The sequence below is a fragment of the Phocoena phocoena genome, chromosome 10, assembly GCF_963924675.1.
Source record: "Phocoena phocoena chromosome 10, mPhoPho1.1, whole genome shotgun sequence".
In the NCBI taxonomy this organism is placed as follows: domain Eukaryota; kingdom Metazoa; phylum Chordata; class Mammalia; order Artiodactyla; family Phocoenidae; genus Phocoena; species Phocoena phocoena.
In genome coordinates this window covers 63,406,770-63,695,127 of record NC_089228.1, presented here as the reverse complement: position 1 = coordinate 63,695,127, position 288,358 = coordinate 63,406,770, and the positions used below count along the sequence as shown (strand labels likewise).

The 288,358-nt window shown below is 37.9% G+C and overlaps 1 protein-coding gene across 1 annotated transcript; it reads left to right on the top strand.

Annotated features, from left to right (window-relative positions):
* The first annotated feature begins 138,890 nt into the window (after positions 1-138,890).
* Positions 138,891-252,258, top strand: MLIP (muscular LMNA interacting protein). Its single transcript, XM_065885943.1, has 12 exons — positions 138,891-138,989; positions 146,159-146,314; positions 147,974-148,366; positions 162,273-163,832; positions 173,394-173,465; positions 183,686-183,751; positions 183,835-183,918; positions 184,035-184,094; positions 196,852-196,896; positions 207,492-207,536; positions 219,009-219,137; positions 252,013-252,258. The coding sequence occupies exons 1-12, from the start codon at positions 138,891-138,893 to the stop codon at positions 252,256-252,258; spliced, it is 2,955 nt and encodes a 984-aa protein (XP_065742015.1).
* The last annotated feature ends 36,100 nt before the right edge of the window (positions 252,259-288,358 follow it).

The following is a 288,358-nucleotide window of genomic DNA, read 5'->3' as shown; positions in this document are numbered from 1 at the left end:
CAATCCTACCTTAAGAAACAAGAAACATCTCAAATAAATAACCTAACCTTACACCTAAAGCAATTAGAGAAAGAAGAACAAAAAACCCCCAAGTTAGCAGAAGGAAAGAAATCATAAAGATCAGATCAGAAATAAATGAAAAAGAAATGAAGGAAACAATAGCAAAGATCAATAAAACTAAAAGCTGGTTCTTTCAGAAGATAAACAAAATTGATAAACCATTAGCCAGACTTATCAAGAAAAAAAGGGAGAAGACTCAAGTCAATAGAATTAGAAATGAAAAAGGAGAAGTAACAACTGACACTGCAGAAATACAAAGGATCATGAGAGATTACTACAAGCAACGATATGCCAATAAAATGGACAACCTGGAAGAAATGGACAAATTCTTAGAAATGCACAAACTTCCGAGGCTGAACCAGGAAGAAATAGAAAATATGAACAGACCAATCACAAGCACTGAAATTGAAACTGATTAGAAATCTTCCAACAAACAAAAGCCCAAGAGACCAGATGGCTTCACAGGTGAATTCTATCAAACGTTTAGAGAAGAGCTAACACCTATACTTCTCAAACTCTTCCAAAATATAGCAGAGGGAGGAACACTCCCAAACTTATTCTAGGAGGCCACCACCACTCTGATATCAAAACCAGACAAAGGTGTCACAAAGAAAGAAAACTACAGGCCAATATCACTGATGAACATAGATGCAAAAATCCTCAACAATATACCAGCAAACAGAATCCAACAGCACATTGAAAGAATCATACACTGTGATCAAGTGGGGTTTATCCCAGGAATGGAAGAATTCTTCAATATATGCAAATCAATCAATGTGATACACCATATTAATAAATTGAAGGAGTAAAACCATATGATTATCTCAAAGGATGCAGAGAAAGCTTTCAACAAAATTCAACACTCATTTATGATAAAAACCCTCCAGAAAGTAGGCACAGAGGAAACTTTCCTCAATATAATAAAGGCCCTATATGAAAAACCCACAGCCAACATTGTCCTCAATGGTGAAAAGTTGAAACCATTTCCACTAAGATCAGGAATAAGGCAAGGTTGCCCACTCTCACCACTGTTATTCAACATAGTTTTGGAAGTTTTAGCCACAGCAATCAGAGAAGAAATGGAAATAAAAGGAATCCAAACGGGAAAAGAAGAAGTACATCTGTCACTGTTTGCAGATGACATGATACTATATATAGAGAATCCTAAAGATTCTACCAGAAAACTACTAGAGCTAATCAATGAATTTGGTAAAGTAGCAAGATACAAAATTAATGTACAGAAATCTCTGGCCTTTCTATACACTAATGATGAAAAATCTGAAAGTGCAATTAAGAAAACACTCCCATTTACCATTGTAACAAAAAGAATAAAATACCTAGGAATAAACCTACCTAAGGAGACAAAAGACCTGTATGCAGAAAATTATAAGACACTGATGAAAGAAATTAAAGATGATCCAAATAGATGGAGAGATATACCATGTTCTTGGATTGGAAGAATGAAAATTGTGAAAATAACTCTACTACCCAAAGCAATATACAGATTCAATGCAATCCCTACCCAACTACCACTGGCATTTTTCACAGAACTAGAACAAAAATTTCACAATTTGTATGGAAACACAAAAGACCCTGAATAGCCAAAGCAATCTTGAAAAGGAAAAATGGAGCTGGAGGAATCAGGCTCCCTGACTTCAGACTGTACTACAAAGCTGCTGTAATCAAGACAATATGGTACTGGCACAAAAACAGAAATACAGATCAATGGTAAAGGATAGAAAGCCCAGAGATAAACCCACGCACATATGGTCACCTTATGTTTGATAAAGGAGGCAAGAATATACAGTGGAGAAAAGACAGCCTCTTCAATAAGTGGTGCTGGGAAAACTGGACAGCTACATGTAAAAGAATGAAATTAGAACACTCCCTAACACCATACACAAAAATAAACTCAAAATGGATTAAAGACCTAAATGTAAGGCCAGACACCATCAAACTCTTAGAGGAAAACATAGGCAGAACACTCTATGACATAAATCACAGCAAGATCCTTTTTTATCCACCTCCTAGAGAAATGGAAATAAAACCAAAGATAAACAAATGGGACCGAATGAAACTTCAAAGATTTTGCACAGCAAAGGAAACCATAAAACAGACAAAAAGACAACCCTCAGAATGGGAGAAAATATTTGCAAATGAAGCAACTGACAAAGGATTAATCTCCAAAATATATAAGCAACTCATGCAGCTCAATATCAAAAACACAAACAACCCAATCCAAATATGGGCAGAATAGTTACACAGACATTTCTCCAAAGAAGATATACAGATTTCAAACAGACACATGAAAGAATGCTCAACATCATTAGAGAAATGCAAATCAAAACTACAATGAGATATCATCTCACACCGGTTAGAGTGGCCATCATCAAAAAATCTACAAACAATAAATGCTGGAGAGGGTGTGGAGAAAAGGGAACCCTCTTGCACTGTTGGTGGGAATGTAAATTGATACAGCCACTATGGAGAACAGTATGGAGGTTCCTTAAAAAACTAAAAATATGGGCTTCCCTGGTGGCGCAGTGGTTGAGAGTCTGCCTGCCGCTGCGGGGGACATGGGTTCGTGCCCCGGTCCGGGAAGATCCCACATGCCGCGGCAGCGGCTGGGCCCGTGAGCCATGGCCGCTGGGCCTGCGCGTCCGGAGCCTGTGCTCCACAACGGGAGAGGCCACAGCAGTGAGAGGCCCGCGTATCGCAAAAAAAAAAAAAAAAAAAAAAAAAAAAAAAAAAAAAAAACTAAAAATAGAACTACCATACAACCCAGCAATCCAACTACCGGGCATATACCCTGAGAAAACCATAATTCAGAAAGCGTCATGTACCACAATGTTCATTGCAGCTCTATTTACAGTATTCAGGACATGGAAGCAACCTAAGTGTCCATCAACAGATCAATGGATAAAGATGATGTGGCACATATATACAATGGAATATTACTCAGCCATAAATAGGAACAAAACTGAGTTATTTGTAGTGAGGTAGATGGACCTAGAGACTGTCATACAGAGCGAAGTAAGTCAGAAAGAGAAAAACAAGTACCGTATGCTAACACATATATATGGAATCTAAAAAAAAAAAAAGAAAAAGAAAATGGTGAGAAGAACCTAGGGACAAGACAGGAATAAAGATGCAGACCTACTAGAGAATGGGCTTGAGGATACAGGGAGGGGGAACTGTAAGCTGGGAGAAAGTGAGAGAGTCACATGGACATATATATACTACCAAACGTAAAATAGATAGCTGGTGGGAAGTAGCCACATAGCACAGGGAGATCAGCTTGGTGCTTTGTGACCACCTAGAGGGGTGGGATAGGGAGGGTGGGAGGGAGGGAGATGCAAGAGGGAAGAGATATGGGAACACATGTATATGTATAACTGAGTCACTTTGTTATAAAGCAGAAACTGACACTCCGTTGTAAAGAAATTATACTCTAATAAAGATGTTAAAAAAATAAAAATAAAATAATAAAATAAAATTCCGGTGGGCGGGTATAGAGATCTGCTTGTCTTGTCGTCACCCAAGACAAGCCTCACATGGAAGTTCCCTTGCTTATTGAATCTGCCACCTGCCAGTCTGGAGTGTCTGACTCTTTCTCCTCGCTGTGAGTGTCAAGGCCAGTTGGTAAACCAACAGTCTGCCCCTCTGGGTGTTTCCTGGTGGCTGGATCTCAAGGCAAGTGCCCTGCCTGACTGTGGGGTTTGTTCAGCCTGTCACGGGCTCCCCTTTGTATACTTCTGACCTATTTTCTCTGGAACAATTGGCATTTCATTTCAGGAGGACTTTCGATCTTATTTTTAAAAATCTAATCAAAATAAACAGAAGAGAAAACTCCATTTCTAGTAACCTTTTACTTGTCTATCACTTATGTCCATAGGAAAGCTTAAAGAATTTTCATCAGTACACTAAAAAGTAGATAGTTTGCTGTGCTGCAAAACTTTTCAATGCTCGACTCCACATCTCCAGAACTGCTGAGACTTTCGTATTAAGAAATCATCTGGGGAAACTTCGCAACTCCTGTTTTCATGAAGAGCTTCTAGTGGGGATGAGGTTTACGCCTAACTCTTTTAAAATTTTGTTTCTGTATCTTGTGCCTGGGATCCAGCATTAGTTACAGAGTAAACAGTATTTTCCAAAGACTGACAGGGTCAGCTGCTCGGGGAATGTGGCGGGTGACCTCCCTGATGGATGGCCGTCCTGCAGGCTGCTTCCAAGTCAGTTGAAAGGTAAGCATTCTTTCTGTATAAGGACACACTGCCTTGGAACGTGTTTCAGTTTCCACTGATAAAGCTGAAAGTATATCCTGGGTATACGCACGCTGTCAAAGGGCACGGAGCCGTGACTTTGGGGGCAAAGTGATTTGTCATGTCCACACAACAGCTAAGCTGCTGGGGTTAGGGGAGAAGCGAGTGATAGTGTAAAATCTCATTGCTTTGCTTAGCTGCAAAGACACAGGAAAACTTAAATCCAGAACTCCTTTCTGACGTGAGAAACACACACTGGAATTCTAATATTCAAAAAGTAAAGGCTTTCATCTTTGAATCCTTTTTCCTGAAATCTTGTTAATTTAACCTGGCTGTTGTCTTCACTCCTGAGACAGCAATGCTGTGTGTGTGTGTGTGTGTGTGTGTGTGTGTGTGTGTGTGTGTGAGAGAGAGAGAGAGAGAGAGAAAGAGAGACACTGAGTACTGGGAAGTGTATTTACTATTCAGAGGGCCTGCACATATAGCGTATATATTTTTGTATATATAAATATTTGTGTATATGTAAATATAGTGTATATACTATATATGTGTGTGTATATATATATATATATATATATATATACTGTATAAATAATGTATATTGTAGGTGCTGAGTATAGCACAGTTCAGAAAACGAAACTTGCTGGACTTGGATCCCGGGCTGATTTTTTTCAGCTTATGTGTTACAGGCCCTGGAGATAAGGATTTCGTTTCATATCAGGATCATTGCTCTTGTCAGTGTTGATTGGTGTTAGTGTTTGTTTTAAAAACCTCTCATTTTATTTTTCAATAAGTTTTGATAAAAGAATTGCATTTTTCAGTTGCACACATTAAAAAAGATAACACTCTTCAAAGTTCTCACAGCTCTCGCTTAATTGAAATATTTTCTAATGCTCCAAACAAATGCTCTACCATCAAAGGTGGTATCAAAGGTGGATTTTTCTTTACAAAATCATCAAAGGTGATTTTGTAAAGAAAATATTCTTTTCCTTCCGTTGACTAAAATGTGTTGCCTAGAATCATTTAAAAAATTGGCCCAGAACCAAAATAAGGGATCAAATAGTATCAGAAGTCAAAAATATCATATTCCAGTAGAAAAGGTTTGTGTTTCATTGAAGACTGGTAATTACAAAGGTACAAATTTGTTAAGCTATCATTATCATAATTATCATATAATGATATTTTGGGGTTTGCTTTTGTGTCTGTCCACTTGGCAGCTTCCACTTATAAAAAATGTTTATTACATAGTGACAAATTCAACTTTAAGAAATTCCTCTGTAGACATTTTTCACAAGCTATGGGCATGTACCTCTGGCCTGCAGAAGCCATAAAGGGGCTTACAAATGGTGACAGTGGGAGGTTAAAGTCTTTGGGTCTTTGTCTATTTGCCAGATGCACAGACAGACCGGAAGATAAGAGTCAGAAGGATTTTCTAGAATAAGAGTTCACAACTGCTGCCTGAGGGTTCACAGTGGCCAAAGCTGATAAACAGACTCAGGCAGGGATGCTGGGAAAACCAGGGAATTCTGGGGGCCAGTCTCTGTGTTTTGTTTTTCACTGTCACTCCTCCCCCTCATCCCATTGGACCATCAAACAGAGGCTCCTAGAGACATAGGCATACATTTTGAACCAAAAGCAACACCAACAGGTCCAAAGTTAGCTGTTTGAGTGAGATAAGTTCTCAGCGCTGGGTGTAGTTGGAATTGCATTTGGTGTTTGAGTGCCACAGGAAACACAGCCCTGGGGTGGGACGCGGGTGGTTCTTGGGACAGGATATGGCACCTGGAGGCATGTGCTGAGTGCAGTGTCCTGGACCACTACTAAGTGGGTGTGGGGTTACATGGGCTTCTGACTTGACTGTGGCGAGCACGTAGGACCCATGTCTGGGAAATGCTGTGTAGAACGATAAGAAACCCATATAAAAGGTGTTCCTTGTCTCAGAAGAGGATCCTGCCTTAATAAAAAGATATTTATCCTTGGCGCATACAATGAGGAAGATCTTCAGTTGTCTACACCATGCTCTGCAGACATGTCATTATTTTAAAAAGAAGACAGCATTTGTTTTTCATGTCTCATGGGTGTCTACCTACCTTGTGACGTTTCAGCAGCAGAGCACTTATCTGTGCTTTTGTTGTGGAGATGAAAGATTCTTTAAATGGCAGGTGTGGGGGAAGTTACCACTATTAAACAAAACAAAACAAAACTATATTTAACTCTTGGATCCAGTAGATGAACAAGTCATTTTAATGGCTGCAAACTCTACTTTCCCCCAGTTTTTGAATATGAGCACAAAACCTGAGCAGCTGAGATTTCCCCAGCCCCACAAGGCATATGGTGATGATGCAAAGGAATGGAGTGAGGTGGCAGTGCCTTGAAGCAAATATCATTTGCTGAGGGTTGTCTGTTTCACTTTTGAATGAAATTCTTACTGGCCTACCATAGAGTAGATTTTAATTTCCTGTTTGGAGTGACCCATTGCTCATATTACATTCCTGGGGAAAAATCATAAATTCCCATCTTAGAAAGGAATTATAGATCTTCCTCTTTTTTTTTTAAAAATAATACCTTCATTGAACTATAAGTCACATACCATAACATTCATTCTTTCAAAGTATACATACAATTAAGTGCTTTTTAGCATATCCAGAGTTATGTAGTCATCATCATTATCTAATTTCGGAATATTTTCATCACCCTCAAAAAACCCATCCCTAACCACCAGCAGTCACTCCACAGTCTGCTTTTTCACCTCAACCTCTGGCAACCATTATCTATTTCTATGGATTTTCCTATTCTGGATGTTTCATATAAATGTCGTAATATGTGACTTTTTGTGACTAGCTTCTTTCACTTCAAGGTTCATCCACATTGCTGCATGTATCAATACTTCATTCTTTTTATTGCTGAGTAATATGCTTCTGTGTGATATATCCCCTTTCATGTGTTGATAGACATTTATGTTTTCACTTTTTGACTATTATGAATAATGCTATCATGAACATTTTTTTACAAGTTTTTGTATGAACATATACAAAACTTTTAGGTATATACCTAGACGTAGAATTTCTGGATAATATTGTAACTCTGTATATAAGGTTTTGAGGGACTCCCACACTGTTTTCTAATGTGATTGCTCCACTTTGTAACCACCAGCAATGTACAAGGCTTTCTCTTACCCACATCCTTGCCAATGCTTGTTACTGTCTGTTTTGATTTTAGCCATCCTAATGGGTGCAAAATCCTATCTCATTGTGGCTTTGATTTGGGTTCCTTAATCACAATTTTGTTGAACAGCTTTTCATGTGCTTGTTGGACATTTGTTTGTCTTCTTTGGAGAAATGTGTATTCAAATCCTTTGCCCATTTCAAAAGTTGGGTTTATTTGTCTTTTTTTATTGTTGAGTTGTAAGAGTTCTTTATGTATTCTGGATACTGGTCTCTTATCAGATAAATGATTTGCAAATATTTTCTCCCATTCTCTCTGTTAATTTTTTTGCCACATTTGTTAGGACTTTGCTACTATCTTTGAAGTGAACTTTTTTTCCTAGATAAACTTCACGAAGCCCGGGGAAATAATGGCACGCACTTTCACCCAGAACCTGCTTGATGGCAGACACTGTGTGAAGTTCTTTGCACCTGTTACCATATTTTAATTTTGTCATAACATTAAGAGATTGATATCACTCCTTTATTAAAGGGAGAGGGCACTGAAACTCTGAGAATTAATTTGCTCAAAGTGACCCAAATAGAAAGTGGCAGAATCTGCAAATAAATTCAATTCTTCCTGCTTCCTGAGTCTACTTATTTCTCCTTTACTCTAATGGTTAGTGTTTTGAGTAAGATAAGTGAGCAATCCATATTGTATTCATCTATAGTATGATTTACGTTGGATAAACATGCATTTTATTCCTGTGTTTCCTACCAGAAGTCTTTTAAATAATAGTGCATTAAATGTCTTGTCACATCCATTTGATACATTTCCCTAGTCTCCCCCTCCTTCCCTTCCTCCCTCTTTCCTTCTTTGCTTTTTCCATTCCTTCCTCTCTCTCGTGCCCTCTTTCTTTTACAAATCCTTTATTTAGTCCTTATTATGTTCTAAGTGCCTGGATAAAGTGGTGAATAAAGCACCCTCTGGTGCTTATACAGTAGTAGGAGAGATGAACTGCAAATAAATATTAGATATGTATAAACTTCAAATATCATGTGAAATAATAGACTGCCAGAGGTGATAAGAGCTATGAAGGAGAAAACAGCAAATGAGTGGACAGAGGGTTTGCTATTTTAGATGGTCACTGGGGAAGCTCTGGATGAAGGGAGAATGGAGCCACGTGACTCTGGAGAGAGGGCTCTCCGGTCAGGGGAAGGAGACGTGTTTGTCGTGATTGATGAACAGGAAGGAGACCCATGTAGCTCATCTCTTCTGTTGGACCAGCAAGTGGACATGGGGCTGGCTTTTGCATGGGCATGATCTTACCTAAGAAAGCCCCTGTCCCTAAAACATATGTAAAATATATTTAAGCATATCTCTGTACACGGATGGAGTAAGTGGTCCTCACCATACAGTGCTGGGGCTACAGACCCACTTGCCCTGTTGTGCCTGGGATGAGATTACTTGTTCAGAGGTGCTGAAGTGCCCAGTGGGTAGGTGCTTGGGCCAGGGGGCTTGAGTGCCAGCTATTGGCTGTGTAACTGTCTTATTTTTTCAACTATAAAATGGGTGCATTAATGTGCTAGCGCTGCTAGTCTGTTAAGTCACAGACTGGGTGACTTAAAGAACAAAAATATATTTCCTCACAGTTCTGGAGGCTAGAAGTCCAAGATCAAGGTGTCAGCAGGGTTGGTTTCTTCTGGGGCTCTCTCCTTGGCTTGGAGATGGCCATCTTCTCCCTGTGTCCTCACATGGTCTTCCCTCTGTGTGTATCTTTGTCCTAATCTCCTCTTCTTACAGGGACACCAGTCATATTGGATTAGGCCCCCACCCTTATGACTTCATCTTAAATTAATTACCTCTGTAAAGACCCTATCTCTAAATATAATCTTATTCTGAGAGACTGGGGGTTAGGACTTCCATGTATGAATTTTGGGGGGAACACAATTCATCTCATAACAACAGAGAAAATAGTAGTATCTACCTAGAAGTGTTTAACAAACACCAGAAAGAAGTAGGCAGACTAGTATCTACCTTCTAAAAGTGGTTTGGAGAATTAATTGAGGTAATATATGGAAAATCTTAAAGCCGCTCCTGGCACATGGTGAGTGCTGTGGGACTGTGCTATGTAAGAGTGCTATTATATCTTATTTATATACAGTCACGTTTACATTGTGAGTTTGTTGGGGAAGAAAAGTAGAGATTGTATCTTTTCACTTTATTATTGTTTTTATTCATTATTTTAAAAAAATCTGCCTGAATCTAGGGTAATCTTCACCCATTATGTATACTCAGTACATGTTTGTTGAATTAAACTTTCCATCCCTTCCACTGGCACTGGCATGTCCCTGTCATTATACCTGTTATCTTCTCCTTCTCCAACCGGCTCTGCATCCTACCATCCCCCTACTCCCAACTGGATCCTGAATTTCATCTTCCGGCATTACACTAGCAATAACTGTTTCCTTTTGCAGCCATAGCATGCCTTTTTTTTCCCTAGAGAGATTTTGGAAGTTCCCTTCACATAAAATTTCAACTCTTGCCTTGATTTTGACACATACCAATCTTGCCTCCTGTTCAGCCTAAAAGACTTCATTGCAAACGTATTAGGACAACATGCGTGATTCTCTTTCTGGAACTCAGAGGTGAGTCAAAGAGGGAAGCCCCTTTGGCCCATGAGTCTGATAGACCATTTCTGAATTCTCATCCTGAAGCAGGGCTAGCTAGGTTTATTTCTACTAAGTGTTTCACTTCTGGAATCCTCAGCCCTTCCATCCTGACGCAGAATAAACACTAGAGCAACCCTGCCTGGCGATAGAGAACCAGCTGTAATCACGCTAAAGGACAGCGCCTCATAACTCACTTCCTAAAATGTTTCCTAAAAGTGGAGGAAAAACCGATAGGTAATTTGAGATACGATCACAAACAGTTGTGAAAATGATGTTTGAAAAGGCTGAGAGACTAGGCCACCGTAGAGATCAGTCTTAGCTTACTCTGAAAGCCATGTTTATGTTTTATTGCCATTAGCATATGCAGTTTGCTGCAAAAAAAAAAAACGAACAAAAAACCCCAGAGAGCTAATTACCATCATGCCACACAGTTAATTTTCTTTCAAGCATGTAACACTTTCTAAAGAATTCTGAGAACATTTGTTCCATTGGAAAAATGAATTTCATCTTCTCTGTCATAACTTTGTTCCCAGTAGGAAAGCCAGGATAATGAAGAAAAAATCAGTTTTGTGAAGGAAAACACTTTCCTTTCACAACACTTTCCTGAAGTTTCTAAATATCATTTGCCCACTTTTCGGGGAATAAACCTACACCCATTGAATATATGTGTTGTGTGTCTGAATAGTTTTAATTAGTTATCCTTTGAACTTCCCTTTAAGTGACTTTTTAAAGTTTTGAGCTACAAAATAATGCATAAATGTCTAGACTACCGGGACCCAAATTGGAATTTGGAAGAATGGGACTGGCTGATTCATATTTGCTATATGACCATCACATTTGCCCTTTTAAAATTGATTTATTAGGCCCGTATTCTAGAGTATCTTTTATTGTGCTGCAATGATTACTAATGAATTCTTTGATAGTGGCTTTTTGTCACAGACATCTTTCTTGACTCAGGTAACCTAACGTGTTGGGATAGTCTCCTGTTGGAGAGTTTGCTTTTACATCAAGTGACATTTATCATTATCTAAGGCCAGCTGCCTGACTTCTCTTCAGTGCTCTGTTTATGGGGTTTGAACATCTATAAATGGAAACACTAGCTAACCAGAAATTATCGCCAGGGCTTTCTGATAGTGTCCTGGGCTCTCACAAGTTGGAATGTCCTGCAATATCTAACACGTAAGCACGTCACATCGTTTTCTAGACAGAATCGGAATCTCACTTTTTCTGTCTCTCTCTCTCATTCTCTTTCAACATGGAATTTGAAAAGCATGAAAAAGGAAGCTTATTAAACCAGAATTTAGAGGAGAAACTGACGGTAAGACTGGTGAGATTTTGCAAACACAACTTTATGATGTGACTGACGGAGTAAAAATCAGCTGTCATAGTTTGGAAAAGTTGTACCAGGCAGCCTATGTTTCCATGTCTTTCTGGTCAACGACCTTGAAATGAATGAATTTCAAGGGCTTTACTGAAAACAATGTAATAAAATTATTAATGCATTGTCATTACCAGAATGTGGGCAAGTTTGATTTAGTTAATGATGTGGTTTATCTCCATTTTTAAAACCAGAATCCACTTATTTTGAGCCCTTGTTGTGATTGTCTTAATACTGGGAGATTATTGTTTTTACTGATATAAGGTTTAACGAATGTTCAAAGCCCAGTTTCTCTCAGAGATACCAGGAATATGTGTCAGGGGAAATATAAGAATTATGGACTGTTTTATGGAATAAGTTAATGATCTTCTGGTGTAAGGATGAAGTTCACTCTTCAAAAAGTTTTTAGTTTTTGGCTATAAAAGTTGTAAAAGTAGCTTTACCTTGATGTTAAGAAATTCAATGTCAATGAGCATAGTGGTCACTTCTATTTGCTCAAACATAAAATATACTGTAACCTAGAGTAGAATGTATTGTTCACGGCCCACCTGATGAGTATAGGAGGCTAATTATGTTTGTAAAGTTACTGTGGCTTCAGAGTTAATGTTAGAACAGGGCCAGCTAATTTTAAAAGCAGTGCAAGTAGCAAAAAGTAAAACCATATTGGGTTTAAGACCGTGGCTTCTTAAACCCGTGAGACTGCATCGTTCTGGATTTCTGACGTTCAGATGTATGCACTAGTAGTGATATTCTTGAAAGATAGAAAGAAGAACGATACTGGCTTGAAAACTCTTAAGGTGTATTAGAATTTCAAGGTCTTGGAGAAAAACATTGGATAAAATACAACCTTTTCTTAAAGGATCTGGGTCATTTTGAATATCGACTGTGGACCTCTATTCTAGGTGGTTGTTTAAACATGTCATGGCCATAGACTACTTTGCTTTTTGACTGTTTTGAAAAGCCATGTATTGTTGTAGAACTAACCAGGGGTTTTGGGTCAGAAAGATCTGGTGCAAATTCTCACTCCATAACTTCTAAATGTAGGACACTGGGATTTTGTTTAAGCTATTTGAGTCTCAGTTAACGTACTTGTTGATGGGTAGCAGTAATACCTAATTTGAAGGCTGTCATGAACATTAAAAACTATAATGTATGTGAAGTCCCTCAGCTGAGACTGATGTTTTCAAACTGTTTCTGGCCTGACTTACTTAGCAAGTACATATCCAGGGTTTGTTTATATAGAAAGAGAAAGCTGAAATGCATTTCAAAGTAAAGGGAAAACTCAGATATGTTAACCATAATGGCTTAGTGGTTACAAAACCTTGATGGAACCAGATAGAGGGTAAATAAAACACGAATAAGAGTTGCTATGAATTAGCGTGAAATTTGACCCAGAGCTCCCTGGCAATCTCTTACAGGAAGTTTTGCAAATAAACATAGTGGATATTGGGCACGTGAACAAAAGTGAAAATGATCTCTTGGTGTATAAAAATTTCACTGCCTGGGAGGTCACACATTCTGCATGCCGGACTCTACCTGGAACACATCTATGAATCTAGAAGTGAGAAAAATCCTCTCCTTAGAGGGAGTAGCTGCCACAGAGTTCATGGACTTTACTCTGGAGGGGAAGCCTAGGTCTGGCCTCTGATTAATTTCCAGAAGACTGGAGGAAAATCTGGGGCCAATCAAAAGACAGCAGAATATCCAATCTGTACTGAGCAGAAACTGTTCTCAGGGAGGGAGGGAACACAGTAAATAAAGTTCAGTACTTGGGGAAGTTACCTGTACAGATAAATAGATAAATAATAAGTAAATGATAAATAAGTAAAATTCAGGCCAGAAATTCTGACTACTCTCTGAACTCTTTCTTTTAGATTATTAAATGTGTCAACAAAGAATTTCACTTACATTGATCTTCAACTGAAATTTCTTAACGAAAAGGAACAATTCATGTATTAACATAGTAAAAATGGTCATACACTTCAGGGCATTCTGACATCATAATGGTTTCTTTCTCTAAAAGATGATAACAAATAGATCTCACATGTAAGTCCAATAATTTCTATCGCATTAGTATAATGTATCTCAAGAGACAATTCTATCTCCCAAGCAATAAATGTTCAGTATCACAAAAATAATGATAATGAGAAGGGTATTGCTTCCAACTCATTTTATAATGATGCTTGTTAGAAGCAAATTAACATAGTAGTCAGTTGCTGAATATCATCAATATTGCTTTTTTGAGTAAAAGTAACTCTCTGAGATTGAGAAATAAATTTGTCATCTGACAGTTTTTTTAAACAGGATGTATCTAACATAAGAAGCTAAAAACCTGTATTTTAAATAAAATTCTATCTTTAATATTTAAAAAATTTTTGGCTTATTTTAAATTTGAGGGTGAAAGACTTATCTGATGCCATGCAGATTTCCTTAGAATCTCACAAAAAGCATTCTTCTCAATTTTAGGAAAAGAGAATCCTGCCACTTTTAAATACAGTGAAAGAGAAAAGACACTGAAGAAAAAACTATGGGTAAAATATAAAAACACAAAGTATACATTTAAAAATTCTGTGGTAATTCAGTGAAGGGTAGCACTTTAAGGTTATTTTAGTTATCAATTCATAGGTTCATTAATACAAAAAAATTAATTATTTTCTAAGAAGAAATCTGTTAGCAAATAAAACACGGAACTGCTGTTTTGGTTACAATTCCTGTTGTTATTAACTGATGACAAGTTTGAGTTTTGTTTGGAGCATCTTCAGAGATGCAACCTAGTGTCTATTAGGTAGGATTGTCCTCAGAAAGAAACAAAAAAGAGGCTTTCAGATCAGTACACATTCCTGAATGCCTAGTTGGAATAAGACAGGTACTAAGGGCTGCCGCAGAACATGCACGATAAAGAAAGTCTGTGCCATCAAGGAGATTATTGTTTTGATTATTTTTTAGTAGATTATAAAAGAATAATGGTAAGTTTTAGTAGCTTAGATGTATTCTAAGTGTACAAAACAAAAACATTCCAAATTATTTTTTCTCACATAGACTAGGGACAGCAAGATTATAATTACCCATCATAATGTCTTAGCAATGGGAACAATTGTAAAGCATTTTATGCAGTAACATATTTCATTTCATTATAAATGTCTACTGTTGGAGGAGGTCATGGGGAGGACATGACCTCTGGTTGACCCAAGAGCAGGACCCGGGCAGTGGAAATCTCCTCACCCCTCCCCTGTCCTTAGAACATGCATTCTGCTCACAGTTCCCACCGTGGGAGCTGTTCCAAGGACGCAGCCCTGAGAGGAACGTGATGCTGAGACCCGCTGGGTGGTACCATCTGACTGAACCCAGTTACAACCTCTCTATAAACTCTTAAGGTTCTGGCAAGCGATCCAGGTGATCCACTCCTCTTACTGATGCCCGAGACAAGCCTGGTATATAAGTTCCCTGCTTATTAAACCTGCTACCCACCAATCTGGAGTGTCTGCCTCTTCTCCAGTCTCTCCTTGCCCTCTCTGCATGGGGACCAATTTCAAATTTCACCCAGCAAGCTCCCAAGGCTTCAAACCAACATCTATATATCTATTTTTCTAACTGTATCTAACTAGGGTCCCTGGTAACAGGTACTCAGTAGTTGCTGACGTACCTGAAAAAAAAAAGCGTATACTGCTGATGTTTTTGGTGAGTTATCTAGAGATTATTTTCAGTATAGCTTGAGTGTTGTTTCTGATCTATACATAATTCCAGACAAGATAGCATCACATAATACAATAAGTGGTAAATTTAGGGTTGTAGTTCTCTGGAGGTAAGGTACTGAATCTCTCTATCTTTATATCATAATTGATTGCCTTAAATCCTTAATAAACTAATTTGGGTGATGACCAAAATGAAGGGAAATGAAAACAAATGAATGAACAATGTGACATCTCCTTTTCTTTGACATTTGATTATTTATTTTGAAAACTTTCTTCCATTTCTTTGCATTTGTAAGAGTGGATCAATGACTCTTGCTATGTTCTGGATTTTACTGAGAAAGTTGCCTTGGATGTCCATTGTGTCTGATGATTTTGATGGTAGAGGATGTGAGTTAATTTGTTCCCAAACCCTAACTCCTCCATGCTGCTGGCTCATTTGTTTTTATGGGTGGCACCATCATGGAGCTTGGTAGGCATTTGGGCATCTCTAAACATGCTGCTGGTCTCTCGGGCATGTCTGTGGTGCCTACTATGCATTCTATACCCCTATTTGGCACCCCTGCCAAGATAGCTCATTTATCATCAGTATATTTTGAATTCACTATTCCCTTTTCTCCAGAGAGGGCCAGAGCTCTGTAATAAGTTGACACCCAGCATACTCTGTGGAAATAATTATTTTCAGAAAACAGATGGGCGGTAATGAACACGATTTTATAGTAAATGCCTCAATAAGCATCTCTCGACTGGAAGGCAAACAGGAAACTCAGAACTAGCGTTCTCTGAATTTCTGAGCTCAGTGTCACTTCTGAATTTTTAGTAAGATCAGTTACGTTGTTCCCATGACTTATGGGGATAAGAACTCTCTGAGGACTCAGTAAAGGGGATATAGGCTTGATCAGTCTGTACCAGGTATTCAGGAGTTCATTGATTAAGACATGCTCTCCAAAGCACTGAGACAGCCTTCAAGCATTATGAGTAGTAAGAAGAGTCTGGTTTCACCCTGGCTGAAGATGCATAGTTGCAAAGAGTAACCATGAATCCTGATCATTTGGCAGATCAAAGTGAAAAACTAAATAATGGCTCTTAAAGCACTCTTTCATAAGAAATAATCCCACTCTAACCTCTCTCTGTCCTCCTCTCCATAGAGTTAGTAACAAATGTTTAAAAATTCCTGAAGAATATGTAGCATGAAATAAAAAAAGGAGAGAAGAGACGAGATGCCATGAAGTGAGAATAGAGTCTTAATGGGCATCATTGCAGAATGAGGTGAGACTGGGAAAATGATGAGTTAGGGTAGGAGAGGGCATGCAGGTGTTCTGAGGGCCATCCTACCATATCTATGAAAATCAGAACAGAGAACCTATGACTCTGTGTGTGTGTGTGTGTTCGTGTGTGTGTGTGTGATTGTATGGTGCTGAAGACTTCTTATTCCAAAGAAGAGGCCTTCTTCCCTCTTCCTAAGTGCCATCTGGTGTGGTGAAAAGCATGTTGTATTTGAGTCTAGGACCAGTATTGGTGGGAAAGTTGTTTGTGTGGCTTTTGACAAATCACTTAACCTTTGGTGTCCTTATTTACAAGGTGAGAGGCTGGGTTGGATTTTCCAAGATTGCTACTCTAAAACTTTATGAGTCTGTAGAAAAATACCCTTTGGCTGTGTGCTGATTAAATCCTTGCCATACCAAACAATGCCTCTTTATACAAACATTGAAATCATTTATATTTTTATGTCGTCACTGACCGAATGTAAAATAGAAGTCCTTGTGATTAGATTAAGCCTTCCTTGCAGTAGGACGTTCACAGTTCAGTACTCACGCATTGAATTGCATATATTTTTGATGTTTTCACTGAGAAGTGAGAAATGACAAAGATTTGAGGACTGAATCATGGAGGAAAATTATGCAATAGATGGAGAAGGAAGCATGTAAATGCCTCAATATTAATATTGAGATATTATCGAAATAAGGCGTTCTATTTTCTTACGATATAACATAAAATAAAGGGGACACTTTATTTTCATCGGGAATAACAGTTTAGAAAATATGAGCTCTGTGTTTTAGATGTTATTTCTAAGATGGTTTGTTTAGGGCGTATTCATTCCCTTTTGTAGTTCTCGCTGCTCCCTGCAATGTGCCTGACACAGATAACTTGGTCCCTTTGCAACTCTAATTTTAGTCTCTTTTGCAACTCTAATTTTAGTCCCTTTTGCATCACTGAGGTTGGGGAAAAAGTAGATTGCACACGGATGGCAAAATCCTAGTCACCCTTATGATTTTTCTTTTCCCTTGAAGAAAAAAATGAGGGCTGTGCCTGTTAGAACCCAGGGCGGGGAGGTGAAGAGTAAAGTGAAACTGATGAGGATCCAGATTTATACCTTATGGTTCACACGAAGTTCTCGAAGCCATCCAGTCTTTTGAAAACCACTGCTAATTAAAGCAGTGTCTGCTGATAATGTAAGTCTGAGATGCACTGTTTGAATGGATCTTTTGCTAGAGCTCTGTGTGATGGTGAGTAACAGAAGAGGGATGGATGACAGGCTTTAACCGAGCTGTGATTTCACAGTGACATTTATAATACCCTGTACGTGTGGTGAGATAGTTTCTAGGTTCTCACTGTGGGAATTACAGTGACTTACCTAGCCAGTTCTGTTCTGAGTTTGGCTCCCCCCAGGAACTGACAAATAGGCTGCTGTATTAGTGATGGAATTATATTTGAGAGCCATGGGCTTTATTTTGCTATCTGATCTTCATAAAAATAAGGAGATGATTTTTTAAAATGGCAGAATGTCTGTGGTTTAACTGCTGGTGTCTCTCTTTTACTTATAACCTATTTTTCTCAAGGGTCCTTTCATCAATTTCCTTTTCAGTTAGTGGGCGTTACCTTGCATGGGTAGCTTCTGGGGAAGACATCACCCCAGATTGTTCTCCGAAACAAGCTGGATGTCAGGATGTAGCCATTCAGAGACCACCTCATGCTCTTAAATACTGACTTGATGACATTTATTTTTGGAGCAGATGAGAGAGCCCATAGGATTGCTTTCCTGAACCTGGTATAATTTCCTGGGATATCACGTCGTCATGGGGAAGCTGAATGAGAAAAAGTCAGCATGAGTTAATAAGCTTATCACAGGGAGTGGGGAACTCCTTTAGAAAGTGTGAAGGAAATATGGAAAATCAAGTGTTTCCATTTCTGTTTTGTTTTTCCGGTGGAGCTCAGCTTTCAATCTGGGAATTTCTGTATGCTTTTTTGTTCTATTTGCTTCTCCTTATTTATTCATTCATTCATTTGTCCAGCCTGGGAGTCCTCTGCATGTAGCTTGCCGACCTCGTGGCTGCCCCTACTCCTTTGCAGGGGGTGTGGAAGGAGAAGGGGGTGGGGTGGGTCTAAGAGACCTCCAATGAATTCTCTCCTTTGCAAATCTACTACAGTCATGCCCTGTGGAATTTGCCTTCCTTGACTCTTGTGCCTCCAGGGTTTGGAAAGGCATCTTTTAAGGGTCCCTTCCCGGCTGCAGCTCTGCTTCATAGAGCAATACACCTCCATCTCCTTTTTATCTTCTAGAAATTTACAATATGGTTTTTCATGCTGATTCCCCTCCCATGCCAGATCTCTTATTGTTGTGGGTTTATTCTTTTAAATTCCTTTCCTCTCCTTTTAATGAGGTGCAGGGAAGGATGTGAGGGAAACTCCTGGGTTCCATCAGCCATCTTGAACCAGAAGACCCTTGACTTATTTTTAAAGCTCTTCCTCAATGCTTTGTGTTGGAAAATCTTTTCAATAGGTAGGGAGTGTTGGAAACATCCTGATTCTTCACTGAGAGAGAGGCATTATGTAGAAGTGTTGTATAAGCTATGGTACATGGCATGCCAAGAAATATTCTGAGCATAAAGCTAAAAGAATTATGCTGTTTCTAAAAGTTTGAAAATTGAAAATTAAGAAAGTTATAGTTTTGACCCTTCTTCTTTGTGCCATAGTGATCGTGATGGTTAAATTCAGGGACTCTGTGGTGAGGACTCTTGTGTGTTCAACCTATGTCAGCTTCAGCTTCCTTATCTGTAAAATGGGATGTGACTTGCCTCCCAGGGCTGTTATATGGACTGGAAATAAGGAAATTTTGGAAAAGCACTTGCACACAAGAAGACTTCAATACACGCGAGCCGTTAGACAAATGAGAATCGCAGTGGGGTATAACTTACTTCTTGCAGCTGGTGAAGAAACCCTGGATTTGTACTTGGGATTTGTCCTCTGCAGAGGGAATGTGATTTCAAACCAGAGGCAATGCTGAGGAAGTGTGCCATCATCAAAACTCTAAGTTTTAACTTTGTCTGTCCTGGAAGGATGACAAAGTTTCAAAAGTAAGAGCATTTAAAAAACCTGGCGCCCATTCTGAAAGACATTATGGTTTTGTCTCAGCAGAGGATAATTACATTACATTAATGTAAGTACTATGTAGGGATAGAACAAATGGCTAAATTGTGAGGTACAAATAATTAGGACATACCTAATACAATTAATAAAAAATATACCAATGACTGCTAGACTTATCAAGGTGGGATGTTTGTAGGAGGGGAAGAATAGAGGTAAATAGGAAGGCATCGTAGTGCGTGTGTGTGTCGAATGTTTAAAAGAAGAACAGAAATATGGTTAACAGTGCTGTTTGGTTGAAAAAAGTTTTAAATCCGGAAGCTATTCTGTTCAGGATATCATAATTTATGTCTCTCACCTTCATCTAGCATTTTCCTTCCTTGTACATAATGTATTTTCCTGGGAAAACAACACAACCAATGGTTCATTTATTTTTTTATTTAAGAATTTTTCTATAAAACATATAGTTCCTATACTACAAGTAGGACTTATACTGGCACAACTTTTCTGGAACATAAAACGTATCAAGGCTTTAAGCGCTTACGTAGCTACTGGCCAGGTAGTTTTACTCTAGGAATTCTTTGAAGCAAAGAAATATACAAATATTAGTTATAATAATGTTTATTACAAAGTTGTTTTGTAAAAGTGGAAATAATGGACACAGTAGGGAAATTAGTTACTAATCTATGATAACATCATATGAGGAAATTTAAGGGCAGTGGTATAGTGGACAATATACTCCATCTCTTCCCTACAAAAATTCAGATATTATACAGTGTGGAATGAACAAGTCTTTTGTGGACCCTCCACATTGGCAGGACATTAACAGGCAATCAGTGAATATATTTGTGTAGCACATCTCTTAATAGTCTAAACAAAGACAACAGTACTGTGTATTGAGCTACATTTTTCAGTTTTACTGAAATTTCAAATAGCTCAGAGTGATTTTTTTTTTCATAATAACCTCACATTTTAATGATCCTGCTGAACGGCTGAGATTGAATCAGGGAAGAACGCAAGGTAAACTGATATTCTTCACCTGAAAGCAGACTTGTAGACATCTGGTGAGTTTTCATCTTTTGGTCAAACAGCCTTGGGCCACCAGCAGGCTGCAAACCCCTCAAGGTCAGGAACTTGATTTTCATGGCACCAAGGGCTGTGCCTGATGTATATACAATAAATCTCAGTTCAACTGCCCAGGCTTGACTTTTACGAGTGTCTGTGTGTGGGTGTGCAATGCACTTTGACTTCACAAGTAGCAGGGATCACAGACTAAGCCTACACTGAATTCATCCTAAGATTCGGCCGTGTCTGGAGAGCTGGTAGCTTGGCACTTTCAAAGGACTGTTTTTAAGAGACACTGAAAAGCTTCCCAGTGAAAGACTTATCCCCAAGTCCTCAGGGAAAAGACAGATGAGATTCTTATGGTTTCATTCATAGAAAATAAGGGACCCTGAGTATGGCAGGCAGCCTCCCCTTCTGGTTGACCTCCAACTCGACCTCAGCAGTTTTGCTTGTGAGTAAAAATGGACAGAGTTGTCTTCCATGAAGTCTTTGAGCAGCGTAGAAAGCACTAAATGCCGGCGTGCTGGGTGCTGGCAGCTTCGGCAAAGACATCAGCATCCTCAACGCAGAGCCCTGGACACCTTGGTGTGGCAGGCAGTGATGGCATTGGTGGCAGACTTGTTGGCACAGGTGACAGCATTGCCAGAGTGTGACAATAGGCCAGCATGTGACAGGAGGAAAGTGGCAGACTCCAAATGTGAGCTAAAGCACTAGTTCGTTGGAGCAATGAAAGAATGACAGAGGCATGGAACTTTCTCAGAGTGAGTAGAAATATAGCCACAGTGATACGATTTTTAATACCATTTAAAATAATTAATTGGACTTCATTTTTGCTCCAAGAACAGGTTGGGTTTACAAGTCCCTTGTGAAAATTAAGTACTATGAAAAATGGCGATTAATTAGATATTTTCAGATACCAGGAACCTCTACCACGGGCAGTTATGTTTAACGAGATGCTTAGGATGTCAATAAAATCTGTGCTATCCTTTGAGGATTACTATGTTTATTTTTGAGGAGTTTATAGTTTGCTAAGATTCATTTTCTCTTTCTACCAAATACCAATGCTGCGAGGTAGATTATCCCTAACCTACTCTGCAGTATAAATTGTAGACTCTGGATGAAGTATAGCGTATCTATTCTGGAGATATCTGGAATCCTTGTGCATTTGGCTTTGGTTTGTTCTTGTAATACTTGAGATGTAAAACAGATCGTTTTTGGTTTCCCATGTATTTTAAGTCCTAGGTAAAATTTTAGGATGACACTTACCCCTCGCCTTCACCCCCTTCCCCCCTTTCCCTTCTCCCCTCCTCCCTCTTCTTCTTTCGTGCCTCTCCCCCTCTTCCACCTCCCCTTCGTCATTGTTCTCCTCATCTTGTCCTCCTACTTCTACTCGTCCTCCTCCTTTCTACCTTCTTCTTCTTTGTCTTTGGATGTCCAAATGTTCCAGCACCATTTATTGGAAAGGCATATATACTCTAATTATCCACAATAGAAAGAATCCCACATATTATAGATTCTCTTTATCACCAGGGAAACATTTCATCATCTCAACAACAGCCACCCATACTACTAATACTTACATATTTTTGCTATGACCTAGGCATCGCTGTTTATATATACATATATATTATATTTATATTTATAAATATAATATATATTTATAAATATAACTATATATATGTTTATATATGTTTATGTTTTTATATAATATATATTATATATGTTTATAAACATATATATGTTTATAAATATATATATATGTTTATACACACACACACACATATGATGTATAGCTCTACACAATAACCCCCAAAGTTGATATTATTTCTGTTCTACTTTTATGTATGGGGAAACCAAGGTAAGAGAAATTAGTTACACAGTTAGTAAATGGTGGAGCTCATGTCAGACCCAGGCTGTCTCCAAGTCCATGCACTTAACCACCATATCATGTTGCCTTTAAACTCAGTTTCCTTTACGGTTAAATTTGCACAAGAATACATTTTGGGATAAATGTATGTAACAACTAATTTGCTTTCTAATTAGTGTTTGGGTCCAAATAACAAATAATGCTCCTATAGGAACACTAAGAATGATGGACTGAAACATTAGTTTAATTAAAGACTCAGATGGACGTGATTACTGTTTTAGAAAGATTATAGGAAATATTTTCTGAATGAGGCATTTGCAATATTTTGCAAGTCTGAACTTTATAAGAACTTACTTTGGGATATCCTTCTACCTGATACTTTATAACTTTAAAGAATGACAAGATCGTTTCAGGGGAACTTTTCTTATTTTTATGACCAACCATTTTAATTTCCTCTATGGTACTATTGGTATTTATTTGTAAGTATCAGAGTTCTTTACGTGATGGACAGATTTTTTTACTCTTATTTAATCAGGTGACCATGTGATTTACTATTCAAACAGGGATCCTTTTGAGGGTAAAAGGGGGCCCTATTAATAATTGCTTCATGACCACAGGCACTAACCAGGACTGTCCCAGACAAGCCAGGGCACGTGGGCAGCCGATATTGAACTTACACATGCATGGAGACCAGGGAATCAATGATTCCAGGGGTCAGGGATGGCTTCTAGACTCTTGAAAAGTTGAAAGCATTCTCTAACAGATAAATGTCGTTTGCTTCTGTTCTTAGCAAAAGGACAATTTGAATCCACTTACTGACATTCATTTTTAAGAGCTTGAACTTAGCTTTCCTTTTTGTGTATCAGGTTATCTTGTGTGACAGAGATAGAGATGGTCTTTTATGTCTTTGCTTCAGGGCTACAGAGTTAGTGGTGCAGCCATTGCCCCTGACCGTGAAGAGAGAGGGAGAGCTCAGCCTAGTTTTCCTTAATGTTGGTTAATTTCACTTGTGAAATGAGAAGAATCCAGTAAGAGAAAGAGAAGGGCCATAAACAAATAGCTGCAGTTTTATCAGTTTCCCAGTGGATAGAATATTATATCACTTTATTCAAAGGTGTGGAAGCATTTTGTTCAAAGGTGTAAACGGTATTCTTTTTTTCCCCCAGCATCACAAATCTTGTCATGCTGTTACTAGGGAACATTAAATGTTGCTCTTTTCCTTAGCCTCTTGTTCTCTGAGTGAAGCCAAGTGGAATTGTGGAAAGAATGAGGAAAGCTTGACGATCAATTTAAGCATGGTTGGGACAAGTCACTTAACTTCCCTGGGTCTCAGTTTCCTTATTGGTAAAAAAAAAATATTAAACTGGATCATTTGAGGTTCCTCCCAGTTTTAATTTATGTGATTCTATGACCTCCTGGGAGGGTAGAGCTTAGATTCTTGAAAGTTCTGATGGACATACCATGCCTAGATTTCATGCCTCACCTACAGAAAGGGGAAAATCCAAATCCTTCTGGGGTTTTTACCGCAGGGAATGACACTTGTACAAGTATATTTACTTGGTGAGGTTGAACTTTTAAAAGCATAGGTCTGTATACAGTAAGAGAGCCATGTTATGAGGTCCCCATGCTGCAGTTAATAAGAACGGGCAATGTAGAAATATTGGTCAAAGATGAAAACATTTGCAAAAAAAGAACAGTTTATTGGTTTAAAAAAAAATGCCAGTTTCTCTCTCAGAATATTTGAGTTGGCTTAGCCCAGTGTTCTTAGGGACAAAGGGATACTATACATGGTGGTGAAGAGCCCTGGCTTGACAGTCACACTGATGTAATTCCTGGCTCCCACGGTTCACTGTGTCATGTGGGGTATTTAACCTTGTCAAGTGTATTAACTTGTAATGAAGTTTATTAACTGCTTTAAATGTCAGACTCCTTGTCTGTGAAGGGAAGATAATAATAGCGCTCATAACAAAGGGTTATTGTTACAAATAACACAGGTAAAAATCTTGATACCTATTTCCAGCCAGTTGCTAAAGTTTTAATGGGAAGATTCTCAGACTAATTTACTTGTATTAGGAAGGTAGTCTACATAGGTGTTATAAGTAGACCTAAATATATTGACTTAACTCTATGAAAATTAATTTTTCTCTCACACATCAGTCCTGGAAGGAGGGACGTGGGAAGAGAGGTTTCCGATATGGTCCCCAGTGAGTACAGAGTAGAGACAGACACTTTGTTGTTGGGGCATCAGAGATGGGGGAGAAACACGCAGACCCTCTTGGGAACGTGTGGATAATGCCAGGACTTACAAATGTTGTTTTTAGAGAGGAGGAGAGTGGTTGCTAGGGGCTGGGGCATGGGAGAAATTGGGAGATATTGGTGAAGCGGTACAAACTTTCAGTTATAAGGTGACTAGGGTCTGAGGATCTAGTGTATAACATGGTGGTTATAGTTGATAACACTGTATCATATAGTTAAAATTTGCTAAAAGAGTAGAACTTAAATATTCTCACCAAAGGGAAATAAAGATAAATAGGTGAGGTTCTGGAGGTCTTTTATGTCAGGTTAATGGGGAGAATCATTTCACAATGTACACGTGTATCAAACCATCAGTGTACACTTTAAATATCCTACAATTTTATTTGTCAATTATAACTCAGTAGAGCTGGAAAAAATGTTCCTTCAGTGTTACCCTTTGAGAGTCACAGGGACATAGTAAAAATTTGTTCTTACTGATCTTGTCCTTGGTTGACATACAAGGCAAGGAGTAATCAAAAAGTTTGGGCAGTCGCCTATATGTGGAATCTAAAATACGACACAAATGAACTTATCTATGGAACAGAAACAGACTCACAGACATAGAGAACAGACTTGTGGTTGCCAAGCGGGGGAGGGGGTGAGGGGAAGGAAGGATTGGGAGTTTGGGATGAGAAGATGCAAACTATTGTATATAGAATGGATAAACAACAAGGTCTTACTATATAGCACAGGAAACTATATTCAATATCCTGTGATAAACCATAATGGAAAAGAATATGAATTACAGTGATAAACCATAATGGAAAAGAATATGAAATATTTACGTATATGTATAATTGGATCACTGTGGTATACATCAGAAATTAATACAACCTTGTAAATCAAATATACTTCAATAAAATTAAAAACAAAGTTTGGGAGTTGGAAGGAGGTCTCTAATAGGCTGCATTACTTTTTCCCATTTCATGTTCTGCTTTTGTTCTTACTTGATTATAATTCTGTGTGTGCTCTGCAAAGGACAGGTAGTAAAGTTCACTGTGTTTCTATGATCCTGAGAGCTGGAGGACATGTTGTACTGTTCCAGCTGCACATATATGAATTCCACATGCTTGGCATCTGGAATCTTGCCAATCTTCCATTGCTTCCCTGGATTAACACCGTAACCCAACACAATTAAGTGGATCCATATAGGGAATTTCCTCTCAAAGGACATCTGTAAGTCACTAAAATTGAGTGTATGCTTTTGTGTATACGTAGGTGTGTGTGTATGTGTGTGTGTGAGTGAAAGAGGGGAGAGAGAGAGAGAGAGATTTAAAGCGCAGTGAGAGAGGTCTTGATAGATACCTCCAAACAATAACCTTTTTACCCCATCATGATTTTGGGTTAAGGAAGCGTTATTGTGAAGTGACAATGTCTATTAAAAGGGCAGGGGTGATATGTGCATCTTTGGGGGGATTTGTAGAAGTTTATCAGGTTTGTTGAGAAACCAAAATGTCAGCAGGCTTGGGGGTGCCTTTTGAAAGGGGAAAGATCATTCTGATAAAGAGATGGATGGTTATCGCAAGGAAGATTGTGGGTAAAGGTCCCAACCAAGTTGCAAGTGCTGAGGGCTTAAAATATCACGTTGGATTCAGAGATGGAATCACAGTTCTGGTGCCTTTCAGCTATGGTGTCATCTTTGGTCACTTTTCTTCAGTGAACCTTAATTTTCTCTTTTTAAGTATTGTTGCTAATATCTACTGATGATATTTTTATGATTTAATGGGAGATTAAATAAAGATACCACCTAGATCAAGGTGTATGGTGTTCAGAAAATTCTTGTTTACACCTCCCCTGACTCCCCTGGTCCCTTAGAGTTCTGCCGAGTGTCAGCTCTGGTCCTGACATGTGGCCTGAGTACCCATCAAATACATACTAGACTATTGGATATGCCCTCGGATGTGTCATCAGTAGACTTGTTCTCTGATCTGACTCCAGTCTAAGTTAAGGTTACTGGTTTCATAGAGAGGTTTTCTCTTACGTATGGTTGGAAGAATTGAAGCTCCTTGAGATAGAAATGAAGATCTCAGAAGGCTCTCATTCATTCATGGTGTTTTCTAGAAGACTGGCTGCCAAAACTGATTTGTGGATGACTGCTTGTCTGCGACAAGGTTTTACTCACTCCAGAGTAAATGAGAAAAATAATAACAATGCAGTCTCCTTCATAAAACAATTTATGTTTATTCAATTTATTTAATGGATTGTTCTTTTTATGGGGAGAGTACATCTTTTCTTATTTTTTTGGTTTTAAAGTTTTCTTTCTACTTATAAAATGATGATGAATCTTTTTTTTTTTTTTTTTTTTGCGGTACACGTGCCTCTCACTGTTGTGGCCTCTCCCGTTGCGGAGCAACAGGCTCTGGACGCGCAGGCTCAGTGGCCATGGCTCATGGGCCCAGCTGCTCCGCGGCATGTGGGATCCTCCCGGACCGGGGCACGAATCTGTGTGATGATAAATCTTTAAAAATCAGTGACTGATCCATGAAGTCCCAGTGGAAAACCACTCTTTCTGACATTTTGGTCTCTGCATTCAGATGTCCTTAGAAAGGTCTACTGGATTTTGTTCTGTTTTTGGCATTGCCAAATTGTGACTTCTTAGCATGTACTATATCACATTTTCTTTTGTATCTTTTAGAATCCTAATTTTCTTACTTAGCATACCAATGAGTGTTTGTTATGTATAAACACTAGTTTTTTCATTTTTTATAATTCTTGTCACATATGTAAGAAGGTACATTTACTTTTCACGTGAGGAAATTAGAATCAAAACCAACAAAGATTCTGAGCACATATCATGAGATAGACATGGTCCTTGGGATTTTATGTGCATTGTTTCATTTTGACATCACCACAGCCTTGCTTTATGTTCCCTAGGAATTTGAGATTTCTTTTTCTCTTATGGAACTGGATGTGTTGTGGGTGGTAACTGAGAACTTGTAATATATCAGGTGTTCAGAATGTTCTTTTAAAGGAATTTTTTATTAATGAAGCCCATGATTAAAGTTAAGATGGGTGTTTTATCAGAACCCTACTCAGAGAGAATCTCAAAAAGACCACAATCCCATCATAGACCTTAATAGAAATAGAGTTACTACTGGAAAATTTATCTCTAGTTGGAGTAGAAGAGGCATAATAACCATAAAAATCTATAAAACCAATTTAAATAATTTTTAAAGATTGACATGTTTTAGGTCTTTGAACAGAAAAAGTTTCACTAATAAAGGGGATGAGCAAACTTGTAGGAGATCTTTGGAAGCTGGTGTTTCTGTCATTTTTGACCATGTTCTGGAAGAAGTTTAAGTTGTTTAAGTTTGGCTTTCATCTTAGTTTTCTGGGTAATTTGTTAGAGAAAGTGGTACCCTGTGATGACATTTTATGAAGCTTAATAAATCATTTTCCTCTGAAAACCATTCTGGGAGCTGCCATTTAAAAATAAACAAGCACAAGTAAAATAACTCAAGAGGAATAAATAGGTTGGATTTTAAATGGGTGAATGTTACTGAAGTGTGTTAATGGCCGAGACTGATCTTAAAGCCAGAGTCCACTTGTCCTTCAAAAGGGAATGTCCTTGGGCTTGGCTGCAGTGTAGACTGTTGTGTCTCTCAGGTTTAAAGAAGTGACTGTCAGTGATGAAAACACAAATTAGAAAATTCTCTTTGACAAGAGAATTGAACAGACACACACTACTATATATAAAATAGATCATCAACAAGGACCTACTGTATAGCACAGGGAACTCTACTCAATATTCTATAATAACCTAAATGGGAAAGGAATCCGAAAAATAATGGACATATGTATATGTATAATTGAATCACTCTGCTGTACACCCGAAACTAACACAACACTGTGAATCAACTATACTCCAATATAAAATAAAGTTTTTTTTAAAAGTTAAAAAAAAAGAAAATTCTCTTTGGCGTGGTGCTGACCTGTTGACCGTGATTTCAAAGAAGCAGATGGGTGGTGGGTCCATGTGTGAAACTGCGTGATGCAGGTTTACTCAGTGATCTAAACAGGAAAGATACGACAATGAAGAGCCCTGTATTTAAATTGTCCTTAACTCTCCCAGTCTCTTCTGATTTTTTAAAAAATAGTCACCATGCTGTGCATTACATCCCCAGAATTTATTAATCTTATAAATGGAAGTTTGTACCTTTTGACCACCTTTACTCATTTCCTGCAGCCCACACCCTGTAAAATGAACTATAAAATGAAGGTGAAAAGAATAGAGGTAATGTAATAAATGCAGTGTGTGTTCTGTGTTATAGTGAGTTGTAGATGAACTGGTCAGCCATGCTAAAATGTTAACCATCTTTAGAGCAAAACCAAATAATAGCTACAGAGTTCTCCCCTTTTAAATGCTACAACATTTAAAAATAAGACAGTGACAATGACAATATAAACACAGTACATTTGACCCAAAAAGAGGATTTGACAGCACAGGCACTTGTTAGCAAGTTCTATTTTTGTGCTGAGTATAGTATGTTAAAAGATAAACTGAGGCATATTAAAAATGTTAAGAGTTTTATTTGAGCAAAAATCAATTGAATTGGGCAGAATCAAACTGGAAGTAATTAGGAGAACTCCACTGACAGAAGCTGGGAGAGACTTGCACAGAGAAGAAGGGGAAGCAAAGCAAGGAAATGATCTGATGGGCTGTAGCTTAAGTGGCCGCCTTATTTGGGAAAGTCTAGTTGGCTGCTTGTGACTGGTTGTCCTGAGTTTCGATTTCTTAACCTTGAGGTGTTTCAGGCTTAGGTTTTGGTTTGCTTGTGGGGCAGCTAAAGTGTTGAAGCCACTCAGTCTAATGGCCTCTTTGTTTCGTTGATTTAACAAGCAGAATCGTAGAGGTTTAGATATTGCCTCTCCTTATCATTTTTGAACACTTACTGTGCGCAAGCCTACTTACTCTGATTCCTCAGTCATTCATTCATCTACTTTAACTACTTGAATGTCCTTTGAGCATCTGCTCTGGGTCAGGCATCGCTCTAGGTACCGAGGATACAGGAGTGGACACAACCAACTGGACCACAGCCTTCATGGGACCAGCGTTATAGGAGAGGACAGTGAGAGAGCTGACAGTTGTCCATCAAACAAATGAATAAACAAGGTAATTTCAGGTAACAATAATGGAAAAACAAAATAAAACAGGAAGAAGGAATAGAGATAGATGGAAGTGAGAGAGTGAGTGGGAGCAACTCAGGAACCTTCAGGAAAGCCTCTCTCAGGAACTGACACTCCATGAGGAGGAGATGGGGTTGGAGGGGGAGCATTCCCCACAGAAAAACAGGTGCAAAGGGTTCTCAGCATCTTATTTGTATATATTTCTCATTTTGCAACTGTGCAAGGCTAACTGTCCAAAGAAGCACAGTGAGGAACTGGTGTGTTCTTTCCTTGAAGGATGTTTGACTCAGAGCCTATGTTTTCAGCTACTGTGTTCTACTGCTTAGTGGAGATGGACTGCTGATTGAGCCCTGCTTGATCTGTACAACAGAACAGACAGACAAACCAACCGACTGACCCATCTTAGGTCTGGTGACCAGAGGCTTGACCTGGGCTCCCACAGTGGGAGCCATCACGCCTCACCCAAATTCCAGACCTGAGTTATTCACACTCAGAGCCTCCAGAAGGAAGGAGAGACCAGGTTTAAAAATATCCACTTCTTTACCCAAATCCTATCAATCAAGAGCAATTGCAAATCAATGAGTAAAATTTTAAAAAGTCACCATAAATAAGTAAACAAAGGACATAAACCAGATGAAGAAATAGAAAATGCTAATGAGGATGCAAAAAGATGTTTATTCTCGTTAATTACCAAAGAATTACAAATGAAAACAAGGCACCACTTTATCCTTTTCTATTAGCAAATATGAAAGAGGCCAAGAATATCCAGGGTTGGTGAGGTGTCTATCACAATTTGGGTGTGAATATTTTATAGTCTAGTTCGGGCACATTTAACTGATTTTACAGGCTCCGTGTTCACATGTTATAAGGTGTAGTGAGTTTCATGCTCTCAAAAGGTGTGACCAGACAGAATCTGTGAATGTGACCTTCTTTGAAGAAAGAGTCTTCGAGGGTGTAATTAAGGACCTCAAGATGAGATCATCCTGGGTCAGGATGGACTCTTAATCCAAAGACAAGTGTCCTAAGAGAAGTGGAGAAGACAGACACATGGGGGCAGCTTGGCGTGAGCTGCTAGAAATCAAGGAATACCTGGACCGCTGGAAGCCGGAAGAGGCAAGGATTCTTCTGTATCCTTCCAAGGGAGTGTGGTGCTGCCAACTACTCGCTTCTGGGCTTCTGGCCTTCAGAACTGTGAGAGAATATATTCCTGTTGTTTGTGGTAATTTGTTCCAGCAACCCTAGGAAATGAATGCACAAGGTACATCCACCTTTCATGTGACAATATTTTGTAATGGCAAAAACTGGAAACAATCTAAATGCTTGTCAAACTGTGACTGGTTAGCTGAGTTATGTCATTAAAAAAAAAGATAGATATAATTACACTGACAACTCATAGGTGATATATTGTTAAGTAAGGAAAAAAGACATTATTATTATTATTAAAAAAGAAAACCAAATCATCCATTTGTAAATATGTTTGATATAGAGTGACCTTGAATGGGAGGTGATTCTCCATTTTTCTGATAGGGATGCCCTCAAGTTTTTTTGGGCAAGCTTGAATATGTAAATCTTTGGGGATATAGATGAAATAATCAAAAGTCTACTCATAAATTATTAATGTAGCTAAACATGCATATTCAACATCAGAAGTGTACGATAATATTAACCTAGACAGATTTTTTTTTCCTCTTGCATTTTGGCAATTTTATTCAAATTCTTGACATGTTAGGTATTGTTTGAGATCATTATAGGCTAATACTTCTCCCCGCCAATGCTGCTCTGAGTAAACTTAGAGTTAGTGTCTGAAAGGCACCACAAAACTGTGGAGTCCTCCCAAGCTGTTTTTAAGGGGCGATACAGAGAAATCTGATAGCACAGTTACAGGCGTTGGAGAAAAATCAAACTCTACTGAGTTCAGTCTGGTCAATAGATTGTATATATTTATCATTTGTGCGTGCACAGAAAAATGTTTGGGAGGATATAAACCAAGCTGTGTCCAAGTTAACAGTGGTTACCCTGGGGTGTGGGATTAGTAGTGGTTGTGTGTGTGTGTGTGTATGTGTGTGTCTTTTGCCAATTAGTTTTCCATCTGTATTGTTGGAATGTGTTACCTGGGCATATATTTCTACTGTAGTACTAATACTATTAATTATAAAAGTAAAAAAATTAAAAAAACCTACCAATCCTTTAAGATCCAGGCTACCTTTGACCTGTCCTCATTCTTATCTGGAAATGATTTCTCCCCACTCAAATCTCCCAGTGATTTTTCTCTGTCTCTCTTTTATGCATTATAACTTTCTAATGTGTGCATTTATCCTTTGGTAAATAACTTTTATTTGTTCTTGAAAGCCCTGCTGCAAAGGAAAAAGCTGCTGAATAAATATATCTGGTAATTAGTTTTCTCATTTAAAATTTTATTTTTAAAGCAGCATACCATATAATTGACTTTTTGTGTACAGTTCTATACATTTTAATGCATGTATAGATTCGTATACACTACCATCAAAGTCGTGTATACAAATCTATACATGAACAGTTCAATCACCTCAAAAAACTCCCCTGTGGGGACATAATATGCAATTTCAAAATTGCCCTTTTGAAATTATATCTTTCCCCTTTCTCCTGACCCCTGGCAACCACTGATCTATTCTGCAAAACTATGTCTCTTTTGCTGTGTCCCTTTGAGACATTCATTTCAATAGAGTCGTATAGTATGTAACCTTTTGAGACTGGCTTTTTTCACGTGGCATAATGCCTTCGAGATCCATTGAAGCTGTTGCATACCTCCTTAGATCAATACTTTGTTTTTTTATTATTGAGGAAGATTCCATTGTATGGACGTGCCATGGTTTGTTTAACCATTTACCCACTGAAGGACATTGGGTTGCTCCCATTTTGGGGCTATTATCAACAGAGCTATTACAAACATTAGTGTACAGGTTTCTGTGTAGACGTGAGCCTTCGTTTCTCTAGAGTAAATAACTAGGAGGAGACTTTGGCATCCTGTAAGTAAGTGTATGTTTACCTTTATAAGAGACTGCCAGACTGTTTTCTGAGAGTAGCAGCACTGTTTTGCATTCCTACCAGCAATGTGTGTGCATTCTAGGTGCTCCGTATCTTTACCTGCACTTTACCTATATTTTCAGCATTTTTTATTATAGCTATTCTAATAGGTATGTGCTAGAGTCTTATCATGGTTTTGTCTTGTATCCCTAATAACTAAGGATGTTGAACATCTTTTCATGTGCAGATTTGCCATTCGTGTATCACTGTTTAAGTGTCTATTCAAGAATTTTTACAGTTGTCAAGTAATTGGCCATTGGTTTGTTGAAAGCAGTGTTTCTCAACATGCTCACTGTTGACATTTGGGATGGTATAATTCCTGGTTTTGTAGGCCATCCTATTCATCGGAGCTCATTTAGATTCCCTGGATTTGGGACACAAAATGCTCAAAGCACGTGAAGTTGTGATAACCAAAAAACACTCTCACACATTTCCAAACTCCACGAGGAGGATGGTACCATCTAATAAAGACCACTAGCTTAGAAATTAGGATTTTCCCCTAAAATCAGGTCGATTCCCCCCAATTCACATGGGGCTTGTGGCGGAAGGGTGAGTAGCTTAACCATATCAGGGTTCTTCTTGGGAAGAGAGGAATTAATGCTAGACAGATGAAAAACAGAGTCCACTGGGATTTAACTCACTTTCTTTCTCAATAGTCTATGTGTCCATGGCTAAGTCTTTAGGTAGCCTTTCTGTAAGTAAAGAACTGACAACAACCTCCTTAGATGTGATAAACATTGCTTTGGCCAAGCTCTTCCCATAACCTAAGGTATTTTTTTGTGATTTTCTAGCTGAGAGATGTATGAGAGGGGAGGATCAACCACTATCTGCTTTTTCATTCTCCCCCCTCCTTCCCACCCACCTCCCTTTCCCCTCCCCTCTCCTTCCCCGTCCCCTTCCTCCTCCTCCTTCTTTTTTTGGATTTCAATAAATATATTTACAGATTTATGGCTGAAGTTTTAGCTTGTTTCCCTAGCAACTGATTTTAGAATCTCAAACAAATTACTTTTCTTTAAAGTCATGACTGTCTATGACAACAAAGGCAGAAAATTGAACAATATAATAACTGAGATTATCATCAGAAAGTTACAGTTTAGTTGGGGACAAAATGTGAACTTACATAAGAACAACTAAAATACCTACAAAATACCTGTAAACAAGTATTCTGTGATATAAACTAAACATCCTGAGGAAACAAAGAACAGAGGAGTTGCAGACAAATTCTTAGCATCAAGGGCAGCAGACCAAAAGTCACAAGACTCCGTCCTGACCAGGAACAACGTGGTGAAACTCAGTTTCCTCATTTATAAGTTAGGGATGAAGTTACTCCTCTATAAATCTGACATGACAACTGCTAAGGTACCATGGTAGTATATACAACATAGGTGGGTATAAATGTAGGTAATGTGTATATATGTAACGTATATATGTGTAATGTATATCACAATGCTCAGTCCATCAACATCAACGTCATCATAACTGTATTAGTCACGGGTCTCCAGAGAAACAGAAACAGTAGGATACCTATCTCTCTCTCTCTCTCTCGACATATAAGAGGAAATTTATTATGGCTTACATGGTTACGGAGGCTGAGATATGCCATGATACACTGTCTGCAATCTGGGGAAACCAGGAAAGCCCGTAGTATAATTCAGTCCAAGTCCGAGAGCCCAAGAACTAGGAACCCCAATGTCGGAGGGCAGGGCTCAAAAAGAGAGACAATTCAGATAGAAGAAGACAAATACTGTATGATATCACTTATATGTGGAATCTAAAAAAACACAGCAAACTAGTGAATATAACAAAGAAGAAGCAGCCTCACAGATACAGAGAACAAACTAGTGGTTGTCAGTGGGGATGATGGTGGGGGGGGGCATTACAGGGGTTGGGGGTGGGAGGCAAAAACTACTGGGTGTAAGGCAGGTTCAACACGGGGAATGTAGCCAATATTTTGTAATAACTGTACATGGAAACTGACGTTTAAAAATTGTATAACTTTTTAAAAAATAAAAAATCTAAAAAAAGAGAGAGAAACAACTCACCCTTCCTTTGCCTTTTTGTCCTACTGGGGCTCTCAAAGGATTGGATGGTGCCTGTTCAGAGTGGTGTGGACAGATCTTCTTTCCTCAGTCATGGGATTCAAATGCTAATCTCCTCCAAATATATCCTCACAGACACGCCCAGAAATAATGTTTTATCAGCTACCTGGACATTCCTTAGCCCAGTTTTGCTGGCACATAAAACTAACCAACATAATCAACCTCATCCTCATTCTTATCATTCCTTAGCTCGCTTGGCAAGTAGGGAAGGGACCATGGATAGAAAAGGAACATGAAATATAACAGCAGACAAGGTGCCATCTGGAAAGATTTAGAGCCGGTTATGCGGGTTCAGTGCAAACTGTGGGCAAAGGTCTTGAGACTCAGAAATTTTCTCCTCAGGTGCTCTGAGATCTCTGCCAGTGGAGCCCCCCCTCCAACACAACCCTTTTCCTACAACACCCCTAAACCTTTAGAACCAGTGCTGCTTCCTTTGAGTTCCCCCTCAAGTCAGAGGAGTGGGGACAAAGACCCCCAAATACTTTGTGTAGCCTACTGCTGTCTCCTTTAAGTTAGACATTTTTAGAAAATGTCTCAATTTTATCTTAAAAAAGGAAATGTGAATTTTGCATTTTTTACCACATGATAGTTTTGTATTTGTTTTAGAGGAAAAATGATGTTTTCAATGAATAAGAACCAGTTTTTACCTATCTCCCTAGTGGCTAGTTAAAATGTAATGAATTGAGAAAATCAATTTTGAGGAACTGAGCTGAACTGCAAAAGCTCAGCCCAGTATGCTAGTTTCAACAGCTACATAATCCTCTTCTTGGTGTTTGGGTTTATCTCAGGTGTTTTTATTCTTGCCCACCCTCAACCCTCTCTAAGGAAAGCTGCTCCACCTACAGCCCTATAATTCTTTGTGCCAAGTATGTTCTCCACTCACCTCCATGTACAGTTAACTGAATCAGGTGACCCAGCCACCCAGAGCCAGTACGGAGAAAGGTACCTAGCCCAGAGATGGACTGGACTCTCTCTTAGGGTCAGGGAATAAGATACCAGTCAGTGATAAGTTATCAGGTAGAAGGAAATGGGGGAGTTACATGGGAGAGCAAAATTGAGCAAATAGCAAAGCCCAGAGTCTCAACTAATACTTAGGAAGTATTTCAAGTGATCCAAATTCTAAAGACGGCATTATACAAGATTTAGCATGGCAACAGTGTGAGGAATGAATGAGAACAAAGAGAAGCAGGAAGCTAGACAAGCCTCACTTAACCCATAATTGTGAGGTGAAGGTGACCTGGAGGGGTATTGGCTGTGGAACAGAGGAGATTCAGGTGTATGGGAAGTGGTGTGTTTTGCTGCTTTATGTTAAAAAGTTACCAAAGAGATGACTTTAGTGCCTCTTTCTTCCTTTGCAGGCAGAGTAGAAGTCAAATTTCTTGGACTTTTAAAAAAGAACACTGACGTTATGACTCTAATGTTAGTGCAGATTCAGGGATTCACAGCAAACACAGTCAACCGTCTGGTCATTTTGAGTATTTAGTCCTTAAATTTGACAAATGTGACAATTACCTTGGCCCGTGGTTCCTGGTTCAAGAATGAAAAGCCACAATTCATTTTAAAAGCTGCCACAATTCTGTAGGAGTGGGCGGAAGTGGAAGGCCAGGCAGCCACCCTGCACTGCCTTGCTTTGTGCTGTCATCTGCAAATGTGATGAGTGCTCTTGGTGGGACGTGGAATTGCTGTCTGTGCCCGTGAGAGTCCATTTGCTCTGGCCCAAATGGGACACTCTCTGTCCCAAGATCTCTCAATACTGTTTAAAATACACACCTTGGTTCTTTTTTCTTTTGAAAGCTGCAATGTTTAGGAAGTATTTCAAGCCAATGGGCATGTGCTCATTATTGCTCGAATATGTAGGTCAACCATGTGGCTGCTTTTGCCAATTTTTAGGTGTTTGAAAGCAGTCTTTTCCAGTGGTGGCAGGGCCTTTTTTTTTTTTTCCCAATATAACATGATTTGAAAAGAAGACTTTAAAATTTAAAATTCATTCTAAAACCATTAATTTGTTTGTTTGTTTTTGATATTTTATTTATTTATTGTTGTACATTTCTTGTTTTTTCAAATTGAAATATAGTTGATTTAAAATGTTTCAGTTGTACAGCAAAGTGATTCAGTTATATTATATATATTCTTTTTCAGATTCTTTTCCATTATAGGTTATTATAGGTTATTATCAGATATAAATATAGTTACTTGAGCTATACAGTAGGCCTTCTTGTTTATTTTATATACAGTAGTGTGTACCTCTTAATTCCAAATTCCCAATTTACCCCTCCTCCCCTTTCCCCTTAGGTAATCATGAGAAAACCATTAATTAATTTGGACTTCCACTATGAAGACTTTGGGGGTTATTGGGTCAGTGAAATCAATGCTACGAGTATTAGAATAAAATAGCAAGAGCTGACCAATGGAAAGGACTCAGGGAACCAAGGATTTCTGCTTTGGAAAGCTCCTTTAAAAGTTCTCCAGGGTATATGCCCAGTACTGGGATTGCTGGGTCCTATGGTAGTTCTAATTTTAGCTTTTTAAGGAACGTCCATACTGTTCTCCACAGTAGCTGTATCAGTTTACATTCCCACCAACAGTGCAAGAGGGTTCCCTTTGCTCCACACCCTCTCCAGCATTTATTGTTTGTAGATTTTTTGATTCTGACCTGTGTGAGGTGTTACCTCATTGTAGTTTTGTTTTGCATTTCTCTAATAATTAGTGATGTTGAACATCTTTTCATGTGTTTGTCGGCCATCTGTATGTCATAATTCAAAGGGTCACATGTACCCCATTGTTCATTGCAGCACTGTTTACAAAAGCCAGGACATGGAAGCAACCTAAAAGTCTATCAACAGATGAATGGATAGAGAAGATGTGGTGCATATATATAATGGAATATTACTCAGCCATGGAAAGGAATGAAATTGGGTCATTTGTAGAGGTGTGGATGGACCTAGAGTCAGTCATGCAGAGTGGAGTAAGTCAGAAAGAGAAAAATAAATATCGTATATTAATGCATAGATGTGGAATCTAGAAAGGTGGTACAGATGAACCTATTTGCAGGGCAGGAATAGAGACGCAGATGTAGAGAACAGACGTGTGGACATGGGGTGGGGGAAGGGGAGGGTGGGATGAATTGTGAGATTAGGTTTGGCATAAATACACTGCCATGTGTAAAATAGATAGCTAGTGGGAACCTGCTGTGTAGTACAGGGAGCTCAGCTTGGTGCTCTGTGATGACCTAGATGGGTGGGATGGAGGTGGGGAGGGAGGTCCAAGAGGAAGGGGATATAGGTATACATAAAGCTGATTCACTTTATTGTACAGCAGAAACTAACACAACATTGTAAAGCAATTGTAGTCCAATAAAAAAAAAAAAAGTTTTTCTCCAGCATGGCTTAAGTGCATCGACTTTCCTCCCACCTACAATAGACAAGTGTGGAATAAAATTTCATATTGAGCTTGTATATCAGGAAATAGTTCATGAGATCATACACCATGTTTGACATGTAGGGAATTCTAGATTTTTATTTTAAAGTGTTAAATTTATCTTAAACTTAGTTATTTTAAACTTGGCTTCAAATTGTGGAATTATAGAAATTAGAAATTCATGAGGCATAGTGGCTCTGTGTGCACGGCCGAGTTTGGAGAGCCTTAAACTTCTTAAGGAATAGGCTCATGGCAAAAATATAAATTTGATTTCCCTGTGAATCAGCATGACCTATTTTATTACACAGGTGAGCTGCTATGGATGTTGAGAGAGTAACAGCACACTTGACAGAGACCTCGAATTTTTCATTTCTTTACCATCAGCTGTATTTGGTGGCAGGCTCTCTCTAGGCAAGATTACGAAGTGGGGGGCTTCCCTGGTGGCACAGTGGTTGAGAGTCCACCTGCCGATGCAGGGGACACGGGTTCGTGAACCGGTCCGGGAAGATCCCACATAACGCGGAGCGGCTGGGCCCATGAGCCATGGCCGCTGAGCCTGCGCGTCCGGAGCCTGTGCTCCGCAACGGGAGAGGCCACAACAGTGAGAGGCCCGCGTACCGCAAAAAAAAAAAAAAAAAAGATTATGAAGTGGGGAAGCTGGTATTTTTATCCTCCTCTCTCTTTGACCAGCCCAGTCATTGGTGGCTATATTTCTCTTCCATCTAGTGTCTTCAGAAACTCATATCTCCTCTTTACCAAGAATCCATCAATATATACTTTCCACAAATGTTGAATAACCTAATTTATATTAATACTAAATGTTCACCAATTAAAGACTATTCTTAAGGCATAAGTCTTTTTTTTTTGACTATTATTTCTAATGGTAAGAAAACATTACCTTTTTCTCTCCTTCCTGTAATTTAACACACTTTCATTGTAGAATACATAGAAAGTAGTTGAACAAAAAGAAAATAAAATTTCATGATCGTGTTTCTCCAAGACTATTTCTGCTAATTTTGATATACATTCTTCATATAACAAAATGAAATCATCCTTGTGCAAATTTTAAACTGTCTCTCTTCTCTTAATTTATGATGATTTTTTATATCTTTATACATGCTAAGTCATATTTAATATTTCCATGGCTTGTATTATATGACTGTACCCTAAGTTATTTAAACAATCCGCTCTTGTTTGCCATTAAAATTGTGTCCATTACTTCGCTTTTATAAGTTGTTGAAATTAACACCCTTTTACCTATTTCTTCAAATGCAATCATGATCATAAGGGGAAAAACCTTGGATATGATACCTCATTGCCAGTGAACCAGGGACAGAGAAATTTCTTGCCCCTTGAAATCATATCTCCTCATTCAGGATTTTTTTCTGCTTGCTGCTGAGGATAGCCTTGTTTGTTAGCACTCAAAAATGAACAAAAACTGAGCTAATTTGGCACTTACTAAGGGAGAAAAATAATAGCAAATAGTTGAAAGTTTGGAAGGGCTTTATGTCACATTGAAAACACAAAAAATTGAATTATCTGACCTACAGTCCACCCAATTAACTATGATGTTTCGAAATACTACAATAAAACTGAGTTCACAGCATTTGGAAATCGCTGCACAGTAACTCATGGTTGAAATAGCCATGATTCTCAACTGGTTTCTCCTGAACTGTGAGTCTTGGTCAGTGTCAAAGTTACAGGGAAGGTGGGTCAGAAAGAGCTTGAAACAGGTGTTGGGGAGCTGACCGGGAGAAAAGGCCAGCGCATGGAAAGGAATGTTACATGGGCAAAATTTGTGAGATTGGACTCATCATCAGCTACGAGGGAGGGAGATGGAGGATGGGTACTAGGAGCTTGGAGGCAGGAGGATGGCCCTGCCATTTGCTGAGGACAAGCAAGGTGTGTGGATATAGACAAATTCCACAGCAGGCATTGAGACTGGGCTTCTGCCAATGAAACCATGTGAAGATATCCCAGTGGGGAATTGGAAACGCAAAATTAGAGCTAGAATAGTAAATGCACACAATTCATAGTTTTAACCAGAAGAAGGAATAAGTGCCTATAGAGAAAGGATCCCAGGACCTCCCTGGCGGTCCAGTGGTTGGGACTCAGTGCTTCCCCTGCAGGGGGCACGGGTTCAATACCTGGTCTGGGAACTAAGATCTCACAAGCTACCTGGCACGGCCAAAAAACCAAAACCAAACAAACAAAAAAACCCAAAGAAAACAAACAAAAAAAGAGACAAAGGATCCCTACATTTGAAGAGTGAAGTGAAAACTATGATGGTAGAGAGTTAGCAGGCAGGGGCGTGGGAGGGGGCAGTGTCAGGAGGAGGCCAGGAATGATGCAGCTTTGGGGACAGATGAGGATTGAAAACCACTGACCTGTGACTTAGTGTCACTGTTGAACTTCAGCTAGGGTGTTCCAAATGAATGGGTGTAGAAGCCAGAGAATAATGGAAAAAAAAAAAAGTAATGACAAGAAGAAAATGTAGCGCGTGCTAAGAATTTACTCTGCCACAGCTACTGGGTTGAGCACATCATTTAATCTTCTCAGCAACAGCTGGAATATAGAAGTTTTCATTGCCCACCTTTTGAAGAAGCTTAGCTCATTATTGAAGAAGGAGAGAGATGGTAATGTGGAAGAGAGGTACATCCAGATTGGGGCATTGAAAGAGGAGCCCTCCCCAGGGTTGAAGGGGAAGATGTGTTTTGCCTTAGTCAGTCACCATAGGCAATGGAGTGCATTCTTAATATTCTGATGAGTTGCATGGACATCACTGTATTTGTCCCCCAAACTCTTTTGAGATTTTGAAAATTCTGAAAGCCTATTGAAGACAGAAAGTTCTCCTGGCATTATTTCCCCAATATTACCTTTTTTTTTTTGCGGTACACGGGCCTCTCACTGCTGTGGCCTCTCCCATTGTGGAGCACAGGCTCCGGGCGCGCAGGTTCAGCGGCCATGGCTCACGGGCCCAGCCGCTCCGCGGCATGTGGGATCTTCCCGGACCGGGGCACGAACACGTGTCCCCTCCATCGGCAGGCAGACTCTCAACCACTGCGCCACCAGGGAAGCCCCCTAATACTACTTTGATACACCTTTCCCGTGAACTCTTATGGATCCAGGGCTGCCCTGTTTACAAACATACCCTGAATTTTCAGGTTTCTGTACTCATGCCATTGAGACCACCTCAGAAGCTTTTTTTTCACCATATCCCCAACTCAGGCTTCAGAAATCCAACCCTTCAGCAAAGCCAGCTGAAAGCCCACTTTTCCCAGAAAGTTTCCCCAAGTCCTTCAGGAGGAATTGATCTCCATCCCTTCTGTAATCATCTCTCCACTCCTCTTCCCCTGACAACCACACCCAGGCTCCTTCGTGGACCCAGTGCTGTCCAATTGCTACAGAGTATTAACATTTGAAGTTATACATAGTTAATATTTGAAGTTATTTAATAGTTAATACATAGCATTAATATTTGAAGAGCTATATCCTGAAGTACTGTTTAGTCATCTTTGTTTTGTTTGTGATACATTGCATAGTGCTTTTCCAGTGCTTGAGATCAATGTGTGCTCTTTGTATTAAATTGTATCCCTATCTATACAATTTAATGAGAACTTACTGTGGACTAGGCATTATGCCACCAATTTTACATGTTTAAAAAAATTTTTTTTATTGAAGTATAGTTGATTTACAATGTTGTGTTAGTTTCAGGTGTACAGCAAAGTGATTCAGTTATATCTATCTATCTATCTACCTTTTCAGATTCTCTTCAATTATAGGTTATTACAAGATATTGAACGTAGTTCCTTGTGCTATACAGTATGTCTTTGTCATTTATTTTACATGTGTTTTTGGTTGTTGGTAACAGAAATCCAAGTCAACTTGCTTTTAATAAAAAGGACTCTATCAGTTGGTGTAACTAAGAAGACCGTGGATGTATGGACTTCAGGCACAGCTGAGTCCAGGAGTTCAAACGTGTCCAGTGCTCTGACTCTCTCCATCACCTTGCTGTTCTGCCTTTCTCTCTGTCCATCTCCTGGCTTCTCTGTGTTGGCTTCACTCTTAGGTAGGCTCATGTGATACCATGACAAAGATGGATGGTGACAGTCTCAAGCTGGAAAATTATGAGTGAGGACTCTAACTTGTCAGGTGTAGGTCATAGACTTAACCCTTTGTCCAATCACTGGGTCCTGGGGAAGAAATATAAGGTCATCCTAGGCTGTGATGAATGTAAAACTGGGTGGCCATGGGGCAAATGTGATAAATAGCCTTACAGGAGCAATGAAGTAGAGTAAGAGGCACAAGGACCATGGAGTCAGGGAAGTGTATTAAACTCCTATCAAAATCATGAGTCTTGGGGCAGAAGAAAACTTAAAGTTCATCTATCTATTGTTCAACCATCCACTGAGAATATCTATATTCTTTCTGAAACTCTGGCAAAAATAGATTTAGGTGATGTTTAAAAACATTGATTTTAGAGAATTAATTAGCATTTTTGTTTTTAAAAGACACAGAGGTCTATTTTTATTTTATCCAAAGTTACTGAAACAGTAAATAATTATCTACTTAAGATGGATAAACATAGTAATGTTTACATAATGTGCTAAAAATCCCTTGAGTTATTATGACAAGTCTTACCACACATTCAAGAGTGTTCTCTTCTTTCTGTCTTCTTAGAGTGAAATTATAAGGAAAAGTTTATTCTTCTTGAAATGGGCAACGTGATGGTCCAAGAGAGAAAAATGAGAGAACACGGTGACACATTTTAAGTAAATAATTCTAGAATGAGAGAATAAATTAGGTTGCAGAGTTGAATCTTTCCTGGGTTCTAAAGTGACTTTGACACTTATTTCACAGAAAAATGAATAGAATTGCAAATGAGGACTCATATTCATATGCTGGTCTACTTAGATTGAAGAGGTATTGTAAGAGGAAGGTATGTGGATTGGGGCTTGTTGGCTCCAACGTACCTGAGTAACTTATACAATGGTCATCTTAGAGCATCCTTTACCGCCGAGAATGGGATGGGTGCTCCAGTGAGTGCTTTGTCTGAATTATCTCCTCACAAAGGCGGGAACTTTCATCAGCCCCACTTTACAAAGCAAGGACCTTTGACTGAGAGCAATAATAACGTGCCAAGGTCACAGGCCAAGAAAGTGGCTTTATCAGGTCTTGAACCGAGGTCTGCTTGGCTCTGGGCCCATATCCCGGAGCACCACTGTGTTATCTGGAGGGTTGAACCACGTGGAAATGCCATTTTTGTGGTTCAAAACGGATATCAGCTATTTTATGAGATAAAAGAATGTGCATGGCACTGCAATTTTTGAATGTTAAAAAGACGATCTTTATATTTTTCTACCTTTAAAAATCTCGTGAGAATCGCGAGCATTAACGATGTCTCCTCTTCCACGGTTAAGAGAAAAAAAATGTTCTTTTCTCCTAATTTGCACGCTAGGTGAATACAGTATAAAGTTGGAATTAATAGTCTTACTTACCATAGGCAGAAACTTGTGCAAAATCTCGTTATAAAGTTCAAGTGACATGATATTATTTTCTCGATTTACTATAGCAGGTGATCATGAAATAAAAATGGAAGAAAGTAATGCCAAATTGCAGGATACTCTCCTGACTAGTTTTGTGACTGTGGGCAAGTAAATGAACTTAATTCAGACATAATAATCTAATATATTTTTAGAGTGATTGTAAAAATTAAATTAGAAATTGCAAGTGAAGGGATTAGCAGTGCCTCGCTGAATAAATATTCCCTGCTAGTACTATTTTCATTTTATTTCTAGATTCTTAAGCGGGTATTTGAGAATGGTATCCGTCTGGGATATTCTGAGATGGCTTGCTGATGCAAGTTCACTAGTGGCTAAGATAATAAATGATACAGGAATCACTTGATATGAAGACCGTGTAAGCACTTCCAGCCTGTTTAAGCCTTGGCCCTGCTATCTTAGCTTATGGTGCTGTTTATGACCAACGCTTATTTCAGAATTTAAATTTTATTTAAAGGAAAGCATCCAACGTTGTTATCTGAGCTATGTGAGAGAAATTTAACCTCGTACCATTTAGTGATGTTCTGGAGTGTCGCTTATCTCCGAGTTTGCTCTTCTTTCTCACTAAAAGACCAAAGGGGCAGAAGTTCTTGGCAGCCACGTCAACTTGTTAAAAGGCACCCTCTCCTTCCCTTGCTGAAGGGCTCTCTTCTATCAGTGCTTTCACAAGAATTTACATCCCACAGTGAGTCACGCAGTCAGTTCTGTGCTTCCCGGCAGGCAGCTTAGAGTCAAATTCTGCAACTATTCTTAGCTGCTCCACACCCTGTAATGGAAGATACTGGATGAACTTGCAAATAACACATTGTACTGAAGACAAACAGGGTGGTTGGCTCAGATTGAGTTTCCAAGTCTCTGCTTTCCTTGGTGTATTAGGGACAGTGGAACAAACCAAGGAGAAGAATCTTCTTGAGATTTCAGGACTGTGTCAGATACAGCACCATGGGATGGAGTGAGCACTGAACAAAAACACACTTCTTCACAATTCTCTGATTTCCACACTGTTCCCAACCTATAATCAGGGCTAAAGTAAAGATATCAAAACTGTTACAATCTGTATGTCACTTGCGAATCTCATTGTGATCGTGAATGGTTTAGAAACAGTGGCTTTGCTTTTGAATGGTAAGTAAAACATTTTATCATCATGTGCACCAAAAAGATAACATTTCCCCCTGGCAGCTTGGCCATTAAAGTAATGCGTATGTATAAAGTGCCTTTTCTCTAATGAGATAACTGTTCCCTCCTTTCCGTGGCCATTTTCTCAAGAAGCCAGACCTCTCCTAAAGCAGAAGAAATGCACGTATATTCATTATAGTGCTTATCTAGTTGTAACATCATTATCTTTTATATGTCAGTTTCCTAAGTACACATTTTTAATCACGTGGCCCTAGTGCATCGCATCATGCCAGACACATAGCAAGTATTGTACATCAATATGAATATATGTGTATGTATATTGAAAATGGGATCATATTATGTGTGTTCATTCATAACCTGACTTTCAAAATCTAACAAACATAATGGAAAATTTACATGCCATAGAATATAGAAATATATATTTTGATATATTTTATTTTGTAGAATTATAATTTATTTACCCACTCCTCTGTTATTGGACTGGTTTATAATGATTAAACCAACTAAAATTAAATCAAACCAATTAAAATTGTTCATAATTATTAGGAAAAGGTACATGGCAATGTGTTTTTATTTAATCTCTCTTTACTCATTAATTTAGGAATCTTTACTGATTGCCAGCTCCATGCCAGGTACTGTTTAAAGTTAGGGGGCTTCCCCGGTGGCTCAGTGGTTAAGAGTCCGCCTGCCGATGCAGGGGACACGGGTTCGTGCCCCGGTCCGGGAAGATCCCACATGCCGCGGAGCAGCTGGGCCCGTGAGCCATGGCCGCTGAGCCTGCGCGTCCGGAGCCTGTGCTCCGCAACGGGAGAGGCCACAACAGTGAGAGGCCCGCGTACCGCAAAAACAAACAAACCTAAAGTTAGGAATATCAGAGCAAACCAACATTTTAGCGAGAATAGAGATAATAAACAAAATAAATAGGAAAAATATATAATGTGGAATCAACTGATCACTTATGATCTGCTATTTTTCTTAATGAAGGTGACACATGAAAAATGATCAGTAAATATATATTGAATATTTAATAATTTATAATAATATTTATATAATATATATATAATGTTCAGATGTCATCAGTGCTATGGAGAAAGATTACACAGGGAGTACTGGAGGGAAATTTAAAATAGAGTGACAGACCTGAACAGGGCACATCTGAAGGAGAGGAGCCCTGCTGAGTTCCTCAAGGGCTGGGATCTTGTCTCCTGGCTCATTCTTATGTGAGATCCCTGCCCATGTGGAGCTTACACTCTAAGGTCTAACGTTATCTGAGTTATTTCTAAGTTGTGAGATTCAGGGCAATTTTCGTGTTGTATATATATGTATATATACTATTACATATAAATAATAAAATATAAATATTTAAATATTTTCAAACTTTTCTACAATAACCATGTACCGCTTCTGTAATAAGAAAAATGACCTATTCGCTTTAAAATACATGTTTCCATGATTTTGTGAGCGTATCACGTGGCGGCGCCAGCCCTGATGAGAAGCCACCTGCCCCCTCAGCCTGATGCACTTGAACCACTGTTGAATTAAGCCCCATCGTTCATCAAGCACAAAGGCAATTCTTTTTGGCTCTAAATGCAAGGCTTTGCATTTGCATCTTTAAGTTCTGGCCCTAAGCCGAGCAAGTTCGGGAAATTGGAAGATTCCACTGAAAATCTGAAAGAGGACGCCCTGTACAGAAGCTTGAACACAAAAGGTCAGGCAGACCTTTGGGAGTGATTCCGAGAGCCTTTTGCTCATCTCTCCATCTTCTTTCCCTACTTAGAGAAGATGCCGCTCTTCCTCTTTGTCAGAGGTCATTCTGCTCCCTGCACCTTTGATAGACCGCTCTGTGAATGATGCTCCAGGGAATACTTGCTGAAGTAAACAGTGGGAGGCCCAGGAGCCAGGGTCCTGTTCTGCTTCCAAGAGAATGCTTACTGAAAAAGCCCTGATCTTCTATATGCAGAAAAATGCTAAAACCCATCTCTGAAAGCTTATCAGCAAGAATGCCTTTATTGCTACAGCTATTGTCTAATTGGAAGTAAAATTCCTAGTTGTTTTTAGTGAAACTTTTCTCTTACAGAGTGAAGAAGAAAGTTACAAAGTACTTTCAACTGAAAGAAGACACAAAAGAATTCGCTTAGCAGTCCTTAAAGTAGTTTTATTCACTCCTGGCATTTGCATAGAAGCTGATCTATTTCAAAGCATTTTTACATCTCTCCTGCGATTTTCACAATGCTCTAAGGTGGGAGCGTTATTTTCGTAAGTGCTTGAGAATGAGAAAACTAAGACACAGAAAAGATAAGAAAATTGCCCAAGGGCATAAGAGTAACATTTATTGAGTACTACCTGTGTCAGGCAGGATTCTAAGTACTTTATATATTTGCTCATTTATTTGCTCTTTCCAGTGGCCCAGATAATTTTGGTATTGTTTTCATCCTAATTTTTTGGATGAAGAAATGAGGCATTGAGAAATTAAATGACTCACTCAAGGACATTCACAGCTAGTTAGTAGCAGAGATGGCATTTACCCCTGCAGAGCCCTAGTTCTAATCCGAAACACTGAAAGCCCTATTCAGTACAGCTGTGCCACTGGATAGATGGGAGACTTGGGCTGTGATTGTGGAATCTGAACCCTGGGAGGTCTCTAAGTTGAGTAGTTGCAGTCCTGGTATGAGTGCTGCCTTGGGGTGCAGAAGGAAGGCAAATTAATCTTGGATTCTTTTTTACTACAGTGAGCTCACAACAAAATGTATTCCTAGCAAATCTATTACATTCCGTTGTCCATACAGGATAATAAATTAATAAAATACCTGTGAATTTGCATTCATAGGGATGGTAGTCACTTTTTAGGCAGCAGGACCTGTGTTCTTAGGAAATGTTGAGTATAAAAATCTTCTAAAACTTTCTTTTTTCCTGCAGAAATCTCTTTAGGACACCTGTGACAAATACTGCTTGATCATGTCCAGTCATGGCAAGTCCCTTAATGTTTTGAGGCAGTTTGGTCTATTTGGGGAAAACTAATTGTTGGGAACTTCTTTAAAAAAAAAAAGAAGTATATATATGTGTGTGTGTGTGTGTATATATATATATATATATATATATATATATATATATATATATAGTGTTAGTTTCAGGTGTACAGCAAAGTGGTTCAGTTATACATATACATATATCAATTCCTTTTCAGATTCTTTTTCCATATAGGTTATTCCAGACTTTTGAGTAAAGTTCCCTGTGTTATACAGTAGGTCCTTATTGTTTATCTATTTTATATATAGTAGAGTGTATATGTTCATCTCAAACCTCTAATTTATCCCCCCTCCACATGTATATTTTAGATCAAATCTATGTCCTGACTGCAGTAAAATATTTTGCTTTGAGGATTTCAAGATGCAGTATGTAAACTCTGCAGTTAAATAGAGCTCCAGTTTTATCAAGAGAATGCAGGAGATGTTTCCAAACTGTTTGGGACAGGCACATGAAAATAGAGAACACATGTTTAACAAACATATTAATAGTTATTAATAGAAGAGAAAAATCTAACCTGTAATAATATACTGTGTTAACTTCCTTAGGGTCTCCCACTTTACCTCTGAAACTTTCATTGTAAAGCTAGGCTGTATTAGTCAGACTAATATAAGCAAATAAGTTTGGATTAGAGGCTAGGAACAAACCAAGAATGTACAGTGTGTGTGAAGATATTGTGTGTGTGTGTGTGTGTGTGTGCACGTGCATGTATGTATGTGTTTTAAGAGGACGGAAAGAGAAAAATGTAGAAAATTTAATTGGACAAATTAATTGAAAGGCTCGCTCGATTTATAATTAGGGCTTTCAGTTCAAATGTTGGAACTTTGAATACTAAAATTCAATTTATTAACTAATTATCAAGCATTATCCAGGTGGCAGACTTCATGTTAGGTACTGGGGAGACAGTGGCAAAAGCACAGATCCGATCTCTGCCTTTAGAGCATTGTGTGTGCTTGTGCCTGTTCCTGCCAAGGGCGTGAGTGGGACTGAAGTGTGGGCAGAATTGCACTGGATAAGCTTGCATCTGGGTGCCAGGGGAGACGGGACGTTTATCTAACTGGCCAACTGCCTGCCTTTATAGGGCTTACATTCTAATAAGAAATGCAGTCTTTAAACACATAACTATGTAATTAGTATTACTAAGAGGAAGCATGAGACACAAAACGCTTTAATTTAGGTCAAAAGTTCAGGAAAAGTCTCCTTGAGAACATGACCTTTAAGATGAGCTCTGAAGAATGCCACTAAGAACAGAAGCCGCACTGGTTAGATGAGAAGAATCAGTTCCTCTTACAAAAAGGTGTTGGTGACATTGGCCCCTCAAACAAATATCAAATATTGGCTCAACGACAATTGTTGTACTTCGGTTAGTTGGGGTAGGAACCAAATGTCTAGGGGAGGATAAAGAGAGATAGAGGAGAAAAAGGAGGGTATACAGAGAAAGTTACATGGACATGAACTTAACCCCTTCATCCGCTGCAGTAAATTGGAGCTTAAGGCTCTGTAGTTGACCCCAATGACTTCAATATCAACAACAAAACCCAACAAGTCCATAAGAATAATGAGACATTATCAGTTAGAAGGTGATGTATTGGTTGGGTGTATTTTTTCAAGACAGGGAGAAAAGAGAGAGATGGAGATAGAATAAGAGAGAGAGAGAGAGGCTATGTTGACCACTGCATCTTCAAAGATATGACTCAGTGTGTTCATACATCTTGCTTTCTCTCCTTTCTTCCCTCTGTTCCTTTCAACTGGAATGTGCTGTTCTACCGTTTTGGACAGAGTAAAAGATGGTGCATAGGCCTCGAATCAGCTCCAACTTCTGATTGAAGCCTTTCACTGGGGAATCTGATATTTGGACAGTTATTAATAAAATGCTACTTGATTTGTCTTGGTGCATGTGGCTCCCTTGGAACTCCTTGAAGTTGAGGTGACTGGCCGAACTCAGGCATTCCTATGCGTCTTGCCATAATACTATGAAAATACTGCTGCTAATTCCTGTTAATACCTCCTCTTTATTCTCAAAATTGAAATGAGACTAACATATGAGGAATAAAAACACTTGAGTGAATAGGAAATGAATTAAAGTTTGATGGCATTAATAAAACTTTGGAATGTAAGTGTCAGAAGGGAAAGACTCGTCTGCAAATTTCTCATTTTATGGAAATGACATAAATATAAACGTGCGAAGTCACATAGTTAGTGAGTGACTGACCCTGGATTCACCAGGGAATATTATTTTAAATATCCTGCTGACCATAAGTAACGAGTTACTATTATTGGCATGATTAAACGCTAGCATTTCTTTTTTTAAAATTTTATTTATTTTAATTTTTAGAAAACTTTATTCAAGTATAGTTGATTTACAATGTTGTGTTAATTTCTGCTGTACAGCAAAGTGACTCAGTTAAACATATGTATGTATCTTCTTTTTCTTATTCTCTTCCATTATGGTTTATCACAGGGTATACCATAATGGAAGAGAATATGAAAAAGAAAATATATAATCACTCCATTAGTCTGATCAAATTTAGTTTCTTTTCTCCAGTGGGTGTTTTCTCATCTAGTTCTCAAAATATTTTGAACCTGGATTGAAAATGAGATCTATTTCATTCATAATGGGTATGCACTGATTTCTCCCAAAATTTTGTCCAAGAAGTAGACTTCGGTTGAAAGATTTTTAAGATTGTAAATGCAATGCTCTCGTATAACATTATTACACTCAATTTATAAATGGGGAGAATTTGCGCAGTGGAAAAGTGGAATTGACATATTCTATTGCTGTGTCTGGAGAAATCTTACGTAGTTTCAAATATTCCCCCAGAAACGCCTAGATACCTTCAGAGCCACTGAAAGCTATAGTTATCTACTCTACTTTTAAAAGATGACAGTATTATGTCTTAAATATATAGCATTCTTGCCAAAATTCTAAAGTGCTTAAATGACATTTTCCTGAATCATAGTTATTTTAGCGACTCTTTCTTCTTAACGAGTTCAATGGAGATGTAAGAAATCTTAGGGGACATGTTATTTACCTGTGTTGTAATTTGACCTTTCGCTATTAAAACCAATACTCCTAAGTGTCCCCAAAAGGACTGGTCAGAGAAAACAGGAAGCACCTCAGCCAGATGAGAATGTTCGTCTGGTGCCGTGTTTAGTGATTCTGTGTGGAGGTCAAAGTTATAAGATGTGACTCCCACTTTACATCCTGACCTGAGCTGTGCTATCTCATTTATATGCCTCAGTTATTCAGCTAATACATATTTCAACAACGTTTAGGTATCTTTAGATGAAAGTAAAATCTAAGAAATGAGGGTGAGAAACATTTTTGCTCTCAAGGGCAATGCATTAGTCAAGGTTACATAAGTAACACTTGTTCTAACATCTTAGTTTTGGAAGTAGATAGCTGCAAAAGATGATAGAGGATAAAAAAATATTTAGTAAGGACAATAATTTAGCAGGAAGAAAGTTAGAAGAGAGAATAAAAAAGAAAGGATGTTCAATCGCAGTATGAGGATAGAAGACAGACAAATAGAAGAAATGTACATATATTTAATAGGGTAAGAAGTTACACAAACCAATGTATATTTAGCCATAATGCCCTTGGGAGGCAGTCAGATGGGGGTAGAGCGGGGAGAGAGATCTAGGGATATTTATTAAGGACTGAAGTTTAGACTTTTATCAATTCTTTGGGTAAAGAAATTTATATTTCTGTTGTGTTTCACAATTCTCGCCATGGTCAATGCAGACAATGGGGGAAGGTTTACTAAAGATCCAAAGGGGTTGAGCTATCTGGGGGAAGTGTCTGGGTCACTAGAAGCTGTCACCTACAATTTGTTAATTTCACTCCTTGAAGCAGTTTTCCCAACTTGCTTCTGTTTTGCAAGTATGTCACCTTATTAGTAGAAAAGCAACTAGTTCCGGAAGAAGATGGAAACAAGGAAATGGAGATGGTTCAGTTAACTGAGTGACTTGTCTTGAGGATGAGGATCAGATAAGCAGTGGACCAGCTTGTATCAGGAGGAAGCTGAGTTCCAGACTGTGCCTACCAGCCACGTAGTCCTGAGTTGATGGCTTAAAATGTGACCTTGTTCTTTATCCGTACCTGGGAGTAAAACCTCGGCTTACTGGACTGCCTTGAAGATCAAATGTGAGAGTGTATGTTTTTTCCTAACTGTAAAGTGGACAAAATAAGAAAGTAACCTCTGTCACTGTTATTCCATTGTGCCCAAGGCTTTATACAGGGTGCTGGGGTCCAACCTTGGCAGAATTTATGTAATTCTGGAGGCAAAACATACAAATTGAATTTAAATGGCATTGAATAAAATGAGACCTTTTATGTATTAAACACTATGCCAGTATCTGGATACGAAAATGAATAAGGTATCATCCCCACCCTCAGGGAGTTTCCACTGGGGAATTAGAGTAAAAAGTGAACGCAAACTATAATAATATAGTCAACTTAAAAAAAGGAACAATGTGAGAGTTGCGAGTTAAGTTTTATTTGGGGCAAAATGAGGACTGCAGCCTGGGACAGCATTTCAGATAGCTCTGAGAAACTGCTCCAAAGAGGTAGTGGGGAAGGTCGGTATATATGTGATTTTGGTGAGAGGGGAGTACACGCAATCGAACACATATTTTTTGGCAGAAGTTTTCTGCTAGTCTCGTGAAGGTTACTGCTCGTCACGAGGAGCAGACGTCACCATGAAGGATTTTAGTGCTTTTCTAGATAATGAGGAGATGCAAGAATTGGGCTCATAAAATCGGCTCCTGAAAATATCTATCTGAAGACCTGTTGTGCCAGTTTCTCCCAGAGCACGGAGGGCCTCATTTCAGCTCTCCACCCTGAACTCCTTTCAGGGGGTGTTGAGGGTCACCAGCTTCAGCAGCACATGATTTAATCTTTGTAGAGGTAGATGGCAAGTGCCAATGGCGAGTGTCAATTGTAGTTGACAGGGTCCCTTCATGGTCATAAATTCAACCATGCCTTGGGAAGCATTTCATGACCATTTCGTCCCACGTTGCTAGGAAGGCTCATTCTTAGGTCTGAAGAAGATTTTTTTAATAGGCCACTCAATGTGCTATTACCAGACTAGGTCTTTTAACAGTAACTAAGGACTCTGGACCACCTGTCTTACTAATCTGTTATCGTCCAGGAAAATTCCCTCTTGTTGTATCTTCCCATATCTATTTACACTATTACAATCATTGATCTCATATAAAACTATATATTTTTGTCAGAGGCTCAGTCACACATTTGTTAATGCAGGAAACAACAATCTTGTAAAACAGGCAAAATACAAATACTATAACTAGCAGTATTATTAAAGTCATAAGTGAGAATTAAGCCAAGAACTTCCATTAGGTGTAGCCCAGTATATCCTCAGGTGATCTGACTTAGTCTGTTCTGTACCAATCTTTATCTTTCAGGGGAAATGATACATCGGCACTGTCCATAAAGCTCCCAGCCCAATTTCCTAGTTACTAGGCTGGTTATCCTTAGTATAATTTAATTGTTCCCAAGGTAAAGGGGTGCCTTAAAACTTAAATGACCATAACCTGGTGTTAACCACGTAAATCCATCCCATAGTTGTGGGAGCTTTTATTCCTTGGCTGAAATTTTGCTTGTTGCTCTGATTGAGCTTGAGTAACTTTAGAGGAAAATTCATTTTTATGGCCAGGGTCAGAGCAGGTATTATTAGTTGTCTAGGTGAGGGGATCCCATCTAGTAATATCAAGAGTAACCTAAACAGGACTGAACTTTCTTTCTTCTAAAATAAATGTCCTAAGGACCATCCAATTAGAGCCTTGGAGTTGAGAAATGCACCAAGGTAATACAGAAGTGCTAGACGCAGGTAATTGGCCACAAACCCAACAAATGGACTGATTTTTAAAACTAGCATAGGATCGTGTCCATGATAGAAAAACATTTGATTTATATGTAAAGGTCCAAGAAGTCAGAAAACATTATAAATTATCATACGAGTCAGGTCGAGCATCTTGGGTAAGCTGTCTACTTCTGATGTTGTCTTCTTCTTGTCCTGGTGTGAGTGTAGTTTCCTCTGAGCACTGTTTTAAGGTGATTTTGACATCAGCAGTCCTCTCTGCAGACCAGTCCTGTACAGGGACGCTTTGTAATTGGAAATTAATCTGAGTCATTTTCCTTTAATCTTGTTGTACATGAGCTAATTAAGAGTACCTGGTGAGGGCCTTTCCATCTGGGTTGTAGTGAGTCTTTAAATGATGTCTTTTCCAATATACATAGTCCCCTGGTTGCAGGTCTTGAGACATCTGATCTTCATCCAAAGATAGATTACTAAGGTAAGTTTCAGAAACAAACTTAGAGTGTCCTTTTAATAATTCAATTTAACTTTATGTGAATATAACATAATAGCAAGGAACTATCCGGGAAGTGAGTCTTAGTAAATACAGACCTCCATTAACAAAACTGGGATTTAACATTCATTGAAGCATCATTTTCTCTCTAAAAGTACCCTAATTTCTACCAAATACAGCCAAATTAAGAGTAATTTGTTTGCCAAATAAATATGGTCTCAATAAACTTGGCCTGATGATTGATATAACTATAATTGATCATGCAGGCTTTTTTCTTTGCTGAAACTTTTATAAGGGGTCTCAGACTGAACTTTTAAATTAATTTATTATTTATTTATTTATTTTTATTTATTTTTTTGAATTTTATTTATTTATTATACAGCAGGTTCTTATTAGTTATCTATTTTATACATATTACTGTATATATGTCAAACCCAATCTCCCAAATCATCCCACCACCACCACCCCCCACCCCTGAATTCCCCCTTGGTGTTCGTACGAATTTCCCCTTGGTGTCCATACACTTGTTCTCTACATCTTTGTCTCTATTTCTGCCTTGCAAACTGGTTCATCTGTACCATTTTTCTAGATTCCACTTATGTGTGTTAATATACAATATTTGCTTTTCTCTTTCTTATTTACTTAACTATGTATGACAGTCTCTAGGTCCATCTACGTCTCTACAAATGACTCAATTTCATTTCTTTTTATGGCTGAATAATATTCCATTGTATATATGTACCACATCTCCTTTATCCATTCGTCTGTCGATGGGCATTTAGGTTGCTTCCATGACCTGACTATTGTAAATAGTGCTGCAATGAACATTGGGATGCACGTGTCTTTTTGAATTATGTTTTTCTCTGGGTATATGCCCAGTAGTGGGATTGCTGGGTCATATGGTAATTCCATTTTTAGTTTTTTAAGGAACCTCCATACTGTTCACCCTAGTGGCTGTATCAATTTACATTCCCACCAACAGTGCAAGAGGGTTCCCTTTTCTCCACACCCTCTCCAGCATTTGTTGTTTGTAGATTTTCTGATGATGCCCATTCTAACTGGTGTGTGGTGATACCTCATTGTAGTTTTTTTTTTAACATATTTATTGGAGTATAATTTATTGGAGTATAATTGCTTTACAATGGTGTGTTAGTTTCTGCTTTATAACAAAGTGAATCAGCTGTATATATACATATATCCCCATATCTCCTCCCTCTTGCATCTCCCTCCCAGCCTCCGTATCCCACCCCTTTTCGTCTTGTTTATGGTTTCCTTTGCTCTGCAAAAGCTTTTAAGTTTCATTAGGTCCCATTTGCTTATTTTTGTTTTTATTTCCATTAGTCTAGGAGGTGGGTCAAAAAAGTTCTTGCTGTGATTTATGCCAAAGAGTGTTCCTCCTGTGTTTTCCTCTAAGAGTTTTATAGTGCCCGGTCTTACATTTAGGTCTTTAATCCATTTGGAGTTTATTTTTATGTATGGTATTAGGGAGTGTCCTAATTTCATTCTTATACACGTAGCTGTCCAGTTTTCCCAGCACCACTTATTGAAGAGACTGTCTTTTCTGCATTGTATATCTTTGCCTCCTTTGTCATAGATTAGTTGACCATAGATGCGTGGGTTTATCTCTGGGCTTTGTATCCTGTTCCATTGATCTATATCTCTGTTTTTGTGCCAGTACCATATTGTCTTGATTACTGTAGCTTTGTAGTATAGTCTGAAGTCAGGGAGTCTGATGCCTCCAGCTCCTCTTTTTTCCCTCAAGGCTGATTTGGCTATTCAGGGTCTTTTGTGTCTCCATACAGATTTTAAGATTTTTTGTTCTAGTTCTGTAAAAAACGCCATTGGTAATTTGATAGGGATTGCATTGAATCTGTAGATTGCTTTGGGTAGTATAGTCATTTTCGCAATACTGATTCTTCCAATCCAAGAACATGTTATATCTCTCCATCTGTTTGTGTCATCTTTGATTTCTTTCATCAGTGTCTTATAGTTTTCTGAGTTCAGGTCTTTTACCTCCTTAGACAGGTTTATCCTAGGTATTTTATTCTTTTGTTGCAATGGTGAATGGGATTGTTTCTTTAATTTCTCTTTCTGATCTTTCATTGTTAGTATTTAGGAATGCAAGAGATTTCTGTGCATTAATTTTGTATCCTGCAAGTTTACCAAATTCATTGATTAGCTCTAGTAGTTTTCTGGTGGCATCTTTAGGATTATCTATGTATATAGTATCATGTTATCTGCAAATAGAGACAATTTTACTTCTTTTCCAATTTGCCTTCCTTTCTTTTCTTTTTTTTCTCTGATTGCTGTGGCTAGGACTTCCAAAACTGTGTTGAATAATAGTGGCGAGAGTGGACATCCGTGTCTTGTTCTTAATCTTAGAGGAAATGCTTTCACTTTTTCACCATTGAGACATGTTTGCTGTGGGTTTATCACATATGGCCTTTATTACATTGAGGTAGGTTCCCTGTATGCCCACCTTCTGGAGAGTTTTTATCATAAATGGGTGTTGAATTTTGTCGAAAGTTTTTTCTGCATCTATTGAGATGATCATATGGTTTTTATCCTTCAGTTTGTTAATATGGTGTATCACATTGATTGATTTGCATATATTGAAGAATCCTTGCATCTCTGCCTGGGATAAAACCCATTTGATCATGGTGTATGATCCTTTTAATGTGTTGTTGGATTCTATTTGCTAGTATTTTGTTGAGGAATTTTGCATCTATATTCATCAGTGATATTGGTCTGTAATTTTCTTTTTCTGTGGTGTCTTTGTCTGGTTTTGGTATCAGGGTGATGGTGGCCTCGTAGAATAAGTTTGGGAGTGTGCCTTCCTCTGCAATATTTTGGAGGCGTTCGAGAAGGATGGGTATTAGCTCTTCTCTAAATGTTTGATAGAATTCACCTGTGAAGCCTTCTGGGCCTGGAATTTTATTTGTGGGAAGATTTTTTTTCTTTTTTCTGGTATGCGGGCCTCTCACTGTTGTGGCCTCTCCCGTTGCAGAGCACAGGCTCTGGACGCCAGGCTCAGCGGCCATGGCTCACGGGCCTAGTTGCTCCGCGGCATGTGGGATCTTCCCAGACTGGGGCACGAACCCGTGTCCCCTGCATTGGCAGGCGGACTCTCAACCACTGCACCACCAGGGAAGCCCTGTTGGAAGATTTTTAATCACAGTTTCAATTTCATTACTTGTGATTGGTCTGTTCATATTTTCTAGTTCTTCCTGGTTCAGCCTTGGAAAGTTATACCTTTCTAAGGATTTGTCCATTCCTTCCAGGTTGTCCATTTTATTGGCATAGAGTTGCTTGTAGTAGTCTATTTTGATGCTTTGTATTTCTGTGGTGTCCATTATAACTTCTCCTTTTTCATTTCTAATTTTATTGATTTGAATCCTCTCCTTCTTTTTCTTGATGAGTCTGGCTAAATGTTTATCAATTTTGTTTATCTTCTCAAAGAACCAGATTTTAGTTTTATTGATCTTTGCTATTGTTTTGTTTCTATTTCATTTATTTCTGCTCTGATCTTTATAATTTCTTTCCTTATACTAACTTTGGGTTTTGTTTGTTCTTCTTTCTTTAGTTCCTTTAGGTGTAAGGTTAGATTGTTTATTTGAGATTTTTCTTGTTTCTTGAGGTAGGATTGTATTGCTATAAACTTCTCTCTTAGAACTGCTCTTGCTGCATCCCGCAGGTTTTGGATTGTTGTGTTCTCATTGTCATTTGTCTCTAGGTATTTTCTGATTTCCTCTGATTTCTTCAGTGATTTCTTTGGTTATTTAATAACATATTGTTTAGCCTCCATGTGTTTGTGTTTTTTATGGTTTTTTTCCCTGTAATTTATTTTTAATCTCATAGCATTGTGGTTGGAAAAGATGCTGGATATGATTCTGATTTTCTTAAATTTACCAAGGCTTGATCTGTGACCCAAGGTGTGATCTATCCTGGAGAATGTCCTGTGTGCACTTAAGAATAAAATGTAATCTCCTGTTTTTGATGGAATGTCCTATAAACATCAATTAAATCTATCTGGTCTATTGTCTCATTTAAAGCTTGTGTTTCCTTATTAATTTTCTGTCTGGATTATCTGTCCATTGGTGTAAGTGAGGTGTTAAGGTGCCCCCACTATTATTGTGTTACTGTCGATTTCCTCTTTTATAGCTGTTAGCATTTGCATTATTTACTGAGGTGCTCCTATGTTGGGTGCATATATATTTATAATTGTTATATTTTTTTCTTGGATTGATCCCTTGATCATTATGTAGTGTCCTTCTTTGCCTCTTGTAACATTCTTTATTTTAAAGTCTATTTTATCTGATTTGAGTATTGCTACTCCAGGTTTCCTTTGATTTCCATTTGCATGGAATATCTTTTCCATCCCCTCACTTTCACTCCTTATGTGTCCCTAGGTCTGAAGTGGGTCTCTTGTGGGCAGCATATATATGGGTCTTGTTTTGGTTTCCATTCAGCGAGTCTATGTCTTTTGGTTGCAACATTTAATGCATTCACATTTAAGGTAATTATCAATTTGTATGTTCCTACTACGATTTTCTTAATTGTTTTGGGTTTGTTTTTGTAGATCATTTTCTTCTCTTGTATTTCCTGCCTAGACAAGTTCCTTTAGCATTTGTTGTAGATCTGGTTTGGTGGTACTGAATTCTCTTAGCTTTTGTTTGTCTGAAAAGCTTTTGACTTCTCCATCGAATCTGCATGAGATCCTTGCTGGCTAGAGTAATCTTGGTTTTAGGTTCTTCCCTTTCATCACTTTAAATTTATCATGCCACTCCTTTCTGGCTTGTAGAGTTTCTGCTGAGAAATCGGCTGTTAACCTTATGGGAGTTCCCTTGTATGTTATTTGTTATTTTTCCCTTGTTGCTTTTAATAATTTTTCTTTGTCTTTAATTCTTGTCAATTTGATTACTCTGTGTTTCTGAATGTTTCTCCTTGGGTTTATCCTTCCTGGAACTCTCTGCTTCCTGGACTTGAGTGGCTATTTCCTTTCCCATGTTAGGGAAGTTTTCATCTATAATCTCTTCAAATATTTTCTCAGTTCCTTTCTCTCTCTCTTCTCCTTCTGGAACCCCTATAATGCGAATGTTGCTGTGTTTAATGTTATCCCAGAGGTCTCTTAGGCTGTCTTCATTTCTTTTCATTCTTTTTTCTTTATTCTGTTCTTCAGCAGTGATTTCAACCATTCAGTTCTGGGTCACTAATCCATTCTTCTGCCTCAGTTATTCTGCTATTGATTCCTTCTAGTGTAGGTTTCATTTCAGTTATTGTATTGTTCATCTCTGTTTCTTATTTCTTTAATTCTTTTAGGTCTTTGTTAAACACTTCTTGCATCTTCTTGATCTTTGCCTCCATTCTTTTTCTGAGGTCCTGGATCATCTTCACTATCATTATTCTGAATTCTTTTTCTGGAAAGTTGCCTATCTCCAGTTCAGTTAGTTTTTTTTCTGGTGTTTTATCTTGTTCCTTCACCTGATACATAGTCCTCTGCCTTTTAATTTTGTCTATCTTTCTACAAATGTGGTTTTCATTCTACAGGCTGCAGGACTTTAGTTCTTCTTGCTTCTTCAGACTGAACTTTTAAAAGATGTTTCAGGGCTAAGAAAGTCATGCCAAGGGCTTATCACTGATTTTACCTAACAGATCTAGATGAATTCCTCCCTTTTTAAGGTCCCCAAAATACCTTGAAGTCTCTGTACCTGTTATTGATTGGCCTTCCTAATTTATCTGATAAGGCTGCTGGGATCCTAAGAGTTTACAAACTCTGGAGGGAGCAAGTAGAGAAAAAAGATATATGTTTCAATTCTGCCTACAAAGGTATAATTTACCATATTAAGGTAAACCATGATTAGTTTGAGGGGAAGGTTTTCCCTACATCTGGAAAACACAGATTCAAACCAATAATTTTTCAGATAGAAAGCATAAAAGTTATAACCGTATTTACCAGTTCACTCAGTCTTATGTAACTAATCCTTTTGGTTAACAGCTGTATGAAGCCATCAGGTTTTTCACTAGAATTCTTCAATTTGTTACCCAGTTCAGCATTATGGTCTGAAAGTCAGAAACTTGTATTTATCCAAAAGTACTTTCTATAAATCTTCTTGAAGAGGAAGCATTTTTGCAAAGGCATTGGAATAAAACCGTAAGTGTCTATAATGACAAAAGACTTAAGAAGGCATGTTTAAAATCTGATTACTATGCAATGCAATTGACAGAGTAACTTGGTTATTGCTGTGACATACAACACTTTAAGATAATGACTAGAATTATGACTGATAACATTTTACCAGGACATATCAGAATTTTAGGTATTCCGTATAATTTCCAGAATATATATATATATATAGAATATATATATATATATATATATATATATGGTAACATTTGCCATACAATATAACCTAAGAAGATTTATTATTCATTTGACAATTATTCCCATGTAACTCAACACACCAAATGAACCTAGTTTATCTCTCTCTTTGGGATGTTTCAGGGGCCCTTTGATGCAACCCAAAGTTAGCTAGAGGTCAAAAGGTCTTCATTAGAGTTTCATTTAGGAAGTTTCAGCAAAAAATATCAAAAAGGGTTTAGAACACTCAGTCAGATAGGATCACAGGTCACCATGAAACTATAGTTATTCACTTAGCCAAAGTAACAATAAAAGATTTCAAAGTCAGATACAGAACAGATCACTTAAAAGGTAAAGAAACTTGAAATCTGTTGTGAAACGCAGTTCAACATTTAAAAATATCTTGTCCTCTTAAGACAGAGAAAAACCAAATTCAAGTTTTGCATGTGTTTACTTTTACAATTTATTTACTCAAATTTATTTTAACCTTAGTCAATCTGGACCATGCATAAAACTCTTTTCTTGGGGTCCACTTTCCACAGCACTTTTTACCACTTTCTGTATCCATCACTGTATTTCCCATTCAGAAACAGCCAGCTATAAGTCAGACCTACCCGTTTCCCTTGATAAAATGCAATTCCATTCCTCATGCCTTCTTTACTGAAAACATACACTCTACTTTCCTGCTGTACACTGAAATGTTTATTATTTCTATTAGCTTTAGTTACATGTTTAAAAAGAAGTTACTCTATCATTTCCTCTTTTAGAAGCTTCTAGATACCAATCAAAGTAAGCATTCCATTCAGTCTGCTTGATTTTACAGCCAGCTTTTTTCTAACCGTGCATGCAAAAATATTAATTTTGGAATATCAAAAGAACTCCAATTTGGCGATTTTAGGTTGAGATCTCCTTTAGTATAATTTCCCCAGTTAAGTAGGTACTTGAAAGTATGCGTTTTTGTACATACATAAACTTGGCTGGAGTGTTAGTCAGAGGCTGGCTTTCTGATGCCCCTTGTTTCTGTGTTTGAGAGGATTTATTTCCCATTTTAAAGTTGAATTTGTCAGGGCTAAAATTTGCTAGTGAAGTTGTGTGGTGGCCAGTGTGCTGCTTGTGAGCTTAGCTCCTCTAGGCATCACCCCAGAGTCGTTTCAGCCCTCTTACATGTCTCAGTTTCTCCCTTCGGTGGTCTAAGATCACTGAGGGTGCTCGAATTGCTGAATGGCCAGTTCTTACCCATGACCCCTGGACGAGTAAGTGTTTTAATCAATGAGTGGGTTTCCCTATGGGACCACGGCACGGCATGAGGACTCTGCCTCCACCACTCCCATAAATCTCCTAGTTGCCTGAGAAAGCTGTAACTGGCCAGAAGGAGTCTTGTCCCTTTTCTTCAGAGCAAAGCTCTCATGTAATATTTTCACTTTTATCCCGACAAATTCTATTAAGGCAGCCAAAATGAGGAAAAGCATCAGATCAGTCTCATACCTAACCACTCAGTGAAGACCACTCAGTCTCCTACAACTGAGCAAACCCTGGTGCCTTTCAACAAGCCCCCTCCCCCTGCAGTATCTTTCACTTGGGTGGGTATTCCTTGGTATCTTTCAACTGGGTGGGTATTCCCCAGTAGCTTTCAACCCAGTCCCCGCCAGTATCTTTCAACTGGGTGGGTATTTCACTGATATCTTTTAACCAGGTTCCCCCCCCCCCCACCCCCAGTATCTTTCAACTGGGAGGAGGCAGGTACCTGCTATATACCGTCAAATAACACTCAGGATCATCAACCAATATGGGAGATCCAAGAACCAGGAGAGACTTATCCAAATTCATCTGAACTCTCAGAGGAGGCAGATGGGTGCCTCTGCTGATACTAAGGCTCTGGTTCCTCACAGAGTTCAGGCGAAGGAGAGGAGTCCTCTCTGGGTCCCTTTGTGGTCACCATAAAACTGTCAACTTAAAAAAATGCACAATGTGAAAGTTGTGACTTAAGTTTTATTTGGGGCAAAAAGGGGACTGCAGCCCAGGAGACAGCATTTCAGATAGCTCTGAGAAACTGCTCCAAAGTGGTAAGGGGGAAGGTCAGTATATATGTGATTTTGGTGAAGGGGGAGTACATGTCATCAAGCACATATTTTTTGGCAGAAGGTTTCTGCCAGTCACGAGGAGCAGTCGTCACCATGAAGGAGTTTAGTGTTTTTCTACATATGAGGAGACACAAGAATTGGGCTCATAAAATCGGCTCCTAAAAATATCTCTCTGAAGACCCGTTCTGCCAGTTTTTCCCAGAGCACAGAGCGCCTCATTTCAGCTCTCCACCCTGAACTCCTTTTAGGAGGGTGTTGAAGATCAGCAGCTCCATGCACAGCAGCACATGATTTAATCCTTGCAGAGGTAGACGGCAAGTGCCAATGGCAAGTGCCAACTGTAGTTGACAATATTAACAACGCAGGTGTGAAAGACAAAGGCGAAATGATCCAAGTGTCACAGGGGTATAGAGGAAAATCTCAGAAGGGGTGGGAAGAGAAAGCAAAGGGCAGTTTAGAAGTCCTAGAGCACAAGGATGGCCCAGGGATTTGTGACATATCCCATTACTTTCTCAGGTTGGTGATATCTATTTTTTTTTAAAAACACTCTCTTTTAAAAATCTTTGCTTTGAAATGTACTTATTTTCACTCTGCACATTTAAATCATGTCATTTTAGGAGATTTCTGAAATCTTTTCCAGCTGACCTGATTTTACATCAAACACCTTTGTGATAAACAAGGTAATAGCCTAGGGAGTCATCAATTCTGGTCCTTCCCCATCTGAGTGATGGGGGCAAATGAACCAAAGCAGAGAACAAATTACTTTCAACATTAGAACTATGGAGACTTTTTTGGTAGTGTTTCTTACTTCCAATACAAACACTATCCTCATGTATTTGTTCTCTTGCTGCTAGCTCTCTTTTTTCTTACTATCCCAATCACAATTCTCACTTTCCTCCTTTCTCTATCCCCCACTCCCCTCTGTTGTCAAGTTCTGACAAAGCTTTCTCTAAAATGTTTGAATTCAATCCATCAGTCCATCTATCCCCTACAGCTAATATCTTGGAATATTTTAAGAGACTTTCTCTCTGTCCGTTTCACTCTGCGGACCACAGTCAGGTCAATAACCTGAAAAGCACCTTTACAGTAAACCAGGCTATTTCCTTATTTAAAAACTTTATAGAGGGGATATATGTAAACATATAGCTGATTCACTTTGATATACAGCAGAAATTAACACAGTATTGTAAAGCAACTATACTTCAATAAAAATTAATAAAGAATACTTTATAATTCTCCATGATGAAGTCAAAACCACTTTAGACTTTCAGACAATCTGTGGTCTAGGCCAGTCTCCACTTGCTCACTTTTCTGAACCTTTAACTGTAATCTGATTTACACACCTTTCCCAGAAAACAGAGGCTCTAGTTTTCTGCCCCCCGGCAGTGTCATAGGATGAATGGGAAAGAGGAGAGAGGTGAGAAACAAAAGTGCTTACTCATCCCTCAACGGAATTCTTCTCTAAGCCTCTGTTAATCCTGGCTTAACTTTAATATCCATTTCACAATTTTCTTAAGTGGAAAAAAATAAAGGAAGTTGTCTATGGTCATTGGCAAACAATTGAAAATAAGGAAAAAGTCAAGTTTAAAGTAGCTTCTTTATATATTTTTGAACAGAGATCAGATCTTGTGTCTGCCACTTAGTAGGTTCTCAATAAATGCTTGTTGAATGAATAAATGAATGTTCAGGGCCAGAATTAAAATGAGCCAGAGTGTGAGACCTTTTTCTTCTTCCTCTCATCCCTCAGTTCCCCTGCCTTTCCCCTATCACCTTGCTTTTCTTTTAACCTGAAAACTCTCTTGTCAATTTGTATGTATGTGTGCGTGTATATGTGTACTTAGAAAAATTAATGGAGAAAAAACTACAGTTGAAGCCTAATAATTTTGTAATATTTGCAGGAAATATTTTACATATGATAAAGTTATTATGGCTTTGGCATATTTAACAATGATATACTAACTCTGTACATCTTTGCTTATCATCTAGGTGCAAATGTAATGCAAATAGGTATTAAGCAACTTAAACCATTTGTACTTATCTAGTAAAACATGGTATGGTAAGTAAATTTGCTCAAGATAGATTCACCCTAAAAAGTCAAAGCTTTTTAAAAACAAACATGATAAGTTGGACAGATCACGTGTCCAGGGGGTGGCAGAGCTGGGGCATTGGTGTGTGTAGTGTGCATGTGTGTGAGCTTTCTTAGTACAGAGAACGAAAATCTTCCAAATTTTATTGCCCAAGGCAGATATTTGTACTTAAAGAATGCACTGGGTACTTTTAGAATTCAACCCTGAATTTAATTGGTACAAAGAGTTAGAAAGATCATTTATAGGTTTAAATTAAATAATTTGCTTTCTCAGAAATTCCAATTAGTGTTTCACTGGAAACAAGTGAAGCCTACTTTAGAAATTGTCTCTTGTCAGAACTTCCCTTGCTTGAGGTTTTAATACTGATGAGTTCTGCTTTTCTGACTACTAAAAACTGTTGGCTCTAATTTGGAAATAACCCAGATGTGTGGGGATATTTTTGACTTAAAACCATAGAAAATCATAAAAAATTAAGACTGAGAAATTATGGTGGACCTCGCCTAATTTTTCCTCATCTATTTTTGTGTGTTAACTCCAGTCAATCCCCAGGGTCAAGAATCAACAAAAAGGTACACATTTATTTGTGGTCCAGGGCATGTGATTAAGTTATTCAATTCCGGGGAAAGAAGCATTAGAAGTTTGAAGATTTTCACAGTATCAGGTCACTGGCTGCTGATGGCTAAAATACAGCAGCCTGGAGGTTTGTCCCCTTCAACTTGTTCCCCAGTAGCATCAATGCCCAATACGACACGGGGGGTTTAATTGATCAGCACAGTAAGGAAGAGTGTGTGTTACACAAAGTCTCTTTCAAAAGCCTCTCAAACTTTGATAACCACAAGACAAACATTTCTCCCCTTGTATGAGTCAATGTCAGCTTGTAGCTTTTTGGAACTATTAAGAGGAGTCTGGCAGGAAGACGATGTTCAGCAACACTAGGACAAAGGAATTACTCGACACTAAACCAAATAACTCATCTACAGGAACTGATAATTTTTGAAGCATTAGGGAGTTTAATTGTATACATACACTGTATCATAATTACTTCTGAGTTCAGGGTTGGGAGAATCTGGAATTAGCAAGTTGCTGCCCTTCAGGAGATCTCCCTTAATAGAGTTTTTCCATGTTGCTAAGATGATTATTAACTCCCTCATGATTTTTAAAAAATTAATTTATTTATTTTTGGCTGCGTTGGGTCTTCCTTGCTGCGTGTGTGCTTTCTCTGGTTTCAGCGAGTGGGGGCTACTCTTCATTGAGGTGTGTGGGCTTCTCACTGTGTTGGCTTCTCTTGTTGCGGAGCACGGGCTCTAGGCACGCGCGCTTCCGTAGTTGTGGCTCACGGACTCCGTTGCTCCGCGGCATGTGGGAACTTCCTGGACCAGGGCTTGAACCCTTGTCCCCTGCCTTGGCAGACGGATTCTTAACCACTGCGCCACCAGGGAAGCCCTCCCTCATGGTTTTTTAACAGGAGAGAGCTAATGCTGAAAGAGGGGTAGTATTGAAAGTGATTGAGTGGATTTTCATTTAGATGGTTGGTGTATACATCCTAGCTCTGCTCAAACTAGTTGAAAAATCTGGGGCAATGAACTTCTTTCTCCCTTGGTTTTCTAATCTGAAGATTATAAATGTTCCCACATCATATGATTATTATCTGGTGAAAATGAATTGCTTTGTGCTAAACCCCCAGGATGTTGCCCAACATACACTCATTGTGTGCTTGCTATTATTAGGACTAAATTATTATGAATCATTTCTTATTTCATCAAAGCTACCTCTAGCTAAAAAGAATCAAGGATAGAGACTTCTTAGTTTTTTAAAGAGGATTTAGATGCATATGTAAAGATAACTAAATGTATAAAAGGAATTGATTGCCCTGAGCATGAATTCTAGTGAACTCATTGTTTCTTCCCAGGGAAAAGCAACCACAAAAGTCTTAAACTAAAGCACAAAGGCATTAGAGAAACTATAAGGAAGAATATACCACTGAGACTTATGATTAGTTCTATTGATAAGTGAGGTTATAGCTCTGGGATTCTTCATGCAGGTCAAACTTACGCAGCATTTGAAGCACTTGGGTTAATTTTTTGGCGTCCTCCATTCTCGTGGGTTTCCTTGCTATTCTTTCCATGGGCTGCTGAAGCCCTTCCTGGAATGTCCAGTCCAGGCCACCTACGATTTACTTAGTCAATATAAATTTTATACACTCTTCCTTGTCCTCATCTCAAATTTTTTGCAGATTTAATAGTTTTTACTTTATCAATAATCTTCTCAAAATGGATTTCTGGCTTCCCTGGTGGCGCAGTGGTTGAGAGTCCGCCTGTTGATGCAGGGGACACGGGTTCGTGTCCCGGTCCGCGAGAATCCCACGTGCCGCAGAGCGGCTGCGCCCGTGAGCCATGGCCACTGAGCCTGCACGTCCGGAGCCTGTGCTCCGCAACTGGAGAGGCCACAGCAGTGAGAGTACCACAAAAAAAAAAAAAAAAAAATGGATTTCTGACTCAGATAACTGTATATGTAATCTTTTTTTGGATGATCTCTTCTAGTTTTCATACCAGTGAAATTGTATGTAGTTGTAATCAAAAGATATATATTATGCTGTATTTTCTTTTGTCATCTCAACATCATTTTTCTATATCCTTTCTACATTTATCTTATCTGTAGAATTAGTCATTAAATTTCTCTATAACTCTCGAATACTTTTCCTATTATTGATTATTTGGCTTGTTTTATACTTTCCTCTTAAAATGCTATTATAAAAGTCTTTGCTTGTGCTTCCCTGGTGGCGCAGTGGTTGGGAGTCCGCCTGCCGAAGCAGGACACAGGGTCCGTGCCCTGGTCCGGGAAGATCCCACATACCGCGGAGCGGCTGGGCCCGTGTGCCATGGCCACTGAGCCTGCGTGTCCGGAGCCTGTGCTCTGCAATGGGAGAGGCCACAACCGTGAGAGGCCTGCGTACCACAAAAAAAAAAAAAAAAAAGTCTTTGCTCATTTTTGTTTTCATTTTCACATTATTTACTTAGAACAAATTCTAAATGTTGGATTATTAGGTCAAAAGCATAAACATTTCTATGTATCAGAGACATATAGCCAGGTCTCACTCTAAAAGTAATAAGCAAATTTCTATTTCTGGCAACATTAAATGTGTGCAATATACTTGGCTCATAAACCCCCATTATCCTAATTCCTGAGGTTTCAGGAAAGAAATAATTTGACTAACTCCAATTAATGCATGAATGACTGATGGCTTTTTCTTCACTCATTTTAGAAAGGAATGCTAAGCAGTATGAGTGTGTGTGCATACATATTAACATAAACTTCTGAATATTTAGAGGCAAGATGACTTTCTGGTATTCTGATCACACTGTATAATACACAGTAAAATTTCCTTACTTAGAAAGTTCAGTTTAAGCAGTTTAGATAGATACTGACTGAGGGACGGCAGTAAATGTTTCTCCCAGCATTACATTATTATAATTTAATGAGAAGTAGATCAGTTTTGCAGGTGATTTGTTATTTCAGCAAACACTTATGGAACTTCCTTATTGTCCAAAGACCTGAATCAGGTGTAGTGACAGCTACAAAGATGTAAAAGCCACAGTCTCAGCCCTCAGTGACTTTCTAGTCAAACAAGGGGGATAACACATGACCACAAACCAATACAATACTAATTGGAAAATGATGTCTCATCCAGAAAAATGGAGAGGTAAGTGGAGAAAGAGATTGCTTTGATGAAGTGATGTTTTATCTTAAACCTAAATATTCAACATCCTTGATATCTAGAGGGAAAAAACTCCATTCTCATTTCCACTTTAAGGCCAATGAGACTTCTTTCCCAAACTAATTAGGTAAGCTTTTCTGCCTTTATCAGTGGCATTGACACAAAAATATTTGGGAAACCTTATGAAATTCCAACATCCTTATGGAAAGCAAATGCACTATAATTTTCCCAAAGGCATTTGTTTATCAAGGCATAATCTCTTCTGGGAAAGATGGAGGTTGAGATTAATGGGAGAACCACTCAAGAATTTAAATTTTCATGAGTTGGCATTTGATCTTTGGCAGGACACTAAGATTAATTCAGGATACAGTATGTATTTGTAGCTGAATTAATCAAATATACTGAAATTGATAAAAAGAAGAAAGAAATTGAGTTTGACATATTGTTTCATAGATGTCATTACATTAAATGCCCAGCACATTCAATAAATCAGTTAGTTCAGAAATAAAACAAAGGGGAAAAATCTAAAATTGGCACTTTAACTCTTTCTTTTAGAACTGTACCAAATTAACCTTCAACAGCTTCTGCAGAATCCTTAAAGTGGCAGATTCTTTAGAAATACACATAAAAGTTGTCCTTCTTTAAAATCATCAGCTCATTCTAATTCACTTTCTAGAATTAGATTTGATCACTTTCCAAGTTCAGGCTAAATTTTACTGTTCTCTTCTAAACAGTCCATCAGCATTTTGAGATTCTCTTAGGTTGAAAGCCTAATTGCCCAAAGTGAGCTCTGTACTTTTAATATTCAAGTCGCAAAGTTAAAGCTGTTCTGTACACAGCCTATACCTTGAACATTGTAGGCAGAGACTGAGAAAACCTAGGATGCCACGAAACCTAGACTATTTTCATTATAGTCATCAGGACTGGTTTAAGTAATAGGAATCAAACTTTATATAGTTTAGGCCAAAGCAGTATTTTATTGACTCACACATCCAAGCCAAGGTTGAAAATCCAGTCAGCTGAGATTGGGCTGCCCAGGCCTCCAGAGATATTTGAATCTGGGACTTATAGCAGCCGGGTTATTACCTGGGCACCCATCTCTGGTTGTTTCTTTGTCAGCTTCTTTCTTTCCCACCGCAGACTGGGGTTGCCATGTGGCTGGACAGGTCACCAGTGACACCTGAATTTTGTCTTAAAACTCTGCCATCCCTGTGGGAAAAGAGCTTCAGTGATCCATTCCCCAATTTAAAACATCCACAAGAAAGTTCTTGTTGGCCTCGCTTAGGTCAACTCTTAATACTGAACGTGGTCTAATGAAATAATGAATGGAACACTTTTTGTCAGAAGCAATCTTACACACTGTCAATTAATTTTTAACTTTGTTTCTCACAACAACTCTATGAGATCAGAATTATTACAACTTTTATTTGATACATGGTATGCTCAAGGCTTCTGAAGAGTTAGGTGACTTGCCTCAATTCACCAGCTCATAAATCTCTACAGCCAGGATTTGAGCCCAGGATTTGCTTCAGGGTCTGTCTTTTTACAGAGCTCCCATCATCCTCCCCTGACTATCTCTGTGATTAACCTCTTCTGGGTCAGGTGTGCATCTTCTAGTCCATTGCCAGATGTAGGGACCATGAGGGAACATGTCAACTCCCAGAGTAGTTAAGGTGAAAGTGGTGGTTGGAGGTGGGCAAACATCCCAGAGAAGAGGACAATGTAGCAGATGTCCTCTACATTCCTACTGTCACCTATGGATTTTGGTGATATTTGTTACCCCAGCCAGTGTTGATTGCCCTGACTAATACATGAACACATCTGATAGGTCACTTCACATTCAAAGTGTTCCAAGTGTCCTAAGAATCCTCCTTGTGCCTTTGGAGGTCACACTTTCACTTAACATTTTTTTTTTTCCTACCATTTTATTTATTTACTTATTAGAAAAAGGTGATATATTTGTTTCTTCTTGAAACAATTTCAAAATCATTCAGTGAATGTTATCCTTTCCTTCTCAATTAAGTGGATTAATCTTTCTCATTGGGATGTTTACAGATAACAAATAGTACAAATATATTTACATATACATGTTCAAGGGACACCTTTATAGTTGCTTGATGATGAAAATAATGCTCTTTATTTCCAAATTATTTAAAATACTCAACAATTTCAGAAAATATGTCTTTAAAAAAAGACTCAAATGAGCTATATTTTTATTTCAAGCATAATATGGACTGAACTACAAAGTGAGATTAAGATATATCATATTTCTCTTTGGTACCCTAGTGTTTCATCAATAAGATTCTTTGGAAAGTTGTGAAAAAATACTGGCAAAATATGGAGTGGTCAAGTTAAAAGTTTTGACTTACTCAACAATCTTTTTTTTTTGCTAAGCGTTTTTTATCTTTGTGCCATTGTTTCCACTATAGTTATTTATTTTTTCCCATATTTGCCCCTCTGTGCTCCCTTCAGAGGTAAACCGCACCAAATGATCGCTTTCATTCTTTAGTGTTAGGCGTTAAGGGGTGGACCCCTCCTGACACCCATGCACAATGACTTGACCGTTTTCCTGAGACAGCTGTCCAACTCATCTCTTGGCTCAGTCCCCCTGCCTCATTCATCACTTTTGTTGTTTCTCCTTCAATTTTCTCAGCTACTTAGTATCATGCTGGGATTAGCTCAGCTTGATATAACGTCAGATTTTCCATTTCTTTTTCTACCACCTCCTACATGGTTGATATCCTGGATAATGGTAAACTGTTAAACTAGACTGCTTTACCAGAGATTCTCTGCTGACATTTTGGTCATAGAGAGAGTAGGTACATTCAACTCATGATTTCCAAGCTGACAGTTTATGTAATGTGCCTCTAGGACCGTGTTGCTGCTTTTGCTTCTGGAAAGGGTGGGGCACACCAAGTTTATTACATGCAAAATTTGCCTTCTAACCTTGGGGAACCCTTTCCAACTGCTATTATGGTATCCTGTAATCTTTTGCTGTCCTGATCAAAAAGAAAATAGACTCAGAATCAGATTCATAGATGTAGACTTGTGGTTGCCAAGGTGGGGGGGGGGATGGAGTGGGAGTTTGGGATTAGCAGATGCAAACTATTACATATAAAATGGATGGACAACAAGGTCCTACTGTGTAGCATAGGCAGCTATATTCAATGTCCTGGGATAAATAGTAATGGAAAAGAATATAAAAAAGGATGTATGTATATGTATAACTGAGTCATTTTGCTGTACAGCAGAAATTAATACAACTTTGTAAGACAAATACACTTCAATTAAAAATAAATAAATATAATAAATGAACTCATTATATAACCTTTTTTGAGCCACCTCTTTTCAGTAGAAGGAGGCTGATGGTTCCCTTCTTAGCATATGGTTTTTACAGTCACGCTATAAGACATACCATAAAGAAAACCACTTATATTGAAATACAGACCTCAAACTATCTTTTTTTTTGGCCTTGCTGAACAGCTTGTGGGATCTCAGTTCCCCGACCAGGGATTGAACCCTAGCCCCGGCAGCGAAAGTTCAGTGCTAACCACTTGACTGCCAGGGAATGTCCCAAAATGTTTTTTAAAATTTGTGATATAGGGCTTCCCTGGTGGCGCAGTGGTTGAGAGACCGCCTGCCGATGTAGGGGACATGGGCTCGTGCCCCGGTCCGGGAAGATCCCACATGCCGCGGAGTGGCTGGGCCCGTGAGCCATGGCCGCTGAGCCTGCGCGTCCGGAGCCTGTGCTCCGCAACGGGAGAGGCCACAACAGTGAGAGGCCCGCGTACTGCAAAAAAAAAATTGTGATATAGTAATATGTGCTTCATTCATTAAATAACAAGATTTGGAGATAGGTCTAATAACTATTGTAATTTCAAAGTAGCGATCCGTGATATTTTGCTATACCTGCAATATTATATTGTAATGTGATATATTTTAAAATATTGATGATTTCTTTAGGAATTAAAGTTATAGTGCTAATTCTACAGTGATTGATTACATTCATAATTGAAGGAAACGGTAAATTTCACTTAGGGACTAATGCAAACAAAAAGTAATATATTCCACTGCTATAAATTGTAGGTGACTTAATGCATTACTTCTTTCCTAGGTATTTGCATTTTAAAATAAGACCTTCAGGGAGAGAGAAATGGTTTACAAAACATAATAATGGAATTTCAAGCACTGCATGGTCCTATTTAATGGGGTGTGTGTGTATATTTTGCTGTAATAGTGGTATATGTTTTAACAAACGTGACAAAATCAAACATGTATAAATGCTTTCTCTATCAATGTTGTCACTTCCTTAAGCTATGATAACATTTGCAAACTATTTATATTAGAAATTTCGTGGGAAAAATTCTTCCTTAATTTTCTTTATAGACAGAATCCTAATCTCCTTTGTCCATGGTATATCTTTCAATAGCAGGTTGTTAGAAAAAGGCAAAAGTCATGATGAAGTAAACTGTTTAGGATTAAAAGAAAAAGGGTGTACATTTAAGGCAGTGAAACCAGTTTTTTATGTTTCATAAATTAGTTTTTAATTTAATCCTGAGAGAGATTTCAAACATCTTTTGAGGAATGGCAGAAACACTAAAGAAACATATGGACTCCCCAAGGTAATTTCCTTTGTAGATAACGTTCATATGGATATAAGTTTAAAACATTCTGACCTCAGGGGCTCCCCTGGTGGCGCAGTGGTTGGGAGTCCGCCTACCATGAGGGGGGCGCGGGTTCGTGCCCTGGTCTGGGAGGATCCCGCGTGCCGCGGAGCGGCTGGGCCCGTGGGTCGTGGCCGCTGGGGCTGCGCGTCCGGAGCCTGTGCTCCGCGGTGGGAGAGGCCACAGCAGTGAGAGGCCCGCGTACCGCAAAAAAAAAAAAAAAAAAAAAAAAATTCTGACCTCATGAGCCATGTGCTATAATTTGGGGGTAGAGAAACCCTCCTGTTGAACTTCAAATCCCACGATTTAGATATTCATCTTTTCTGCTTCAGTGTGAAACTAGTTCTGGCTACTTAGGCTCTGCACATTCCAAGTAAGATGATGCACTGCTGATGGTGGCATCCATTGGTTAATAATCATGTTTTGGAGTTTCCCAGGATTCTGCTGCTTGAAGCATCCTATGATTTAATTTACATTGAGATGCCTCTGTGAATCTTTCTGAGGAGTTTTATGGGGCAGAAACAAAGTCTTGTCTGAATCTGTCATCAAAAATAATCTAGCTCTCTTCCCCTCTGTGAAAAGTTTGTGTAAATTAATCTAGTGATTGATTTCATTGTCTCTGCTTTCAAATGCCTGCGTAACAAACAGCCCATGGATGCAAGTAGACCCTTTCCAAGCATTCCTCTTTTTCTTCTGCCTCAGGGGCTGCTGTTGACTTTCTCAGCTTCTGGGGGGATTTTGCTGTAATATTATATTGTAATGTGATACAAAAATATGGATGATTTCTATAGAAATTAAAGTTAATGTGCTAATTCTACAGTGAGTGACTGATACATTCAAAATCTTTGGAGATTTTTGCCATCCCTCCCTCCACCTTGCCGCACACTGTCAGAGGTCCAATGGCAACAGTCATCACTCACTCCCTTCTCCCATTAGGGAGAACTCAGCGTCTGCCACCACTCCCCTGTGACCTTGTCCCATTTTCAAACTCTGTCCTCTTCCAGTGGGGTTGGCCTAGAAATGGGGGTAAGAGCCCTGGGGGAGCAGGATTGAGAGAGTCTTTTTACCTTCCTCATACAACTTGCCCACTTCCCTGTATCAGCTTTCAGCTTTCCATAGTTATTTCTGGAAGGACATTCCATTACAGTGCCTATTAAATTGCATTTTTAGTATGATAGTTCTAATTTTAGAAGTTAAATTGGCTTTGTTGATTGGACTGAGAGTTTTAGTTCATTTTCCTATGTTCTTCTAGAAAACCAAAGCAGTTTGCAAGTAAACTTTTCATTTCTGTAAACTGAGAATTACTGTAGTGTACTTTTCCTTTGGTTAGTCCTAAAGACATGTATTTTAACCAATTCTTGTAAACCAGAACACTGAGTTCATGGACCCTAAAATAGTGGTTCTCAAATTTTAGAATTTCCTAAAGGCTTGTTAAAATATAGGTTGCTAGGCCCCATCTCCAGAGTTCCTGATTTAGCAAATCTGAGGTAGGGCCTGAGAGTCTGCATTTCTAACAAATTCCCAAGTGATTCCTTGCTGCTGATCCAGAAGCAGACTTTGAGAACCACTGATCTAGAGGACAGGCCACAGACCTAAAATTACTGTCAATCTTTATGATTCTTAATACAGTTTGAATCCCCAATTTTCACCATAGTGTGAATTTTAAATTCCTCTGGCAAAGTCACAACTAAATAGAGGTTCATCCAGGCTCACTTAGAACTTACATTTAATTGACGATTATCAGGTTTGCTAACAGATATTAACTTCATAATTTGTAATAAAAATTTTTATAAGTTGGCCATAAATGGGCTAGTATTCATGAATTCACATAAAAATGTGTGTTCAACCAAACTAAGCTTACTTTTTTTGTCATCAGTTTTCCTCCCAGCTATTTCTTTTGCTTTTGAGCCATACTTTCTTAAGTCATGTTTTTCAGGAGTTTTAAAAAAGAAATTCCACCAAGTTTGTTATCTTGGTAGAGTTATTATTATTTTTTCGAGGCTCTATTGACAAACAGCTGCCAGTATGTGCCTGCTGCTATAGATGGGAAAAGGTAATTGATTTTATAGTGATTCTGAGTGCTCAGCTCTGGGACCTGCCTGCACTATGCAGACCTGTGAATTGAATAGGGATAGGAGACTTCCATTGCTAATCACGGCAAGACTCCCGACTGTGTTTGGGAGGTGAATGGCCTGGGATTGCTTTTCTTTTCTGGAGGAAAAGAGAAATCAAAGCTATATATATATTTTTTTAAATTGAAGTATAGTTGATTTACAATGTTGTGTTAATTTCTGCTGTACATCACAGTGATTCAGTTATACATGTATATACATCCTTGTCTATATTTTTTTCATTATGATTTATCACAGGATATTGAATATAGTTCCCTGTGCTATACAGTAGGACCTAAAGCCACATGTTTTATTTCTGTTAGCTCTCATGATCTCACTTCCAAAAACAAGCACCTTTTGATCATCGTGGAGCTGTCTTAGTTCAGTTGTCATCCTGAAAGATGAATAATTTTGATATACTGGGTTGAGGTTTGCCCCTAACTGAAAGAAGCCTGGGTTTGGCCTAGTTTATGCAAATTAATGGGTGTTCCTGTGTTTGCACTGGAAACTTCTAACTACTGGGGAAGCAGAGCAGCATCAAAGGACGAGCCCAGCCTTGGGGACATCAGTTTTGAGTTCAAAGCCCAAATGTGTCATTTGTTAGCAAGTGTTCAGTTTCCTTGTTTATAAAATCATACGGAGCCTGCAGGCTGTGATGGATGAGAAACACTAGATGGAAAACACCTGATACACAGTAAACAGCTAATAAATGGAAATTATTTTTATAGACAGAAATTTGCTCAAAAATTTCAAATTTTCTGACTTCTTCATTTGCAAAAGCACAGCTGCTGTATTCATTTGAGAAAAGATATTCCCCAAGGCCCTGAATAATAAGCAGAGAAATACCTGTGTACCTCTTACTGAAGTTTTATTCAACGTGATTTATGCTTATTTGTCCTCGCTTTCGTCTACTGTGTGGAGATGGATTTGTGATTGGTTTGTTGAATTTTAATAGCCACATCAGACCTTTTACCAATTTGATCAAATTCTTATTTATTTATTGAAGTACAGTTGATTTACAATGTTGTGTTAGTTTCTGCTATACAGCAAAGTGATTCAGTTATACATATATATATATATATACTCTTTTTTAATATTCTTCTCTATTATGATTTACCATAGAATATTGAATATAGTTTCCTGTGCTATAGAGTAGGACCTTGTTGTTTATGAGTAAATTCTTTAAAGCAACGTTTAAGTATGTCATACTTATATATAGGATTTCTATCATGAGTCTGGTAAATGTTGAAAATCTCTACCGCATTGCTTAGCATATACCATTTATCTGATAAACATTAATGATTTTTGTTAGTAACTGTACTATAGAAAGATTCCATGATACATGTTTCCAGATTCTAAATGTTTTAAGATATGAAAGGGCTATTTTTTTCTGACCACTACTTATACGGGGCCATAGTCAGGATGCAAGTTAAGATATCACTTCAGTGATATCTCACAAAGAGCTGCTTCCTCTTTTTATTCCTGATGGCCTTCTGGTTTGCCAAGCCGTTGAGGCAGTCTTCCCAATGACTCAGAGCCCAGCACCAAGGCTACTGCCTCCCTCTATCTAGAGTCTGCCAGGTGATGCCCCCAGGGGTCAGTCCACGAAGCCAACCCAAGACTTGCATTTGTTACTTGTTTCACTACAGTTAAAAGAAGGGGTTTGAATAAGTATATTTCATCATTACAGAACCATTTTTTATCTCATTTTTTTATGGTTGACAAATGATTCAAAGGGTGAGAAGATAATTTCTATCCCAGTTAAGAATGCTTTTCAATAATAAGGTGAATGATTTCACTGGTTTTTAGCCTTCTAAAACCTCCTGCTCTAGTGAGCATCAGATGATAGATTTCTGACCTTCCTGGAGAAGCACTTACCTCCCTGCAATCACCCATCCTTCCCTGCCCCGATGAGTTTGGGATGAATGGATGTACTGGGGCGGATTAGGATGGAAAACCTGAGGCCCCTCATTGTAATCTCCATTGGCCTTCCCAAAGCAGCCCCCGCAGCCAAATAATCATAAATCTAGCTAAAAATCGCATGCTGACTGCGCAGTCAGAGGAAAGTGTGGATACTGTTTTCATCTACCCAATCCACACCTGGTTGATGTCTCTGGGCTTTGCTTGAACAAAGGCTACTGGACCATCTTTCCGGAGGAAAGCATCTTTAGGGCACTGCCAGTAAGATTTAATTAAAATGAATGTAGTGTAAGGCACACATATTCTCTATGAGGCGTGTCTGTGGCCAGTGTTTGATGGAAACAGAGAGCAGCCTCATAGATGGTCTCTGGGTGGCTTTTCCCAAGCTTCAAAGAATAAATTTTGTATAGCGTCCTGGAGGTTCCACCAACATAGAAGCCTGAATACAGTTTCATCTAAAACCGCCCTGTATGAAAATTAATGCATCTTCTATATTCCCCAAATGAGTGTGTACCAACTGATTAGGAGGACTGGTTTGGGAGTGTGTCTAGGCGTGATTTCGGCTAGTGTTTTCTGGTGGTGAGGGTGGGATTTGACAGAGGCTAGAACTTTAATGGATTTTTTAGTTTCAAAAAGATAAAAGGAGAAAGACATCAAACTGAGTTGTTAACTTGATTCTTATAGCAACTGGATAACTAGCTCTTATATCTGCCAGGAGCAAAGGATGGAGGTGAATGACCCACTGAGAATGGTTTTTGCATTAGACTGAGTGAGGAGAGAGCCCCTTTGCCAGGCAGTGTGTGTGTATGTGTGTGTGTGTGTGTGTGTAAAGCTTTATTGAGATATAGTTCACACACCATGCAATTCACTCATTTAAAGTGTATAATTCAGTGGTTTTTAGTATACTACAGAGCTATGCAACCATCACCACCATTTAATTAATTTATTTTTCTTTATTTTTCCATATACTTATATTATTTATTTTTTTAGTTATATTTAACATGCAAAATTTTATTCGTTTCAGGTGTACAACCTAAAGATTTCATATTTTTATACATTTTATACAAATAATCACTGCAATAAGACCAGTTATTATCTGTCACCACACAATGTTGTTACAATATTGTTGACTATATTCCCTGTGTGTACTTTCTATTCTCTTGACTTATTTATGTTATAGCTAGAAGTTTGTACCTCTTAGTTTCCTTCACCTGTTTCATCCATGTCCCCATAACCCCTACCTTCTGGCAACCACAAATTTGTTCTCTGTATCTATGAGACTGTTTCTGCTTTGTTTTCTTTGTTTTGTTTTTTTAGATTCCACATATGAGTGAAATCATGCAGTATTTGCTTTTCTCTGTCTGACTTATTTTACTTAGCACAGCACCCTACAGGTCCATCCATATTACCAAAACTGGCAAGATTTCATACTTTTTAATGGCTGAGTAATATTCCAGTGTGTGTGTGTGTGTGTGTGTGTGTGTGTGTGTGTGTGTACCACATCTTCTTAATCCATTCATTTGTTGATAGACACTTAGATTGCTTCCATATCTTGTCTATGGCTTGTGCTGCCATGAACTTTTCAAATTAGTGTTTTGAAACACTAATAGTGCTTTTCAAATTAATGTTTCTGTTTTCTTTGGATAAATACCCACAAGTGTAATTGCTGGATCCTATGGTAGTTCTATTTTTAGTTTTTTAAGGAAACCTCATACTGTTTTCCATAGTGGCTGAACCAATTTACATTTTCATCAACAGTGTACAAGGGTTCCCTTTTCCCCACATCCTCACAAATACTTGTTATTTATTGTATTTTCGATAATGGCCATTCTGACAGGTATGTCAGAGAAGGTATCTCATTGTGGTTTTGATTTGCATTTCCCTGATAATTAGTGATGCTTAGTACCATTTCATGTCTGTTGGCCATCTATGTCTTCTTAAAAAACATCTATTCAGATCCTCGACCCATTTTTTTTTTCTCTACCATATTTTTAATCAGTTTATTTTTCTGATATTAGTTGTATGAGTTCTTTATATATTTTGGATATCAACCCCTTTTTCTGGATATCAGAAAAAGATATTTGCAAATATCTTCTCCCATTCAGTTGCATTTTCTTTTTGTTGATGGTTTCCTTCAATGTGCAAAAGCTTTTGACTCTGATGTAATCCCATTTGTTTGTTTTGCTTTTGTTGCACTTGCCTGAGGAGACATGTCCAAGTTGACAGTGTTTTAGACTTTGTCTCTCTTCACTATGCAAAGCCTGAATTATCAAAGCTGCCGTACTATTCTAACTATATCCAAATCAGCTCCAGAGGAGCGATCTGTCCCCTTGACTGGTGGTAAATGTTGATTTAGACCAGAGGTTGGCAAATCTTTTGTGTAAAGACCAGAGAGTCAATATTTTAGGCTTTATAGGCTGTAACTATTCAACTCTGTGGTTGTAGCAGAAGACAATGTGTGAATAAATGAGTGTGGTCGTGTTCCAATAAAAGTTCCTTTTCCAAACTAGGATGCAGGCCAGAATTGGTCTGTGGACCTTAGTTGCAGACCCCTGGTTTAGACCATTTATGGTCAACCTATAAAAAGTAGACTATATTAATATATTCAATATTCAAAATAATTATTTAATGTGATCTTTCTTGAAAAACATACCAAACTCAACTTTTCCTTAAAAAGTAAAATGGGAAGGAAGCTTTAAAAACCACATGCCCTATAGCAGTCAGAGACTGTGTGTCTTATTAAGGTTAGGAAAAGGACTTCCATCTACAGACTGATGAAAAAGTGGGACCCATAGCAGCAACAGTTTAGAGCACCAGCTGACCTTGGCACAGCATTTATAGTCTGCAAGCAAGCAAGCAAGCAAATGCTTTAAGAAACATACGGATAAAGCTCAATCAAGAGCGTTTATCTTCCAAATACATGACTCGGGACATATGTTTTCTTGCCAGACATGTAGTTGGATTATTTAAACTGTTACTGAAGGTTGTGGACCATTTTTGCATTAATGAGAAAATAGCTTTAAATTCAGGTCAAAATCGACTGTTTCATGTATCTGGAATCCACTTTGCTGTGGTCCAGGTTGTTCTCGTTTTCACTCATCAGTTTAACAGAAAGATGGAATAATGACCTGAATAGGTTGTATGACCATCTGACCTACTGTCATTTTGGCAGAAATGTTTCAACTGGTTCCATTTACTGCTCCTGATAGCCAGGGGGTTCTTTGTTGTATCAAAGCTACTCCCTTTGAGACACCTACTGCTTCAGGCTTTCACAGATTAGGTTAACAGTGCTTGAAAATGGATATGTAATCAATTCATTTCACCCATTTCTCCCTAAAAAAATGTGCTCATAAAATACCACACAGAGAGTTAGTAGACAAAGTAGATCTCTAGCTCTTGTTTGGGTCTTGGCACAAGACCCAAAAGTAGATCTCTAGCTCTTGTTTGGGTCTTGGCCATTTTTAGCAAATAGAAACACAGGAGGCTCAGTTAGACGTGAATATCAGGTAAATGACAGATCTTTTTGGAGTTTAAGTATGTCACATCAACTATTTGGAACACGCTTATACTAAAAATTATTCATTCTAAATATTTGTTGGGGCATAATTATATTAAAAACCTATTTGGTGTTTACCTGAAATTCAAATTTAACTGCATACTGAAGCATGTTCTAGTAAACGGAGCTTTTGCTGTCTACTATGTTTTATATTGGGTACTGCTAAAATTGAAAAATGCAAATGCTTCTAGTGGACAATTCTTTAAAAAACATTTTAATTGACGTATAGTTGATTTAAAATGTTGTGTTATTTTCTGGTGTACAGCAGAGTAATCTAGTTATATATATTCTTTTTCATATTCTTTTCCATTAAGTTTTTTTTTTTTTTAACATCTTTATTGGGGTATAATTGTTTTACAATGGTATGTTAGTTTCTGCTTTATAACAAATTGAATCAGTTATACATATACATATGTTCCCATATGTCTTCCCTCTTGCATCTCCCTCCCTCCTACTCTCCCTATCCCACCCCTCCAGGCTGTCACAAAGCACCGAGCTAATATCCCTGTGCCTTGCGGCTGCTTCCCCCTAGCTATCTACCTTACTACGTTTGTTAGTGTGTATATGTCCATGACTCTCTCTCACCCTGTCAAAGCTCACCCTTCCCCCTCCCCATATCCATTAAGTTTTATTACAGGATATTGAATATACTTCCCTGTGCTATACAGTAGGACCTTGTTGTTTATCCATTCTATATATAGTAGTTTGCATCTGCTAATCCCAAACTCCCAGTCCATCCCTCCCTGTCTCAATGCCTTGGCAACTACAAGTCTGTATCTGGGAGTGTGTTTCTGTTTCTTAGATAGGTTCATTTGTGTTATATTTTAGATTCCACATATAAGTGAAATCATATGGTATTTATCTTTCTCTTTCTGACTTACTTCATTTAGTATGATCATCTCTAGTTGTAACATGTTGCTTCAAATGACATTATTTCATTCTTTTTTATGGCTGAGTAGTATTCCTTTATATATCTGTACCACATCCACTTTATCCATTCATCTCTGTTGATGAACATTTAGGTTGTTTCCATGTCCTAGCTATTGTAAATAGTGCTGCAATGAACATTGTGGAACATGACTCTTTCTGAATTATGGTTTTCTCTGGATAAATTCCCAGCGGTGGGATTGCTGGGTCGTATGGTAGTTCTATTTTTAGGTATTTAAGGAACCTCCATACTGTTCTCCATAGTGGCTATATCTATTTACATTCCCACCGACAGTGCAAGAGGGTTCTCTATTATCCACACCCTCTCCAGCATTTATTGTTTGTAGATTTTTTTGATGATGGCCATTCTGACCGGTGTGAGGTGATACCTCAATGTACTTTTGATTTGCATTTCTCTAATGATTAGTGATGTTGAGCATCCTTTCATGTGTTTGTTGGCTATCTGTATATCTTATTTGGAGAAATGTCTACGTAGGTCTTCTGCCCATTTTTGGATTGGGTTGTTTGTTTTTCTGATATTGAGCTGCATGAGCTGCTTATATATTTTGGAGATTAATCCTTTGTCAGTTGCTTCATTTGCAAATATTTTCTCCCATTCTGAGGGTTGTCTTTTCATCTTGTTTATGGTTTTCTTTGCTGTGCAAAAGCTTTGAAGTTTCATTAGGTCCCATTTGTTTATTTTTGTTTTTATTTCCATTACTCTAAGAGGTGGGTCAAAAAGAATCTTGCTGTGATTTATGTCATAGAGGGTTCTGCCTATGTTTTCCTCTAAGAGTTTTATAGTGTTTGGTCTTGATTTAAGTCTTTAATCCATTTTGAGTTTATTTTTTGTATGATGTTAGGGAGTGTTCTTATTTCATTCTTTCACATGTAGCTGTCCAGTTTTCCCAGCCCCACTTATTGAAGATGCTATCTTTTCTCCATTGTATATTCTTGCCTCCTTTATCCAAGATAAGGTGACCATATGTGCATGAGTTTATCTCTGGGCTTTCTATCCTGTTCCATAGATCTATATTTCTGTTCTTGTGCCAGTACCATACTGTCTTGATTACTGTAGCTTTGTAGTATAGTCTGAAATCAGGGAGCGTGATTCCTCCAGCTCCATTTTTCTTTCTCAAGATTGCTTTGGCTATTCAGGGTTTTTTGTGTTTCCATACAAATTGTGAAATTTTTTGATCTAGTTCTGTGAAAAATGCCATTGGTAATTTTTGAATTGAATTTTTGAATCTGTAGATTGCTTTGGGTAGTATAGTCATTTTCACAATGCTGGTTCTTCCAGTCCAAGAACATGGTATATCTCTCCATCTGTTTGTATTATCTTTAATTTCTTTCATCAGTGTCTTATAGTTTTCTGCATACAGGTCTTTTGTCTCCTTAGGTAGGTTTATTCCTAGGTATTTTATACTTTTTGTTGCAATGGTAAATGGGAGTGTTTTCTTAATTTCACTTTCAGATTTTTCATCATTAGTGTATAGGAATGCAAGAGATTTCTGTGCATTCATTTTGTATCCTGCTACTTTACCAAATTCATTGATTAGCTCTAGTAGTTTTCTGGTGGCATCTTTAGGATTATATATACTATATATAGTATCATATCATCTGCAAAGAGTGACAGTTTTACTTCTTCTTTTCCAATTTGGATTCCTTTTATTTCTTTTTAGTCTCTGATTGCTGTGGGTAAAACTTCCAAAACTATGTTGAATAATAGTTTCAAGAGTGGGCAACCTTGACTTGTTCCTGATCTTAGTGGAAATGGTTTCAATTTTTCAATTTTCACCATTGATAATAATGTTGGCTGTAGGTTTGTCATATATGGCCTTTATTATGTTGAGGTAAGTTCTCTCTATGCCTATTTTCTAGAGAGTTTTTATTGTAAATCGGTGTTGAATTTTGTTGAAAGCTTTTTATGCATCTATTGAGATGATCATATGTTTTTTATCCTTCACTTTGTTAATACGGTGTATCACATTGATTGATTTGCGTATATTGAAGAATCCCACATTCCTGGGATAAACCCCACTTGATAATCCTTTTAATGTGCTGTTGGATACTGTTTGCTAGTATTTTGTTGAGGATTATTGCATCTGTGTTTATCCGTGATGTTGGCCTGTAGTTTTCTTTTTTTGTGACATCTTTGTCTGTTTTTGGTGTCAGGGTGATGGTGGCCTTTAGAATGAGTTTGGGAGTGTTCCTCCCTCTGTTACACTTTGGAAGAGTTTGAGAATAATAGGTGTTAGCTGTTCTCTAAATGTTTGGCACAATTTGCCTGTGAATCCATCTGGTCCTGGGCTTTTGTTTGTTGGAAGATATTTAATCACAGTTTCAATTTCAGTGCTTGTGATTGGTCTGTTTATATTTTCTATTTCTTCCTGGTTCAGTCTCAGAAGGTTGTACTTTTCTAAGAATTTGTCCATTTCTTCCAGGTTGTCCATTTTATTGACAGATAGTTGCTTGTAGTAATCTCTTATGATCCTTTGTATTTCTGCAGTGACAGTTGTTACTTCTCCTTTTTCATTTCTAATTCTGTTGATTTGAGTCTTCCCCCTTTTTTCTTGATGTGTCTGGTTAATGGTTTATCAATTTTGTTTATCTTCTCAAATAACCAGCTTTTAGTTTTATTGAGCTTTGCTATCATTTCCTTCATTTCTTTTCATTTATTTCTGATCTGATCTTTATGATTTCTTTCCTTCTGTTAACTTTGTTTTTAATAAATGTATTTATTTATTTACTTATTTATTTTTGGTTGTGTTGGTTCTTCATTGCTGCATGCACGCTTTTTCTAGTTGCAGTGAGTGGGGGCTACTCTTCATTGTGGTGTGTGGGCTTCTCATTGCAGTGGCTTCTCTTGTGGAGCATGGGCTCTAGGCACATGGACTTCTGTAGTTGTGGTGCACGGGCTTAGTTGCTCCACAGCATGTGGGATCTTCCCGGACCAGGGCTCGAAACCATGTCTGCTGTATTGGCAGGCAGATTCTTAACGGCTGTACCACCAGGGAAGTCCCAACTTTAGGGCTTTTTTGTTCTTCTTTCTCTAATTGGTTTAGGTGCAAGGTTAGGTTGTTTATTTGAGATTTTTCTTGTTTCTTGAGGTAGTGTTGTATTGTTATAAGCTTCCCTCTTAGAACTGCTTTTGCTGCATCCCATTGGTTTTGGGTCATCGTGTTTTCATTGTCATTTGTTTCTAGGTATTCTTTGATTTCCTCTTTGATTTATTCAGTGATCTCTTGGTTATTTAGTAGCATATTTTTTAGCCTCCATGTGTTTGTATTTTTTTACATTTTTTTCCCTATAATTGTTATCTAGTCTCATAGCCTTGTGGTTTGAAAAGACACTTGACATGATTTCACTTTTCTTAAATTAACCAAGGTGTGATTTGTGATACAAGATATGATCTATCCTGGAGAATGTTCCATGAGCACTTGAGAAGAAAGTGTATTCTGTTGTTTTTGGATGGAATGTCCTATAAATATCAATTAAGTCCATCTTGTTTAATGTATCATTTAATGCTTCTGTCTCCTTATTTATTTTCATTTTGGATGATCTGTCCATTGGTGAAAGTGGGGTGTTAAAGTCCCCTACTATATTGTGTTATTGTCGATTTCCCCTTTTATGGCTGTTAGCATTTTTCTTATGTATTGAGGTGCTCCTATGTTGGGTACATAAATATTTGTAATTGTTATATCTTCTTCTTGGATTGATCTCTTGATCATTATGTAGTGTCCTTCTTTGTCTCTTGTAATAGTTTTTATTTTAAAGTCTATTTTGTCTGATATGAAAACTGATACTCCAGCTTTCTTTTTATTTCCATTTGCATGGCATATCTTCTTCCATCACCTCACTTTCAGTCTGTATGTGTCCCTATGTCTGAAGTGGGTCTTTTGTGCACAGCATGCATATGAGTCTTTTTTTTTTGTATCCATTCAGCCAGTCTATGTCTTTTGGTTGGAGCATATAACCCATTTACATTTAAGGTAATTATTGATATGTATGTTCCTATTACCATTTTCTTAATTTGGGGGATTTGTTATTGTAGGTCTTTTCCTTCTCTGGTGTTTCCTGCCTAAAGAACTTCCTTTAGCATTTGTTGTAAAGCTGGTTTGGTGGTGCTGAATTCTCTTAACTCTTGCATGTCTGTAAAGGTTTTAATATCTCCATGGAATCTGAATGAGATTCTTCCTGGGTAGAGTAATCTTGTTTGTAGGTTTTTCCCTTTCATCACTTTAAATATGTCCTGCCACTGCTTTCTGGTTTGCAGGGTTTCTGCTAACAGATTAGCTGTTAACCTTATGGGGGATTCCCTTGTATGTTATTTGTTGCTTTTCTCTTGCTGCTTTTAATATTTCTTCTTTGTAATTAATTTTTGATAGTTTGATTAATATGTGTCTTGGCATGTTTCTCCTTGGATTTATCCTGTATGGGACTCTCTGCACTTCCTGGACTTGATTGACTATTTCTTTTCCCAAATTAGGGAAGTTTTCAACTGTAATTTCTTTAAATATTTTCTCAGTCCCTTTCTTTTTCTCTTCTTCTTCTGAGACCCCTATAATTTGATTGTTGGTGCATTTAATGTTGTCCCAGAGGTCTCTGAGACTGTCCTCAATTATTTTCATTCTTTTTTCTTTTTTCTGCTCTGTGGTAGTTATTTCCACTATTTTATCTTCCAGGTCACTTTTCTGTTCTTCTGCCTCAGTTATTCTGCTACTGATTCTTTCTAGAGAATTTTTAATTTCATTTATTGTGTTGTTCATCATTGTTTGTTTGCTCTTTATTCTTCTAGGTCCTTGTTAAACGTTTCTTGTATTTTACCCATTCTATTTCCAAGATGTTGGATCATCTTTACTATCATTACACTGAATTCTTTCTCAGGTAGACTGCCTATTTCCTCTTCATTTGTTTGGTGTGGTGGATTTTTACCTTGCTTCTTAATCTGCTGCTTATTCCTCTTTCATCTCACTTTGCTTAACTTACTGTGTTTGGGGTCTCCTTTTCACAGGCTGCAGGTTCGTAATTCCCATTGTTTTTGTTGTCTTCCCCCAGTGGGTAAGGTTGGTTCGGTTGGTTGTGTAGGCTTCCTGGTGGAGGGGACTGGTATCTGTGTTCTGGTGGATGAGGCTGGATCTTGTCTTTCTGGTGAGCAGGACTGCGTCCAGTGGTGTGTTTTGGGTTGTCTGTGAACTTAGTATGATTTTAGGCAGCCTGTCTGCTAATGGGTGGGGTTGTGTTCCTGTCTTGCTAGTTGTTTGACATGGGGTGTCTAGCACTGTAGCTTGCTGGTCGTTGAGTGGAGCTGGGTCTTAGCATTGAGACGGAGATCTCTGGGAGAGCTCTCACTGATTGATATTATGTGGGTCCAGGAGTTCTCTGGCGGTTCAGTGTCCTGAACTCATCTCTCCCACTTCAGAGACTCAGGCCTGACACCTGGCCAGAGCACTAAGACCCTATCAGCCACACGGTTGTTGGCAGGAGCCAGTTCCTCAGAAGCTGGCAGACTGAGGATGTCAGTTCCTCACTGTTTGTTGGCCAGAAGTCTCAATCAGTTCTTTGCCATTTGAGTCTTTCCATAATGTATCTTACACATGGCAGGTAGCTTCCACATGTATATGTCTGCAGATCCTCTCCCTGGTAGGCTGCTGTCACACCAGTGTTCCCTGTCAGTCATGGAACATCCAGAAGCTGTGGAGGTACACTCAGGGAGCTAGGCACATGCAGCAGGAGGATGAAGCAATGCTATGAACATAGGGGTGCATGTATGTTTTGAATTATAGTTTTTGTCTGGATATATGCACAGGAGTGGGATTGATGGATCACATTAGGAGAGTTCTCTTTTCTCCACACCCTCTACACCATTTGTTATTTGTAGTATTGGTCCCGTCTTTTACATGTATACATATATAATAGGTAGAGCAGTTATGATGTCTTGAATGTTTGAAAACACTTCAGCTGTGAAACATCACCTTTAGCATTACCATTCTCTGATGGACCCTCAACCATCACCCTGGTTGTCACTCTTCCTCTTTTCACATTGTTTAATCTCACATTAGAAATGGTCCCTCTCACTGCATTCCTCCAAATGCCACTGACACAACACTGTTGTATGAAGTTGACTTTTACTGGAGGTTAGAAAGTCAGTGGGGGTGGATCTACAATGTAGCACAGGATGGGAGGTACTTGACATTGGGTACAGAACATTCTGTTCTTAGAAATTTCTCTGCCACCACCAGCTGTGGGGCTTTTTCACTGGGCTCTGGCCTCCTGCCCTGTTGTAATTCCTAATGCAATACAATACCCCTTCCCCAAGACTTCTACTGGGTGCCTCTTCTCATTCTAGAACCCTGAATACCCTTCCCCCAGTGCCTTTGCTTCTCTCACCTCCTTTAGACTCTAAACTCCCAAGTGCTTATGACATTATTATGTAGATCACACAGTAGATGCTTTGTTTCATCCTCTCCTCTCCCTGGCCTTTCCCAGAGCTCTTAGATGTTCTTAGATAAAAAGTTATATTTTTAAATTTACATAGTTATGTTTTAAATTGATATTTATATTTTTCATGTATTTATATTCTGACTTTTACAACAAAGTCATTAGATTAAGCCCCTTTATTAACCTTTAATAGATTAATAGATTTTAACAGATTTAAAAATCTATTTATCTACCTATCATTGCTCTCTCTCTCTCTCTCTCTCTCTCTCTCTCTCTCTCTATATATATATATATAAATTTTTGTCTGAGAAAAAATTATATATGTACCACACCTTCTTTATCCATTCATCTGCTGATGGAAGTTTAGGTTGTTTCCATATCTTGACTATTATAAATAATGCTGCTATGAACATTGAGGTGCATTTATCTTTTCAAATTTTAGTGTTTTTGTTTTTTTCAGACATATATGCAGGAGTGGATTGCTGGGTCACATGGTAGTTTTATTTTTAGTTTTTTGAGAAACCTCCATACTGTTTTCTACAGTGGCTGCCCCAATTTACATTCCAACCAAGAGTGTACAAGTGTTCCATTTTCTCCACATCCTTGCCAACATTTGTTATTTGTGTTCTTTTTGATGATAACCATTCTGATAGGTGTGAGGTGATATCTCACTGTGGTTTCCATTTACTTTTCCTTGATGATTAGTGACATTGAGCATCTTTTCATGTGCCTATTCGCCATCTACATGTTCTCTTAGAAAAAATGTTCAGTTCTTCTGACCATTTTTTGGTAACATCTTTATTGGAATATAATTGCTTTACAGTGGTGTGTTAGTTTCTGCTGTATAACAAAGTGAATCAGCTACACATATATCCCCATATCTCCTCCCTCTTGTGTCTCCCTCCCACCCTCCCTATCCCACCCCTCTAGGATTCTGCCCCTTTTTAAAATTGAATTATTTGTTTGTTTGGTTTTTTTTTGATATTGAGTCTTATGAGCTGTTTATATGTGTTGGATATTAACCCCTTATTGGTCATATAATTTGAAAATATTTTCTTCCATTCAGTAGGCTTTCTTTTCATTTTGTTGATGGTTTCCTTTGCTGTGCAAAAGCTTTTAAGTTTAATTAGATCCTGTTTAGTTTTGCTTTTATTTTCTTTGCTTTAGTAGATGTATCCAAAAAAATATTGCTGCAATTTATGTCAGAGTGCTCTGTCTATGTTTTCCTCTAGGAGTTTTATAGTATCTTACATTTATGTCTTTAATCCATTTTGAATTTAATTTTGTATATGTTGTGACTGTTCTAATTTCATTGTTTTACACGTAGCTGTCCAGTTTTCCCAGTACCAGTTATTGAGGAGTCTGTCTTCTCTCCACTGTACACGCTTGCCTCCTTTGTCATAGATTAATTGGCCATAAGTGGGTGGGTTTTATTTCTGGGTTCTCTATCCTACAGATAGATATATAAATTTTTGTCTTAGAAAAAATTATATCTATCTATCTAGATAAAGATATAGATATATAGATATAGATGATATAGGTATAGATATAGATATACCATCTACCCAAAGAACCAGAAGAAACTATGAAAGTACTGTGCACTTTCTGTTTCACTCGAGTCAGACCAATTTTTCCTGGATAAGACTTCATCACCAGTCTTGGTGAAAGAACATTTATTTCACCTCCTTTTATGCTCTGCTTCCCCCAATCTTCCTTACCCTGACCTCACAGACCTTGTTTAAAATGAACTCTATTCCAACTCTTAAGAGTCATGATTTTGTGATTCTGCCTGAAGTGCCCTTCAAAACTTCTGTGAAGGGCCATTTTATTTTATTTTACTGTTCAGACCAGCCTCCCCACCTCCCTGGTCCCCTCTGGCAATGATGTACCCGCCTCTGGTGCCCTCGTTTATTCACGAGTCTCTCTGGGAGCTTCCTGCAAGCAGTAGTTTACTTGCAATTCACCTCCCTCCATTTGCTCATGACAGTGGCTGAACACAGTAGGTGATTACTAAGTGTTGACTACACTGCTGAACTACTGCATGGCGACATCAACAGAGAGATGCCATCTCTCTCTTGCTCTCAACATCCCTCCATGGCTGCCCACTGGTGGGATCAAGCACTGTTCAGTATCACAGAAAATAGTTTGCTCTGAAAGTGAGTTGCTGTCAAGCAGTTTGATTTTCAAGAGGAGCAAGATCCTGGGGAGGCGCTACTTTCATATTTGTAAGACGCTCCCAGGTTTCCATTGGTGGTGATGAAAAGAGAGACATTTAATGCTTGTGCAGATTACATAGAATATTTGATCATAGCAACTATGTTCAGAGTCTCAGTTGCAAGCAAATGAATAGAAAGCAGTGAGCCCTCTAAATCAGTGTTTGGATGAATATATTTTTATCAAAAAAATTTAGGATATTCTGACTTCTCCATGGCAGATTTATTTTTTGATACCATAATGACCCACCATCATCTTATTCACTTTAATTTCAATGTTATTTACCTTAAGGCAGAACCAATTGCTCCTTTACCTCTGCTTTTGTTGCAATTTTGGAGTTTATTGTTAGTATCTTAAAGTAGTTCTGATCCATAAGAAAGAGAAATAATGACCTTTCAATATTAAAGGAAACTTCTTATCTACCTCTTTCTATCTTATTTTTCTCACTCTTGCCCAGAGTTTACTATCCTGGGTTTAGTGTTCATAATTTTCATGAGCGTTTTATACTAATACCACCTATAATCTATAAAATTATATGTAGCTGGTTTTGTGGTTTTTTGAATACTACACAAATCATCTTATGGTAGTTATTCTTTTATAATTTGCTATTTTCACAATATTCTACTTTTAAGAGAGAGGTAGGTTGATACATATAATTCTAGGGAATTAATTTTATTGCTTTGTACTATTTCACGAATAAATACATCAGATATATTTATCTATTCTTAAGTTGATGGGCATTTAGACTACTTTCTTCTCATTTTCCTCTAACGTAAAACATCAATACAATATTCATGTATGTGATTTCTTGGGCCGGGTGCAGGAGTTTCTCTAGGGTATATATCTAGGGATGAGACTACTGGTCATTGAGTGTACCCACGGTCTCCTGTTCTGAGGTATTGCCAAACTGCTTTCCAAGGTGGCCTTACTCTCCCTTTAGCTGTGTGTGATGCTACCTGTTGCTCTGCATTCTGGCAGCATCTAATGTTGCCAATTTTGTGGGGAGGATATGACATTTCATTATGGGTTTCATTTGTGCTTTCCTGATTACTAGGAAGATTGCATATCTTTTGCTGTTTTGTTTTTGTCATTTGTGTTTCTCATTTTGTGACTTTTCTCCTTCCATAATTTGCTAATTATTCCATTTCATTTTTTAAAACTTTTTCTTAAATAATTATTCCATTTCTTAAAAGCTGATTTGTGGAACCCTTAAAATATATTTTTGACTTCTGAATCCTTTTTTTTTTCGATTTTATGTACTACAAATATTTTCTCCCTATCTATGAATGAGCATAGCATTTTCCCCATCTAGGGGTTAACGTAGCAGTTACCTCATTGTGCAATACTTTGTGCTTGTCTCTTTCTCTCCTGAGGCTATGAATTCAAGTGAGAGCAAGAACAGACCTTTTCATTTTTATTTCCTTAGTTCCTGGCACATAGATGATACCTAGCAAAATTGCTTGAGTTGACTTGAGAGTGCCACTTAATTTAATGTAGATGCTATTGTAAATCTGAGGTTTTTACTTAAGGCTTTCAGTTTAAAGTTGTTTCCGTCAATCTTAGTCATTTGATATATACATATATATTCATATACACAATATGTATATACATGCATACATACGTATCACTTGAAAGAGTGACACTTTTGCAACCAAATCAGGTTAGGCCCTTTTCACAGCCTTTAAAATAGGGCTTCCCTACATTTCCAAACAAAGAGTTTCTCTTAGAACACTGCTAAGGTTGAGACAGGTTGATATATTCAGATGAGATTGCAATAACAGATGCATTTCTATTTCTGGTCCAGAGTTGTTGGGGAAGCGGGAGGAAGGAGGGCATAATTGTACAATGTTTTGTCGTCTTTGCAGCTCATCAATATCAGCAGCTGGCACAGGCAAGTGTTTGTCAACTAAGGTCTGTCGGCTGACCCTGACCTTGTCGTTACAATCACTGCTTTCTTGACATCTACTAGTTTGACATGTGGCACCAGGCTCTGTAGGCAGCCTGGACTTGAATGTACTGTGAGTTCTCTGGCATTACTACTGAAATTCCTTGTTATTGTCACCATGTCATACTTTTGACATCTACGATTACTATGTCCTGTCTTCGTGTTTCTTCTTTCAAATGGCAGTAGTTATGTTGTAGTTGATGTGACTGTTTACAATGTAAAGATGACAAGTGTTCAAGTTGCTGTGGATGCTCATCTTAGAATTGCTCCAGGAAAAGTTGATTTTACTGTAACTTTATATAACAAGAAGTAATTTAAGTAAATTTTGGGTTGGAGTGAGCATCATGAGTTTAAAGAATTACTTTTTATTTAAGATGTAACTAAACTTTGAAATGTATTAAAAACACATTTCAAAATGCAATTTTAACTCCTTAACATATTCTTAGCTATGCATTGGGATAGCAAAATTCAGAAGCCATGGTTCTCACTCTTCCCCCTTGGTCCTTCCTTGAACTTCCCTCCTATTTCTCTTTCTCCCTCTCTCTCTCCATCCCTCCCTTCTCTCTTTCATAACCTGGCATTCAAACATTCCTATGCTCTTCAGGTGACACTTTGCACTCCACTTATGAAGTTTCATTACTGTATTTTTTTCCAATAGTGTCCTTTGAAACTGAGCTTTATCCACAGTAGTAGCTGGAGATAACGTTGTTTATGGTGCTGTACATAATTACATTTTGTGTTGGGTATGTCAGGCCTATGACGATGGAATAATAAATGGGTACAGAATGTTTCTGCAGCTTTTATTTGCAAGGAATTGCTCATGCAGTCAGGGTCACATGCAAGATGCAAGTGAAATAGGACAGGGAGAAGAGGATTTATCTATTCCACCATGAATGCATTCCAGAGTGATTTGATTGTTTTTCTATACCTTCTAGCAGGTGGATATGTGTACAGCTGCAATAGCTGGGTACATTTTTTATTTCAGCTAATAAGGAGATAAAAGTGTTCTTTGCTTGCAAATTCAGGCATTTTCTTCCTTCTAGAATTCCTCAAATTGGGAAGATTAGTGCATTTTCATTGCCTTTTAAGCTTGTTCACCCAGGGTATCACAGCTGTAACTCTTCCCAATATATCCTGGCTATTGTAAAGGCCTTTTTATCTCAGAGTCAAGGGAGAAGTTGAATACTAAGTTTTTGTTCCAGAAATTCAGCCTTTGTGAATTTCTGTAAACTTCTGTCTTTTCTTCAGTTATATTCTGTCTGAAAGTTGTATATATTAAGACTTGAAAGTTCTTTGAGATGATGTCAAGTTACTCTAGAAATGTGTTCCGGTTTTGTAACGAGCACTTACTTTTTGCAAGATCCAATAAGCATGGATAGGTCTGATTTCAAATCCACTGCACTTATCCTGTAGATGGCTTTTCACCAGGAATTGCATCCATGGGAGACTTTTCACCTTTAGTAAATCCCAGGCTCCAAATGGGAGTTCCTTAAATGGATAACTGAGGGACATGGCCAGGTTAACTGAGAGTACATCTCCATCCAACTCCTTTCTCTTTAGTCCAGTCTTTTCATTTCCAGCTGGCCACTGTCACGAGTTGCACCTCTGAGAGGCATCTCTCTGAGAAGTATTTTAGGATAAAATGGTTAAGATCACAGTTCCATGGAGTCAGAAAGACCTGGATTTGAGTTCTAGATCTGTCATTTTCTTGGTGTAGGTCCTTGTGAGAGGTTATCTAACCATTAAAAAAAAATTATTAGGACTTTATTTTTTAGAACAGTTTAAGGCTCACAGCAAAACTGGAGGTCAGGTATAGAGCTTTCCCATATACCCTCTGCCTCCCCACATCCATAGCCTCTCCCATTACTAACATCCCTCACCAGAGTGGCACATTTGTTATGATAGATGAACCTATATAGACACATCATAATAACCCAAAGTCCATAGTTTTGTGACCATACAGTCTTTCACAGTGTTCCCTTGTTATTCTTTTAATGTCCATAGCATCTGTAGTGATGTCGCCTTATAACCATCTCCCAGATTAAAATATAGAATCTCACCAGAATCCCAGAAGCCCCTCATCCTCCCTTCCTTCGAAGAGGTCATTGTATATAGAGCTGCCTACCAGGGTTTGTCCTCCTATAAGCATCTATTCATACTCATTTTCTTACTCAGGTCCAAAACTTTGGAGTGACCATTGACTACTCTCTGTCATACCTCATATCCAGTCCATTAGCCTCATCATAGATCTACTCTGAAAATATATTGACTCTCCTCAGTTCTCACTTCCTCCACAGTTATTGCCCTGGTCCCAAACTCATGCTTTCTTGTCTATACAAAATTAGAGCCTCCAATCTGTCCTCCTTTCTTCTCCCTTGTCCCCCTGTAGTCTATTGTCTTCTTTTTTTTTTTTTTTTTTTGCTGTACACGGGCCTCTCACTGTTGTGGCCTCTCCCATTGCGGAGCACAGGCTCCGGACACGCAAGCCCAGCGACCCCTGTATTCTAGTTTTAAGTGTAAATTTTTATTCTCTTGCAAAGTTTTAGATCCCCCCACCCCTGTTCTTTCCTAGGATATCTTGTCATAACAAATCAGTTTAAATAAGCCAGTATGATTAGCATCTACTGCCAAATAACTGTCTGTACCTTCAAAATAAGTAACTAGTGACAGTTCAATTGTATTTTTGTTTCTGGCTAACAAAAGCACATTGATAGCTGATATTTCTGATTTGTTAGAACTAAAATATGCATATTAAAACAAAAACGTTTTAATAGATATATTCTTTTCAAACTTTTAACCATTTTATTTTAAAAATATCAAAGCTACAGAAAAATTCCAAGAAAACTACAGTTAATACCAAATACCCTTCACCTATATGCATCCATTATTTAACATTTTTGCCACATTTGCTTTATATCTCTATCTATCTATGTATCTATTTATGTATCTATGTATCTATCTATGTATCTACCTATCTATCTATGTATCTATCTGTCTATCATTGTCATCAACATTTATAATATTCTTCTTCATTTTTGTTGAACCAGTTGAGAGTAAGATATGGACATCACAATATTTTATCCCTAAATACTTCTACATGGATCTTCTAAGTATAAGAAAATTTTCCTATATAACCCATTACAGTTATCAAATTTAGGAAATTCAGCATAGATACAATACTGTTTTTGAACATATATTTTATATTAATTTCCACAGCTAGTACCCTCATCCCAAATCATTCTTTCTTGCCCAGATTAGTGCAAAATTAGTGCACTGTCCTTTATAACAGTTTTTATAACATTGTTTTTTTCAATCCAGAATGTAACCCGGAGTCATATACAATATTTAGATGTATGCCTTTTTGGTTTCCTTTATATAGGACATTTTCTCAGCTTTTCTTTGTCTTTTCTGACATTGACATTTTGAAGACTGATATTTATTTTGTAGTCCTTTTTAAAAATTTTTTTGGTACGCGGGCCTCTCACTGTTGTGGTCTCTCCCATTGTGGAGCACAGGCTCCAGACGCGCAGGCTCAGCGGCCACGGCTCACGGACCCAGCCGCTCCGCTGCATGTGGGATCTTCCCGGACCGGGGCATGAACCTGTGTCCCCTGCATCGGCAGGAGGACTCTCAACCACTGTGCCACCAGGGAAGCCCTGTAGTCCTTTTTTTTTTTTTTTTAAATTATTTATACAGCAAGTTCTTATTAGTTACCTATTTTATACATATTAGTGTATATATGTCAATCCCAATTTCCCAATTCATCCCACCACCCCCACCACCCCCACTGCTTTCCCCTCCTGGTGTCCATATATTTGTTCTCTACATCTGCGTCTGCCTTGCACACTGGTTCATCTGTACCATTGTTCTAGATTCCACATGTATGCATTAATATACGATATTTGTTTTTCTCTTTCTGACTTACTTCACTCTGTATGACAGTCTCTGGGTCCATCCACGTCTCTACAAATGACCCAGTTTCATTCTTTTTTATGGCTGAATAATATTCCATTGTATATATGTACCACATCTTCTTTATCCATTCGTCTGTCGATGGGCATTTAGGTTGCTTCCATGACCAGGCTATTGTAAATAGTGCTGTAATGAACATTGGGGTGCATGTGTCTTTTTGAGTTATGGTTTCCTCTGGGTATATGCCCAGTAGTGGGATTGCTGGCTCATATGGTAATTCTATTTTTAGTTTTTTAAGGAACCTCCATATTGTTCACTATAGTGGCTGTATCAATTTACATTCCCACAAGCAGTGCAAGAGGGGTCCCTTTCCTCCACACCCTCTCCAGCATTTGTTGTTTGTAGATTTTCTGATAATGCCCATTCTAACTGGTGTGAGGTGATACCACTTTGTAGTTTTGAGTTTCATTTCTCCAAAATTAGTGACATTGAGCAGGTTTTCATGTGCCTCTTGACAATCTGTATGTCTTCTTTGGAGAAATGTCTATGTAGGTCATCTGCTCATTTTTTGATTGGGTTTTTTTTTTTTAATATTGAGCTGCATGAGCTGTTTATATATTTTGGAGATTAAGCCTTTGTCTGTTGATTCGTTTGCAAACATTTTCTCCCATTCTGAGGGTTGTCTTTTCACCTTGTTTATAGTTTCCTTTGCTGTGCAAAAGCTTTTCAGTTTCATTAAGTCCCATTTGTTTACTTTTGTTTTTATTTCCATTACTCTAGGAAGTGGGACAAAAAAGATCTTGTTGTGATTTATGTCAAAGAGTGTTCTTCCTATGTTTTCCTCTAAAAGTTTTATAGTGTCCTATATAGTGACTATAATCTAACATTTAGGTCTTTAATCCATTTGGAGTTTATTTTTGTGTATGGTGTTAGGGAGTGTCCTAATTTCATTTATTTACATGTAGATGTTCAGTTTTCCCAACACCACTTATTGAAGAGACTGTCTTTTCTTCATTGTATATCCTTGTCTCCTTTGTCATAGATTAGTTGACCATAAGTGTGTGGGTTTAACTCCGGGCTTTGTATCCTGTTCCATTGATCTGTATTTCTGTTTTGTGCCAGTACCATATTGTCTTGATTACTGTAGCTTTGTAATATAGTCTGAAGTCAGGGAGTCTGATTCCTCCAGCTCTGTTTTTTCTTCTCTCAAGATTGCTTTGGGGGGCTTCCCTGGTGGCACGGTGGTTGAGAGTCTGCCTGCCAATGCATGGGACACGGGTTCAAGCCCTGGTCTGGGAAGATCCCACATGCTGCGGAGCAACTAGCCCTGTGAGCCACAATTACTGAGCCTGCACATCTGGAGCCTGTGCTCCACAAGAGAAGCCATGATAATGAGAGACCCACGCACCACGATGAGGAGTGGTCCCCACTTGCCGCAACTAGAGAAAGCCCTTGCACAGAAACAAAGAGCCAACACAGCCATAAATAAATAAATAAATAAAATAAATTAAAAAAAAAAGATTGCTTTGGCTATTCGGGGTCTTTTATGTCTCCATACAAATTTAAAAATTTTTTGTCTTAGCTCTGTAAAACAATGCCATTGGTAATTTGATAGGGATTGCATTGAATCTGTAGATTGCTTTGGGTAATATAGTCATTTTCACAATACTGATTCTTCCAATCCAAGAACATGTTATATCTCTCCATCTGTTTGTGTCATCTTTCATTTCTTTCATCAATGTCTTATAGTTTTCTGAGTCCAGGTCTTTTACCTCCTTAGGTAGGTTTATTCCTAGGTATTTTATTCTTTTGTTGCAATGGTGAATGGGGTTGTTTCCTTAATTTGTCTTTCTGATCTTTTGTTGTTAGTGTATAGGAATGCAAGAGATTTCTGTGCATTACTTTTGTATCCTGCTGTTTACCAAATTCATTGATTAGCTCTAGTGGTTTTCTGGTGGCATCTTCAGGATTATCTATGCATAGTATCATGTTATCTACAAAGAGTGACAGTTTTACTTCTTCTTTTCCAATTTGCATTTCTTTTATTTCTTTTCTTTCTCTGATTGCCGTGGCTAGGACTTCCAAAACTATGTTAAATAATAGTGGCAAGAGTGGACATTCTTGTCTTTTTCCTGATCTTAGAAGAAACGCTTTCAGTTTTTCACCATTGAGAATGATGCTTGCTGTGGGTTTGTTGTATATGGCCTTTATTATGTTGAGGTAGGTTCCCTCTATGCCCACTTTCTGGAGGGTTTTTATCATAAGTGAGTGTTGAATTTTGTCAAAAGCTTTTTCTGCATCTATTGAGATGATCATATGGTTTTTATCCTACAGTTTGTTAATATGGTGTATCATATTGATTGATTTGCATATATTGAAGAAGACTTGCATCCCTACCTGGGATAAATCCCACTTGATCATGGTGTATCATCCTTTTAAAGTGTTGTTGGATTCTATTTGCTAGTATTTTGTTGAGGAATTTTGCATCTCTATTCATGAGTGATATTGGTCTGTAATTTTCTTTTCTTGTAGTATCTTTGTCTGGTTTTGGTATCAGGGTGATGGTGGCCTCACCTAACTCCTTCCTCTGCAGTTTTTTGGAAGAGTTTGAGAAAGATAGGTGTCACCTCTTCTCTAAATATTTGGTAGAATTTACCTGTGAAGCCATCTGGGCCTAGAATTTTGTTTGTTGGAAGATTTTTAATCACAGTTTCAATTTCATTACTTGTGATTGGTCTGTTCATATTTTCTATTTCTTGCTGGTTCAGTCTTTGAAGCTTATACCTTTCTAAGAATTTGTCCATTTCTTCCAGGTTGTCCATTTTATTGGCATAGAGTTGCTTGTAGTAGTCTCTTAGAATGCTTTGTATTTCTGTAGTGTCCGTTGTAATTTCTCTTTTTTCATTTCTAATTTTATTGATTTGAATCCTCTCCCTCTCTTTCTTGATGAGTCTGGCTAAAGGTTTATCAATTTTGTTTATCTTCTCAAACAACCAGCTTTTAGTTTTATTGATCTTTGCTATTGTTTTCTTTGTTTCTATTTCATTTATTTCTGATCTAATCTTTATGATTTCTTTCCTTCCACTAACTTTGCGTTTTGTTTGTTCTTCTTTCTCTAGTTCCTTTAGGTGTAAGGTTACATTGTTTATTTGAGATGTTTCTTGTTTCTTGAAGTAGGATTGTATTGCTATAAACTTCCCTCTTAGAACTGCTTTAGCTATATCCCATAGGTTTTGGGTCATCGTGTTTTCATTGTCATTTGTCTCTAGGTATTTTTTGATTTCCTCTTTGATTTCTTCAGTGATCTCTCAGTTATTTAGTAACATATTGTTTAGCTTCCTTGTGTTTGTGATTTTTTACGTTTTTTCCCCTGTAATTTATTTCTAATCTCATAGCGTTGTGGTCAGAAAAGATGCTGGATATGATTTTGATTTTCTTAAACTTACCAAGGCTTGATCTGTGACCCAAGGTGTGATCTATCCTGGAGAATGTTCTGTGTGCACTTCGGAAGAAAGTGTAATCTGATGTTTTTGGTTGGAATGTCCTGTAAATATCAATTAAATCTATCTGGTCTATTATGTCATTTAAAACTTTTGTTTCCTTATTAATTTTCTGTCTGGATGATCTGTCCTTTGGTGTAAGTGAGGTGTTAAAGTCCCCCACTATTACTGTGTAAATGTTGATTTCCTCTTTCATGGCTGTTAGCATTTGCCTCACGTATTGAGGTGCTCCTATGTTGGATGCCTATATATTTACAATTGTTATATCTTCTTCTGGATTGATCCCTTGATCATTATATAGTGTCCTTCTTTGTCTTTTGTAATAGTCTTTATTTTAAAGTCTACTTTGTCTGATATGAGAATTGCTACTGCAGCTTTCTTTTGATTTCCATTTGCATGGCATATCTTATTCCATCCCCTCACTCTCAGTATGTATGTGTCCCTATGTCTGAAGTAGGTCTCTTGTAGACAGCATATATATGGTCTTGTTTTTGTATCCATCAGCCAGTCTGAGTCTTTTGGTTGGAGCAAATAATCCATTCACATTTAAGGTAATTGTCAATATGTATATTCCTATTGCCATTTTCTTAATTGTTTTGGGTTTGTTTTTGTGGATCTTTTTCTTCCCTTGTTTTTCCCACTTAGAGAAGTTCCTTTAGCATTTGTTGTAGAGCTGGTTTGGTGGTACTGAATTCTCTTAAATTTTGCTTATCTGTAAAGCTTTTGATTTCTCTGTTGAATCTGAATGATATCCTTGCCAGGTAGAGTAATGTTGGTTGTAGTTTCTTCCCTTTCATCACTTTTAATATATCATGCAACTCCCTTCTGGCTTGTAGAGGTTCTGCTGAGAAGTCAGCTGTTAACCTTATGGGAGTTCCCTTGTATATGTCATTTTCCCCTTGTTGCTTTTAATAATTTTTCTTTGTCTTTAATTCTTGTCAATTTGATTACTCTGTGTTTCTGCATGTTTCTCCTTGGGTTTATCCTGCCTGGGACTCTATGCTTCCTGGACTTGGGTGGCGATTTCCTTTCCCATATTAGGGAAGTTTTTGACTATAATCTCTTCAAACATTTTCTCAGGTCCTTTCTCTCTCTCTTCTCCTTCTGGGACCCCTGTAATGCGAATGTTGTTACATTTAATGTTGTCCCAGAGGTCTCTCAGTCTGTCTTCATTTCTTTTCATTCTTTTTTCTTTATTCTGTTCTGCAGCAGTGATTTCCACCATTCTGTATTCCAGGTCATTTATCCGTTCTTCTGCCTCAGTTATTCTGCTATTGATTCCTTCTAGTGTATTTTTCATTCCAGTTATTGTATTGTTCATCTCTGTTTGTCCTTTAATTCTTGTAGGTGTCTGTTAAAAATTTCTTGCATCTTCTCGATCTTTGCTTCCATTCTTTTTCCAAGGTCCTGGATCAACTTCACTATCATTATTTTGAATTTATTTTCTGGAAGGTTGCCTATCTCCACTTCATTTTGTTGGTTTCTGGGGTTTCATCTTGTTTCTTTATCTGGTACATAGTCCTCTGACTTTTCATTTTGTGTATCTTTATCTGAATGTGGTTTTTGTTCCACAGGCTGAAAGACTGTAGTTCTTGCTTCTATTTTGTAGTCCTTTAATTTAGGTGTTTTTTGCTTGTTTCTTCATGATGAGATTCAGGTTATTATTTTTGTGTAGAATGAAACACAAGTGATGTATTCTGTTATATCACATGAGAAAGCACATGATTTCAGTTTGTTAATTTATTGTTGATGTCCACATTGGTTACTTACATAAGTTGGTGTCGACCATAGTCATCTACTGTAAAGGTATCCTTTCCCTTTGCAATTAATAAGTAATATATGAGGAGATACTTTGAGACTATATATCCTGTTTCTGAACTTTTACCCGATGGCTTTAGGCTTAATTAGGATTCACTTTTTTCTAATTCTTATATTGCTTCTGCTATTAGTTGGCACTTTCCTGCTAGGAAGACCTTTCTCTCTACCCCATCTATTTATGTTCTATATGTAATTTTTAGTATTGTTACCGACCAGGGTTCTTGACCTCCTTAATCATTAGAAATTGATCAGAGGCCAGACAAGAAATTCAGGCAAGGCTTTATTGGTGCCCCTGCTGCAGCAGAGGGAGTGAGGACAAGAAACAGTTTCCCTTGCTCGTTCCCTGAGGGGGGGCGAGCTGGTTCCTTATATGGCATGAAGGTAGAGGTGTGTCCAGTGGTTGGGCTGGACCAGTAGCTTAGGTGGTTTGCCCACCCCTTTGGTAGTGTTGTGTGCAGGGGGGCATGCGCAGTACCCTGCTTTTGCTCCCAGCTCTTCAGAAGTGACATTTGGGTTGTTTTGGTCTTTTTGTATCTTATTGTCCATAATTTGCCCCATCTGTGCATGCATGCAGCTATTTTTAGTCCCTTATAGTTTCTTTGTATTTTGTTCCTCAAGGAGGCATCTGTCCAGGTGCAAGCACTGCAGTAAAGGGTCCCAGGTCCCAGGTCCCAGTCTGTCTAAGTATCATCTTGTACTTCTCTTGACTCAACTTTGGAATCAGGCATTTCTTCAACCCTTGTCCATTTTAGGGGGGAGTGCCATATAGGAATCAAGATTTGGTGCCCAATATGCTCATTGTTTCTGGGGTATCATTGCCTCTAGGTCCTTTCAGCAGACAAAACTAGGATAAACCAATATTTTTCTTGTCACCTCTAACATCCAACAGATTGGGGTTCTTCTTTATCTTCCGCCTTCATATTTGTATCTCTTTTCTCCCACAGTAAAGTTTCTACAACTGCACATAACAGTATGCATTAACCTTACACATATAATATTGAGAAAAACAAGCCAGACTTAAAAGAGTTCATACCATATGAGTCCATTTATATGCAGTTTAAAAAAAAAGGGGGGGGGACACCAATCCATGCTGTGAGAAGTTAGGTAACAATTACCCTTGGCAGGCTGGGGTGTTGGTAGTGACTGGAAGGGAGGATGAGGGCTTCTGGGGGTGCTGATGAGGTTCTGTTTCTTGATCTGAGAGATGGTTGTAAGGGTATATTTGATTTTATAAATACTTTCAGTTGTACACTGATGTTTCATGCATTTTTTTTGGTGTATATATATTATACCTCAAAAGTTACTTGGATTAATTTCTTTTGCTTTCCTTTGTGTGATTATGTTGTCATGTCTATATCTGACTATGTTAATTTGTTTCTTTTTATAGGCACTCGTAGGATTCCCCCCATTATTGTTGATTTAATTTTATCTTTTTGAATATGTAAAAGACTAGGGTTATATCAACGGTCAAAACTATACAAAAAAAAGTGTCCTGGAGAAGTAGATTCCCTTCAGTATCATCCTGCTTTTCCAACCCCCTCCTGACTGCAAGTCACCAACTTATTCATTTCTGACTTATCATTTCCTATTATTTATTCCTAATACAGCCAGAATGACCCTTCCAAAGTATAACAAGATCATGTTACTGCTTTGCTCCAAATATTCCAAGAGTTTCCTGTCTCACTCAGGATAAAAACCCAAGTCCTCACAGCAGCGGAAAAGCCTTTGCATCTGACCCCTGTTCTCAAGCCTCTTCTTGCCTCATCTCCAGGGGCTCTTCCCCAAGATGACTCATCTTCAGCCACCCCAGCTTCTGTTCCTCAAACATGTCAGATCTTCTCCCCTCTTTGGTTCTTTACTTTTGCAGTCCCTTCTTCCTGTGGTGTTTTCTCCAGGTATCTGCATGGTTCATTTCCTCACTTCCTTCAAGTTTCTTCTTAAAAGTCACCCTCAAGGAAGGCTTCCTGTTCACTTTATTTAAATATATTATACTCCCATCTCCACTCCATGGCACTCTCTATCCAGCTTCTACAGTTATCTTTTTCTCAGCATTATCACATTCTAGTACATAACTTGTTTTCTTTTATATTGTCTGTCTCTCTCCTGTAAAATAAAAGCTCCAAGAGGGCAGGGAGTTTTATGTGTTTAGTCCACTGCTGTGTCTCCAGGACCTAGAATAATACACAACTCATGCTCAGATTAACATTTATTGAACAAACAATGAATGCACACAGTTGAGGAGATAACAGTAGGGAAAGGCCTTTGAAAATTCCATACCAATATGTCACCAAAGCCAAAATGACATATTTTAACAACAACCCTTCTGTAGCTGTGAGGGTGGAGGGTGGGGCGGGGGTGTTACAAAATCTGCCTCACAGACATACACTGCTGAGGATGTGGAAGTTTCAAATTGATAACAATAAGCTTTGCGGTTTAGATTGTTTATCAATGAATAAGAATGAACCTAATGACTCAATTGAGGTGGATATTTCATGGAGGGAAAGTGTTTCAAGAAATGGAAGGGGAAAAAAGAAATGGAAAATAAAGGAAATGAGGGAGAAAAAAATAAGGGCAAAGGGAAAATGAATACAATTAAAATAGCCAAGGAATTTCAGGTAAGTAAGAACACCCTTGAAAGCTCTTTGTGGCTTCACCTGAGTGCTCCTGCTTATGCACCGTGGGGCACATACTCTTAGAAGTATGCGTCAGTGAAAGGAAAAGAAGGCAAGCTCTCAACCCATGTGGACACATTTCTTGGGAGAATACTACTTTGCTTAAATCAGAGAAAGCAGATTTAGCCTGGGCAATGCTGCCATTTATTGAACTGATTAAGAAAAATTTAAAAAGCATAGGATATATTCAGATGCTTGTAAAGGAAATTCCTGTTTTGGACTCTTCTATTTTCCCTTGAGATCCTTACCCTTTGCCAGAAGGCCTGTCTTTCTGAAGATCCTGAAGCACTGCGTAGGGAATATGTCCAATGGGAAAACACCTGGGGGGAGAGGGGAAGGCCAAGCTTACTCTGTATTGAACTTAACTTCTTGAGCTGAGCAGCTGTGTTTGGGAGTCTTCAGAAAGGACCCTGGGGATATTTTCCCATTTGCTCTTGTTCCGAAGAAGAAATGTGCATCTTCTTATGCTAATGTGTTTTCCAAATGTCAGACATTTAGTTGAAACCAGGTGGTTTTAGAATTAAGGTACAAGAGTTTGTCTTTTCTGAAGAAAATCCCAGGAAAAGAGAAACTTGTGTGAGGTCTCTGAGGTATCCAACTCCCTGAAGACATCAAAGGTCCGATGCTGGAGGTTCAGGGAAGGAAAAGGTGTGAATATAACCTAAGTGGGAGATCTGAGGGACTGGCAAGGCACACAAGTGTAGGAATGGCAAAGTATAGATTTATTTTACCCTTCATTGCTTCCATGGGCTTCTGTGGCAAATGAGACAATGTCCAAGCCAGAGTTGGAAGAGGCCAGAGAACATGACCAACCATAAAGCCTGGGTTGTGTCTTAACCTTATACATGAATGTAAATGCTCCTTATCCATCCCCACCATCTCTCTAGCCCATTCTTTAAATTACAGGGACATCAAAGAATGTCTCCAGAAGCACATCTGTCTCTTGAATGTTAGGGCAAACTGGCTTCTCATCTTTGGTGAGTATTGTTTACCAATCCCCATGAAGCTCAAAAAACACTGCATCATAAAAATCAGCCATGCATGGTGCTTGAGTAGCTTGAGTTATACCTATTGCTGTGGTCTCAGAATGGGTAACACATCTCAGCGGTTGTGCCAGGCAACCTGTTAGTGATCCTGGCAGTGAGGTGGCTGGAAGAAAGACCTTGGTCCTTGTCTTCCTTGAAGAAAGAATTCAGCAAAGAGACCAAGATAGTGAAACAGATAAAGCATTTATTAGAAGCAAAGTACATGTGGGAAAGCACACGGGTAAACTCAGAGTGAGTTGCATGCAATAGGGGCAGCTTAGGTTGCTTATATGGGGTTAGTTTCCAGGTTGTCTCTGGTCAGTCATCTTGCTTGTGCCCATGGTCAGTCTGAGTCAGGGTCCTTCCTGGTGGGTACACGCATCTCTCAGCCAAGATGGATTCCAGCATGAAGGTTTCTGGGAGCTTGGCAGGACGTATTGTGGGCTGGCGGCTCTTCCCTCCTTTGGTGCCTCCCTAGACTGAGGACCTTCTCTGTGCATGTTCCAGGCTGGGAAATCCCCTTGACCACAAGAATGAGGAAATTGTCTCTTTGTCTTCTACTGAGTCAGAGCCTGATGCTCCTGCTAGTATCTTATCTTGAAGTCTCAGCAGGAGACTGGTTGCAGCTGCTCAGCCTGGGGCCCATCTATCTCCTACATCATTAGGGCATGGGGAGAAACTATTAATCTGAATTAATTTTTGTTTTCACTATTTTGATTGCCATTTAGGTTCAAGATTTACATTGTACGTTTGTGCAGGAGTACATGCACAAGATAATGAATAAATAAACAAAAAAATAAATATTCATATAATGGATGCATGTGTACAGATTATTTTACTGATGGGTGCATACTCCAGGAATCTTGGAGACCACTGCATGCCCTTTTTTTTTTTTTTTTTTTTTTGCCGTACGCGGGTCTGTCACTATTGTGGCCTCTCCCGTTGTGGAGCACAGGCTCCGGACGTGCAGGCTCAGCAGCCATGGCTCACGGGCACAGCCGCTCCGCGGCATGTGGGATCTTCCCGGACCGGGGCACGAACCCGTGTCCCCTGAATCAGCAGGCAGACTCTCAACCACTGCACCACCAGGGAAGCCCCGCTGCATGCACTTTGATATCCCCACCTCAATCTAAACAATCTTTATGTGCTAACGCGTGAGACTGACACTTAAGTGTTTGTGTCCTGTATACTCAACACGATAGAGGATGCTGACCCACTGGAAGGGATTTTCTTTGTCTTTTTAAATGGATATGCTCATTCTTATGCTGTAGATGATAACTCAATACACTTTCCTAAATTTTTTTTTAAATTAAGCGTTTTTTCCTCAAATTAAAACTTTGTTTTTTGAGGCCAATAGCAAAGAATTTGAACTGTTTCTAGTGGAACATTAAAAAAAAAAAATTTAGACAAAATTCTGGTGGATTTTTAAGAAAAGATTGTTTCCATAGCAAAAGTATAACATAAGCATCTTTCTTTTCAAAGACACCTGGTTTTCTCTGAGAGTTTTAGTTAAATTAGAAACAAATCGACTTCTTAGGATTTAAAAGATATATGTGAATTTTCAGAGGTTCTCTACACTTGTAGCCGTGCTGAGTTACATTACTTTAGTGATTAAAAAAAGAAGTCCTTTTATGATAATAGTATTTCAACAAGGCTGAAATACCTATTTTTCAGGATATAAATGTTATTGGGAATTACCTTAGCTGAGCTCGAATTGTGGGCTACTTGACATTTTATATTACCTGAATAAACTTTTATCCCAAGATCACAAGATAATTTTCCTTTCAGGATTCAAAACCGTACTTCTCTTAATAGAGTGGAGAATGTGATTGAAAATACATTTTGGTTCTGAGGAATGACAGGTGAGCTGAAAGGTCTAGATTTCGGGACAGTTCTAATTCTGACGGACGGAATGCTCACGCAACAGCTCAAAGTCTGAAACTGTCCCTCCCACAGAATTCTCCTACCTGACTGTCTGAGTCTTTCAGGAACCAGAATCAGAATCCCATTGAAACACCATCTCAAAAAAACAAAATGAAAGGCCAGGTCCCATTACACCAAATATCCTTGAAGAATTTGCTAAACCCTGAATTAAGTCAAAATATTGAGTTTATTTTTTAAACTAAAATCTATATTGAACAAAGATATTTTTAAAGGATTTCTTTTGAACTGCTGCCAAACTTGAATATTTCAAAAACTACAGGACTTTTACCAAACAAGGCCATCAATATATCCTCTGAATGAAATTGGACTTGATCCAGTGCCTTGGTGGTATGTCCCTGGATTGAACCTGCTCACCCTCCCACACCTCTGCAACAAATTTCCCATGAATCCTTATGGATACTACCTCCCCGCCTCTTAAATAACCTTGTCTCTAATTTGGAAACATCATTCCTAGAGAGATGAAAGTGGATAATCCATCAGGTTTTGTTTCCTGATTCTTGATTTCTTTTCCTGTGCAGTTGCACATTTAAAGTAGGAAGAAACATGGGGCTTCCCTGGTGGCGCAGCGGTTGAGAGTCCGCCTGCTGATGCAGGGGACAGGGGTTCGTGCCCTGGTCTGGGAAGATCCCACGTGCCGCGGAGTGGCTGGGCCCGTGAGCCATGGCCGCTGAGCCTGCACGTCCGGAGCCTGTGCTCGGCAACGGGAGAGGCCACAACAGTGAGAGGCCCGCGTACCGTAAAAAAAAAAAAGAAGTAGGAAGAAACATAAGCAGCGGGACTCAGACTTCATCTCCCCATCATCAGAGGGACTCTGATCCCTGAGGGATTTATGTTTTCTTCTCAACTCTTCATCAGTAATAATCCTCCTATCATGTCTCCTTTGGCAGAAAAGGCTCAGACGGCTGTATAAAGCGCACCAGCTATCTTATAAGGATGTCTCGAGATACAGACGTTATGCACAAGAATTATGTTGAAGATGCCTATTCTCTGTTGGAATCCACTAGAATTACAGATAACTCTAACCCTCTCAGCAAGATACTCCCACTCTGTCATCAGTTGGCATGTCTGACAGCCTTATTCTAAGTTGTTCACTTTAGTTGGTTTTAATTTTCACCTTCTGTCCAGAGCAACTTTCTTTGACCGTTAGAATCTTCATCCTTCTGACTCCAAGGTAATCATTTTAGCCCTCTCACTCTGAGGTTGGTGTGGGTAACAGCCTTCACAATGGAAGGAGCACAAGTAGTGTGCAGGGCATTCTATCTGTGTTAAGTAGAGTGTGTGCGTGTGTGTGTGTGTGTGTGTGTAAGAGAGAGAGAGAGAGAGAAGCGCCCCCTCACCTACACACACACGACAGGACCGCAGATTTTAACATGCATGACTTTAAAATTCTCCAGCAATCCTGAGTTGCTAAGTCATGGAGTCATGAAGGGATCTGCAGCTTTGCTAAGCATGAACTTGAATCCCATCTACTTGAAGTTAAGGTGGGGGAGCAAGTCACTTAGCTAATATTTAAGCCAACTGTACAGACCAAAATACAACACTATTGCAATCATGTTGTTGTTGGGGAAACACTGTAAAGCAGGTTTGTCACCCTCTGCACTACGGATATTTTGGGTCAAACAGATCATCGTTGAGGAGGGTGACCTGTGCATGGTAGGATGTTGAGAAACATTCCTAGCCTCTACCCACTAGACACCAGTAGGAAACCTCTCTCCATGTTTGTGACAACCAAAAGCGTCTCCAGCCATGTCCTTGGGGGAGTAAAATAGTCTGGGTTGAGAACCACTTCTGGATTGATAAGTGATACTTAAGTCACTGGAATTTTATTAAAACTTTTATTTTTTAAGGACATTTATTAAATATGGAAAATGAAATACTCTAAAATCTACATGTCTTTTAAGGAAGACATCTGATAGACAGGAGGCCTCTAAAATCTTATTCACTGAAGTTTGAACTAATATCTTCTTTTTGTGTTGAATATCAATGTCTCCAATATAGGCATCGTTCTTTGATGTTGTTTGAGAGAAAATATTTATCAATTGAAGATAAGATGAAATGGAGAGTGGGGAAGATTTTATTCATAGAATCTGTTTGGGAGACTATATGGATTGCCTTGTCAATAAGATAGGAGTAAGGATGTGTTTTCAAGACCCTTGGGAAGAAAAATCAGTAAGTTCCAAATAAATGCTAGTTAAAAAAATTTATTTTATTTTATATTGGAGTGTAGTTGATTTACAATGTTTTGTTAGCTTCAAGTGTACAGCAAAGTGATTCAGTTATACATATATATATACATGTATACATTCTTTTTCAGATTCTTTTTCCATATAGATTATTACAGAATATTGAGTAGAATTCCCGGTGCTCTACAGTACGTTATGCTAGTTTTTATTACACCAGTGAAATCTAACCATCCCCTGACTGCGGTGTGAACAAGCAAAAACTTGACCGTTATAGTCTGGGAACAGCCCATGTGCTCAGCCACTGCTCTGAGGATCAACTCTGGCGATCCTTCTAAATCCTGGGTCTCCAGCTACAGATTTCTTTTAATTAAACTCATACCAGTTGTTGGAAAACTGGTAGACATTCAGCACATTCAAAAATTCTTATTTTACTGTCTCACTTTTCTGTACTAACGAGTTTTACGATTTCTACTTTTAATTCTTGTTTTCAGTCTTTCTGTTTTCTGCAAAACTGGCACTAAACTGAGCTTGTGTTTCTGAATACTAATCCATGAAGATGGTTTTCAAAGGGGAAATGGCAGCTAAAGGAAATGGCACTGATAATTTGTCAATCTGGATACTTTTTACAGCATGACTTGACTAGGATCTGGAATTAAGTGCCCACAAGAGAGGATTAAAAATAGAAAGGGTTTCAGTTTCAGAAAGCGAATTCTTGAAGTGTCTTTCCTGTCCTCTTCATTCAATTAATCACACACCCTGGCACCACCATTTCTGCAAATGGTGCAGAGTGTCCTCTGGGGTTTCCAGATTGAAATGGAACCCAAGTGCTGAATTCTTTTGGCTGGATTTTTTCTACAGACCGGTGAGTTGCCATTTCAATGAAAATTATAACATACTGGTCCAGCACGAGCATTGACTATGTCTTCATTTGGAAACAAGAACTGGAAAGCTTTGTCCTCTTTGTATATCTTGGTACACGTTTGATTCTTTTCAAAGTGGTTCCTACGCATATATACACTACCAAATGTAAAACAGATAGCTAGTGGGAAGCAGCCGCATAGCACAGGGAGATCAGCTCGGTGCTTTGTGACCACCTAGAGGGGTGGGATAGGGACGGTGGAAGGGAGACGCAAGAGGGAGGAGATATGAGGATATATGTATATGTATAGCTGATTCACTTTATTATAAAGCAGAAACTAACACACCATTGTAAAGCAATTATACTCCATAAGGATGTTAAAAAAAAAAGGGGTCCCTACGGAATGTTTTATTTGGTCTTGTTTTACTTATATGTAGGCAAGGAGGGACAAAAAATCAGGCAGGTTTTTCAGAACTTATTTCTTTTTTGATCATATTTTCCCAAAGTATATTTAAATATAATGACATTGTATCTATAATGTAGCAAAAGTGTCATTACTATTAGTTAAAGTATTCATAGTGTTACGGTAATGATCTAAAGAGCATTGTAATAGAATTCATAATATAATAGAAACGAATTTATAATAATAATAGAATGGTTATAAAGAATTTCGCAACAATTGCCAAGACTGAGTGCTGGGGAGATTTGTAAGAATTAAAATTCTATTAACTTTCCATCACTTCAGTGTGTGGTTTGAGTGGTTTTATTGCAGTGAGAATAGGTTAGGGAGTTATTGAATCTTACAGCCGCACAAAGCTCTCAGATCATTTGGTCCAATGGCTTTCAAATTTGTGGCCCACAAATCCTGTGGGTGTGTGTGTGTGTGGGTGGGTGTGTGTGTGCATGTGTTTATATAAATCTGAAGCAGTCTCTCAAATAGTGCTTATTGGGATATTTTCTATTACATTTGATTCTTTTCCATTCTGTTCTTTTCTTTAATTCATTTAAAAATGCTGACCACAGTTCACCATGGTCATAACTTGTAGTTTGAAAAACACTGATCTAGTGAAAATTTTTTTTCCTAAAATCTATTTGCTACTATCTGACACCCGTTTTTTCTAAGTCCGTGTCTCATTAAAGGGAGGACTGGTTCAGGGAATGAAAAAAGTTTTCCTAAGTTAAACTGTAGAGATATTTTTCGGCATCGCGATGCTTTCTTCAGGCTTGGCTGTGTTTGCCCTGTATATTGGTTCCTGAAACTGATAGATATGAAAGTTTGTGCTAGAAAAGCTCGAGAGGTATTCTTCTCAATCTGTTTATCCAGAAAGGCATCTAGGTTTTCTTTTGTAGATGAGTAAACTATAATCCCCTAAAACCTCCCGGAGAACAACAACCCAAACAAACGCTGACAGAGTCCAGCAGCTGTGTTTCCTGAGTCAGAATCTGGGGCCCTCGTGACTTGCCTTTGGGCCAACAGCTCACTGGCAGCTAAAGTGAGCTCTCTTCTAAACACACATATGGAATTTCAGATTCATGCCATTCAGCACTTGGCTCTAACAAAATGATTTATGGCTAGTCCAGAAAGTACGTTCAGATTGCTCTGGTGGAAATCAGGAGGCGGGCCTTACCCACTGCCACTATGCATGCACACACACACTTGCTCATCTGGGTGACTGGCCCTGTGACACCCAGGCCAAAGAAACCCGACTCACATTGCTGGCTTTTAGTTACCTTGATACCTTGGGAGAAACAAGAAATTCCTGAGTTTGGCTCTTTACAACTCTGAGCCCTGGAGAACCCACGTGGATGACACAGCAGGAGGAAAGAAGGGAGCCGGGGGCCAAGTGAAATGCCCCCTCTGCCCCAGGCCACTGTCATAGTGCATGCCTTTGAGAAACCATTTAACCTTTTCGTACCTTAGTTTTTCTCATCTGCCTCATGGGCATAATAACATAGTACTTCTCTTCTTCTTTTTTGTGAAAATCAAATGAGAGAAAAGAGTGAAAACTTTTTGAAAGGCCAAAATGGCACCTACATACTGAATGAATATTGAAAAAATTTTCCCTCTTGTCAACCATCAGGTATTTTTTTTCTTTATTTTTTAAAAATAGGAAGGCACAAAAATGATTATTGATGATTGTTCTTGTGTTTCATCTGAAGAAAAAACAGTAGTAAAATCAGACGTTGGATTTTCTGGTTATATTTTTTCATGCATATGAAAATAAGGGGAGCTATTAAAATGCTTACTCGTGTATTTCCTAAAATCATCTTGAATACCAGGCGTACGTGTATCACACTCTGACAAGGTGGAGAGCAGACGGCTGGTTGCCTTGGTGATGGCTAGACCTAGGGTCTCACCCTGCACTCCATCTGCTCCCTGTGTGACTGTGGACAAATGACTCCATCTCTGATATGCCTGGTTTCCTCACTGGAGGAATGAAGACGCTCCTGCCAAGCCCACAGCCTCGTGAGATGCTGATGAGATGATGTGAGCTGGTAAAGCAGGGCCAGCAGCCCGCATCTGGCCCACCGTCTGCTTTTGTAGATAAAGTTGAACTGGAACACCAGCGTGCCCGTGATGTGCACGTTTATTGTGACTGCTTTTACCCGACTGAGTAGTTGTGCCAGTTGTGACCCCAAAAGCCTAAAATATCTACTCTCTGGCCCTTTACAGAAAAAGTTTGCCAACTCCTGAGAATTATTTCATCATGAATGTAGAACACTTACCGTTTCTGGCACATGGTAAATTCCAAAGAAGAGCAGCTATTCTCATTATATAGTGGTAATAGAGTTTAGGGTGAATTTGGTGATGATAATAATAGAGATGATGATGTGTTAATAGTAAAGATGGTGATCATGATGAAAAATTAATTCTTTGGCTACCAGCTTCAAATTCTTTTACCCTATTATAGAAACCACCCCTTCTATTGCCAGATACCTAACACTTAAGGAGTTTTTCCCTTCCCCTGGTATCAAAATTAATTTTCAGGAAAGGACCTGAAACTTTGCTACAAGGTAAAAGAACGAAGTTTTAGATTTTAGGCTAAATCAGCAGACGTAGGGAGATATTTTGAAGGGAAGCCCAGAACTTCTCCTTGTCCATTTCTGAAAAAAGTGGCCACTAATCTCTTCTTATTTTTTCATTCTGGACAACTCCTTTGAAAATGTATGTGGAGTGTTCATGATTTTTGTTTTTCCCTAAGATCACGCTTAAGTGTGTACCAGAGGCCTTCACCTGTGTTGGGCTTTGTGATGAGTCCTGGTCATTTTCCCAGATCCCATGGATTTCCTGGGGAAAATGTTGTTTGCTTTTCTTGATTTGCAAAGCTAAGAAAAGGGGAAGAAAGAATTTGTTTTTATTCATAATTTCTAGGCTACAGTAAGAAGGTTTCCTATAAAGTGTATAATTTTGCTAATCTATGGTCTAAAAAATGTAACCCATTCTTACCATCAAGTACAATTCGAAGTGAGACTCACTCAGAAACTTAGCATCTGTTTCTTCTTCAGGTTATAAATTCACAAATAGGATCTGTTTCTCCCTTGCAAGCAGTCTCCCTGGCAACGAAACCACCTTTCTATGATCAGAGCACTTTGTCACTTTGGAAGTTTGACTTTCTGACAAGGCTTCTGGCTCAGGGAGATGAAGAAAACAACATCCAAACACAAACATTTCAAAGACACCCAAGTGGTGGATTACAAATGGGAACTCCATTGAGGTGACTTTGCTGTGGACGGTGTGTCAGACAGCATCACCGTAACCCTCCCCAGCCAACCGGCGAAGACAGCGGTCTCTGGAAGTAGCTATCTTTGTAGCAGAGAACAGATGGGAGTGAAGCTCTGAGTGGATGAATTACCATAAAGTTATATTCTGGGAAGTGGCAGGTAGAGGAGAGGTAGAAAGATTTGCAGCAGGCCGCCTCGCCAAGTGAGCTCACCTAGGGATTGTTCAATCTTGCTCATCTCTAGGCTAAAATAAAAGTATTGGTCACAACCCAGATACATCATAGGAACACAGCCTTCTCCTCCCTATGCTCACAAATGACCAGGATCAAGTGAGAGGATGCTGGTCTTGGCTGATCCTCCGACTGGTTTTTGACTTATTACTATTATTATTATTGTTTAGCCCTGGTACTTTCTCCCCCTGCTTTTTTCCCCTATGGTCAACCAGTGACCAGAGTCAGAACCTAATTCAGTTCTGGGTTTCCTTCCCCCAATATCCTGTGCCAACCCCCGCTGTAACTGGAGTGCAGTTGGGGGTAGATTGTGTATTTGGGGTAGGAAAGTGGGCAGAGTAAACAGGAAAGGTGCCTGTTTCCTTATGTCAACTGCTACTCACCCTTCAGAAAGGGTGAAAAGACCTATAGAAATTGACGAGACTCTGCAGAGACCCCCGGATGAGCTTAGAGTGAAGGAGGATTGGAGGATCAGAGAAAAACAGAAACAATAACGGGGGAAACTTCGTCAGAGTGTTTTTGTCGTGAGCTTGCTCCCACGATCTCCAGATGAATGGTGAGTTTTCTTCCTCGGAAGATTTCCCCCAGGAGAACAGTGTACCTCATAGAAGTAATTTGAATGGGCAGCTCCGTCCCACGTACTCCTACTTCATATTGTGTGTGTTTGAAGGCCCTGGCAGCATGGTGGGAGGCATTAGATGGAATTAAGAAAAAGGCATGTTCTGCAAAACAAGGGATTTAGAGCTTTTGTGAAGTCAGTGCTGATTCCAGGAAGCAGAAGGAAAAGGTTTTAAAAACTTTCTTCTTCCCTTCCTTCCTTCCTTCCCTCCCTCCCACCCTCCTTCCCTCCCCCCTTCCTTCCTTCTTTCCTTCCTTCCTCCCACCCTCCCTCCCTCCCCCTTCCTTCCTTCCTTCCCTCCCTCCCTCTCTCCTTCCTTTCTTCCTTCCCTCTCTCCCACCCTTCCTCCCTCCCTCCCTCCCTCCTTCCCTCCCCCATTCCTTCCTTCCTTCCTATGTTGGCTGCTCTGCACGGTTTGCGGGATCTCAGTGCTCCAACCACGGATCAAAAGTGGGCCACGGCAATGAAAGTGCCAAATCTTGACCACTGCACCACCAGGGAACTAAAAAGATCTTTTCTTATAAAGGCACTTTTAAAGACCTTTTCTAAAAGTGTGAGTGGATTCATCTCAGGAACGTCATACCGACTATGTTTCTTAGGCTAGGCATAGAGTAAGTCTTCTGTAAATATTTATCAGACACCTATTGTTGGTTTAATATTAAAATTGGTGTGTTGGGCAGAGAAGCATAGAATTCAGACACAGGGGGGTGGGCACAGAGATGGGTACCCAGCTTCCTCTTTGAGGAAGGTCTTACTGCCCAGTGCAGGGAGTGTGCTGGGCAGACAGCTTCTATCTGTCACCTCTCTCAGGTCTGCCTCACTTGCAGAGAGATGCCATGCTGAAGTCACACTTTCCCAGCACAGTCCACATTGGGCAAAGGCCTGGCCACTTTGGCTGGATGTGGGATGCTATTGTGGTAATACTCACTCCTGAGCTCCCTACACAATCAGCCTCAGCATCACAGTTCAACTTCTCCCTCTCCCAATTCTGCTTCTGCCCCATCCCTCTCACTGTTGTTGATCTCTTGTAAATACCTGACACCCTGGACTTTGTCTCGGGATCTGTTTCTGGAGAACCCAACTTGCGACCCCTGGTTATTAATGATCTTACAGATAATCCAAGAGGCAAGATTATCCTATGGGGATAATTGATGATGTGGAACAGAATAGAAATGCTACAACATTCAGATGAGAGGGAGAGAGGTGAGCATTTCAAAAATCAGTTATGGGCTCCTGCTGGATCTGGACCATTTTGCTGAGCAAGCCCAAGACACTTGAGGATGAGAAAGCAGTACAGGCAAAGTGAGTGGGAGACTGTGAGGGAAGGGGACCTGACTAGAGTAAGGGGTGCATGTCAGAGAAGAGTCAGCAATCGAAATGTTGTTAATTCACTTAAGATCAGATCTGGCTGTAGACAGGAGAGAAACCTCATGATAGACATTTACTTCTCTCTCCCATTATTAAAAAAAAAATGTTCAGAGGTTGTTGGTCCTGACCTTGATTGGCGGCTCCCCCTGTCAATTCATGAATCTATCATCTTTAGAGTGAAGCTTTCTATCATCAGGGTCTCATATAGCTGCCAGAGATCCAGCCATCACATCAAAATTTCAGACAGCAGGATGGAGAATGAGACAAAGAAGGGCATGCCACACCATTTTAAGGAGACTTGCTTCTAATTACATCTCATTGGTCACAGCTTAATCACATGGCCACACCTATGAGTAAGGGAGGCTGTAGAATGTAACCTTTAAACTAGTCAATGACATATACAGCTGAAAAACATTCTTTTTATTACAACTGAAGAATATATTACCATATTTTTTTTCAGATGATGGAAACAAATAATAGAAAATAATAAAAAGCCTAAAATCTTGTGTCTTGAAATTGATGGGGGTAGTAAAACATTTTAGAACTTACAGAGAAGAAGAGTTATTTAATATAAGAGTGTGGAATGGCAAAAGATTTTGGACATATTCAATTGGACATTAATATTAATAATCATCTAACATGTTTTCTGTGGACCAGGAACTATGTCAAATGCTTTATATCTGTTGTATTGTTTAATGGAGCCTATGAGGTAGATTTTCTAAATGATCTATTACAGATGAGGAGATGGAGATTTCCAGAAATTCAGAAATTGATCAAAGTCACACAACTTGCAAACGGCAGAGCCAGGCTTCAAACCCATGTTTGTCAAGCCCCCCAATCCAACCACTTGCACTATGGTGCTCGTATCAAACATCAGAGAGGAAAAGCTGGAGCTCAGGAGAGAGGGCAGAGGTGGAGGTGCTGGTGGGGAGCCAGCCAGCGTCTAGGAGGGTTGAAACCATGAGAGCAGAGGACAACCACTGGGATGGAGAGAATCAAGCAAAAGGAAGAGGAGGCATTAAGTGCTGAGTCTTTGGGCTCTTTCTCCTGGAGGAGGAGAAGCAGAGGAGAGACTGGGAAAGAACTAGGCAGGGGGGTGTCCGAGAGACCCAGAGAAAGACTTTCTTGACTGTGAAAGGAGCCAACAATGTCTATAACACAGACGTTCAGAAAAAAGTCAATTATCTGAGCAGTAAGAGGTCATTCGTTCTTTCGAAGTAAGTGTTGAAAATGGGATGTGGGAATGGGTGGAGGAAGGTTGGAAAAAATGGACCAACTATTTGAAACTTATCTGGTCATCCTGTTGTTAACAATGGTTGATCATAACCGTGAATATTTATGGAGTGTTTACTCCATGCTGGGTTCTGTTCTAAGGGTTTACGTGCACCCCACGGGGTAGCTACTCTGATTATTCCCATTTTACAGATGAGAAAATTGAGTCATCGGTCTAAAGTCACACAGCTATTTAGTGGTAGAGTTGGGACCCAAACCCAGCAGTCTGGCTCCTGAGCTCATGGTTAGGAGTCTAGAAAAGCCAAAGTTTTCTTAAAAAGTAATGAAATGGCAAGAGTCCACAGATGTTTTTTTTCTGAGGTAAAAATCTCACGTCCATCTTCATAGGAATTGTTAAAAATATTTAGTGATTATTCATTCTTCTTTCCCTAAAAAACTGTGTTGAAGAGGGATCAGTTTTGTTTTATTTTTTCCCGTGTCAGTTTTTAAAGAGAAAAAATAGTTTAAAAATAATTTAAGTGAAATTTGAAAATATTGAGGGAACATATATTGCATTTTTGATGGTAAGCTTATTGAGAGAATTGAAATGATACATTATGGTCCTTAGTAAATATCTCCAGAAAGAAAGAGGGCATTCTCTTTTTACAGAAAAACATTTTAATAATTCTGCACTGGAACAATGATTTTTTGTGTCTCAAATTCCTTTATGCCTACAGACTGTCCAGCTGAATGTCATTAGAACCTCTAGAGCTTATTTTCACATAGCTTGAAGCCTCACTCATCGCCTACACAGTCACATGTTGATTTGAAAAAAAAAAAAAATATATATATATATATATATGCATGTAACTGCATATGATACATATGGGCAGCCTATTGGGATCTGAGACTTACAGATACCAGCCTTACAGCATTCCTAACCCTTTCAGGTAACCAGATTTATTCATGTCAATATGGGCTTTCAAAAGACTGAGAAGTAATTCTTAAAATATTTCTACCTGGAATCTTATGGTTCAATTTTCAAATAAAATAGTACTATCATATTCAAAATTAGAGACTCTGGAAAAGTGTTTCTGTTTAGAATTTGCTGGTTACTGTAATAGGCAGATTTCAAGGGAATAGATTTGCCTTTCCATGCAGACTAATCAATGAACAAAATCATAGGTGGGAAGAGAGTTTCATTGTATATAGAGATGTAAAATAAAAAGGCAAGAAAAAATAGTAAAAGTTGATCAGAAAAAAAAAAAGAACTCAAAATACTCATTTTAAAGAAAAGTGCTTGGGAGTATATATTCAGTAATAATATATTTTTTTGAAATTTTAGAACGATTACAGAACTGGCATTTATTGGTTTTAAATATATATTTAATGTTAGATTGCTGGTCACATTGGTCAACACAATATTATAGCCTACAGCTACAACAATAGCTGATCATTTCTGAGATTTTATCATATGGTGGGCCTCATATTGAGAATGTCTCATGTATCATTTCATTTAATTATCCTCAAATCCCTATGAGTTAGATAATCTAGTTTCTTTATGGAAATGAGGGAGCCATTCTTCACTGCAAATTTTATTTTTTTTAATAATTTTTTTTAATTTTTATTTTTGGCTGTGTTGGGTCTTCGTTGCTGCACGTGGGCTTTCTCTAGTTATGGCGAGCAGAGGCTGCTGTTCATTGTGTGCGCAGGCTTCTCATTGTGGTGGCTTCTCTTGTTGCGGAGCACAGGATCTAGGCACACAGGCTTCAGTAGTTGTGGCACACGGGCTCAGTAGTTGTGGCTCACGGGCTCTAGAGTGCAGTCTCGGTAGTTGTGGTGCAGGGACTTAGTCACTCCGTGGCATGTAGGATCTTCCCAGACCAGGGTTCGAACCCATGTCTCCTGCACTGGCAGGCAGATTCTCAACCACTGTGCCTCCAGGGAAGCCCCCTGGTTTTTCTTGAGAGCACAAAAGTTGCAGGAATCTCCCATGCACTTGTGAGTTGTAAGCTGCCTAAGGCTACATCGGAAGATGTCGAAGTGCCATAAAACCTTATCTTTGATAAAGGAAGCAACAGTATACAATGGAGAAAAGACAACCTCTTCAATAAGTCTTCACTGCAAATTTTTAATGTTCTCTTTATTCTAACCTGTGGACAAATTTGATAAGTAGGTAAAGTGCTTTCTTCAGGTAAGATGGTTGCTATTTCAGTTTCCCTTTCATGATGTATAAAATACCTTAAAATGATCTATTTTATTAACTTGAAAATCTTCCTTCTTACATCCTGCATATTACTTCATTGCACACTGAGAGAAGATAATGAAGAAACATGTTTTCCTTGCATTATCTCCTGTATTGTTTCTTAAAATCCCACCTTTGAAACCCTAGCCATTTCTGAACTAGGAAGCATCCTGTCATCTAATGTGATGTAGTCAGAGAAGTGACAGTGGAAGGCTAAATTACGGTAGCTACTGACTTACCACTAATAAGGTGAGTCATGGGGAGAAAAGTTTTGCCTTTTATTTTCTATTTTTTTATACTTGACCCCTAGCACCTTTATTTCTGACCTCTTCTTTTCTTTAGGGTTGGCATGCACTATTAATTCATTCATTCAACAAATATATACTTAGTATCTACTCAGTGTTAAGTACCAGAGATGCAGTGGTGATCCAAAAGGGCATCATTAATTCCTGTCTTCGTGGAAGACTGCTCAGCAGTGTTGGTCCCAGGGACACCTCTCATCCTGGGGCAATATACTGGCTACTGTAGCGGTCAGCTGGTTTTTCCCTCTGTGGAAATTCTGGTGTCAACCTAAAAAAAAACCAAAAGATCATCCCAGTGTGCTTTGATTCACTGGCATCTCTTCACCCACTCAATTACTCTTTTACAAATGCATATGCACCTTCTTTCAGGACAACCCTTCTGTCTAAGTCATTGTTGATTCTGGAGGATACGGAGCATTGAACGTTGAGTCTATTAATGTGCTGCTGGAGTGTTCTGTAACTCTTGATGAATCTGGTTTTCTGCAGTTGTGGGCAAGTCACAGCGTTTATAAAGGATCTTTAGGATGACAGTAGATGAGGATGAAGATGGTTAAAATCTGCCTTTCTGTTTTGTTTTGGAGTGAACACATTAAGGGGAGAAAATAGAGGACACCGCAAGAAAACATGGTAGTGTTCTGAGACTGTATCCATTAGAGATTTTTGTTAAACCTTACACATTTCATCTGTCCTAGAAAGAAAGAGAGAAATTAACATTTACTGTGTGCCAACTGTGTGTTGGGCCATACATCAGGATCTTATATGTCATCTCATTTAATTTTCACATTCACCCTCTGAGATTTGGACACCTTTATTATGCCCATTTTATAGATGGAGAAATGAAAGCTCATGGAATTTAAATAACTATCATAGTGTTGTTGGCTAATTATTGGTAGATTTATGGTTTGAATCTGACTCCACATTTCATTGTTTCCATTAGTAGAATTAATAAATTGATGTTATAAAACATGTCAGAGTTCACGCATTAGTTTAGATGTTTTTGAAGATAAATATTGTTTATTAAATATAAGGAAATACTTGTCATAAACATATTTAGTGATCCAACAATATTTTTCTGGGTCTATGTTGCACTATCCATATTGAAATTTAGGTAGCTTTAGCATTCATACCAATACAATTGGATTTTTTGCTGATATCTCATTTCCATTTTAAAGTTATGTTGTGAAATAACCATGCATTTTTTTTATAGCAAGAATGACATAGAGACAGAAAATAATGGTGATGAAAGCTAGAAAAGTCAGAGTGTATAGCCTCATTTTGGGAATGAATACTGGAGGCTTTAGGGAAACATTCACCTGAGTCCAATTCTCTTTAACGTTGTTAACAACAAAATCTTTGCTGGCTGCTCTCTCCTGAACCTTTCTTATCACTTGTCTATAAGTGAGTATCTCTATGGTAAGGCTGGGAGAAGCAGTCAGCAAATAAGAGTCCACATGAAACTGGGTTCTAGCCAGGCAGACAGGGATTCAAATCCAATTACATCTTGTGCTCGTTAGGCAAGTAATTTAATCTCCCCAAGTCTCAATTTTCTCACTTGTCTGATGGACATGATAATTCTCTTGCTGGCTTGTTGTGAGAAATTCAAGAGATGATCTATATTAAGTACCCAGAATAGTATCACATAAAACTCATTAAATGGTATTTATACATAGTATAAATTTGATCAAATCTGTTCCTGTGTTGCAGGAAGGGGGACCCCTTCCAGGGTCCAAGACTGGGCTCTTGTCTAACACTCAGAAATGAATCGTCTGAGGAGACACACGTGCTGACAAAGCAGAAGACTTTATTGGGACAGGGCACCTGGGTGGAGAGCAACAGGGTAAGGGAACCCAGGAGAACCGCTCTGCCACGTGGCTCACAGTCTCAGGTTTTATGGTAATGGGGTTAGTTTCTGGGTTGTCTCTGGCCAATCATCTTGCCTGGCCCATATTTGGTGTGACTCAGGGTCCTTCCTGGTGGTGCATGCATCTCTCTGCCAAGAACGATTCCAGCACGAAGGATTCTGAGAGGTTGGTAGGACATATTATGGGCTGGCATCTCCTGTCTCCTTTTGGACCCTCCCAAATTCTCCTGGTTAGTTTTCCTTGGCAGCACCATGTTCCTCGTCGGGAACTCCTACTGTGAGATAACTCATGCAAGAGGTTATCATGGTAGTTGGCCAAGGTGGGCAGTTTTGGTCAGTGGTTCCCTAACAACTGTATGTTCCTTGAAGACAGAAATCTCTCTTGCCCTCTCTGAATCCTCCATACAACCCTCATGTATGCCCACGGTCATTTGTTTATTTAATGGATGTTTATTGACCCCCTGCTATGTGATAAGCACTATGCTAGGTGCTGGGGGTACAGCAGGAGACAAAATAGAAATGTCCCATTGACCTGGTGCTTATGTTCCAAGTGGGGAGCCAGACATTAAAGAATTCACTCTACATGTAATCACATAGTTTTAATAGCAGCACATGCTATGCAGAAGTACAAGGCCTAAGAGAGCAGCAACAGATGGCTGTATCTCACCCAGGAAATCATGGAAGGAGTCTTCAGGTAGTGATTTTATGAAGCATACTGTGGGTGAGCAATTGTGTTAACCTCATCATGCAAATTAAAATGATTCACCATAGAATCTCTGAGTTTCTTAGAACTCAGCAGGGTGAAGAGAAATGAAGCAGGGAGATGGTTGCTGGACAGCACTTCAAGCAGAAGAAGCAGTGGGCCAACCATTTATCTTGCTCCATGTTTTAAAAGATAACACAATTAGCCCTTCACATCATCCCCATCCCCAACCAATACCCAACTGTTATTTATGAGAAGGGAAAAATAACTCATTGAATATGTGCTGTTAAACTTCCTCCGTAGCCTATTATATCATGCCATTTTTAACCTCACAACAGTTTTGAGATATTATGGCCTCAATATTGCAAATAAGTAGGCTGATTATGCCTTGGTTTGCCCTGTATAGTCCCATTTTATGCCTGTTGCCCTGAAGGAATTACTAATTGTGCCCCCCATGCCCCCATCTTTCACACCCAAGAGTGTCCCAGTTTGTGTGATGAACTCTGCAGTCCTAAATAAAGGAAGCTCAGAGAGATCAAGAATCTGCCTTGGGTCACACAGCTAGTAAGTGGCAAAAGGGTGGGGATACCACACCAGTACTCTCTCACCCAAAGCCCCATGTTCTCTCTTCTGTATTGCAAACACAGTCAGTTAGTTCTACCCTTCTTCTATTGTTATTTTATTCTTCTAATTATGGTTAGGTAATTCAAGAAAAGAATGGACAGACACTGGCTTTCTGACATCTGTCTTCAGTTATTCTGCAGAGTCATGAATTTCAATAAGAGTACAATGAAAAAAAATGATGGATTAAGGTAAAATATAAAATATGTAGAGGAAGTAGTAGCTGTTTTCTTGGTATGCACATTTTTACACTTATATCTAGCCTATTCTTTATGTTGACCAATATAAGGAAGCTAATTTAAAATATAGTTGCTTCGGAAAGAGCAGATGTGACTCTAATGACAAAACATTGGTTATGATCTCTCTGTGACCAGACACCTGTGGGCAGGGGTGTTTCATGACTTGTCCTGGTGGGCAGAGCCTGAATGTAAAGAGCTTAGAACTTTTAAAAATAATCAATTAAAACTTTTATGTGAGCAATCCTAAAATCACTTTTTGAACACAGTTTTCATCAGCAAAACTGAGTAATACAGATAAAATTTGTATCTGTAGTATATGATGAAGGCTTTTGAGGGCATTCTTCATATGTAAGTATACCTGGAACATAAAATAGGAGGTTATTGCCTCGCCTTTGTTTTATTTTTCGTAACATCTTTATTGGAGTATAATTGGTTTACAATGGTGTGTTGGTTTCTGCGGTATAACAAAATGAATCAGCTATACATATACATATATATCCATATCTTCTCCCTCCTGTGTCTCCCTCGCATCCTCCCTATCCCACCCCTCTAGTGGACACAAAGCATCGAGCTGATCTCCCTGTGCTATGTGGCTGCTTCCCACTAGCTATCTATTTTACATTTGGTAGTGTATATATGTACATGCCACTCTCTCACTTCGTCCCAGCTTACCCTTCCCCCTCCCTGCGTCCTCGGGTCCATTCTCTACGTCTGTGTCTTTATTCCCGTTCTGCCCCTAGGTTCTTCGTGACCATTTTTTTTTTCTTTTAGATTCCATATATATGTGTTAGCATACGGTATTTGTTTTTCTCTTTCTGACTTACTTCACTCTGTACGATAGTCTCTAGGTCCATCCACCTCACTACAAATAGCTCAATTTTGTTTCTTTTTATGGCAGAGTAATATTCCATTGTATATATGTGCCACATCTTCTTTATCCATTCATCTATTGATGGACACTTTGGTTACTTCCATGTCATGGCTATTGTAAATAGAGCTGCAATGAACATTGCAGCATTGTGGTATAATGTTTGACTCTTTTTGAATTGTGGTTTTCTCAGTGTATATACCCAGTAGTGGAGTTGCTGGGTCGTATGGTAGTTCTATTTTTAGTTTTATGAGGAACCTCCATACTGTTCTCCATAGTGGCTGTATCAATTTACATTCCCACCAACAGTGCAAGAGGGTTCCCTTTTCTCCACACCCTCTCCAGCATTTTTTGTTGTAGATATTTTGATGATGGCCATTCTGACTAGTGTGAGGTGATACCTCACTGTAGTTTTGAATTGAATTTCTCTAATGATTAGTGATGTTGGGCATCCTTTCATGTGTTTTTTGGCAATCTGTATATCTTCTTTGGATAAATGTCTATTTAGGTCTTCTGTCCATTTTTGGATTGGGTTGTTTGTGTTTTTGATATTGAGCTGCATGTGCTGCTTGTATATTTTGGAGATTAATCCTTTGTCAGTTGCTTCATTTGCAAATATTTTCTCCCATTCTGAGGGTTGCCTTTTCATCTTGTTGATGGATTATTTTGCTGTGCAAAAGCTTTTAAGTTTTATTAGGTCCCATTTATTTATTTTTGCTTTTATTTCCATTTCTCTAGGACATGGGTCAAAAAGGATCTTGCTGTGATTTATGTCATACAGTGTTCTGCCTATGTTTTCCTCTAAGAGTTTTATAGTGTCTAGCCTTGCATTTAGGTCTTTAATCCATTTTGAGTTTATTTTTGTGTATGGTATTAGGGAGTGTTCTACTTTCATTCTTTTACATGTAGCTGTCCAGTTTTCCCAGCACCATTTATTGAAAAGGCTGTCTTTTCTCCATTGTATATTCTTGCCTCCTTTATCCAAGATAAGGTGACCATATGTGCATAGGTTTATCTCTGGGCTTTCTATCCTGTTCCATTGATCTATATTTCTGTTCTTGTGCCAGTACTGTACTGTCTTGATTACTGTAGCTTTGTAGTACAGTCTGAAGTCCAGAGCCTGATTCCTCCTGCTCCATTTTTCTGTGTCAAGATTGCTTTGGGTATTCAGGTTCTTTGTGTTCCTATACAAATTGTGAAATTTTTTGTTCTAGTTCTGTGAAAAATGCCATTGGTAGTTTGTTAGGGATTGCATTGAATCTGTAGATTGCTTTGGGTAGTATGGTCATATTCACAATGTTGATTCTTTGATTGGAAATCCAAGAACATAGTATATCTCTCCATCTGTTTGTATCATCTTTAATTTCTTTCATCAGTGTCTGCATACAGGTCTTTTGTCTCCTTAGGTAGGTTTATTCCTAGGTATTTTATTCTTTTTTTTGCGACGGTAAATGGGAGTGTTTCCTTAATTTCTCTTTCAGATTTTTCATCATTAGTGCATAGGAATGCAAGAGATTTCTGTGCATTAATTTTGTATCCTGAAACTTTACCAAATTCATTGATTAGCTCTAGTAGTTTTCTGGTAGCATCTTTAGGATTCTCTCTCTATATAGTATCATGTCACCTGCAAACAGTTTACTGTTTTACTTCTTCTTTTCTGATTTGGATTCCTTTTTCTTCTCTGATTGCTGTGGCTAAAACTTCCAAAACTATGTTGAATAATAGTGTCAAGAGTGGGCAACCTTGTCTTGTTCCTGATTTTAGAGGAAATGTTTTCAGTTTTTCACCATTAAAAATGATGTTGGCTGTGGGCTTGTCATATATGGCCTTTATTATGTTGAGGTAAGTTCCTGCTATGCCTATTTTCTGCAGGGATTTTATCATGAATGGGTGTTGAATTTTGTTGAAAGCTTTTTCTGCATCTATTGAGATGATCATATGGTTTTTCTCCTTCAATTTGTTAATATATGGTTTATCACATGATTGATTTGCATATCTTGAAGAATCCTTGCATTCCTGGGATAAACCCCACTTGATCATGGTGTATGATCCTTTTAATGTGCTGTTGGATTCTGTTTGCTAGTATTTTGCTGAGGATATTTGCATCTATGTTCATCAGTGATGTTGTTCTGTATTTTTCTCTTTTTGTGGCACCTTTGTCTCATTTTGGTATCAGGGTGATGGTGGCCTCATAGAATGAGTTTGGGAGTGTACCTTGCTCTGCTATATTTTAGAAGAGTTTGAGAAGGATAGGTGTTAGCCCTTCTCTAAATGTTTGATAGAATTCTCCTGTGAAGCCACCTGGTCCTGGGCTTTTGTTTGTTGAAAGATTTTTAATCGCAGTTTCTATTTCAGTGCTTGTGATTGGTCTATTCATATTTTCTGTTTCTTTCTGGTTCAGTCTCGGGAGGTTGTGTATTTCTAAGAATTTGTCCATTTCTTCCAGGTTGTCCATTTTATTGGCAGGTAGTTGCTTTAATAATCTCTCATGATCCTTTGTATTTCTGCAGTGACAGTTGTTACTTCTCCGTTTTCATTTCTAATTCTATTGATTTGTGTCTTCTCCCTTTTTTTCGTGATGAGTCTGGCTAATGGTGTATCAATTTTGTTTATCTTCTCAAAGAACCAGCTTTTAGTTTTATTGAACTTTGTTTTCATCTCTTTTTCATTTATTTCTGATATGATCTTTATGATTTCTTTCCTTCCGCTAACTTTGGGGTTTTTTAATTCTTCTTTCTCTAATTGTTTTAGGTGTAACATTAGGTTGTTTATTCAAGATGTTTCCTGTTTCTTAAGGTAGGATTGTATTGCTATAAACCTCCTTCTTAAAACTGCTTTTGCTGCATCCCATAGGTTTTGAGTTGTCGTGTTTTCATTCTCATTTGTTTCCAGGTATTTTTTGATTTCCTCTTTGATTTCTTCAGTGATGTCTTGGTTATTTAGTAGTGTATTGTTTAGCCTCCATGTGTTTGTATTTTTTGCCGATTTTTTCCCTGTAATTGATATCTAGTCTCATAGCATTGTGGTTGGAAAAGGTACTTGATATGATTTCAATTTTCTTAAATTGACCAAGGCTTGATATGTGACCCAAGATATGATCTGTCCTGGAGAACGTTCCATGTGCACTTGAGAAGAAAGTGTATTCTGTTGTTTTTGGATGGAATGTCCTATAAATATCAATTAAGTCCATCTTGTTTAATGTATCATTTAAAGCTTGTGTTTCCTAATTTATTTTCATTTTGGATGATCTGTCCATTGGTGAAAGTGGGGTGTTAAAGTCCCCTACTATTTTTGTGTTACTGTCGATTTCCCCTTTTAGGGCCTTTAGCATTTTCCTTATTATTGAGGTGCTCCTATGTTGACTGCATATATATTTATAATTGTTATATCTTCTTCTTGGATTGATCCCTTGATCATTATGTAGTGTCCTTCTTTGTCTCTTGTAATATCCTTTATTTTAAAGTCTATTTTGTCTGATATGAGAATTGCTACTTCAGCTTTCTTTTTATTTCCATTTGCATGGCATATCTTTTTCTGTCCCCTCACTTTCAGTCTGTATGTGTCCCTTGGTCTGAAGTGGGTCTCTTGTAGACAACATATATACAGGTCTTGTTTTTGTATCCATTTGGCCAGTTTATGTCTTTTGGTTGGAGCATTTAATCCATTTATATTTAAGGTAGTTACTGATATGCATGTTCCTATTACCATTTTCTTAATTGTTCTGGTTTTTTATTGTTCCCGTTGTTTTTGGTGTCTGCTTCCAGTGGGTAAGGTTGGTTCAGTGGGTTGTGTAGGCCTCCTGGGGGAGGGGACTGGTGCCTGTGTTTTGGTGCATGAGGCTGGATCTTATCTTTCTGGTGGGCAGCACCATGTCTGGTGGTGTGTTTTGGGGTGTATGTGAACTTTTTATGATTTTAGGCAGTCTCTCTTCTAATGTGTGGGGTTGTGTTCCTTTCTTGCTTGTTGGCATAGGGTGTCCAGCACTGTAGCTTGCTGGTTGTTGAGTGGAGCTGGGTCTTAGCGTTGAAATGGAGATCTCTGGGAGAGGTTTCATTGTTTGATATTATGTTGGGCCAGGAGGTCTCTGGTGGACCAATATCCTGAACTTTGTTCTCCCACCTCAGATGCTCAGGCCTGACACAAGGCAGAGAACCAGGACCCTGTCAGTCACATGGCTCAGAAGAAAAGGGAGGAAAAACAAAGAAAGAAACAAAAAAAGAAAAAATGAAGAAATAAAATAGTTATTAAAATAGAAAATAATTATTAAAAATAAAAAAATTAAAAAGTAATAAAAAAATAGAAAGAGAGAAATAACAAAGAGAGCAACCAAACCAAAATACAAATCCACCAATGATAACAAGCACTAAAATCTATACTAAAATAACCCCAAAAAACCCAAAAAACCCTAACTCTAAACCCAGGACAAATGGCAAAAGCAAAGCTATACAGACAAAATCACACAAAGAAACATACACATACACACTCAGGAAAAGAGAAAAAGGAAAAAAACATATATAAAAAAAAGAAAGAGAGAAACCAAGTCAATAAACAAATCTACCATTGATAATAAACTGTAAATACTCAACTAAGATAAACATAAAACCAGAAACCCATTAGGTGCAGAAAGCAAACTGCAAGTCTATAGTTGCTCCCAAAGTCCACCGCCTCAATTTTGGGATGATTCGTTGTCTATTCAGGTATTCCACCGTTGCAGGGTACATCAAGTTGTTTGTGGAGATTTAATCTGCTGCTCCTGAGACTGCTGGGAAAATTTCCCTTTCTCTTCTTTGTTCACACAGCTCCCGGGGTTCAACTTTGGATTTGGCCCCGCCTCTGTGTGTAGATCGCCTGAAGGCGTCTGTTCCCTGTCCAGACAGGACGGCCTTAAAGGAGAGGCTGATCAGGGGACTCTGGCTCACTGAGGCTGTGGGGAGGGAGGGGTACAGGATGAGGCGGCAGAGGCCGGGGTGACGTTGTACCAGCCTGAGGCACACTGTGTGTTCTTCCTGGAGAGTTGTCCCTGGATCACGGGACCCTGGCAGTGGTAGGCTGCACAGGCTCCCGGGAGGGAAGGTGTGGATAGTGACCTGTGCTTGCACATGGGCTTCTTGGTGGCTTCAGCAGCAGCCTTAGTGTTTCATGCCCGTCTCTGGGGTCCGCGCTGATAGCAGCAGCTCTCGCCCTTCTCTGGAGCTCCTTTAAGCGGTGCTCTGAATCCCCTCTCCTCGCGCACCCCCAAAACAATGGTCTGTTGACTCTTAGGCAGCTCCAGACTTTTTCCGGGACTCCCTCCCGACTAGCTGTGACACGCTAGCCCCCTTCAGGCTGTGTTCACGTAGCCAACCCCAGTCCTCTGAAGCCCGAGTCTCAGCCCTCAGCCCCCACTGGCCCTGGTGGGTGAGCCGACAAGCCTCTCAGGCTGGTGAGTGCTGGTCGGCACCGATTCTCTGTGCGGGAATCTCTCCGCTTTGCCCTCTGCACCCCTGTTGCTGTGCTCTCCTCTGTGGCTCCGAAGCTTCCCCCCCACCCCCCGCCCGTCCCCACCAGTGAAGGGGCTTCCTAGTGTGTGGAAACTTTTCCTCCTTCACAGCTCCCTGCCAGAGGTGCAGGTCCCGTCCCTCTTCTTTTGTCTATGTTTTTCCTTTTTTCTTTTGCCCTACCCAGGTACGTGGGGAGTTTCTTGCCTTTTGGGAAGTCTGAGGTCTTCTGCCAGCATTCAGTAGGTGTTCTGTAGGAGTATTCTACATGTAGCTGTAGTTTTGATGCATTTGTGGGGAGGAAGGTGATCTCCGCGTCTTACTCCTCTGCCATCTTGAAGGCGCCTCTCTTCCCCTTTATTTTAAATAAAATACATTTAAAACATATTATACCAAAAGTCATTTTGGAAATAAATATTACTTTGCTCTGTTCCTTTATGAAATTATGCTGTAAACTCTAAAGATGCTAGTGTTACTCTATTCACTTACAAATAAGACTTTATGAATTGTGTTGTGGGCCAGAATTTAGGTTTCTCTTATGATGTATATAGAAGTGATTCTCTATATATGGAATCTCTGAGTATTTCTATTAAATAATATGCTTTATCCCCAATGCTTTGCACCACACTTTATTAATATCTCTCTGGATATGTTTCAAGATCTTCTAGTCAATTTATTATCCATATTTTCAGTTCATACTCCTGTGCTGCTGAATATATTCATGACCCATTGGCCCATGTGTATTTATAGTGCCCACTAGACATGGAATGTGGACCACCTCTTCCTTTCTTCCTAATTCAGAGGACTTCTGCCAATATCCATCTATCTCACTGTTTTCCCTTCCAAGCCCAGATCAGGAATAGCACTTCGTCTAGTAACTTTGTGGAAACTTCTTGATTTGTTTGACCAAAATATCTCTTTTTCATGCCTTCATCAAATATCACAGCAGAAAGATACCTCTGTGGACAGCCCAGTTCAGCAGTTCACCCTGTGAGTGGGTTGGAAGTGGGCATTGGGAAAGCCAGGGCTTCTGTGGCCAAATAAATGTGAGAAACTGTGGGCTAAGCCAAGCTTGAAGGGCCTTTGGACCATGAGACAACTCCACAAGGTCGACATAGAATAAACCAATTCCTAAATTTATTTGACCACATAATCCTTTCATCACTATTTATCTTGCAAGGCTGGTATTCTAAAGAAGGCACATCAGGAAACCAACACTGATTCTAGAATGTTGTTTTAGAAACAAATTGTCCCTGAGAAGTTAAGTGACTTACCCAAAACCTCACAACTATTTGGTGGAAAATCTGAGATCAGAACAAATTTTGTCTGCTTTTGACCTAGATGGTTGGACAGTGCATAGCTCTGAGCATCTTGCTATTTCTTGCTACAGGTATTTGTATGTAAGAGTCATGGGAGGAAGCTGACTGCAGTTACTCTCATTTTGCTATGACCTTTAGCCTCTAGACCTTTGATTCTTAGTAAGGACTTGTGAGCCCCAGCAGCAACTGGCCCAGTGGAACCGAGAAACTTGAGATTGGGATGATTCTGTTTTCTTTTAGAGAGTCAATTCAAATTTAATCAAAATTGTCCTTTTCATTAGAAGAAAAGAAGTGCAAGAAATATCCACAAATAAAGATCTCAGTCAGTCAAGAAGTTCACTGGATAAATATTTATGGAGTGGTAATAAGTGCCACATACTATTCTAGGAAAATAAAGGTGATCAAAACCAAATCCTTACCCTTATGGAGTTTAAAAACCAATGATAAAATTGTATGTGTATTGTATGTATAACTGAATCACTTTGCTGTACACTTGAAACTAACATGACTTGTAAATCAAGTATACTCCAATATAAAATAAAAATTTTTTAAAAATGACAAAATTAGATAGGAATCAAGCGTGAGAAGTTGGTACGGGCTCTAGAGCAAATAACATGGGCAAAAGTGGATAGAGAGTATGGGGAAGGGGCTTGAATTGGGGTTGCAGTCTCATGTAGGGTGGTGAGGGACGTTTTACAGTTAAAGTAACTTTTGAGCAGAGACCTGAGGAAGTGAAGGGACAGTAATAAGCTTGGGAAAAACATTCGAGGGAGTGGGATTTGCATGCTGTAGGAATACACAAAATTCATCGTGGCTGGAGCTGAGGAAGCAGGAGGGAGAGTCATAGGGACCAAGTCCTGTTGAGCTGTTGACTATTTTAGGGAATTTGGCCTAGCCTCTGGGTGTCAGGGGAAGCTGCTGGAGGGTGTTGAATAGAGAAGTGATGTGGTCTGACATGTTTTAAAGGTTTAATCTTGCTACTGTGTGGAAAGCAACTGGGGAGATGTGATAGATCAGTTTCCCAGGAAGAAGATTCTGAGATAGAGATTAGCATACAGGAAGTTTTCCCTCTTGGAAGTGCTCTCAGGACCAACACCAGTGGGAGATGGGAAGGAAACAAGATTACACAGAGGGAGAATTGGGCTGCAATGAAGTCTCAGTAGAAGGTTAGCCAACTTGAGGGTAGCTCTGAAACTGGGTTCACCCTTCAGCATTGTCTTAAATTGGAACAGGGGTGCCAGGTTTTTGTATGGATGCATCAAGCAGCCATTGGATACAGGCTGCCTCTGAGAAGGGGGGTGACTTTATAAGGAGCTTTATTCAACCAGGAACAACTCTTGGAGAAGATAAACAGCTGAGCACTGTCACAGCACTTCCAGCATCTGGGGATAGTCCTCCAGCCAAAGGGAGATGTGGGTGGTTTATCGGATATTGACTATAGGAGGCAAAGTAGAAGCAGGGAGACCACTTATGAGAAAGTGATTCAGAAAGGAGATTATGGTAGGTTCTGCTACTAGGATGTTAGAAGTAGAAGTAATGAGATAGATTCATTTTCTAGTTTTATTTTGAAGGGAGAACTGACAAGTTATACTAATATATTGATGGGAGGTTATGAGAAAGCAAGAATATCAGTATATTGACCAATACTGATATATTGATGGGGGATTATGGGAAACCAACAAAAACCAATATAAGCCCTCATTTTTGGCTTATGCAATGAGAAATAAGTACAACTATATGCTGGTGGGGAGAAATTAGGGGGAGGGGTGGGAAACAATTTCAGAAGAAACACAAATAATTCAGTTTCAGACGTATTAAGTTTCAAATGTTTGTAAAATATCTAAGTGAAGATGTTAGTTGGCTATAGGGGTGTATTATCCAAGGACACTGTACAGGCTGGGGAAACAAATTTGGATCTCAATGGCTTATAAATGTTAATTAAAGCTATGGGACAGGATGAGATTATCCAGGAAGTGACTCCTGGGCCACTTCAATGCTTCAGGGTCAGATGGCACAAAGCAGGCAGAGAAGGAAGGTACAGGGGCTAGGAGGGGACCAAGAGAAATGGTATACCAGAAGCCAAGCTGGAAAGTGATTCCACAAGGGGGGAATGACCAACAGACACTTATTCCTGTTGGATATATGTTTCTTATCATTGTCTCTGTTCCCTTTTCAAATTCTACCAGGTACAAGGCCTATTTGCCTCTTCTGAATATCTAAGTATGTCAAACATTTTCACTTAGGTGCTAGATTTTCTTCAATACTTTGAAGCTCTTGGCTTACTTGAATTAAGGTGGACTTTTAGTATCATTTTACCTAGGAGGATATACCCTCAAGAGAAGAGACTCTGCAAGCAGTAGTAACAGGAATAGAAGAAACCCAGATGAGGCCAGCACACATGCCAATATAGATGAGGACAAACTTAGACTGTGACAGTGTTACCAAACTCAGGTTTGGCTGCTTGTTCCTCAAGAATCCAATACTGAGGCACAAGTGTTGGGTGAAAAGAAAAATAGCTTTATTGAGGAAGCCAGCAATCCTGGGGAGAAGGTGGACTCATGTTCTAAAGAACCAACTCCCAACTCCCCAGGTCTTGCTTGGAGATAATATAGAGAAAAGAGAAAGGAGCTACATGCTGGGGAGAGGGTAGTATTCTATTTTCAGAGATGATTATCATGATCATTGGTGTCAAAGTTTCATCACGTCTTGCTTATGATTGGAACATCATTTTGCCATGAGTCTCTGGTTAGTTATCTCTAAAAAATAAGGAGCAAGGGTTAAAGCAAAATAGAACAACTAATCTTCCATTTCAATATGCATCATTAGATTATTCTTTTGTAAACTAAGTTAAAGTTGAAGGGGAACTGGGGCAGGAGTCAGGCTTAGCATACTTGAAGCTGAAATTCCTCAGTTACAACAGGCTCTCATGCATTTTTTTTTTTTTTTTTTTTTTTTTTTTGCAGTACATGGGCCTCTCACTGTTGTGGCCTCTCCCATTGCAGAGCACAGGCTTCGGATGCGCAGGCTCAGCGGCCATGGCTCACGGGTCTAGCCACTCCGCGGCATGTGGGATCTTCCCAGACTGGGGCATGAACCCGTGTCCCCTGCATCGGCAGGTGGACTCCCAATCACTGTGCCACCAGGGAAGCCCCCTCTCATGCATTTTTAATGAGATATCAGGATTCATTTAAATATCATACAGCCAATTCTGAGTTGTGATTATGATTCCTACAATCACCTATTATTCTGGAGCAGGGGTCCAAACCCTGGGTTATTCCCATCTTCAGAGGAAAAACACCACCCAGGGCTAAAACAGAATGAGAAGTGATTTTGATGTTGGTTACCAGGAGTAGAAACTAAGTGCAGAATCTGAGTGAAAGCTCCCTGGGGATGGCCTGAGGCTGCTTCCCCGAACAGCCTAGATTCAGCACATCACTTGCCCTCTCCTCTAACTTCATTCACCAGTGGTGTAGCTATGAAGGTGAGAATGGGGTCATGAGAATGGGGTCATGAGAATGGGGTCCAAGTCTTTATCTTGATGTCTCCTAGAGCTTAGAATAGTGCCTGTCATTCAACAGGGGTTTATTAAGATGAATAAATGGGATTTCTAGTGACTTTTTTTTAAGCACAAGGCATAAGAGCAGTCAAATAGACTTCTGAATGGTCTTGACAGCTGGATCTGTTTAATAACTTACATGTTTCTTAGCAATATTTTGTGGAGGTATCTATTTTTTTTTTCCTCAAATTTGTTTTCCATGTCAGGAAGAGAGACTATTTGTTCTATACTGTTTGTTTTAAAAGTAATACCTTAAGAGTCTCTTGGCTGGAAGGTATTGCAGTAATATCTGTTTAGTCAGAAGGGTGAAGGATGCCCTACTTCAGCCATCAATAATGCCAGATTTTAAAGAGAATTTTGGATTATATTTGTCTGTTGCAATGTTCAACAAACTTTACTTTCTTCTGGGAATAGATTATTCAACAGAGAAGTTTGTGTTCCTTAATAGGAGAGAGATCATTAAAAGTTTGTGTTTATAAAATGCTTCAGGGTCTTAGGCAGACCCTACATGGCCTTCTTATCTATAGAAAAAAGTAGCTGTAACTGGAGGTTAGACTCTCCCCTTCTCCCACCCCCAATCCTGTGTCGGTAACTCACTTGGTCTTCATCATCCAAGACTGAGGCCTATTTTTTGACCAGGTGCCATCATTTTCTATTCCAATGAGGATGGTTTCTATAGAAATTGTTCTAAATACATGTCCTCTTTGAGTATATATGCAGTTACTAAGCAGATGGCTGAAGCATGCTATTATAATGCATGACTGTTCTGCTTTTTGTTAAGTAAAAATTGTCTTCTATCAATATAAGGAATAGTCTATAATGCCAACAATTACTAAGAAAACAAGGGAAAGAAAATGAGTACAGAAAAGTTCCCAATAAGACACAGAACAAAATAGCAAAATAATGGATTAATTTCATTGGTTCTCATTGTAAAATGACTCAAGGAGGAAATCAAGTATGACAAAGGATAGGGGCTGAAGTATTCCCTCTCCCAAATCTGACTGTACCAACATGTGTGAATATTGCTTTATGTTTGGGGGAGGGAATGAGAAAAAATAACAGAGGGAGAAGGACAGAATGAGATATAGGAAAAGAGCTTCCTTATTGTTTGAATCCACTTAGAATAAACTGATTGAACCACTGACAAGGGATGGATCGTGGAGATGAGTGTGGTCTCTAGGATTTGTTAAGGATCCCCTATTCAGTAAGGAATATGAATTAGGATTTTATATATATATATATATATATATATATATATGATATATATATATATGCATATACATATATTTATGTAATTATATAAAATTTTTGTTCCTATTCCCTACTGAATAGCATCAAAACATCTTAATTCAAGATCTCTGATGACCTACAAAGGGGAGGAGAGATGAATCTGAATATAGAAAGTAGAATAGTGGTTACCAGGGATTGGGGGTTGGGGTAGGAAATGAGGAATTATTGTTTAATGGGAACGGAGTTTCAGTTTGACAAAATGAAAAAAAGTTCTGTGGATGGATAGTGGTGATGGTTGCACAGCAATGTAAATGTAATGCTACTCACTAAACTGTACACTTAAAAATAATTAAAATGGTAAATTAAAAAAAAAATCTCATGATCTAGACTGAACCTACTTTTCTAGTCTTATTTGCCTTTATTCTCATGTATGTTATTTACCAAACTGAGTAACAATAGTGTTCACAGGTGTAACATTTATTATTTGCCTGACACAGAGCTTTACATGCTGAATTTAATTGTAATTTTCATGAGAACCGTGTGAAATAAATACTATTTTGATCCATATTTTGCTGGTGGGGGACTGAGCCTTCGAGAGGTCCTGTAACCCCGGCTTGCACCCAGGTCCCACAGCCAGTGGGTGATCTGACTCCCTGGTTCCCTGCTCTGTGGCTACCCCTGCTGCTTACTGCCGTTCTGATAGGTGCCTTCACCTGAGCTTTTCTCTCTGCCTGAAATAAGGGCTATTCTATCTCACCTTCAGAGGTCCTATTCTGCTACTCTTCTAAGTGAGCCCAAATGCCACTTTATCCTTGAATTACGTACCCCAGGTGACTATGATCTCACAACCCTCCAAAAATTCCTCTCTTTGCTACTCTGAGTGTCACAGACCAGCAGCTGGGTACCACCGGGAGCTCGTGGGAAATGTTGAATCTGAGGCCACACCCAAGATCTCCGCAATCAAAAACTGCATTTAGGGTCTTCCCTGGTGGCGCAGAGGTTGAGAGTCCGCCTGCCAATGCAGGGGACACGGGTCCGTGCCCCGGTCGGGGAAGATCCCACATGCCGCAGAGCGACTGGGCCCGTGAGCCATGGCTGCTGAGCCTGCGTGTCCGGAGCCTGTGCTCCGCAACGGGAGAGGCCACAACAGTGAGAGGCCCGCGTACCACAAAAAAACCAAAAAACAAAAAACTGCATTTAAAAAAAAATATTTTATGCATTTAAGAAAAATTATTTACAGTTGATTTACAATATTGTGTTAACTTCTGCTGTACACAAAGTGATTCAGTTATACATGTACCTATCAATACATTCTTTTTCAGATTCTTTTCCATTATGGTTTATCACAGGATATTTAAGAAACTGCATTTTAAGATCTCCAGGTGGCTTATGTATAAACTTTGAGAACTGCAGGATGGGAATTTTTCTCTTCTTTTTTGCTTTGCATCTCTGTACTTGTACACCTGTTTTATATTCCCAATTGGACTGTAAGCTCTTTAAGGGCAGGAGGGTATTATAGTCTCTTGACTATCCATAAATATACATAGCATAGAATTTGTTCTCTGATGTAACACAGCATTCACATTTAAAAATTTAGATCATTTACTAGGTCAAAAAGTACTGGGTTATTTGGAATAGTTTTTCCCAGTGTGCTAACAGTATCACTTTTGACAATTGGTTCACTTGTAATGTTTCCAAGAATTCAGGCTTCTGATAATGGTGAAAATGTTAAGAGGTATAATCTAGGTCCCTAAAATAAAACCTTCATTCCTTCCCAGAGCCTTTGGTCTATAACCAGCCCTTGTGACACAACGTCTTTCATCACCAAAGCACAAATATAGATATTACAGATTTGGAGAAAAATCAACACTTAGAAAATGGAAGTGCGGAAGCTGAAGACTCCAATCAATTTCACATGTAAAGCTTTGACGTTTGTCTATAGTCAGGAAACTCACTGTCTTCCAGGAACATTGGAATGGAATTTAGTTTTGTTTGTTTTTTTTTTTTTTTGCGGTACGCGGGCCTCTCACTGCTGTGGCCTCTCTCGCTGCGGAGCACAGGCTCCGGACGCACAGGCTCAGCGGCCATGGCTCACGGGCCCAGCCGCTCTGCGGCATGTGGGATCTTCCTGGACCGGGGCACGAACCCGTGTCCCCTGCATCGGCAGGCGGACTCTCAACCACTGCGCCACCAGGGAAGCCCTGGAATTTAGTTTTGACAAATATTTGATTCCAAGCTCTATTTTAGAGCAAATTTAGTTAATAGCAAAACTTCAGTCACTAGAGACACTCCTGTACCATTGCTCGCTAGGTACATGCCAAGGACCACTAATTAAAGCTATTGATTTTTGAAGGGATGACCGTGTGTTTTCTCATTCTTTATTTAGATCCAGTGTTTGCATGTATTTGTACCTCTAAATGTTCCCAGTGAGTGTGACCAACTGATTGCTGGGATTGTCAGCTGTGCGGGTCCTTTGATCAGCTTCTTTTTGCTGTACAATCTGGCTTCTCTGTTCTTTTTGCAGAATGTTTAATTGGACTACATGCATAAAAAGAAAAGAGGGGAAACACATATAGGTGGTAATTCTTCTTTTACTTCTACTGGCTCCATTTCAGCAGTCAATCTGACCTCTCCTGAAGTTCCAAATCTAAAAATTGTCTGAACATAAATCTACTCTTTGGAGCTGACAAAACCCTTTCATTCAGGGAGGATTCCTCGTTACCTCTTTTTTAGAATTTTTTTCCCTGCGAGTGTGTGTGTTGTTTCAGGGAGTGGCTCCCTTCCCACCTCACTCATTGGTTTGCTCACACCCTTATGGGATGAATCAATGCTTCCAGAAAGCCGGGGGCTTCCGAGGGACTGCGGGAACAATTACTTCCAAATGATCTCGTGCATCTTAGCAGGGAGCATTCAGACCACACCCCAGGTAAAAGGAAGTCTTTCCTTCATGCTTTTGAGAATGTTGAAAGGCTATGCACTTTGGTGTTTACTGCAAGAGGGTTTGAGGGAGAGATGCCCGGGTGTAGATAAATTTGACTATATCAAAATGAAATGTTATAGGCAGTTAGTGGAAAGGATGGGCAGATAAAGGCAAAACTGCTTACTGGCAACCAAAGAAGATGCTCAGGACAGTCCTTGGCGCAGTGTGAATGCTGAGAGACACCCTGTCATGTTTCTTCTCAACAAGAAGCTAGTGGCCATCTGTGAGTGTGGGTGTCAACGTCAGAAAGAAGAGAACTTTTAGGGAAATAGAAGAAAGGAAGGCACTGGAGCCCGAAACTGAGCAAAGAAGCAGTGAGCCTGCATGGCACGGGGGGACAACAGTTTCTTATATTATTAGTCGAGTGGCCGGTGAGAAGGTGACAGTCTCAGAGTTTCGAGCACTTGAAACTATACTTAGGAAAATATTTTCATCCTTTCAGCTCTAATTTTTATTATTAAACTAGTTTCTCAAGGATAGGAATTAAAATGCGTTTTTAAACAACACTGACAATGGAAAGTGTTAACTGGCATTTAACCAATGCAATGATATTAACATGCATCTGGTTCTGCTTTGTGTGGAAAATGATTTTTCATCACCATAGCAATTCATTTCTGGGCTCCACTGGAACTGGGCTATGGTATGCAGCAAAATTTTTCTTTTTCTTTCCTGAATAAGGGATTCAGCAGTCCACCGGCTAACACGGGGCTAACATCTAAGTGTTGTATAGTGTAGCTAGTATAATTTCAAATCCTTTTCCAACTAAATTTTGTGCAAAAAATTCTGTACATGCTTGTTAGGATAAAATGATGCTAGGTAAAAGTGATGAAAAGAGCCCCATGCTAACAATGTACTGCCAGCTTAAAAGTGAATACCAAACCATTGCCCTTTTTGTGGTTAATCTAAGGTTATGTGTGTGGATAGGAATTAATCCCTGATCTTGTTCTCTGACAGTAAACTAGGAAGACGAAAAGTCTTTAGTACTGTTGGATTTTCCATTTTAAATGTTATTCTTGATGACATTATATGTTGGCTCAACTAAAATTAAAAACAAACTGTTCTCCTTACCTGGTGAAGAAATTTTATGCAGGCTATGGATGTTCCTGTAAGAAAATATAACAATAAAAAAGAAGGAAATAGTTTTACTTATTTTCAGTTGCTTTCATTGTCAACATTTGGTTATGTTTAGAAATTCCTTTGAGGATATGTTCTAAAAGCACACCTCATTCATTGAAGCATCCATTTTTATTCATACTTTGTTTCAATTTTATTCACTAAAATTGTAACTATTAACCTTTAAAAAGTCAATAGTTTACAATGTATCAGTAGTGACGATCTATTTGTATTTTAGAGACTTTAGTAGCAAGCTAAAGTAAAGAAGTACATTTTTGGAGAAATAAATCTTGGTCACTGTATATGCTTTAGAAGGCAAAGCCACTTACTGTTAATAATGGTTATATGTATTTTGTAACCACAGGGCACTTATACTGAAGTGCATACGTCAGTATTTCAATTTCATCTGGATAGAACATAAGATAGACCTGGGCCTCCCTGGTGGCACAGTGGTTGAGAGTCCCCCTGCCGATGCAGGGGACACGGGTTCGTGCCCCGGTCCGGGAAGATCCCACATGTTGCGGAGCGGCTGCACCCGTGAGCCATGTCCGCTGAGCCTGCGCGTCCGGAGCCTGTTGCTCTGCAACGGGACAGGCCACAACAGTGAGAGGCCCGCGTACCGCAAAAAAAAAAAAAAAAAAAGATAGCTCTGTAGTCATCATGTGGGGAGATGAGGGCAGGTCTATAGCACCTGAGGACAAAGTCACACTTTCACCACTTCTTTTACTCCTAAAAGACTATCTTTATTTCCTACCCAAATTAAATTCTATGATAGATTATCTGAACTACCCTCAGTGATTTCCTTGCTAAAACCCCTCTCCACTCATCAAGATATTGATGAGATTAGTCATGTAAAGAAGACTTCCTAGGGCTTCCCTGGTGGCGCAGTGGTTAAGAATCCGCCTGCCAGTGCAGAGGACACGGGTTCGAGCCCTGGTCTGGGAAGATCCCACATGCCGCAGAGCAACTAGCCCTGTGAGTCACAATTACTGAGCCTGCGCGTCTGGAGCCTGTGCTCCACAATGGGAGAGGCCACGATAGTGAGAGGCCCGCGCACTGCGATGAGGAGTGGTCCCCACTTGCCGCAATTAGGGAAAGCCCTCGCAGAGAAACGAAGAGCCAACACAGCCAAAAATAAATAAATAAATAAATAAATAATTTTAAGAAGACTTCCTAGAAAATAATCCATCTAGAAAGTGTGTTGTATTGTGTATCACTGATAAGACTAGTGGGTTCCCTAAATCTCATGAGGGATCTAATGTCCGTTCCTAAAAGGGAAAGCATTGATTTATTACTTTTGGATGATAAGCCTGGGAATTGCGACCTGACTGCCATGGGGGAATAGACAATTATTTTTAAAGGCAGAAAATAATATTGAAAAATGAAAGTTGGCTCAGAAGGGTTTGTCTGTGTAGTTTTTATGCCCTAAGGAATAGACATTGTTTCTAGAAACCCTAACCCTAACCCTACTCTGTTATAAGCCTAGACCTTATAATCATCTAGTCTTACCATCCCACTAAATCCTAAGCTCTCATAACCCATACTGTGACCCTGGGCCATTCTCCCCGACACCCACTATGCTTTCAGATCTGATTCCTGAACCGAAGAGACCACTAGTCCCTTAGTCTGAAGTCCCTCTTCTTCCCTGTCCATGTTGAACTCCATGGTTGACCCTTTGCTCTTCTCCCATCAGTACCCTCAGTTTCCTGACACTCACAACATTCTTCTGCCAGAGCCACCTCTGAACATCAGTTCTATAAATGCTGCAATTCACTTGCTCTGTTCCTATGATAGGCAGTTGAGCATCCCTGGAGACATTATCAAAAAGCCAAGCAAATTGCTTTTACTACAAATTCACGGATTTACATTTAGGCTGGGCCCTCACAATAGTCTGTCAATCCTTTTACTTATTTATAGTCAGGCCTCTTTCTCACTGTATCATCCTCCATCAATGGTGTTCCAGGCTTTTCCATTTCTCTTAAAATCCTGTGTCACTTTTGCTACTTCTTCCTCAGCTACTGGACCACTTAATGGTAGAGCTGGATGGTTCAGTCTTGGACCTCTTCTTTTCTTATTTGTGCTGACTCCCCTGGTGATCTCATCTGGTCTCATGGTTTTCAATACCATGTATAGGTCAACAACTGTAATGATTTTATCTCCATGACAGACTTTCCTCTGAACTTTTCTCCCATCCCCACATTTCCACTTGGATATATATTTGTCATATCATATTTGATCTTTATTTTCAAACCAGCTTCACCTCTTGTTTTCCCTGTTTCAGTAAAGAATATCTTATTTCTTTCAGTTATTCAGGTCAAAAATTTTGTACTTGTGTTGACTCTTGTCTGCTCTTATATCGCACATCTAATTTTTCAGCAAATTCTAAGTTTTTCCTTTAGATTCCAGCCAACCCAAGTTTTACCTAACATTTTCTCTCCTATAGGTTATTATACTAGTCTTCACAGCACTTATCACAATTGAAAATCCTATTTTATTGCATATTTATTTGGTTTCCTGTCTCCCTCCCACCAGAATGGGTAGAGGTTTTTGTTCACTGTGTGTCACCAACCCCTAGAATAGAGCCTAGCATCTGGTAGGCATTTAATAAGATCTTGTTGAGTAAATGAAAGTAAGTAGAAGGCAACGTATTCAAGTGAGGTTTGGTTTAAGTAGGAGTGTAGTAGCAGGACTGATGGCTATGTAAAAGGACAAAGATGTAGGTGGGTGACTAGATGTGGTGATGAGGGTTTTGGAAGTTCTCTTCAGATTGCTTCAACTATCTCAGTGAAGTGGGAAACAAAGTTGTCAGCTCAGAGTGAGAATGAGGAAGAAGATGTAGGGGTTTGAAGAAAGAGGAGAAGGTGTGAGTTTTCTAGCGAGTGGGAGAGTAAATGGGCTCTGGAACTGTATAGTATGATTACAGAGAAGAATTAAAGTGCCAGATTGAGGCTCAGGGTCATAAATTTGAAGTGAAACCAGCAAGTGGGGTCGTGTGATTTTTTTCTGTGACCACATTTACCCTTGTGGTGCAGGAGGAGAGTAGGTAGGTGGTAGACTGAGTGACCACTATGATTTACCCGAAGTGGATGGTGATGTGAGAGAAGGTAAGGTATTTGAAGGGCATGCACAGGAGGAGTTGTGGTCAACTCGGTCATTAAGTCTGGCCAAAAAAAAAGAAGTCTGGGAAAACTTAATGTTGGAAGGATCAGTAGACTTTCATTTTGGTGGTTTCCCAGAAATGTTGGAGTCCAGAATTGAAGAGATGGTGTGGAAAGAAAAGAAGTGTTGATCAGAGAAGGAAAAAACCCTGAAATTATGGTGGTGCTGTGGCTACTGGTTGTTGCTAAGGATGTGAAGGGCAAGGAAGAGTAGAGGTAGTGAAATACGCTATTAGAAAAATTACCCATGGGATAGCATATTGGGTATTATAAAAAGTGTGGTGTTAGAAGGAGTGGAATTAACCCCAGAAGTAAATCTTCAAAGAAAGAAGGGTTTGACTTGGGGGTGGGCAGATGGCTGTAACAAGAAGAGGTAGTGAATGGTGTAGACTTGTGGATGGCAGGAGCTTCAAACCTGGAAGTTTGTAGGTAAGAGGGAAGAAGAATGGTCTGGAAGCAGAAAAGGGTGCACAGAGGATACCTAGCCTACCTCTGGTGGGTCACCCAGTGTGAGAGGAAACAGAGAGCTTCTTGGGAAGCAGAGTCCTTCAGCAGGAACCATGTTTAGTTAGAGGCAGAACATGTAGAGAAGAGGTTAAGGATGTGGAGGGATGTGTGACAACTGCCTGAATTCCAGAAAGTGTATGGTGAAAAGTTTCCAAGAGTTGGATCACGGTATGTTGCTGAAACTCAGTCTCTGTTCACCAGTACTGAATAGAAACTCAGAGACAGAGTTTTGGGTGAAGTAGAAAAGACTAGCTTTTATTGCTTTGCCAGGCAAAGGGGGCCACAGTTGGCTAATGCCTGCAAAACTGTGTGTCTTGCCCTGGAGGGGGTAGTGTTCAAGGAACAGGGTGTGGTCAGCTCATGGACATTCTTCTGATTGGTTGGTGGTGAGGTAACTGGGAGTCAGTATCATCAGCCTTCTGGTTCCAACCGGTATGGGGTCTATGTGCTTATGGGCAGCAAACAGTTAACTTCCTCCACCAGGTGAGGGTTTCAGTAGCTGCAAAACAGCTCAAAGGACATGGCTCAGAATATTATCCATAGTCCTTGAGGAAGAACTAAATGCCCTTGACTTTGTTTAATGGCTAAAGTATTATTATTTTGACTTGCTTGACTGTTTTCCTTTCTTTCTGCCTTTTCTCACTTCCCTGATTAAATTTATTCTTTCACTAAAGTTTTTCTACAGGCAAAAAGCAGGTGAAGGACATGGGTGGGGATCTATTCTAGGAAGGCCTCATAGGGTCCTTCTCGGTTACAGGTACAAGAAGGGAACAAAACTAGGGGTGTGCATTGCACACAGAGACACAGTGATGGCTGGGTTTCTCGTGCAGCTGATGTGATCGGGTTTAAAGAGCATGTTGAGACACACAAGGGTGGCACGACCTGAAGGGAGAGAAGTCTGGGAGTTCCTGCCAGGGCTATTGCATTTCTTGTGACAGAGGCATGGAGGTGGCAGCGTGGCAGTTTCCCTCTGACTAGATGGGGCTGATCGCATCATGAACATGGATTACGTACCAAATGAGTCCCCTCACCTTCCAGCTTCTCTCACTGCCTCACAGTCAGAGCTTTTCTGTATCTCCGTTAATTTTCTCCATTCTCAGAGGAGGCCATGTTCTTTCTGTTGTTGCTTTAGCTTTTGCTGCCTGCTTCCTCCAGGACTTTGCTCCACTTTCCTTCCTACTGGTTCCTTCTCCGAGTCTACAGACGTCTTCACGTCTATCCTGTTACAGACCAACAAGGGCACCTCTTTGACTGGACTTTCCTTTCTAACTACTCTCCATCTCTCTTCCTCCTTCTCACCCAAACGTCTCAAAAGAGAAATTCCAGCACCATCTTCTCTTTCTGCCTTTCCTTTTAGTCCTCCATCTATTACTCTTGGCTTTCTGTCCTGATCGCTAGCCTTGGGTCTTATAAAACCAGCATTACCTATCTGACATTCTAATGAGACGATCTCATTCCCAATCTACAGCGCTTGGTTCTCAGTGTCAAAAGGACAGAACTCAAGCTTGATTCTCACCCAGTGCTGCTTTCCATGCCTTCACTCAGCTGGTTTCCTCAGCCTGGAAGACCCTTATTTTTCTCTTCACTAGAACTTAAATTCCAGGTGCTGTGTTTTATGGAGCTTCCCAGACTGGGTAGGCATCCCTTATCGCTTTTCCCTTCCTATTCTGTGCGTATGCTTTTCCTACTTGTGACTGGTCTATTGGCTGTTTCTTATTTGCTGTTATATCTCTAGCTCCTGAGTACCTGTCACACAGCAAATGCTTAACAAAATGGTTTTTGAATGAATAAAGAATGAATGAAAGAGAAGGTATATCCTCGAGAAGAGGCATTGGTATCCTGGCAGCAAGAAAAGTAAACTTTCAATTTTCAATTCACATTTTAGCATTCTCATTCATGATATATGTCAGAAGTTTCACACATGCTTGGTGATTATGAGTCACACTGAACCTGCTAACCCAGAGTTAAATGGATAAAAGTCCTTGACCTCTGTGGGGTCATCACAAACACAGCATCTGGTCTGTTTTGAAATTAACTTTTATCCATGTTAACTTGCAACATTCCAGCAGCTCAACTTGCCAAGCTGCTCTTCTGTTGCCGTGTCCTACAGTAGGATATTCCTTGGGTTGTATTTCTTTCTCCGATAAATATTTTCACAAAAAAAGGGTCGGATGAACTATGAATATTTTAATAGATGTTCTCTTTGCCAACCATACACATGATCGTAGGACAATAGGCAAGTTATCAAAATAAATGAGATAAATATAATATGTAGAGAGTAAAGTCAAAATAAACCTTTGATAAGACTGAAAGTCTAATTTATAACGTGTCTCATAGGTCTCTTCTGGTGATGCTGAAGCCAAACCTCTGATCTTCACATTTGTCCCCACTGTCAGAAGACTACCAACCCACTCCCAGTTGGGTGACACCTCTAAATTCATTGTTAAAATTCCTGAGGAACCAAGTGATAAGACTCCAGAAACTGTAAATAGGGTAGGATTATTTTTTACTATTTTTTATATCAAGCAATTAACATTAAATTATCCATCATAATGACTTGCAAATTTGTATGGATGTTTATTTTCTCTGCTTAAAGTGAGCTAACTGGGAAATCTAAGATTGGCTAAAAATATAACTATGTAATAGGAACTTCAGTGTTATCAAATCTCAGGTTCTCTCCAATACATTATTCTCAACCCTTTTGATTTGATATCCTTTTATTTGCTGTTCACGTGATATATTCGGCCTCCTGACACCTCCCCTCCCAAATGTATCTTAAAATAATAAAAACAAAATTTTTACAAAGTTTAAATTTATCTTTAAAGAATGCTAGATAAAAGAGCGAGGTGTTATTTTACGTGTAACAGATTAGCAACATTAAAAAATTGTAATATCTGAATTTGGGGCAATTGTGGATATGTTGGCAGGCTCACACTTTGCTGCTAGTTTTGTGAATTTGTACAATTTTGGTGGAAAACCCTTATCCACAGTCATACAACTGTTTATAACCCTTTAATGTTTAAACTCTTGGAAATGCATCCCAGGGAAATAGTACAGAGGAAAAAAAGTGTTATATAGGAAAATAATTAGAGAAAAATAAAAGGAGCCTAATATCTAACAATTAGAGAAAAGCTAAGCATGAGATAATACATCACCTTGACGAAGTTATAATTATAATGGTTATGTAATTTCATGGAACATGTTAATCTTACAATATTAAGTGATACAATAGATTATAAAGTTGTATTTATATCCTGATTATACCTATCTAAAGAGAGCTCAAGACTGAAAAAGAAATTAAAACAAACAGAAAAAAACATAAAAATGACTTGTGTTAAATAGTGACATTTTGGGTAAAAAAATTTTTCTCTTTAAAATGTATTTTAATACTATCTTATTATAAATAAAATGTGACTGGGAGAACTTTGTGGTATTTTTGAGCCAACTTGCAGGAGATAAAATTATCTGATTCTCGTCTATATGAAAACATCTTATCTAGCAAGAAGTAATATATAACCTGGGACTTACAATGTCATCTTATTTCAAAGACTGTTGGGACCAAATTATTTCAGAGAAATTCTGAATGCCACATAAAGCACTTCTGGGAAATTTCTCCCTAACAGTACTCAAGTACACATAATATATTCATGGGATCCTTTGTGATTAGGTGCTATGAGTGTGGGACTATAGATGTATGAATCAATCTTGGCTGCAGATCTCTGAAGCCTCCAAGGATAAGGATATTCATTTACAGATGGCAATGGTATCTACACAGCCACAAGTTTTGCTTGACCATTAACTAAACCCATGACACATCCCCATTTGTTTTGTGAATGTCTTTATGGAAAACATTGCTCTCTTTCCTCTATTTTTAAAAAGCCATATCAGGATTTATTTGAAAGCAGGTTTTGCTGACTTTGATCCTGAGCCCTAAATTGTTTGGGCTTGGACCAGGAAAAACAAGTGGGTTAGTAAAAGTAAACCATTAGCTTCAACCCAAATCTCTCCTATGCCAACCTGATTTTTAGATATATTCGTAAAAACTTTTGTCCTTGGAGGTTATAAGCAGATTAAGGTTTTAAGAAAGAGTACATGCAAAAAAGCATTTACCAAAGCAACATCAACGCTTTCATGTCTCTACGTTTATTGCAGTCTGATTCCAATGAGTATTCGACCTTGAATGTTGGGAGCCAACGGGAGAGAGACCGAGGAACATTGACTTATCCTTTAGAGGTCAAGGACAAGGCTTCCCAAGGAAGGGGATTTAAAGCAAACGAACCTCAAGGAATGCAGCAAAGTGACCTCTTCAAAGCTGAATATGTCTTTATTGTGGACTCTGAGGGGGAAGATGAAGCTCCAAGCAGAAGAGGTGAACAAGGCCCCCCAGGAGGGATGAGCACCACAGCTGCTCGGCCCACGTCTCTAGCAATCTCCTCCAGTCTGGTTTCTGATGTGGTACACCCCAAAACTCGGGGGGCAGACCTCCAGGTTCCGTCACATCCTGAAATGCCTCATGGGATGGCTCCTCAGCAAAAACATGGGCCGGTAGGTTTTTCTCCTTGTCATTAAAAAAAAAAAAAAAGTTTCATACCCTTTGTCTGCAAAGACATTTCTATTTATTCAAGGCATCAAGGTGTACAAAACTCTTAAGGAAAGAGATGTTAAAAAACTAAAATCCCAAGATCATAAACCATCACAGTGTAAATATAGATAAGAAATTGAAAAGAAATAAATTTCATAAGATGAAAAGGATTATATACAATTATGCTGTGAACTGGCTGAAGAGAATATGTAAAACACTTAGCTGGAGTGGATTTGGAGGAATATTAACCCTTCCTTCTGAAAAGTTTTGGAGAAGGTCAGTACAGGGAATTTCTTAGGAGAGAGTTCTTGGTGGGCTGGGTGTATGAAGAAGCACATTTCAGAGATGAGAAAGATCCAGCAAAAAGACATCAACTGGATGCAGACACTTTACTTTTAAACCAGTAAAAGAGTAGTAAAAGGATACACTAGGAATTAAGAGTGTGTAAGGAAAATCATTTCCTCCTGTGTGACTTCAGGGAAATATTGACTGTATTCCTGGAAACCACCGGAAGCAGGGCTGGCCTCAGAGAATTGGGGAGAAGATCCCACCCCAAAGCTTAGCAGCAAGATTGAATGGCTCCTTTAAGGTGTCAAGGCTTTGATACAGTAGGAGAGGACTCATAGCTGAGAGGGCAGGAAGGAAAGGGGGTGAAGAGGGTGGGATTTTGAAGGGAAAAAACTAGGATGACTGGCTATTTGTTGTCATGAAGTTATCAGATGACTTTGACAAGGCATAGAATGTCAGGAATGCAGAGACTGGCTTGGCTTTGGGAGTAAATAATGGGTGCAGAGCTCCCTGTGACAATGAGCATGAGTCAGTACCAAGATGTCCTATTTAGAATCTGCTAGACCAGGCACTTGCAAGCATACCAAAGTAGTTGGGAGAACATTTTTATTGTTGAGTTGGCCTTTTGGTACTACTAGGACCTATGCAAAACTGTAGCCTAGGCATCTTATCTTTGGTGCCACCTTATCTTTATTTATGCAGCCTTCACTGGACTTCCTGATAATGTATTTATGTCACCCTCAAGCATCCAGTATCCTCATGCTGTCTTTTGGTGATAGAAGACTCTCACTGGGGTAGCACCACCCAGGTCTATTGGACTAAAACATTCATTTCTTCTTGAAATTTATTCTTATCTAGTTATTGGGAATATTCTAATCATATAATTAAACATATTCTCAGTAAGTGGTGATAGGCTTAAACATTTCTTTCTTGCCTTAGGAAAGATGATGAAATAAGCAAGTTGGCAATGTGGAAGTTTCCATAGTGTGTGGAGTGTAGTTTAACATGGCCTTTGAAGACATGGTGATACCAAATATAAATAAAGAAAAGTATTCTTAATGAAGCAATGTTTGGCTTTTCAATTTACTCTTTTCTCCGACTGATAGATTTCTTCCGCTGAGTTGGTCATTTATTTTGTCTTCATGTGACCAAATATATAGAGGGAAAACCAAAGACAAAACACACATTTGGGATCTTTTTGCCAAAATCAGTTAGTTAGAAGTAGGTTATAGTTCATCCATGTTATCAAAGCTCCAAATGAAAAGGCAAAGCTCAGCCTAATTCATTAGTGGTGGATGAGCATTATGATTACTGCAGATGGAGGAAAACTGGGTCCTGAAATGTTTGGGAATAACCATTGTTCCGGATTCCATTTCCTATAGTAATCCATTTGAGTGATGAATAGTAGGTCATCATGAAATAAACATAAAAAAAAGGAAAGTGAAAATGAGATGACTATTAAAGGTAAGCTAAACAGAAATGGCCAGAGCATTAAAGAAGTCACTCTGAGAAGTTAGTACAGTCAGTAGTCGAAGCTTAGTGTAAACAGCCCAAAGATTATCCCATAATTGGATTACCTGATGCCAGCAACATCAGCTTTTCAATAAGAAATGTAGTTAATTAAGTTATTTCTGGTCCACCTGGTAAAAATGAATCCATGTACAGAATTGTCTATATATTATCACTATCAGTTAGTCAGGAATAATTTATGAAGCTATTCCTAAAAAAAATTTACTTAGCTCCTAGTCTGACCTTTAACCTTTCTATAACCTAGCCTAGATGTCGTTTTCTATCCACATTGGTACTTCTATTCTTCAGCTCTCCTGAACTGTCATCAAAGTATACACGTCATACCTTTGCATCCTTGGTCCTTGATTCCTCTGTGTGTGATTCTTCTCTCTTCTCAGCCCATCTACATGTGGCCACAGCTACTTGATGCTCTAAGCTCAGCCCAAGCATTACCTTTTCCTAGAGACATTCCCTTTGAAGACTAGTTAGTTTCTCTCCTATATCTTTGTCATTTTCCTTGTAGTTTGTAGTCTTTTTAGAAAATCTCCAATATAACTCCTTTTTACCTGATTATAATGATGGATTTTATCTTTCTTCCTCACTAGACTGAGAACTATTTGAAGTCAAGGTCTGTCCCTTGTACATTTCTGTACCTCTAGCACTTAGGAGAGTGTCTTGCATATACATGAGGTTCAGTAAGGTGTATGAAAAGCATAAATATTTAAAAGTTCACATCTTTGAAGTCCTTGCTCAGATATTGACTCCTTCATGAAGCCTGCTTTGGTTCCTTCAGTGAAAGCAAACTCTCCCTCAATATAATTCTGGTAGCTTTTTCTGTACATCTTCTATAAAAATTATCCTATTCCAGCATGTATTATAACTATTTAGGTTCATGACTTATCTCACCTAACAGACTGTAAAGTTTTTAGAGGTAAGGTCCGTGTTAAGCCCATTTTTATTAAACACTTTTTTCTCTATAGTGGTTACTATATTATCTTGAACAAAGTCAGTATAAATATTGGGTTGAGTGTATTTTGTGTTCCAAATACTTTTGCTGAGGTGGCATGTTTAAGCAAAAGTACATTATGTTAAAAATCATTAAAGAATTTAAAATTTTAAAGTGTAAGTCAAAATTAAAAAGACTGTATAATATAAGCAGTTGAATCAAAAGCCTTTCAAGTAAAATTCAGAAAGAAAAGAGTAATGTTTTTGAATGTTAATGTCTTGAATGTTGGTGTAGATGGCTAAGGATTGACTTTCCTAGGGATAGTATTAGACTTAAAAGAGAGGTGAATATACACGTATAAAAACAGAATGATTTGTCTGAAAGACCTACAATAAAGCCTGGAGCTAAGACAGTGTCTGTGGGAATAAAAAGAGGGACTTTGTGGGGGTAGAATGAACTGGATTTGTTCATTGACCACATACGGAAAAAAAAATCAGTGATGAATGAAATTTATAACCAAGGAAATTGAATGAATGTTGGCATTAACTGAGGAAAGAATAACAGGTCTTGGGAAGGGATAAGAAGAGATGAGATATCTAATGTTGAGTTTGAGATGCCTGGTGGCAGAACGCAATGCTATCAAGAAAGAAGCTGGAAATATGAATCTGGACATAAGAGGGAGATGGGAGACTGGAAGTATTTCCTATATGAGCTGAAGCTATGAGAATGGAGCGGTTTACTCATGGAAATAATGCAAAACAGGAAGACACAAGATACAACTCAGGACACAGTCAAGTATAAAGGGCCAGTGAAAGATGAGAAGCCAAAGAAGGAGGCTGAGAGGGGAACAAAGAAGTTGGAGAGAGGGGTTTCATGCAGGGAAAGCTAAAGAGACTTTCGACTAAAAAGTAGTTTATAAATGAGGCCAAATACATAAACTATATAAACATTAATTAATTAATCAATAATTTAAACGTAGCTCAGTAATGTTTTCTTTCTAAAACTCAAATGAATCTGTTATCAATCATATCCATTCTGGGATACAAAATACCAACCGTGAAAGAACATTCGGGTGGCATGACATGTTTTGAGAATGAACATGGAATTATCACATAGGAATCATATGGTTCTCCCCGTTTTATGCTGGGAGACCTCTGGAGAATGCAGCTTTCCTCTCCAATATTGTACTTTCATATTTTCTAGCTGCCTTGATGACAGATTTTCTTACTGCCCTGCAGCAAGTAATTCTGCCAAGTGGGACAGCCAGGTTAATATATGCTGCTGCTTGATTTAGAGAAGATTAGAAGCTAGGAGATCAAGAGGCCAAGATCAAAGGGAAGGGAAGGATCAAAAGGCCTTTTGCTGATAGAGTTGGAGGTGAAGCACTAGGGGTCCCTGCAGGAAGGTGTGTCCTCTGCAAGGAAGGGAGGGGACCCTCTCCTGCATGATTATTATTAGAACCAGATGTGTAGGGATGGGGCTAGGGATGTGGGGTCTGACCTGGCCGCTGTCTCAATTTGGGATATGGGAGCCCTTCTGCTCTCCCAGGTTAGAGCCCAGAGTCTGGTCCCATTACCTGCTTGGACACACACCTCCTTTGGGCTCCTCCTCTAGGAGAGGGGATGAGGTTGTCCAGCATGTGACCAGCTCTGCTCCGGAAGAGCAGCCTGGCACCTTCTACTAAAATATTATTCTATAATATGATTTATGAAAATAATATAATATATAACACAGTAGAAAATATTATAAATTTAATACAAGTCAAAATAAAATACAAAACAAAGCCAAATAAAGTAGGGCCTTCGAAGTCCATTAAATACGGGACTTAGGAGGTCATTTGGTGACCTTGATGGGAACAATGTGAGTGGGGTGATGGGGCAGAAATCAAGTTGAGGAATGGATAAGTAGTGAAAAGGAGATCACACAGTAGAGAGATGGTATGAAAAAGCAAAAATGAGACTGGCAACTTATGGTCACACTCCTCTGGGCAGTTACTTGAGGTCGTAAACTTTAGTGTCCTCATTCGTAGAAAGGGGTGATGCTATCAACCTTCCTTGGGAAGATTAAATGAGATTAAATATATGGCCTAGAACAGTTCCTGGCCCACAGTGTTCTCAGGAATGATTCATTGTATTTAAAAAGTTGGAAATGGCAGCATGTTTGGGGGCACAGGGTAAGGAACATGGGAGGAAGGAAACATTTTATATATTCGTTCAAACATAGCTTGGATGTCAGAACGGAAGAAAGGACACAAAAAATAAGATCAGTAGAACTGGTGGTGGCCAAATAGAGGAGGCTCTTACAAAAAATTCTGGGAAATTTGGACATTGGTACACATATTAATTAAGAACCTAGATTTTAGGGATCCATGGAAAAGAGATTGCAACAAATTATTTGGACAGGGCATCAGACATAGAAACCTTTTTTATAATCGTGGGCCTTTGTTTTATAGTGAAATACCCTATTCATACCAGCACATTGTATCAGAATAGCTTTTATATGTCTCTCTTACACCAGTAGATTAGTGAGCCCTGTGATGACAAAAAATCTCGCCTTCTGTCTGCATCACCTAACTCCAATGCCTGAGACACTATAGGTACTAAGAAAGTATCTGATGAATGAATGATCCTCCTTTTCCCATGACACTGCCATATAAATAGGGAACAGACATCATTACATAACTTTCTTAATTTACAGCAGAGAAAAATTATATTAGAGGAGGGAAGACAGCCTAGGACTCCAGCCTCATAGCTTGGCTGTTGTTTTGTATTTTGCCTGTTAAAACACATTGTCCATAGCTTTTGGCCTAGGGATTTAGAGGTTTAAGACTTTGAAAAAAGCTGGGAGGTTAAACTTCCATGGTAGTTCTGCTAACTGCTAGTCTTCTGCTGCTATGCTGAGAAGACTAGCTTGGAGCCACAGGTTCCTGAAAAATGGCATGTTTCTATTAAAATGCAAGGAAGTCATTTGTATATGCCCATCAGCAGGATGACTTCCTAACTGTATGCAGAGCAGAGCTACATGGGGCCCAGCAGCAAAGAAAACAAAACAGGAGTCTGCCTTGCATAGCAGGTGGGAGGTCATTCAAGTAGTAAGGCAGATTCTGGCTGGGTCCACTTGATCGTATAATTGCCTTGAGGCAGTTGAGATGATTAAAAATGTAGAGGCCCTCATTCTTTTAATTGATATACATACCCCTGACCAACTGATTTTATTGCTTTAAAAACCTTTCTCTAGCACTCTTCCCATTGCCAACTCCCCATTTCCTTTCTTGTTTAGGGTGAGTATACGATTCCATCCTATTCCACCCACTTAGCCTACGTTGTCACTGTCCATGGTGAGTGACACTGGACACACCAAGGAGAGTTCCTCTGACTCAGTGGGGGACCCTGGCTCTGCTCTGATGCTGGCAGAATCCCTGTGATGCCTCGCTGGTCGTTGGTTGCTTCTTCTGGTTGAGATCAATTGTACCGATAGCCCGAAGGGCAGAGGAAGTACATTTATGGAAAATCAAGTTGCTTTGACAATTTCAGCAGAAGGGTGAGGAAGACATTTAAAAGGAGGGACTCCCGACTTTTGGTATCAGAACTCAAATATTTGTCTTGCTGGTGAGGAAAAGACAGATCTGTGGATCTAAGAGCCATCAGTCTCTCCACCCTCATGCCCAGAGTCTGGAGCAGAATAAGAGGGGCCAACTGTGGAGGGAGGTGATGATGCCACTGTGGAGGGAGGTGTCAGCATGTGACACCACACCCTCGTCTCTGGCTTTCTGTTCCTACACCCACTTGACACTTTATTTCCTCATTCCTGCATGAAGGTAACATGCCAGACATTAGACACTAGGAGAGTAAACTTTAAAAGAACTTAGTACCTGCCTTCAAGGAGCTTGGAAAACAATTGCACCTGAAAATGATGCCAATGAAAGGTGACAGGTTCAAGGAACAGTGGGACGTCTAGAGGGAGGACACCTAGATCATCCTGGATCACCAGGAAGGGTTCACATTGTCTGAGCTGAAATGTGAAAGATGAGTAAAAGTGTTCTTGGCTGACGAACAGGGCCCAGGCATTCCAGACAGTGAGGACAGCCAGGGAAGTACTGACACACAAGAAGAGGGTGGAAAAGAGAAGGAGTATGATAAGGGCTCATCATTTATACTAGGAAATACACTAGGAGAGAGAGATGATATAGACTATGGCCACAGATAAAACAGTTTTGAAAAGGAGGAAGAGATTGCAAGTCAGATTCTGTAGAGAAATCAGAAGAGATAAGGGATTCAAGTGCCGGAGGGGCTTAGGAAAAAATAAACCATTGTAGATATTGGTGATAAGAGTTTCTGCAGAAGAGCAGGGGGTAAAATCTGTTAAGAAATCAGGGGAAGTATGTTACTTTTCTATTGCTGCATACAGATTACCATATACTTAGTGGCTTAAAAAAAACACCTATTTATTTTCTCCAGGGTTTTTTAGATCAGAGGCCTGGGCACAGCCGAGCTGGGTCTCACAAGTTTGAAATCAAGATGTCAAGTTCGTCTCACCTGGAAACTCTCCTAAGAGAAGGGTCTGCCTCTAAGTTCCCCCATGTTATTGGCAGAATTCATTTCCTCGAGGCTGTAGAATTCATGGCAGCTTGCTTCTTAAAGCTGCTACCTTGATTTCCAGCTTTCTGACCCTCTTTTAAAGGGCTCATTTTACTAGTGTTGCCAAGTCTGAGCTCGTGCTGTTCACCGCATGTCAGGCTAATAAATTGAGAGATGATTTGTTGGGGCCAGGAATAGTGACTTTATTTGGAAAGCTAGCAGACCAAGAAGATGGCAGACTAGTGCCCCAAGGAACCAGCTTCCCTGAGCTGGAATTCAGTCTTCTTTTATCTAAAAATGGGAGGTGGTTTAGTTAGTTGTTGCAAACTTCTTGGTGTTGGGATCCTTTGTTTTTGCAGCTGTCCACATAGGTCTGTAGGTCTGGTCACAATGTTCCTATAAACCTTCAAGACAGATGTTACTCTGTTCTGCAACTTTTTATCTCTATATGAATGGAAAAGTGTTACACCTTTAAAGGTTAGAGCCTTGAGAATGCGCTATCCTGCATATTTCAGGCTATAGGCAACATTCTTAACTTGTAGCTAAAGCAATAGATACACAGGTTAAAGTAAAAGAAACACATCCAATATGGAGTCAGATTTGTCCTTCCCTATTACATTAGGGCATGCCTACTCAGGAGGATCTCTTATTTGATTAAGTTAAAGTCACCTGATTAGGAACCTTAAATACATTTGCAAAATCCCTTCACCTTTGCCAGGTTCTATTAGCTAGAATCAAGTCACAGTCTCCATCTATATTTAAGAGGAGGGGATTAAGGCAGTCTGTGTGGGGGCGGCTGTTTGAGAAGTCATTTTAGGGTGTGTTGGCCAGAATAAGTAAGTAAATCAGCACAGTGATGGTAGGGAAAGGTGTGACTGAGGAGAAATCTACATAGACCCGTAACTAGGGTATTTACAGGCACCACAGATCTTGGTGCCTATGTGTGCCTCTGTTTATATCAGTTAGCTTTTGTTGCTTAACAAACAGTACCAAAATTGTGTTTTTAAACAGCAACCATCTATTTAGCTCAAAAATCTGCAGGTCAACAATTTGGCTGTGTTCAGCTGCGTGGTTCTGCAGCTCTGGGTCAGGCTTGGCTGATCTTTGCTGTAGTTCACTTACGGGTCTGCAATTGGCTGCTGGGTCAGCTGCTGGCTGGTTAGCTGTCTGGTGGTTGGTTAGCTGAGATGTGGTCTGGCATCTTCCAGTGGACTAGCCTGGGCTCATTTACATGGTGGTGATGCTCCGCACTCAGCAAGCCAGTAAGCCCCAATGCACAAGTGCTTTTCAAGCCACTGTGTCTTGTATCACATTTGCTAACATCCCACTGGTCAAAACAAGTCATATGGCTAGGTGAGGTTAAAGGGTGAATGAGGGAAAGGACTTTGCCTTTCTTATGAAAAGAGTAGAAAAATGTGGACATTTTTACAGTCTACTACATGATAGTTATTATTATCTTTTTAATGATGGGAAGTATTCTGCTTTATGTTAGGATGAGAGAACCAGTAGAAAAGAAAAAGGATGAATACGTAGCATACAGGGGATAGTTAATGAAATGGGATCCCTGAGAAGGCAAGAGCTGCTGGAATTCCGAGTACAGAGGGAAATTTACTCTTAAAAAGGGAAAAGACATTATTTTTCTTTAGAATGAAGGAAAGGGGATAAGAATAGGTCTAGAAAAAGTTTAATTTTCCCAGTAATCATAATTTTCCTTGGAGAAAAGGAATCTCGGTTATCTGTTGCACACAGTGAGGGAGGTTCTGGGAAAAGGGTTAGTGAGTGCTAACTTTGTGGAAGGCTGTTGTTTAGAACAGGAGAGGAAGCTGAGGTCAAAATATAAGAAAAGAAAAAAATAAATCCCAAACGACCCACAAAAAAGCTGAGTGGTACACAGCCCAGCTGAGACTATAAACTTTAAATTTATGATGACACCAATTTACAGTGCCTTACCCAGCCCATGTGTGAATTAGAAAAAGGTACCCCCTCTGCTTAGTGTAGGAAAGTTCAGCCCCACTCTCAGCTGGTGCCCTTGTACAGGACAAGCTCTTAAATCGAGTGCAGTGGCCCTGGGTTCTGTTATATTTTTAAAATAACAGCTTTAAGTAGACTAGGTCTAGGAGCATAATTGATTTAAGAATAATGATTTGCCAAGTGGATTAGCAAAAGAACAGGATGGCTAGAGTGTTGACAATATTGGCAAGAAGTTTGAGATTAAATAAGTATTTCTAAAACCTAAAATGCAAAATAGCAGGGGATGAGGGAGATGAGACTGGCTAGGAGGAGAGGGGCTCTGTTGTGAAGGAACAATCTTGAGTGCTTGGTAGATGTGGGAAAGTATTGGTGACATCTTGAGCATCGGTGTGTTTTGATTAGATTTTTAACAGGTCGGTCTGAAGATAGGTGCAATTGGGTGCAACTAGAAATAGGAATACCAAAAAGTTGACTTAAATTGTTCAGGTAAGAAAGGCTGAGAATCTGCTCAGTCACATTGCAAGTGTCCATCAGTGAGAAGAGGTCAGATCAGCAGGTTTGTTTAAGAGGCCAAGGTGCTATAATGTAATGATTGCGTGCAAGGACAAAGGAGAATCAGGAGTTTCTGCCTTGCAGAAACTGTACAGATTCAGGAGAAAGATCACAACTATATGGACCAACATGGTTCAAATCTTGTGAACTATTCAGACCATCAGGCAGCAGATCAGATATTTTGGCTTTTATTCAGATGTTTTGGAATCTCATGGACACATTAGGAAAAACTGAATATACACAGAAGCAGTTAATTTTATTTATTTATTATTGAACTATAATTTAGTTACAATGTTGTGTTAATTTCTACTGTTCAGCAAAGTGATTGTTACACATATATATACATTCTTTTTTTTTTATATTCTTTTCCATATGGTTTACCATAGGATACTGAATATATTTCCCTGTGCTATACAGTGAGACCTTATTGTTTATCCATTCTCTCTATATATAATAGTTTGCATCTGCTAATCTCAACCTCCCAGTCCAGCCCTCCCCCAACACCCTCCCTTAGCAACTGCAAGTCTGTTCTGTATCTCTGTGTGTCTGTTTCTGTTTCATAGATAAGTTCATTTGTGTCGTATTTTAGATTCCACATATAAGTGAAATCATACGGTATTTGTCTTTCTCTTTCTGACTTACTTCACTGAGTATGATAATCTCTAGTTATATCCATGTTGCTGCAAATGCCATTATTTCATTCTTTTTTATGGCTGAGTGGTATTCTTTTGTATATAATACCACATCTTCTTTATCCATTCCTCTATCTATGGACATTTAGGTTGCTTCCATGTGTTGACTACTGTGAATAGTGCTGAGAAGCAATTAATTTGAGATTGACTGAAGTGACAAGGCAGCTATACTACAGAGACTGGCTGTTAAAATAACTGATAGCCTCTATTATGCAGGATCCAATATGGATTTAGGATTAAGACCATCCACTTGATGAGAGCAGAATATTGTAAGCATCCTCTGTTACAGAGATTACTGTGAATGTATTCAGAGCTCAGGATAGTTTTTCTAGGAGAAGAGAGTTTTGAAAGTGATTTTGGAGGAGGTATGTGGTAAGGGGGCTCAAGGAATCAGAAGAGGGCTGGGGATTGGAGAACATAGTCAGCGGTGATTTTAGAGAGGTGTCTGAAGCAAAGACATCAACAAATATCAGGTTAGAAATAAATGGTGGAGAAGACAGAGAACAGGTTTGAGAGAGAAGGAATTAGAGAACCTAGAGAACAGAACTGGGGTTATTAATGGGAGAGGATGAAAAGATTGATATAATTTGTAGGCATCATCAGAGAAGTTTATTATCATCAGTAAGGGATTTACAGGAAAGAGCTAAAATAAAGGGCCTATTTCGAGCTACTTGACTGAACATTTGACAGGTATCCATCCTTTCTTCCTGCATAAAATTATTCATGTCTTTACTCGCTCTTTTTTTAAAGTTATTAATAAGAGGAACTCAGGAAAATGAATCTTTTTCATTAAAAAATGCATTCCCTTCTCCTGGAAATTTTGTAAAAATATGGTGCCACACTTTTATATTAGTATAAATTAGGATAACATCAAATTAGAAAAAAACATATTGCAAATGCTTATTAATACATCAAATAGGAAAATATAATAAAAAACATTCTTAGACTTTTCAGAATCTTTCCCTTTGAACTTTTCTTAGAAGTTCTTCAATGATAAGCTATTAGAAAGTACAGTAAAATTAAGAGTTACTTATATTAGGTAAGATATGACTTCGTGTAATAGAATGTTTGGTAATTAGAAGCCATAGTCTTGGGGAAATTGGAGGGAACAGTCTTTTCCTCTGATGAGACCCTCAAAATCACAGTCCTGAGATTTTAACATGATAATTTGGTAGATAATCAGGATGAATTAATGAGTTTGTTATATAAACTGAAGTTATTTGGAAACATGACTGAAAAGGTAATGGAATTTTTGTGGCTGTTATTAATTTACAATTTTTTTATAACAAAAGCTATGGCATAGCATGCAAAGAGACTGTACATAGCCTCGAAATTTCTTCATTCCTTCCATGAGGATAGACCAGTCATAGGAAACAATTAGAGAAGAGCTTTCACTTATGGCTAAACACATGAGTGGGTTTTACAAATACTGGATAAGCAAATTGTTTTTAAGCAAAACTTATGTGAGGGAATTGTTAAGTTTTCTGTTTCAATTTGATTGAATTCTGTTTGATTTTCAATTCTTGATGATTTTCAGATATTCTGGGTTACATGCCAAAATTATTCAAAAATAATTTATGTGGCAAGAATTCTGTGTTGCAAATACACAAATGAATTTACATATAAAAAGAGAAGAATATTTTGGGTACATTTGCTCAGAAACTTAGAAGTTTGGGGTGAGTTGTTTGAATTTATCAGTTTTAAATATTTTTAGAACTCAAAACTCTATGATATGAAAATCTTTGCATTAGGTCTGATGGACACCTTCTTAACATGTTATAGAGCAAAATCAAGAAATATCTTTTACTGAGTTTATAAATGAAGCTCTTGCTAAGTTTAATTATTATGGTCGTACACTTTTCTGCTATGTAATGCAATGTATATAATATTATACAACTTAATATATAACTTAATAAATTAAGCATATAACTTAATAAATACAAATTAATATTTTGAATAACAGATATTCCCTAAATTCTGTATTAGGTACAAATATTTTCTTTTCTCTTATGGATCAATAGACTCAAATCAATAATTTTAAAAGGAAACCTCTGTTTAAAAGATTTGGCTTTAGAATAATTTATAATTTCAGTATTTGTCTTAAAGTACTGGATAATTTTAAAAATAGTGCAAGAATAGAGCTACTCAGTTATTTTACAGGCTCTCCCTAGCTTCTCTTGAAAGTGATAACAATATTTCTTTATTTTCTTTTTATTTGATATGGGATTGGTGGCTTGCATTGTTTCAGGCAGATTAGATGAACCTATTTGCAGGGCACCTATAGAGACATAGACATAGAGAACAGACATGTGGACACAGTGGGGGAAGGGGAGGGTGGGATGAATTGGGAGATTAGGTTTGACATAAATACGCTACCATGTGTAAAATAGATAGCTAGTGGGAAACTGCTCTATAGCACAGGGAGCTCAGCTCGGTGCTCTGTGACGACCTAGATGGGTGGGATGGAGGCAGGGGTGGGAAGGAGTTCCAAGAAGGAGGGGATATAGGTATGCATATAGCCGATTCACTTCATTTTACAGCAGAAACTAACACAACATTGTAAAGCAATTATACTCCAATTAAAAAAAAAAGATAATGTACTCTGGCTTCTTTCCATATGAAGGAGTATCTATTCATTCCTTCCAACATAACTCACATCATTTATTAACTGTTCATTCTGGCAAGTAATTAGGGAAAATATTTTTCATAAGCTAAAACTCCCTCTCTGTTTCGGCCTTGGCTTTCAGTCTCTCAGTTTGTTACAGTTATGTTGATGTTAAGCACTGCATCTTTTGAATTCTGGGCATTATTTTCAGGTTTACAATATGTAGGAGTAGTCCAAGTTTTTAGAATTTTTAACATTCAAAGTGTGGTAAAGTTTTTAAGGGTTGTATTCATTATTATTATATTATGGTTTATATTCTTGCAATGGAAGAAGACCTATTTTCTTTTCCAAAGTGCATTTTGAAATTTATATTGACGGTGATTTAAATCTTTTCAAATCACACAATTCCAAAAGAAGATAACTCTTTTAGATTTTTGTCAATGAATTATCTTCCAAAGGGAGACATGCAAATACAATTTTATATTGATGTTCGCTCTGGAGAATAAATGAGTTATAGTATCTAAGAGTTCACCGTTTATTTATATTTTATTTCAAATTCAAAGCAATGCCTCATTAGCAAAACAGAATTTCTGCCATTTTCTCAGAGGCTTAAGGGCCTCTTTTTGTGTAAACTAATAAGACCGTTTGCATAAATGCACAAGTGACAAGAATGTTTTGACAGTTTCACAAATGATGTCCTATGACCCTGTCTATTTCTCTTTCCTCTAGTTAACTTCTCCCACTGCCTCTGAGCAGCTTGCCTATAAACCACCTGCTTTCTCCTTTGTTTCTCCAACTAATCAGAAAACACCACCTGTCCCAGTCGACCTAGCCGGAGCCTCTGTCCTGGAGGAGTTCCACCCGAGGAGGCTGGATGTCAGTGGGGCCCTGGTGGAAGAAACAGCCATGTACTTTCAAACTTCCGCTCACTCTGCACCCTTTTTTGCACCGAAGGGCACGTCCTCGACGTCACAGTTCCCCCATCCCGCTCAATTATCAGGTTCTCACTCATCCAGTCCAAGTGCAGTCCAGCAAAAACCTGGCCTGACGTCTGAAGTCCTCAAGAAGACTGTCGCCTCGCATGTCCTTAGTCCCAGAGAAAGTCCGAGAACCTCTTCTCCTTCGCTGCCCTCCGGTGCTTCTCTGAAGTCGAATTCAGCCTCCTACATCCCGGTCCGCATCGTCACGCACTCACTCTCTCCGAGTCCCAAACCCTTCCCCTCCCCTTTGCACGGCTCTTCTTCCACTGTCTGTAGCCAAGTGTCATCCAGCGGGAACTTCTCAACGTCAGGGGTGAAATCCCCAGTGCCTTCCCGGCTTTCCCTCCTCACTGCCATCCTCAAGTCCAACCCTTCTCACCAAAGACCCCTTTCCCCGGCATCCTGTCCCACCTTCTCTCTCAACTCCCTGGCTTCTTCCAGCCTCACACTCGATCAAAAAATTAAACAAACCTCTCCTACGCCTAAAAAATCCCTCTCAAGTTGCTCCCTGCGAGCGGCGTCTCCAGAGCAAAGGGAAAACCAGGTTTCTGATCTCAGCCAGCAATCCTTTCCCTTCCCTTTTTCCACTAAAGCTGCTCCCCTTCCTCTGGCGTCCTCCCTTTCTCCCCCGAAACAGGGCAGTAGCAGCCTTGCTTCTTTGAATGTAGAGAAAACGCCATCCCCCACTTCTTTAAAGAGCAGCCCGATGATTTCCCAGCTGCAAACCAGTATCTCCAGTTCTACAGGTCTGCCTCCTGTCCCTCCAAGCTTTTCTCCTTTGTTTTCCAAGGGCAGACAGGATGCTGACCTCAGGGGCCCAGGAAAGCCCAGGGATATTTCCCCACATCCTTCTACGTTAGCCTCGTCGGCATCGTCTTCGGTGTCTCCTCCCACTAACCCAAGAGCCAGGCTCCCCTCTCCAGAGAAATGCTACCATCCTTCCCCAGCTCTTTCAAACCTGATAAACAGATCCAAGAGAGCATCAGCACCTCTCTCTGGCCCGGGGCAGACACCTTTAGCTCCTCCCCCACACCCTGTCTCCAGCGCTGGCTCTGCCTCTCTTCCCCAACTGGGGTGCTCCGCTCTACCTCGTGCTAATCCGCCCACCGAGGTGCGCCACCTCAGTCCCTCAGCGCTGCACCCAAATCTTACCCTGCCTTCAAGACTTGGGAAATCCGAAAGCTCCATATCTGACCACAGGTCGTCTGTTTCATCCCCATCACCTCCCATCTCTCTAACAAGAACCAACGAGCTGATTTCACCTTGTGCATTGTCCATGTCAACAGGCCCTGAAATTAAGAAACACAAGGTATTTTTTTTTTTTTTTTTTTTGCACGTTGCATGGTGCATGTTTCTTTTGAAATACGGAATCATTTTTTTCAGGGGAAAAATCATCAATTATGATATTCTTTCTGTTCCTACAAGGAGATAGTGCAAGGGGATCTAAGATTTGGTATATTTGAATGTGTAGATGAATTATAAACGGTCTAAAATTGTGTATGTTTCTCAAAGCCTCTTTGATGTTGCAAATCCTCTTGTGGTAACCTTTTATACCTGTGGCTCCAAGGGCATTTTTGCCAGGCATAATATGAGTTATATTATTGATCCCGAAGATGGAATTTAGAGCAGTTAGATGGAATTTGGGAATATGATACATTTCTGATTCTTTAATAACATGGACCCTATTGTCCATCAGAATACCCTGTACTGATAAAATAGTAGACAGGATTACTGTAAAATGGACTATTATCATATATCAAGCCCCGTATAACTGCCCAGACAATCTGACAACTTTCTATTTCCTCTGCTGGCATTTATTTATTAGTAGTAATTTTCTTCCCCTTCCACCATGATGATTTCTTTATTGCTCTCCATACACCTCAAGCTAAATCAATATGGATTTAGCTATATATATGTTGGGCAAAGAGAATAGAAATTTCCTTTGTATGTGAAAATTATTTGATTTATTATGAACACTGAATACTTAATGATTATAACATACAGAAAGGATGGACAGGCTGGGTAGAGGGAAGTAAAGTTAAGAGAGGAGAAGTATTGACTGTTAAATGCTCTGAAGCGACCCATTGAGGAAGGATGTGAAATCAGCATTTACTTTAATATGAGAAGGGAAACATTTGAAGGAGTTACCCAGAGCATTCATTGTTCCTTTTTCCTGGAGGAAGGCAACTCTGCCCTAGAGTGTAGCAGCTTCCCAACTGTTCTCATGTAATTTAAGATATGGAGTTTAGACATTTAGGATTCAGTCAGTATTCTATAAATGAAATAAAATTATGAAAGTGTCTGTATTAGGAGGGGGTTTGGATTTTCAGTTCAGTGCATTGAATTAACACCATTTTAGAGTGTCCAAGTTGGTTCCATGGAGATTGTATTCAACTCTGTCACTGTTGGGATGATGAACTTACCATGGAAAAGATGAAACAGCCCACATGATGCTGTTAATATGTTACAGTACAATTCAACTTAAAAAGCATGCATTAGACGTCTACTGTATGCCCACCACCATACTAGCTTTTTTGTGGATGTGTTTTATTTTTAAGGAAAATAATCCTTTATCTTAAAAATATATTTTATTCAGCAAAACAACATATACATATATATAATGTGGAGAAGCTATAGAGAGTTATTAAATCTACAGTAAAGCTAGAAAACAAGGATAAGGCAATATTAATATAACGTAATACAGATTATGTATAAGAGTTCACTGAATTCAGTATAAGAGAAATATTATTATGGGATATGTTTAGTAAGGGAAGTTATCATAAATGTCAGGCCTGTTGGAAATGTTTAGGATTTAGCTTAATGAAGAGGAAAGCAGGTGGCATTTCAGAAATGGTAAACAACTCCACCAAATATACAGAAGATGATCCCAGAGGAGTATGTGTGGACATGTAAGAAGATTGGCCTTATCATCGAATAGTGATGATAGTAATGATAATTACAGTAACAGATATCAAATACTTTCTGTGAGTCAAGGACTATCCCAGTAGTTAAGCAAAGTAGTTAAAATTTAATTAAAAGGGACCATGTTAGTTAATTTTGTCATGACCATATGAGATTGGTAATATTATTTTCTTCATTCTGTATACCAAGAAACTGTAGTTCAGTGAATAACTTGCCCAGGTTACATTTCTTATACTGGCAGAGCTGACATTTATATTAATTGAAATCTACTGATTCCTGAAGCCATGTTCTTTATTACTGAGATTTATTGCTACAAAGCAATAACTCATATTAATTATCATTTTAGCCTTATTTATTAACTCTTATGAAGGAATGAAATGATGATTAGAATTATCAACTTGTATAATATTTGGATCATTTTAAAATGTATTTTTCAAGATTATTAAGTCCTTGTATTTTAAACTTCAAAGCAAATGGGATGGAGGAAATCTAACTTTCTCTCTAACTCTAAGTTTGAAAATATGATTTATTTGAGGTGAAATGACCTGGTGATGATCTTTTCAATACATATGTGTGATTATGGAATTCATTTGTAATGTATTGAAAAAAAAACCCCTGGTGATCTAAACATTACTTTTTCCTGAATTTACTGGCAATTATCTCTTAAACCATACTGCCTTACACTTATTCTTTACCTCTATGAAAAGTAGTGTTACTCCACAGGCTTCTTAGAGGGTTTCTGTTTGTGGTTCACTCTGTTTTGTTCATGTTTTGTCCCAGTTTTGGAGAGTTGGAAAAGAGTGAGCCCAGAGCGGCTTCTGATGAATTCCTTTTTTGCCCTAAAATCAAGTTTTTTGAAGACCTGTTCCTCCCCAGCTCATTTACTGCCTCCAATTTTGAAGAATTTTCAGTGTTAGCTTTATTTTTTCTGCTTATTTTCTTTATATCCAAGTTAATAAAGTTCAGGCTTGTAGAAATGCTTCTTAAATTTGATGAACATGTATGAAAATATGGAGAATGATTATAATTAATCCATTTTTATCTGTTCCTTTGAACAGAAAAAATGCTTCTTATAATGGGTAAAATTTATAATAACTTTTGCAAAATTGGTTTCTCTCGAGACATATTTATTTGTCATATTTATCATATATATATCATATAAATATTTGTCATATTTATTTCCTCCTTGCTTCTTGCTGTTATCTCTGTAGGTAAAAAATCAGTATGTGTATATATATAGATAGATATAGATATAAAAATAAAACTATTCTTTGCAAGAATTGTAACTTGAGTGTATAAAGTTCAGTAAAATGGACACTGTTGGATACTGGAAGAGATAAATCTTATCGCAGTTTCTTTTGATGTTTGACTCGTTTTGTTTAAATTGCTAAGATTACTTTATAGATTGATAGGAGGAAATAGACAAAAGCTTTGGGACATCAAAGAATTTATATGCTTTTAGGGACTGTTTCTTGTCTGGCTCGTTCCACTGTTGTGCTAATCTGAGCACAGGACCCTCTTTGAAGTCAAAGAGTTTCAGATTTAGATCAGCTTCACTCAGTGCCAGATGCTGAAAGGAAAGAGGTCCTAGAATACAGATAGCCATCAAATTAAAACATCAATGCTTGAAAGATATTCGTTCCAAGTCTGGCCTTACTGTCCTTTGATATGAAAATGAACTGGAACAGCTAGCTTAGGCTGAGCTAAATTCAGGTATAAGGTATGTTTGATGTTTCTTTTTCATAGATAGAATCTTAAAGTTCTGAATCTGCTTTTATTAGTATAACGGCTATATTTTAATTTCAGATATGGTTGAAAAATATCATTTCACATTATAATCATGGTTCTAGACAGGATGGGTGTCTCCCTGAATGTTGCTCCCATGGCTCTTTGATCAATGTGTATATTGTCTGAGACACTTTTTCCCCTTGGGAAAACCTGAATATCAGAAAATTAATCTATGAAGTTGTATTTGGGTTCCCAATATCTTTTGCCTTCATTATAATTTACATTTTTCTCCTAGTGAGTTATCATGGTGCTCCATATGGAAATTTGGGATGGCTATTACATCAAAACCTTATACATTTTGCCCCTCAATGTTGATTGTCTGAAGCTCTGTGTGGGCTCCAGTGGTGTCACTGTCCTGGCCTGAAAGCTAGCTGGACACATGGATTGGTTAGGGAATCAGTTGGGAGCTTTTAGATATTTTATGAACTTTTATAGTTGATGTTTTATTTATAAACTCTCATTCTTTTAAGGCATCATAACATTTCCAAGTATATCACACTGAAAACTTGGTGGTTACAAGCCTCTATGTGACTTTCTCCATTTCTGCTGATCCTTACATAATCTGGGAACAGAATGAAATGTACCTCTATGAGCAAAAATGGTCAATCTGAGTTCAAAAAAAATCACTCATTTGTAAAATAAATATGTATTGAGTGCTCATTATGTACAAGTTTCAAAGTTGTGAAGATGCTGAAACAAATAGAATTGCAAAAAATGCCTGCTAAAAGAACATTTATATTCTATAGTGAAAGAGAAACAGTCCACGACCCTCCCCCTCCCCAATAAGTAAATTTTCTTGTATGTTAGAAGATCATAAGTATAGAGAAAAGTATAGCAGGGTAAGAGGTGGTTGTCACCAATTTATGTTGGGTGGCAGAGATAGGTTTCTCTGAAAGGGTGACATCCAAGAAGGTGATGTTTCTTGAGAGAGTATGGTCAGACCCTTCCTCAGGGTCTTGTTGTTTATGTAATTTGAGGTCCTGCCATTTACCTGTACTTAAAGTGTAACCATGAGTTCAAATCCCTGATTCTCAAGGCAAATAGTACAGTTTGTTTTGAGATCTCATAGGTCTTTATTACTAGAGCCTGTGGTGAATTTTATATGTCAGTGATGGGGGTGGTGGTGAGGAGAGTGGTGGGAAATATTTTCTGAAGGGGAGGGTGTGTTCTTGCTATCCCCACCTTCACACCCAAGATTTATGTTACAATATCTAGCACTGCCTATAAATAGAATTAGCTCTGATAAACTTACATACAAAATGCAATTTCTTTTTTTTTTTTTTTTGCGGTACGTGGGCCTCTCACTGTTGTGGCCTCTCCTGTTGCAGAGCACAGGCTCCGGACGCATAGGCTCAGCGTCCATGGCTCACGGGCCCAGCCGCTCTGCGGCATGTGGGATCTTCCCAGACTGGGGCACGAACCCGTGTCTCCTGCATCGGCAGGCAGACTCTCAACCACTGCACCACCAGGGAAGCCCCAATTTCCTTTTTTAAACCTAAACTTTGCCCTGTACCTGTTATGTAGTGAATATTTAACAGATATTTATGGAAAGATGACTAAAAGCATAGGTTGCAAATTGGAGAGATATAGTAGTTATCACTGAATTTTTTGCTGGATTCAAAGACAGGCTGGTTGGTTCTACCTTGTATGACTAGCTAATGGTGATTCCAGCCTGTAATATTACAGCCTATTCTTATTATTTAAGTTATAATTACAGTGACTAGAGTGATCTGTAATTTTAAGCCAAGGAAGGGAAACCAATGAATTTGCTTTCATACCTGGAAGCCTTGACATACTAAAAAAGAAATATACTCCAAATTTGGATATTGTTAGGAGAACCTAAAAGAAATATACTGAACACAAAAAGTATCTCTTATGGCAGCAAGAATGATGTTTGGACTGAGAAGGAAAGGCTACATATGTCTTAGAGATGCATAAAGCCCAAGATAGATGAAGAACTAGAAAGGACATCTAGTTGCTCTAAATAAGTTCATATCTCCTGGTCTAGATAAATCGTATCTCAAAAAACAGATGAAATTTCTAATTTTATTGCAAATGCAGTATTGTAAATGATGGGAAAGAGGAGATTTACCAGAAAAAAGAAGCAAGCTGTTTTTTTAACACAAAAAATGGAAGGTAAATTCTGAAAATTATGGCAAATTCTTAGGTTGTGAATGTTTACCAAAAGAGTTATAACTGGAAGTCAGACATTTTCTTCAAGCAAAAGACATTTATTGAACGCTTTCCAGCTTCTAGCTTTTGTGATGTCTTTCATGATATCTTGAACAAGGAGAGATATTTGAGAAGTAGTGATATATTTCTGTGAATTCTGAATGCTTAATCCAAAGCATCCTCGAGATCACTGTCTGTCTCATCACCTTCTTTTAATTTTATGCATATTATTATCTCTCTATGGCTTTTCTTTTGCTTTCTTATTTGTTTGTTTCAGTTCATTAAGATGTAAGCTCTAGAGAGTAAAGGCTTTGTGTGTTTGTTTACTGCTGAATCACCAATACTTAGAGCAATGCATGTCACAAAGTAGATACTCAATAATATTTTGTTGAGTGAGTCTATTAGTTGAACTGCCGTATCCAAATAAATTTACAAGATGGATTGATGCCCACCAGGTTGGCAGAATGCAGTAGGCAAGACCTCCCTATCCTTGTATGTGACTTGAATGAAGATAAAGATGATATGCATAAAAAATGGTTCATGAAATAATATAAAATTATTATCTTTGCAGTTTACAATGACTGACAAATCTAATCAGTGAAATTGGATAGAGATAATACCTAAAGTACTATTTTTGGATCTAGAAGGAAAAAAGCATAACTACAGGATAGAGGTTAATTTCAACAAATGTTAAGAAAAAGACGAAAGGATTAGGAATTTTAGGTAATAGCATACTCAATGTGATCCAACAATATAAAATGACCTCAACTTCATTCTGTGTATTCTAAACACATCACAAAAACCAGGGAGGCAATGCCAATGAGTATCATCTTCACTGTATTAATTGAGTTTATTGTCAATATCATGTCAGTGATGATGATATTCTACTTTGTGTTAAAAATACATCTAGATAAATACACCTTTAAAAAATTTATATATAATAGTGTGTTAATCCCAAATTCCTAATTTATCCTTCTCCCCACGTTTCCACTTTGGTAACCATAAATTTTTATTTTTTATTTTTTTTAGAAGAAATGTAAATGTTCTTTTATTTTATTTTTAATTTTTTGGCTATGTAGGGTCTTCACTGCTGCGTGTGGGCTTTCTCTAGTTGTGGCCAGTGGGGGCTACTCTTCATTGCAGGGTGTGGGCTTCTCATTGCAGTGGCTTCTTTTGTTGCATTGCATGGGCTCTAGGCGCGTGGGCTTCAGTAGCTGTGGCACGTGGGCTATGTAACTATGGCTCATCGGCTCTAAAGTGCAGACACAGTAGCTGTGGCACACGGGTTTAGTTGCTCCGCGGCATGGGGGAATCCACCCGGACCAGGGCTGAAACCCGTGTCCCCTGCACTGGCAGGCAGATTCTTAACCACTGCGCCACCAGGGAAGTCCCCATAAATTTTGTTTTGAGGTCTGTGAGTCTGTTTTATAAATACGTTCATTTGTATCATTTTTTTACACATTGTAAATCAACTATAATCTAATCTAAAATAAAAATTAAATTAAAAATATTTAAAGGAATATTGACAGAGGAAAGGGATAGTGAAATTCTTCAGCTGAGGATCAGTAAAGAAGGGGTAGGTGGAAACAGCAGTATAACTATCACACAGAAGAGAGCTCTTAGTCCAAGCAGGGAAAAAGAGGACCAAAGTCCTATAGGAGTAAGTTAGCAGGAAACATATTTTGGCTCAATATAAAGGGGAATTTTGTACCAGTTCTAACAATTAGACCTGAATGTGCTGCCTTGGCAGGTAGGCAATTGTTCATGGTGTGCCTGAACAGAGAATCAGAGAGATTGATGCCTTGGATGAGGGGGTTGAAACAGATTGCCTTCAGTATCACTTCTAATTCTAAGATTATATGGCATTACATTTATAATAAGATATTGCTCTGTAAAGGCTTCGTCAACTATATTCTTTAGGACAGCTGCGGATAGGAGAACAAGCATTATAAATGATTACGCATCCTGAAAGGAGAGGCAAGAGCATATGGCAGGTAAATCACAGTTGTTGAGCTGGAGCACCCGTGTCCAAATCCCAGCTATGATTTAGTAGCTAGTGACCTTGGATAAGTTTCTTAACATCTGTCTGTTTTAATTTCCATATATAAGGTAAACATAATGTAATACCTACATAATAGGTTTGTTGTGAAAACTAAATGAGATAATACACATTAAGGTTTCAGAAGAGTACCTGGCTTGTAGTGATTGTTATCTATTATTATTGTTGCAACTATTGCTACAGTTAAATATCCACAAACCCTTGTGGAGTATTAATAACATATTTTATTCTGCATTATTTGCCTGTTTAGATATTCCTTGGGAAAAAGTATCTTATAGAGAAGCATGGATATTGGATCCAGATGGACCTGGATTCCAAATCTGTTTGTTTTTTATGGGCTGTGGTCTTAGATGAGTCACCTGAGCTCACCACATCTTCTTTTCCTAATGACTCTTTAGTTATAGGGATTCTGCAAAATTAAATGAGGCAATGCATGTTATTCGCCTAGTCATAGATGTCAGCTCTAATTCCACATGCTGAGATGGCATTTTATTTTAGTGCTTATCCAGATACATTATTTTCTGGAGATGATAGCAGCACTGGATCAATAGAGAGACTTATAATTAACGACTTTAGTCATTAATTATAAAATTACAGGATTCTGCTTCAGTAGGTAAGCTCAAGTCTTGAAGGGACCAGAGACTTTCTTCTTCCAGGTCTGGCATTTTGATTTTTTTCTACTTGAACTTCTTCCTAAGGAATATGAATGTGCCAGCTTCTTACCTTCCTCACACCAGTTGCATGAAGGTTACACCAATCCCATCCATAAAATTCAAGGTTTTATTTTACTTGATTACCGTGTCTTCTTCTGTAAATCCTTTGGTCTTCTTTCCAGGGGACGAATACAGCCTGGAGCTGCGTGCCAGTTTCCCGCTGGCTCTGGGCGAGTGGGGAAGTTGCCTGAGAGCTTTTGAAGTGAGAGGAACCTTGAGTTTAGTTAAGCAGCTTGGGATCCAGAACAATATCAAAACTGGGCCTTTGGTTATCTATATGATACTGGTTTCTACAACTGTCTCACGCTCAACCCTCTCCCCCAAATACTTCCCAAAACTGAACTAGATTACTCTGAGTTTTACTTAAAACTCAGAATGTTGGGCTTCCCTGGTGGCGCAGTGGTTGAGAGTCCGCCTGCCGATGCAGGAAACATGGGTTCGTCGCGGAGCGGCTAGGCCCGTGAGCCATGGCCGCTGAGCTTGCGCGTCTGGAGCCTGTGCTCTGCAATGGGAGAGGCCACAACAGTGATAGGCCCATTCTGAGAAAACTCAGAATGTTTTATCATTTGATTCATTAACATCACTGTATTAGAAAGTGCAGGAAAGGGTGATAAGGTTTAAAAAAATGAAATTAAGATCAAGAGTATGGCCTTCTAGGTTTTCCATTATGGAGTTAAATTGCTGATATCACTTCTATTCAAAATATACTACTTTCTAAAAATTACTGCTAAATGTTATGTGTTCTGATCATTGTTTTTATGAATGATGCAAGAGAATGTATTGAGTTCAATTAAACTTATTGGCATAATATTTGTTAATTATGACACTATAAAAAAAGAATTGCTTTCCTTTGAGAATCAAGCAAAAATACCCCAAATATTTATACAATAGTATTCTTCTCAGGGCATGCTGCTAATGAGAAATCTATATATAACTTTGTAAAAATGAATGTTTTTAAGTTCTGAAATGATATAGCATATACTTGCCTATAATCTCTAGGCTGATATTTTACTGTGATATTTCTTTGCTTCTCATTCTAATAAAATATTAACATGATAAACTAATTTTTTTCTGTCAAAAACAAGTTGTTGAAGCATAATCACTGTTTTCTTCATTTGATAACATGTGGTTTAACTTGGTAGAACTAGTCTAAATTTATGTCACATTCTTTCCCCTTTTCAACTCCACTCTTGCTTTCTGGTTACCCCCATTCTAGCAATACAAGATCAAGTCCAGCTACAAGGCTTTTGCAGCAATCCCAACAAACACATTGCTTTTGGAACAGAAGGTCAGTGTTGGCTCAAAAGCAGAGTGAATTTTGGTGATGTTTTCTAAAATTGCTTATGTCATTTTTGTTATGTTTAAAAAAAATTCTGTTTTCAAGTTCTGCCTTTACTAAAATAAAATGCTGCTCTTAGTTTAAGATGACGTAGTGAAAGCATCTTGGATAGAATTGGAGACATCACTGATTTATTGGTTGAGTCTTGGTAGGAGCCTGGAGTTATCCAAGCTACTAAGCAGCTCTGAGAAACTTGATTCAGATTTGGGTACATCCCTGTCCTTTGGAATTTTAAATGGTCATTAATATTTAAGAGCTTCTACCTCTATTCACATTGATCAATAGAGTAGAGGTAAAATGGGGTTACGTGTGGGCAACTGGCCACCTTTGAAATTTGATGATTAATAGTGGCTTCCACAGGGTGGAAATATTATAGCCAAACATCCAACTTAGCCTCTTAAATCCCATCACGGTCTGAACATCGTTATCCATTTTCCTCAGCCATCGATCTGACCTCCATGAATGGGAGGGAGGGTTTGAGATCCCTTCCAATGACCCAGCTATTTTCACATGGCTCCAGGGCATTTTTGACTTGCTATTGAGTCATTAACTGTAAAATTACAGGATTCTGCTTCAGTAGGTAAATTAAATTAAAGCCCCTTGTTTCATAAGTCCATTACAAATACTCACATGAAGCCCCAGTGGAGGATCATATCAGAATTGAAGTGAAATCAATTACCAGGTCTATGACATGATACATTTCTTATGTTATTTTTATGATATTTATTTTGGCAATTTATCTTTGCATGAAGCCCATTTTTTTCTGTGCAATTATAGTGTTTCAAATAATGTTATAATTTGTCAAAATGTTAATGTTTGCAACCAGGTGGTATTTTGACCACTGGCTTGTGAGCCTACATTCTTGTTATTTTAGCATGATCTGGAGAATAAAACTTATATATTCTTTTGTCTAAAAAAGTAGGAATTGTTAGTGGGATATTCTAAGTGGTATATAGGTGAACATTTGTTGGCAATATCTCTTATATCATGTATCTCTGATAACAAATTCCCAATTATCCACCTGTGGCCCAGAGTCTATGCTCTATATATCTGAATGCCTTGAACTGGAGGTGGGAGGTGAGGGGGCCATCTGTAACTTTTTCTCTAGCTTCTCTTCTGAATTTTGACCTTCTATGGTTCATTGAAAGATGAGATGGGCATAAAACACCAATTTCAGGAGGTTTCAGGAGGCTTCAAGAAGTGACACCTTCACCAGATGCCCCTTATCCTATTTTCTAGAGTTAAATATTATGTGGAGTCATAGTAGAAGTGTTCCCTCACCATAGACCTTCTCCCCATTTCAGATGGACATTTCCAAAATCTGGTCACAAGTGCCTGCCTTCACAGAAATGGGAGAAGCTCTCCCACTCAGTAGCCAGGCAGAGAGAATAGGGGCTGTTCTGCCACAGTGTCCTTCCCTCATGCTGGCCAGCTCTCTTCTCTTCCAATTCAGTGGATTTTTGAGATTATAATCCATGAGGAATGATTAGCTTAATTTCAAATTGCATCACAAACTCATTTCATAAATGTCTATGGTGGTATCGCTTTGCATTGAACCTAATGCAAGTTCATTTGGGAGAGGTTTTGTGTTTTTAATTTTGAATAAAACATACTCTTCAGTAAAATTATTATTTTTATTTTTAGTACCACAACATGTAAATATCATGATATCTAGTTTAAAATATCTAAATTTAAATATCATGATATCTAATTTAAAATATCTAATAAAATTATCTAGTGTGGATAATGGTCTCTTGGCTAAGATGTTGGTTTTGGACAATAAATATTTGAATTCTTCAAAGGTCACAGGATATAACATGATGTTTGTTTTTCTTTAGAGCCTTTTATAATTTCACATTTTTTTTTTTTTGGCTGGCTTTCCCATGTTATGTATTCCTCAATAAGAGATTTTACTTTGTAAGAATTTTTAAATAACAAAAGTATTATCCCAAGATTTTATGAGAGTTTATTTCTATTTTCAGTAATATTTCTTGAATGGTATTGTGCTGTTTCTTTCATGGTTGTTGTTTTTAAAAAATAAATCTGGTAATTTCGATCATTTTGCCCAACTGTTTATACAATAGAACTCATCCTATGACATTAAAATCAAAGGGACTTATTTCTGAGTTGAGTGAGTAAATTAAAACTATAATCATCAGAGACATCTATTTGGGAGAGGATTAACATTTTGGAATATTTTAAATCACAGAAGCTTTTCTGAGATCCCTTTAATATCTTACAGAACAGCACAATTAGGGGGTAGGATGATGGCGCAGTGTCATCACAATATTCTGTTAGGGTCTGTGCTGTGGAACGCCTTGAAGATAGAAAAAGCACATTTACTTCATCTTAAGATAGATGGACAATTAATTCTCTCCCCCAACCGGATTTTTTACACCACATTCTGTTTTATAGCATATAGTATAATTAATGAGGAACCAGAATCACTTTAAAAAATAATACTATTTTTAAAAGCAAAATTTTCTCCAAATTGAAGTACAGGCATCCCTTCCAATCAGACATTAAGCTTTCATTGAATCCTTGGATTGGTTTCAGTTTTAATCACCCCTTGATGAAACCCATAATTTTCAAAAGAGTACATTTTGTTGGCAGGGGACATGAGGTTTCTGATACTTCAATTCTGTAATTTATTGTCTGTGTCAAACTTAAATTTATAGCTTATTCCATTTTTTATCTTTTTTCCCCTATGAACTTTTAGGAGGGAAGAATTTTTAACTAAAGCCTTAACTAAGGCTTTACAGCCATCATATTTTAATGTGTTGGTGTTGGGGTCTTTGACTTAATCTCCTGCCAATAATCATCTTCTCTAAGATTGAGATGAGGATGTAATACAAGTGATTATAAAACAGGAACAAAATAATCAGATGAATGTGCATTTGTGACTGTCCTTATTACAATATGTTCAACAATATACTAGACTCTGTAGAGGAAATAAGTTTGATATGGACATTATTTTTTAGTCTCAATGTGGGTACTGCTGTCCTTTTCAGAGAATGTTGAAGATCTCTCTCTCTCTTATTGATTAATTTTTCTTCTTAATCATCTGAGTCTGATAGCAATAGGTAAAAAGTTAAAATTAAACTGAAGGGCACATTTTAATATTCTAAATAAATGGATTATTATTTTTATTGAGCAATTGTGTTAAGGAAAGGAAAGATGAAGGGATATTTCCTTGAAATCAAATATTGCCAATATATATTGTCTCAGAGTGATTAATTTTTTTCCATGAAAGAATACACTTTTTCCTTGAAATCAAATATTGCCAATATATATTGTCTCAGAGTGATTAATTTTTTTCCATGAAAGAATACACTTTTTCCTTGTAAGTAATTTATCTGTTCCCTTCCTCACAATTATTTCTCAGGATAAAATCAAGGCTAGGGTTAGGTACTGTTTCCCAACAAATGATATTACTATGCATTTAACTCATAAGCTTAATGTGTTTGAAAGAATTTTAGAGTAGCTCAATTTTATAAATAGCACCTATAAATTATAGGATTAATTATTTAAATGAAAGTTACAGGAGAAAAATTATTTTATTTTTCCTGGTGGAAGGAGGATAAAGAACAACTGTTTTGAAGACAGTAGTAAAAACTGTGCTACAAAAATAGAAAGGTAAAGATTTGAGATATCTTGTCAATTGTCAAATCATTTTATTCTAAGTTGCCAGTTTAATTTTTTAAAACATGAGTTGGTAAACTCCAATCTGATTAAACATATGTCGTTGGGTGAGACTATTTTAGGATCTTTGCATGTCTCAAAAATTTAACAAAATCTGGTTACCAACTTAGCATATGGTCTAGACTAGAGAGACATCTCTTAATTTAGGTTTGTTCAAGAAGTAAATGTGTTCCCAATTTCTTTAACAATGGAAAAGTGCCCAGGACCCAGATCTATACCAATTGGTTCTTCTTGGGCAGTTGTCTACAATGCAACTATTTCTTTTAAGGCGCTTAGTAAACCATATTAAAGTATTGTTGTTTTTTTTTTTCGACTATAAACTATTTGAGAAAACCTAGTAGTTTTTGTTAAACATTCATTGAATGAATTAATTTAGTTTGCACCTGGGTAGGTCTCTTAAATTTCCAATTTTATTCCACACGATTTTAAAGCAATTTTTTGCTCATAGGATTGTAAAAATAAGGGGGCCTCGTATATGGCAATTAGGATGATGATAAGCTTCTTCCTTTAGGGTAGAATAAGCTTCATCAATTCTAATTCCATGGAAAAGATATAAAAGGCCTTCTGCTACAAGGAAAGTAAGTTGGTTTTAGACTTGGTAATTTTTAATGGTTAAAGAATACAATCACAATGGCTGCCATACTGAGTACTTTAGCATGTCAGACACTGAGCTAAATGCTTTACTATCCTCACAACTCTGTGAAAATTTTGATGCTCCAAAATGTCAACTAAATTTCCCAAAGCTGCAGGGCTAGTGAGTTGCTGAAATGGACCTTAAGTGGGATCTGATTATCCCCTAGCTTTTCCCTGTTCACCATGCAACAGTGACATCAATTAGCTTAAGTGAAATATTGAGCAAGAGGTGGTGTTTTGGATAATATTTTATTACTTGCTAGAATATATTTAAATCTTCATCAAATTAGAGCAGCAAAAGTTTTTTGTTTTTTGTTTTTTAATGAGGAACAGTTAAAGGGAATTGGAAATAGCTTAGTTCTGACAAGACTTGAGTTAGTGAGGGTTTACAAAGCAGCCCAATTTTTTGAGTTATTAAAAGAGAGGTGGCGAATTACAGTAGAGGAGGTGCTGGCTGGGAATCAGGAATACCCTTCTGATATACTTGATTAAATAAAGAAAAAGTCTGGTGGCTTTGCCATTAAGTCTTCAGGAACAGGTTTGAAACTGGCCGTAATGACTTGCCAAAACTCCCTTCCTTCTGTGTGAGAAGAACAGACATTTAACCCTCCAGAGATCTTGGGATTAAAAACACCAAGTAAATTTCCTCAATTCTTGAAATTTTTAAACCAATCATATGAAAATAATCTGCTGATAAATATTCCTAGACCTTTAAAGAAGCTGTAATTTTATATATTGGAGGGCTCTTTGGCTTACAGCATACATTTCCCCCTTTTCTTCAGATCTGAATGCTATTCAGACCTGAATCTCCAACTAGAGAATCAAAATGAGGTTTATTTAGATGAGAATATCTCCAATCCTACAAATGATTTTGTATTAATGACTGAAAATCAAGCAAATCTCTTGTAGTCACAGGGTTTATTCTACCAAATAGCTGGTCAGATTAACAAAGAATAGCAGTTTTGGGGTTTCTGCCTGAATTGTTTTTTTGGAGGTTAATTTTATCATTATTAAAATACAGTACTCGCCCATGAAATTTTTGAAATCCAATCCAGTTAGATAGTTCAGGCATCACAAAAAATTTACAAGCCCTTTTAGAGTATCCTCTCTATGGAAGGAGTTTACTTTCTAACTCTTAGAGTGCAACTAATTCATTCTATTTTCAGATTTTTAGAACTTAATCCTATTTCCAGAAAGAGCAGGTTCTAATCAGTCTGCTGATTCAATATATCTGACTTAACAGTGTTTGCAATTCCATGAGAGATGCTCCTTTTGGATGGGGAACACATATTACAGCGTGTGGTCATATATTCTCATAAAGACTTTGATTTACAATGCTTGCTCCTAGTTCTTACCTCTTAATTATAATGTCATGCTGAGCTCAGAAACTATTTTCTTCTAAAAGGAGATTCACTATGTCTTTTTTCAAAAACTGGGCCCCAAAGTTGGTTGTGCTGAGTAAAATATAACCACTTTTAATGAGACTATTTCTAACTATTAGTTAAGAATCTTTAAAAATAGGATTCAGGGCTTCCCTGGTGGTGCAGTGGTTGAGAGTCCGCCTGCCGATGCAGGGGACGGGGGTTCGTGCCCCGGTCCGGGAAGATCCCACATGCCGCGGAGCGGCTGGGCCTGTGAGCCATGGCCATTGAGCCTGAGCGTCTGGAGCCTGTGCTCCGCAACGGGAGAGGCCACAGCAGTGAGAGGCCCGCGTACCGCAAAAAAAAAAAAAAAAAAAAAAAAAAAAAAAAAAAAAAAGGATTCAAAGCATGTTCCATTTATGCCTCACTTGGCTATCAGCCAGTTTGGTAGAAAATATATGTTTTTTAAATAAAATCTTTAATTGGAGAATATTCTGAGAGAACTTCACTCAAAATGAATAAATCTAAAGAAATATCAGTACAATCCTGCCAGGCTAAGTTGTCAAAAAGCAATCTACGGTCAGGCTTCACGTTAATGGAGATTTAATATATTTTCTTTTAATACATTTTTGTACTACAGAGAAAAAAACCTACTTTTTATGGCTGCTAGAAGGAGTGGATCAAGATGATATATTTGACAGAGAACTCCTTGTCAATAAAAAAATCAATTCTAGTGAATTTCAAGGCTATTCAAACTTAGATTAATCCCCCTTCCAAATTTTAATGCAGTTCGAGTATTATCTCCATTTCAAAGTTTCAGCATTACTGACTGAATACTAGTTATCTTCCTTAATTTTCCAAGCATTCTGAGTAGATAGTTTTTTCATTCTTTGAGTAAATTTCAATACTTTAAGTAGCATAATAAAAGTTGTGTTTTCCTATAGTAATTTCCCACGAAGTAACCAAGATAATAACCCTATTTGATTTTGGCTGAAAAAATATTTGCTCATTATATTAACATGGATCACATACTCAGATCTTTGATGGTAAACACATTTAATTGAAATATGGGAAAATAAATTGTTACTTAAAATATTCAGAGTTTAAACTCCTTCTCTAGAGCATTTTACCAAGGCATATTAAGATCATATTCTTTCTATGATTCATTTATTCATTTAACTCCATTTATTTGTCAGTCTGCCCTTTCAAGTCATCCTAAAGATCTTTACTGAAGACATGTCATGTGTTCTACCCTTAGAACGCCAAGATAAATACCATAGTTTCCTAATTGTTATAGGACAAATGGTCCAGTAGAGAGGAGATACAGTTGAAGAGTAATGATGATACAATATGCTTAAGGCATGTATGGAATGATGCAGTGCCCCAAGGAGGGAGGGGCAGATTTTGCCTGGTGCAAATGCCAAAATATATTATAAAGGAGCTGGATTAGGATTTTTAGGATGAATACGAATTCTAAGTGAGCTGAGGATGGAGGAGGGATAATCTAGGCAAAGTTAATAACGTGTGCTTGGAAGGTCAGCACAAGTTCAAAGAACTCAAGTGATCCATTGTGGTTAAAGAACAGCATGCAAGTGAGGAGTGGGTAGAAGGTGTTGTTGGAGAGCAAGGAAGAGCTAGACCAAGGTTCTCTCCTAAGGAGTTTGTTGTTAATCCTGGTCACTAATTAATTTTTTTCTTCTTCTTTTTTTTTTTTTTTCCTTTTTTAACTTTACAAGTATTTTCTCCCAGCCTATGGCTTTTTTTTTTTTTTTTGAGTATAATTGCTTTACAATGTTGTGTTAGCTTCTGCTCTACAATGAACTGAATCAGCTATATGTATACCTATATCCCCTCCCTCTGGGTCATTAATTTCTGACTTTACCCTTCTCTGTAATGATCGTCATAGTTAGAAGCCATGTGTAGTGTAAAGCCTAAAATTAAAGCCCAATACTACCTGCTTGGCACCTGGTAGAATTGGGAGGGCCTCAGCTGGTCTAATTGCAAGCTCACCTCCCCACTCTGCTCCCCCAGATAAGGTCCCCTAACCCTCCCTATCAAACCGACCAGGTGCAGTGCCTACTTATTCAAACAAGCCGACCACACCCTTCTAAGGAAGCAGGGACGCCTCACTCTCTTGATCCTACAAAACCTGCCTTCCACAACCCCTGTTGTTCACTGTTCCCCGAGCACAGCTCTTATGTGGCCCTAATGGAATGCACAGTTTCTTCCCCTGGGCCGTGACCACCTCTGACTATTAAACTGCTGTTGATTTCACCTGTCCAGTGTCAGGTGTCATGTATTCGGCCATCCCCATCACCACAGAGTGGGAAGCCCTTCCCCTCCCCACCAACAGGGTAAATAGGAGGTGATTAGAACACCATGTCAAGGAAAAATTAAGCTGTCTGAACACCAGCAAGGAGTTATCTTTACGACATCTTCTGTTCCCTGCTATTCATTACTCATGATTAATCAAAAATAGAGAGGATGGGCTTCCCTGGTGGCGCAGTGGTTGAGAGTCCGCCTGCCGATGCAGGGGACACGGGTTCGTGCCCTGGTCCGGGAGGATCCCACATGTCATGGAGTGGCTGGGCCCGTGAGCCATGGCCGCTGAGCCTGTGCATCCGGAACCTGTGTTCCACAACCGGAGAGGCCACAACAGTGAGAGGCCCGCGTACTGCAAAAAAAAGAAAAAAATATATAGAGGATGGAGGAGGAGAGGAAAAGAGATTTTTTTTATGGTAGGAAAGAGGCAGTCTCAAGAGTTTCTATTAGGTTATCATAGCCAATATTTTATATTTTATTTAATGCAGAGAAATAGATTTTGAAAAAATGATTTTCAGACAGTACTTTCCTTTGTGAGTTATTGAAATAAGGGGGATAGCTTAACATAATAAATGTTTATTTCCTCCCCACAACACAGTGAGGTATAGCTCAACTTGGCCATTCAGTATGGCTCTCTGTCGGTGACTCAGTGATGTAGACTATTTCCATTTTGCATCTTAGGTATATGCTAATAAAAACATTTGGTTGTATCGCGCAAAATAGAGATTAAGACACAAAGCACTATTAGGGATATAGAAGGTTACCTCATAATGACAAACTTTTAATTCATGAGGAAGGTATACTTCTAATTATGAATGTAGCTAATAAAATGGTTTCAAACTACATTGAGAAAAATTGCTAAGATCACAGGGAGAAATTAACAGACTCACTACAATTCTGTGAGATTTTATGGTGACTTTCAATTAATTGATGATTTTCAATTATTAATAGAATAAAGAAAAAGAGTAGTAAAACTAAGATGATTTGAAAAAAAATGAAAAATCGTGATCTGATAGATACACACACACACACACACACACACACACACACACACACACAGCTCTGCAACCAACAGTTAGAGAATAGATGTTTTCTTTAACATAAATGGAATATTTACAAAAAACTAATCATGTCTTATACCATAAATCTCACACTACATAAGAAATGGCTATTTTGAAAAGTTCTATGGTTATAACTAAATAAGTAGGAAATTTAAAAATTGGGGGAAAAAAACCCTTATATTTTAAAAAAATTAGAAAGAAAAACTACCTTAATGGAAATACCTAAAAATGTGTTTAGAATTGAATGACAGTGACCATACAACATATCACAACTTGTAGAATGCAACAAAAGGGATTCTTTGAGGGAAAATAGGATAAATCCAAAGAATGTAGAAGGAAATAAATAGTAAGGATATGAACAGAAACTACTGAAATGGAATGTGAATATGCCAAATAAGATCAAAGTCAAAAGTTAGTCCAATTAAGAGATTAGAAATGGATAATTCTACATGGAACTTGATTAATAAAAAAGCAGGTGGACACAAATAATTATTAGAAATGATGAAGGGGATGGACCAAGATGGCAACATAGGCAGCTTCTGAACTACTCACCTACTAGGGACACATTGAATATAAAGCTGCACATGGAGAAATTCCCTCAGAGAAATCCAGAAACCAGCTGAGTGACTCCAGCATCTCAGATTAATAAGAAAATACCCATTCGAAACCTGGCAGGAATGGCTGAGATACATTCTTGTCATCAACCCCATCCCTGGCACAGTGCCAAACAATTGGGAGGGAAACCCCAGCTCCCAATTTTGCCCTGAGGTTGTAGACTGTACATCTAATGTCCCAGCTTTTAAGGCTCCCACCCAAGGGACAAGCCCCCAAAATACCTAGCTACAAAAGCCAATGGGGCTCGTGCCCACAAAAACTACGAGACTCCTTATATTGGAGATACTAGTTCCACAGGAGAAAGTAGGCAGTTGTGGGCAATGCCTCCAGGTCAGAGAATAGCTCATCAAATGTTTCAAAGATATTTCTTCTTGGAAACATTGAGACATACAGGGCTTTCTTTGAATTCAGACTTTACTACATGTATATTTGACTAAAATCCTCACATGAGAACTATTTCATTTATTATCACTAGGCACTAGACGAACCAGTCAAGACAGAGAGCATCTCCAAGGACAACACATTAGATCCACCTCTGGAGGTAATGGCTTCAGATCACCTCTGCTTTTGAAATGCAATCCCGAAACTCATTGCTAACCCAGTACCTGGTTTCAATTCTTCCAGTTGTGTTTCCCTGAACAGCTCAGGCAGCAAACTGAAGAGCTCTGTGCTACCATTGATAAGGTCTTACAGGATTCCTTGTCTATGGTAATGCCTTAGACTAGACCGTGCAATTCAAACCTTTGCTTTGCTTCACTTCATTTCCCTCTGCTTGGCTAGGATGGATGCATCATAAGCTTGTCCTTTTTTTTTTTTTTTCCTAGCATTCTTCTGATTCTCCTTCAAGTTCCCTACAGACATTTTTGGGTTCTGACACAATGAAAGTATGTATGTATTTAATATAATTTACTGAACCATAATATAGAAATATTAATGATTTTTAAACTGCAGGTCAAGGCCCAGTAGTGATTTGGGAAATTAGTGGATAGCAACTAGCATTGTGTTTTTTTTGTTTTTTGTTTGTTTATTTGTTGTTAGCAAACAGCATATTAAAATAGAATAATAAGAATGTAAACTATCAATCAGACTGTATTATTCCAAGCAGTGAGTAGGTATTGTTGACATTTATTTCAATTCATTTACATGTACAGGTATAGGCATGTGTATATAGGTTGCAGTAAAATCTATTTCTAACTGTAGGTCAAGTTCAAAACAGTTTGAAAGCCAAAGTATTAGACTGTGTTGTTATATGTTGGCATTTAGGATATAGAAATGTATGTAGAATTTGTGACTTATTCTCATCCCAAATCATAGCTTCAGTCCTTATGTAATTCAGAGCCCTTACACTTGTAGAAACTGAAAATGAGGTAGACTAAAGTAGTGTTAGTCTTAGAGCTTTCACACTGGTATTATTTCTGGAATTCTTTTCTTTTGGTTAACTGAATTTATTTCATTGTTCGTTGACTCAGAGGGACAGAATCCTGGATATTTTAGACCATTTGAGAACTACTAAAGCATTGTTATAATCGAATATTTAAGTACTCCCTTCTTATCATGTAGTCTTTTTCATTTGTTGGGATAAAATATTACATTTCTCCAAGTTTTTTTTTTTTTGAATGCTTTGTACAGATCTACTTACCCAAATTTCAAAATGATTGTGGTTTTTCTTTTATTGATAATTGTTAGGTATTTTTGGTCAGTCTTATTTTCTCTCTTGGAATTAGTATAAATACTTTTTGCATATTCTTTTTCAAAATTGGACATTGTATGTATAAAGTAGATTTTATTGAATTTTACTTATTTAAAAAATTTTATTAGAGTTGATTTACAAAGCTGTGTTTAAAGTAGATTTTAAATGTACAGAATTGCCTATAACTAAAACAGTATTTCTAATTTTCAATTGGAACATTATAGACAAATATCCTTTAATAATGATGTAGAAGCCAGGTAATCACTCATTGTCAGTATTATTATATTTTAGTAGAGAGAACCTGCAAATGGATAGCTATAGCTTCTCTATTTGTAACCTATTTTGTATATTCTTTAAGTCTTTTAATCTAAAGATAGAAAAGTTTGATTTGCCAGAGACTATATAAATTTTAAATGTATTTTTTTCTCATTTCATTTGTTGAACATATAAAAATACCCTATATTACATTAAATGTAATAGGAATAGGACTTAAGTAACATGTGAGTAATAACCTGTATTATTGATTTATTTAACAAATATTTAACACTTATAGTGTTAAAGATACATTATTCTAGGCCATTCAATTTAAGGCAATTTTTCATTTAACAAATATTTATTAGTACTTACTATGGGCTTGGCACTGTGAGGTACTATGGTGATAAGTGTGAGCAAGGCAGAGTAATCGGAGAGGCGTATTTCTTTTTTTCAATTGAAGTAGATTTACAATGTAGTGTTAGTTTCAGGTTACAGCACAGTGATTCAGTTATACAAATATACATATATGTATTCTTTTTCAGACTCTTTTCCCTTATAGGTTATTACAAAATATTGAGTATAGTTCCCTATGCTATACAGTAGAGCCTTGTTGTTTATCTATTTTATATACAGGAGTATGTATATGTTAATCCCAGCTTCCTAATGTACCCCTCCCCACACCCCCTTTCCCCTTTGGTAACCATAAATTTGTTTTCTATGTCTGTGGGTCTGTTCTGTTTTGTAAATAAGTTCATTTGTACTTGTTTTTTTTTAGATTCCACATATAAAGTGATATCATATGGTATTTGTCTTTGTCTGACTTACATCAGTTAGTATGATAATCGTTAGGTCCATCCATGTTGCTGCAAATGGCATTATTTCATTATTTTTTATGGCTGAGTAATATTCCATTGTCTATATGTACCACATCTTCTTTATCCATGCATCTGTCAACAGACATTTAGGTTGCTTCCATGTCTTGACTATTGTAAATAGTGCTGCAATGAACATTGGGGTGCATGTATCTTTTCAAATTGGAGTTTTCTCTGGATATAAGCCCAGGAGTGGGATTGCAGGATCATATGGTGGTTCTATTTTTAGTTTTTTAAGGAACCACCATACTGTTCTCCATAGTAGCTGCACCAATTTACATTCCCACCAACAAGGTAGGGGGGTTCTTCTTCTCCACACTGAGAGGTGTACTTTGGATATAACGATCTGAAAGTAGGATTCAAACTGAGACCATGAGGGAAAGAAGCCAGTCATAGAAAGATCAGGGAGAATGGCTTTCAGGAAGAGGATTAAGCACGTGCAAATATCCTGGCAGGAAAGAGCTTAGTGTGCATGAAGAAGGCCAGTGTGGTTGCAGTGAACAGTGTGAAATGAGGTGAGAAAGGGGTGTAGGGACGGCGAGGATACTTACATGCCATGCCATGAAGTTTGGATTCCAGGGAAAATGGGAAGATATAAAAATATGGGGGGGATAATATGAAACCATTGAGAAAGCTGGCTGATGGCTGCTGTGATGAGGCTACCGAGGTCAGAGGAACCATGATGGTGGCCTGGTGCAGAGGAGCTGCAGAGAAGCACTGAGTATGAAAGAGATATTGCAGCCTTGCTTGGGTTTGGATGTGTGCAGAGAAGGAGAAGAGAATCGTGGAAGAGCTCCTGCTCTTTGCCTCGACGGTAGACAAACGTGAAGGAGGCTCAGTGTGGTAGAGGGAAGAGGGTTATGTTTATTTGGATAAGGTAAGTTCAAGATGTGTGTCAGGGGGGCCTTAAACCTGTGTGGCTGGAGCTGGTATGAGAGATCAGGGAATGACTGGTATGTCGATGCTGTGGACACCCGGTACGGAGCTCCCAGGAACAAAATATTGCAGGTCCAATCAAGGAGAATGAAAGTCTATTGTGCTCAGAGCAGTGTGGTAACATGGAAGCTACAAGAGCACAGTGTTTAAGAGAGTGTGATCGTGGTGATTGTTGCCAAGAAAAAGAACAAATAAGGCTAGAGAAGTGTTCATAAGATTTGACTTTGATTTTGAAACTATATTGCTATTGCTTATGTGTTTATTCTCATCATTTTGATTTTTCTAGCCTTTATTAGCCTATAAAGTCCTTGTGAACCTGAGGCTGTTCTTTTTAGTCTCATATGAAAATTGTGACCTTATATATTGATACATAACATATATGTAATTTTTAATTCATGTTTTCCTAGATGTATCTTTTATTACTTTTTTCTATTATTATTATTTTTTACTATTTTCTATTACTTTATTTTTTTATCTTTTTGTACACTCATCTTATTTTCTTCAAGACAACATATTTCTGGATATCACTTTTATATTTGATCTGAAATTCTGTTTATCTGGGACCTTAAGCCATTAGCAATTACTGTAATTCTTCTTATATTAGGACTAATATCTCCCATCTTATTTTATATTTGCTACTTGAAATGTTTTCTTTTTTGACTTTCCTGCTTTCCTTTGGATATTTTGATATTTACTGGTTTGAAAATTTTACTTTGCTTTTTTGTTACTTTTCATATTTACCTCTAAATTATTAAAGACAATAATTATGCTTATTTTCCTATCAATTTTAAAGCTTACATATATCTTTTTCTAAACTTAAGTACCACAGGATTTTTCACTTTCCTGTTGTTTTTAATCAAGATCTATCTATCTATGCATATGTATGTAGACGTAGTTTGTTAGTAGTTTTTGGACTTCTAGATCTGAATTTTATATGGTTATATTTTTCTTGATTTCTTCTTTATTTAGACACATACTTTATTTAGATCCTTATTTCTTACACATTCATAGCTTTCTCCTGGATTTATTTTTCTTCTTGTTGACCTCTTGGTTGTATTCAATAAGGTCTTTTTGTATTGATTCTATTGCCTGTGTTCCTGAGATTATCATTATTTTGCCCTTTCTTTTATTTATTTATTTATTTTTAGTTAAATTTATTTATTTATTTTTTAATAGATCTTTATTGGAGTATAATTGCTTCACAATACTGCGTTAGTCTCTGTTGTACAACAAAGTGAATCAGCCATATGCATATATGTATCCCCATATCCCCTCCCTCTTGAGCCTCCCTCCCACCTTCCCTATCCCACCCCTCTAGGTTGTTGCAAAGCACAGAGCTGATTTCCCTGGGCCATGCTACTGCTTCCCACTAGCTATCTATTTTACATTTGGTAATGTATATATGTTGATGCTACTCTCACTTTGCTCCAGCTTCCCCCTCCCCCACCCACCATGTCCTCAAGTCCATTCTCTTCTATGTCTAAGGCTTTATTCCTGCCCTGCCACTAGGTTCATCAGTATCATTTTTAAAAATTTTAGATTCCATATATATGCGTTAGCATATGGTATTTGTTTTTTTCTTTCTGACTTACTTTACTCTCTGTGACAGACTGTAGGTCCATCTACCTCATTACAAATAACTCAACTTCATTTCTTTTTATCGTAATATTCCATTGTATATATGTGCCACATGTTCTTTATCTATTCATCTGTGGGTGGACATTTAGGTTGGTTCCATGTCCTGGCTATTATAAATAGTGCTGCAATGAACATTGTGGTATGTCTCTTTTATTTAAGAATTTTAAAAATTATGTATTTATTTTTGGCCGCATTGGGTCTTCATTGCTGCATGCAGGTTTTCTGTAGTTTGGTGAGTGGGGGCTACTCTTTGTTTCAGTGCGTGGTCTCCTTGTTGCAGTGACTTGTCTTATTGCAGAGCATGGGCTCTAGGCAGGTGGGCTTCAGTATTTGTGGCACGTGACCTGAGTAGTTGTGGCTCGCGGGCTCTAGAGTGCAGGCTCAGTAGTTGTGGTGCACGGGCTTAGTTGCTCTGCGGCATGTGGGATCTTCCCAGACCAGGGCTGGAACCCGTGTCCCCTGCATTGGTAGGTGGATTCTTAACCACTGCGCCACCAGGGAAGCCCACATGTCTCTTTTAGAATTATTGTTTTCTCAGGGTATATGCCCAGTAGTGGGATTGTTGGGTCATATGGTAGTTCTATTTTTAGTTTTTTAAGGAAACTCCATACTGTTCTCAATAGTGGTTTATCAATTTACATTCCCACCAACAATGAAAGAGGGTTCCCTTTTCACCACACCCTTTCCAGCATTTACTGTTTCTAGATATTTTGATAATGGCCATCTGACAGGTGTGAGGTGATTGGTCATTGTAGTTTTGATTTGCCTTTCTCTAATAATTAGTGATGTTGAGCATCTTTTCATGTGCTTCTTGGCCAGCTGTATGTCTTCTTTGGTGAAATGTCTATTTAAGCCTTCTGCCCATTTTTTAATTGGATTGTTTGTTTTTCTGATATTGAGCTCCATGGGCTTTTCATATATTTTCGAGATTAATCCTTTGTCCATTGATTCGTTTGCAAATATTTTCTCCCATTCTGAGGGTTGTCTTTTCATCTGGTTTATGTTTTCCTTTGCTGTGCAAAAGTTTTAAGCTTAATTAGGTCCCATGTGTTTATTTTTGTTTACTATTTTGTTTTCTATTTTGTTTTTATTAATCTAAGAGTTGGGTCCAAAAATATCTTGCTGTGGTTTATGTCAAAGAGTGTTTTTCCTATGTTTTCCTCCAAGAGTTTTATAGTGTCCAGTATTACATTTAGGTCTTTAATCTATTTAGAGTTTATTTTTGTGTACGGTGTTAGTTAGTGTTCTAATTTCATTCTTTCACATATAGCTGTCCAGTTTTCCTAGCACCACTTATTGAAGAGGGTTTCTTTTCTCCATTGTATGTTCTTGCCCCTTTGTCATAAATTAAGTGACTGTATGTGCGTGGGTTTATCTCTGGGCTTTCTATCCTTTACCATTGATCTATATTTCTGTTTTTGTGCCAGTACCATACTGTCTTGATTACTGTAGCTTTGTAATATATTTTGAAGTTGGAGAGCCTGATTCCTTCAGCTCCGTTTTTCTTTCTCAAGATTGCTTTGGCTATTTGTGGTCTTTTGTGTTTCCATATGAATTGCAACATTTTGTGTTCTAATTCTGTGAAGAATGCCATTGGTAGTTTGATAAGGATTGCACTAAATCTGTAGATTGCTTTGGGTAGTATAGTCATTTTCACAATATTGATTTGTCCAATTCAAGAACGTGGCATATTTCTCCAACTGTTTATGTCATCTTTGATTTCTTTCATCAGTGTTTTATAGTTTTCTGAGTACAAGTCTTTCGCCTCCTTAGGCAGGTTTATTCCTAGGTATTTTATTCTTTTTGTTTCAGTGGTAGATGGGATTGTTTCCTTAATTTTTCTTTCTGATTTTTCATTGTTAGTGTATAGGAAGACCAAAGATTTCTGTGCATTAATTTTGTATCTTGCGCCTTACCAAATTCATTGATTAGTTCTAGTAGTTTTCTGGTGGCATCTTTAGGATTTTCTATGTATAGTATCATGTCTTCTGCAAACAGAGTTTTATTTCTTCTTTTCCAATTTGTATTCCTTTTATTTGTTTTTCTTCTCTGATTGTTGTGGCTAGGACTTCCAAAACTATGTTGAATAGGAGTGGTGAAAGTGGACATCCTTGTCTTGTTCCTGATCTTAGAGGAAATGCTTTCAATTTTTCTCCATTGAGTATGTGGTTTAATGTGGGTTTGTCATAAATGGCCTTTATTATATTGAGGTAGGTTCCCTCTATCCCAATTTTCTGTAGAGATTTTTGTCATAAATGGGTGTTGAATTTTGTCAAAAGGTTTTCTGCATCTATTGAGGTGATCATATGGTTTTATTCCTTAATTTATTAATATGGTGTATCACATTGATTGATTTGCATATATTGAAGAATCCTTGCATCCCTGGGATAAATCCCACTTGATCATGGTGTATGATCCTTTTAATATGTTGTTGGATTCTGTTTGCTAGTATCTTGTTGAGGATTTTTGCATTTATGTTCATCAGTGATATTGGTCTATAATTTTTTGTGTGTGATATCTTTTCTGGTTTTTGTATCAGGGTGATGGTGACTTTGTAAAATGAATGTGGGAGTGTTCCTCACTCTGCACTTTTTTGGAAGAGTTTGAGAAGGATAGGTGTTAGCTGTTCTCTAAATGTTTGATAGAATTCACCTGTGAAGCCATCTGGGCCTGGACTTTTGTTTATTGGAAGATTTTTAATTACAGTTTCAATTTCATTCCTTGTGATATGTCTGTTTATATTTTCTAACCCTTCCTGGTTCAGTCTTGGAAAATTGTACCTTTCCAAAAAATTTTCCATTTCTTCATAGTTTTCCATTTTATTGGCATATAGTTGTTTGTAGCAGTCTCTTATAATTCTTTGTATTTCTCTGGTGTCAGTTGTGAGTCCTCCTTTTTCATTTCTAATTTTATTGATTTGCATCCACTCCCTCTTTTTCTTGATGAGTTTGGCTAAGGGTTTATCAATTTTGTTTATCTTCTCAAAGAGCCAGCTTTTAGTTCTATTGATCTTTGCTATTGTTTTCTTCATTTCTTTTTTTTTTTTTTTTTTTTGCGGTACGCGGGTCTCTCACTGTTGTGGCCTCTCCCGTTGAGGAGCACAGGCTCCGGACGCACAGGCTCAGCGGCCATGGCTCACGGGCCCAGCCGCTCCGCTGCATGTGGGATCCTCCGGGACGGGGGAACGAACCCATGTTCCATGCAACGGCAGGCGGACTCTCAACCACTGCGCCACCAGGGAGGCCCCTTCTTCATTTCTATTTCATTTATTTCTGCTCTGTTACTTATAATTTCTTTCCTTCTACTGAGTTTGGGTTTTCTTTGTTCTTCTTTCTCTAGTTGCTTTAGGGGTGGTGTTAGATTGTTTATCTGAGATTTTTCTTGTTTCTTGAGGTGAGATTGAATTGCTATAAACTTCCCTCTTAGAACTGCTTTTGCTGAGTGCCATAGGTTTTGCATCATCGTGTTTCCATTGTCATTTTGTTTCTATGTATTTTTTAAATTTCTTCTTTAATTTCTTCAGTGATCTCTTGCTTATTTAGTATTAGTAGTGCACTGTTTAGCCTCCATGTATTTGTGTTTTTTACAGTTTTTTTCCTGTAATTGTTTTCCAGTTTCATAGTGTTGTCATCAGAAAAGATGTTTGATATGATTTCAGTTTTCTTAAATTTTCTGAGGCTTGATATTTTTTATTTTTATTTTATTTATTTATTTATTTATTTGTGGTATGTGGATCTCTCACTGTTGTGGCCACTCCCATTGTGGGGCACAGGCTCTGGACGTGCAGGCTCAGCAGCCATGGCTCACGGGCCCAGCCGCTCTGCAGCATGTGGGATCCTCCCGGACTGGGGTATGAACCTTCGTCCCCTGCATCGGCAGGCAGACTCTCAACCACTGCGCCACCAGGGAAGCCCTGAGGCTTGATTTTTGACCCCAGATGTGATCTATCCTGAAGAATGTTCTGTGTGCACTTGATAAGAAAGTTTATTCTGCCACTCTCAGGTGGAATGTTATATAAATATCAGTTAAATCTATCTGGTCTATTGTGTTATTTAAAGCTTTTGTTTCCTTATTTATGTTCTGTTTGGATAATCTGTCCATTGGTGTAAGTGGGGTGTTAAAGTCCCCTACTATTGTTGTGTTACTGTTGATTTCCCAATTCATGGTTGTTAGCATTTGCCTTATGTATTGAGGTGCTCGTATGTTGGGTGTATAAACATTTACAATTGTTATATCTTCTTTCTGAATTGATCCCTTGAACATTATGTAGTTTCCTTCCTTATCTCTTGTAACGGTCTTTATTTTAAAGTCTATTTTATCTGATATGAGTATTGCTACTCCAGCTTTCTTTTGATTTCCATTTGCATGGAGTGTCTTTTTACAACCCCTCACTTTTAGTCTGTATGTGTCCCTAGATATGAAGTGGGTGTCTTGTAGACAACATATATACGGGTCTTGTTTTTGTATCCATTCAGCCAGTCTGTGTCTTTTGGTTGGGGCATTTACACCATTTACATTCAAGGTTATTGTCGATATGTATGTTTATTATCATTTTCTTAATCACTTTTGGTTTGTTTTTGTGGGTCTTTTTCTTCTCTTGTGTTTCCCGCCTAGAGAAGTTTCTTTAGCATTTGTTGTAAAGCTGGTTTGGTGGTGCTGAATTCTCTTAGCTTTTGCTTGTCTGAAAAGCTTTTGATTTCTCTGTGGAATCTGAATGAGATCCTTGCTGGGTAGAGTAATCACGGTTGTAGATTTTTCTCTTTCATCACTTTAAGTATAACCTGCCAGTCCCTTTTAGCCTGAAGAGTTTCTGCTAAAAAATCAGCTGATAACCTTATGGGGATTCCTTTGTATGTTATTTTTTGTTTTTCCCTTGCTGCTTTTAATATTTTTAGTTTGAATTTAATTTTTGTTTTTCTGATTAATGTGTGTCTTCATGTGTTTCTCATAGAGTTTACCTTGTAGGGAACTCTCTGTGCTTCCTGGGCTTGGGTGACTTTCCTTTTCCATGGGAAAGGATTATAGTGGGAAGTTTTCCACTATAATCTTTTCAAATAATTTCTCAGACCCATCTTTTTCTCTTCTTCTTCTGTGACCCCTATAATTTGAATGTTGGTGTGATTAGTGTTGTCTCAGAGGTCTCTGAGCTTGTCTTCAATTATTTTCATTCATTTTTCTTTATTCTGCTTCTTGGCAGTTATTTCCACCATTTTGTCTTCCAGCTCACTTACTCATTCCTCTGCCTCAGTTATTCTGTTATTGATTCCTTCTAGTATATTTTTCATTTCAGTTATTGTATTGTTCATCTCTGTTTGTTTGTTCTTTAGTTCTTCAGACCTTTGTTAAACATTTCTTGTATTTTCCTAATCCATGCTTCCATTCTATGTCCGAGATTCTGGATCATCTTTACTATCATTACTCTGAATTCTTTTTCAGGTAGATTGCCAATTTCCTCTTCATTTATTTGGTCTTGTAGGTTTTTGCCTTGCTTCTTCATCTGTGACATATTTTTTGCCTTCTCATTTTTTTTTTTTTTTTTTTTTTTGATGAGTGGGATTGTGTTCCTATCTTACTTGTTGTTTGGACTGAGGCTTCCAACACTGGAGTTTGTAGGCTGTTGGGTATAGCTGCATCTTAGTGCCAAGATGATGACCTCTGGGACATTACTCCAATGAATTTTCCTTGGGGTCTGAGGTTCTCTGTTAGTCCAGTGGTTTGGACTCAGATCTCCCATCACAGGACCTTTGGCCTGACTCCTGGCTTGTGAACCAATATCCCACAAGCTGTGCAGGGCAGCAGAAAAAGAAAAAAAAGAACAATAACAAAGTAAAAAATAAAATTAGACTAGGAAACTAACAGATATGTTAGAAAGAATATAAAGATAAAAATATAGATGAAACAAAAACCAGAAGGCAAAACAGAACCACAATAGTAAGAAAGAGGAGGAGAAAAAATCCAAAAAGGTGGAAATGGCCTTAGCTGTGGAAGGCGTGTCCTAAGCAAGGGTGGGGTTTGAGCAGTGGGTGGGATCTATGCTTAAGACCCACAGGGCTGGCAAAGGCCCTGGGAGGTATGGGGGGTGGGGCTTAGGCTTAATGGAACAGAAGGGGCCCAGGTGTGCCTCCTACCTCTGGTCTCAGAGAGCAGGGGCCCTACCTGGGAGCCCAGCAGGCTTCTCAGGCTCAAGTAGGCAAGGCAAATGCCCTCTGTGCCTCTCCTTCTCCTCTGGTCCTGGAAGGTCTCTCCCTCTTGCCTCTCTTGTTCTCCCCCCAGCCTCCATCCTATGCCCCCAGGACCAACGTAGCCCAGAGGGTGACTCTGAATGCTTAGGACATGGCCCAAGAGCCAGGCAGACTTCCCCAGCCTATTGGGCAGGGGAAACTCTGGGTGCACTCCCCCCAGCCCAAGCCCCTGAGGGTCCCTCCACTTGGGAACCCCTCCCCTCTCTCAGCCACCCCTCAGGGCCACCCATCTTGTCTGGCCTCCACTTCTCCTCCCCCCTCAGTCCCCCCACATCCTACCAGTTCGCTTGGGGGCTCCTCTCATTTCCTTGGGCATCGAGGTCCCCCACCAGTGTCCAGCACGTATCCTAGTTGTGGGGAGACACGAACTCCACATCTTCCCACACTGTCATCTTGACTCTGCCCTCCCGTCTTTTAAATTATGGTTTTGCTGGATGTAAAATTATAAGTCCCCTCTTTTCAGCAGTTTTTGCCCTAGGTTCTTTTTTTTTCAACAACATAACTTGTGAAGTATTTTGTCAGCATGATATTTACTCCTCTGCTACAGAGTGATCATTTACAGAGTGGCACTGTGATCTTTTAGAATTTTATATTTATCTGTGATGTTACTGATTTTTCCTATTATGTGTCTAAATGTGCTTTGTTTTTCTCTTATGTATCTCTTTGACCTTTCATCTGAAGTTTTCACTCTTTTTTCCTCCCTTACATTTAAGATAGTTTTAGTCATTATTTTTTTTCAAACACTTCTTTCCTCCTAGGACTCTTACTAGACTGATTTTGTCACTTTTGCTTCTGTACTCTATATCTCTTAATCTTTAAATATTTTCTTAATTTATTGCTTCCTAATGCCTCTAAGAGGATTCGTCAATCTGATATTCCAGTTCAAGAATCTGTTCAGTATCTACTATATTCTTCAGTTTCTATGTTCAGTTCTTTACTATAGCTTATATAGTTCTGTTTTAAAAGTCAGGTTTATTGAGGTATAATTTACCTACTGTAAAATTTTCCTTTTTATTATACAGTTCTATGAGTTTTGACAAAGCATAGAGTTGTGTAACCTCCACCACATCCAAGATATAAAACTTCCATCAAAAGAAAAAGTTTCCTTGTGCTCCTTTGTAGTCTATTCCTCCCTGCAACCCAAGTGCACTTACATGTATCCATAGCTAATTTCTTATTTTTTATTGAAATATAGTTGATGTACAATATTATTTCATAATTTTTAATGAAATCAGTTAGCTTAATTGAGAGAGTTTCCTCAGCCATGTTTTGCATCTCCAGTACAAATTTAGAGAAAATATATGATACGGTCCATCCAGGTTTTTGTTGTTGTTGTTAGTTTTTGCGAGTTTGTCACAAGGAGAGAAGGAAGCAAGATAAATTAAGGTACTATTAAAATGGCTGAGAATATGAAACATGTAATGAGAGAGGCAGTAAAGCCATAATGGAGCTGGGAAATCTCATTGATTTTGAAATCTCAGTGAGGCTGAAGAAATGTTGTTTTGGGATATTTGAGAAATGAAGATGGTAGATGAGAAGTAGAGTTCTAAGAGGAGGATGTGAAAATGAAATTTCAAAAGTTTTCCATTTTATTTGTGAAGGTGACATCTAGGGATGGTCCTGGCAGCGGATGATTGAAAAGGAGTGGATAAGAGTATCTTTGGAGTTGAGCGGCTCAAAGAATTGAGGGGATAGAGACTTCTGTGTGAATTTTGAAATTGCCAAAATTACATAAGGAACTATTATGATCCATGAATGAACATCATCAATAAATAAGATAAAACTTCCTAGAAAGCTGATCAATAACAGCAATGAAAAAAACAATAAAGTGATAGTGTTTAATGAAATAATTTTCAAAGGGACAGGGGGTTTTGTAAAGAAAAGAGGGAGCAATGGTTAGAAAGTCTTAATAGGAAAGAAAAAAGGTGAACATATTTATCCCAGAAGTTGAATCTTTTAACATTTTCTTGATTACTTCAGTAGTGTAATTGTTTTTATTTTCATACAGATGCCTACAACTCTTCCAAGAGCAGCTGGTCGAGAAACCAAATATGTAAGTCCTTTCATAATTATATATACTGCTTTTTATTTTATTTTATTTTTTTTTGCGGTACACAGGCCTCTCACTGTTGTGGCCGCTCACGTTGTGGAGCATAGCTCCAGACTCGCAGGCTCAGCGGCCATGGCTTACAGGCCCAGCTGCTCCGCGGCATGTGGGATCTTCCTGGACCAGGGCACGAACCCGTTTCCCCTGCATCGGCAGGTGGACTCTCAACCACTGAGCCACCAGGGAAGCCCCATACTGCTTTTTTAATGGGTGCATGTGCATGCTTTGGAGGAAACTCAATTATATAGTCATTTAAATTGAATTAGTTGAATTTTTCATAAATGGAAGGGGTAGGATGGTATGATTGGCCCAGAGGTGGAAAATCACATTATGTCAGGTAAGTTTATTGAATAAATTCCTTCTTAAGTGAGGTCTCATTTGATTAGTTTGGCTGAATCAAACAGAATTCTAACACCTGCTTTCTGTCTTTCTAATTATCAAGGCTTAAATGACATTTTCATTTCTGTAATGGTTTATCATGCTTATTATGAAAGAGTCAACTCACATAGCTGAAACATTAAGATTTGTCTGTTTCTAATGGGATTGCCAATTTATTTGATTTGGACTAGTTTGTTGCTTTCTTTCATTTAAATTTTCAAATAAATCGATTTCCACCTATGAGCAAAAATATAGTAATAATGGGTACGTAGGTATAGACTCACACACTTGATTCAATTAATTGTGGAGATCTGGCTCCAAACATCCTAGATGCACACTCACACACATAGCCTCATCCCATTCCTGTTCTTTATTTACCTAATAATCCATCATGTAGCCAACTTCTGCTTCTGACCCAACATATTCTAGTATAAGCAAGATTGTTTCATAAGCAAGTGTTTAGCTTTTAGTTTAAAACAAACCAGTAAACTATTCCCTTTAGTTTATACTTCATGTTTTCTACTATGTAGTTTTCATCATCATCATCATTCAGAGTCAATAATTAGTAAATATAAATTTTGTGACGTATCTTCTTTGCAATTTATACATTTCTGCCTTCTTTAGGACCTCCCTAAGGCAGATAATAAATTGGGTGAAGTTACTGAGCTTCATCACATTCAGAAAATAATGTTTGGAAGGTATGGATAGGAACACTACTTAGAACATTTTCTAGAAGCCTTCACTGTTATTTTCTGTTATTACTGGAAGTCATTTGGAGTAATACTTGAAAGAGTGGAGGCAGTTAGCGGGCTATACCCAAGTTTTAATCACAGTGTTGCTGCTTGTTAATGAATCCTGGAAAGTCACTTAACCTCTCTATGCCTTAATTTTTTTCATCTATAAAATTGGGATACTAATATTTAGTTGATGTAAGATTTATAACTGTTAACATATGAAAAGCCCTTACTGTAGTCTGACACATAGAAATGATTCAATAAATAATGGTTCTCCCCCTTTTTCCCTCTCTTTTTCCTTTGTTTTTCACTTCATCCATGTCTCCCCCCTTTTCTTCCCTCTCCTTATCTTGGAAAGACTAGACGCACCATGATTTAGCTGAGTTCCTTGATTCTTCAGTTGGATATAAGAAAAGAAAGTCCCTAAAAATGCTTCTAGTTTTTTGTGACTGAGACATTCTACAAGAGGCAGACCCAAGAAAAAGTAGCTAGAATATTCTTTACTTTCACCTTCCTTTCTCATCTACTCCTAATTTGCACCTAAGTGCATCTGATTTAGAGTCATTTATAATGAGGTACAGAGAGCTGATGCCTCCTCCCACACCTCCTGGAGGTGGATAATTTGATAACAATGGAAACAATTCTGGAGGGGCTGCTTCAGTCTCTATAGTTAGAGGTTATGTCACATTGTTCTGTCAGTTATCCGACTTGATTAAAGGAGGTTAACATTTGCCGCAAACTTTGTGAGAGCATTTGAGTCATTCAAAGTTAACACTGAATCATCAAATAGATTTAATATAGCCTCGAACAAATATAAACTCTAATCAGATAAAATTATTGGCTTTGATTAAATTTGGTTTCTTGGAAAAGCTTTGTTTATTAATTTCTCTCACAAAATGACATTTGAATTGTTGTTTGTGACACCTCAAATATGTCCATGTCTTTTGAAAGACTACATGGGATGATTTTATGGTGGAATGGGAAAATCAATTTTTGGTGCCATCAGAGAGAAGTCACACTTGTAAATATTTGGCTTCAGTTATTACATTTACTAAGTGATGTCTGATACAGTGTTTTTGAGGAGAAAAATGAAATTTTAGAACAGAAGTGTTCCTTAACTATAAGCCTTGATCATATGTCAACAATTGACCCTGAATACACTAAGTCCTGATTTTTAAAAAAGAATGATACTGTAATATTTTCTTTCTTAAAAACTTTTTAAAATTATTTTTTATTAAATTTTTTAAATTTTATACTGGAGTGTAGCTGATTTATGATGTTGTGTTAGTTTCCAGTGTACAGCAAAGTGATTTACTTATACATATATCTATTCTTTTCCAGGTTCTTTTCCCATGTAGGTTATTACAGAGTATTGAGTAGAGTTCTCTGTGCTATGCAGTAGGTCCTTGTTGATTATCTATTTTATATATAGTAGTGCGTAAATATACGTTAATCCCAACCTCCTAATTTATCTCTCCTCCTGACACTGTAATATATTTTTCTAGAAATTCTAATATTCATATTAGCAGAGCTACAAATGCCTCATATTAAGTGCAACTCGAATAGTTTTCCCTTAATTAATTAATTAATCTCCACATTTTTCTCCCTTCCTCTCCCATGGAAACTCAAAAGCAAATCTGAGAATCCTACAAACTGTAACATTTCAATATTCCTCCATCTCTCTTCAAAACTTTGAAGAAAGTAGGCATCTTCACAGTATACAGCTGCTGGGACTTGGTGTATCATTGCCTTTGTAGAGCTTCTTAGATTCTATTCTAAAGCAGGGATCATGCAGTTTACCAATGTCTGCACCACAGAGAAAAAAAAGGGAAGACTTAAATTAGAACCAAGAAAAAAAAGTTTTGTTACACTTGAGGGTGGCCTCAGCTGCTTAGTACAGTCCACTCAAAATCCCTATTTCTGGGGGCTCTTTAAAAGTATAGTATATAGTCTGTGAATTGTGATGAGTAGAAATTGTAGTCAGTTCCTAGCTCTATTATTCAATTTTCCACTGTTTTGACAAATATTTGAGTGTCTGCCATGCCCCAGTACTCACGTGGAGTCACTGAGGTGTGAGGGATGAATAGAACAGCAAGGCCCCCATTTCTGGAACATACCATGTGGGAGACAGTAAACAAAATAGGAAAGAGCAATCTTGCAGAAATTGGAGGAGAGCTAGCCAGAGCACTGGCTGATGTTAAAACAAATGTACAAAGTTGCTAGTTTTCAATGTGTCAGTATGTCCATTGGATTTCCAATTTTCCTGGGATGATGAGAGTGGTTTAATTAAATAATGAGAAATGATATGACTAATTCCTCTTTAGGGGACTTTGATAAAAAGCTGACTTTCCTTCATCAAAAAAAAAATCCATGTAAAACAATTCATTTCCTTTTCTTAATCTTGATTGCACATATTGTTACATTTCACTTAATCTTTTTTTTAGGATGAGCCAGATACAGTAAAGGACCTTCAACTTAGACTAATTAAAGTCCAGGTTTTTCTTCAATTCATCGTGTACTTGAATTGCAGTTTAAAGTAATTTAATTGAGGTTCTCTTAAGTGTCATAGAATTTAAACAAGGCGAACAAACACGTTGAGTGGTCCTGATCTCCACAGGTCACCTGTGGGATTGATAATTTATCATTCGTATTTCACTTGATTGTTTTTAACAGATGCCAAATTCAACAATCATAATCACTAGTGTTTTGAGTTCTTACCTTGCAAATCAGTTTTAACTATCTCATTTAACCTTATACAAGTCCTATGAAGTGGGTATGATTATTTCAAATCTCCATTTTATGGAGGAGGAAACAAAGTCACAGAGAAGGCAAAGTCCAACCCAGGTCTTCCTCATGTCAAAGCCCCTGTTGTTATTATTTGCGTGTACCAACAGGGGCTAGAAATAATTTGTCTTCCTTAAATATTTTATCCATTAGTATTCATATTCTGGGTTTAAATTAATTCTTCATCCCCAGTAAACTCCAGCTTAAACTTTGAATGAATAATTTCATATTTGGTGACAACTTCTAAGATGATAATGTTTAGCATATTTCTAATGTTTTAAATTATTTGCTTACATGTAAATTAACTCATAAGTTATCAGTTAATCTACAAGTGATTGTTTCTCATGGCACTCATTTTTAGAGTTTCCTTCCCTCTATGTAATGGAATGAATTTTCTAATTAAATTTCTATTTCATTCTGTTTTCACTCTATCATCTTTGGAGGGGAGTGTTATTTTTTTTTCTTTGCATTACACTTGCCTTAGTAAATGTTTATTATTTTTCATTAACTGCTACCAGTATAAATTCATTTCATTCATGTAATTCAAAACCACAGTATGCTTTCTTAATAAAGAGCAACCTCAGAAAATAGGGCAAATATTTGGACCTATTACTAGTTTATCAAAAAACTGTCATTTAGAGTCACATTCTATTGATAACAACTTATTTAATAAACTCTCTACATTTAAGAAGTTACTTTTAAGTGCCAGAGAATTAACAAAGACAGCTTTATTGAATATGATATAGCATAGAGGTAAAATCTCATTTTAATGAGCTTGAGGGACAGAAAAATATCATTACAGTGGAAGCATATTGCTTTAAAAATATCACAGAATATGAAAAATGTGTCAAACTTTATTAAGAATATTTCCCTCTATATACAGATGTTCAAATAAAGGTCATCTTCTCCAATTAAGCCACCTCACACAGTCCCCTTGTTGCTATGCTTGGAAACGTTGCTATGCTGGAGTGTTTCAGAGGTGATGTGCCCTAATGCAGCCATAGATCTTAAGAGTAAGAGGTGAAAAATCCAATCTACTTAAATCCAGACATGGATCCAAATCTGCTTCTATAGGTTGTGACCAGAGATTTGATGAGTTGTGAATAATATAAGCAAGAAATTCTACTCTACTGATCATTCTTCATTCTGTCTTTCTTTCCTTTTTTTTTTTTTCCACTGTTCAGAAATGTTTCCAAGGTATGCATGTGTGAGAGGGGATGAGGAGGGAAAGGAAGGTAATTATATAGGCTGAGCTAAATGAGGAAGAAGAGAAATGATTTAATGAGACATCCTTTATGCCTTGGTCCTTCCCTTCATCATTTTAGATGTCACCAAAAATGAAGGCGCCATATTTCAGCCACACTTCCCTTGATCTGATTTTTTATTCCTCTTTTGCACATGTAAACTGTGACTGTCGCTGGTCACTATGCCCTTTTATTCTGCCTACCAATTATGTTCATAACAATGTGGCATCATCATTCCCTAAGTTACTGAGTCAAACTTTTTAAATACTTTCAACTCTACTTTTTATATTTAGACCTTTTGGGGACATATCACTAACTCATAATATAGCTCTTAGTGAGATATTCATATAGGGTAAGGTCTACAAGTAGAATAAACAGTATGAAGCAAGAAAAATATGACGTCTCATACATATATCTCTCTGTCCTTGGGTGCCTAAAATGCTCACCATTGGATTCAACTTTTTAAAATTTTATTGAAGTGTAGTTGATTTACAATGTTGTGTTCACTTCTGCTGTACAGAAAATTGAGTCAGTTATACATATATAGATTCTTTTTCGTATTATTTTCCGTGTTGATTTATCACAGGATATTGAATAATTCCCTGTGCTATGCAGTAGGACCTTGCTGTTTATCCATTCTATATAGAGTAGTTTGCATCTGCTAATCCCCAACCTCCAATCCTTTCCTTCCCCACCTCTCCTCCCCCTTGGCAACTGCAAGTCTGTTCTCTATGTTTGTGTGTCTGTTTCTGTTTTGTAGATATATTCATTTGTGTCGTATTTTAGATTCCACTTATAAGTGATATCATATGTTATTTGTCTTTCTCTTTCTGACTTACTCTGTTTGGTATGATAATCTCTAGGTCCATACATGTTCCTGCAAATGGCATTATTTCATTTTTTCTATGGCTGAGTAATAGGCCATTGTATATATGTACCTCATCTTCTTTTGGATTCAATCTTTTGAGTAGTGCCTTATGTACAAATAATAGGAATGCTCTCCAGCTAAAGGGTAAGACAGTGTCTTATCATCTTATAATTTTATATTTCCTCAATGCCAAGCTCAGCAACTCAGGGATTATTAGGAGCTCTGTTGATATTTTAAGTTTTACCTTTTTGCTTGTCTGTAGATCAGTCTTATCTGGGAGAACTAAAATAATTCAATTAACACATTATCACTAATTAGAGTTCTTTGAGCCTTAAGAAAAGAAAACTCAGGACAATTAAAGTCAACAGGGAAAAGGTCAAAGAGAAACATTTTAATCCTATTGAATTGGTTGTTATATTCAGGGAGGAGGGACATGACTGCTGAAAGGGAAAAAAATATTGCCCAAAGTATAAGTACATAGGGTACAAAGCAAAAGTAACTGTTCAACACTTTTTACCTGATACAATTTGATTTGTCCCAATCTCCCAAAAGGTGTCTGCTAGTGTGATGCCTGACACCCATGAGTCGAGAATGGGGAAAAGCTGCAGATTGCAAGGAAAAACAACTCTAGACAATAGCTGAGGAGCTTGGATATACTTTATGTGCCTCTGGCATGAAGTCTTTGGAAGAAGAAAATGGTTTCTCCAAAGTGGGCTTGGCTAAGTGGTGGCTTTGTGTAGCAATTTATTTTTCAACGGTTCTTAAATCTTCATTTCTTTCCTTAGTCTTAACTCTTTCAGTTTGCATATAACCTACCTCTTTAATAGGTTTTCTTTGAAATACGAAATTTTGACTTCCCAATTTTTTGACTGCTCTGTTTGTTTTAAAGTTTTGTTTGTTTTTTAATGGTGATATGCTGGTTAAAATCCTCCTACTCTATCTTCCTCTCACTTTTTTTCTTTTGTAATTAAAATGATGTCAAAGGCTGTAGAATATAGGTTATGGGATCTTGTTTCACACAAGAGTCATTCTTATACTCATCTGTAACATTCTTCATGGTTAGTATTAGCGTGGATAGAACAAATGACTAAAAACATCAGTGCTGTTCAAGTCCAATTTCAAGTTTATTTTTAGGTACCTCATGTTGCTTCTCTTCCTTAGTTTAGTTGACCAACTGGCAGTTTTTTAAATATAGTAGCCTTCTCTTGCTACTCACCATTCCAATCTCAGCTCACCAGACAATCTTTCTTTACTTTTCAAAAATCATTGCTGCAATATTGTAACATAACTATAGCTACAGAACTTAATAAACATTAACATGTATTGGGCAAGCAGAGGGAAGGGAAGCTTCTCGAAGAGTTTGACACAACTGGGTTAGTTGAAAGCATCTGGTTATATTTGTGATGATACACATAAGCCAATATTCTTTTTCTTTGATAAAGGATCTGCAGTAGCTTTATAAATATTAACTCTACCCTGAGGTTCAAATTTAATTCTGTTTTTTCCTCTGGGAATAGTTTCTCATAATAGTGATATGAAGTCCATTATATTAGATGAAATAAAAATATACTGGGGATGTCTAAATCACCTTATTATTATGTCATAATTCGCAGTGAAGAAATTTTGAGGACTTATGGAGACTGGATACTAAGATATTTGTGTTTTTCCCTAATTTAATTAATGTGTTTGCCTGAGCACTTTCTCTTTTTTCCCTATGATAGTTTGATATTATTTAGCACAAAATACTGAAAAATGTTAGTAATATAGTTAAATTGTGCAAATACTTTATTTTTAGTGTGTGACTTCTTTTTTCCTATAAGTATTGAGGTAAAAATATAACTATATTTTGTTCCTGTCAAGATACATTCAGTTCAGCATATTTCATAGAAGTCATTTAACTTAGGGAATTCATAGAGAATTCTCTCATTACTGCAATAATGAAGAATTAACCAAAAGGAAAAGATCCTAAGACATTAGAAGAAATCGTTATTACTCATATTACATTATGAGGTTAAAAATGAAACCCTAGGTGAATTGAAAAATCACTGGGATAGGCATTCTGCAGGGTAATTTTCTGCAGCACAGAATAACCATGAACCTCAGTGCACGGTAACCTGGTCCACAGCAATTAGAGGTGGGGAGCAATTATCCAGGACATACTGCTGCTGTAGAGCAAGCAGAGATGGCAGTGAGCAGTGACCATCCTGGTGAAGAACGTCGTGAGTCAAAAAATGAAAAAACAAACCATGCTGGACAGAGTATGAGAAGGAGAGCAGGCGCCTGGTCGTTATGTTTGGTGACTCACACTCTTACGTACTTGGCGATACCATAGGAACCACTCAGCTTTCAGTTATCATTCACTTCTCAGAGAGTAAAAGCAATATTGACACATCTGTCATAACCCCGAAAATATCTGCAATTTCAAAAAGAATAGAGATAGTGTAGGGACACAACTTTATCATGTGTTAGCCAAGTGTATTTATGATTGTGCATCTGTATGTTGACCACTTCCCTGATGTGGAAGCCTGGTCTCCCATTCAAGGGCAGAAAAGCTTGAGAAAACATAACTATTAAAAAATATATATGTAACCCAATCTACAAGAAAGAAAGAGTAACTGTGAGTGTCAGAAATGAAGAGGGAGCTCCAGGTGGGAAAGTTAAGAAGAAGCTTAAGCTCTGGGGGAACACAGGTATGTCAGAACCCAGGTGACAGAGTTTAACTTTCACTATATAATGAGTCAGAGCTGTGGGTGAATCCTTTGTGTGCATCCAGGAGCCTAGAAGGCCACATGGCCATGAAGCATGTGATAGAAGTAGACATAAATCCTCCCACCATCTTTAATCTACACTCTTGGGTGGTAATATAGTCATCCATGAGAAAATGGGTCCTAAACCTGTGAAAGTTGAAGATGTGGGGACCTGCCACCCTGTAAGTTCAGGAATATGAGGGCGATGAAATAAAATGGAAACTGGTCCAGAATCAGTGAAATACCTGGGCCCCCCATTAAGGCAAATGTGAAATGTATTGTAGGCATGGTTTCCCAACCCAGGGTTTCTCAGATACCTACAGAAATCATCACTGAAATTACCCTGACTGAAGAGGAGCTCAAAATCAAAAGTAAAAAGCCATCAAATGAGTAAAGAACATCATAGGGCAGAGGCATGAAGGAGAGTCAGCAGATACAAGAAACAAGGGATTTAGCCAAGAGAGATTATAGAAAAATCTGGAATGAATTTATAAATATAATAAAATGTTGAAATAGTTAAAAGGAATTACAGATACCATAAACAAGATTTGATAAGGAACCAAACTGAACTTCTAGAAGTTAAAAATAATGTCATTAAAATATAAAATTCAATGGCCATGTTAAATGTATTAATATACTGCTGAAGAAAAATGTGTCAACCCTCAGGCTTATATGTGGAAATGATCAGGAATGCAGCATAAAGAGATAAAAAATATGACAGGGAATTTTATAGAGATGGAGAATGGATTCAGAAGACCCAACATATATTTAATCAAAGCTCCAAAGAAGAGATTAGATATAATGGGAGAGAGGCAATATTTGAAGTAATTCCTGGAGGATTTTCCAGAAATGAAGAAAGATATGTATTCTCAGAATGAAGGACTACACCAAGCCCCCAAAAAGGGTACATAAAAAGAAGTCCATGCCCAGACACATCATAGTGGAATTACAGAATGTCATGGAGAAAAATCTTAAACACTAAGCAAATGTGAAGACGGATGATCCAAGTTATGACGTTTACATTGATAGCAGTAACAGAAGTCAGAGCAAGTGGGCAGTCTTCAGAATGCTGGGAAATAGTAACTATTACCTTAGAATTCTATGTCCAAGTAAACTCTCATTCAGGATGAGAACAAAATAAAAACATTTTCAGACAAAGCCCAAGACAGGAAGTTCTGAAAAAACTACCAGAGCATTTACTTCAGCAAGAAGATAACTAAATCCAGAAGAAAGGAGTGAAATTCAGGAACCAAGGATGATGAAACCATATTAGCCTCCTCTTTAATTTAAAGCAATTAAAAAATTTTTTTCATGAAATCGTGAAAACTTTGTTTTCTAATATGAGTAATTTAATGAAAAAATCTGTTATTTGTTTCATTTTGCTGTACATAAATATAAGTAGTTAACAATGTTGGTAAGTTTGAGTAAAATACGGAGTATACAGAGCATGACATATTACACCTTGAAGAATTTTTGATGTCTTACGCTAGTACTTGTGTTAAGGTGCTAAGGAAAAGCAACATAGAAAACATCATATTTACTATTATGTGAGCTGAATAAAAATGTGTAGGAGAAATATTGTAAGGCAACGTACCAAAAATGTAAAAAAAAATCATTTTTTGGTGGCATAATGATATTTTTTCTTTTACTTAATACCTGTCAAAATTCTACAAGGGACATGTGTTATTTTAGCAATAAAAAACTTCAGAATACTTAAAAACATAAATATGTTATCTTACTAAATTATGAATTTCACTAAATAAACACTACGTTTATAATTTTGCAGGCAAACCTCGCCTCACCATCTTCTACGGTATCTGAGAGTCAGCTGGTATGTATCCTCTTACTAGACATAGACCTGGTACTTTAGAAAATTCTGATCTTTTAAGACAGCTTTATATGAACAAATGTGAACTGAGAACAAATTGACTGTATATAAGTTTATTTGCTTACTTGTCTAGTAAAAGTTCACCAATGCTTTACTAAAGCTCTATGTGGTTGTTTTGCAAGTCACAGACATACATAAAAACATATATAGAACTTATTTGCCAGTAACTTGCATCTTAGTAGTGGTGTTAGGATAGAATGGGCAAGGCCAGAAGGAAGATGCCGATGGAGGTTAGAGACAAGGACTCACTTCCGGATGGGAGAGATCAGAAAAGGGTTCAAGGACAATGTAGCCTTTGATCATGTAGAGTAGGTTCTGCAATTGAGGAAATGAGATATTTCAGACAGGAAGATTAGCATGTGGATGATCTAGACCAGGGACGAACAATAGAAATATAGTGTGAACCTCAAATACAAGCCACATTTGTAATTTAAAATTTTCTAAGAGCCACATTAAAAAAGTAAAAAGAAATAGGTCACATTAATTTCAATAATACATTTTATTTATATACACATTATCATTTCAATATATAATCAGTATAAAATTGAGATTATTTTACATTCTTTTTTGGGGGGTAAAGTCTTTGAAATCTGCTATGTATTTTACATTTACAGCATACCTCAATTCAGGCTAGCCACATTTCAAGGACCCAACAAGAGGGCTGGTGGCTACTGTGTAGGACAGCACAGATGTAGGCTCTAGAATCTGTTATTTATAGATAAAAATTTGATTAAGTAGGAAAATTACTTTTTCTAACAGTGTTTTGTGTTATTGTTACAGTGATGAGCAAATTGGAACCATGATATGTTACCTAGATATTACTAAATATTTTCTTTATTATCTTTTAATTTTTATTGTTTATAATTAATTATAAACACCTTCAGTAAAATTGAATGAAAATATCTAGTAAAGCACTGTAAGACATTAAGAAGACAAAATCAGTTTAATACTAATTTTTCCCCCTATTTTAAGCAATTATTTCTGTGTCCTACATCCATAGCCAACAAGTCATCTTGTCATTATCATGCCAAAATGACAATGATATTTTTATTTGTAGTGCTGGGAAATCATAAAAAGTGTAGTTTGACTCTTAAAATAGCATGATTGAAGCAAATGGCTTAGGCATGTTGGTGTTTATACATCCAGTGTGTATATGGGGTGTGTTTGTGTGTGTGTGCATGTATGTATGTGTGAAGTGTAATTTTAGTGTCAGTTGATTTAGAATAGTGGGCAGCAGTATAGGATAGTTGAAAGAATGCTGGAACGGGGCCAGGAGACCCACCTTTTACTTCCTGCTCTAACGCTAACTACTGGGCTGACAGTGGAGAAGTCAAGAATCTGGGAGACTGGGCTTCAATCTTCTAAATGAACAACGATTACACTCTGTCCAAGCCTCTCTAAGGCAGTGAGTCCATGGTTACTAGTTCAGGGGAGCAAAGGAGTTGCCATGGAAATAAGAGGTACAATAACATTGTGAAGTTGAACAGTTTCCCACTTTAGTATGGAACTATTGTTACAACTATTTTAATATTTAAAATAATGACATATGTACTTGTTTCTTGAGAGTAATGTGTGAAAAGTAAGAAATATTTTGTATACTCAACATAGATACAACAGATTTTAGATGTTGAATGTGTGTGAATATATATTATCAGACTGACATATACATATATAGATAGATAGATAAATATCAGTTCTTGACAATATTTTGAGAAACTATTTCAAAGAAGCAAATATAGATAATGATTTCATAAATTAAGACATAGTATAAATGGCCCATTGTAAATGTAATAAGTGAACTTTTTTGGCCAAATAATTCTATGAATTTGATGTTTGTGTTCTGAGAAAAGTATGAAGTGTTGCTTTGACTGACTTTGATGATATTATTTTTGCATTTACTTTAGACATTTTCTCTAGAGAGTTCAAGGAATTTCTTAACCAAGTTTTAAATTAAGTTTTAATTCCAAAATTCACTTGAGATCTAGGTAGATTTGTGAAGGGATTATTATCAAGCAGGCTATCACACACAAAAAGAACATCTCTTGGATGGATGTAATTATTCAATTCAATCACTGACTTCTACTTCATGATATTAACCCTGTATTTACATTCTGTGAATATAGAATAGAGTAGAAGTAATTACATGCAAGGGATGCTATATGGATTTGCTTTTTTAAAGATTTGTAATATTTTCACTCTTAAGCATTGTAATTTATGAATGAATTATATTTTTATGAATGGATTTCCAATATTTGCCATCATGAACTCTCTTCAGGGTTAAGTTCTGAGTAATTTCAGTAAATAAGTATGCCTTTGAAAAACAAATATGTATATATACACACACAGTATGTGTGTGTGCTTATAACATATACTATACATATAGATGCCATATGACAGGTAATTCTGATAGCACACACACACATATTGCTTTCTGTTTATATGTGTGTGTACATGTGTATAGCACATAAATACAAGATTTTGGGGAACACATGATAGATTATAGTTAAATTATGTAAGTAAATATTGTATATTTTGCATAAAGTAAGCAATTAAAATTATTTGATTCCTATTTTAGGGGAGAAATGTAATAAATTGAAGTGAAAATAAATGTTGAATCACTATGATAGCACAAGCTTAACACAGAAGAAGCCATTTTGCTTTTGAGCTTTGGCTTTTTAAGAATATAACATTTTTTCATATTTTTTCTTTTTAACGTGGCTTAGCTATTTGCTTGTTTACATTGCAACTGTCCCCATTCAACACTGGAAGGAAAAAAGAAATATGACCTTGCCCATTACTCTTAAAATATTTCCACTGTTTACTCTGAAAACCAAATTATGTAGCATTAGGCTCAGAGAGAAGTGTTTTGGGGGTCCTTATGAAACTAGTTCACCATTTTGTGCCTCAGTTTCTCTTCTTCTATTAAACAGTAATGCAGTACATCAAAACTGGGAAGGACTTAGAGATGAGGATGTTTTAAATACACATCTAGAAAATGGAGGTTGGGACAACTACCCTGTCAACCTGAAAGCGTTTTTGTACGGCTCACATATCATAAAATGTAAAGTTGCCAATGTAGCCCTGTACATATGGGGTGGGGGGTGTTATTATTGCATATAAAGTCTCTGAAATATTATCTCTGAGATTTAACGAGTGGCCATTTTCTACAGATAAAGAAACAGAGGGTCACAGAGTTTGAGTAGATCAACTAAGATCACAGCGTTTGTGGTCATCTTTGTTCCGCGTGACTTTCAAAAGGAATCATTATTGATTTTAAATAATTCAAGGGGAATAAAAAAGGCTGATGAAGGAGTTGGGAAATAGGGCCTCTACGGAAGTGTGACTTCCACCGGCGCATGTGATCATTTTCTGAAGAGAAGGGACTGAGTAGGATCAGTTAGTGTCCTGAGGCTTCACACCTGTGGATAGTGCATCCCCTGGCATCAGAAAGGGAACAAAAGGAAAGGAAGATTCCTGATCTAGGCTGAACCTTCACAAAGCTTTCTTAATTGCTGAGCTGACTCATCATAATATTAACAGAGGCTGGTGGGGTCTCTTTTCTCTGGGTAGGAAAACAGGTTGGGCTTTATAAGATGGGTAAACACTGGTCTTCCTTGGCAATAGGTAAGGGAACCTGGTTTAGGAGACATTTGGCTTTTGCTTTTGAAATTTCATGCCACTACAAAATGCTCATTGTTGCCCAAAATGGAATACTGAAGTACAAAACAATAGATTTGAAAAATAAACCACATGGTTATATATAGGTAAAAGCAAAATGGAGCTTACTGGAACACTGTACAGAAGAGGCGCTTAACCTTGCAGATACTTTGTTCCCAGTTCTGAAAGCCAACTGACGTGTCCTGTTTTAGTGGTGCATGACTGATCTTTCTAAGGGCCGTTGAGGTCTCTGTTGTTCAGAAAATGCAGCCCTGAAAGCTTTTGCATAGAACTAATGTCTTCTTCAAGCTTGAAGGCGGTTTGTCCTTGACTAATTTTCTTTGACACTACATGCTCAAGTGCTACAGCATTTATCATGTATGCCTCTTCAGGTCTGAGTCATGCTATTTTCTTTTAACTGTTGAAATATTTTAAACTGGCCAATCTGCGTTGTGTACATTCCAAAAAATATTTTTGGAGTTGTGAGCTGTGGTTTATAATTATTGAAATCCTGCATATGTTTATTTTAATACAGCTATCATAGTAATTATAAAATATATTTTTGGAAAAAGCTCATCAGATAAGTATTTTCCTGTAGTCTAGATCATTTGATATCTAGATAGTCTAGATCTAGATAGTCTAGGTAGTCTAGATCATTTGATATCAATATTCTGTATTATATAATACAAAGTGCAAAAACAGGAAAAAGGAAAGGTTTTTTTTTCCTTTCAAGTTCCTTTTATGATATTTTTTCTTTACAAATTTCTGTCACGCATATGATCTCGTTAGAGTCACACAATCATGTTGTGAGTTAGTATGGCATTGATTGTTATTTCCATTATTCTGATGGAAAAAACCCTGAAGTCTAGATATCTACCATGTGTCAACAGTCTCACACCTAATTGGTGGTATTAAAAACTGTCTGACCCCTCCTCCCTAATCTTGGAAGCTTTACTCTGTACTATAGTGTTTTGAAATGTTTCTTTGAGGGGAAAAAGAAAGCTTAAGTATTTGCTTCAAGCATATAATATTTTTATTAAAAAAAAGAATTAGAGTTAATAAATTTTTATTAATTGGAGTGAATCAGCTAAATAATTTAGAAAATATTGCTTTTGTCAACAGTCTTGACTAGGAGAATGTTTTTGAGTTTCTCTGAGCTTGTTGCCACAGAAATTCTAAAGAAAAAAAAATAACACTGGAGAATATAGACAAGACAGAAGCAAATGGCTAAAAGAAGCAGTGATGGTACTTTCACAAACTCCTTGGATCCATCAAATTAGTCAGACTCACAGAATTTTCTGTATGATGTGTTTTATTACTTTCTTGCTGTTTTTTTTTTGGTTTTTACACATCTTATTTCTTCAAAAAGATAGAAATAAACCCTTGAAAACTGGGATCCTATTCTTTATTTCTTTTCTTTTCTTATCACATGACTCCAGAGCTTACTACCTCAGTCAAAGGCAATTAAAAACACCAGTCCACTAGTTGGAGTTAATTTATGAAAGATGTGGTTCTAAGAAGACATTATCCGTATAATGGATTCTCTAGGTCAGTGTTGACAGTTAATTTTCAACTTTAGTCTCCAGCCAGAGGCAGTACCAACTTGTTGTCGTAGAATTATGATTATAAGTTCCAAAGGACAGAAACAATATCTATTTTCACAGTGCCCGAATAGCAATATTCAAGGATAAGTGTATACTTGATGAATTATAAACACAAATGAATAGTGGGATCAGTGCCCTACAAGCCATTAAAACCTGCCCCCAGGCCCCGGGACTCCACATACTGTATCTCTTGGACTTTTTCTCCCTTAAGACTAATAATAGAGTTAGATGTGATCTCCCAAGTTCCACCCACTCTTGAATTCTCCAAAGAAGATGATATCATTTTCTTCCATGTTAAGACTTATTGCTTATCACTGCAATCAAACAAGGGGAAAAAGAAATGATTTTTTAAAAATAGAGTTAAAATCTTGCAAAGTCCTTAAAGATGTGGCCTCTGGTCCCTGGTCTTGACTTCCTGCATCATTGGAGATGATAACTTCGGCTTTCTACTCTTTCTTATCTCTGAGGGTGGAGGTCACCAGCTCACATTCATTCTTCTAGTCCCCTAGGGGTGAAAGGCATGTAGATCTTCTATCTGGCGAAGTTCCTTCTTCCTGGTTATACTGTAATCAAAAAGTCAGTCCAGGAAAAATAAGGGGAGACTCGTATTAAATCATAGCCAGCATATTAAACTTCTGCCTGTCAATTAGTTTATTCATCCTTCAAATGTTTATTTAGCATCTATTAGGTTCCCAGCACAATTCTAGGTTTTGGAGAGATAACAGTGAACAAAACAATGATCTCTGGTCTCACAGATCTTAAATACATTCTAGTGGAGGAAGGAAGAAAATAAACATAAACTGAGTTCAGATTGTGTTAAGTACTATGGAAAAAAAATAGGGCGAGTACGAGGAGGTGGGGATTGATATTTTACATGGGTCATTAGGGAACACCTGTCTGCTAATAAGGTGGCATTTGAGCAGAGACTTGAAGAATTGAAAGAGAGAGTCCTGGAAAGGGAGAAGAGAGTTCCAGACAACACAAAGAGCAAGTTCAAACTCCCAGAGTAGGGAACACACTGTGTGCCAGAGTGGAGAGTGAGGGAGAGAGAGGGGCAGTAGCAGGAGACAAGATTGGAAAGGGAGAAGCTAGTTGGAGAGTGAAAGATTAGGTCATATGGAGCCTTGTAGGCATCACCCTGCAGGCATTGTAAGGGTTTGAGTTTTTACTCAAAGTGAGAAGATGAGGCATTAGAGTGCTTTGACTGGAGTCCTGTGATGTGGTTTGATTTACTCAGTGATTGTTCTGTGCTTAACTCACCTGAATTGTGAGCCCTCTGAGTACAAGTGTTCTGTCTTATTCATCTGGGTAGACACTACAGTTACTGACATAGAATAAGTCTCACTTGGCAAAATGCCTGCAGAGAGCATCTGATAGATGGTCTGATAGAGGAATGCTTCAGCGCTCCAAGACAATGGTTGCTTTGTATTTAAGGCACTTCAAAAATGTCAAGAATACATACATATACATATATGTCATACATACGTATATGTCAAGAATACATACATACATGTATATATGTATACATACACGAATACATATATGTATACATATATATGTATAGCAACATATACATATATATGTATAACTGAATCACTTTGCTTTACACCTGAAATTAACACAACATTGTAAATCAACTATACTTCAGTTTTTAAAAAAAGACTTTATCAGTATTGTGTGAACTACTCTTCTCTTCAAAGCAAATGGAGAGCAGAGTTGTCCATGATTGTTGGGATCTAGCACTCTTGGAATTGTGTCAAGAAGAATATAAACAGGCAGACTCCCCATCCGCTAAAAGCCCATATGTACTCCTGGCTCTAATGAGGTTCTCAGATTTAAAAACTTACAATAACAGAATCACAGTATTCTGTTATCAGAATCACAGTATTCTGGTTCCAGTTAAAAATAAAACATCTGCCTACCCTTTTCTGCAATGATAATGCTTTTTTTCTGAAGGTGGGGGAAATATTTTACTAGCAAGAATGAAAGATTAACCTTTTTTTTTTTCAAAATATAGCTCCAAAAGAGGGGGGGTAAGTCTTACATCCAGTGTCAATCAATTCTCAGGAGGTTCATCATAATACATTGAAATTTGCTATTTGGAGAACCTTCTTGTTGTTCTTTCTGTGCTCCTTTTGCTGGCTATGGGAGTCATTACATGTTTTTATTTCTCCACGTAGGCTGGAACGAAAATTATCATGTCGCCTTCCCTGGCATTGTAAGAATGACATTTGTTTGTATCACTCACGAGTCTAGCTGGATCTTTCGATTCTTTAGCAGCTAAAAAATGAAGGAAGGGCCTCCTCGGGTGAGTTTAGTTGTCATGTTGCCGGCAATGATCGTCTTAGAGTAGCTCACCTTTTTAGAGTCTTCTCACTTGTTAATCTAATTTCCTTTGTTTTTGTTTGGATGCAGACGTAGCAAATTAGGTTTGCCAGAATTAGCGAACCAGTCTACTTGGAGTCTAAAGATACCGGGTGACTATGAGCAAGGATGCAGCATAGATTAGGAATTGATAAAGGGCAGTCTGTTCTAAGCCTTATGCAATAACTTTGTGTGGTGTGGTTCTTGAGGAGGCAGGAATGTAAATAATCAAATGTGCCATTATTCATTATTAAAGGACCTAATCAGGCAGGAGGATTAGGATCCTTTAGTTGATGGTCCAGACAGGTCGAATGGCTTTTTTCCAAGGTCATACAGTCTATTAACACTATTGCAAAAATCAAAATCTATGTCCTTATACTTTCCCCCCACAAATATCATGCTGCTTCTTGGATTTTATACCAAGTCCAGAGAAATATCAGTATAAATTTTGATGTCTGGCTGTGGAAACTACAGAATCCTTTAGGAGGCTGAATGTAGTGTTTGTGCCCTGCTTAAGGTAAGAAAAACTGGATTTACTAAGACTAGTGAAAAAAACAGTAAAATGACATGTGATGAGTTAACCATGGCCTAAGTCATGAACGTGGCAATTGGCAGTGGAAATAAAACAGAAGCAATGGATTTAGAAGGAATCAAAAACATAAAAATACTAGGACTTTGTTAGTGATTGCCCAGAGGACGTTATAGAGAGGTGGGTGTTTTAAAATCATTTTAAGTTTCTCTCTATGCTGTTTCTCTCCCTGTCTCTATCTCTGGAGTAGGCATCAGAGTAATTAAAACCCTGGGTTTATGATCAGACTAGACCTGGATTAAACCTCAACTTGTTCACATATTAACTGTAGGGCTTTGGCACGTGACTGATTCTAAGTCTCTCACAGGGTTGTTGATAAGGAATTGATGAGATAATCAATTTAAAATATTGAATGTAGTGCCTGTAAGATATGGAATCTGGGTCTATGGGATAATGATGATGTCATTATCTGCAATGAATCCTCAAGTGTTTTGAGGCTGGTTTCAAAGCACGTGGAATGGTATGAGCAAGGTGTAGAGGCTGCCATAAACAGGATTGATCAGTGTACCATGGTTTATGGAGAGTACATGAGGCTCAGAATTGGGCCAACAAGGTTTGAGTTTCAATTTGACCAAAGGCCGAGACACAGTTAGGTGTGAAGGGTATGGTTAAAGGTTATAGGGCAGGGCTTCCCTGGTGGCGCAGTGGTTGAGAGTCCGCCTGCCGATGCAGGGGACACGGGTTCGTGCCCCAGTCCGGGAAGATCCCACATGTCACGGAGCGGCTGGGCCCGTGAGCCATGGTTGCTGGGCCTGTGCGTCCGGAGCCTGTGCTCCGCAGCGGGAGAGACCACAACAGTGAGAGGCCCGCGTACTGCAAAAAAAAGGTTATAGGGCAGGAAGTGTGAACAATGTCAAAGGCAAACTATGTTTAGTCTTCCTTTGCCTGGAGTTGGCTTCCCTGTCCATGAAATGCTGGCTGGTAAGTGACAGCAAGTTATGGTGCAGGAATAAAAACAGGACTAAGGAAAGAAGTAATGAATATAATGGAAGAATTGGGGCAACTGTACTGAGACCAAATAAGCAAACTAGAATGAGGAAAATTCAGGGATTTCAGGTAGACCAAAGCCTAGGAACACAGAGTCCAAGAAAAGAGCAGGTGGAAATAGAGGAAATAGGGAAAGAATCCTTGTTCAATTGCCAGACAACTATCAAATCCAGGAAATTCATAGCAAAAAAAAGCATCAAACCTGGCAGAGAAATAAGCATGAAGGGTCAGTAACTGATTCTGATATTAAAGCTACTTGATATCCAGCCAACCAGAGGACTGCCTTTTCTGGATTCACCCTGGAGGATGATGATCCCGAGACAGATGATCTGAGTGGAAGTTTCCAGGCCAGGATGACCCAAAACATCCACCTGCTAGCAATGCAGGAACCAGGGCATCAAGTTTCTCTGGCAGGGGGATTCTCACAACATATCAAGTGCTTCTGGTCAGGTTTCTTCCCTCTGCTTTCATCTTTTTGCTGGTGCCGCCAAGTTTAGTTTCTAAACTTCCGTGTTGGTTTTAGAAACTGGTAAGCCCTGAGTACCGGAGTTGTACTGATTGCCTGCTTCCCAAAGGAGCAGGAGAGAAGGTACAAGAGTAGGAGCAGCAGGAAGGAGAAATGAAACAGGAAGTCACGTGGAAAAGAGAGACAGGAAATCTGGACAGTTTCGGATCATGACCCAGGTATCAGGCGTCTCCCTATGACAGGTGGCTGTAGAAATCAGCACCTGCTTGAGCTTTCCTCTCGTGCTGAGTTCATTGGAGGATATTACTCTCATATGTATACTCAACTGTGTGATGTCATGCATAACTGGTTGTTACTTGCTCATCTTTTCGCCTGGAGAGAAATCAGAGTTTCTTAAGTGGGAGATATTTCCCTGCCTGGGGAAGATAGAGATTTTTTTCTCAATCTTTATTCCCCCAGTTGGCATAGATATGAAAGCCAGCTGGGAAAATATGGGTTGAAAAAAATATTGCAGAGTGGCATTTATTCAAGACTCAAAACATAACGGGTGGCTTATAGGGCAGAGAGATAGATGTCCTCCCTTAAGGCTTAATTCGAGAGCATCAGCACAGACTGAGGAGAGCTAATTTACTATTTTCTGAAAGGAAATGGGCTTGAGAAGAATGATTACAGCAAAATGCTCAAACAGAAAAAGCATCACAACTTTTTACTGAATTCTTGTTTGGGATGTTTTTTTGTAAACTTATCAATCATTTTGTGACATTTTACAGTGTAATGAGATTTTGGTGTTTGTGAAACATCATTTTGAAATTGTCCCAAACTAGATTCCTCTCTCTCTCTCTCTCGTCAGACTGACATTGGGTACAAATCCATGAATCTGAAATGACTGGTCTATTCACTCAAACTCTTTTGATTGCAAGTTATAGAAGTCAACCTGAGTTGGAAAAAAAAAAAGGGAATTTTGTGTAAAAGAAAAGGAAAATCTTAGGAAGCCTCAGAGAAGAAATTCAGCTGGGTCCCAGGAATGTTTTGGAATTCAATTCTGGAAAGCCCTCAAGTGTGTCTCTTCTCCATACACTTTGCTGTATTTTTCTTGATCTCATCAGATCTGCTTTTATGGCAGATTAAGTCTTTCCCATAGCTCCCAAATCCACGTATTATAATTTCAGTCTCCCAGCATGGCCGCAGAGCAGTTTAAAGCAGTGTTCCATATTCATGGAAGAGAATATCTGTTTGCTACCCAGCCCCCATCCCCTTGTGTCAGAAAGCCACCCTTGGTTTCATCATACACAGTCTGAACATGGCTTCTGGGATTTTAGGCTTTCCAGAAAATGAAAGTTGTTTTGGGCTTGCTGGATTGTCCTAGATTTGTCTATACTATCATGCCCCAAATGAGTACGCTGTCTGGCACCGAGGATGCTCTCAATAAATATTTGTCAAATGAAATATTTATTGACTGAATACACTGGCAAGGATATAGGAACATGTTTGACTAGATAAAGGAAGATGTTTTTGCATTTTGAACGTCATAATAGTAGATCTTAATGAGTTGATTGTGCTGTAACAGGTAACTATAACTAGTTACATTAGTTAAAAATCATTTGATTTCTAGCTGTTTTTATGTATTTATAAAATCATTTGAAAACAAAAAAAATTGCTGTGAGAATATATGAATGACTTAATATACCTATGTATTCATTTTAATAGTATTTTTTCCTTTATTTTTTAAAAATTTGATATTCATGAAGACGAAGCCTGGAGTAATTCGCCCCGTACCTGTAAAATCCAAAATATTACTGAGAAAAGAGGAGGAAGTCTATGAACCCAACCCTTTCAGTAAATACCTGGAAGAGCACAGTGACTTCTTTTCTGATCAGGTGAGTGTGCATATGAGAAAGTCTTTGATATTTGGATAAATAACTGTACAAAACATAGAGATGCCTCTATGAATATGGTGTGTGCAAGAAAATGTTTGTGATTGGAATATCCTTAGTAATAAAAAAGATCTATTTTTTTACATAATAAAACAATTCTTAAGTATTTTCAGGATGATATTTTGAAGTATTTAAATGCTTTTTCCTAAAATTTTTCTACCTATTGTTTGTATTGTTTTGGGGACCAAGATATTACTTCCTATAAAGCATCATGGAGTCACTGATTAAATGGTCATACAGGTGCTGCAGTCTTAGTTCTAAAATCCTGCTTCCTTTTGAAGCAATGCAATGCTTTAGGTATGGTATATTAGTCAGAAGATCTATTGCTTGGATTCATATCAACGTAATAGAGATGATGTGATACCCTAGATTGAGTGTTACTAGATAGGGAATAAGGGCTTAAGTTCTTTTAAGGCATCATTGTTTTTTCGGTTTATGTGCAAAAAAGGTATACTATCTTCCCCTTATATATCCTATATGTTGAAGAAGGTATAATGGAAGGTTGTTGATGGTGCTTTATAAGATATTCAGGAAAAACATGAAAATACACATTTATGCAATATAAAATTTCATAAATTATCTCAAAGGGAAACCTTACATCCTTATTTGTCTTCTTCAAATGCAACAAAGCGACATGGGTTATATATTTTATATCTCAAACATTATTACATGCTTCAGCAATGCAAGCAATCCAGAAACCTTTGTGGGTACAACCAGGATGTGCAAGATCACCACCACATTTGGTAATCTATAATAGAATAGACTTGCAAAAGAACGTAAGGTGCTATACTCTTTTTAAAGTTCAGCTGGAAAATGATAACTAACAATATTCTTGAAAATAGAAATTATGGTCATATTTGTGAAACATAAGAAATATCTTGTCTCGTATTATACTAGCTCTATGACACTGAGCAAGGTATTTCATCTCGCCCAGTTTGTGTCTTAACGCATAAAATGAGGCATTCAGAAGAGGTACTTTTTAAGGATCCTTCAAATTCTAAAATCTGGGTTATTTAAAATCTAAGAACTGTGAGTAGGCTAAAAGCCTTGAAAAAGTTCATTATAAATACTTTCTCATGCTTAGCTACAGTTTTTATTTATAAAATGGAGATGATAATGTTTTCTGCTTATTTATATATACTTTGTGAAGACTGATAGGATTTCAATAAGTTAAGCATTTTTAGGAGACACTAATATCATTGAAAATGATAATTAGAGGCAATTATTCTCATTTTATAGAATAAAAGGGAGCCCTTAATTAATTAAATTAAATAGGGAAATCTTATTGCTATATAAGGTGTGTTCACTAAATCTGCACATAAAAGAAACGGAAATTCCTGTTTGGAAGGCATATTTCCATCATCAATGAAAATATTCATTATATATCTATTGCTTATATGACACTGATATTTTAGAGGCTTAATGTGACATTTTAGACAGTATGGGCTTATTATAAAAATTTATAAAAGTAATCTAGTATTATATGACAAAAATGCCAACAGTTAAAATAAATTTCACATATTATCCATGCAACATATTCTTCAAATATGATCTAATTCTGTAAAATAAAAATTTTGTTCTTTTGTATTAGTATAATTTTAAATTCATGCATTTTACCTTAAACAAGATTCTTTGTAGAATGTCAAGTTAACCTAACTATAATTTATCACAATTTATTGTCCTCTGGAATGATAAACTCCATTTTCCACTGTAAGAAATTCTTTTCATTAAAAGGAGTTGCCAGTTCTTTTCATAGCTTTTCCTGACTATACAACAAGTTTAAAGCTCTGTTTATGTACACCATAAACCTATGTATTTTCAGATAATTTGTAGAAAATTTGAGCTCTTCTGCAAGTATTTTCGTGGTGCATAGACTTATTTATATTTTCTTTCAATCAGTTTATTCTTGTGTATATCCCAACTTCTGTGTCAGCAGACTGTCAGAATTGAAAGAAATCTAGCAGAGCACTTAAAAGTGAATTCCAGACCTTCCCTGATCTTATTCATTGACCTTGCAGGAGAGGAAAAATGAATATACTAGGAAACCGGGAAGCTGCATATACTATCAACTGGCCTCTACATGGAGCTATAACCACCACTTCATTGTGGCCAAAATCTGCAATGGAGGCAGATACAAAAGACAGCTCACAAGCATAAATGCTGAAAGCTCCTTAAATAATGAATTGAGTAATAACAATTTATGATCTCAGCATGGCTACTTCATCAGAACTTAACTCAAATTCAGTTCTGGTCGCTATTGCGTTCTCTTTTGCTGCTGCCACAGAATAAATTGAATGGTTCTAAACTCAGTTGATCTCACCATCCATCCATGTAATGGGAAATTCTTTAGCCCGACAGTTGAGCCAAACTGAAACACCTCACATTCACTGATCTGCCCTGTCCTGGGGACAGTCCCACATGACAGGAGATGTTGGATAGGATTGTTAAGTCCATGAATTTCCCCTAGCAGCTTCACTGCCATAAAATATGATTTCAAAACTCTGTTACAAAAAGTTACACACCAAAGATGATGAGACAAGACAAAAATGTATTTACTGTAGCATAAGAAGGTACAACCAGGCAGACTTTTGAACTTATAATGAACTGAAAAGTTGCCTGGAGATAGCCCCTGAGCACTAAAAGCAAAGTTTGAAACCAAATGCTTAATCAAGTAATTGAAACTTATTAATCAACAACTTTTACATCAAAATGGCATAGGCCAGGAAGCATCATTCTATTTTTTTTTTTTAATTTAACAACTTTAATGGAGTATAACTGCTTTACAATGGTGTCTTAGTTTCTGCTTTATAACAAAGTGAATCAGCTATACATATACATATATCCCCATAAATCCTCTCTCTTGCATCTCCCTCCCATCCTCCCTATCCCACCACTCTAGGTGGTCACAAAATACTGAGCTGATCTCGCTATGTTATGCGGCTGCTTCCCACTAGCTATCTACTTTACATTTGGTAGTATACAAAAGTCCATGCCACTTTCTCACTTCATCCCAGCTTAATCTTCCCCCTCCCCATGTCCTCAAGTCCATTGTCTACATCTGTGTCTTTATTCCTGTCCTGAACCTAGGTTCATCAGAAACATGTTTTTTTGTTTTTTTTTTTTTAAGTTCCATAATATGTGTTAGCATGCAGTATTTGCTTTTTTCTTTCTGACTTACTTCACTCTGTATGACAGACACTATGTCCATCCACCTCACAATAAATAACTCAATTTCGTTTCTTTTTATGGCTGAGAAATATTCCATTGTATACATGTACCACATCTTCTTTAAACATTCATCTGTCGATGGACACTTAGGCTGTTTCCATCTCCTGGCTATTGTAAATAGAGCTGCAATGAACATTGTGGTACATGACTCTTTTTGACTTATGGTTTTCTCAGGGTATATGCCCAGTAGTGGGATTGCTGGGTCATATGGTAGTTCTATTTTTAGTTTTTTAAGGAAGCTCCATACTGTTCTCCATAGTGGCTATATCTATTTACATTCCCACCAACAGTGCAAGAGGGTCCCCTTGTCTCCACACCCTCTCCAGAATTTACTGTTTGTACATTTTTTGATGATGGCCATTCTGACTGGTGTGAAGTGATGCCTACTGTAGTTTTGATTTGCCTTTCTCTAATGATTAGTGATGTTGAGCATCCTTTCATGTGTTTGTTGGCAATCTGTATGTCTTCTTTGGAAAAATGTCTATTTAGGTCTTCTGCCCATTTTTGGATTGGGTTGTTTGTTTTCTTGATATTGAGCTGCATGACCTGCTTGTAATTTTGGAGATTAATCCTTTGTCAGTTGCCTCATTTGCAAATATTTTCTCCCATTCTGAGAGTTGTCTGTTCGTCTTCCTTTGGTTTCCTTCGCTGTGCAAAAGCTTTTGAGTTTCATTAGGTCCATTTGTTTATTTTGTTTTTATTGCCATTTCTCTAAGAGATGGGTCAAAAAGGATCTTGCTGTGATTTATGTCACAGAGTGTTCTCCCTATGTTTTCCTCTAAGAGTTTTATAGTGTCTGGCCTTACATTTAGGTCTTTAATCCATTTTGAGTTTATTTTTATGTATGGTGTTAGGGAGTGTTGTAATTTCTTTCTTTTACATGTAGCTGTCCAATTTTCCCAGCACCACTTATTGAAGAGGCTATCTTTTATCCACTGTATATTCTTGCACCCTTTATCAAAAGTAAGGTGACCATATGTGTGTGGGTTTATCTCTGGGCTTTCTATCCTATTCCATTGATCTATATTTCTGTTTTTGTGCCAGTACCATACTCTCTTGATTACTGTAGCTTTGTAGTATAGTCTGAAGTCAGGGAGCCTGATTCTTCCAGCTCTGTTTTTCTTTCTCAAGATTGCTTTTTCTACTTGAGGTCTTTTGTGTTTCCATAGAAATTGTAAAATTTTTTGTTCTACTTCTGTGAAAAATGCCTTTGGTAGTTTGATAGGGATTGCATTGAATCTGTAGATTGCTTTGGGTAGTATAGTCATTTTCACAATGTTGATTCTTCCATTCTAAAAACATGGTATATCTCTCCATCTGTTTGTATCATCTTTAATTTCCTTCATCTGTGTCTTATAGATTTCTGCATACAGGTCTTCTGCCTCCTTAGGTATGTTTATTCCTAGGTATTTTATTCTTTTTGTTGCAGTGGTAAATGGGAGTGTTTCCTTAATTTCTCTTTCAGATTTTTCATCATTAGTGTATAGGAATGCCAGAGATTTCTGTGCATAAATTTTGTACCCTTCTACTTTGCCAAATTCATTGATTAGCTCTAGCAGTTTTCTTGTGACATCTTTAGGATTCTCTATGTATAGTATCATGTCATCTGCAAACAGTGACAACTTTACTTCTTCTTTTTTGATTTGTATTCTTTTTATTTCTTTCTCTTCTCTTATTGCAGTGGCTAAAACTTCCAAAACTATGCTGTATAATAGTGGTGAGAGGTTTCCTGATCTTAGAGGAAATGGCTTCAGTTTTTCACCATTGAGAATGATGTTGGTTGTGGGTTTGTCACATATGTCAATATACAGCCTTAATTATGTTGAGATAAGTTCCCTCTATGCCTACTTTCTGGAGGAGTTTTATCATAAATGGGTGTTGAATTTTGTGGAAAGCTTTTTCTACATCTGTTGAGATGATCATATGATTCTTCTCCTTCAATTTGTTAATATGGTTTATTCCATTGATTGGTTTGTGTATACTGAAAAATCCTTGCATTCCTGAGATAAAGCCCACTTGATCATGGTACATGATCCTTTTAATGTGCTGTTGGATTCTGTTTGCTAGTATTTTGTTGAGGATTTTTACATCTATGTTCAATAGTGATATTGGCCTGTAGTTTTCTTTCTTTGTGACATCTTCATCTGGTTTTGGTATCAGGGTGATGGTGGTCTCATAGAATGAGTTTGGGGGCAACTCATTCTGCTATATTTTGGAAGAGTTTGAGAAGGATAGGTGTTAGCTCTCTCCTAATGTTTGATAGAATTCACCTGTGAAGCCATCTGTTCCTGGGCTTTTGTTTGTTGGAAGCTTTTTAATTACAGTTTCTATTTCAGTGCTTGTGGTTGGTCTGTTTATATTTTCTATTTTTTCCTGGTTCAGTATCAGAAGGTTGTGCTTTTCTAAGAATTTGTCCATTTCTTCCAGGTTGTCCATTTTATTGGCATATAGTGGTTTGTAGTAATCTCTCATGATCTTTTCTATTTCTGTGGTGTCAGTTGTTACTTCTCCTTTCTCATTTCTAATTCTATTGATTTGAGTCTTCTACCTTTTTTCTTGATCAGTCTAGCTAATGGTTTATCAATTTTGATTATCTTCTCAAAGAACCAGCTTTTAGTTTTATTGATCTTTGCTATCATTTCCTTCATTTCATTTTCATTTATTTCTTATCTGATCTTTGTGGTTTCTTTCCTTCTGCTAACTGCAGGTTTTTTGTTCTTCTTTCTCTAATTGCTTTAGGGGTAGGGTTAGGTAGTTTATTTGAGATGTTTCTTGTTTCCTGAGGTAGGATTGTATTGCTCTTACCTTCCCCCTTAGAAATGCTTTTGCTGCATCCCATAGGTTTTGGGTCATCGTGTTTTCATTGTCATTTGATTCTAGGTATTTTTTGATTTCCTCTTTGATTTCTTCAGTGATCTCTTGGTTATTAAGTATTGTATTGTTTAGCCTCCACGTATTTGTCGTTTTTACAGATTTTTTCCTGTGATTGTTAAGTAGTCTCATAGCATTGTGGTAAGAAAAGATAGTTGATACGGTTTCAATTTTCTTAAGTTTACCAAGGCTTGATTTATGACCCAAGATATGATCTATGCTGGGGGATGTTCCATGAGCACTTGAGAAGAAAGTGTATTCTGTTGTTTTTGGATGGAATGCCCTATAAATATCAATTAAGTCCATCTTGTTTAATGTATCATTTAAAGCTTGTTTTTCCTTCTTTATTTTCATTTTGGATGATCTGTCCATTGGTGAAAATGGTGTGTTAAAGTCCCCTACTATGATTGTGTTACTGTCGATTTCCCATTTTGGCTGTTAGCATTTGCCTTATGTACTGAGGTGTTCCTATGTTGGGTGCATAAATATTTAGAATTGTTATACCTTCTTCTTGGATTGATCATTATGTGGTGTCCTTCTTTGTCTCTTGTAATAGTCTTTGTTTTAAAGTCTATTTTGTCTGATATGAGAATTGCTACTCTAGCTTTCTTTTGATTTCCATTTGCATGGAATATCTTTTTCCATCCCCCCACTTTCAGTCTGTATGTGTCCCTAGGTCTGAAGTGGGTGTCTTGTAGAGAGCATATATATGGGTCTTATTTTGTATCCATTCAGCCAGTCTATGTCTTTTGGTTGGAGCATTTAATCCATTTACATTTAAGGTAATTATCGATATGTATGTTCCTATTACCATTTTCTTAATTGTTTTGGGTTTGTTATTGTAGGTCTTTTCCTTCTCTTGTGTTTCCTGCCTAGAGAAGTTCCTTTAGCATTTGTTGTAATGCTGGTTTGGTGGGGCTGAATTCTCTTAGCTTTTGCTTTTCTGTAAAGGTTTTAATTTCTCTGTCAAATCTCAATGAGATTCTTGCTGGGTAGAGTATTCTTGGTTGTAGGTTTTTCCCTTTACCACATGTCCTACCACTCCCTTCCGGCTTGCAGATTTTTTGCTGAGTCCCTTTTATGTTATTTGTTTTTTTCCTCTTGATGCTTTTAATATGTTTTCTTTGAATTTAATTTTTGACAGTTTGATTAATATGTGTATTGGCATGTTTCTCCTTGGATTTTTCCTGTACAGGACTCTCTGTGCTTCCTGTACTTGATTGACTATTTCCTTTCCCATATTAGGGAAGTTTTCAACTCTAATCTCTTCAAATATTTTCTCAGTCCCTTTCTTTTTCTCTTCTTTTCCTGAGACCCCTATAATTTGAATGTTAGTGCATTTAAAGTTGTCCCAGATGTCTCTAAGACTGTCCTCAATTCTTTTCATTCTTTTTTCTTTATTCTGCTCTGCAGTAGTTATTTCCATTATTTTTTCTTCCCAGTCTCTTATCCATTCTTCTGCCTCAGTTATTCTGCTACTGATTCCTTCTAGAGAGTTTTAAATTTCATTTATTGTGTTGTTCATCATTGTTTGTTTGCTTTCTGTTTCTCTAGGTCCTTGTTAAATATTTCTTGTATTTTCTCCATTCTATTTCCAAGATGTTGAATCATCTTTACTATTCTTACTCTGAATTCTTTTTCAGGTACACTGCCTCTTTCCTCTTTATTTGTTTCGTCTGTTGGTTTTTATCTTGCTCCTTCATCTGCTGTGTGTTTCTCTGTCTTCTCATTTTGCTTAACTTATTGTGTTTGGTGTCTCCTTTTTGCCCACTTCAGGTTCGTAGTTCTGTTGTTTTTGGTGTCTGCCCCCAGTGGCTAAGGTTGGTTCAGTGGTTTCTGGAGACTTCCTGGAGGAGGGGACTAGTGCCTGTGTTCTGGTGGATGAGGCTGGATCTTGTCTTTCTGGTGGGCAGGTCCACGTCTGGTGGTGTGTTTTGGGGTGTCTGTGGAGTTATTATGATTTTAGGCAGCCTCTCTGCTAATGGATGGGATTGTGTTCCTTTCTTGCTAGTTGTTTGGCATAGGGTGTCCAGCACTGTAGCTTGCTGGTCGTTGAGTGGAGGTTGGTCTTAGCATTGAGACAGAGATCTCTGTGAGAGCTTTCGCCATTTGATATTATTTGGAGCCAGGAGGTCTCTGGTGGACCAATGTCCTGAACTCGACTCTCCCACCTCAGTGGCACAGGCCTGACAGCTGCCCCGAGCACCAAGACCCTGTCAGCCACATGGCTCAGAAGAAAAGGGAGAAAAAAGATAGAAAGAAATAAAATAAAGTTATTAAAATGAAAAATATTAAAAATTAAAAAAAATTAAAAAGTAATTTTAAAAAAAGGAAAGAAAGAATGAAGGGAACATCCAAACCAAAAAACAAATCCACCAATGATAACAAGCACTAAAACCTATACAAAGAAAAAAAAACAACAACAGACAGAACCCTAGGACAAACGGTAAAAGCAAAGCTATACAGACAAATCACACAAAGAAGCATACACATACACACTCAGAAAAAGAGAAAAAGCAAAATATATATATATATAAACAGGAGGAAGAAAGCATCCAAATCAATAAAACAATCTACCAATTATAATAAACTCTAAATACTAAATTCTGATAAACATAAAACCAGACACAAATTAGATGCAGAAAGCAAACCCCAAGGCTACAGTTGATCACAAAGTCCCCTACCTCAATTTTGGGATGATTCTTTGTCTAGTCAGGTATTCCACAGAGGCAGGGTACATCAAGTTGATTGTGGAAGTTTAACCTGCTGCTCCTGAGGATGCTGGGAGAAATTTCCCTTTCTCTTCTTTGTTCGCACAGCTCCTGGGGTTCAGCTTTGGATTTGGCCCAGACTCTTCCTGTAGGTCGCCTGAGGACATCTGTTCTTGCCCAGACAGGATGAGGTTAAAGTAGCAGCTGATTAGCGGGCTCTGGCTCACTCAGGCCCGAGAGAGGGAGGGGTATGGAATGCGGGGTGAGCCTGCTGCAGCAGAGGTTGGCATGACGTTGCACCAGCCTGAGGCATGCCATGTATTCTCTGGGGGAAGTTCTCCCTGGATCACAGGACCTTGGCAGTGGTGGGCCGCACAGGCTCCCAGGAGGGGAGGTGTTGATAGTGACCTGTGCTTGTGCATAGGCTTCTTGGTGACTGCCGCCACAGCCTTAGCATTTCCTGCCCATCTCTGGGGTCCACGCTGATGGCCACAGCTTGTGCCTGTCTCTGGAACTCATTTAGGCAGTGCTCTGAATCCCCTCTCCTCATACACCCTGAAACAATGGTCTCTTGCCTCTTAGGCAGTTCCAGACTTTTTCCTGGACTGCCTCCTGGCTAGCTGTGGCACACTAACCCCCTTCAGGTGGTGTTCATGCAGCCAACACCATTCCTTTCCTTGGGATCTAACCTCTGAAGCCAGAGCCTCAGCTCCCAGCCACCTCCGACCCCAGTGGGTGAGCAGACAAGCCTCTCAGTCTGGTGAGTGCTGGTCGGTACTGATCCTCTGTACGGGAATCTCTCTGCTTTGTTCTGTGTACCCTGTTGCTGCACTCTCCTCCATGGCTCCGAATCTTCGCATCCACCCAGCCCCTGTCTCCTCCAGTGAAGGGGCTTCCTAGTGTGTGGAAACTTTTCCTCCTTCACAGCTCCCTCCCAGAGGTGCAGGTCCTGTCCCTCTTCTTTCATCTATGTTTTTTCCTTTTTCTTTTGCCTTACCCATGTATGTGGGGAGTTTCTTGCCTTTCGGAAAGCCTGAGGTCTTCTGCCAGCGTTCAGTAGGTGTTCTGTAGAAGTTGTTCCACATGTAGATGTAGTTTTGATGTATTTGTGGGGAGGAAGATGATCTCCATGTCTTACTCCTCTGCCATCTTGAAGGTCTCCTCTCATCATTCTATATTAGATGGATTTTTAAACAAAGACATTTCAGAATGAAGTTTATGCTTCTCTGAAATTACCTTTCAATCCATTATTATATCAATTTGTGGTCCTTTTGAGTTCTTACAAAATATCCTTACACTCCACCTATGGATATAAAACTATGGTGATGTACTTTGAGGCATAGTTCTATTGATAACTAAAGGCAGAGTTAAATAACTAATAGAACTGATTGGACAAATGGGCATCCAGAAGACATAGAGGCTTAGAAAATCAATTCACTAATGAAAATGAAGATACCAAAAAGAGGAATGGTGTTTTGTTTATCTGACTACTCGTGAGTTTGCAAAATATACTGATTGCTTTCTGGTCATTTAATGTATTTAATTAGACAAAAGTGATTTCTGCACTGAAGAGTCTCAACTTAATAGAAAAAGCAATTGCTAACCTCAGTTATATAAAATGTGGTATAAAATATTTTTCTCTCATTCTTTATAAATTAGTAATTCAACCCATGATATTAGGTATGTCATTTCTCTCTTGAAGCCCTAGAAAAATGTATAAAAATATTGTGGACAGAATTGAAAGGGGGTTGTATTGTAGTTTCATCTCATTTTCCTGGAAATATTTTCATTTTTTCTTTTTGTTAAAATGAGAAATAGTGCTTTCCAGCATGTATGCCTCTTAAATTTTATTTTCCTCCTAATTTGCTTCAATAGGGAAAAGAGCATGTTTTTGTGTGAAAATGACCATTTAAAGAGTGTCCTTCACACCAAAGAGAATGTAAACGGGTAATTACAGGGAATTTTCTTTATTGTAGTATTTACATTCTTTCTTTTCTTCTGAGTTTTCTTAGACATCTGACTTCCCAACCAAACTATCTGTTTGACTTTCAACTTTGATGACAATGTGGGTGACTTTCAGTTTTCTATCTAATTATTCATCAAATTATATATATATATATATATATATATATATATAAACATCTTTATTGGAGTATAATTGCTTTACAATGGTGAGTTAATTTCAGTTTCTGCCTTATAACAAAGTGAATCAGTTATACATATACGTATGTTCCCATATCTCTTCCCTCTTGCATCTCCCTCCCTCCCACCCTCCCTATCTCACCCCTCTAGTTGGTCACAAAGCACTGAGCTGATCTCCCTGTGCTCTGCAGCTGCTTCCCACTAACTATCTGTTTTACGTTTGGTAGTGTATATATGTAGCTGTGACAAAGTGAGAGAGTGGCATAGACATATATACATCAAATTATATTTTTACTGTGACCTTCACCTGCACTTCCTTATCACCCATGTGTTACAATTATAGAGCAAACACCTTTGTTAAAAGGTGAACTAGATAATATTGCCTTTTATTATGAATGACTACTGGCTTTGTCACAAGTTGCTACCTTTTCAACATTTGTTTCTCAATCAAGATGGCTCAATCTCTTTGTCATAAAATTATCTTTTTATCATTGCTAACCTTTTATCAAGAAATTTTTTCAGTTTAAAATGTTCAACATTTTTAGATGTAGAAATGATTAAGTGGTTTACTGAATAGTTTTGAAGGAAGAGAATCAAAATTGCTTGCAGGGTTACATTTCTTTTGGAAGAGTTAAGACCAGAGATTTGGCGTCTCCAACTGTTACCAGGTTGTTTTTGATTATTCAAGTAATGAAATCCTTGTGAGTTTTTCTCTTCATCTTTTCCCCTTACTCCCTCTGTCCCTCCCTCCCTACTCCTTCCTGCCTTCCTTCCTTCCTCCCTTCTTCCCTTCCTCTATATGTAATAGGTAATAGACAATTTATCATATACAGGTTATGTATGATATGTAATAGATAATTTATCAACACAATAAACTTTTTAATGTTAAAGAAATTTTCCTATAGAGACAATATTTACTTTTTCTTCCAGGATATAATCATATAGGAGCTCTTCGTCAAACTTAGGCTTTTATCTCTCCCATTTATTATTTATTTATTTATCATTATTTTTATTATTATTGCTTTAAGATTTCTCTTGACTTGTGTATGTACCAAGGAAGACAGGAACTAAGAGGTGCAGGTTTCCATATTGCTAAGGGTGCGGGTTTCCACAGCAAAGATTTCTTCTCCTGCCCCTCTTCCATTGCTTTATGTAGGTTTAAAAATCTTAGATTTTTACTTGCTTTATTTATTTATCTTTTTCAATTTTAGAATTTTCTTTAATTTTTTATATAGCAGGTTCTAATTAGTTATACATTTTATACATATTAGTGTATATATGTCAATCCCAATCTCCCAATTCATCATTCCTCCCAACACTTCCCCCCTTGGTGTTCATACGTTTGTTCCCTATATCTGTGTCTCCATTTCTGCCTTACAGAATATTTGTTTTTCTCTTTCTGACTTACTTCACTCCATATGACAGTCTCTAGATCCATCCACCTCTCTACAAATGACCCAATTTTGTTCCTTTTTATAGCTGAGTAATATTGCACTGTATATATGTACCATATCCTCTTTATCCATTCATCTGTTGATGGGCATTTAGGTTGCTTCCATGACCTGGCCATTATAAATAGAGCTGCAATGAACATTGGGGTGCATGTGTGTTTTTGAATTATGGTTTTCTCCGGATATATGTCTAGTAGTGGGATTGCTGGGTCATATGGTAATTCTAGTTTTAGTTTTTTAAGGGACCTCCATACTGTTCTCCATAGTGGCTGTATCAATTTACATTCCCACCAACAGTGCAAGAGGGACCCCTTTTCTCCACACCCTCTCCAGCGTTTGTTGTTTGTAGATTTTCTGATGATGCCCATTCTAACTGGTGTGATGGGATACCTCACTGTAGTTTTGATTTGCATTTCTCTAATAATTAGTGATGTTGAGCAGCTTTTCATGTGCTTCTTGGCCATCTGTATGTCTTCTTTGGGAAAATATCTATTTAGGTCTTCTGCCAATTTTTGGATTGGATTGTTTGTTTTTTTAATATTGAGCTGCATGAGCTGTTTATATATTTTGGAGATTAATCCTTTGTCCATTGATTCGTTTGCAAATATTTTCTCCCATTCTGAGGGCTTTCTTTTCATCTTGTTTGTAGTTTACTTTGCTTTGCAAAAGCTTTTAAGTTTCATTAGGTACCATTTGTTTGTTTTTGTTTTTATTTCCATTACTCTAGGAGGTGTATCAAAAAAGCTCTTGCTGTGATTTATGTCAGAGTGATCTTCTGATGTTTTCCTCTAAGAGTTTTATAGAGTCCACTCTTATATTTAAGTCTCTCCATTTTGAGCTTATTTTTGTGTATGGTGTTAGGAAGTGTTCTAATTTCATTCTTTCACATGTAGGTGTCCAGTTTTTCCAACACCACTTATTGAAGAGACTGTCTTTTCTCCATTGTATATCCTTGCCTCCTTTGTCATAGATTAGTTGACCATAGGTGTGTGGGTTTATCTCTGGACTTTCTATCCTGTTCCATTGATCTATATTTCTGTTTTTGTGCCAGTACCATACTGTCTTCATTACTGTAGCTTTGTAGTATAGTCTGAAGTTAGGGAGTCTGATTCCTGCAGCTCCGTTTTTTTCCCTCAAGACTGCTTTGGCTATTCAGGGTCTTTTGTGTTTTCCATACAAATTTTAAGATTTTTTGTTCTAGTTCTGTGAAAAATGCCATTAGTAATTTGATATGGATTGCATTGAATATGTAGATTGCTTTGGATAGTCTAGTCATTTTCACAATGCAGATTCTTCCAATCCAAGAATATGGCATATCTCTCCATCTGTTTGTATCATCTTTAATTTCTTTCATCAGTGTCTTATAGTTGTCTGCATACATGTCTTTTTTCTCCCTAGGTAGGTTTATTCCTAAGTATTTTATTCTTTCTGTTGCAATGGTAAATGGGAGTGTTTCCGTAATTTCTCTTTCACATTTTTCATCATTAGTGTATAGGAATGCAAGAGACTTCTGTGCATTAATTTTGTATCCTGCAACTTTACAAAATTCACTGATTAGCTCTAGTATTTTTCTGGTAGCATCTTTAGGATTCTCTATGTATAGTACCATGTCATCTGCAAAAAGTGACAGTTTTACTTCTTCTTTTCCAATGTGTATTCCTTTTATTTCTTTTTCTTCTCTGATTGCTGTGGCTAGGACTTCCAAAACTATGTTGAATAATAGTGGCAAGAGTGAACAACCTTGTCTTGTTCCTGATCTTAGAGGAAATGCTTTCAGTTTATCACCAGTGAGAATATTGTTGGCTGTGGGTTTGTTGTATATGGCCTTTATTATGTTGAGGTAGGTTCCCTCTATGCCCACTTTCTGGAGAGTTTTTATCATAAATGGGTGTTGAATTTTTTCAAAAGCTTTTTCTGCATCATTTGAAAAGATCATATGGTTTTTATTCTTCAATTTGTTAATATGGTGTATCACATTGATTGATTTGTGTATGTTGAAGAATCCTTGCATACCTGGGGTGTGTGATCTTTTTAATGTGTTGTTGGATTCTGTTTGCTAGTATTTTGTTGAGGATTTTTGCATCTATATTCATCAGTGATATTAGTCTGTAATTTTCTTTTTTCTAGTATCTTTTTCTGGTTTTGGTATCAGGGTGATGGTGGCCTCATAGAATGAATTTGGGAGTGTTCCTTCCTCTGCAATATTTTGTAAGAGTTTGAGAAGGATGAGTGTTAGCTCTTCTCTAAATGTTTGATAGAATTCACCTGTGAAGGCATCTGGTCCTGGACTTTTGCTTGTTGGAAGATTTTTAATCATAGTTGCAATTTCATTACTTGTGATTGGTCTGTCCATATTTTCTATTTTTTCCTGGTTCAGTCTTGGAAAGTTATACTTTTCTAAGAATTTGAAAATATCTTCAAGGTTGTCCTTTTTATTGTCATAGAATTGCTTGTAGTAGTCTCGTAGGATGTTTTGTATTTCTGTGGTGTCTGTTTTAACTTCTCCTTTTCCATTTCTAATTTTATTGATTTGAGTCCTCTCCCTCTTTTTCTTGATGAGTCTAGCTAATGGTTTATCAATTTGGTTTATCTTCTCAAAGAACCTGCTTTTAGTTTTACTGATCTTTCTTATTGTTTTCTTTGTTTCTTTTTCATTTATTTCTGCTCTAATCTTTATGATTTCTTTCCTTCTAGTAACTTTGTGGGTTTTTTTTCTTCTTTCTCTAATTGCTTTAGGTGTAAGGTTAGGTTGTTTATTTGAGATTTTTCTTGTTTCTTGAGGTAGGATGTTATTGCTATAAAGTTCCCTCTTAGAACTGCTTTTGCTGCATCCCATACAGTTTGGATCATTTTGTTTTCATTGTAATTTGTCTGTAGGTATTTTTTGATTTCCTCATTGATATCTTCAGTGATTTCTTGGTTATTTAATAATGTATTGTTTAGCCACCATGTGTTTGTGTTCGTTATGTTTTTTTACCTGTAATTGATTTCGAATCTCATAGCATTGTGGTCAGCAAAGATGCTTGATATGATTTCAATTTTCTTAACTTTACTGAGGCTTGATTTGTGACCCAAGATGTGATCTATCCTGGGTAATGTTCCATGTGCACTTGAGAAGAGAGTGTAATCTGCTGTTTTGGGACGGAATGCCCTATAAATATCAGTGAAATCTATTTGATCTATTGTGTTATATAAAGCTTGTGGTTCCTTATTAATTTTCTGTTTGGATGATCTGTCCATTGATGTAAGTGAGGTGTTAAAGTCCCCCACTATTATTGTGTTACTGTCAATTTCCCGTTTTAAAGCTGTTAGCAGTTTCCTTATGTATTGAAGTGCTCCTATGTTGGGTGCATATATATTTATAATTGTTATATCTTCTTTTTGGATTGATCCCTTGATCATTATGTAGTGTCCCTCTTTGTCTCTTGTAACATTCTTTATTTTAAAGTTTAGTGTATTTGATTTTTGATTCCTATTTGCATGGAATATTTTTGTCCATCCCCTCACTTTCATTCTATATGTGTCCATAGGTCTGAAGTGGGTCTCTTGTAGACAGCATATGTACGGGTATTGTTTTTGTATCCATTCAGCGAGCATGCGTCTTTTGGTTGGAGCATTTAATCTGTTCGTGTTTGAGGTAATTATCGGTATATATGTTCCTATTACCAGTATTTATTTGTAATGTGTTTTTTTTTTTTTTGGCCGTACGCGGGCCTCTCACTGTTGTGGCCTCTCCTGCTGTGGAGCACAGGCTCTGGACATGCAGGCTCAGCAGCCATGGCTCATGGGTCCAGCCACTTCGCGGCACGTGGGATCTTCCCGGACCGGGGCATGAACCCATGTCCCCTGCATCGGCAGGGAGACTCTCAACCACTGTGCCACCAGGAAAGCCCTGTAATGTGTTTTTTTTTTTTTAGGTCCTTTTCTTCCATTGTGTTACCGATTTAGAGAAGTTCCTTTAGTATTTGTTGTAGAGCTGGTTTGGTGGTGCTGAATTCTCTTAGCTGTTGCCTCTCTGTAAAGCTTTTGATTTCTCTGTCACATCTGAATGAGATCCTTGCTGGGTAGAGTAATCTTGGTTGCAGGTTCTTCCCTTTCATCACTTTAAATATATCATGCCACTCCCTTCTTGCTTGTAGACTTTCTACTGAAAATCAGTTGTCAACCTTATGGGAGTTCCCTTGTATGTTACTTGTCATTTTCCCTTGTTGCTTTCAATAATTTTTCTTTGTCTTTAATTTTTGTCAGTTTGATTACTATGTGTCTTGGCATCATTCTCCTTGGGTTTATCCTGCTTGGGACTGTCTTCACTTCCTGGGGTTGGGTGGTTGGGTGGCTATTTCCTTTCCCATGTTAGGGAAGTTTTCGACTATAATATCTTCAAATATTTTCTCAGGTCCTTTCTCTCTCTCTCTTCTCCTTCTGGGACCCTTATATTGTGAATGTTGTTGCATCTAATGTTGTCCCAGAGGTCTCTTAGGCTGCCTTCACTTCTTTTCATTTTTTTTTCTTTATTCTGTTTTGCGTCAGTGAATTCCACCATTCTGTCTTCCAGTTCACTTATCCGTTTTTCTGCCTCAGTTATTCTGCTATTGATTCCTTCTAGTGTATTTTTCATTTCAGTTATTGTATTGTTCATATCTGTTTGTTTGTTCTTTAATTCTTCTAGGTGTTTGTTCTTTAATTCTTCTAGATCTTTGTTAAACATTTCTTGCATCTTCTAAATCTTTGCCTCCATTCTTTTTCTGAGGTCCTGGATTATCTTCACTATCATCATTCTGAATTCTTTTTCTGGAAGTTTTCCTATCTCCACTTCATTTAGTTGTTTTTCTGGGGTTTTGTCTTGTTCCTTCATCTGGTACATAGCCCTCTGCCTTTTCTTCTTGTCTATCTTTCTGCGAATGTGGTTTTTGTCCCAAAGGCTGCAGGACTGTAGTTCATCTCTCTCCTGCTATCTGCCCTCTGGTGGATGAGGCTATCTAATCCTCATCCACTGAGGATGAAGGTGGGGCTGATGGGTGGGGCTGGATTCACTCCCTTTTGGTTGTTTTGCCTGAGCTGACCCAACAGTGGATCATACCCAGCTCTTTGGTGGGGCTAATGATGGACTCTGGGAGGGTTCATGCCAAGGATTACTTTCCAGATCTTCTGCTGCCAGTGTCCTTGTCCTCATGGTGAAAGACAGCCACCCTCTGCCTCTTCAGGAGACTCTCCAACACTAGCAGGTAGTTCTGGTTCAGTCTCCTATGGGGTCACTTCTCCTTCCCCTGGGTCCCGAAGCACACACTATGTTGTGTGTGCCCTCCAAGAGTAGAATCTCTGTTTTCCCCAGTCCTGTCAAAGTCCTGCAATCAAATCCCACTAACTTTCAAAGTCTGATTCTCTAGGAATTCCTTCTCCCATTGCTGGACCCTCAAGTTGGGAAGCCTGATGTGGGGCTGAGAACCTTCACTCCAGTGGGTGGACTTCTGTGTTATAAATGTTCTCAAGTTTATGAGTCACACAACCAGCAGTTATGGGATTTGATTTTATTGTGATTGCGCCCCTCCTGCCATCTCATTGTGGCTTCACCTTTTTCTCTGGACGTGGGGTATCTTTTTTGGTGAGTTCAGTGTTTTCCTGTCAATGATGGTTCAGCAGTTAATTGTGATTCCGGTGCTCTCACAAGAGGGAGTCTTTTTACTTGCCTTAAAACAGACACACAAAGAAGACCTTTGCCACTTCTGTCATAATAGATGGAATAATTCTAATAATTAGTTAAGCAACTGAATTCTAATAATTAGTTAAGCTTTGAAGCATTAGTAGTTTAACAAATTGGTGAATATGTAGTGTCTGACTGTACCCCAGTCTATTGGGAAACAATGATAATCTGAAAGCTTTATATAAATATGTCCTATGTTTTGTTAACTCGTGATGTCCCCAGATATCTTTATTTATGAGAGGTGATGGTTACCATATTTAGAACCTCTCATGTAAATTATATTCCTTTTTTTTTGTTTTTTGTTTTGGTTGAATTCAATCTTTATTTTCATTTTTATCTACATCTAATAGGGTTGAAGTTTATGAAATAAAAAGCTGTAGTCATTATATCTAAACTTTTATTACTTCTATTTGGAAGGCTTAGTTTCTTTCTTCAAATTTTAAAATTAAAAAAAAATTGTTTTATTTTATTTTTATTTAAACATTTTTGTATATTATGGTTTTAAAGTAAGGTTTTATTTCCTTTATATTTGTGTGAGAAAAGCCAGGGAATGGCAAGACAAATAGTACTTAAAATAAGGTTTTGTTAAAACAGAGTTTAAAATTCTCTATTGGTTTCACCTGAAAAGTATCAGACAACAGAATTTTAAGAGGAGAAGGTAGCTGTGTAAAAATGATTTTAAGCAATAGCCAAAATAAATATTATTCGAAGTTTAGAAAGTTCATTTTATTTGTTGGCAAGAGAAAAGATGTGTTCTTATGTTTTACTTCAGAGGAGTCTATTTCTCAAAACTTCTTGAACTTTAAGTCAGTGACAGCCTGTGAATAGAACTATATGGTGACAACAACATGGCTTTGGTATAGTTTTGTCTTTTATACTGTATGTCACACCTCTCCCAGGACATTGTCTACAATGATCTCCTCTCTCCCCCTCTAATTGTAGATTCAATTCTACAACTTCCTTAACATATCTGGGGGGCTAGTTATCAATAAGTGTACGTAGGAAATGCAACCTGGGTGAGGGGCTTGTGGTTTTCTTTTCTCTATGAACATTTTCTTTGACCTATGAGAAATGGACTCTAGGTAGAATATATTTAGAGGAGGATGTAGTAAAAAACTATATGTATTCTTTGAATATAAATGCTAAGATTGATGTGTTTAGAATAAATGTTATAATCTCTAACCATTGGAGAGATTGTTAGATATTTTAAAATGTGGGTGAGATTAGGCCAGCTTTGCATGATGACAAATGTAAAGGTCACAGCAAGATATAGAAGTTTGAAGCTGAGTCATATGAAGAGACTTGGAAACTTTCTCTTCCTCACTGTGATCTAAGATAAAATAACTGTGAGTTTGTCATTCTGGCAGAGAAAACAATAAATCCAAATGAGAAGAGCAATCAAGAGGGTGCACAGGACAGAATGAAACAGAGAGCTAAAACTGGTAAATAAACTATTTTTTAAGTTCCGTTAAAGAAAACAAAGACAGCTTTAGAAGTCCAATCTGTGAAAACTGAAATCAGGTTAGTGAAGCAATTGATTTAAAATAAATATATGGAAAAAAAGAAAGCCAGGGTTAAAAATGTATTTTTCTTTATCACAAAGGCTGTGTGAAAAGAACAATCTGTAGTAAATTTGTAAGTTCAAAACTGGTTATTCCTTTGAGATGGGAGAGCTGGTAGGTTTATAGGGTTTTTAAAAATAATGTTCTAACCTCCAAATCTAGACATCCTAAGTGAAATTTAATCTACTGTAGCCCAGCCATCCAAATACGAATTTGTTTTTTGAACCTTTAGATCTTTAATATTTTTTACCTTACTTTTCCTTGAAAACAGAAAATGCATTTGGTAAGAAACAACTTACCAGGACCCAGATTGTCAGTTATCTTTGTCCAGTAGAGCTGAGAGGCTTAGCATCTTTTACCTGCTCAAGTAAAAGCAAGGATATATGATATTTATCCCATAGGGTAGGCTCAGAAAAATAGAGGTGTTTTTCTCAATCTGTGGCTTAATGGCTTTTGGGAAGTATTAGGCCCTCATGAATTGCATTTGATAGAAGGACTGGCCCTTTGCAGCATATTCTAAGGTCAGGCTAGTTTCACTTCACATTTCAGAAACCACATTCATGCAAGATCTGGATGCCCTTATTCATTATGATACATAATTGAACCAAAGGGAAACTAGGGCAGGTTGGTGTTTCAGAAAGAGCTCTGAAGTATGTGTTCTAGTTGTGATTGTGTGGTTAACCAGTTCTACTCAGTGCATTTGTGAAACGAGGGGACCCGTGGTTCTCAACTGGCATGACTTTGCCCCAGATATTACTGTCATGACTGGGGCTGAGCATGCTGCTGACACCCAGTGGGTAGAGGCCAGGGATGCTGCTAAACATCCTACAGTATCCAGGACAGTCCCCCACAGCAAAGACTTATCCTACCCTAAATGTCACTAATGCTGGGGTTGAGAGACCCTGGGCTAACCCACCTATTGCCTCCCTTCCAGCTCCAAGAATTCTATGACTAATGATGCTCAAAGCTACCCCTGCCAGGGACATTTCCCTTCAAACAACATTGATTAGGTGTCTTCTTTTGTGTTTGAACTAAGAACTTTTCCATATTTGATTTACACAAAAGAGGTAACTAAGCCTCCATTTATGAGAATTTCCACATTCCATAGAGCCACTACTCATAATGATAGCCCTGTTTGACAAGGGACATACATTTTCCTTGGCTCTATGTCAGCAAAATTATGGCTTTACCACTTTTCTAGACATTTCTCTTTCTTGTATTTCCCCAATTGTTAGGTGTAAAGACAATTAACTGAAAGAGAAATTTAAAAAAGTCAGGCAGTCTGATGTTAAACTCTTAAAATGCATGCTGTTAGACTAAGTCATTCCTGATCCTGGATTTAATTACACATCTTCAAAATGAGTGTGTTGTATGAAGTACTTTCAAAGGTACCTCCTTACTATGAAATTCTGTGTTCGTGCCCTTAAATATTACTGGAACCCTTCTGATATTTCACATCCTTAGATGATCCAAAAAAAAAAAAAGCAAGTATTAATCATGTCATAACTTTGGAGAGATGGAAAATCTTATAATCTACTGTCTAGGTCAAAATCATGACAAATAAGACTAATTCTACCCCCATAGTTTACTTTGATTCTTTTCTTTTCGATTGAGAAAATTGGAGTAGGGAATATTTTCTTTTCTTTTGATTTTTTTCCTTTTTAAAAAAATCATGTCCTATTTACTTCCTATTTGTGGAGTAATAAGAAATTATCAATATGATTCATTGTCATTATTTCCCTTTGAATAACTATACTTTGTTTTGCTTTTCCTTAAACTAAAATCCCTGGGAGAGAAATGATTTCTTTTCAAAGTTAAATTTATATATACATATATAAATGTATATATAACATATATACATTTATATATATGTGTGTGTGTGTGTGTGTGTGTGTGTGTGTTCATATAAAAGACACACATATATAACAGCCTGTGTCAGGGTCCTGGTATTTGCTACTTAAATTACTTTTTTCCTTTTTTTACATTGGCAAACTTGACAACTATTTCCGTTGCAAATATCCTGAATAGGAAGGCTAAGTAGGCAACCTAAAATTTAAACAAAGATGCTTTCTATAATGAAAGTGAAGTCTTGGCTGTGTCTGGATTTCTTGTTTCTGCATCCTTTAAGTGTAGAAGACACCATGCTTTGATTCCTTTGTTTCATAATCACAAAAGACTCTGGGATAACACTTGTAATGAACTTTGGGGACAATTTTTGCCTTTCTAGATCTCTCTGAAAGGTGATTTTAGACTGGGTGACAGGCTGTGTACAGGAAACACAATTTAGTTGGTGAACATCAACACTTTCACTTAAATTTCTTGGTAAAACCATAGTAGAGTCAAAGGAACAAAACCTCAGGATATTAAAAACCACAAGATCATTTTTCTTTAAAATTATAACACTTTGTTAACATGAACAATATGAAGGATACATTTAATGTATCTTGTACATTAAATGTACTGAATTTCTCTTTGAAATTCAGTTTTAACAATCACCACCAAAATCCTACCCTGAGATATGAAGATGGTATTAAGCCTTAGCTGCCCATGTTGGTGGAAGGACCACAGAGCACAGGAGTGTAGGGGAGAAGGGACTGGAAAGCATTCCTGGGCTTGTAGTCCTTGCTGTGGATGGTGTCCCTGATGAATGGTGTCGTTACTTCTGTCCACATTCACTTCCCTTCTGTCTCTTCTTAGCATCCAGCCATTTATGTTTGTGCCAATAAAGATATGGGTGCTTTCTCAGGAAACAGAGCAGACAATATCCTTGATCCCATGGAGCTTATATCCTAGTGGGTTCTAAATATCTGAACCTTGGTCGCTGTCTCCTTCCTGCTACTCTTAACCTTCTCTGCAACCCTCTGTACTTTCTCGCCCTTACCTGTCTACTTCACACTCAGGCTACAGACTCCAAGGCCTGGCCCTCTGGTTACCTAATCCATTAAGGGACCCTACCTTCACTATTGGTTACTGGAGCCTACTGCTCCAGCAGTAACTTTCCTGCTTCCTGCAAAGGAAAGAAACAGTACGATAGAATGCAATGGAAAGAACATGGGTTTGGTGTGATCCTGGGAAGATCAGTCAACTCTCTGAACTTCAGTTTCATCCTAGAAAAATGGGGCTACTAATCTCATTTCTAATGGTACCCATACTCATACCCATTCATGATTAAATGAAACAGTCACTGTGAAAGAGCTCTGGACACTTTAAAGAGAATGCAAATTTTTAAATGTTTACTGTTGTTATCATTTCTTTTAGGAGCATTATAATTTTGGAAGAAAGGAGTTGACTTCCTACTAAAGGGCCGCCAAATACATTCTCTTCTTTCTTCCCACCATGATGAGAAATCAGAGAAGCCTCTTTTCTGTGTTACTTTCTAACTTCTTCAACTTAAATTGCACCTTTTTCCCCAAATGCATCCATGTCAGAATGTAGGATGAAAATTAAACTATATGTATAGAGAAACATAAAACTCAGCATTTTCATGCTCTAGTGCCCACTGTGATTGATTATAAAATACTTCCTCTTTCTTTTCTCTTGAGCATGTCTTAGTCAAATATCTTCACACTTTATCTATGTTATCTGCTCTGTGAAACTTGCTTTCAGACAACCACAAACTTTCAGAACTGAATAATCCAAATCCTATCTTCACAATTATGTTTTAGTCCTTTAATTTTTTTAAATAGGGAATTTGAAGTAGCTAAGCATATGCTAACTTTTTCATATTTAACAAGTTCAAATTTTTTTGTTCAAGTCAGGGTCTGAAATAGATGTGTTGCTTTAAGTATGTCTGTTTTTAAAATTCACATGGATGCTTTAAAATTAGGGCTGATAAGCAAGAAGTTATGCCATATGTTCAAAATTAAGAGACCTAAGTTATCTTGGCTTGATCTTAGTGAAATGTAGATGATTAGAATCTCTTAGTAATTTGGAGTTTCTGAGACCATGTCTGTAAAATGTCGATACCTCTTTGGCCGAAGGAGGCACTCTTTAAGAAATACATTGTAATCGTCCTTGACTTTATGAACGGGGTGTAGTTTTAAATTAAAACTTTAGCAGAAATGCTAAAATTCTGATTTTGGATTACTATAGGCTCCAGGCAGAAAAGAAAAGCTGACTATAAGTGCTGCATTTAAAAATGTGTTGTTAAAAAAAGAAAAAAAATCATTTTCCCAAAGAGGTGGGAAGAGGGAAGAAAGTATGGAGTTAAAGGCTCCAGTAATTTCACGCAGTGGTGCTCTGAGTTTCAAAAGGCACAGATAACTGTGTGTGGTGTGTAGAGGGGACAGTGAGAGCAAAGGGAAAATGGATTTTCACCTTTCACTACCAAACCACAGGAAAGGAGGTTTAAAAAAACAGATGGAACAAAAGAGCCTCAGATGGGTAGGCTTTAATGAAGAGCCCATATGCATTCCAATGTCCTTTTGAGTGTTGCAATGGAAAGAGCTTTTATGGTTAAACAATTTGACTTGATGGCTGAGTAGAAAGTGGGCTTCTTCTAGAGTGATGAATGCATCAGATATTGCTATAGCATTACTTTTATGATGTCTCTGTCAATATCTAATTCTACTGGCTCTGTAGTTCTTTTAACAAATAAAGCTAAATAAATTTATTCTCTGCGTGTTTTTGGTAATCTTTCTGTAATGAACAAAGATGTTATTTGCTTCATAACTTCGTGTGTTCTTGAAGTTTTGCAGGATATGATAATCAAGCCAAATTGTCAATTCTTTTTTAAAAATAAAGCTCTTAAATAAAGCTTCTTTTCTTTTGAAAAATTTGTTCTAAGTATTTTTACATTGAAAAAGACAATTCTCAAGTAAGTGAAAAGCACTGTAAGGATTTTATGGGAAATAACTATGTTACATATCTCACTGATAAAAACACATACAAGAGAATTTTACGATTCCTGTTCTTCCCTCAAAAACTAGAACCTTATGAGATTCATCTATTGAATATCAAAGCAGCGTAGAATGATGCTCATTTTCAAGAATCATTTTGAATAGTGATCTCCAAAGAAAAATGTACCAACCTCAAGATAATTCATTGGAAGGGAGGTAGGGTGCAGGTCAAACGTTAAAAAGATTTTATTAATGTGTGTTGTTTTCAAACCTTTAGGTTTAGAAGCTATAGCCTGTGGGTCAGATCTGATTCACCACCTCTTCCATAAAGCATTATTGGCACACAGTCATGCTTATTCATTTATATATTATCCGAGGCTGCTTTCACACTACCATAGCAGTAGTAATTGTGACAGAATATATGGTTTGCAAAGCCTACAAAATACGGTACCTGGGGTTTTTTTGTTCTTCTTTCTCTAATTGTTTTAGGTGTAAGTTTAGGTTGTTTATTTGAGATGTTCCTTGTTTCTTGAGGTAGGATTGTATTGCTATAAACTTCCCTCTTAGAACTGCTTTTGCTGCATCCCATAGGTTTTGGATCATCGTGTTTACATTGTCATTTGTTTCTAGGTATTTTTTTATTTCCTCTTTGATTTCTTCAGTGATCTCTTGGTTATTTAGTAGTATATTGTTTAGCCTTCATGTGTTTGCATTTTTTACAGATTATTTTCCTGTAATTGATATCTAGTCTCATAGTGTTGTGGTCAGAAAAGATATTTGATATGATTTCAATTTTCTTAAATTTACCAAGACTTGATTTGTGACCCAAGATATGATCTATGCTGGAGAATGTTCCATGAGCATTTCAGAAGAAAGCGTATTCTGTTGTTTTTGGATGGAATGTCTTATAAATATCAATTAAGTCCATCTTGTTTAATGTGCCACTTAAACCTTGTGTTTCCCTATTTGTTTTCATTTTGGATGAGCTGTCCATTGGTTGGAATGTAAATTGATACAGCCACTATGGAGAACAGTATGGAGGTTCCTTAAAAATCTAAAAATAGAACTACCATATGACCCAGCAATCCCACTACTGGGCATATACCCTAAGAAAACCATAATTCAAAAAGAGTCATGTACCACAATGTTCATTTACAATAGCCAGGACATACAAGCAACCTAAGTGTCCACTGACAGATGAGTGGATAAAGAAGATGTGGCACATATATACAATGGAATATTACTTGGCCATAAAAAGAAACAGAATTGAGTTATTTGTAGTGGGGTGGATGGACCTGGAGTCTGTCATACAGAGTGAAGTAAGTCAGAAAGAGAAAAACAAATACTGTATGCTAACACATAAATATGGAATCTAAAAAAAAAATAATAATGGTTCTGAAGAACCTAGGGGCAGGGCAGGAATAAAGACACAGATGTAGAGAATGGACTTGAGGACACGGGGAGTGGGAAGGGTAAGCTGGGGCAAAGTAAGAGAGTGGCATGGACTATATACACTACCAAATTTAAAATAGATAGCTAATGGGAAGCAGCCGCATAGCACAGGGAGGTCAGCTCAGTGCTTTGTGACCACTTAGAGGGGTGGGATAGGGAGGATGGGAGGGAGATGCGAGAGGGAGGATATATGAGGATATATGTATATGTATAGCTGATTCACTTTGTTATACAGCAGAAACTAACACACCATTGTAAAGCGATTATACTCCAATAAAGATGTTAAAAAAATATACAGTATCGGGACCTTTACAGAAAAAGTTGGCTAACTCCTAACCTAAAGCAGTAAAAAAAGATTTTAAGCTTTCCTGATGTATATGGTTTCACATTGGTCTCTTTTGTAGTTCTGAATGCTAGACACAGCTCATGTATATTCTAGGTGAGATTTCCTGAGTAAGGGTCTCTTGCCTCATCCTGTACTTTCCATCATCATTAAGCTTCTTTCAACTACAAGAATCTAGTAAGTATAGTCCTGAGGGTGAAAAAAAGAGTCATGGCTCTCCAACTTGTTGCAATGGACAGAGAGTCCTTAGTTGGCTATTCCTTAAGCCTGTTGCACCCTATTGCTGTTCATGTGCCCAACTGGGTATATGACTTATCATTTCAATTATTTTTGACTAAAATAATCTTCAGAGAGTGAGAAGATAACTTTACTAAAAAGACTCCTGCAAAATAATCTAGATTGAATATTCCACTATTCATATAGACATAAACAATAAGAAATGACAGAGGTCATCACGTAACACCTAGGTCTAGATAAGCTATGTTATCAACCATAAATATAAGTTATATATTTATGAGTGTTAACCTACTGGAATTTGACAAGAAGTAGGCTAATTTTTTGAAAATTTTGAAATTATTTGCAATAAGATTTTATATCTGCTTTCATTATTTTTAAAAATTTTATTGAAGTGTAGTTGATTTATAATTTTGTGATAATTTCTGCTCTACAGCAAAGTGATTCAGTTATACACTACATTCTTTTTCATATTCTTTTTCATTATGGTTTATCACAGGATACTGAATATAGTTCCCTGTTCTATATACAGTAGGACCTTGTTGTTTAACCATCCTACATATAATAGTTTGCATCTTCTAATCCCAAACTCCCAATCCATTCCTTTCCCCCACCTCCCACCCTTGGCAAACACAAGTGTGTTCTCTATGTCTGTGAGTCTGTTTCTGTTTCATAACTACTTTCATTTTTAACATACCTAGCCCTAACCTTATATTTTTACCTTGAATTTTAAGTAAAAATTGTATTATGACAACATAATTAGTAAGACATTTCCAAAGTAGGCATCTGGGGCTTGGAAATGATGTTCAATTTTCAGGAATGTTTGAAGACAGAGAGTACTCAATATTATAATTTTTAAAGTTTTGCTTAAGTAAATGTTGAGAGTCTTTTATGAGAAATCTTAATAAGGGAAAAATTGAAAACCCAATTTAATTGGGGATACATGTGTTCTTCCTGCTACAGTAAACATCATAATATAATACATAGAAAAACAAAAGAATGATGAACTGAAATTCATTCCTTTGTATCAAATACCATTAGAAAATGCATAGAAAATGCCACTGAAGATTTGAAAAAGTAAGAATAAGCAAATTACATTATATTGGAATTTTATTATTCAGCCGGATCAAAGTATAAATTTAAAAATATTCTCAATTTATAGCATTTGTGTTCTAAATATGAAATATATGAGTGACATTTTTTTCAGACTTAAAGGAAAAATAAGCCAGAAATAAGTCAGAATATATTTTATTCTCTAAAATAAGTGAATTTAATGAAATCACTGTTCTTTGGGAAAATACCCATCTTGGATGTGTGGGATAAACCTTAATATGCAAACCCCCAATCCCATGTCTTTGCATGCGTGCATACGTTGGCAACAGAAGATCCCTGAACTGATTTTGTTCTAGGAATTGGAGGAGGTAAGGCTATAGAGTGAATCACAGAGGAAGTCATATTTGCAGGAGGCTCTCTTTTTCTGTGACAGCCTGGACACAGATAAGTTGCTATGTGAAATACTGTATAGCTGACAGGCTTCATTGTTTGAGGAAAAATAAAGACTAAACAGACTCACACCCCAAAGCCTGTATCTTTGGAGCACAAAGACAATCTCAGGCGGTGGTCCCTTCCTCATATGAACCTCTTGCAAAAATTTATGGTCTAGGAAAGATTCCTTTACTATTGAGATAAATAAATTTTTAAAAAAGGGAAAAGAACAGTTCCTAGATTAGATAACAGAAAAAGCAGTCTTTAAGCTGGGACTGTTAAACCAAGTGATTGAGAACAGCTGAGGATAACAAAGTGTTCTAGGTGCTACAAACAAAAGGAAAGGAGAGGTTATAATGTTCAGAATGGGAAGGTTGAATTCAGGCCAAAATTTCCTTAAACAAGACAAACAAGACCCCCTTATATGCTAAAGGATAAACTTTACATGGAAAATACAATCATTAGAGTATCTAAACATTAAAATATAACATCAACGCTCATAAGGCAAAAGCAAGAGATAGGATGAGAAAAAGTGAAAATATATTGGTGGTAAAATAACTCATTTTATAGTTGTTGATAGATTACATAGGACAGTAAAAATAGATCCTCTAAAGTAAATTGAATTAATATATATGTAGTTGGGCTCTGTATCCTGCAAAAAAGCCAAACCAAAACAGAAACTATTCTTTTGCATATCTGTGGACTCTTCACAAAACCCAACCATGTATTGAGGTTAGGCCCAAAAGGAAAAGCTTTTAGTTGCCATGATAAAAGTAATACAGGATAGGGGTAGAGAATTAAGAGTACAAACTACTATGTAGTTATTTATTTATAAAATAAATAAGCTACAAAAATACATTGTAGAGCACAGGGAATATAGCCAATATTTTATAATAACTATAAATGTAGTATAATCTTTAAATTGTGAATCACAATGTTGTACACCTAAAATTTATATAATATTGTAAATCAACTCTACCTCAGTAAAAAAACGATTAACTGCCAAGATAAAAATAATACAGAGAAATTTCTCTGATCACAAAAATTTTATAAATTAATAACAAATTTAGAAAACACAAAAAGTCCCTGCCATCTGTATGTTGAAAAATTTGTTCTTTAACAAATTATTTTATTAAAGGGGAAATCAAAATAAAATTTCTATGTGGAGAAAAAGACAATGAAAAAATCATCTATTATAACTTATAGAATATAGTTAAAATAGCCCTTGGAAGAAAATTTATAACTCTAAATATGTTTAATGAATAAGAGAATAAAAATAAATCAATTAAATATTCAATTTGGAAAATTAAAGAACAGTAAGATCTCCTGCTCATAAGAAAAGCAAGAGAAAGGAACTGATGAGAATTGACAAAAATAACTGTAAAACAGAAAAGTTGTAGAAATCATACATAAAAAATATGTTTTTGAAAAAATTGTGTAAAATAGTAACAGTGTAGTAACACTATTACAGTGTAACAATACTTTCAAAATTCTGAAGGAAATTATTTTGCAACTTAGAATTTTGGATTTAATTTTAAAAATTAAATGATTTAATCCAAAAAAATTAAATGATTTAGTCCAAAAAATTATGCAAGGACAGAACAAAGTTTTCAACATGCAAGGTGTCACAAATTGGCTTCCCAAATTCCATTTTCCCAGGAATCTCCTTTAAGTCCCAGTGAATGAGAAGAAACATGGAAAAGAAAAAACATGGGCTACTGGAAACAGGAGATCAAACACAAGAGAAAAGCAAAGCAAATTCCCAGGACGAAGGTAAAAAGAATCGCAGGATAACAACCTACACAAAGCATAGAAGACAAGCAGCACAGATTGGAAAACGTGCCTCCAGTGACATACCTGTAGAGGCTGTCACCACCAACGGTCCTTTCTGCTTTGTACAGTCCTGACCGCAGACAGTGCTCAAGTGAACTTGTCCAAAATTCTTATCTCTCTTTGGCCTGTGCAAATGCTGATAAAATTCTGCTCTCTCCTCCCTGCCCAGTTGCCTGGAATAGCTGATACCATCTGACCCTACAGAAGTTTTCAGGTTTGACCGACTCCTGAGAGATGGAGGTTAGCCCAGAGAGCTTAGAAGCGTAGAACTCAGAGCAGCACACCCTCTTCAAACTTTTCCCTCAGGATTGGTTAGACCTTGGTTAGATTGCTCCCTATAAGGAACTCTTGGATTCCCCTGGATCACTACAGGCTGCCTCCTGACATTTTCTCACAATGGATTCGTGAACCATCTGAGACAAATGATACAAATGAACTTATATACAAAAGAGAAACAGACATAGAAAACAAACTCATGGTTACCAAAGGGAAAAGGTGGGGGGAGGGATAAATTAGGAGTTTGACATTAACATATACACACTACTGTATATAAAATAGATAAACAGCCAAGACCTACTATATAGCACAGGGAAGTATACTCAGTATTTTGTAATAACCTATAAGGGAAAATAATCTGAAAAAAAGAGATATATGTATGTATAACTGAATCATTTTGCTGTCTACCCAAACTAACACAATATTGTAAATCAACTATACTTCAATAAAGATAAATAAATAAATTAAAAAAAAAACATTCAAGGAAAACACAAAAAGCTGAAGCCAGACTATAAACCAGAGACTGTTCAGCTCCTCTTCCTAGGCACTGTCAACTATCAATAACAATGCTGTCTTTTTCTTACACAGCTAGTCTTTGTGCTTACTACTCAATTTTCATATTAATCCTTTTCCACACTGATTAATTAGTTGTTGATAAAATAATGAAATGGTTGATTGAGAAATAAAACTCAATTAGAATACATTTTAATCTAAAAGCCATCTTTAGTGGGCAAATACTACAACCCTTCCATTAAATTGCATGTTAACGTGACTATTATTTAATAATAATAATGTTAGAGGCAATAGCCAATGGGATTAGACAAAAGAAAGTCCTGCAAAGTATAAAAACTGGCAAAGAAGAGATAAATTTATGACTGTGTTAGGTGATTTAATATTTTAGGTGATATACCTGGGACTTCCAAGAGAATCACTGAATGATGATTATCATCAGTGAGACAACTCAGTAATGTGTGTTATAGGGAATCCATAGCTTTCATGTACTGACATAGAAATGTTCCAAAATTGTAATCAAATGAAAAAAAAAAAAAAAACCTCAAACAAATAAGATGCAGAACACTGTGTATAGGATGCTATCTTTTTAATAAGTGTATTTTTGTAGTCTGTGTGTATGTTTGTAGTCTCTGTGTGTGAAATGAGAATGTATATTTGTAATTGCTTGATATATAAAATAAACACTTGAAGCACAAACAAGAAACTAATAAAACACTTTTAGTCATATTTTCAAGGCACATAAGGTTAAAACCCCTCATTTTTACAAACTTAAAAACCCTAGAATTTAATTTTCTAACCTGCTTAAAATTTTCCAAGCATTTTTTAAAGTATGTTTTGAAGTAAGTTTTTAAAGTAAGTTTGAACCCATTGTGGGGGCATCTACTGATACAGCAAACACATTCAGCATAAATTTTAGAAAACCAATTGGTGGCTTAAAAATACATGGCTTTGGCAAAATCAATTCAGCTTACATGAAAAGAAATATTAATTGTATAGTCTTAAAAGTTGAATTTACCTGTTTAGCTGAATGTCATTTTGAGCAATGTGCATTATTTTGTACTGAATTTCCATTTCACACAAAGCCAAACACATTCATTCATTACTAATGGCATTCTTGACCTCATTGAAAATATTATATTCTTTTGAAAACTCAATTGTTACTGCATTAAACATCTGCTCTATTAGGCATTATGCTTGATGCTGAGGTCTCAAAGGTGAATAAAACAGGTTTTATTTTAGAAGTTTTATCCCCTAAGAGGTTTTACTGTAGGATAATCACTGTCAATTTATTACATTACATTAAAAATTTCAGGAATATAAGAGGTGCTTTAAAAAGATCTGCAAAATAGTAGCCCTTTTCTTTTATGATGGGTATATATATATATATATATATATATATATATATATATATATAATCTTTCTTGTGAGTTTTCTTTGTAGATTCATGACTTTCCTCTTGTGGTTTCCTTGTTCTGTTCACATAATTCAAGGCCTCATCTAGCAGCTCTTACTTTCTCAAAGACTTCCTCAGGCAGGCATCCCTTTCCAGGGGATGGAAAGACCCTCTCTAGTTAAGACCTCATTACCTTTCCCCTCTACATTTGAGCACGTCTGTTTGTTCTCCAGTTTCTTTCCAAAGTAACACCCTGCCTGGAATGGATATCTTCGTTCATTCTTTCTAGACTCACCCCTTCCTGAGCCCTTCCCCATACTCAGCTCAACCGGAAACTCATGGCACCATGAATTATACAATGACTTGATACCCTCTATGATGCCCTCCCCCTTTCTGCCCCCAGTTTCTTCCAGACCAAATCACAAGCACCTTTAATTTAATTTCCACTGTTACTACCTCTTCAATGAAAATTCTTCTAGTCCCATCCTCCCCACTTTGGGATGAGCTCTCTCCTTCCTTAAACAAACATGGCCCTGTTGGGAGACTCTGTGGGCACTTGATCAGTTCTGCAGGAGGGGCTGGAGATGGGCGACCAACGGGAATTACTGGAAGAGACAGACAATGCACTATAAAAGCAGGAGTCTTGTGAGGATCCAGAATATGAAGGGAGGTTTTCTTCCAACTAGTAAAAGATTCTGATGCAAAGTCTATAATATTTAGACTTAATTCCAAGTGAGCTTGACCTTTGCCCACTAACATCCTCTTTATGCCTTTCTTCTTCCCAGGATGTGCCTGTCCCTCCCAAGCCTTTTTCTCTCCATCCTTTATATCAAACTAAACTCCATCCTCCTGCTAAGTCTCTGATGCATCCACAGACCCTCCCACATGCTGACTGTCTTACCCCAGGACCCTTCAGTCACTTGTCCTCCTTCTCCCTGAGTGATGAACAGGAGAATTCTCACACCCTGTCTAGTCACAACGCATATAATAAGGTGAGAATGCCCTGTGCTGTGAACCTTCTTCATGCTTAACTTTCGAAACTTATATGTAGACAAAACATATATTAAGAATATTTAAATATATTAAGACTGTTAAATATTTGTGTGAAGACACATGTCCTTAAAAAAAGATAATAATTAATCTTGGGGAATTATGAAATATTTATGTTTCCTTTAAAAGTCATTTCCTAATTTGCATTGCTCATTGTTTCATGTTCTAATCCCAAGGTGGAAATCCCAAGACATGTTTCAAAACCTTAAAAGATGCCATTATTAATTTATCTTCTAGTCTTAGTTTAACATTCTTAAAAAGCTTCTTAAAATGACAATACCTTGATGAGGAAGCATTTATAATTGAAGTCAGTGGGCAAATAAATAATTAGAATTTCTGCAGATATCTGCAATAAATATTAATATTTTATTTAAAAATGTATCTATCTGCTTCATAATGTATAGTGATGGGATATGTAACAAGTAATGAGGTGGTCAGTACCTAAAAAATATGTATATATATTTTTAAAACAGCAAAAATACTTATAGTTGGCTTTGGAATGTAATCATATATATTCTATTAGAAGCAAGCAGTCAATAGCACATAAGGCTTATGTATAAGCATCCTTTGCTCTTCTGAGCATCACCATAAAGGCATTCTGGCTTAACACAGACTCTCAGACCTTGAAACTTTTCTAAAAGAATTGACTAGTCAAAATCAACCTGCAATTAAATCTTTTTTTAAAATGTAAAATCTTGTTTTAAAACATTTGTTTTGCAAATTCTCTATATTTAATGAAATACACCTCTATATTTGGAAATCAATCAAGGGCATATGTAGTTGAACAATATTCCTTGGGCCTTAAAGCATTTTAAAAAATGTTCATAAACCCAGTCTAAACACAAAGAATCATCTAAAAAGTGAACATAATTATATGAGGAAAAATTATCTATTTATATTTAATAACATTTATCATGACTGAGTTGTCAACCCTGAATTAAATTTTTAAAACATCTGTTTTCTGCAAAACAAATGTTTTTAGGCAAAGTTCAGGATGACATTTGTATGGCCTTTGGTTGCTTCTCATTCTAGGTCTAGAAAAAGAAGTATTTCAGGGAGAGTATGATATTTTAAAATGATTTTATATTATCTGTAATTCTCCCTCTTTTAGTACTAGCCAACGTCTATGACATCCATTTAGCTATTAAATAGAGTTAAAAATTCTGATACTAACAACCATTTTCTTATATAAATTATCATCTACGATAGGATTATAATTGTATTTTATAGATATCAATTGCTTCAAATAGCTCTTCTTTTGACATTTTTAGTGGTGTTTTCTGGAGACATTCAGCAAAGGTAGAGTCAGTATTTCATTCATAATTTAGCCTTTGCTTGGTCAGGCTGTGAAAGACAATATATGAAAGCCATTTGAGGCTAGACAACTATTTTCAGTCTACACAAGCTTCACAATAGATTTCATCTCTCAGTGTCTGAGATTTATTGATATTTTCACACCTGAAATAATAATAATGATGATGATGTTGTAGTTAGACAACATTTCTTGATGGAAGATTCAGTTGCTTAGTTTTGTATTTTAATTGCTCCTATTAAAATGTATGAATTTTACTTAATTTGATATCAATGTTTACAAACACTGTGTCGTAAATATTCAGCCAATAGCATACCAAGTTATCAAGACTTGTGTTTCTTTTTTACTGAAAATAGCTTCTTGTCTGAAATTGTAAAACATAACTGTCATTTAAATTAACTGCTCTCCAATATCCTAACATCCTTCCCAGATCTCACTTTGCAGCTTTATCTGCTGGGCTCATCTCCAAACTCAAACCTTCCCTTCCCTCCCCTCCCCCAGAGGTCCACATTGAACTTGACCTTACATAACTGCCTCTGGGGCTCCCTTATCAACTGGGGCTACAGAAGATGTTTGACAAGTTTTGTTCTTCTGTTTCATCTGTAGTGTGTGCTTCTCTCTTGTCCTAATACTTACACTAATCCCTGCTCTATTCTCTTACTGTCATTAGTTCATATGATGAACTTCATATGATGTCCTATCATATATGAAGATGCTCAGGTGTTTCCCTGTTATTGTGCTTAAACCAGTATTTCCTCTCTTTTCCCCATCTCATGAAGGGAGTCATTACTCTTATTTCCTTCTTTAACCCTTATAACTAACATAGCCCAATGGATAAGAGCATGGTGTCTTTAGTCAGTCCATCTGAGTTCATTTCTTGAACCCACTCCTTCCAGATGGTGATAGTGGGCAAGTGAGGGTGATAATAGTACTGTCTTAATAGAATATTATGAGATTAAGATGGACTAATATGTATAAAGCACTTAGAATAGTGCCTGGGACATAACAAGAACCATATAAGAGTTAGGTCTTTGTATTAATAAGCCTTCCTGAATTGTCATTGCCATCACTCTCTTACATCTTTATTTGTTCTTTTTCCATTGAACCCATCCTTTTAGTATGCATGTCATCACTCTCTTACATCTTCATTTGTTCTTTTTCCATTGAACCCATCTTCTTTGTATGCAGAAACTTCAAAACACAAAATAAAATGAATACTTCCTTTTCCTTGCTGATGCTACAAACCTAGTAATTTCAAGACTTTCTCTCAAAGTGATCAGTAGCCATCCCTCTTCTGTAAATTACTCTTTAATTCCTTCTTGAAGGCATTTTGTCTTTCACCTCAACCACTCTACTGAAATTTCTCTCTCAAGGGTAAACTGCTTGTCTGCAAACTCAGCTGAATTTTCTGAGTCTTCTATCTCTTTTATGCCTTTTAGCAGTTGACACCGTTGATCATTCACTCTTGAATCTCTGTCATCATTCTGCTCTTGGGATAATATGTACATTTCAACTCCCTGACTGTTCCTTCTTTGTTTTCTTGGTGGACATGTTCTCCTCTACCTCTTCTCTCTAACTGCCTCACTTCAGATATTCACCTACTCACAGGCTTCTGGGGTGATCTTACTTGTACTGATAATCCTCAAATCCACATGTCCATTTTTGCTTCTCCTCTGAGTTCCAGTTTTATACCTTCAGATGCTTGCTTGTCAGTTCCCCCAGGGTGCCATGTTGTCACCTCAGACTTATCATTCATGTCGTCTCAAACCAATTCTGTTCTGGCAGAACCCCAAATACCCTGTATCGTAAACAACCCAACCCATTAAACTCAAACACAATCTCCACCTTCTCACTCTCTAAAACATATAACACTACTAAAAACTCTACCACTAATCCTAAAAGAAATGCTCCTAACACAACCTTATTAGAAACCCAAACCTCAGGGTACTGCTCAGTAGCCATAGCTGTTGTGTAACCAAACACAACCAACATTCCCCCCAGGTAAATCAAAAATACTATTAAACCTAAAAATGAACCACCAAAGTTTAAAACAATCCCACACCCAACACCACCACCCACAATCAACTCTAAACCTCCATAAATAGGTGAAGGCTTTGAAGAAACCCCCATAAAACTAATTACAAAAATAATGCTTATAATATAAACAATGTATGTCATCATTATTCTCACATGGACTTCAACCATGACCAATGACATGAAAAATCATCATTGTCATTCAACTACAAGAACACCAATGACCAACATTCGAAAAACACACCCACTAATAAAAATCCTCAATTACACATTTATCGACCTTCCCACCCCATCAAACATCTCTTCATGATGGAACTTTGGCTCCCTACTTTGTCTCTGTCTAATCGTACAAATCCTAACAGGCCTATTCCTAGCAATACACTACACACCAGACACGACAACTGCCTTCTCATCTGTCACGCATATTTGCTGAGACGTTAATTATGGCTGAATTATTCGATATCTACATGCAAACAGAGCTTCCATATTCTTCATTTACCTTTACACCCACGTAGGACGTGGCCTATAGTATGGCTCCCACGCCTTCCAAGAAACAGGAAACATTGGAGTAATCCTACTATTCACAGTTATAGCTACTGCATTCGTAGGCTATATCCTACCCTGAGGACAAATATCATTTTGAGGCACAACCGTCATTACCAACCTCCTATCAGCAATCCCCCACATCGGTACCACTCTAGTTGAGTGAATCTGAGGTGGCTTTTCCCTAGACAAAGCAACACTAACACGCTTCTTTGCCTTCTACTTCATTCTCCCCTTTATCATCCTAGCACTAGCAACCGTCCACTTACTATTCCTCCACGAAACAGGATCTAACAATCCCATAGGAATTCCATCCAACACAGACAAAATCCCATTTCACCCCTACTACACAATCAAAGACATCCTAGGTGCCTTACTACTAATCTTAACCCTACTTACACTAACCTTATTCGCACCTGACCTGCTAGGAGACCCCGACAACTACACCCCAGCAAACCCACTCAGCACCCCAGCACACATTAAACCAGAATGGTACTTCCTATTTGCATACACAATCTTATGATCAATTCCCAACAAACTAGGAGGAGTTTTAGCCCTACTACTCTCAATCCTTGTCCTAATGTTCATCCCAATACTCCACACATCTAAACAATGAAGCATAATATTCCGACCCTTCAGTCAACTTTTATTCTGAATACTAGTCGCAGACTTCCTAATCCTAACATGAATTGGAGGTCAACCCGTAGAACACCCATATGTAATTGTAGGCCAATTAGCATCCATCTTATATTTTCTCCTAATTCTAGTGTTAATACCAGTAACTAGTCTTATCGAGGATAAACTCCTAAAGTGAAGAGTCTTTGTAGTATAACAAAATATCCCGGCTTTGTAAACCGGAAAAGGAGAAAACCACACCTCCCGAAGACTCAAGGAAGAAGCATTGCACCTCACCGCCAGCATCCAAAGCTGAAATTCTACATAAACTATTCCCTGAAAAATGTTTATTGTAGAATGACCACAAGGCTACAGTGCTATGTCAGTATTGAAAATAATTTATTTTATAATACTTTTGTTATATAAATCATACACACATGTACCTCCACGAGTCAATAATAGCGTCTTCCTGTAAATGTATATATGTACATGTTATGTATAACTGTGCATTCAACTATTTTCCCCACGAGCAGTTAAAGCTTGTATTAAATTTTATTAATTTTACATATTACATAACATTATTGATTGTACATAGGACATGTCCTGAAACAAATTCAAGTCAGCTAACACTATGGCTGCTCCATTAGATCACGAGCTTAATCAACATGCCGCGTGAAACCAGCAACCCGCTCAGCAGGGATCCCTCTTCTCGCACCTGGCCCATAAATCGTGGGGGTAGCTAACGGTGATCTTTATAAGACATCTGGTTCTTACTTCAGGACAATTTTAACTTAAAATCGCCCACTCGTTCCCCTTAAATAAGACATCTCGATGGGTTAGTGACTAATCAGCCCATGCTCACACATAACTGAGATTTCATACATTTGGTATTTTTTATTTTTGGGGGGGATTTGCACAGACTCAGCTATGACCTTAAAAGGTCTCGTCACAGTCAAGCAAATTGTAGCTGGACTTGTATGTATTTTTTATTTGACTAGCACAACCAACATGTGCAATTAAATTAATGGTTACAGGACATAGTACTCCACTATTCCCCCCGGGCTCAAAAAACTGTATCTCATAGTGGATCAAACCCCCCTTATCCCATACAAAACTAACCATCTGCTTAGATATTCACCACCTCCCTATACAGGTTCCTCCCTAGATCTATGAACCATTTTATTCATAAATCAATACTAAATCTGACACAAGCCCCATAATGAAATTATACGAACATCTTTTACACCCCATAGGTTAATGTAGCTTAAATTTTTCATAAAGCAAGACACTGAAAATGTCTAGATGGGCTCGCCAGCCCCATCAACATAAAGGTTTGGTCCCAGCCTTTCTATTAATTCTTAACAGACTTACACATACAAGCATCCACATCCTGGTGAGAATGCCCTCCAAATCACAAAGATCAAAAGGAGCGGGTATCAAGCACGCTACACTAGCAGCTCACAACACCTTGCTTAGCCACACCCCCACGGGACACAGCACTGATAAAAATTAAGCCATGAACGAAAGTTTGACTAAGTCATGTTAACTAGGGTTGGTAAACTTCGTGCCAGCCACCGTGGTCATACGACTGACCCAAATTAATAGAGACACAGCGTAAAGAGTGTTAAGGAATCATACAAAATAAAGTCAAATCTTAATTAAGCTGTAAAAGGCCATAATTAAAACTAAGCTAAACCACGAAAGTGACTTTAGTACAATCTGAGTACACAACAACTAAGACCCAAACTGGGATTAGATACCCCACTATGCTTAGTCGTAAAACAAGACTATTCGCCAGAGTACTACTGGCAACAGCCTAAAACTCAAAGGACTTGGCGGTGCTTCATATCCCTCTAGAGGAGCCTGTTCTGTAACCGATAAACCCTGATTAACCTCACCAACCCTTGCTACTTCAGTCTATATATCGCCATCTTCAGCAAACCCTAAAAGGGAGCGAAAGTAAGCATAACTACCATACATAAAAACGTTAGGTCAAGGTGTAACCTATGGGATGGGAAGAAATGGGCTACATTTTCTATACTAAGAACATCCCTCATACCCACACGAAAGTTTTTATGAAATCTAAAAACCAAAGGAGGATTTAGTAGTAAATTAAGAGCAGAGTGCTTAATTGAATAAGGCCATGAAGCACGCACACACTGCCCGTCACCCTCCTCAAGTACCACAGCAAAGCCCCAGCTCACTAGCCCATGCTAAGCTACGAGAGGAGACAAGTCATAACAAGGTAAGCATACTGGAAAGTGTGCTTGCATAAAACAATATGTAGCTTAAACAAAGCACCTAGTTTACACCTAGAAGATTCCACAACCCGTGTATATCTTGAACTAAACCTAGCCCACACCCCCCTCCCACTGCTACTACCATAAACTAATCAAATAAAACATTCATCATACATCTAAAGTATAGTAGATAGAAATTTAATCACCAATGGCGCTATAGAGAAAGTACCATAAGGGAAAGATGAAAGAAACACTAAAAGTAAAAAAAAGCAAAGCTTACCCCTTGTACCTTTTGCATAATGACTTAACTAATAACAACTTAGCAAAGAGACCTTAAGCTAAATTACCCAAAACCAGACGAGCTACTTACAAGCAGTAACTAGAACAAACTCATCTATGTGGCAAAATAGTGAGAAGACTTATAAGTAGAGGTGAAAAGCCTAACGAGCCTGGTGATAGCTGGTTGTCAAGAAAGGAATTTCAGTTCAACGTTAAATAATACTAAAAACCACATCAAGTCTTAACGTATATTTAATCGTTAGTCTAAAAAGGTACAGCTTTTTAGAAATGGATACAACCTTAGCTAGAGAGTAATACAAACATAAACCATAGTTGGCCTAAAAGCAGCCACCAATTGAGAAAGCATTCAAGCTCGACAATAAAACAATGTTTTAATTCCAACAATAAGTAAACCCACTCCTAGTCTGACTATTGGACTAATCTATACAACTATAGAAGCAATACTGTTAACATGAGTAACAAGAAATTTTTCTCCTCGCACAAGCTTACATCAGTAACTGATAATATACTGATAATTAACAGCTAGTAAATATAACCCAACACTAAATTATTTATTAAAAACACTGTTAACCCAACACAGGCGTGCATTAAGGAAAGATTAAAAAAAGTAAAAGGAACTCAGCAAACACAAACTCCGCCTGTTTACCAAAAGCATAACTTCTAGCATAACCAGTATTAGAGGCACTGCCTGCCCAGTGACAATCATTAAACGGCCGCGGTATCCTGACCATGCAAAGGTAGCATAATCACTTGTTCTCTAAATAAGGACTTGAATGAATGGCCACACGAGGGTTTTACCATCTCTTACTTTTAATCAGTGAAATTGACCTCCCTGTGAAGAGGCGGGGATAACAAAATAAGACGAGAAGACCCTATGGAGCTTCAATTAATCAACCCCAAAATCACAAACCCAAACCACCAAGGGATAACAAAGCTTTATATGGGTTGACAATTTCGGTTGGGGTGACTCGGAGTACAAAAAACCCTCTGAGTGATTAAAGCCTAGGCCTACTAGCCAAAGCATAATATCACTTATTGATGCAAAGTTTTGTTCAACGGAACAAGTTACCCTAGGGATAACAGCGCAATCCTATTCTAGAGTCCCTATCGGCAATAGGGTTTACGACCTCGATGTTGGATCAGGACATCCTAATGGTGTAGCCACTATTAAGTGTTCATTTGTTCAACGATTAAAGTCCTACGTGATCTGAGTTGAGGCCGGAGTAATCCAGGTTGGTTTCTATCTATTACGCATTTCTCCCAGTATGAAAGGACAAGAGAAGTAAGGCCAACTTCAAATAAGCGACTTCAAACAATTACCCCCGATTCTGATATGATCAATTAATACACCTACTCTGAAAGAATTTCCTTCCCCTAACACTAGTCCTCTGTATATGACACGTCTCACTGCCCATTATAATAGCAGGCATTCCTCCCCAAATATAAAAGACAAGAAATATGTCTGACAAAAGAGTTACTTTGATAGAGTAAATAATAGAGGTTTAAACCCTCTTATTTCTAGAATAATAGGAATCGAACCTACCCCTAAGAATTCAAAGTTCTCCGTGCTACCACGTTACATTATAATCTACAGTAAGGTCAGCTAAACAAGCTATCAGGCCCATACCCTGAAAATGTTGGTTTATACCCTTCCCATACTAATAAATCCATCCATCTTTATCATTATCCTAATTACCCTCATCCCAGGCACAGTAATCGTAGCTCTTATTGACTATTCACCTGAATTGGATTTGAAATAAATACAATAGCCATTATCCCCATCATAATAAAAAATTCTAATCCCGGAGCCACAGAAGCCTCCACTAAATATTTCCTATCACAAACTACCGCATCCACGCTACTCATAATAGCATTATTAACCTACTACATTATTAACCTACTACACTCTGGTCAATGGACCATCACAAAACTATTCAACCCAACAGCATCTATACTAATAACAAAGGCCCTAGCTATCAAACTAGGACTATCCCCCTTCCACTTCTGAGTACCCGAAGTAACACAAGGCATCCCCCTAACTACAGGCCTAATCCTACTCACATGACAAAAACCCGCACCCCTATCAATCCTCTATCAAATCTCATCATCGATCAACCTACATCTAATGCTAATTATATCTTTACTTTCTATCCTTAGTCGGAGGATGAGGTGGACTAAACCAAACACAACTCCGAAAGATTATGGCCTACTCATCAATCGCCCACATAGGATGAATAGCAACCATCCTACTATATAACCCAACCCTAACTTTACTAAACTTACCAATCTATATCACAATAACTTTCACCATGTTCATGTTATTCATCCAAAACTCAACCACCACTACATTATCACTCTCCCAAACATGAAACGTAATACCCGTCACCACAACCCTCACCATGCTCACCCTACTCTCCATAGGAGGACTCCCTCCACTTTCAGGTTTCATACCCAAATGAATGATTAGTCAAGAATTAACAAAAAACGATATTCTTATTATACCAACATTCATAGCCATTACAGCACTACTCAACTTATATTTATACATATGCCTCGCCTACTCCACAGCATTAACCCTATTCCCCTCTACAAACAACATAAAAATAAAATGACAATTTCACTCCACAAAACAAATAACCCTTCTACCAACAGCAATCATAATATCCACAATACTCCTACCTCTCACACCAATACTCTCCATCTTACTGTAGGAGTTTAGGTTAAATCCGACCAAGAGCCTTCAAAGCCCTAAGCAAGTATAATTTACTTAACCCCTGCCTAATAAGGATTGCAAGACTATACCTTACATCAATTGAATGCAAATCAAACACTTTAATTAAGCTAAATCCTCACTAGATTGGAGGGATACATCTCCCACAAACTTTTAGTTAACAGCTAAATACCCTAATCAATTGGCTTCAATCTACTTCTCCTGCCGCAAGAAAAGAAAAGCGGGAGAAGTCCCAGCAGGATTGAAGCTGCTTCCTTGAATTTGCAATTCAAAATGATCATTCACCACAGGACTTGGCAAAAAAAGGACTCTACCTCTGTCTTCAGATTTACAGTCTAATACCTACTCGGCCATTTTACCTATGTTCATAAATCGCTGACTATTCTCAACTAACCACAAAGACATTGGCACCTTATACCTGTTATTTGGTGCCTGAGCAGGAATAGTAGGCACTGGCCTAAGCTTATTAATTCGCGCTGAACTAGGTCAACCTGGCACACTAATTGGAGACGACCAAGTTTATAATGTACTAGTAACAGCCCATGCCTTCGTGATAATTTTTTTCATAGTCATACCTATCATAATCGGTGGGTTTGGAAACTGACTAGTTCCCTTAATAATTGGAGCACCTGACATAGCTTTTCCCCGTGTAAACAACATAAGCTTCTGACTACTTCCTCCTTCCTTCCTATTTCTAAAAGCATCCTCAATGGTTGAAGCTGGTGCGGGCCCAGGCTGAACTGTATATCCCCCTTTAGCCGGAAACCTAGCACATGCAGGAGCCTCTGTAGACCTTACCATTTTCTCCCTACACCTAGCCGGTGTATCCTCAATCCTCGGAGCTATCAATTTCATTACAACTATCATTAACATAAAACCACCCGCTATAATCCGATACCAAACACCCCTCTTCGTATGATCAGTCCTAGTCACAGCAGTATTACTCCTATTATCACTACCCATCTTAGCAGCCGGAATTACCATACTATTAACTGACCGGAACCTAAACACAACCTTCTTTGACCCTGCAGGAGGAGGAGACCCAATCCTGTATCAGCACCTATTTTGATTCTTTGGCCACGCCGAAGTATATATTCTAATCCTACCTGGCTTTGGAATAATTTCACACATTGTAACTTACTACTCAGGAAAAAAAGAACCTTTCAGGTATTTGGGAATAGTCTGAGCCATAGTGTCTATCGGGTTCTTAGGCTTTTATCGTATGGGCTCGCCATATATTCACGGTTGGTATAGACATAACACGCGAGCATATTTTACATCAGCCACTATAATCACTGCTATCCCCACAGGAGTAAAAGTCTTTAGTTGATTAGCATCACTTCACGGAGGGAATATTAAATGATCCCCCACTCTAATATGAGCCCTAGGCTTTATTTTCCTCTTCACAGTAGGTGGCCTAACTGGCATTATTCTAGCTAATTCATCACTAGATATTGTTCTCCATGATACCTACTACGTAGTCGCCCAATTTCACTACGTACTTTCAATAGGAGCTGTCTTTGCCGTCATAGGAGGGTTTGTCCACTGATTCCCACTATTCTCAGGATACACACTTAACTCAACATGAGCGAAAATCCACTTTATAATTATATTCGTAGGTATAAACCTAACATTCTTCCCACAACATTTCTTAGGTTTATCCAGCATACCTCGATGGTACTCCAACTACCCAGATGCCTACACAACATGAAACACTATTTCATCAATAGGCTCTTTCATCTCACTAACAGCAGTTATACTAATAATTTTCATTACCTGAGAAGCATTTACATCCAAACGAGAAGTATTAACAGTAGACCTCACCTCCACAAACCTTGAATGACTTAAATGGATGTCCTCCACCCTATCATACATTTGAAGAACCAGCATATGTCAACCCAAAATGATCAAGAAAGGAAGGAATTGAATCCTCTCTAATTGGTTTCAAGCCAACACCATAACCACTATGTCTTTCTTTATAAATGAGATATTAGTAAAGCCTTACATAACTTTGTCAAAGTTAAGTCACAAGTGAAAATTCTGTATATCTCCATGGCATATCCCTTTCATCTAGGCTACCAAGATGCAACATCACCCATTATAGAAGAACTCCTACACTTCCATGATCATACATTAATAATTATTTTCCTAATTAGCTCCCTGGACCTCTATATCATCACCATAATACTTACAACCAAACTAACACATACCAGCACAATAGACGCCCAAGAAGTAGAGACGGTTTGAACTATCCTCCCAGCCACCATTTTAATTCTAATTGCCTTACCCTCCCTATGAATCCTCTACATAATAGATGAAATTAATAACCCTTCTCTTACTGTAAAAACAATAGGCCACCAATGATACTGAAGCTACGAATACACCGACTATGAAGACCTAAACTTCGACTCTTACATAATCCCAACATCAGACCTAAAACCAGGAGAACTACGACTACTAGAAGTGGACAATCGAATAGTCTTACCCATACAAATAACAATCCGAATACTAGTCTCCTCCGAAGATGTGCTACACTCATGAGCTGTGCCCTCCCTAGGCCTAAAAACAGATGCAATCCCTGGACGCCTAAACCAAACAACCTTAATATCAACACGACCAGGCTTATTCTACGGGCAATGTTCAGAAATCTGTGGCTCAAATCATAGTTTTATACCAATTGTTCTCGAGCTAGTACCCTTAGAGAACTTTGAAAAATGATCTGCATCCATACTATAATCTCATTAAGAAGCTAAACTAGCGTTAACCTTTTAAGTTAAAGATTGAGAGCCAAAGCTCCCCTTAATGACATGCCACAACTAGATACATCAACGTGACTCCTTACTATCCTATCTATATTCCTAACCCTCTTCACACTATTCCAACTAAAAATCTCAAAACATTTCTACTCCCCCAACCCCAAATTAATATTCACCAAAACACAAAAACAACAAACCCCTTGAAACATTATATGAACGAAAATCTATTTACCCCTTTCACGGTCTCAGTAATACTGGGCATCCTTATCACCACTCTAATTATTATATTCCCCACTATGTTATTCCCAGCACCAAATCGACTAATTAACAATCTCACAATTTCCATTCAACAATGACTAACTAAACTTACATCAAAACAGTTAAATACACATAACCTTAAAGGACAAACCTGATCTCTAATACTTATCTCACCTCTCCTATTTATTGCCTCCACAAATCTTCTTGGAATATTACCCCACTCATTTACACCTACCACACAACTCTCAATAAACATAGGAATGGTTATTCCTCTATGAGCTGGCACCGTTATTACAGGTTTCCGCAACAAAGCAAAAACATCCTTAGCCCACTTTCTACCACAAGGCACACCCACTTTCCTCATTCCCATATTAGTAATTATTGAAACTATTAGCCTACTTATTCAACCAGTAGCACTAGCCGTATGACTAACCACCAATATTACAGCAGGCCACTTATTATTACATCTAATTGGAAAAACAACTCTTGCACTAATAAGCACCAGCCTACTCACAGCTCTCATCACATTCTCCATCCTTACTCTGTTAACCATCCTCGGATTCACTGTCACCTTAATTCAAGCCTACATATTCACTCTCCTAGTAAGCTTATACCTGCATGACAATACATAATGACCCACCAAACCCACTCACACCACATAGTAAACCCCAGTCCTTGGCCCCTCGCAGGAGCTCTCTCAGCATTTCTTATAACATCAGGTCTAATCATATGATTCCACTTCAACTCAATAATTCTACTAATCTTGGGCTTACTCACAAACTTCCTAACAATGTGCCAATGATGGCAAGACATCATCCGAGAAAACACTTTCCAGGGCCACCACACAACAACCGTCCAAAAAGGACTTCGATACCGAATAATCTTATTCATCTTATCAGAAGTCCTATTTTTCACAGGCTTTTTTAAAGCCTTTTACCACTCAAGCCTTGCCCCCACTCCCGAACTAGGCGGATGCTGGCCACCAATAGGCATCCACCCCTTAAACCCTTTAGAAGTCCCACTCCTTAACACCTCTGTATTACTAGCCTCTGGCGTATCTGTCACCTGAGCCCATCACAGTCTCATAGAAGGAAGCCGCAAACATATACTTCAAGCCCTTTTCATCACAATCATACTCGGCCTTTATTTTACCCTACTCCAAGCATCAGAATACTACGAAGCCCCATTCACAATCTCAGACAGAATCTACGGGTCTACTTTCTTTGTGGCCACAGGCTTCCATGGACTACACGTCATCATCAGATCAACTTTTCTCATCATTTGTTTCATACGCCAAATAAAATTTCACTTCACCTCAAATCACCACTTCGGTTTCGAAGCCGCTGCTTGATACTGACATTTCGTAGACGTCGTATGACTATTTCTCTACGTATCTATCTATTGATGAGGTTCATAGTCTTTTTAATATTAATAAGTACAACTGACTTCCAATCAGTTAGTTTTGGTACACTCCGAAAAAGAACAATAAATCTCCTATTAAGACTACTAACAAATACAACACTAGCCTTACTATTCGTATTTATCGCTTTTTGACTCCCTCAACTAAACATGTATGCAGAAAAAACAAGCCCCTATGAATGCGGATTTGACCCTATAGGATCTACCCGCCTACCTTTCTCCATAAAATTCTTTCTGGTAGCAATTACCTTTCTTCTCTTTGACTTGGAAATCGCCCTCCTACTTCCCCTCCCCTGAGCAACCCAAACAACCTAAGCACGATACTTACTATAACCTTATTCTTAATCTCCCTACTAGCAGCCAGTTTAGCCTACAAATGAACCCAAAAGGGCTTAGAATGAGACAAATATGGTACTTAGTTTAAAACAAAACAAGTGATTTCGACCCACTAGACTGTGATTCAAACTCACAATTACCGAATGTCTCTAATCCATATAAATATCCTAATAGCCTTCACCATATCTCTTGTAGGCCTATTAATATACTGATCCCACCTACTATGCGCACTACTCTGTCTAGAGGGTATAATGGTATCGCTCTTCATCCTAGCAGCCCTCACAATCCTAAATTCACACTTCACCTTGGCCAGCATGATACCAATTATTCTCCTAGTATTCGCAGCCTGTGAAGCAGCCATTAGACTAGCCCTGCTAGTCATAATCTCCGACACATACAACACTGACTACGTACAAAGCCCCAATCTCCTCCAATGTTAAAATTCATCATTCCCACTATCATACTAATACCCCTAACCTGACTATCAAAAAGCAACTTTATCTGAATTAGTTCCACAACTCATAGCCTACTAATCAGCTTTACAAGCCTACTCCTCCTCAATCAACTCAACAACAGCCTTAATTGCTCCTTAACATTCTTCTTCGACCCCCTCTCCACACCGCTCCTAATCCTAACAATATGACTCCTTCCCTTGATACTAATAGCAAGCCGATCCCACCTTCTCAAAGAACCACTCGTCTGAAAAAAGCTTTACATTCCAGTACTGATTACATTACAAACACTCCTAATTATAACATTCACCGCCACAGAACTAATCCTATTCTACATCATATTTGAAGCCGCACTAATCCCCACTCTCATTATTATTACTCCCTGAGGTAACCAAACAGAGCGACTCAATGCAGGACTCTACTTCCTATTCTACACACTAATCGGATCCCTCCCTTTATTAGTAACATTAACATATCTGCAAAATACAACAGGATCTCTAAATTTCCTATTATTACAACACTGAGCCCAACCACTATCCACTTCCTGATCCAACATCCTCATATGACTAGCCTGTTTAATAGCTTTCCTAGTAAAAATACCTCTGTACGGACTACACCTTTGACTACCCAAAGCACACGTAGAAGCCCCTATCGCAGGTTCAATAGTCCTTGCAGCTGTACTACTAAAACTTGGAGGCTACGGCGTACTACAAATTACATCAATGCTTAACCCTTTGAAAGAACATGTAGCCTACCCTTTCCTCATGCTCTCCTTGTGAGGAATAATCATAACCAGCTCTATCTGCTTATGTCAAACAGACCTAAAATCACTCATCCCATACTCCTCAGTTAGCTACATAGCACTCGTTATCGCAGCTATCCTTATCCAAACCCCCTGAAGTCACATAGGAGCTACCGCTCTAATAATCGCCCATGGCCTCACATCCTCTGTACTATTCTGCCTGGCAGACTCAAACTATGAACGAATCCACAGCCGAACCATAATCCTAGCACGAGGCCCACAGATCTTTCTCCCACTAATAGCCACCTGATGACTACTAGCAAGCCTCACAAACCTCGCTCTACCCCCCACCATCAACCTGATCAGAGAACTACTCGTGGTTATATCAGCCTTCTCATGATCAAACCTCACTATTATCCTAATAGGAACAAATATTGTAATCAGCGCCCTCTACTCCCTGTATATGCTAATCACAACACAATGCGGCAAACATACTCACCATATCAACAACCTCACCCCCTCCTTCACGCGAGAACACGCTTTAGTAGCCCTACACGTCATTCTCCTACTACTTCTATCACTAAACCCTAAAATTGTCCTAGGTCCCCTTTACTGTAAATATGGTTTAAGAAAAACACTAGTTTCTGAAACTAGTGACAGAAGACCAAAACTTCTTATTTACCGAAAAAGTATTGCAAGAACTGCTAACTCATGCCTCCACACCTAACAATGTGACTTTTTCAAACTTTTAAAGGATAACAGTTATCCATTGGTCTTAGGGACCAAAAAATTGGTGCAACTCCAAATAAAAGTAATAAACCTATTCACTTCCTCTGCTTTACTCACATTACTAATCTTAACTGCCGCAATCATAATATCCAACACAAACCTCTACAAAAGCAACAAGTACCAACACTATGTAAAAAATATTGTCCTTTCCACCTTCTTCACTAGCCTAATCCCAACAATAATATATCTTCACACAAACCAAGAAGCACTTATTTCAAATTGACACTGAATTACCATCCAAACCCTTAAACTAACACTTAGCTTCAAAATAGACTACTTTTCACTCATGTTCATGCCCTTGGCACTGCTCATCACATGATCTATCATAGAATTCTCAATATGATATATACACTCTGACCCCCACATCAACCAATTCTTCAAATACCTGCTCCTCTTCCTCATCACTATACTTATCCTCATCACAGCTAACAATCTCTTACAACTCTTCATTGGATGAGAAGGAGTAGGCATTATATCCTTCTTACTCATTGGCTGATGATTCGGATGGACAGACGCAAACACAGCCACCCTTCAAGCTTATATAATCACATCAGAGATATCGGATTCCTTATGTCAATAGCATGATTTCTATCTAACATAAACACTTGAGATTTACAACAATCTTCATACTCAACCAAAACTCCTTAAACCTTCCTCTCATAGGACTCGTACTAGCCGCAGCTGGAAAATCAGCCCAATTCGGACTTCACCCCTGACTCCCTTCAGCAATAGAAGGTCCCACCCCAGTCTCAGCCCTACTCCACTCAAGCACAATAGTTGTAGCAGGAATTTTCCTACTTATCTGCTTCCACCCTCTAATAGAAAACAACAGACTCATTCAAACAATAACTCTTTCTCTGGGCACCCTCACCACGTTATTCACAGCCATTTGCACCCTCACCCAAAACGATATCAAAAAAGTTATTGCTTTTTCCACCTCCAGCCAACTAGGCTTAATAATAGTAACAATTGGTCTCAACCAGCCTTACCTAGCATTTCTACACATTTGCACACACGCCTTCTTCAAAGCTATATTATTCTTATGTTCCGGCTCTATCATCCATAACCTAAACAACGAACAAGACATTCGAAAAATGGACGGACTATACAAAGCCCTTCCCTTCACCACGACTGCCCTTATCATTGGCTGTCTGGCACTAACAGGAATACCATTCCTCACTGGGTTCTACTCTAAAGACCATCACTGAAGCCGCCACTTCTTATAACAACGCCTGCGCCCTATTGTTAACTCTAACCGCTACCTCCCTCACAGCTATCTATAGCACTCGCATCATCTTCTTCACACTACTAGGACAACCTCGCTTCCCTCCTCCATGAACATTAATGAAAACAATCCCCTATTAACCAACCCTATCAAACGCCTATTAATCAGAAGCATCTTCGCTGGATTCATTCTATCCAACAACATTCCTCCAGTGACCATGCCCTTAATAACCATACCCTTACACCTAAAACTAAACGCTCTCATAATAACGACCTTAGGCTTTATTCTTGCATTCGAAATCAACCTCAAAACACAAAACTTAAAATATATACACCCCTCAAACTCCACTAAATTCTCCACTCCATTAGGATATTTCTCCACAATCATACATCGCCTACCCCCTCACCTAAACCTATCAATAAGCCAAAAACTAGCAACCTCCCTACTAAACCTAACCTGACTAGAAATCATCTTACCAAAAACTACAGCCTTTATTCAACTAAAGGCTTCCATACTAACCTCAAACCAACAAGCCCTTATCAAACTCTACTTTTGATATTTCCTTATCACTATTACCCTTGGTATGCTCTTATTTAATTACTCCGAGTAATCTCCACAATAACCACAATACCAATAAAAAATGACCAACCTGTAACAATCACCAATCAAGTACCATAACTGTATAAAGCAGCAATTCCCGTAGCTTCCTCATTAAAAGACCCAAAATCCCCTATATTGTAAACAACCCAATCTCCCAACCCATTAAACTCAAACACAATCTCCACCTTCTCACTCTCTAAAACGTATAACACTACTAAAAACTCTACCACTAACCCTAAAACAAATGCTCCTAGCACAACCTTATTAGAAACCCAAACCTCAGGGTACCAGGAGGTCTCTGACCTTCCTCTGTTATATGTGGATGCAGATATCCTTTGGGATGTCCTCAGTTCTGGCTGGTACATGACCATCAATCCTATAATACATCACTGCATCTTTCTTTCTTCACCTGCACGATATGACTTCATTGGCTCTAGTTCAGCTAATCCTGAACATCTATAGCATGTATGGGAGCATCTATAGCATGTATTGCTATTGTTACCTACATTCTGGGAGCAGATAAATTCTGAGGCCATCTCAGAACCATCAGCTTAGAGACTCTACATATTCTCTCCTCTTCTGTTCCTGCTCCCTTTGCCATAGGGAACTCCACAAGATTCCATATTTGTGAATTTGCCTACTCACTAAAAAGTCAGTACTCACTGCACTTCTGTGGTCATGTGTGGACATATGGGAACAGTGGAAAACTTGATTGACCTGTGCACATGTTCCCAGCTGAGGTGAACAAGGTGATGTTTTGTTTTGTTTTTCTTACGTTATAAGTAATGGTTCTTTTCACGGACCATCTGGTCCCACGTGTTTGGAATTATTGTGCTTTTTTGTTGGTGATTTTGCTATTTTAAATGGCCCCTAAGCCTAGTGCTGCCGTGCTGTCTAGTGTTTCAAATGCAAGAATGTTGTGATGGATGTGCCTAACAGAGAAAATGTGCATGTCAGGTAAGCTTCCTTCAGGCATGAGTTATGGTGCTGTTAGCTGTGAGTTCAGTGTTAATGAATCAATAATATATATTAAATCAGATGTCTTTAAACAGAAGACAAGGTAAACAAGGTGATGTCTGATTGGCTGATGAAAATGTAATTAGAAGCTCACAGGAACCCAATCCTGTATTTCTTCTCAGAGCTATGGTTCAGGATTTGCTAATTCCATGGTTGTAATTACTTTATGGGACAGAACTACCACAAGTAATGAGAATCAGTTGTATCTTGGTTTGGATTTCCCTGAGAAAAGGATTCATATATTAGTAGTTAATTTGGGAGGTTCCAAGGAATAGCAATTAAGGTAATGGAGACTGAGACAAGGGTAAAATAAAGGGTATATCACCAAGCAAGGTGCCACTGTAGATAACTGGAGCTTGAGTTTCCCAAGGGATTCTGGGAGCCAGTGGAGAGCAGACAACTCAGAGTTGGACAACCTGAGGTTGGGGAGGGGAGCATTCCTCCTCAGAAAGAGCCGTCAGGCCAAGAGAAGCAGGGACAGGCTTTTTCAAGTTGAGAGGCTGGTATTAAAATGTCAGGGTCTGAGATGACACATGTGGTTCCATGATTTATAAAATATATATCCACACATACCATGTTTCTGATCTAAATTTGAAGTCCGGGATCCTGAAAACCAAAACTTTGGCTATGAAAAATAGAGAGAATTTTCTTTATTTTTGATAATTATGATTTGCTACCTATAACTGCTGAAAAAATAAAGGGTACCAAGGAATTTGTGTCTGGGTGTGTGAGGCTACTATCTTAAAATTGTCTCTCATCTAGAGTCATTTTGCCAATTTTTCCTCCATTTTGCAATGCATTTAAAAATGTTTATCTTCAAAGCTAATAAACTACCACCCACAACACATCTTTTGTGTTTAGGTGTAGTGCCACCCACTCTCTGTTTTTAAGAATTCAGTTCATTTAGAAAGACTCCTCTTCTCTGGCCCCATTAATACATTGTCGTGGGGTCTCAGCTACTTTCTTGACCCTCAGGTGAGAAAACCTACGTGCCTATAACATGCATCTGTGGAAAGTTTATCGCTCTCCCAAATGTTTAACCTTTTCTCCAGCCTCTGCCTCATTTATTCTGTCTTCCACTCTCACAATCTCTGAGGTAGCCCTGTCTTTTTAGTCTAACCCAAATTCTAACTCTTCTGGCCCACTTTCACAGTGGGTACTCAGAAGTACTCACAGTGGGTACTCACAGAAGTACTCAGCTTTGTGCACCTTTTCCTCTTTTCTTATCCCACCTACATTTTTGATCTTTTATTTAGCACAACCATAGGCTATGGAGACAGGATGTTATTTCTTATATTTCCAGCACTTTCAACTTGAATATTTCAGTGCTTGTCTCTGGAGTAGCCTCTGAAAATCCCTTCCACTCTAGCTTTCCCTTCAGAGCAGGAGAGAGGTAGTTATTCATCTCCCACCTCTATTCTTCCTGTCCAGAACACTTCTCAGCCCTGTCTGAGGTAGGAGGTAGATGGGCTCTGGGGATGAGCAGCTGGAATTTGTCAAGCTGAGTAAATTGGGGCTTGTCTCCAACTTCAAGGAAAAAGTTAATGGCAGGAGCTGAGCTCTGCTAGAGTAAAGGGATAAGATGACCACATCTATCATTCTTGGGGTCAAGGGGACCTCCCTGACTGCACATGTGCAGAAAGGCTCCTTGGGGGTCAAAAAAGCAGGGGATGTTATCCCTCTGGGTGCTGTCAATCTCCCAGAGGACTGCCCCCCAACAGTGGCATCCATCTTGGCTAAAAGATGCATACACATATCGGAGAGGGCCCTGGGCCAGGGCAGATGTGGGAAACTAAGTGAGATGATTTGACAGAGGTAAACAAAGACCCAGAAGAACTGCCCTATATAAGTGATTTAAATCACCTCCCTAGTGCACTCCTCATTCAGGAGGACACCTGCACTCTTCTCTGGATGTGTATTTCTGCCTTGCTTCTGTCTTAAATAAACTGCTTCTTTGTGAGCTCTCCCACATGTTGTGCTGTGCCTCTAATAATAAACTTTGTGCCTATTTTTACAGCTTCTGTCTCCTTGAAAAATTCTTGTTTTCAAGGGGGACAAGAGCCAGGGTGGCTCTAGTTCCAGCCACTATCCCCTGGTGGACTAGCAGTTAGGATTCCTGGTTTTTACCCGGGCTGCCCAGGTTCAATTCCTGGGCAGGGAACTAAGATCTCACTTCAAGCCACTGCTCACTGCTGTCTCCCCAAGGTCATGACCATTCCTAGTGCAGATGCCCAGACTGCTGTCACCATTGCTAGATGTTAGGGCAAGACTTTAAGGTCTCCCACAGAGAGAGGAAAATGTATACTCCTACATAGGATAACCATTCATCTTGATCTTTCCCAGACATTTTTTTTTAAAGTATACCAATGTCTTTTTCTATTTTTTGATATAATTTTATTTAAAAAAAGCTTTTTGGTAAGTAAATATTTTATAGGTGTATTAATGTAACAAACCATTTTAATCAATCAATAAATATTTAAAAATGATATGGTTTCAGTTATTTTTACTGAGCCTTCTCATTAGCAGGTGTTTTGATTTGATCAGTGGGCATACCTATAGTGAAATACAGCTTAAAGTTTGTCTGCAGACTTTATAATAAGACATCAGTTACTGACAATTTGGTTGAATAAATGAATTGTTTCATGCCTGTATCTGGAAAAGCAATTCAAACTCTTTCTTTAGTTTCCTTACCTATAAAATAGCAATAAAAATAGAATCTCTAGCATAGAATTGTTACCCTGATCAACTGGTAAATGAAACTTTCACATTCCACCTTAAGTACCCAGTTTTATATATTTTTCAACATGCTGTCTATTATTTGTAGAATTTTGGTGCTGGAGTAAAGAAATAATCCATCAACATAGCTAGTAGGACAATACTCTCATCTAATATTGCCTTTTTTCTTTTATTAGAATCTATTCATTACTTTTAATCCCTCCAAATTTATTCACATATGTATTCTCTTTCATTCTGATTTTTCATTTTGCTTTCCTTCCTCCCCTAGGCAACTATACGGAAGTGTTTTTTTGTTTCCGTTTTTTTTTTAGTATATTTTCTTTCAAAAGTTGCATTATTATTTTGTGTGTCTCTAATTAAATTTACATAAATGCTATTGTGTCACATACTTCACTCTTTTTCTGTGGGTTTCTATTTTTTTTAGCTTTATTTATTTATTTGGTTAGTTTCTGCTTTATAACAAAGTGAATCAGTTATACATACACATATATCCCCATATCTCTTCCCTCTTGCATCTCCCTCCCTCCCACCCTTCCTATCCCACCCTTCTAGCTGGTCACAAAGCACCAAGCTGATCTCCCTGTGCTATGCAACTGCTTCCCACTAGTTATCTATTTTACATTTGGTTCAGTAGTGTATATATGTCCATATATACACTACCACTCTCTCACTTTGTCCCAGCTTACCCTTCCCCCTCCCTGTATCTTCAATTCCATTTTCTAGTAGGTCTGCATCTTTATTCCCGTCTTGCCCCTAGGTTCTTCATGACTATTTTTTTTTTTTTGGATTCCATATATATGTGTTAGCATATGGTATTTGTTTTCCTCTTTCTAACTTCACTCTGTATGACAGACTCTAGGTCCATCCACCTCACTACAAATAACTCAATTTTGTTTCTTTTTATGGCTGAGTCATATTCCATTGTATATATGTGCCACATCTTCTTTATCCATTCATCTGTCAATGGACACTTAGGTTGCTTCCATGTCCTGGCTATTGTAAATAGAGCTGCAATGAACATTGTGGTACATGACTCTTTTTGAAATATGGCTTTCTCAGGGTATATGCCCAGTAGTGGGATTTCTGGGTTATATGGTAGTTCTATTTTTAGTTTTTTAAAGAACCTCCATACTGTTCTCCATAGTGGCTGTATCAATTTACATTCCCACCAATGGACAGCTCATCCAAAATGAAAACAAATAAGGAAACACAAGCTTTAAATGATACATTAAACAAGATGGACTTAATTGATATTTATAAGACATTCCATCCAAAAACAGCAGAATACACATTATTCTCAAGTGCTCATGGAACATTCTCCAGGATAGATCATATCTTGGGCCACAAATCAAGCCTTGGTAAATTTAAGAAAATTGAAATCATATCAAATATCTTTTCTGACCACAACGCTATGAGACTAGATATCAATTACAGGGAAAAAATCTGTAAAAAATACAAACGCATGGAGGCTAAACAATGCACTACTTAATAACCAAGGGATCACTGAAGAAATCAAAAAATACATAGAAACAAATGACAATGAAAACACGACAACCCAAAACGTATGGTATGCAGTAAAAGCAGTTCTAAGAGGGAAGTTTTTAGCAATACAATCCTACCTTAAGAAACAAGAAACACCGTCTTGTGGGTTTCTTTTTTCTCATCAGTAATAGTAGTGTATTGGGTTTGGTTCCAAAACTCTTACTCTTGGAGATAAACTGGGCTGACTGCATCAGAATTACCTGGAGATCTTAGACAAATGCAAATTAATGGGACTTAGTTGGAACTTCTAAACTCAGAACTTCCACTGGCCTGAGTGATCTTAAAGTATTTACTCCATTGAAAAGTCTATGCTTCCTCCATGATAGCAAGAATTTCCTCTTTCACTTTTTAAATTCTGTAATGATTCAGCAAGAAAATGAACTTCATTATGAAAAATAACTTTACAAAGAAAAACTGTTTATACTGACATGTTTATAAGTGTTTGATTATAATTGACTTTTTTCTCATAAAACCCCTAGTAAGTAAAAACAACTGTTAAATAGTATATATACATACTTAGGTCATAGGATTTTTTTTTTTATTAGAGTAAGTTGTAAAATGTAAGGTTGAGTTCTTAGTCAAAATTGTACCTATGTGTTTGTAGCATTTACAATTGGGTTGAGTGTTTATACATCCAGTATTCTTGGACTTTTTGAATCAGAGGTACATATCTTTTTTCCAGTGCACTACTTCAATCATTAAAAGTCATTTCTCTTTGAAAAAATACCACAGCTGCCAACATGCACTTTCTTATGATTTACTTTTTAAGAAATTAAAGTGTCTTTTTCATAAAAAGAGATTTTAAAATATGACAATCTTTTATATTAGAATTATGTTTTTACTAAGAAAGATGAAGTATTTTACTTGAAATGTATTTTATCCTTATGATATGTCAACAGAATATTTACTGATCCATTTTATTAGGCTGTTTTCCAAGCAGCTGCTTTTGAGATTGTAGATTAAGAATAAAAAGGAAATATAACTTCTCTGTGATGAAAAATGAGAGTTCAGTGAGCAAAATGGTGGTGTTTTCAGCCCAATTCCATCCATTATTTGTCTTTTCTACATAAAGGATCATTCCACTTATAATAAGCCAAGGGTGAGACATCTATTAGAATAGTGAGGAATCTACCTAGAAAATGTATTATGAATGAGAAGTACACAGTTTCAGAAATAGGAGGGAAAAAAGATGATTGTAATAGACAGTCACATCTTTGAGGGAATTAGGTCCTACTGACTTTTATTTTCACATACAGAGTATTAGGGGGTAGGTGCACAGACTATGAATGAGGTAGGAAGCCAAGGAAGGAAAGAAACTTTTATATCCAGGATGGTCAGAGGGACAGGTCTCTCCATAAATTGGCTTTAGTCTGCTTCCTAGATCATGACCATCCTTTCTTTAAAAGTTTTGAATATTTCACCTTTAATGTTGACTTTTCTCATTCTTTTTTCCCCTATTTTTATCTCCTACTTCTTAATTTTCAAATTTAATCCATTTGTGAAGTTTATATTTTTACCATTATTGAGAATATCTTAACTGGTACAATCATTGCATAACTACTTGGAGAACTGACCCTATGAACCTATAGAAATTCAATACATGAATTAAAATATTAATATTAAAGACATATTTCCAATATGAGTTACATTTTTTAGTAGCTCCTCTGAAACGAGATCTCTTTTCTGAGGTTTCTTTTGATATTTTAACAAAATCAATCAACAGAAGTTAAAGCAGATTATGACTCAGCTGGAGAAGGGAAAAATTTAAAGTAATTCTAACTTTCATCAACTGCTTCAAAGGCTGAAGGGGCTTTGAAATAAAAACTTGTTTTTCTGATGTAAGCTGTAAATATTTAGATCTAAAGATGTGAAAAATCTTCTACAAATATATAAAGAATTAAGCAACACCCCTTTGAGCTAAGCAGTTTATAACTGGGCATAGCTTCAGAAGGAGAAAATGAACACTAAGTTATGTGACTGGGTTCAAGTTTACAAAATCCTTGTCCAATAAATAGCCTAATTCCCCACCAATAACAAAGAGCATAGACCTTGCAACTTTTTAATTTCAACACAAAATCTAGGAACTCTGGAGTCTGGCAGTTGACAAAGCACACTATATTCATTTCACAAAGATTTATTGAGTACCCCTTATTTGCAAAGAGCTGTGTCTGTGACAGTCATGCATTGGAAAGCAAGGGCCTTTGCCAGGTACCTCTTCTCTATTTGGGAAAAACAGATATAACAAATAAGCAAAAAAAAAAAATCATTATAAATGATCGTTGTGACACCTGCTATGCAGAAAACAAGTAGTTATGAGCACATAGAACAGAGGTCCTGATCTCATGTGATGAATCAGGAAAGGCTTAGTAAGGAAATGATGTCTCATCTGAGGTTTGGAAGGAAGCAAAAGTTGGGGCCGGGCTGGACATCCAGGCAGAGGGAACAGCATGGTTAAAGTTTTCCAGGCAGGAAAGAAAAGGAACAGGATGAGCTTGAGAAAATGAAAGCAAGCCAGAGTATTGAGGAAACCACTGGGATTGGGAAATACGGTTTAAAGTTAGCAAGAAGTAAGACTGCTGGACCGCTCTTCCTCTCTGGCCTCATCTGAACTTGTGAGAAGAAAGCAAGGAGTGAGGTGAGGCATCTCCAAGATTTTGTGCAAGAGGAATTGATATTTATAAAAAGTAGACCACAGGCCACTTCCTTTGTAGACAGTATTTTATTTCAGTTTCAAAACAATCATAAAGTAGGTTTTATCCCCTTTATTTTACATATGAAGAAACTGAGGCTCAGAAAGTATAAATAATGTGTACAGAATTCCACAGAATGGGCTTAAATCTGGTACTTGACTAAGTTTTCTTAAGAAACTGCCCACCCTCCCCCCCAAAAAAATCTATTGCTGAAGCTGCATCACCACCCTCTTGGACATCTCCCCTCTGGAATCACAGGCTGCCTTCTGGTTAAATGACAGGATAGGACGGAGATATCAGAACAGGAACTAAGTAACCACTGAGGCCACCTGACTTCCTTCACTTTCCAGATGAGGAAACTGAAGACTAAAGATGCCAAGTGACACACCCAAGGGCCAGTGTGAGTGATTGCCAGAGCCTGGGTTTATTGTGAACCACCTTCTTTGGCAACCACAGTTCCAAAGGTTAGTGGCTGAGAGAGCCATTGTTTATCTAAAACTCTGACAAAAATTTACTGAGGTAGCCACATTTATTGAAAAAAGTCATCTTGACTTTTGGAAGCAAAACCTCTTTTTATCCTCCTCATTAATAATGTCTGTTTGTGTTCTGTCTACATAATTAGAAATCTTTCTGAGTAAATCAAGGTAATTTATTTTCTATCATCATGGAGATAACCTGCCTTGCTCCTAATTCTAAAACTTCTCTGACAACTTTTGGAGTTAATGAGAATTGGATAACTATTAAGATGCTTTAGAAGAGAACATTTGAGGTGGGTGGAATAGGAGAAGAAGCTCTATAAACTCAAAATTGGTTTTTAATGTTTGAGATTTTTCAGGAAACAAAACCTGAGCCCTGTTGGCCTATGCCAAATTGTTTTCTAAATGGATGAATTTGTATAATATGTTCAGGAAGAACATTCTGTTTAAAATGGCTAAATGCAAACTAATTGGACTTTTAACATTAAAAAAAAAAAGAATGCCAGTGAGCAGGTATTTTAATAGAAGCAGTTCTGAAAAATTAAGTATTAATTATATTTTGTTAGGTTCTCCACTAGAGGGCAAAAAGAACATATCAACACAATAGGTGCCCTAATGACAGGCTGGCATTTGAAACCAGGCATGTTTTGGGTTATCTCACTGTCAGTTATCATTTAAAAATGTACTTAATATAATCACAAGCAGTTGACTTGTATATTTATTCCAGGAAAGAAGAACAATCCAATTTTTATGTATCTGTCCCTAAGCTCACGTATTGCCATCTAGCTGAAAGTTTTCATTGTAATGCTTTTAATAAAATCACCTTAAAAAAAAATTAAGAATTTGCTAATTCGAAAGAGATGTGCAGTAGGATGCAGGCTGGATGGCATTTTTAGCATGGAAAATTATATTTGGAGAAAGATTCGTTTTAAAGCTCTTGTAAAATAACATGCTGGCCCCTTAGAATTGATAGACCATGCTTGTGTTTCATAGGCATTGTTTGCACCTTGTTCAGATGGAGGCACTAAGGAAAAATGAGCCCCTGGTGTTTCAAAGCACTCAGCTGCCACCTGTCCCATCCCCACTGCCTGGTGTCTTAGACCAGGTTCCTTAGAAGCTGAGCCTGAGACAGGGTTTCTGGTATTTGTGATTTGCTGAGGGCATGGCTCTCCAGAAAAACGTCCTGTAAGGGAGGGTGTACATTGTGATTTGGAAGGGCAAGGAGAAGAGGAAGAGTGATCTCAGACAGGCTATCCATTGCCTAATTCACAGGGAGAGGGCTCTGGAGTATAAATTGCAAGGTCACCCACACTTGAGGCAAAGGAGCTGCCCTTGGATACACCTTACCAGTCATCATCAGCTGTGGGTCTTGGTGTGGGTAGAGGGTCAAGGAACTCGGCGTTGGGATGCTCTTCTCAGCTGAGGGCGATGGTCTGTAGAAGGAGGCAGCTGCGGGCTCTGAAATAAATGAAATCCCTGATGGAGGAGGATCTTTGCAAACTGAGTCTTTAAAATATATGTATTTTGTACGTATGTATTTTGTGCTTACTTCAACACATACATATATACAAAATACATACATATATTTAAAAGATATTTAAATATGTATTTCTTAAAAGATATTTAAGAAAAGGAATAGCATTAAAAGAAGGTTAGATAAGCAACTATCTTTTATATGGGGTTGATCCCTATGAAATCGCCTTATTCAATAGTTCTTGATATAGGAAAACATCAGTTTTATCAGTTTCACATAGTTCAACCTAATTGTTGGTCTCATTGCTTTCATTTATTTTACCTTTCTACTTATTCCATGCAGCAAAAGCCATATGTGATATGTGGCATTTACATAGTAAAGGAGTCTCTTATTTTGAAACTTAAGGGCAAGTTTCCTATGTTGCTTCCTTTTGCTTAATGTGACTACTGTTTTACTTCTTTTACTAAAATATGACCATAAAATTGTTTCCGATTGCTAAATTTGTTGAAGTTTACCCATGTGTGACTGATCAAAGTACAACTAGACACTTGATTAACAGCCATTAAATAATGATACCCATTTGTCCACATATAAGCCATATGTTCTATATGTCCTTTGAATCAAATAGAAATCTCTTTTGCACAAGAAGGATATCACAGTGGGATTGGACCTTTCCTCAGGTTGTATAAAAGTGTTCACTTAGCTCCAGTTGGACACTGAAATGCTTCCTTAGTTCTTAAGACATTCAAACGATATGTAAGATCACTCCTCAAAGAATTACAGCTCAATCTTTGGGACATCATAAAACTTTGGGACTATATTATTAGGAATGCATGTTTATGATGGTCACATCTTCCTGTTCAGTGAGTTTTTTTTACCAGTATATAATTATTTTTGATCCCTTATAAATTTTTTTCTTGAATTCCATTTTAAAGATAATAAGGCTGCACTTCTAGTTTTATCTTGGCTCATATTGGACAGATACATCTTTTCCTCCTTTTTTTCAAGTTTTATATGTCTTCTTGTTTGTGTGTGTCTCTTATTGAGCGTGTATTCTCCCATCTTGATTTTTTATTTTATCACAAGAGACTTCTCTTCGTGTCTGAGATTATCTTATTACATGAGGTTAATTCTGCCATATTATTTTACATTTTCCATTACTATAATTTCTTTTTTTTTTAACATCTTTATTGGACTATAATTGCTTTACAATGGTGTGTTAGTTTCTGCTTTATAACAAAGTGAATCAGTTATACATATACATATGTTCCCATATCTCTTCCCTCTTGCGTCTCCCTCCCTCCCACCCTCCCTATCCCACCCCTCCAGGCTGTCACAAAGCACCGAGCCAATATCCCTGTGCCATGCGGATGCTTCCCACTAGCTATCTACCTTACGTTTGTTAGTGTGTATATGTCCATGACTCTCTCTCGCCCTGTCACAGCTCACCCTTCCCCCTCCCCATATCCTCAAGTCCGTTCTCCAGTAGGTCTGCATCTTTATTCCTGTCTTACCCCTAGGTTCTTCATGACATTTTTTCCCCTTAAATTCCATATATATGTGTTAGCATATGGTATTTGTCTTTTTCTCTCTGACTTACTTCACTCTGTATGACAGACTCTAGGTCTATCCACCTCATTACAAATAGCTCAGTTTCATTTCTTTTTATGGCTGAGTAATACTCCATTGTATATATGTGCCACATCTTCTTTATCCATTCATCCGATGATGGGCACTCAGGTTGTTGCCATCTCCGGGCTATTGTAAATAGAGCTGCAATGAACATTTGGGTACATGACTCTTTTTGAATTTTGGTTTTCTCAGGGTATATGCCCAGTAGTGGGATTGCTGGGTCATATGGTAGTTCTATTTGTAGTTTTTTAAGGAACCTCCATACTGTTCTCCATAGTGGCTGAACCAATTCACATTCCCACCAGCAGTGCAAGAGTGTTCCTTTTTCTCCACACCCTCTCCAGCATTTATGGTTTCTAGATTTTTTTTGATGGCCATTCTGACTGGTGTGAGATGATATCTCATTGTAGTTTTGATTTGCATTTCTCTAATGATTAATGATGTTGAGCATTCTTTCATGTGTTTGTTGGCAGTCTGTATATCTTCTTTGGAGAAATGTCTATTTAGGTCTTCTGCCCAGTTTTGGATTGGGTTGTTTGTTTTTTTGTTATTGAGCTGCATGAGCTGCTTATAAATTTTGGAGATTAATCCTTTGTCAGTTGCTTCATTTGCAAATATGTTCTCCCATTCTGAGGGTTGTCTTTTGGTCTTGTTTATGGTTTCCTTTGCTGTGCAAAAGCTCTGAAGTTTCATTAGGTCCCATTTGTTTATTTTTGTTTTTATTTCCATTACTCTAGGAGATGGATCAGAAAGGATCTTGCTGTGATTTATGTCATAGAGTGTTCTGCCTCTGTTTTCCTCTAAGAGTTTGATAGTTTCTGGCCTTACATTTAGGTCTTTAATCCATTTTGAGCTTATTTTTGTGTATGATGTTAGGGAGTGATCTAATCTCATACTTTTACATGTACCTGTCCAGTTTTCCCAGCACCACTTATTGAAGAGGCTGTCCTTTCTCCAGTGTACGTTCCTGCCACCTTTATCAAAGATAAGGTGTCCATATGTGCGTGGGTTTATCTCTGGGCTTTCTATCCTGTTCCATTGATCTATCTTTCTGTTTTTGTGCCAGTACCATACTGTCTTGATTACTGTAGCTTTGTAGTATAGTCTGAAGTCAGGGAGCCTGATTCCTCCAGCTCCTTTTTTTGTTCTCAAGATTGCTATGGCTATTCGGGATCTTTTGTGTTTCCATACAAATTGTGAAATTTTTTGTTCTATTTCTGTGAAAAATGCCAGTGGTAGTTTGATAGGGATTGCATTGAATCTATAGATTGCTTTGGGTAGTAGAGTCATTTTCACAATGTTGATTCTTCCAATCCAAGAACATGGTATATCTCTCCATCTATTTGTATCATCTTTAATTTCTTTCATCAGTGTCTTATAATTTTCTGCATACAGGTCTTTTGTCTCCTTAGGTAGGTTTATTCCTAGATATTTTATTCTTTTTGTTGCATTGGTAAATGGGAGTGTTTTCTTGATTTCAATTTCAGATTTTTCATCATTTGTATATAGGAATGCCAGAGATTTCTGTGCATTAATTTTGTATCCTGCTACTTTACCAAATTCATTGATTAGCTCTAGTAGTTTTCTGGTAGCATCTTTAGGATTCTCTATGTATAGTATCATGTCATCTGCAAACAGTGACAGCTTTACTTCTTCTTTTCCAATTTGGATTCCTTTTATTTCCTTTTCTTCTCTGATTGCTGTGGCTAAAACTTCCAAAACTATGTTGAATAAGAGTGGTGAGAGTGGGCAACCTTGTCTTGTTCCTGATCTTAGTGGAAATGCTTTCAGTTTTTCACCTTTGAGGATGATGTTTGCTGTGGGCTTGTCATATATGGCCTTTAATATGTTGAGGAAAGTTCCCTCGATGCCTACTTTCTGCAGGGTTTTTTATCATAAATGGTGTTGAATTTTGTCAAAAGCTTTCTCTGCATCTATTGAGATGATCATATGGGTTTTCTCCTTCAATTTGTTAATATGATCTATCACATTGATAGATTTGCATATATTGAAGAATCCTTGCATTCCTGGAATAAACCCCACTCGATCATGGTGTATGATCCTTTTAATGTGCTGTTGGATTCTGTTTACTAGTATTTTGTTGAGGATTTTTGCATCTATGTTCATCAGTGATATTGGCCTGTAGTTTTCTTTCTTTGTGACATCCTTGTCTGGTTTTGGTATCAAGGTGATGGTGGCCTCGTAGAAGGAATTTGGGAGTGTTCCTCCCTCTGCTATATTTTGAAAGAGTTTGAGAAGGATAGGTGTTAGCTCTTCTCTAAATGTTTGATAGAATTCATCTGTGAAGCCATCTGGTCCTGGGCTTTTGTTTGTTGGAAGATTTTTAATCACAGTTTCAATTTCATTGCTTGTGATTGGTCTGTTCATAGTTTCTATTTCTTCCTGATTCAGTCTTGGCAGCTTGTGCATTTCTAAGAATTTGTCCATTTCTTCCAGATTGTCCATTGTATTGGCATAGAGTTGCTTGTAGTAATCTCTCATGATCTTTTTTATTTCTGTAGTGTCAGTTGTTACTTCTCCTTTTTCATTTCTAATTCTATTGATTTGAGTCTTCTCCCTTTTTTTCTTGATGAGTCTGGTTAGTGGTTTATCAATTTTGTTTATCTTCTCAAAGAACCACCTTTTAGTTTTATTGATCTTTGTTATTGTTTCCTTCATTTCTTTTTCATTTATTTCTGATCTGATTTTTATGATTTCTTTCCTTCTGCTAGCTTTGGGGTTTTTTTGTTCTTCTTTCTCTAATTGCTTGAGGTGCAAGGTTAGGTTGTTTGTTCTAGATGTTTCCTGCTTCTTAAGGTGGGCTTGTATTGCTATAAACTTCCCCCTTAGTTTTATTGATCTTTGTTATTGTTTCCTTCATTTCTTTTTCATTTATTTCTGATCTGATTTTTATGATTTCTTTCCTTCTGCTAGCTTTGGGGTTTTTTTGTTCTTCTTTCTCTAATTGCTTGAGGTGCAAGGTTAGGTTGTTTGTTCTAGATGTTTCCTGCTTCTTAAGGTGGGCTTGTATTGCTATAAACTTCCCCCTTAGAACTGCTTTTGCTGCATCCCATAGGTTTTGGGTTGTCTTGTCTCCATTGTCATTTGTTTCTAGGTTATTTTTTTATTTCCTCTTTGATTTCTTCAGTGATCACTTCATTATTAAGTAGTGTATTGTTTAGCCTCCATGTGTTTGTATTTTTTACAGATCTTTTCCTGTAATTGATATCTAGTCTCATGGTGTTGTGGTCAGGAAAAATACTTGATACAATTTCAATTTTCTTAAATTTACCAAGGCTTGATTTGTGACCCAAGATATGATCTATCCTGGAGAATGTTCCATGAGCACTTGAGAAAAATGTGTTTTCTGTTGTTTTTGGATGGAGTGTCCTATAAATATCAATTAAGTCCATCTTGTTTAATGTATCATTTAAAGCTTGTGTTTCCTTTTTTATTTTCATTTTGGATGATCTGTCCATGGATGAAAGTGGGGTGTTAAAGTTCCCTACTCTGAATGTGTTACTGTCGATCTCCCCTTTTATGGCTGTTAGTATTTGCCTTATGTATTGAGGTGCTCCTATGTTGGGTGCATAAATATTTACAATTGTTATATCTTCTTCTTGGATCGATCCCTTGATCATTATGTGGTGTCCTTCTTTGTCTCTTTTAATAGTCCTTATTTTAAAGTCTATTTTGTGTGATATGAGAATTGCTACTCCAGCTTTCTCTTGGTTTCCATTTGCATGGAATATCTTTTTCCATCCCCTTACTTTCAGTCTGTATGTGTCTCTAGGTCTGAAGTGGGTCTTTTGTAGACAGCATATATAAGGGTCTTGTTTTTGTATCCATTCAGCCAATCTGTGTCTTTTGGTGGGAGCATTTAGTCCATTTACATTTAAGGTAATTATCGATATGTATGTTCCTATTCCCATTTTCTAAATTGTTTTGGGTTCGTTATTATAGGTCTTTTCGTTCTCTTGTGTTTCTTGTCTAGAGAAGTTCCTTTAGCATTTGTTGTAAAGCTGGTTTGGTGTTGCTGAACTCTCTCAGTTTTTCTTGTCTGTACAGGTTTTAATTTCTCCATCAAATCTGAATGAGATCCTTGCTGGGTAGAGTAGTCTTGGTTGCAGGATTTTCTCCTTCATCACCTTCAGTATGTCCTGCCCCTCCCTTCTGGCTTGTAGGGTTTCTGCTGAGAGATCAGCTGTTAACCTTATGGAGATTCCCTTGTGTGTTATTTTACCCTTGCTGCTTTTAATATGCTTTCTTTTTATTTAATTTTTGACAGTTTGATTAATATGTGTCTTGGTGTATTTCTCCTTGCATTTGTCCTGTATGGGACTCTCTGTGCTTCCTGGACTTGACTAACTATTTCCTTTCCCATATTAGGGAAGTTTTCAACTATAATCTCTTCAAATATTTTCTCAGTCCCTTTCTTTTTCTCTTCTTCTTCTGGAACCCCTATAATTCGAATGTTGGTGTGTTTAATGTTGTCCCAGAGGTCTCTGAGACTGTCCTCAGTTCTTTTCATTCTTTTTTCTTTATTCTGCTCTGCAGTAGTTATTTCCACTATTTTATCTTCCAGGTCACTTATCCGTTCTTCTGCCTCAGTTATTCTGCTATTGATCCCATCTAGAGTACTTTTAATTTCATTTATTGTGTTGTTTATCATTGCTTGCTTCATCTTTAGTCCTTCTAGGTCCTTCTTAAATGTTTCTTGCATTTTGTCTGTTCTATTTCCTACATTTTTTATCATCTCTTCTTTCCAGTTTTCCATCCAAGAGATATGGGTTTATTAGCATAGAATTTATTCATCCTACTTTGTTGTTATGATTGCCCTTAGCTTAGGGCTCATATTCACTTTTATACACCCCTGTCAATATTTATGTTTTCTCCCAGGAAGACAAGTTCATTTGGTCCCTTCCATTATCTTTCATCATGTTCATATTGTCCAATTCTAGATTTTTATTTCTGGGATTTTATGGTTATAATTTCTCTCCTTGTTTTCCATAGCTTTTTGTGGCTTTTTTTTTACGGCAGTGGTACACTTGCTCAGGGTGTTTTATTGCCTTACCTTCCTATATTTTTTGCTGCCTCCTTCTGTGTTTATTTATCTTCTTATTTGTGTCTTTGGTCCAAGAAAGTTTTAAGGTGGGTCTTTATTTGACAAATATTCTCAGGTCCTGTATGACTGAGAACATATTTTATGCTTCTGTATTTATATGATATTTTATCAGTGCACCTAATTTTAGGTGATAAAAATCTTAGACAAATATGGTAGCATTTTTACCCTGATTTTCAAAAGGTCTCACTCACTCTTTGGAATGGCTGAAACCTACTAACATAACATAACTAAACATAGTTTTTCCATGGGTTTTTAGCAACCAGTAAATACCCCACCTATTTCATGATTTTTAATTTGGATAAAGAGATATCTTGATGTTAGGATGTGGTTCTAGCAGGAACGTAGCAGGGAGTGAAAGAAGACAGTCTCCAGAGGGGAGATCTTAGGTTACAACAACTCTCCAGAAAGCAAGGCTGTCAGAATCCCTCAGGAATGGCTGCCATCTAAGACCAAGTTGCAGCGCCTGGTAGGACAATATAGTTGGGGCAGGTGGTGGGGCAGAGAATACGCATGCACTGAAAGCTCAAAGGCATATAACTGACACGATAAGAGTGTTAGGAGATGCTTACATCGTTCCTGAAATGTGTCTTGGAATAATGCAGAGGGAGATGTGGGGATGGAGGAACAAGATCCAAGTCCAGGGAGACAGGACTGGCAGGCACCATGCAGGAGGCAGCCTTCCACTTGACCTGTAGGCTTACTGTCCTCAGCTCATCTGCCTACCAACGATTCACATATCCTCTCCCTCAAAGATGCTGCTGGGGTTGTCGTTTTAGGAGAGAGCAGAGTGGGGTCTGGTCCGGGGTCTCTGGAGGTGATGGGGGCACAGACTGACCCCATCACAATCATGCCTGTTCTTCATCTTCAGAAACACTTCCAAATTTTTACGATACACCAGTTGACATCTCTTGACATACTCCTGGGTTCTAGGGCAAGTTTCTTGCAACTAGTTACAAATTAGGAATAGCTGGGGTGGGGCTAAGGCAGGGCAGGGATTGTATGTCACATTGGAATAAAATGGCTAATACCCTTTCTGT

What these genes read in the sequence shown, in the direction of transcription:
- MLIP (XM_065885943.1), top strand. Translation starts at nt 138,891, where the DNA reads ATGCTTCCAGAAAGCCGGGGGCTTCCGAGGGACTGCGGGAACAATTAC. An exon ending in CTCAGCAAAAACATGGGCCG is followed by an intron (nt 148,367 to 162,272) that starts GTAGGTTTTTCT and finishes TCTTTCCTCTAG; the next exon opens with TTAACTTCTCCCACTGCCTC. An exon ending in TGGGTTCTGACACAATGAAA is followed by an intron (nt 184,095 to 196,851) that starts GTATGTATGTAT and finishes ATTTTCATACAG; the next exon opens with ATGCCTACAACTCTTCCAAG.